The sequence below is a fragment of the Prionailurus viverrinus genome, chromosome C2 (genome assembly GCF_022837055.1).
Source record: "Prionailurus viverrinus isolate Anna chromosome C2, UM_Priviv_1.0, whole genome shotgun sequence".
Taxonomy (NCBI): Eukaryota; Metazoa; Chordata; class Mammalia; order Carnivora; family Felidae; genus Prionailurus; species Prionailurus viverrinus.
The window spans coordinates 130,853,411-131,141,768 of NC_062569.1; the positions used below are offsets into that span (position 1 = coordinate 130,853,411).

At 36.6% G+C, this 288,358-nt stretch overlaps 1 protein-coding gene and 2 non-coding genes across 4 annotated transcripts; 1 reads left to right on the forward strand and 2 right to left on the reverse strand.

Moving 5' to 3' along the window:
• Positions 1 to 48,050: 48,050 nt before the first annotated feature.
• On the reverse strand, positions 48,051 to 182,213 carry SAMSN1 (SAM domain, SH3 domain and nuclear localization signals 1). Of its 2 annotated transcripts, XM_047875377.1 has the most exons (12): positions 182,082 to 182,213; positions 163,786 to 163,823; positions 161,076 to 161,113; positions 159,279 to 159,365; positions 131,908 to 132,260; positions 76,415 to 76,486; positions 72,584 to 72,733; positions 68,346 to 68,475; positions 65,654 to 65,805; positions 62,329 to 62,535; positions 60,253 to 60,403; positions 48,051 to 48,931 (listed from the first exon to the last, which is right to left on the reverse strand). In XM_047875377.1, exons 1-12 carry the CDS (start codon positions 182,202 to 182,204, stop codon positions 48,729 to 48,731), a joined length of 1,704 nt encoding a protein of 567 aa, XP_047731333.1. In that variant the 5' UTR covers positions 182,205 to 182,213; the 3' UTR covers positions 48,051 to 48,728. The 2 variants fall into 2 exon arrangements, with proteins under 2 accessions (XP_047731333.1, XP_047731332.1); XM_047875376.1 differs by lacking the exons at positions 131,908 to 132,260; positions 159,279 to 159,365; positions 161,076 to 161,113; positions 163,786 to 163,823; positions 182,082 to 182,213 and adding an exon at positions 98,530 to 98,675.
• Positions 106,032 to 106,134, forward strand: LOC125175821 (U6 spliceosomal RNA). Its single transcript, XR_007155996.1, has one exon. It is a non-coding gene; the product is annotated as a U6 spliceosomal RNA (small nuclear RNA).
• On the reverse strand, positions 167,082 to 167,186 carry LOC125175804 (U6 spliceosomal RNA). The gene has a single exon (XR_007155979.1). It is a non-coding gene; the product is annotated as a U6 spliceosomal RNA (small nuclear RNA).
• Positions 182,214 to 288,358: the final 106,145 nt, after the last annotated feature.

Consider the following 288,358-nt stretch of genomic DNA (forward strand, 5'->3'; position numbering starts at 1 on the left):
CCAATGCTGGGCTTGAACTTATGAACTGTGAGATCATGACCTGAGCTGAAATCGAAAGTTGGAGGTTTAACCAACTGAATCACCCAGGCGCCCCTCTATGATTTTTTTAATGCCTGTCTCCTCACCATCCTGAGTTCCATAATAGCAGAGACCATGACTATGATAGTCATAGTTAATACCTCCTGCACCTAGCACAGTGCCTGGCTCATGAAAATCACTAAATAAGTAGTTCTTCAATGAATTGAATAACTTACATGAGATCACACGGTAGCAAGTAGTGGAGCCATAATTGGAATCTAGGTATGTGCCTGATTCCAAAGGCCATGTTTAAAACACACACACACACACAGTGCTCCAAAAGCCATGATTGATGCAATTGTGCAATGTGTATGCAAATCGATGTATGGTCTCATACACACCTGATTTGTCTTTGTCAATCAAGGCTTGCATAATATATTTTTGTGGTTGTTCTATCTTGTGACATGACTTTAAATGCATTGATGCTTAAGAGATGTAAGCACTAGAGGCCATTATGAGACCTTGTAGATATGGTTCTAACTTGTGTTTTTTCCTAACAGGGAACTACTGATCATTTATCATTCTACCACCTGCCTCCTCTTATCACATTTTCACAATCTAGAGTGTGAAAAGAAATCTAGGCATCATAAGACATAATAACTCCCAGTACAGTTTCTCTTTCAAAGAATTGAATGGCAATTCCCTGCCATAGCAAGAGAAGATTTAAAGATACAGATGTGTGCAAACTCTTTGGGAAGCTGTTACGTGACCTCTGAGGTTTGTGTGCTGTTGTACTCTCAGAACGATCAGTGAGAGAACCATAAGAGGACAACAACAGGTGGCCATGCCCTGGGCTCCCTACTGCAAAGTAGGGTGCCCTAGAAGGAGAGCTCTCTGTGTGGTTTCTGAATGGCCCAATCATCAGACAGAGAAAGCAGAGTCATTTTTTAAAATTAGCTTTTATTCTCAAGTTGTCAAAGATAACTCATTTATTTATTCACATGTTTATTCATGATGATTACCAGGCATCATTTACTAAATCACAAGTAATCCCCACTCTAAATTACACTTGCATGCCAATTTAATGTTTCTCTTTTTGGTTATAAATTTAATATAACTTAGAATATTTGGAAAGTACTGGACAAAAGGTAAAGATTATTTTTAAAAACCTCCAAATTCATGAATAAACACAATTTTTGTATGTATTTGGGTTTAAGGACATATGCATTTCAATGTTTGTGTACATTCCTACCATAACTTATGAAAAAAGAACTGGGGCTATCCTCTTCTATAGAACAAAGAAGGAAATTTTAGGATATAAGGCAAAAAGTTTCACATGCGTTTTATCCCATGTGAAGTGCGATGTTCAGTCTCCACGCAGAAATCACCTGGACTCTCCCAGTCTTTCACTGAATGGGTAGAATTTTCATCGGTGGAGTGGTGCTTTTCCCCAAAGCTGGCTCTGTCCGCTTGGTGGTGGAGGACAGGTCAGAGGGGTCTTGCTTACCCTTGTTACCCTTGAACATCATTGGGACTACCAGGCTAGTGTCCAGTAAGAAGTGGGGCTGTTACAATTCTGTTACTTTCCCCAGGATCAAGATTGTGAGCCCATTGACGAAATCAAGTTATAAAATTCACTTCTGCGGTTATTTTGCAGTCACAAGATTCTCTATTATTCATTCAAAGATTATTATCTTTGAATATACTTACCAAACAGAACAAACAAGAAGGATTTGCAAACAAAGGGGAATTTAAGCAAGGGGTATGAAGATGCAACTCATTTTCTTAGAGCAAGGATGTAGCTTGTATTTCCAAAAGTCTATAATTTCTTTGTCGGGGCGCCTGGGTGGCTCAGTCGGTTGAGCGTCCGACTTCGGCTCAGGTCATCATCTCACGGTCTGTGAGTTCGAGCCCCGCGTCGGGCTCTGTGCGGACAGTTCAGAGCCCGGAGCTTGTTTCGGATTCTATGTCTCCCTCTCTCTCTGACCCTCCCCCGTTGATGCTCTGTCTCTCTCTGTCTCAAAAAAATAAATAAAAGTTAAAAAAATATTAAAAAAATTTCTTTGTCAGAGTTTGCTTATGACAAAGTCCTCTTTCTTTTACCTTGATAAAATAAAGACACAAGAAATTCCCAGAATAATTTTTAAAGTGCATTTTATCAAATTTAATTCTTATGACATAGCTAAGATTACATGTATTATCTGTTTGGACTGTCATAATAAACTACCACAGACAGTGTGGCTTCAATAACTGAAATTAATTTTCTCACAGTTCTGGAGTCTAGAATTGCAAGATTCAGGTGTTGACAAGGTTTCTTTATTCGGAGGCCTTTTTCCTTGGCTTATGGGTGGCTTTGTTCATTCTGTGTCTTCACCTGGTCTTTCCTCTGTACATGTCTGTGTTATAATCTCTTCTTATATAGGAATAGTAGTTTAGGGTTCACCCTAATGCCCTCACTTTAACTTAATTACCCCTTTAAAGAACCTACCTCCAAATACAGTCACATATGACTTCAACACATGATTTTTGGGGAGGGAACACAATTCAGCCCATAACACATAGGTAGTGAATTAAGAGTATGGGGTTTAAGTCTGGGGTGGCTCAGTGGGTTAAGCATCTGACTTCAGGTCAGGTCATGATCTCATAGCTCTTGACTTCGAGCCTGCGTCAGGGTCTGTGCTGACAGCTCAGAGCCTGGAGCTGGCTTCGAATTCTGTGTGTCTCTCTCTGCCCCTCCCTCGCTCCTCTCTCTCTCTTTCTTTCTCTTTCTCTCTCTCTCTCTCAAAAACAAACAAAAAACCAAACAAACAAAGAGTCTGGGGCTTAAACAATGGGTTTTCTGACTCCCAAGTCCAGAATTTTCTGGACCATACCCTCTGTATCATTAATTCTCTTCTCTACTAACTTTATTCCATCTAATTAGTCAGCTCTACTTCCCACCATCCCAAGGTGCTGCTTCTTGCTAGTAAGATTTTGAACAAACTAAAGTCCTTCTCTTCAGAAGATGGAGTGGGTTAGCTGAGAGGAAAAGAGGCATCAGTCAGCAAATGAAATACTTGAAATACAGTTGAAGGAGGTTGTACAATTATTATCTGAAAAAAAACATTTATTGAATGAATGTGAGTTATTTGAAAATAATTACTACATTAATTGGAAGTATTCTCAATGAGTGGGAACTAGTTTAAGGAGAAAAGAATAACAAGTCCCCAGGTCTACCTAGTCATTGTTTTATTTGTTCTTCAGTATAACCCTGCTAGGTGAACAGAGTTCTTTATTTTTATCATTATAAAGAATAAGGAGTTGAAGCTCAAAGAGTTTGTGTAACTTGCCCAAGTGGTAGAACTAGGACTCCAACCCACTTCTTTTGATTCCAGGTGCAGTGATCTTTTGCTTGTACTAGCTGCCTCCCTATTCAGCGTACCCACAGGATGCTGTGTGAAGTTCTGGTAGGTAATCTGTAGATTCGCCACAGGATATGCTCTCAAAGAACCTCCTTTGTGAAAGATCAGACTATCATACTCCTCACTGTATCCCTCTGCCCCACCCCTGAAGCCCATGGGCACACAGATAGATATGCATACCCACACGCAGAAAGTCCTATTTCATGGAAATTAATTTTCTAAAAGTGGACCTTACCTAGAGGGGGGTGGGCAACTACCTGACACACAGTATGACTGAGAAGTTCACAAGCTCACACCTGCCCTCAGATGTTTCTACCAGTCTGCCAAGATGCCACACTTATTCTTCTTAACTGATTCTAACACTTCATCCAGAAGGAGAGCTAGAATTAGTTGTCGTTGTTTTTTTTTAAGTGGCTCAACTGTCACTATCTGAGTGTTTGTCACTAGTGAGTTCTGAAATCAATTTTGTGGGTCAAGGCCATCATTTCGAATATGAAGTGCAATAAATAAAATAGAAAAATATCAGAGCGTACTGCATGAAATTAGAGGAAATATTATTTCATGAAATTTTTGTTTCCATGTTTTTCTCTGTTTGTGTGCAAGGTCACATACTGGACCCTTAAGAAAAATGTGTTTTGTGATGGATGGCAGTGAAAAAAAGGTTGAGAAACAATCTTTTTTAAAATAGTTTTTTTACTTTTTTAAAAAATGTTAACGTTTATTCATTTTTGAGAGACAGAGTGTGAGCAAGGGAGGGGCAGAGAGACAGGGAGACACAGAATCTGAAGCAGGCTCCAGGCTCTGAGCTGTCAGCACAGAGCCCAGTGAGGGGCTCGAACCCACGAACCATGAGATCATGAGATCATGACCTGAGCTGAAGTCAGACGCTTAGCCAACTGAGCCACTCAGGTGCCCCAGCTTTTTATACTTTTTGAATGGAGTATTCTTTTGATAGTTATGGTCTCCTTCCCAAAATAAATGCACACAACTGGAGAGTTCTTCTGGGCTCTTTTCCTCAACACTTCCATATTTAACCTTGAGAAATTTAGAGTTAAGAGCCTATCCTGAAAAGGATGAGAAAACAGGGTGTTCAAGCCATACCACACCAGCTCCACCAAGATTAAGTTCTAAAGGGGGAGAAGGACAATAAACAGCCTAACGAATGAGGTGATTTCAGATCAGGTTAAGTGTTGTAAAGAAATTGGGGGGATGAGATAGAAGCAACTGGAGAGGAGATGGGATAGATTAAGGAAGGAAGTTTGTTTTGGCTTGGGCATCAGAGAATGTGTCTCTTTTATCACTGGTCATGCTTCCCATGCTACATTGCACCTATCAGAGTATTTTACAGTATTTCATAGCATTCCATGAATATTTATTGATTGTGATTTTATTTAACTTTTTTCAGGATAGATGGAAAAAATGTCATGTCTGAAAGTATAGATTCTGGCATCAGACTGCCCGAACTTGAATTCTTGCTCTGCCCTTTTACTAGCAATGTGACTGTGAGTGAGTTACTTAATCTCATTAAGCTTCAGTTTCTTCAGGCTTATTTCTAAAATGGGGCAAATAGTATTACCTACATGATTAGACTATTATGAGGATTAAATAGGTTAACAAATGTAAAGAGCATGCATATTACATTTTCTGATACCCACCCCAGTCCTTAGTGGCTTTGGAAAACAACCATTTTAAGATCTCTCACAATTTGTGGGTCAGGAGCCTGGGCAGCTCTCAGTAGGGCAGTTTTTCTACCTTATTCTCCCATTTTATCAACTGAAGTCACTCGGTGGTTTTTAGCTGGCAGATGAGCTATTCAGGGAAGGTAGAGAGGTTTCAAGTGGCTTCGTTCACATGTCCGGCATGTGGTAGGAATGACCGGAAGGGTGGAACAGTAGACCAGCGCTCCTTCATGTGACCTATTCAGTAGGTTTTCTCAGAATAATCATTTTTTTTTTTTTTATTTAGAAGCTCAGGGCTCCCAGAGAGAGCGTTCTAAGAAAGGGGAAACAGTAGCTGATGGCTTCTTAGGGGCTGGGTCCAGAAACTAACAGAGAGATACTCTTGCCATATTCAACTGGTCTAAATCATCACAGAACCAACCCAGATTCAAGAAGGAATTATAGACCCCACCTTTCCATGGGAGAAACATTAAAGAATTTGTAGCCATCTTTAACCGGCCAGGAAAGTACTAGATAAATATTTAATCTATAGTTTTTATATTCTGCTATATCTTTCAAAAATTCTGGTTTTGTGTTTATTTCAGATTGTCAGAGAAAAATCAGACTTTACCTTTGCTTTTTCTTTACTTTTTTTTTTTTTTAAACCTTTTCATACTTCTTAAAATAGCCCTCATCAATAGGTGGCAGTTGGAGATTTAAAAATTGGCAGATCCTACACAGGCCATTGAGCTTTAACTGGGGTAATTTCCCTCCCTTGATAGCGGTGATTTTTATGTAAGTCGCAAATCATACAAAACTTGGTTTCAGTTTATCCATTGGTAGCCTGTAATTCCACGAATATCACCACATGGTTGTGTGTGTTTTCTCTTCAGAGGGCAGGGACTTAGAGCAGTACGTCAAAATTTATTAGTAAACAATTAAATTTTTCTTGACACAGGTACTACTTGACAGAACCCCAGGCTCTTCTTTTCTTCCCCCAACACCAACTAAATCTTCTAAACTAAAAGGACAGAAATAAAAAGCCATATAAAAAATTGGACAAGATCACATTTAAAAATTTCTTGTAAAAGACCGAGGATTGTGTGGCATTAATCTAAACAGACATTTCCTGTAACCACTTACACCCCCTAACAAACCAGCAACTTAATGTGGGTTCTGCATTCTCATCTATTGGTTCGGCTGCCCTACTGAGTATTTGTTTGCTTTGGCCAACTCTGCCTATCCTGCTTTCCTTTTTATTTAATTTTTTTTTTCCAGATTTAATACTGTCCTGAGGTACACAGATGCTCTTTTTGGTTTGTGAAGCTCAAGGTCAATTTAAAGGCAGGTCCCTGGAGAAGTAAGCATTTGTGACTGGGTCATCTGTTTCCCTGAATCTGTTACAGCTTTTGAGATATATGTAAGGAGGAGCAAACAGATAAGCCAAATTGGTTTTTGAAACGAGGGACACCTACGAATGGAGCACTATTGACCATGAAAATGTAGCATAACAGTATTTATTTGGAGAAAAGATCCATTTCATCATTTTATCCTCTAACTTGAAAACAAAATGTGTATACCCTGCTCTTCTTTTAAAAAATTCATCAAAATGTAAGCCATTCATGCCCCCACCCACCAGCCTCAGTTCTGTCTTTTAAATAAATTCTGTTTTGAAGTCATTATTTTTTCCAAGTTTCCCAGCATTACCACTCCCCCCTCCCAAAACTGTTCTAATTTGTGTTACAACACTACTCCATAAGGGATATTTGCTAGCGGGAGTATTGATTCAGTAATGGAGTTGCAGTTCAATTGTGGTGACAAGGAGCCTGCTTTTTTTGTTCTTTAAGGATCATCAAGATATTTAGACTCCAGGGTATAAAATTTCTTACATGAAATCACCTGATTTTACCTGCGCCATTTCTTTTTACGCTTAGGCAATACACTTGCCTTAGCGGGTTGCTCAAAGTTCACACATTTGTGCCTTTGAATAGCTTTCAAAAAGAAGGCTGTCATTCCCTCTTTGGAAAAGAAAAATTGCCTTCTAACAAGTGGGAAGTTTGATATTCCTCCGAGACCACCAGACTTCTCATGCGTGACTTTATTCCCATTATCATACTGGGACTCTTACAGACTTTACCTAAAGCACAGCGTGGTGGAAGGAGACTAATCAGCAGCCAGGAAGACGGGCTTTGATATTCTCTTCTGCTCTTTGCCAGCTGCTGAAATTGGACTTGTGCTTAACCTTTTAGGTGTCCTCTTCCTCTGCCATTTAAGGCAAGAATGAAGAACTGTGTGATCTTACGGGTCTCTTTCAGTTCAAAAGGCAAACGCATAACAAGCTTGAAATATTTAGCTTTGGTATGAATTTAGAATGGACAGTGGCAATTGAAACACTTTAAATCTTTTTCGTTTTGATGTACTTTTTAATGTTGATTTAAATAATCAATTTCTCTCCTCTGAGATTTTTAAACTAAAGCTGGTCCTGTTCTCCTTATTTCTCCTGACAAGATACTCAGAGAAACTTGCATAGGGTGTGAAGATGGAAAATGTTGATCTGATTTCTGAGTTTCAGTCACCTTTGCACTCCAGGCTAGCACTTCCCAGAAAACAGATGTCCACAGTTCTATTTCTTGTAGCAAATGGCTTGGCCACAGGGTTTGTACAATTTCTTTCTCTCTCTCTCTCTCTCTCTCTCTCTCTCTCTTTCTCTCTTTTTCTCAGCGCGGCACCTTCTAAGTTCACATAAACTCTGTGTTAATTATTTTGGCTGTTAGCTGAGAAAGAAGAAAAGCTCACATTTGCTAAATCAAGAATGACGAAGTGGATTCAGAAATGCTCTCTCTACAAAATGCTTTACACTCTGCAGCTAATGCAGACTCTCTCTTTGTTTCAATGTGTTGCTCACAAATATCGATTAATCATTTTTCTTCATTAGCTTACGTCCTCTCAGTAGTATAATGCATTTGACTCTCTTTTTGCCTTCCAGGAGAGTGGGATGCTATAAACCCGAGCTGACACTATCAGCAAAAGGACTCCAGCAGTTTCTAGAGGTGGGGAAAGAGATAATTAATGTTAGTCTCCTCTACTGAAAGATATAAACGTTAGAGGGGAGAGTGGTTTTTTTTTTTCATATCCTATAAAAACTTTGTGTTGTATGTGGCTCATAGTGAGAGTGGTAGTGAAATCATCCAGTTCAAGACTTGAATCTTTCTGTTGGTTCCCCACTGTTCCCTAGACAAACTTCAGTGCTTTTTAAAGAAGGACCAGAGGCCAATTCTAAGACATGCACAGCTGGCAGAGAAAGTGTGGAGGCACAGGAGAGAGTCCACATGAGCTCCTTCCCTCTAACTACCTGAGGAATGTGTATTTTCAGGTGCAGAGGAAAGAATTAAGCTGCCTTTCCAGGTCTGAGTTGGTAAGCACTAGTTTTAATAGTCAGAACTCTCTGGTTCCAAGTATGAAAAGGAATTGAGTTAGTTTACATGTAGGAGTTGCTTCCAGGGGTGGGAACTGGGTTTTACAAGGACACGGGGCATTATCTCCCTGTACATCTGTTTCCTCCTCTCATGTTGCACACTGGCTTTTGCTTTTCAGTTAACACTAAGGGGAAGATAGACCCCTCATAGCTCCTAGGATCACACTGTCTTATTTCAAAACAATAACAACAACGAACAAACCGTACTAAGCTGAGGGTCTTTTAGCCTCCACTCTTACTGTCTCCGCTCATGTCAGATGAGTACTCTTCCTTGAATTAACTGCCGCTAAGGGTTTGATAATGAAACACATCCCTGGCTGCCAGGATGGCCTGCTACCAATTCACCTACCCCACCACTCTGAGTCAGGGAAGCCAGGCAAGTATAATTAGCGGTTACATATTTTACCATCGTTAAAAACCTGAGCTTTTGTAGTCACTCCTATGAAAGTAAAACCCAGTATCTGTTTTCACTTGATCAGCCTTTTATATGCTTGTCAAGAGGGGCTTTTCCAAATAGAAAGTACAGTCCAAAGCTGAGGCCAAGACGCATTTCCGTTACTATTTCTTTGAATTTTAGGTACTATTTATTGACTTCCACTGTGGAAGAAGAGAATTTTGTTCTCTTGGATACCCAGCATCTCCACCTCCCCAACATAGATGCCTAGCTCTCTCACCCCGCACAGCATTCTCACACACTATTTTTCCTATGCCTGCCATATAGTTATATCAGGACTCTGGATAAAACAATAATTACTGTTTTTATTACCGTGAACATGTAAATGTTATTTATGACAGAGCTATGTAAAATACTGCGTTAGACAGAATGGGCTAATCTACATCACAATGATGAGCAATGCCAGAACCACAGGGGCTTTTGCTCATACAAAGTCCCGCAAAGGACCAGTGGCTCCCCTGGGCAGTTTTCCCTTAATGCATTGACCTAGCAGTCCAGAATGCTCTCATCTTGTGGCTGTGCCAGCTCAACAGCAACCTCTAATGCAAAAGAGGGAGAATGGAGTGGAAAATCCCCTGGATTTTACTGCTTCAGATCAGAAATGATTTATACTACTCCTACTCACGTTTCATTGGCCCAGATCAGTCATATGGCCTTGTCTAATTGCAAGAATATTGGGATGTGGAATTCTCAAGAAAGAGAAGAGAATGGGATATTTGTGATGTCTAATGCATGTGAGATTGCTTTTAAAAATTTTTTTAAACTTCCTGAAATTCCTATTATACTGGTTTTGTTATTCTGTATGCTTATATATAGGATGTGCCACTTCTGCCTTCTTGACAATATCTCTCTTCTAGCATTTTGACCAGCTCCAAATGGTACTGGTTTTCTGCATATCAGTTCTATAATTGCTTTCCTGGAGTTGTTTTCACCTATCACTTGAGTTGATCCCTAATATTCTTTTTTTTTTTTTTTTTTTTGGTTTATGGCCTCATTCTAGTGGAACATGTCTTCCAGTGATTACTTGAGAAAGGGTAAATTAGAGATAAATTGTTAAATAACATGCGTGTCTAAAAATGACTTCATCTTGCTTCCTTTTATTGATAATTTGGCTAAATATGCAAACCTAGTTATGAATAACTTCTTACAATTTTAAGGGCATTGATCTTTTGTTTTCTTGTTTTACTATATCTAGTGCTTCTCTGGGGAAGGATATAAATGATTTTTATTCCAATTTTTTATGTCATCTTTCTTCCTTCTGGAATTCTTGTAGAATCATGTCTTCTTTACTAATATTCTGAAATTTCATGGTGATAGGTAATGTGTGCATCTATCATCCATTCTGTGGGTCACTCAGTGGATCCCTTTAAGTGGAATCTTAGATCTTTCAATTCAGAACATTTTACCTACAACATTTTTAAAAATTTAGTTCTTTTCTTTTTCTCTATTAGGATTTTGGTATCTCTTTGGTGGATATTGTACATCCTATTCTGGTCCTATAATTTTCTTTTTTTTTTTTTAATTTTATATTTAATTTTAAAAATATTTTCCTTTAACATTTTTATTAATTTTTAATTTCTATGGCAATATTTAACATTTTTTTTTGTTTTGTTTTTTTTTGTTTTGTTTTTTTTTTCTGAAATTTATTGACAAATTGGTTTCCATACAACACCCAGTGCTCATCCCAAAAGGTGCCCTCCTCAATACCCATCACCCACCCTATCCTCCCTCCCACCCCCCATCAACCCTCAGTTTGTTCTCAGTTTTTAACAGTCTCTTATGCTTTGGCTCTCTCCCATTCTAACCTCTTTTTTTTTTTTTTCCTTCCCCTCCCCCATGGGTTCCTGTTAAGTTTCTCAGGATCCACATAAGAGTGAACACATATGGTATCTGTCTTTCTCTGTATGGCTTATTTCACTTAGCATCACACTCTCCAGTTCCATCCACGTTGCTACAAAAGGCCATATTTCATTTTTTCTCATTGCCACATAATATTCCATTGTGTATATAAACCACAATTTCTTTATCCATTCATCAGTTGATGGACATTTAGGCTCTTTCCATAATTTGGCTATTGTTGAGAGTGCTGCTATGAACATTGGGGTACAAGTGGCCCTATGCATCAGTGCTCCTGTATCCCTTGGATAAATTCCTAGCAGTGCTATTACTGGGTCATAGGGTAGGTCTATTTTTAATTTTCTGAGGAACCTCCACACTGCTTTCCAGAGCGGCTGCACCACTTTGCATTCCCACCAACAGTGCAAGAGGGTTCCCGTTTCTCCACATCCTCTCCAGCATCTATAGTCTCCTGATTTGTTCATTTTGGCCACTCTGACTGGCGTGAGGTGATACGTGAGTGTGGTTTTGATTTGTATTTCCCTGATAAGGAGCGACGCTGAACATCTTTTCATGTGCCTGTTGGCCATCCGGATGTCTTCTTTAGAGAAGTGTCTATTCATGTTTTCTGCCCATTTCTTCACTGGGTTATTTGTTTTTCGGGTGTGGAGTTTGGTGAGCTCTTTATAGATTTTGGATACTAGCCCTTTGTCCGATATGTCATTTGCGAATATCTTTTCCCATTCCGTTGGTTGCCTTTTAGTTTTGTTGGTTGTTTCCTTTGCTGTGCAGAAGCTTTTTATCTTCATAAGGTCCCAGTAATTCACTTTTGCTTTTAATTCCCTTGCCTTTGGGGATGTGTCGAGTAAGAGATTGCTACGGCTGAGGTCAGAGAGGTCTTTTCCTGCTTTCTCCTCTAAGGTTTTGATGGTTTCCTGTCTCACATTTAGGTCCTTTATCCATTTTGAGTTTATTTTTGTGAATGGTGTGAGAAAGTGGTCTAGTTTCAACCTTCTGCATGTTGCTGTCCAGTTCTCCCAGCACCATTTGTTAAAGAGGCTGTCTTTTTTCCATTGGATGTTCTTTCCTGCTTGGTCAAAGATGAGTTGGCCATACGTTTGTGGGTCTAGTTCTGGGGTTTCTATTCTATTCCATTGGTCTATGTGTCTGTTTTGGTGCCAATACCATGCTGTCTTGATGATGACAGCTTTGTAGTAGAGGCTAAAGTCTGGGATTGTGATGCCTCCTGCTTTGGTCTTCTTCTTCAAAATTCCTTTGGCTATTCGGGGCCTTTTGTGGTTCCATATGAATTTTAGGATTGCTTGTTCTAGTTTCGAGAAGAATGCTGGTGCAATTTTGATTGGGATTGCATTGAATGTGTAGATAGCTTTGGGTAGTATTGACATTTTGACAATATTTATTTTTCCAATCCATGAGCAGGGAATGTCTTTCCATTTCTTTAAATCTTCTTCAATTTCCTTCATAAGCTTTCTATAGTTTTCAGCATACAGATCCTTTACATCTTTGGTTAGATTTACTCCTAGGTATTTTATGCTTCTTGGTGCAATTGTGAATGGGATCAGTTTCTTTATTTGTCTTTCTGTTGCTTCATTGTTAGTGTATAAGAATGCAACTGATTTCTGTACATTGATTTTGTATCCTGCAACTTTGCTGAATTCCTGTATCAGTTCTAGCAGACTTTTGGTGGAGTCTATCGGATTTTCCATGTATAATATCGTGTCATCTGCAAAAAGCGAAAGCTTGACTTCATCTTTGCCAATTTTGATGCCTTTGATTTCCTTTTGTTGTCTGATTGCTGATGCTAGAACTTCCAGCACTATGTTAAACAGCAGCAGTGAGAGTGGGCATCCTTGTCGTGTTCCTGATCTCAGGGAAAAAGCTTTCAGTTTTTCCCCGTTGAGGATGATGTTAGCTGTGGGCTTTTCATAAATGGCTTTTATGATCTTTAAGTATGTTCCTTCTATCCCGACTTTCTCAAGGGTTTTTATTAAGAAAGGGTGCTGGATTTTGTCGAAGGCCTTTTCTGCATCGATTGACAGGATCATATGGTTCTTCTCTCTTTTTTTGTTAATGTGATGTATCACGTTGATTGATTTGCGAATGTTGAACCAGCCCTGCATCCCAGGAATGAATCCCACTTGATCATGGTGAATAATTCTTTTTATATGCCGTTGAATTCGATTTGCTAGTATCTTATTGAGAATTTTTGCATCCATATTCATCAGGGATATTGGCCTGTAGTTCTCTTTTTTTACTGGGTCTCTGTCTGGTTTAGGAATCAAAGTAATACTGGCTTCATAGAATGAGTCTGGAAGTTTTCCTTCCCTTTCTATTTCTTGGAATAGCTTGAGAAGGATAGGTATTATCTCTGCTTTAAACGTCTGGTAGAACTCCCCTGGGAAGCCATCTGGTCCTGGACTCTTATTTGTTGGGAGATTTTTGATAACTGATTCAATTTCTTCGCTGGTTATGGGTCTGTTCAAGCTTTCTATTTCCTCCTGATTGAGTTTTGGAAGAGTGTGGGTGTTCAGGAATTTGTCCATTTCTTCCAGGTTGTCCAATTTGTTGGCATATAAGTTTTCATAGTATTTCCTGATAATTGTTTGTATCTCTGAGGGATTGGTTGTAATAATTCCATTTTCATTCATGATTTTATCTATTTGGGTCATCTCCCTTTTCTTTTTGAGAAGCCTGGCTAGAGGTTTGTCAATTTTGTTTATTTTTTCAAAAAACCAACTCTTGGTTTCGTTGATCTGCTCTACAGTTTTTTTAGTTTCTATATTGTTTATTTCTGCTCTGATCTTTATTATTTCTCTTCTTCTGCTGGGCTTAGGCTGCCTTTGCTGTTCTGCTTCTAGTTCCTTTAGGTGTGCTGTTAGATTTTGTATTTGGGATTTTTCTTGTTTCTTGAGATAGGCCTGGATTGCAATGTATTTTCCTCTCAGGACTGCCTTTGCTGCGTCCCAAAGCGTTTGGATTGTTGTATTTTCATTTTCGTTTGTTTCCATATATTTTTTAATTTCTTCTCTAATTGCCTGGTTGACCCACTCCTTCGTTAGTAGGGTGTTCTTTAACCTCCATGCTTTTGGAGGTTTTCCAGACTTTTTTCTGTGGTTGATTTCAAGCTTCATAGCATTGTGGTCTGAAAGTAAGCATGGTATAATTTCAATTCTTGTAAACTTATGAAGGGCTGTTTTGTGACCCAGTATATGATCTATCTTGGAGAATGTTCCATGTGCACTCGAGAAGAAAGTATTTCTGTTGCTTTGGGATGCAGAGTTCTAAATATATCTGTCAAGTCCATCTGATCCAATGTCTCATTCAGGGCCCTTGTTTCTTTATTGACCGTGTGTCTAGATGATCTATCCATTTCTGTAAGTGGTGTATTAAAGTCCCCTGCAATTACCACATTCTTATCAATAAGGTTGCTTATGTTTATGAGTAATTGTTTTATATATTTGGGGGCTCCGGTATTCGGTGCATAGACATTTATAATTGTTAGCTTTTCCTGATGGATAGACCCTGTAACTATTATATAATGTCCTTCTTCATCTCTTGTTACAGCCTTTAATTTAAAGTCTAGTTTGTCTGATATAAGTATGGCTACTCCAGCTTTCTTTTGGCTTCCAGTCGCATGATAAATAGTTCTCCATCCCCTCACTCTCAATCTAAAGGTGTCGTCAGGTCTAAAATGAGTCTCTTGTAGACAGCAAATAGATGGGTCTTGTTTTTTTATCCATTCTGATACCCTATGTCTTTTGGTTGGCGCATTTAATCCATTTACATTCAGTGTTATTATAGAAAGATACGGGTTTAGAGTCATTGTGATGTCTGTATGTTTTATGCTTATAGTGATGTCTCTGGGACTTTGTCTCACAGGGTCCCCCTTAGGATCTCTTGTAGGGCTGGTTTAGTGGTGACAAATTCCTTCAGTTTTTGTTTGTTTGGGAAGACCTTTATCTCTCCTTCTATTCTAAATGACAGACTTGCTGGATAAAGGATTCTCGGCTGCATATTTTTTCTGTCTAGCACCCTGAAAATCTCGTGCCAATTCTTTCTGGCCTGCCAAGTTTCAAAAGAGAGATCAGTCACGAGTCTTATAGGTCTCCCTTTATATGTGAGGGCACGTTTACCCCTTGCTGCTTTCAGAATTTTCTCTTTATCCTTGTATTTTGCCAGTTTCACTATGATATGTCGTGCAGAAGATCGATTCAAGTTACGTCTGAAGGGAGTTCTCTGTGCCTCTTGGATTTCAATGCCTTTTTCCTTCCCCAGTTCAGGGAAGTTCTCAGCTATTATTTCTTCAAGTACCCCTTCAGCACCTTTCCCTCTCTCTTCCTCCTCTGGGATACCAATTATGCGTATATTATTTCTTTTTAGTGTATCACTTAATTCTCTAATTTTCCCCTCATACTCCTGGATTTTTTTACCTCTCTTTTTCTCAGCTTCCTCTTTTTCCATAACTTTATCTTCTAGTTCACCTATTCTCTCCTCTGCCTCTTCAAGCCGAGCTGTGGTGGTTTCCATTTTGTTATGCATTTCGTTTAAAGCGTTTTTCAGCTCCTCGTGACTGTTCCTTAGTCCCTTGATCTCTGTAGCAAGAGATTCTCTGCTGTCCTGTATACTGTTTTCAAGCCCAGCGATTAATTTTATGACTATTATTCTAAATTCACTTTCTGTTATATTATTTAAATCCTTTTTGATCAGCTCATTAGCTGTTGTTATTTCCTGGAGATTCTTCTGAGGGGAATTCTTCCGCTTGGTCATTTTGGATAGTCCCTGGCGTGGTGAGGACCTGCAGGGCACTTCCCCTGTGCTGTGGTGTATAACTGGAGTTGGTGGGCGGGGGGGCCGCAGTCAGACCTGATGTCTGCCCCCAGCTCACCGCTGGGGCCACAGTCAGACTGGTGTGTGCCTTCTCTTCCCCTCTCCTAGGGGTGGGATTCACTGTGGGGTGGTGTGGCTCGTCTGGGCTACTTGCACCGTGCCAGGCTTGTGATGCTGGGGATCTGGCGTATTAGCTGGGGTGGGTAGGCAAGGTGCTCGGGGGCAGGAGGGGCAGGCTTAGATCGCTTCTCCTTAGGTGATCCACTTCAGGAGGGGCCCTGTGGCAGCGGGAGGGAGTCAGATCCGCTGCCGGAGGTTTGGCTTCGCCGAAGCGCAGAGTTGGGTGTTTGCGCGGAGCGAGCAAGCTCCCTGGCAGGAACCGGTTCCCTTTGGGATTTCGGCTGGGGGATGGGCGGGGGAGATGGCGCTGGCGAGCGCCTTTGTTCCCCACCAAACTGAGGTCTGTCGTCAGGGGGCTCAGCAGCTCTCCCTCCCTTTGTCCTCCAGCCTTCCCGCTTTCCGAGCAGAGCTGTTAATTTATGACCTCCCAGACGCTAAGACGCGCTTGTTGTGGGAACACAGTCCGTCAGGCCCCTCCGCTTTTGCCAGCCAGACTCAGGGGCTCTGCTTGGCCGGCGAGCCGCCCCTCCGCCCCGGCTCCCTCCCGCCAGTCCGTGGAGCGCGCACTGCCTCGCCGCCCTTCCTACCCTCTTCCGTGGGCCTCTCGTCTGCGTTTGGCTCCGGCGACTCCGTTCTGCTAATCCTCTGGCGGTTTTCTGGGTTATTTAGGCAGGTGTAGATGGAATCTAAGTGATCAGCAGGACGTGCGGTGAGCCCAGCGTCCTCCTAAGCCGCCATCTTGCCGCAACTCCTCTATTTAACATTTTTAAGGTTTCTTTCTTGTTCTTTGATTATCTCCTTTGTAGAATTGATGCTTATTTCATGAATGAAATAGTTCCTCTTTCTTCTCTGAAACTATTAACAATATTTTTTCCTCTCTCCCAGCATAAATTGTTTCCTATGAGTTACTTTCCAATGTTGGCTTGTTTGCACTTGTCTTTCATATTAGAGACTTTTTTCAGGTGTCTGGTGATTTTTGGATGTATGCTTATATATACAGGTTGGGCACTAAAAAATTTACTGGAGTGTTTGTAAACGTATATGCGTGTGTATGTGTGTTTGTGACTTGATGGTAGGCTTTATTTTACAGCATTCTTATTGGGCTTATTCTCATTGGAGATCTTAAGTCAAAATGTTTGGACCTTTTTTCTTGTGACTGGCTCAGATTCTCCAGATAAAAACCTTTTCTTGTTCAGATGGAGAAAGCCTGCTGCCAGCATCCTCAAAGTTAGGAGGGATAAAGAACTGGGGATTTCAGTATGAAGGTATAAACCTTTACTTCGATTCTTTGTTTTTAGTATGGATTACCTTATTTCAGATGTTTTATTTCAGATGCCAGGTGCCAGGCAACTAGAACTCCTTTACCAAATGGTAGGAATAAACAATGGTAAAACTGTGGGGCAATCTGACATTATCTACTAAAACTTATGATTTAGAAAATTCACTTCTTGAAATATCCAATAGAAATACATATACAGGCATAGCAAAAGGCATTGAAAAGAATGTTCATATCTGTATTATTTTCAGTCATCTCAAACTGAAACAACTTAAGGTCCATAATCAGAAAAATTTTATAAATATATTGTAAATACTCATTTATTAGTATATACAGCATGTAACTACTATACAGCAATGAAAGTTACAAATGGTTGCTACATACAACAGAGATCAACCTCACAAAAGTTACAATGAACAAAGAAAGTCCAATAGAAAATAATATAGATTGTATGATTCCACTTAGAGAAAGTTTACAAGGAGACAAAATTAATCTATGGCATTAGACGTCAGGACAGTGATTGCCTTGGGGGAGGAGAAGAGGAGTGGATGATTGGATTGAGTACAAAGTGAGACTTCAGGTGGTGTCAGTGTTCTATGTCTTGACTTGAGTGGGTATTTCATGGGTGTGTTCACTGTTTGTTAATTCATCAAGTTGTACATGAACCTGTACGCTTTTCTGAATATACACCATACATCAATTAAAAAGTTTCAAAAGAAACTGACCTGCTTAAAATAAATCCCATTCTGTCCAATATACCTGAACCAACCCAATCTTTAAATTTTTATATTTCTGTAAGAACAGTATTGATTCTCTTTATTTGTATGGTACCCAGCAATTTTCAGAGAACTATAAAGTAAATTATCTCATTTACCTTCAGGGCATCATAATGAAGCATTGAACAGGTAATTTTAGATTTGTTGAAAAAAATAGAATAACTCAGAGAGCTGTCCTTTGTTTGTGGTAAGCAAAGTTCCTTGTTTCCTTCCTTGTGGCAGAGTTGGGACTGGAACCCCAGGCAAGTGACTCTTCACACAGCTTTATTTCACTACACTTACTTGGATCCACAGCCTGTAACCTTGAGACTTTGGACAGATTTTATTCTTATGTTTCATTCCCTAATGAGTCTTCTTGGGTCTAGCTATCCTGAAGAACCAGTGTAGGCAACTTACTAGTGAATTATGAGCTAACTATGCTTTTATTTTTTTAAGTTTATTTATTTATTTTGAGAGACAAAGAGACAGTGCTAGCAGAGGAGGGGCAGAGAGAGGGAGAGAGAGAATACTAAGCAAGGTCCACACTGTCAGTGCAGAACCCAATGCTGGGCTTGATTGGATGCTTAACCAGCTGAGCCACTCAGGCACCCCTGAGTCATCTATGTTTTAAAAGGAGCCATCTTAGGAAATTTTCTCACCCACAGGTGAGATGAGACACCATACCATGGCAGTTTGATTACTGGGGTGTGGGGGCTAGGGCAGAAGACAGGGAAATACTTTGTTTTTTGCTATGTTACCATTAGATACAGGGCCTTAGTATCACATTATATAATACCTAATAAATATGCTTATGTGTAGACCCAGGTTTGTTTGAAGAGAACCAATCCTCTACAAATGAGTACATTTATTACTTAGAATTCTAGAAGTTCCCGGACCTCTCTTGTGCTAAAAGCACAAAGTACACATGGCGGGGGAGATATGGAGAGAGGTCAAAGATAGAGGTCTGTTGCTCTAGTCATCCTGCTGCAGGTATCCTTGGATTTTAAAACATCATCCTCCAATTTATATTTAAGTTCAAGTACCTGATAGGAGGTGGTAGTAGGGAGAGCATAGAGAATACCCGTCCTAATTTGGGATGAGGTTGGGAATGCTTAGGAGGTGGGATGAGAGAGTGCAGATAGGAATGAGAAGAGAGGGAGACCACATAATACTTTAAAAGACCTGAGGTTTATACTCCTGTAAATAACTAGGTTTATATTCACGCAAATAAACTAGAGTCTATATTCATAGGAAAAACTCATATAAATATCAGAAGGCAAGGCCCATTGCCTTTTTCTTTCTGTTCCAAGTTCTTCTTTGCTCAAGCTCCAGATTGTTCTTTTGTGTTTTATTTTCCCCTTTAAGATTTTCCTTGATTCCCACAATCTCTCTTCTTCATGTAGGTGATGCATCTCTGCTCTGTCTGGATTTGCTCCGTAATCTTGAGAGAAACCTGAATTTAACCATATTTCTTAACTAGGGATTCTTAAGAGAGGGGTTTAAAGACAACTAGGCAATGATTTAAGATGATTAAAACAAAGAGATGTGTGGTTAGGCACTCATTTGCCTTGTTTATGTTGTTCTGTCCCTCATCGAAAACTGTTTGGGAATCCTGGTTTTATAAAAGAAAAGTGAACTAACAGTTTTATAATGCTTTCTAAATTTTTTAAACATGAAAGAGTTTTCAATGGAAATTCAACATAGTTTATAACATTCAGACTAAATGCCCAAGGGGTTCAGTCAGATTAATAACAAAATCAGGAAATAGTCTACAAACTAAGAATGCATCCCACTTTAAAACAGAATCTGAACCAGGGTGCCTGGGTGGCTCAGTTGGTTAGGCATCTGACTTCAGCTCAGGTCATGATCTCACAGTTTGTGAGTTCAAGCCCTGCATTGGGCTCTGTGCTGACAGCTCAGAGCCTGGAACCTGCTTTAGGTTCTGTGTCTCCCTCTCTCTCTGCCCCTCTGCTGCTCTTGCTCTATCTTTCTCTTTCTCTCTCTCAAAAATAAATAAACATTATTTTTTTAATAGAATATGAAGCTTATGTTATTTACAGCATGATTTTAACTGCTTTAATGTGGGACATTTTCCCCAATGGAGGCATTTTTACCAATCAGTCTTTGCTGCTCTGAAAGAAGCCATTGTAAATTTTTGGGTAAAGAGTATTTCAACAGAGTGCAATGTTTAATCTCAGATATGCATTTGACTCTTAACATTGTCTTTTTAGTCCGATTAAATGTGAATTTTTCATATTTAGTCCTAGGTTATGACATAAAGATGTAACTTCACCTTTTATTCCCTCCCCCCTTCAACTCTTCTCCCTTAGTAAGTTACAAGAAAGCAGTTAATTACAATTTGTAAATGGTGATCATAGTGATTCAAAACATGAGACATTCAAAGTCCATATCAAGTATGGAGTTACTGAGATTAGTTGGAAAGTACTCACTGAACTCATTTTTGATTCCATCACAAATAAATTTTATTTTCACATCATCTTTAGAAACTACAACGTGAAGAGGGGGAAAAAGATGGAACCCGTGAGCCATACCTACCTCTACAACCTCTGCCAATGCCTGCAGCTCCAGAATCTTCACTTCCCTGGCTGGGCCCAGGGAAGTTTTGTGCTTAATTTGGGACAACAGAACGGAGGAAAAAAGGTAGGAGAATGAATTTTGTTCTGTTTGGCTTATAAACTGTGTTAGATAGAATCAGTGGGAAAAAATAGACAAGTTATCTTTTAAAAAGTATTTTTATTTCAAAAATAATACATGTTCCCACAGAAAATACTGAAAAAAATTTTAAAGAATTTAAGTATCTCTAAGAATCTTTAAAGGGTAAAATATCCAATCCCATGACTTAGAGAACTCCTATTAATGTTTTTTCAACTTTTGTGTAGGTTTTTCTTATATATACATACATACAGTGTATAATATGTATAGAAGCCGCTTTTAGACAACAGGCTTGAGCAATAGAAACTTAATCAGCGCAAAAGGGCCCAGAGTGACCCCAACCTCATGACTGAATACAAACAGGCCCATTAAGCGGCCCATCTCAAAATATCCATAAACCCTAGCTGACCAATGGACTATTACAACCAGGCAGGAAAAATTCCATATGTCCCCATACCTTCTCACCCCCCCTTTAAATACAGCCCTCACCCACTGCCTCTTTGCAGACGTCTCCTTTGCTGTCTTGCCTGCTGCTCCCTTGCAGTATATTCAGTGTATTTAATATACTTATATCTCCTTTGTCCTGCCTATGTCGCTGGCTTCCAGCTGATGGGGTTGCCCCACATTTAGGGGCCCCCATCCAGTCAGGAGAAACACCACAATATATGTGTGTGTTTCATATATATATATGCCCATATGCACACATATATACATTTATACAGCTCTGCATTTTATTTTATAATTTTAATAAGCTAGTAATAAATGATACATTCCAATGCTATTATATATAATCCTCTGTCCCCAAAAGCAAACAAATAAGCTAACCATTTCTCCATTGCATATTTTAGGTTTTACCCATTCACTATATGTTGAGTCTCTACTCAGTGTTAAGGATACAATTTTTGCTCTGGAGAGCAATCAAATTAACAGAGAGTGTAAACACACAATTTCCTGAGAGTGATAAATGCTGTAGTAGAAGAATGCCCAGAATTATATGGGAGCACACACATCAGGCTATTGAATCATAGTGAGGATATCTGGGACATTATTTCAGAAAATGTTAGTATCCGAGCTAAGTCTTGAAGGCTGATGAAGAATTTCAGTAAAAGGAGCAGTCCTAGATATGGGGAGCGAGGGGGTGTGAACCAGTTTGAAAGGTTTGAGAGCAAAGCACATTGAAAAATTAAAAGCAATCTCCTATCACAAGAGGATAGGGTAATGAGGTAGGAGTGGTGGAGTGATGAATGATGAAGCTGGAGAATTAGGTAGAAGCAGATAATTAAAAATCAGTGTAAATGTTTGAATTCCTTTTAGATAAAGTACTTGAGAACCAGGGAAGGATTTTCAGTTGGGGAGTGGTGTAATCAGGATATATTAGGATATAGGATACAGTCTGGGGAATGGATTGGAGAAGATCAAGTATGGAGTTACTGAGATTAGTTGGAATTTTGATGGTATAATTTTGAAAAAGGAGATAATTACATGTCCTGAGGCTGAGGCAGTGGGCAGGAAGGGGAAGGAATAAGTTTGGAGTATAATGTTTTGGCATTGATGGGAGAGGAAAGAATCAATGGTAATTTGGATTTGTTTCTGTTTTTTTCTTTTAATTTTTATATTTCTCATTGAAATCTGGGTGGATGATGGAGCACTGGTAGAGAATAAAGTTTTGGAAAGAAGGTAGTGAATTTAATTTTGAATAGGCTAAGTTGGAAATTCATGTGAGACATTGAAAGTAAATCATTGAATTGAAGGGCTGGGCTGAAAATCTAGAATGGATAGAATCACTGAGGTAAGTGAAAATATTGTTTTAGTTATTTTGGATACAGATCTGGGAGTGGAATTGCTGAGTCATATTGTAAGTCTACAATTTAACTCCATGGGACCTCTATTTGAAGAACTGCCAAAATGTTTTCTGAAGGGGTTGTGCCATTTCACATTCTTACCGCTATGCCTGAGGGTTCCAATTTCTCCACACTCTTAACATTCGTTATCATCTGTCCTTTTGATTCTAACCATCCCAGTCAGTGTGAAGTAATATCTCAATGTGGTTTTGATTTTCATTTCCCTCATCACTAATGATATTGAGTGTGTTCTCATGTGCTTTGGGGTCATGCATATATCTCCTTTGGAGAATGTCCAAATCCTTTACTCATTTTTTAATTGGGTTATTTAGTTTTCTATTATTGAGTTGTAAGGATTCTTCATACTTTATGGATACAAATCTATTATCGGATATATGATTTGTAAATATTCCCCCCAATCTGTGGATTGTCTTTATATTTTTTTGGTAGTATTTTTAAAAAAGTATCCTAAAAAATGATTTTTAATTTTGATGAGTCCAGTATATCTATTTTTCATTTCTTACTTGTGCTTTTTGTATCATCTAAAAAACTATTGCCTAATACAAGGTCAGGAAAAGTTTAACCTTATGTTTTCTTCTAAGAGTTTTATAGATTTAGCTTTTGCATTTTAATCTATGATTTACTTTGAATTATTTTTTCTATACTGTTTAAGTTTATTTTTTGCATGAAGATATCTAGTTGTCCCAGTAGCATTTGCTAAAAATATTTTTTCCTCACTGTAATATTTTGGCATGCTTGTTGAAAATCAAGTGGCCATAAATGTCAAGGTTAATTTTTGGATTCTCAATACTATTCTAGTGATCCATATGTATAACCTTATGCGAGTATTTGGAATCAAGAAGTGTGAATACTTCAGATTTGTTCTTTTTCAGGATTGTTTTGACTATTCGGTGTCCTTTGCCTTTCCATAGGACTTTTAGGATCAGTGGGTCCATTTCTGCAAAATGGCAGAGGAACTATTGATACAGTTGCATTGGATATGTAAATCATTGGGGTGAGTTTTGCCATCTCAACCATGTTGTCTTCTAATCCACGAACACTGGTATCTTTCCACTTATTTAGGTCTCCAGTTTATTTCAGTTATGTTTTGTTTTCAGTGTACATATCTTATACTTTTTAAAGATTAATTCTTAAGCGTTGTATTATTTTCCATACATTTTTCCAATTGAATAGTTTTCTTGATTTCCTTTTGGGATTATTCACTACAATTGTAAAGGAATGCAGTTGCTTTTTTAATATTGATCTTATATCCTCCTTCATTACCAAACTCATTTATTCTATTTTTTAAATGTGGAGAGGGAGAAAGCATTCATTCTTTTACCATTAACTAGGATGTTTTATATATATATATATATATATATATATATATATATATATATATACACTAATAAGTGTTTTTATCACGAAAGTGTTGGGTTTTGTAAAATACTTTTTTCTGCATCTGTTGAGATTATAGAGATGATAAATTTTTCTTCATTCTATTAATGTGATGTATTACATAAATGGCTTTTTTTTTATGTCAAAACACCCTTGCATCCTTGTGATAAATCCCACCTGGTCATGATTTATAATCCTTTTTATATGTTGTTGTATCTGTCTTGCTAGTATTCTGTTGAGGGTTACTGCCTCTATATTCATAAAGAATATTTATTTGTAGTTTTATTTCCCTTGTAGTATGTTTTAAGCTTTTGTATCAGAATAATACCAGCTTTATAGAATAATTTGGGAAGTTTTCCATTCTTTTATTTTGGGGGAGATTTTCAAAATATTGATGTTAAATATTCTTTAAATGTTTGATAGAACTCACTGGTAAAGCTATTTGGTTGTTGGCTTTTTTTTGTGGGAAGGTTTTGAATATTAATTCAATCTCTTATCATGCTATAGTTCTAGTTGTATTTTGTTTCCTCTTGAGTCAGTTTCAATAATTTGTTTCTTTGTAGGAATTTTTCTATTTCATCTAAGTTATCTAGTTTGTTGGCATGCAATTTTTCATAATATTTTTTATAATTCCTTTTGTTTCTGTGTAGGCAGTAATCATATCCTCTTATTCTTGATTTTACTAAATTGATTCTTTCTATTTAACTTCGTTTAGTTTAACAAAATTAGATTTATTAATTTTGTTGTTTATGTTAGTTGTTGATTTTTTTCAAAGAACCAGCTTTAAATTTGTTGATTTGGGGGCACATGGGTGGCTTGGTTCGTTAATTGTCCAACTTCAGTACAGGTCATGATGTCACAGTTCAGGGATTCGAGCCCCGTGTCAGGATTTGTGCTGACAACTAGGAGCCTGGAGCCTACTTTGAATTCTGTCTCCCTCTCTCTCTGCCCCTCCCCTGCTTGCACTCTGTCTCTCTCTGTCTCTCAAAAATAAATAAGAAAATTAAAAAATTTAAGTTTGTTGTGTTTTTTTGTTACTTTCTATTCTTTATTTTATTTATTTCTCCTCTAACCTTTATTATTTTCTTCCATCAGCCTGCTTTGGGTTTAGTCTACTCTTCTTAGTTCCTTAAAATAGAAGGCTAAATTATTAATTTGAGATCATTCTTCTTTTTCAGTATAGACATTTACCCTATCAGTTTCACTCTCAACATGGTTTTTGCTGCATACACTAAAACTTGTCATGTTGTATTTTCATTTTCATTCATCTCAAAGTATTTACTAATTTCCCTGGTGATCTTTCACCCATTGATTATGTAGAAGTATGTTGTTTAGTTTCCACATATTTTTGAATTCCCCAAATATCTATTGGTTCCTAATTCATTCCACTATGATCAGAGAGCACACTTTGTATTATTGCAAATTTCCAATTTAAAAAGAGTTATCACGTAGCTGTATACTCAAGAATGTTCCATCTGCCCTTGAGAAAAATGTGTATTCTTCTGTTTATATGGAGTGTTGTATAGATTTCTGTTAAGCCTACTTGGCCTATCGTGTTATTGAAATCTTCTATTTAGTGAATGACCTTTTGCCTAGTTGTTTAAATGTCACTGTTTTTATCTTTTTAATAATAAAATTTAACATAAAATCTATTTGGTCTGAAATTTAAAAAGCCAGTTTAGTTCTCTTTTGCTTAACTCTGCATATCTTTTCCTGTCCTTTTGCTTTCATCCTACTTGTGTCTTTGAACTGGAAGTGTGTCTCATGTAAACAGTATACAGTTGAATCATGTTTTCTAAAAATCCATTCTGCCAAAAGGTCTTTTTATTTTTGTTATTTTTATTTTTTTAACTAAGTTTCTTATTTTAATTCCAGTATAGTTAACATACAACGTTATGTTAGTATCAATTGTAAAATATAGTGATTTAACAATTCTGTACCTTACTCAGTGCTCATCGTAAGTGTACTCTTAATCCCCAGCACCTATTTAACCCATTCCCCTACCCACTCCCCTTCTGATAACTGTAAGTTTGTTCTCTGCAGTTAAGAGTCTGTGTCTTGGTTTGTCTCTCTCTCTTCTTTGCTCATTTGTTTTGTTTACTAAATTCCACGTATGAGTGCAATCATATGGTATTTGTCTTTCTGTGACTTTTTTCACTTAACATTGTACTCTCTAGTTCCATCTATGTTGTTGCAAATGGCAAGATTTCATTCTTTTTTTTATGACTGAATGTATGCCATTCCTTCTTTATGCTTTCATCTGTTGATTAGCACTTGGGCTGATGACATAATTTGGCTATTGTAAATAATGCTGCAGTAAACATAGGGATGCATGTATCCCTTTGAATTAGTGTTTTTATATTTTGGGGGCACATACCCAGTAGTGAGATTGCTGGATCATAGGGTAGTTCTATTTTTAACTTTTTGAAGAACCCTCCATACTGTTTTCCAGAGTAGGTGCAACAGTTTGCATTCCCACCAACAGTGTAAGAGGGTTCCTTTTTCTCCACATCCTTGTCAACACCTATTGTTTGTTTCTTGTGTTGTTGATTTTAGCTATTTATCTTGTGTGAAATGATATCTCATTATGGTTTTAATTTGCTTTTCCCTGGTGATGAGTGACGTTTAACATCTTTTCATGTGTCTGCATGTATTCTTCATCTGTTCATGTCTTCTACCCATTTTTAGTTGGATTATTTGTTTTTTGTGCATTGAGTTGTATCAGCTCTTTATATATTTTGATTACTAACATTTTATCAAATATATTTTTTGCAGATATCTTCTCTCATTCAGTAGGATTGCCTTTTAATAGAGTTGACTGTTTCCTTTGCTGTGCAGACCTTCTTATTTTCATGTAGTCCCAATAGTTTATATTTGCTTTTGTTTCCATTGCCGCAAGAGACTTATCTAGAAAAATTTGCTACTGCTGATGTCAGAGAAATTACCGCCTGTGCTCTCTTCTAAGAGTTTTATGGTTCAGGTTTCACATTTAGGTCTTTAATCCATTTTGAGTTTATTTTTGTGTATGGTGAAAGAAAGTGGTCCAGTTTCATTCTTTTGCATGTAGCTGTCCAGTTTTCTCAACACCATCTTTTGAAGAGACTGTCTTTTTCTCATTGGGTATTCTTTCTTTCTTTGTTGAAGATTAATTGACAATATAATTGTGTTTATTTCCAGGTTTTTTATTCTATTCCATTGATCTATGTGTCTATTTTTGTGTTAGTACCATGATTTTTGATTACTACAACTTTTTAAATATAACTTGAAGTTTTCCAACTTTGTTTCTCTTTTTCAAGATTACTTTGGCTACTTGGGGTCTTTTGTGGTTCTATACAAATTTTAGTACATGCGCTGCTGAAGTGAGCACTCTGTACAAAGTTTAGTATTGTTTATTCTAGTTCTGTGAAAAATGCTGTTGGTATTTTGATAAGGATTGCATTAAATGTCTACATTGCTTTGAGACTCTAGGCATTTTAACAATATTTGTTCTTTCAATCCATGAGCATGGAACATATTTCCATTTCTTTGTGTCATCTTCAGTTTCTTTTACTAGTGTTTTTTGTTTTGTTTTGTTTTGTTTTGTTTTTCAGTTTTCAGAGTACAGGTCTTTCACCTCCTTGGTTAAGTTTATTCCTAGGTATTTTATTAATTTCGGGTCAGTTATAGATGAGATTGTTTTCTTAATTTCTCTTTCTGCTGCTTCATTATTAGTGTATGGAAATGGAACAGATTTCTGACATTAATTTTGTATCCTGCAACTTTAGTGAATTCATTTATCAGTTCTAGTAGTTTTGATTGACTCATTCAGGTTTTCTATATAGAGTATCATGTCGTCTGCAAATAATAAAGATTTTACTTCTTTCTTACCAATTTGGATGGCTTTTATGTATTTATTTATTTATTTTTTGTTTGATTGCTGTGGTTAGGACTTCTAGTGCTATGTTGAATAAAAGTGGTGAGAGCGGACATCCTTGTCTTGTTTCTGGCCTTAGGGGAAAGCTCTCAGTTTTTCCTCCATTGAGTATAGTGCTCACTGTGGGCTTTTCATACAAGGCTTTTATTATGTTGAAGTCTTTTCCTCTAAACCTACTTTGTTGAGGGTTCTGCAAATTCTGTCTTTTAATTGGAATATTTAAACTATTTACATTTAACTTAATTACTGGTAAGGTAGGATTTCTGTATGTAGTGTCTTTGTGTTCATTTATTTCTCCATTACTTCCTTCTTTTGTGATATATAGATGTTTTGAATTAGACTGTTAAAATTTCTTTGTTTATTTTACTTTAAAGATTTTCTTAATAATTGTACTGAGGATTACAGAGTTGTAAATTTTTAAAAATTTAATTCTTATTAATAGAAGTTTAACTCAAATAGTTTGTAAACACTTATTCCATTATAGCCCTGTTCTCTCTCACTTTTTGTGCCATTATTGTCATACAGATTAAATTTGTACATGTTATAAGGCAGTCAACAGCTTTATAGTTATTGTTTTCTGTAATTTAAATCAAATAGCAGAAAAAAGTTACAAATGAAATACATTTATAATGTTTTTTATATTAATGTGTGCACTTATCTTTACCAGTGATCTTTATTTGTTCTTGCACATTTTAGTTATTGTTTAGTGCCTCCCATAGCCTGAAACACTCCCTTAGTATTACTTATAAAGTAGGTCTGCCAGCAATATATTCTTTCAGTTTACAATTACTGAGAATGTCTTCATTTCTCCTTCCTTTTTGCAGGATAGTTTTGCTGAACATAGAATTCTTGAGAACATTGGTCAACAATGTTTTTCTTTCAGTGCCCTGTACCTGTCATCCTACTTCCTCCTAGAACCTATGGTTTCTCATGAGAAACTACCTGTCGATCTTTGAGGAACTTTGTACATTATAAAATACGTTTATTTTGCTACTTTCAAGATCATCTCTTTTCCTTGGCTTTTGACAATTTACTCTAATTTGTCTAGGAATGAATCTGTCTGAGTTTATCCTACCTGGAATTTATGTTGCTTCCTAGGTATGCATGTTCATGTGTTGTTTTTTTTTTTTAATCAAATTGGGAAGTTTCTGGCCTCAGTTTCTTCAAATTGTTTGTTTGTTTGTTGTTTTGTTTTTTACCTTCTCTCTCTCCTTTTTTTTCTGGAACAACCATGATGTGCATATTAGTATGCTTATTGGTATCACACAGTCTCTGAGGCTCTGTTAATTTTTCTTCATTAACTGTCCTTCTGTTCTTCAGCCTGAATAATCTAAGGTGTTCTGTCTTAAGATTCTGCCATTTCAAATCTGCTATTAAATCCCTGTAATTAATTTTTTCATTTCAGTTTTTATACTTTTAATTTCCAGAATTTTTATTTGACCCTTTTAAAAACAATTTTTTTCCTTTTATTGATATTCTCTATTTGGTAAGATATAGTCCTTAAATTTTCCTTTAATTCTTTAGACATGGTTTTACTTAGTTCTTAGAACATATTTATAATAGCTATTTTAATGTCTTTGTCTAGTAAGTCCAGTATCTGAGCTCCTCAAAGACAGTTTATTTTCACTTATTTTTTTTTTCCTTTTTATAGTCTATAACTTCCTGTTTCCTTGCATGTGTTATAGTTCCCCCATGCCTCACCCTTGAAAAATAAATCTTTCTGACTCTGGAAATCCAACTCCCTCCTCCCCCTCCCACAATCCTTGTAGTTTTGTTGTTTGGTATTGATTTGGTTGTTATGGATGTTGGTTTGTTTATTCAGTTTCCTGAGCAAATTCTGTAGAGTCTGAATTCTTTGTCTTGTATAAAACTCAACATCTCTTCTCAGTTAGTGTAGTGGTCAGTTAATGATTGGACAGAAATCTCCTTGAATGTACTAAACCAATAAGTCTTCCCAATTTTGTTGAGGGATTTGTGTGTGTTGGGGAGGAATATTTCAATACTCCAGTAGGCAGTTTAAAACACTACAATAGCCTTCACTTCTTGCTTGTGCAGACTCACAGGCATCTACAGATGGGAGATTAGAGCCTCCTCAACGTTTTTCCTGAGCATGTGCACATTCTTGCACATGCATATGGCCTTTTAGATTTCCAGGAATATGTCGAATATTTTCAACATCCCACATAAAAATTTCATTCCTTGGTTTTCCTTTATAATATTTTAGTAAGTTTCTTACTTAACCCAACTGGTATTGCTACCTCAGGCACCTGAATTTTTAAATGATTGATATTGATTTTCTTTTGACAAATGCCATAGGGGCAGGTCTGTTCACACCGAGTGAGCTAAGTCAAGTTTGATTCAGCAGTCACCCAGGTTAACAAAAAATAAGTGCTGAGAATGGAGATACAAGACAGGTAAATAGTGACAATTCTCTAGGGATGCAATTTTTTTTGGGGGGAGGAGTAACTCCAAACCTGTTCTGTTTGTTCCAGTGGCTGATAGGTTGCTGTTTTCACAATGAATAAAATCATGTAGCTTTTGGTTTGAAGGGTACAACAGAGAATGGAAGGTAGGGGTAGGGATAGGAAGAATCAAAATGCCACAAAACTTTGTTCTTACCAAGTTTCAGCTATTTTTCTTGAATAAATGCTTCTTATATTTTTGAAAACCTTTGATTAATTTCCAGAGTTCTGAAAAAGTTTATTTTGCCTATTTTTGCTAATATTCTCATTTCTTTTATGGAGGAATGGATACATGGAGGCCTTTACTCTGCCTTTTAAAGTGTTTTCTATTAGAATTTTAAAAGCTCCTTATGGACAGCTTCTAATGTTCAGGCAAAGTTGAAACCCACTTATTTTTTAGAGAAAGGTTCAAGGGCCTGATTATAGAAAACACAAGGCATTTAAGACCAGGACAAAAACAAGGAGCTTATGAATGAGTCAGATAGGGATTGGTTCAGAGATGGATGGGGCTTATAAAAAACAAAGAGAAAAGAGTTTTAGGAAGAGAATAGTCAAAGCTATTGAATGCTGCCCACATAGTTCAGAAAATGGTTTGAAAACTACGGATTTGAATGATCTAGTAAGAGGTCACTGTGATCTTTGTTAGAGCAATTGCAGTGGGGTGGAAAGGCAGAATCTTAACTGCAGTAATTTGTAACATGAATAGGAGGTAAAAAAGAGAAAACAAGTTTAGAATGAAGAGCCTGGACTGTGAACAAAGGGAGAGATAATATAGGTCAGTGGCTGGAATAGAATGTGAAGTCAAAAAAGTTGCTTTGTCCTAGGGATCATTTTAACCACTTTACTCTTATTCACAATTTTTTTCTTTTGGTCTCGACCCTAGACCATAGGGCCATCACTAGTGGCTTGTATTTGAGGATAAGAAAAGTGACTTTTCTTCCATTGTATGGGAAAGAAATGTGACCTTAGACAGATAAATTTTGCCTCAAAACAGATTCTCCGTGAAACTGTGTGACTGGCATTGTGAGGGGTAGTGGACTGGGACATATATAAAGTCTGAGAAAACTGAGTTGAAATCCCAGCTCCATCACTTTACTGATGCTAGCTGCGTGATTTTAGTGGAGCTACTTGGCTCTTTCAGCCTCACTTGTCTCATGTGGATAGGAATACCAATCTTTTGAGATTGTTGTGTGGATTAATTTATATAATACCTAGGTTTTACAGTAAAGAAGAGGATGTTATATAAGGAAGAAAAAGTTAGCCATTTAATCTCAGTTTTCTCACCTATACCATAAAAGAGTTGTATTATGTAATCTCCATGATGTGTTTCAGCTCTAACCAAATGGGCCCCCAATATCTTTTCATTCAGTACTATTCTGAACGAAACCTCTATTCTGGACGAGGTAGATATTTGGAATTGGTTGATGACCTACACCATTCTGTGTAAGATAGTTTCCATTAGAAAAGACATTTAGAATTCCAAAGGACTGACTTACAAATAAATTTGAAGGATAGCTTTGCTGAGCTGGGGTGTACTTTTAAATAGATGAGCTCATCCCAGGACATATAAGACAGAGCACTCAGCAAAGCATATTTTAGATCCTTGAGAAATGAGCTTTGAGGAGATATACATCTGGCATGCTATCAGATCCCAAAGATACCATATCTGTATTTGGGAATACAGATTAATTGTTCTGGATTGATTGTTCTACTTAAAATATTTGTGTTTGTGAATGTTTATAACTGCTAGTTTTGGGTGGTTGAGGAAACTTTGAAACAATAAGCCACATGAAGAAGAAAGGCAGGTTTGAAACCAGCCAGAAAGTGCTCAGGGAAAGAAATAAAAGGTGAAGCAAGAATGAGTCAATGTATATAGGAGGCTTGTGAGACCAACAGAGCAAAATGAGAGTAGGATTAGATAAGGGACTCAGAGACACAGGAAAAAGTGAAACCAGAGGCCAATTGAGGCTGAACTGGACTAGAACAAGAAGAACGAAACAAAAATGATTTGCTTCATCAGAGACTGATTTATTCTTCCTACCAATGCTCTCAGCTTGTTTTGTTGAGTTCACTGATATATTTTGGTAGAATTTTATTTGGGTAGATATAGGGGGAGTGCCTCTCATTTCTGGCAAGCATTGAAAACTTGCTCATTTTCTATTAGCAGATTAGTGATTTAAAGATTAAGAAAATATGCTCTGTGATTTCAAAGATGAAATGCCTATAAAATAAGAACACTGAAACACGGTGCCATATTTATTGTAATTTTATTAAAACCACTCTCCATGAAACTGAATCCACAGTGTCTCAGATACAACTTCTTCTGAATTATGAAAGATTGTACTTTGGTTCTTTTTTTTTCTTCCTCTGCTGATTCTTCTCAATTGGCTGTACCATAACTTTACTTTTAAAATTAAATATAGTTGGCAAATTTTGCTTTAGAAGTGTCCCAGTTTCACACTACTTCTTCAAATGACTAGAATTGTCCAGGGTGGACTATTAATCTATATTGTCTACTTTACCAGAGGCTTCATATCCGTTCAAGACACTTTGCTCACATGTAACTTCTGGCAAAAGAGGATGACTGGCAGGTCATTGGATGGCCCCTTGTCAAAGTGGACTCTTTAGATAGGACTATTGATGAGCAGGGGCTTTATAGGCAGCTGGGCAACACTGCAGCCCGAGTGATCTTCCTCGGCAACCTGCAAATGAAACTAACGTTATGAAGGATTTCTCCAAAGACAGACATCTTAAATTAGGCAAAGTCCTATAACAGGACACATCTCAGGAAGATTTAAGGCAGAGCTGGTCGCTGTGCCAGCCAAGGGGCCTGCTCTGCCAGTTGAAAGGCAAGCACATCCTTCCCTGCCAGCTTGCAACGAGCTCGTTCTTGCCGTGACAGCACATCTACCATGCATGTTTGATTTAAGGCCCGCCATTACCATGCGTTTGTAATTATCATCAGGCGATGACGAGCCCTGGGAAAGGTAGAAGTCTTAAATATGGAGATCCAGGAGCCTAATCAAAATGCAATGCATAGAATATATCTTTCTTCTTGATGCTCCACCTCTTTTCACCCAAGCGTTACTGGTTTGAGGAAAACTGTAGCACAACCCTTTGCCAATGATTGTGATTCATTTTCACTTCGCTAATCAAAATGTGTTTCATAAGGTCCTGACGGCGTTCAAGACTTCTTAAAGGAGGTATGACTTTTCTCTCAGTTGACTGGCATAGGTTTCATAATTTACACGCAGATGTGGCAAAGATTTGTGAAAGCCTCCTTGAGCTTATAAATTCTCTTATTCTCTATTAGCATCCTCATAGATTCTTATAGATTCTCATCAGGATTCTATATGGGCAAACATTATATTGCTGACAATTTCTATTTTGTTATTACTTTGGGTCAATGATGTCCAAACTAGTGATTCTACTTTTTTCCTACTTAGGGACCATATGTTATTGTATAGTGTATGTATGTATAACACAGAGTTTAGAGGATTTGTATAGGTGAGAGAAGTTACTTGTTCTTGATAAGACATAACTTCAGTCAGCGAAATTATGTTAAATATTCAACTTTACCTGGTACCCTGTGTTACTCCTATGGTGAAGCAGCATGCTATGAAGGAAAGATACCTGGAGTTAATTCCAGAAGATCTCAATGCAAATCTGAACTTTTCTCATTTGTGAATAGATGTTATCATGGATGGACCTTTATTCCTCTAGGCCTCCATCTCTTCTACACCATGATGGCATTGGAACAGACCCTCTCCAAGTCCCCTTCATGTCTAACATCTATGATTCCTTGAAGTCAAGAGTCCCTTCTTTTAAGGATATAGCCATTAGTATTCAATATTAAGTATATGATTTGTAAAAGTCATTCTTTATGACACTCAAGTGACTAATATATAGGAACTCCTTTCTCCCAAGATGTCACCCCTACCTGTATTGTATTATTGCAGATATTTGAAATTTGAGGGAATTTGAAATAGAAGAAGGCTTTATTTGCACCATTTCCACATTCATGGATCCAGGGTTACAATAAGAATGGCTTCTTTTGGTTTGAGGAGTATTATAACCACTGAGACACTTGTGTCTGATAGATTCATTCAGCCTTTAATGTATGCCCCCCTTGTATTATTGTGTCATATATAAAACCTGACCTCCTAAACAGAAGATAAGTCCCTGAAGGTCTGGGAGTATGTTTAGGGGTTATAAATCTCCCTAACACCTACCATTTAACATTTAGCCCCACAACTAATCACTTATTATGTTATATGACATGATATTTTTGTTTATAAAAATGCTTATGGAAAAATTATATAGGCTAAAGATTTCCTTTTATCACTGAAATGTAAACAATTTTCCACAAAAATAAATGAAAATGGAATGTAGAAATGAATAATTTGGTCTACTGTGGGACATTGAAATTCACTCTGGGGTGATTAGTGGTTATTCAGTTTTTAACTGACAATAACTCACATAAGTCATATTGTATACAACTAAGTAGTTGGCACTTCAAAAATAGCTTACCTAGTATATGGTTATATAGTAAGTGTCTGGTTTCCGCCTCATTCCCCCACAAAAATCTATATATTGAGGACCAGAGTGTCTCAGTTTAGAAGGCAAATATCCTATCTCCCAACATTTAGCGGTGTCTCCCTTCTTTGAACTCTACAGCTATTACTTTGTCCTGTTGGCTTGGCACTATGATGCATCTCTTGTTACAGGATTTTGTTGCTATGATACTTTTTGATATTTGTCATGCCTCCTCAGCTAGACTGCAAACATGTTGAGAGAAAACACCATGTATCCTATGATCATATATTCCAAAGTGTCCAACAGAGTTTTAATTATCTAAAAAATATTCAATTTGTATTTGCTGGAATGGTATAAATAGGGCAAGAGACACATTGTCCATTGCAAGTTCTCAATAAAATCAACAAACATTTATCTACTTATTGAACTTCCTAATTCATGAAACATCCTTACTGCATAAACAGCTATTTTTCTCTTATAGAATTTAACTTTTCTAAATTTTTGTCATTCTGTTTCTCTTATATCAAAAGGTATATTTAGGTCTTTTAGATATTACCACAGTTTAGTCTGGGATCTTTTGTGGGAATTGGGTATTTCAACATTTAAAATACCTTTAATTCATCTAAAATAACAATTTATTGGATAACTGAGTTTTTTATCAACATGCAGTACACATTAAAATTTGAGACAGCTTTCTAATTATTGAAAAAAGATAGTTGATTTTTATTAATAGAGATTTGTGTGCTATATGATTCTTGTTTCAGAAATGCACTAGTAAAGAATCCTTAAATTTACATACTTTGCCTACATTTTAAAGAGTTTTGGGGCTTTATTCAGAGGAAAACTATCCTAGACCTCTTAAAGCATAGTAAATAAAACATTTATAAAGGCAGTATAAAAGGTACACTCTAGGAAAATCTACATAAATCATAGTTCCCAGAGTCCTTTTTAAGATTCAGGATAAGAAAGTAATTTCTCTCATTTAACTCCCTTGGTGTGAATATGATACTTCAATATTTCATAAATATGTAATGATTTATTATTTCCTACAACTTATGAGTATTTGGACAATTGAAAGAATTATTTGAAATACACGTATATGTCTGGCTGTGTGGAAAAATGGGTGATTATAAATGCTTGACACTGTGTGTCTTTAAAAAAATTGGGGAAAAATAATTTCTAAATTTTAAAGAGGGCAGGAAGGATGTTCGGTAAGGTTCTTTATTATATAAATTTGAAAGTGCCTGAGAATGCGTCTTCATTCTTAATTTTTTTTAATGTTCATTTATTTTTGAGAGAGAGAGAGAGAGCATATGGTAAGTGGGGGAGGAGCAGAGAGACAGAGGGAGACACAGAATCTGAAGCAGGCTCCATGCTCTGAGCTGTCAGCACAGACCCCAATTCAGGGCTCGAACTCACCAACCATGAGATCATGACCTGAGCTGAAGTTGGACACTTAGCCAACTGAGCCACCAGGCACCCCTTCATTCTTAATTCTTAAAGTATTATTACCAAAGATAATATCACTAATACAAACAATGGACCTGACAGAGGTAAAACATTGCAGATATCATGCTAGGTGCCTTACTTGTTCAAGTTTGTTTAAGATACAACTCTGCAATGTAGGCACTAATGTTTCTTTTACACTGGAATAAACTAGAAGAACTTGAAACAAATAAGTGCTGAAACCAAGTCTTATTCCAAATCTCTCACATTCCAAAAATCTATGCTTTTAAATTGCATCATGTTCATTTCCTGTGTTGAGGAAAAGTTATTTTTCTTTTATTATCTAAAATATAGGTAGTTCTTTGCATACTGTTTCTGGCACTGTCTCACACAGGAGCTTCCAATAACTGCCAGTCACATGGTGACAATTATGCTTGATTAAGCAGATCCAGTAAGTACTTGATCGACTTTTTCCCATAAATGCTGACATTCTGCAGCCAAAGGGAAAAGAACGCTTGCCATTATTCTAAGCACTCTGGCCATCTCCCCTTGTCCCTCCCAGTAACACCAAACCGAGTTTCCTAAGAGCAGTGTCCCCAGATGCTTAGACTCAGCCCAGATTCCAAGGTTTCTATCAAATACTTGGGTAATCTGAATTATTGAGGTCTGTGAGTCCTATAAGCTGACAGGTGACAATTTGTGAGATTTGAAAGGGATGTTTGACAAAGTGTCATTGTTGCTATTGATCATTCTATCCCTGATAATTCACTGCTATAAATTTTGAAGTCTTTACAATGTCCCAGAATCCTCTAAAATTACATAAGAAAGAGTGCTTTGGAAACTATAAAATCAAATAAAAAAGAGAGTAAATTATAAATTCATGTTATTATAAGAATGTAAAGAACTCCATGAGATAATACCATAGCTATTGACTAGCACATAGATTTATAGTCAACTGAGAAGATGACTTTAGTCATTGTTCTCAAAAAATGTTTCAGAATCGCTCAATGAGCTAAATACCGGTCTGGGTCCTATGCTCCTTGTCTCAGACTATCATACTATCAAACATAGAGTATTAGGGTAATAATAAGTGGCTTAAGACATTAAAGTTTAATTTTGTGTGGCACTCTAATATGGGTCAAACAGCATAAAGAGCCTGAATGGTTGTCCTCCAAAAATGACCTGGGGGTTCAGGCTTTTCCTATAATGGGCTCTTTGGTTCAGAGTTCATTGTTTCCAGCTATACAAATAAAGGAGTGGGAAAGTACAGGAAAGAATAAGGGAAACCTAGTGAGGTGAGAACATGAACCTCAAAGGAGATCTTAGGAGCTAGGTCCTAACTTTGGCCAGAACTTGTCACACAAACCCAACCGAGTGCAAGAGGGCTGATAGACACAGTTTAATGAAACGATAGCATTTTTTTCCTGCTTCATAGGTTAGATAAGTTTGTATAAAGCAGAGAAAAGAGAAATCAAGCAAGCATGAAAAATTTTGATCATGATAGAATTTTAATGGGTCCCCAACAATGCCTTTATAGTTAACATAGCCCTGTGCAAAAAAATATATGACCATAATGTGACTTTTAGGCAGGTTATTCTCATTTTCATAATCTATAATATGGCCCTTGGGACAATCCAAATGGGGACAATTGATAAGGAATATCTGAAACCAGGACTAGTTTTACGGACATGTAGCCTGTGTTGTTGCACAGGACTCTGTTCCCACAAAGGCTCCGTATTTTTTTAATGCTCTGCTACTACTGTCTTAAGAGTCTTAATAATTTTGAATATGGGGCTCTGCATTTTGATTTTATGCTAGGCCATTATTCTAAGCTCTCGACATCCCCCATTATGTAGCTAGTCCCACCTGAAACTTATGCTTAAAATCTTTAAGATAAATAGTTAATGCTAATTAATGTTTTAAAGAAGACAAGTTACAATAGCAAAGTGTATGTGCATGCATATAAATATACGCCCATGCAGGAATGTATCTTTTTAAGAAAGAGTTTATTGGGAGGAATTTGTTTTAATTGATATTCATCGAGCATCATCCCATTGCTTATTGTTAGTTACTCATGTGAAGAGTTGGTTGATGTCTATAGCACAAGCATTTGTTTCAGATAAATGGATGTTTCAGTTGGATAAGTTTTAATTAAGCAACCTTTATTGTACAAGTAGTTGTTTTTGAAACCATGAGAAAACCACCATAATTTGCTAATTCCGTTATCCAAAATCTGAAGGTGTTGCATCTTGTCTATAACCTTGAATACAGTTTGTCTATAAATGTCTCAAATAAGGAATAAGAAACTTTTCCACTGTAATGTTAAATTCTTTTTCTACCAAGACACAACTTAACTCTTCTCAAGCTCATAGAATCATCTAAAGTGAATGATTTATTTTTAGATCCTGCTTCCACACCACTTGCTATGGTCACTACTTTATCATTTCACATTTCATAGGAATTTACTTATTTACACATTTGCCAAAGGAGTAAACTGAACTCTTAACTCCTTGAGAACAGGTGTTGTTGTTGTTCATCTTGCTATTTCCAGAGCCAAGCATAGTTTCCAGCACCCAGAACATGTTCAATCAATATTTAATGAAGGAATGAAGGAATGAAGGACAAAATAAGTCATACAAAAACATTTTTGTTTCAGCAAAACATATATTTCCAAGTCTTAAAGAAGGTTCTACTCTTAAAAAAGCCAAAATTAGTTTTTGTTTTGTTTTGTTTTACAAGAATGTTTTAAACTTGCATTATCCTTTAGCTCATAACAGCTGTATTCCAGGGGAAGATGAAAGAAAGCATACTCCTATTAAGTGAAATTTTAAAACATCTGAAGGGTAAGAATAGTATGTATTTAACTGTCATATTTATAAATTAGGTATTTTAATAAAAGAGCTTTTTTTCCTATTAAAAAATGAGTTGCTTGAATACATTCACCTAACACATGTAAAAGTAAGGAAGAACAATATACACAGGTTTCAGCAGATATATATGTTAATATTCCTTTGTATTAAATTGGTTGTTAATACTGTAATTTTTTTCCCACTGTCTACTAGTAATACCCATGTGTAGGGGTTACTATCCTTCTCTTTAAGGCTGGGAATGGTTTATCCATGGTATTAGTTACTTGTGGCTGCTATAACAAGTTATCACAAACTTGGTGGCTTAAATTTATTTTCCCCTAGTTCTGGGAGTCGGAAGTCCCGAATCAGTTATCACTGCACCATAACTCAAAACATGTCTGGAGAGCTACACTTCCTCTAGAGGCTGCAGAAGAGAATCTGTTTCCTGACTGTTCCAGTTTCTGGTAGCTGCCAGAATCCCTTGGTTTATGGCCACATCACTCAATCATCAAAGCCAGCATCTTCAAATCTCTTTGCTCTGTCTTCACACTACATTTTCTTCCTTGTGTAAGAAATCTTTTTCCATTATAAGGATACTTGTAATTATATGTAGGGCCCACCAAGATAATCCAGCAGAATCTCTCTCTATAAAGATCCTTAATTAATCACATCTGCAAAGACCCTTTACCCAAATAAGGTAATATTTATGAGGCTCTGTGCACTAGGATCTTCTGTCTTTGGGAATGGTTAATCAGCCGACTATACTTTTACCCTGCCCATTTTTGCATTACTGACTAAGAGGTGGAATTCTAGATGATGTGTAATAGTATATTTTTCTCTATGCTCACTGGCACAGGAATGAGGGTGCCATACAGTAAGTGAGTGCTGGAGAACTATAAACTAAATAGTTCTATAAAGGAAATGCTTCCTAAAGAAGCAGGCTTTGGCAAGTAGGGCTCAGAGAGGGAGCTCATAACTTCATGATAATACTTCACATAAATTAAAGTAATGTTAATTGTCTCTTCCAAAACAAGGCCATTAAGCAGTTTATTGCTCCTACCTTAAGAATTTATTTTGGTATTTCTTGTGGTCCTACCTTTCCAATGGTATTTTACTTTTTACCCAGTGGGGATATAAACACCTCCATGACAGTCCTTTCTGGTATATTTCATCTCTAAGGATAACAAGAGGAGGAAATAAATGACCAAATAGGTCCCGATAAGCTCTGCAGCAATCAAAAAACAAAAGTCTCCAGGAAGATATCAGTAGGTGGAGCTTCATTTTGAAATACAGTTCCTAACAAATGGAAAGAATAAGTTTGTCTACATTGCCTAGTTGTGAACAGCTAAACTGTCAGTGACCTTGTGCCTGAACAGGGAAGAATTTTGTTTCATTTTTTCCACTGTGTGGAGGTAAGACATTTGAACCAGGAGAGAAGATGTTTTATTTTTTTGGCCCATTTTTATTCATCTCCTACTATGCACCAGCTATTAGGTGTAAAGCCCTGGTTAATACAATTGCTTTCTTTGTCCCTCTGTCAGTGGTCTTCCATTTCATTTTCAAGTTTCTCAAAACTTTGCAGTCTTATGCTTGGTCATCTACAACTGATCCAAGGTCACAAAAGGACAGCTTAGCTGGAAGGGAAAAAGAAGAAGAAGAAGAAGAAAAAAACAAGAACGCTAAGAAGTTACATAAATGTCCTCTAGCACATTCCCTGTTCTGAGGGCTAATGTACTGTAGCAATTCATCAGTCATTCTAATAGTCTTTTAACTTCTGTCAGAAAGCCTACTAAATGCTAACATCTTAAATGTTTAATATTCTAAAACATATTTTCATTAATCATGCAAATTATCTGGGCATCCATATTTTACGATAACCTCTTTTGAGATTAAGAGTCCTGAGGCTTTGTGTATGAGAGACCCATGTTAGCAAATGATATTGTAGGTGAAATATAACTTAGAATTAAAGAATTTTAGCAATGAAAAGTCACTAGTAAAATTCCAGTATCAATGTGCCATCTCATTTATAAAAAAAACCAAAATGCTATTAATGTCAGATATTTTTGATTAGGTAGCAAGCAGCTAAAATATGCATTTGCTTCATTCTATTTTATTACATAGTTGATGGATGAATATTAATGTTGGTAGATTGTATATTATCCCAATAGAAATGATCCTATGTTTCACAGCAAAGTAGACTGTTATTAGGAAAGGATAGAACATGTGTTCCATGCATTTAGGTTGGTATGAAGTGCACCATGAAAACCTTCATTTATATGCTGCCAATCCTATTCCAGGGATTCTTAGCTGCTTGGAAAAAGGAGAAATATGTGCATGGGCCTCATTAAACAGATTAATAAGAAATTGAAAGGGGTAAAGGGCATGAGTTTTTGTAGTGTTAGTGGAAATGCTTTACCTTAAAGCTATTTGTCAGTAGGGATGGAGGCTGGTAGTGAAACAGGTAGAAATGACCTGAGACCATGTAAATGTAGTTATGCTGGAGTCATGGAACAATGCTCGTTAGACTCAAGAACATGACCTAAGTAACTGAAAGTCATGAGCAATGATAGATCAGTACACTAGTCCGGCGACCAAAAGGAAGCAGATGGCACAATCAAATTAGGATAATTCAAGGAAGGCTGATTTATAAAGGGACTAATTGCAACAGTATAGGCACAGTGAAGGGTAAAGGAACCATTAAAGGCTGTGCAGGTAGTAAGCTAACAGCCACAGAACAGTTATTAAATCTAAGCCTTTAGAAGTAAGAGGAAAGGAACAATTACCAGAATCTGAAGGAAGGAGAATCATGTACAGATGACACTTTAGACCTTTCCTTAAGGGAGACAGGCAACATAAGGTGATCTCATGGGGTGAGCAAATACCCTGACCTCATTCCTCTCTCTCCCTCCAGTCTCTTGATGGGGCTTCCCATTCATTGAGCCCAACAGGAACCCGAGGGTACAGATCAAGGATGTTGTCCATACAGATGAGCCTCTCTAAAAGGATATCAGGGCCTCACATGTGGAGAGTGGATCTGAAGGGAGACATGCAGGGTCAGAAACATCTAATTTTGGTATGAATACAACCTCTTTGGTTTTGTGACCAAAATTCATAGTTACACTTTGAATGATTTTCTTATGTCTCCCCCCCTTTTTTTACCCATTTCTTAAATTTTCTTTTATGGTTATTTTCTTTCACAATATCTCCTGAGGCTGTTTTCATTAACAAAATTTCTAGTAGCAATGCTACTTACCCAGTACACACAAAGGAACAACCTTAGCCTCTGAGTAAATATATGTATGTATATGTATATGTATATATATATATATATATATATATATATATATATAATAGCTAAATGCTATCCATAGCTTATGGATATGTAGCTCTCTCTACATAGCTTTTTTTAGTATATCAGTGTGAATTTTTTTTTTACATTTATTTATTTTTGAGAGACAGAGAGAGACAGCGTGAGCAGGGGAGGGGCAGAGAGAGAGGGAGACACAGAATCTGAAGCAGGCTCCAGGCTCCGAGCTGTCCGCACAGAGCCCGACACGGGGCTCGAACCCATGAACCGTGAGATTATGACCTAAACCGAAGTTGGACGCTTAACCGACTGAGCCACCCAGGCGCCCATATCAGCGTGAATTTTAATGTCTGTAGTCTGTATTGCTAAAGCGATGGTGAAGTCTTCACTTTTCTACGTGGTTTGCCTTCTAATTATATTTCTCTGGTACAATATTTAACCATCATTTCCTCAATCATGGGTTCTAAGGTGCAATGAAAAAAAAATCTAAAGGGAAATATATTTGTTACTTTTCAAAAAGATTTTTTTCTGGAGCATTTTCAATGATTGCTGCAGGAGTGAATGAGTAAAGGTTTCAAGAATGAATAGTTGCAGAAAACCAACTTACTTTTGTACAGAAGTCCATGCAGCAGCCCCCCAGGGTAGAAGTACTTTTGTATCTCCTTTTGTTGAGTTCTCTATTTTTTTATGAATATGCATATTGGGGGAAAAACTTCCATCTGCTCTCTTTTAGCTGATTATATCACATTTTGGAGCTGCACATCGTTATGGAGCTTCAGAGAAAGATGATCATTTACATTACATATGGATATAAAGTAGAGAAGGAGTTGATGAATTGCAAACAAGTATAATTTATATGGACAAAGTGTGCCAGAAGTGCTTTTCACCCCATTTTACTCTGCAAATGGAATGATTCCTGCCCATTCACTTGGCACGGTTCCCAAAAACTCAGAGAGGAAAACGATCCCGTTAGCCTTCTGCATCAGGATTCCACTCCTTCCCTAAGAGGAGACCGTGCTCTGCCCTCAGGCCCACCAGGGACCCCAGAAGGCCAAAGGAGATCTCTGAACACACTAATGTCACTTTTAAGATTTTTCCGTCATGGCTTCTTAATTTATAATCTACATCACGCAGACAACCTAATACTCAGACTGTTGGTAATTCAAATGTGAGAAGTTTGCATGATGAAGAAAGAAAGGGAGAATAATGAAAAGCTCATATTTTCCTCTGTGCTGTGATTTTCCCATGGCAGATCATTTGCCTAAATGCCTGTAAGCTTTGTAAATATGTGAAAATCTACAGTTAAGGTGTCTTTCTAAGGGCTTCTGTGTGGGCTATTGCACAGTCAGCTGTGACTCCATACTGTAAAGACCTGGGCCCAAGATGCAGTAATAAAAGTAATAACCCCAAATCTTGTTTTATGTTATTTAATTAATTAATGTGGGCATTTAATTATATATTCAATCATTCAGTCCTCAAAAGTGATTATTCCTATTATGTGTCAAGAGTGAGGAGTCAAAGCTAAATACCATACAGCCTCTTCCTAAACTGTCATAACTCAACAAAGAAATATTCTGTCAGGACAAAACAGTCATTTATCTGTGAAGTTCTGGTGAATCAGCTGATTCTCATTGCTACTGGAAGACACAGTTGTCCTAGCCCTCATACAATCTGGGTCTGAAGAATTTCAATTAGTACGAGCCTAAGCCCGTCCTATGGTAGCGTATGCACCACTTTTATTTTATGTTCAGATATTAGTTTTTATGCATGCAGTGCATGCACTGTACTGAGTGTTTTGCACACATTATCTCATTTAATCAACACAGAAATATGAAATATTAGTATTATAGTATTTGTATTTCACAGAGGAGGGAAAAAAAAGCTTGGAGGATAAGTGATCCACCCAAAGTCACATAATCCTCAAACCAGGACCTCTGGGTCAACATTGGGTGTGATCAGATGAATTCGATGGTAAGATAGGAGGTAGCCTAAAGTAAGGGTTGCTTCCATCTTAGTTCTGTAGGCAGAAAACCTGGTCAAATTTAGAAACTGCTGTTCTTTTACCTATATTTAGTCCCTATTCATTTTTCTCTCAACCTTTACATAATTTTAGCATGACTTCCCACTTTAGGAAGGAGTTCTTGAAGTGTGCATGCTGATTAGTTACACAGTTTTCTTTGGTGGTGGGGGGGGAATGGAAGCGTGTATGTGTGTGTGTGTGTGTGTGTGTGTGGCGTGACAGAGTATCTCAAATTTCTTCATGTTATTTTTCTCAGAACTTAGGCCTGTAACGGAAGTTTCTCAACATGAAATGTCATCAATTTGGCCTCACACAGGAAGTTGCAAGGCGCTTGACTAACCTCAGTGAACTGGATGTTGTCTAAAACCTGATAATCTTTAGCTATCACTTTAGAAGTTTTAAAAGTTATTTTATTTCTTAACTCATTATCTTAGAAATGTAACTGATAAAAAAGAAAAGCTTCTGATAACAATGTCAGGGTTAAGGTATATTGGTACTTATATCAGGAAAAGAATCGGATGAGGGGGCAGAATTTAAATGATCTCATTTTTGTTCTTATTATCAAAAAATTATTATAAGGATTTTATCCATACTTAGAGTAAAATTTCTCTAGCCATGCATACTTCACATCATACTTGAATTTGTAATTTCTGATTCCTGGGATCAGAATAATCATTGCATCCCAGAACAGTTTTACAACATTTCTGTACTGAAAGACTCAGCTTGTTCCAGTGAGAGACTATGGCAAGATTTTAATGCAGATTATCTGAGCCAAAGGGCCTTTATTGGCATAGTCTTGGGGAGCATATATGTCTTGGGGAGCAAATAAATGAACAAGACTGGGACTCTCTTGAAACCAGGTTTCAACCTAGAACCAGTGTGATCATCTGGTAACCATTACAATGTCAACTTTCTAACCATCTTCACATCCACTCTCGAAAGGCTCAGATTCTTGTCTATCTTCTAGTCAAGGGCAGTGGAAGGCCTAAGTCTCTCAACTGCCTCACAACCTTGGATGAACTATGTCTTGCCTTTTCACTCCTCTTTATCCAGTTTCCATAGTTGAGAGAAAAACCTAAGGAAAATGAGCTTCAGGGATCCAGTCTGTGAAATGAAGGCAGCAGTACTCTCTTTAGTGTGGTGTATATGGCGACAGGTATCCTTTTCAGTGCTGTGCTATGTGATGGGGTCATCCTTCTGGTAACTTGAACCTCATGGAATCCAGTCTCTCTTCTTCTTCAATCTCCTCATGGCCTTTGCGGCATTTCTGTCATAAGTGTTTCCATAAACCCTTGACTGGATGCCAGATATTCATTTTTAAATGATAGAAATCATGGCTGAGGACATTTCACCAGCAATTTTCACCATTTTACATTTAAGCGGTTCCTTAGATGGTTCCTAACCTACAATTTCTTGGTATCTTCATAAAGAAGCTGTACTCTCTGGAACTCCCTGAGGCAGCAGGTTGATGAAAATTTAAAAATTATGGTCAGTGGCTACGCAGTGTCCAAGGAGGTCCTAGAATAATCTATTTGGAGTGTTGACCATGGCCAGGAGTGGGGCCATGATGCAAGAAGCATGTTAGAGGGTTGAAACTGAAACACTATTTCCTGCTGTGGAGAGGGAAGAATAGAAGTAGGCATGTGATTTACTCCTGACCTGGGCGCTGCATATAGGATTAAATCTCATGGATCTGGAAAAATACACTAGAGATTAACAGTGTAATATTGTCTCCCAGCATTTGAAATAACATTTTGTGTTTCCTGATTTTTCCTAAAGTATTGTGTTTTACATATTTAAGAAACTTTTAGATCACTTTGGCAGGCATTTACCTATAGACTAAGTACATTGATTTAAATGTTCCCATTCTGTACCCAGTATTGTACCAGGCACCAGGGATCTCTTTCACAAAAAGATCACAGTGTTGTGGAAGGGCAAGTGCCTTTCAAATAGATAAAGTATAATATGTTAAGTGCCATAACCAACAGAGATACAAGTTGCTATGGAAACACAGAGAAGTACACCGAAGGAAATCATGGAACACTTCACAGAGTAAGTGACTTTTGTGATGTGTCTTAAGAGGAAAAACAGAGGGAGTCTCCTAGACGTAGAAATTCATAGTAGCCACTCCAGGAAAATAAATAGCATAAGAAAAGTCACAAAAGAAATAGTGAATTTGTAGAATTGCAACTAGATTGTTATGGCTGCAGAGCATAGAATGAGAGAAAGGAGAGGAAAGATACAACTCATAGGTTAGGTAAAAAAATGGTTGTGAAGAACCTTATATATCTTGGAAGAAAGTTTAAATATTATACTAAAGATAGTGAGGAGCTAAAAAAAAATTTCAAGCTGGAAGTACATGATTTGATATACAGGTTAGATCTTTCTGGAAGCTGTTGGGAAGATGGATTAAAAGGTAGGGCACAGGTAGAACAGGGGTGAGTTGGAAAGCCATTGCACTATTTAATATATGAGATAATGACATTCCAAAGCAATACAGTAGCCATGGGAATGGATAGAAAGCCATGAATGGCAGAGCACATCTAGAGGTCAGACTTGATTACATATTGAATCTGTATGAGAAATGTATGAGTGAGATGAAGTGAGAAATGATTTTCTGTTTTGGGTAACTGGGTATTGGTGCCATTAAAGAGAGAGCTTTGGAATAAAAAAGGAGAGGCAAATTTGTAGAGAAAATCAAAGATTTAGGTATGTTGAGTTGAAGCTTCTAGAGTGTTATGGGCTGAACTGGACCCCTCTCCCCACAAAGTTCATATGTTGAAGCTCTCAACCCCAGTGTATGGTACCAGTGTATGGTATTTATAGATGGGGTTTTGAGGAGATAATTAGTTTAAATAAGGCTGTAAGGGTGGGGCCTTCATGATTGGACCAGTGCCCTTCTAAGAAAAAACACCAGAAAGCTTACTGTTTCTGATGTGTGAGGACACAGTGAGAAGGTAGCTATCTGTAAGCCAGGAAGAGCTCTCATTAAAGTCCACCCATGCTGCAGCCCCATCTTGGACTTTTGGCCTCCAGAACTGTAAGAAATTGAATTTCTATTATTTAAGCCACCCAATCTGTGGTATTTTGTTACACAGCCTGAGCTGACTAAGACATAGAAGTATTCAGGAAGTTGGATGACACAGATCAGGAGGAGACAGATTGAAGTGTTGATTGATTTGGAAATTTTATATATATATATATAATATATAATAAAATATTATATATATTAAAATAATATATATAACAATATATATATTGTTTCCATACGTAAACAATGTATTTGTTTATTATTAAAGAGATATTTACACTCAGATATTCAAGCCTGGCTATCCTAGAAGATAACGTTTGCCCTTTTTTTTGCTCACTTGCAGTTTTGTGGGATTCGTCTATCTATCTATCTATCTATCTATATATCTATATATTATATATATGATATATGATATATCTGTATATCTATATATCCATATATATCTATATATTATATATGATATATGATATATCTATATATCTATATATCTATATCTATATATCTATATATCTATATGTGTATATATATATACACATATATATACACATATATAGATATAGATATATATATATATCTATATGTGTATAGATATATAGATATATATGGAGAGAAAGAGAGAGAGAGAGAGAGAGAGAGAGACTGACTATAAAACCTTGTATGGCAAGAGATATTTTGTCTAGAAGTCAAAACATTAAAAAATACCTTAAGCACCACTCGTGTGGAAAAGAGTAAATGCACATAGTTCGTTTTATTATTAAAATTAGGCTATTTCAAAATTTAAAATATTTATAATTAAAAATGAAACATCTGTACAATTATTAAAATTAGTTTTACTAAATAAGAATTGACATCTTGTTAGCTCTTCTTTTATACCAGATAACAGTGAAGAAATCAACAAAAAAATAATTACTAAAACTCCACTCTGTATCAAGAGAAAATGTCTCCAGTACCAACTCACACTTTCCTATTAAGTGTAAAAATGAGTGTAACTGCTGCTTGGACAATTGGTTATACAGACACTCGCTCCATTACTATTTGTTCAATAACGTACATAAGTTCAAAACTGGCAGGGATGAAAAAATGAGTTTTTCGCTGCAGAATTTTTCATGTTGCACTTAGAAAATAAAGATGAATAAATCTTATTTCACACACACCAAAGACTTACACCATACCTCTTCTCATACAGGCAAATGAAATATTAACATGTAGCATTCAAAATAATAAATATACATACTATTTACAATAATTGGGAATGTTGGAGACATGAACTTTTGTGTAAAATCATCCTGATTAAAATATTTTAACTTCAGGTTGTATTCGCAAATACTTCTCTTTCTCTCCTAGTTGATCTTTTAGCTCAAATAGAATTAAAGTGGAATGTGTCTGTAGATATAAAGTTGAGAATGTGTATTCAGTCACTTGGCTCTGTGATAGTAATCTTCTGTACCATGTCAGAGAGATTTTCAGACTCCACATCTTCTTTGCCATTATCTGAATTTTCTGATGAGATATAACAACCAGAGTCCCTTGGGCAGTCCTCTAACTGTGACTTATTTAAGGAGATGTCTGGGCTTAAGGATAGGGGCACAGATTCATTTTCTTGCTCTTGAATAGCTGTAAATGGAAAAGAGGGCAGTAGTTAGGAGAAGCCAAGACAAGTTTTATTCATGCACTCATTCATCTTTGAGCCATTTTAACTGTACCAACCTTGACTTCATTACATTGGAAACTTGCATAAGTAAACAATGTATTTGTTTATTATTAAAGAGATATTTACACTCAGATATTCAAGCCTGGCTATCCTAGAAGATAAAGTTTGCCCTCTTTTTTGCTCACTTGCAGTTTTGTGGGATTCATGTGAACTGCTTGCGTAAGCGAAGATCAATATGGACTCTCATTTTACATTAATGATAAGTTGCCAGAGAAAGCAGATTGTATCCACAGTTTGACTGATGCCTTGTCCAAATACTCCTTAAAGTAACATTAGAAAAAGTCTTTTGTAGTTTAACTGCACAATACACCTCAATGGTGACCTTTGTGAACGATTCTAGAATCATGATAATGTAGATTAATGAAAAAAAAATCTCTGTGGGCAACAATGTACAGTTAGACTTCAATTACTTGGAATTTAACTAATAAAACTTAAAGCACTCAGATTTTCCTATGTGTGCATTCAACAGAAAAATCAGCACAAGAACCAGGTTGGTTTTAGATAGTAAAACACCGCCATTTTCATTGGATCTGAATTGTTTGGTTTGTCTTCTACATCTCTGTAGTTCTGGATAACAATTATTTATATTCAGATTGGTGACTCTGTTATCACAGCAGTATTCTAGATTCCACAGACAGTTTCTTTGAAAAAAAATTGATATTAGAGATGTAACAAAATACATATTTACTTTTTTGTAATATTTTTCATGTTTATAAATTTTGAGAGAGAGAGAGAGAGAGAGAGAGAGAGCATGAGGAGGGGAGGGCCAGAGAGAGAGAGAGAGAGAGAGAGAGAGAGAGAGAGAATCTCAAGCAGGCTCCAAACTGTCAGTGCAGAGCCTGATGTGGGGCTCGAATTCATGAACTGTGAGATCATGACCTGAGCCAAAATCAAGAGCCAGAGTCCTCAACTGGTTGAGCTACCCAGGTACCCCAGAAAGTATTTTTAAAGAACCTAAGCAGCACTATAAAGTGTTACTCTTCTCAAGAATCCTTCAGCATCAATGTTCTCTTTGTCAATGCAAAGTTTCTTTCTATGACTTCCCTGACACCAGTAAATGTGTGTTTCTCCGCATCATGAGATGGGGTCCTCAGGGAGGAGATGTATCTTAGGTCACCACCTGTCAGCAGTATCAGCATGTCTAGCTCTTTCCCCTTCTAACCCCAGAGCTTCCCCACGTTGCATGATGTGAGTAACTCCACTTTGGAAGAACCAAACACATACATTTCAGGGTGGGACAAGACCTCTGCTGTCAGAGACTATGTACTTCATCCTATTGTAGTGAGGAGAAAATAAATTCCAACTTCAAAATCCTGGAAGAAGGAAACTGTAATTTTCCTCAATAGACTTTTAAAAAGTAAAATGCTAAGTAATTTATCTTTAAGAAATCCACCTTGTCTTCTCTACAAATATCCCACTTTTTGAATGCAGTTTCTAGGCTCCAGGTATCTTGTCAACATTATGTTCTACTGTGTATCCAATTGTTATCAGCATCCTTTATGGGAAAGAATTGAGCTCTGGTGCCCTGAGGCATCCTTGTATGTAATGAATTAACTTCAGTGTATCTAGGATGGTACTCTTTTACATAGCATCCATGGAAGAATGGAGAAAAGAGTCACATTATTTTTTGTATTCTGTGGTTTGGATGAGGAACACAGGTTGAGAAAGGTTGGGGAAAAGGATAAAGATCATTTTAGTCTACTCATCTTCAAAATGAATCATAACAGTTCTTTTAACCTTTTCCTCAAAGCTTTAATTTGCAACAATAAAATGTTTATGTCATTATTCTGAACCTTTGCTATATTTGCCACAACTTTATTTTTTTTTATTTATTCTTTTTATTGAGAGAGAGAGAGAGAGAGAGAAGGAGAGAAAGAGTTAGTGGGGAGGGGCAAAGGGAGAGGGAGACAGAGAATCTTAAGCAGGCTGCAAATCCAGTGCTGAGCCCAACTCAGAGCTTCATCTCAAGATAGATTGTGAGATGATGACCTGAGCCGAAATCAGGATCCCCATGCCACAACTTTATTGAAGTGTGGATTCAAGAATCAGATATTTAAGTCTGGTGATGTTTTAACTATTTCTAGGTATAAGGAGCTTTAATTTTAATATGTATCAGTTGAGATTGTTATTTAAAAATTTTAGCTACCATGAAACATTTTCTTTTTGTTAGTCTTAGCAACTTTTTAAGTTTAGGAGGAATCTTCTTAACTTCATTAGTGTTTGTGAATAAGGGTCATTAGGTTTTGTTTCCAAGCCCTTCTGCTATGAAAAGACAGCGATGAAATGGGACCGCATTCTCTGAAGAAAACCTAGCTCCCCTGCCTCTGCTTTTGTATCTTATTGCCACTGAAATGAAAGAACAAGCTCTGAGTTTTATTATCCAAGTGTTTCTGGAAAAGGCCGGAGAAATTAGTCCTTTTGTAATGCTTCCTGCTATATCAGCAGTGATTCACCATATTTGGAGTGTGAGCTGAGCCATATTTCCCCAGATTGTATTTGGGCCTATCACCTCAACACAAAATTAAAAGAACAGAGTTAATTCCCTTCAGACTGACATTTTAAACGGAGCTTGGCATAATAAAAACTGCTCCCAATACTGTGTTCTATTTAGATTGATTACTGATTGTGGGACCTCTTTAAGATATAACATTTAGACTTAAAGAATTCTGATTTCCAAAACCAGCTCTTTTCCTTTCAAAAGATAAGTATTTAGCTTGTTATTTCATCCTCAGAAGGCTGTGTCCATTCACCTCAAAGGGTAACGAAGAAAACAAACAATAAATGAAAATCTGACTTTAACAGAGACTATGTCATCTTTTAATATTGGCAATAAAATGTATTTGTTTGTTTTTAGTTTCACACGAGAAATGCTATATCACATTCTCTCAATTCTAGGAATTGGTTTGTTTTAAATACAGATTATTTATTGTAGAAACCTTTTATCTGCAATTTCTATGGAAAAAGGAAATAGTTTCTCAGTATGAAAGTTATGCAGCACAGTAATTTACAGAACAGCAGTAATTTGCTAAATGATTTCCTAGTGAAGTGAAAACATGACTATGCGTCCTCAAACACTTCCCACCAGGCTAGCAATAATTTCAGGCAAGTGATCAGCTAGAGCCCCTCAACTGTAACTATAAAAAGAAAAGGCAGGCCATTATGTTATATTATGGGAATGAAAGCTATATAGTATTCAGTTTTTGTGTTTGGAGGTCAAGGTTTTCCTTTTCTTCTTTTTTTTGTTTTGTTTTGTTTTTGTTTTTTCCATCTTGACCCTAATGGCTTCGGGATTGGCACAAACCTGGGTCTAGTGCTATGGATAGTTTTTCCAGCACAGGGGATGAATTCATGCTAATATATCCGTATTTTCTTTCTAAATCATTTAGTCCCTTCCTGTGCCCGTGAAACAGAGTAAAGCTAACTGACCTACCTAGACCTGATGCTAACTGATAACCTTCTTCGATTTTGGCCCATGTTCCAATCATCTGAGCTAACCAGGCAAATAACACATTGGAATAAGGAACAGTTTGCCTCCAAAATTATAGACTTACCATTATGAGATATGAGTGCATCTTTGTTTAATATCAAAGTGTTTTCTGATAATATGTCAAGTTAAAAAAATCAGTATCTATGATTAAGGATTCTATTATCAACATTATGTGACAACATATAGGCATATGCATATAATTCACAAATGAAAGTGTTAAAATTTTAGATAGATTTCCTCTTTATTTCTCACATCACCATAATGTTTTGTGTTTTTTGTTTTTTGTTTTTTGTTTTTTTTTTTAATTTTTTTTTTTCAACGTTTATTTATTTTTGGGACAGAGAGAGACAGAGCATGAACGGGGGAGGGGCAGAGAGAGAGGGAGACACAGAATCGGAAACAGGCTCCAGGCTCCGAGCCATCAGCCCAGAGCCTGACGCGGGGCTCGAACTCCCGGACCGCGAGATCGTGACCTGGCTGAAGTCAGACGCTTAACCGACTGCGCCACCCAGGCGCCCCTGTTTTGTGTTTTAATAAAAAACAAAACAAAAAAAAAAATGGTACAGTTTTTCAATAAGCCCCTGAATGGTTTGCAAATACTCCAAAGACTATACATTTTCAAATCTGGGTATATTGGGGAATTGTTAAATAATTTGAAAAGGGTGTCTCTTTTCACTGCCAGTTAACAGCAGGAATACTCAGAAGGCCAGAAAGCAGCCCCAAACAGTTCTGTACTCTATATAATGAAAATAAAATAATTATGTTAAGAAAAAATTATTGAGGAAATATTTTGTCATAAAGAGCTAATCTGAATATTAAAATATTTTATTTCTTACCAAAATGTTTATGGAATTGTGTAAAGCCCATGGTTCAACATTTTAAGATAGTCATCAATAAAGATAAAAAGTGGCATGGTGATTAAAACAGAAGACAGCTAATATAATTATTCATAAAATAATTATATTGGAATTGTGACATTTAATTAATTAAATATAGGCAATTTCAATTATACTAAAAGTGAAGAAAGCTTTAAGGAAATCAAACTAAATCCTAATGCTGGAGAAAAGTTCTCATATTCTAAAGAGAGAAATCTGTCCTATATTCACATAGGTTTCTTTCTCAGGTTTCTTTACCCAAATATTTCAGATTTTAACTTTACTGTCTTGTGTGTCTTAGGTATGATGCTTCTGCCTCCTTTGGGCTTCTGTTTCATTATAACATAACGCAATCTAGAGGGCATAGGAAAATGCCTGGCCAGGGAAAGTGCTCAGTAAACATATTTTTTAAATAAAAAGAACGTGATGTTCAGATTAATTAAAGGAAATAGGCACTAAAGATCAAATAAGAAATGTTGTTGAAATTCAAATGAATATGCCTCTTGGCTTTTTGAATTACTATCCTCTTTTTTCTCTACTGGTGCCAGTCTCCAAAGAGAAAAAGCCAAAGTTATGTCATCCTCTTTGAGGATGGCTCAAAACCTCACCCTCATGTTGGAGCCCCACTTGAGTCTTTCAGAATAAAACGCAGGCATTCTCCAGGTAACTACAGCTGCATTTATTTGTACATGTGCAGTGTTGTCCAAGGAGGAGCATTCAGTAGACAATACGGCACAACTTGTAGTTGTTTCTGATTTTGTTTTAAGCACATCCTTAAATTATCTGAACATGTTGATTTTATAGTTATAATGAATTTTTGGTATTCATTTCATTTAAATACGAACCTACCTTTTAGAAAAATCCCAAATTAAAAACAAGAGTCCCTTCCTGGAATAATCAGTTGCTATTTTTTTCTGGAGGCCACGAGAACACAGGAGCTGAAACGATCTCCCTCTTTTTGCACTTCTCTCTTTGCATCTTAACATCCTAGTCCACCTTGTAATGAAATGTGGGCCAGGGGGTGAATCTCAGCACCTTCCACTTCCAGCATGCTGGCTGCTTCAGGAAGGTCAGAGGCAAACTCCCCTAAGAGCTAATCACTCAGAACCAGCACAGATGCCACTCTGGGCAATCAGACGCCCTTGTGGAAGGCTTTGGTCCCAAGAAATATTTACCCTTGGTTGAGTTGTCATACTGGGCAATTTTGATAAGAATCTTTTAAATAAGATCAAAAACTATCATTGCATACTGCTTAATTATGGGCCTTGGGAAATGAGTTTCATTTTTCTTATAGATTAAATTACTTGGTATAGTGAAAAAAAAAACACCTAATTTCATTGTTTACCCTGCATGTCACTGATTTACAATTTGCTTGCACTATTTTAATATGTTTTGGACATATTTTTATATCAGTATGCATTACATTCTCTTAATATCTTCATTCTACTTTATTGTTTGCATATACTAATTAATTTAACAATTAATTATTACTGGAAGTTCACACTTAATTAAAAGTACTAGTAATTTAACTAGTATTTTTACACATTTATATGTTGAAGTTAATCAAATTTCTGGATACAAAAGTTTGCACATTTCAAACTTGATAGCTTTTACATTATTGCCCTCTAGAAAAGTGCTCATATGTACTTGTGCATATACAGGCACACGTGGTTAGCATATACATAACACACATTTTGACCACACATACAAACACCCATCTGACTACTAAAAAACTTTTATGTGCGGGGTGGGGTTACCAGGGACTTAAAGCTTTACAATCAGAAAAAAACGTTTGCCTACGATTTATAAAACTCTTCATCCCCTCACTCAATGATGATTCATTGTACTTGTAAACCATCCACTCAATGCAAAGCACAGAACTAGGGGCTTTGGGAAGGCACTTGGTAACAGAGGATTCAGTCCTGTTTGACCAGGGTCATCCTCACAAAGTCACCCCTAGTACACAAACATAGTACAATGTAAAAACAAGCACATTACAAGTTCCTTAGGTGACTGAGGTTAAAATTCCGCGGGCTTTTTACTCTGGGAGTGGTTCTCTGATAGAAGAGTAAACATGTTTACATTTCATTTTGTTGTTTTGTGTATCATATGGAATATGGCATCGATTGTAAATTAAATCTTGGTGTTGGGGGGGGGGGCAGTAAAACCGAAGAGTAATCTGAAGAAATTGAATTGCATAAAGCCCCACAGCTCTGACTAGAAATACGTATTTTTTTAATCTAACAATTTATAAACATAAGTACATAGGAATAAAATGGCTGTGTGCCTTCTCTAGTGTGTATATGTGGATGGTTAGCATATCTTTTCTTAAAAGCTGTACCTTTCTTGAATCTAGATTCAAATCATATGGCAAGCGGGTTGGAAACACCAGGCATGCATGTCAGGGGCTAGGGCACCAAGCTACCCTGGCACGCTGTCAGGTCAACTGCTGGACTGCTGCTTGGCAGAACTACAAATCTCCCCGCTGGCAGCTCGTGTTCCAGGCTCCTGGCTGGGCTTCGCCTCTTGCCCTGCATCGTTTTGGGCAGGTAGGCAGGCAGGAAGGCACAACTGGGGATAGCTGAGCAATGTGGAGCTGCTGTGACCACAGCTGGTGCCAACATCCTGGCACGCAACCCGCCCCACCCCTTTCCTCCTCACCAAGCCCTGCAAACAAAGGTTGCAGTTAACTAAAATATATTATACACAGCTTCTTGTACAGTGTGCTTATGCGGTTACTCAGTTGTTGTTTTTTTCCCCTCCAATTTAAAAGTTAATTATTTCTGTGCTATAGGGACAACAAGATATTTCCATCACCCATTTTCCCTGAGGACAATGTACACATTCTCACAGACACACTTTTAAAACACATCAAAGTGCCTCTAAATGTGGGAAAAGAGGAACAAGTTCAGAATAAAGAGATAATATTTACTATAAATAGCAGTTAACTTTCTTATTATTTGCAAGAGGCATTTATTAGCTAGGCAAAAGGGTCTTGAAGGTTGTGTTTATGAACAACACACACACACACACACACATTCTCTGTTCTTACTGGGGATATTTATTCAAAGCAAACAAAGCATTTTAAAATTCAGATGATAAATAGAGAAACCCTAATGTGCACAAAATAAACAGATTCTGCTCTTTTGCTCCTTCAAAAGCCGAGTCTCACCCCAGTTTTTCTTCTTCTTCTATCCTCATCTAGACTCCCAGCTGAGGGAGCCAGTGACCTAATTCTGCTCAGTTCTAATGCAACACGGGAGTGAATTCAGAATATCTCGGTACTGGCCTTGCTGGGATTGCAGAACCCCAAAGTCATTCTCCTGATGCAGAGGTAATCCTGTAATCAGCGCTAACACCACTCACCAACCCTTCTAACAGCTTGTAGGAGAAACCCCTTTACCTCCTGTCAAGCAGTGACCTAAAACACTTTAATCCACTTTACATTCTCAAGGTCAGAGTGGGTACAATGCTATCTATTTGGCCTAAGAGAAAAGGAAAATTTCTTGCTCTAAGTATTAGATTTCTATTGTCCCACCCTCTTGGTCCTTCTAGATGTATGAAAGGCTCACATGGGGCTTGTAGTATTCCCTTCATCATCTCAAAATTTTAACTCACCCTCGAAACAGATGCCCCTTCTCCTTAATTTTTGTACTGAAAAAATGGCAAGCAAAACTTCCCAGTTCCCAACCTAAGAAGCTCTAAACTAGGAATTTATTGACATTCCCCAAGTTGGCTTTATTCAATGATCAAGATAAAATGCATGCATAAAATCCTGGCCAATTTGCATACCTTATTCTTACACACACACACACACACACACACACACACACAGCTAACTCTTTTTTAACCTGTGACTGTGACTGTGACATACATTTGTTTTTAATAATATCTTAGTTTTATATAACCATATATTCAAGGTCTTTATCATTCAAGGTACATGAAGGTTGTGCATTTAATCTTTAGCATGGTTGTAGAAGATATGATTCACAGAGTAGAGAATAGATAAAAATAAGCATGCAGCAGCATGGTGCCGAATCATCAGAACTCACCATCTTATCAACAAATAGAAGTCATTCTTCTTTATTTCTTGAGCAAAGCAGTTTCATATAAGATAAATAGCTTTCAGTCAGAATAGCCTAACATGCAATATGCATCTTTTTGACATGTATATTCTAGCACTACTTTAGACCGTAAGATTAAAATAAGAAAAATCTCAGCGTTGTGTGTTGACAACAAACACTGGTTGCATCGGGATTTTTTTCTAGTTTTCATCCCCCAGAATTTGACTCAGTGTGTGTAGGTTTATACATTACTGGCTATTGCTAAATGGTCAGTTTCTAGTGACCTTCAAATACCATTTTCTAAAGGCTTATAAGGGAAATAATTTGGGGGATTTGTACTTTTTTATATTAAACATTGAAAGTCACATCGTGCTTTGGAGATACTGTGTTTCATTTTCAGAGATCAGGGCATAGTAGAATATGTTTATAATAGATTTAGGAGGCTGGGTTCTAGATATGTGACCTTGAGAAGGCCATTTAGCTAATCTAGTTTTAGTTTCTCCATCTTGCAAAGGAAGCATTTGGGTCAGATGGTTTTTCAAATTACACCTAGCTCTAATACGATGCCATTTATACATTATTGTTCTTTTGTTAACATAGAAAGTAAATAGGGAATAGGGAGGTGGATGAATAAATTAAGTAGACACCTTCCATGGCCCAAGCCTTTGGCATTGGACCAATCTTCCCTCTGTGGGTCCAGACTGACCACTGTTCTATGGCTAAAAACGCTTCTCACCCAGGCTGTCTAAGCCCCTCCTATTCTCAAGTCCTGTTGCAATGCAGCCACAGTAGCCTTGCACCTTTAAGGCAGTGATGTTGCTGCAAGGTTTCTGTTCTCACTGAAATATTAACTTCTACTTTCTGAGACGGAAAACCTAACTGAAGCCCTTGAGAAAACTGGCATCATAGAAAACTTCAATTTTCAAATATTCATTGTTCTTTCTATATTTACCAGTTTGCATGTGTGGAAGAAAGAACTTGGATTTTTACAGCAGACTGCCTTTGCTTAAAACTCCAGCTCTGTTACTTATCTAGCTCTTTGGCCTCTTTGCAACTCAGCTCTGAAATATTTTCTCATCTGTAAGATGGACAAAATACCCACATGGATAGTATTATAGAAGAAAAGTAATGTATTTACAAGTGTTCAAAAAATGCTCTCCTTCCTCGTTCTACTTCAACATCAAATTATTTGGGAGGGTATTGACAACGATACCGAACATTCTCATTTACAAGAAATCTACAGAATCTCTTTTGTAGCCTGTTATTTAGTGAGAATCACGTTTTGAAATGATAAGGGTGAAATAAACTGCCTCATTTACTGAAAGATACTGCTACATCAGTTGACACTGATCAGTTTTGTTTTGTCTTGTACTATTGAGTAAATTGGCTCCTTTCTTAAGGCTGACCTTTGTCTGCCTCTGTGACACCATCTCCCTCTCCTAGTCTCCACAACTTCAAAGAATTCGTGTAAACACATAGGCCTAAGATTAAATAAATTCTGCAGGTGCCAAATTAGTCTTACATGTGAAAGCTCTTTGAAAAGAATTAAGCTCTATGCAAACTCAAGAGAACTGAAATACAGTTTCCAAAAGAGTACATTTATTCCTACTAGATAAAGGGCCAGTGTGGAAACACGTACTGTGCCCGTTTTGGAGCAGAGGAGGTCTAGGATATAGGCAAACGTACTGAGAGACACTCAGGAGGCCTGGGTCCTAAATACAACTTTCCTCCTTGCTCTCCATCTGGGCTGTTATTTGTGGAAAGTATAGTAGCATCACAAACACTGGTCCTGGCTCTCCAATTCGCTACGTGTGTGAACTTGGACAAGTTACTCATCTTCTCAGTTTCTCGTTATAAATATAGGGATAGTACTATCAAACTCAAAGAAATGTGGAGTGCATGGAAGAAGATAATAAATGTAACGATCTTGGATCAAGTTTTCCTCAGAATATACATTCAAAAAAAGTAGCTAATGATCATGATTCATATCATTTTTGAAAGAGAACAGTTGAATTAGACGGTGTAAGTTCTTTTTCATCTTTAAAAGTCGACACCTTCCTCTTTTCTTCCTAATAAAATATTCCTTGTGGAGTTTGGCATGTTCTGAGCTCAGGGTTTCAGAAGGCTGAGCAGATTTAGAAAGACGAGTGTTCAGATTGGGCAACTGTAAAAACAAAAGCTATCCTATCTTTACAAACCCAGTCGGTAAGTGAATGTGCATGAATTACTCCATCTCCAGTTTATATGTTACAAATACAGAGAACCATCTCAGATAATAAAAGTGAGTGCTGAATATTTTTGCAAGCTATTATAACATTTTGAAGGAATACTATAAACACATACAAGATGTGACTATATGGTAATGAAATGAATTTTCCTGTGTGGCGCGAAAGCTCATTAGCTTAGAGCCTTGTTCTGTGCTGTTCTGCAGAAGTTGCATATGACATTTCTCACTAATGGCTCATGCTGTCACTAAATATTTGTCTCGAACTCCCTCAGTCTTTGGGAATGCAGACATCCACTTGTGTGTAAATTAATAGCTCTGCAGAATCTAAATGAGATGCCCGGAAAAGTCCTTTTCATTTGCTGAGTCCAATAAGGAAAAAAAAGTCCTTTTCCTAATTATAGACTTGACCAGAGTTGTTGTTTCCAGATAGATAAGAAAATAATTATTCTATGGGAAAGGATGCTTTGTATGATTCTCAGTAAATAAAACTGGGGCTTTGTTTTTAATAATTCTACTCTTTACATTGAAATGTGATTTTCAGCAAAGGAGAAAAGTAGGTGTGTACACTTACTTTCTTCATCAAGGAGATTTTCAGCAGCTGATAGTAACCTCATCCTGTCTTCTGGGTTTTTAATGTTTAATTCAATGAGATGACTCTCTTTTATATCCTTTAAATCTTCTAGGGTCTCATAACCGTTGAGTAACAGTGTTGAGGTATATTCCTATGAGGGAGAAAAAATATGTATAGTATAAACTAGCCAGATTCAAATATTTTATTTTTAGTTCTCTTTAGATTTAAGGAAAGTGTAGAAATGCATATGGAAACCAAAGGCACTGATAGGGCTTTTGTGTAACTTTATTTAACTTGTACTAGTTTTCCACATCTGAACTCTAGGGCATTTAGAAGAGTATGTTGGATAATTCTCACCTTCTGGAAGGACAAATGTAAAGAAGAAATAATTACCTTAAGCTGTGCAGCGCTAAATCATGGATCAATTAAATAGCTGGATCATTCATCCCATTTGGCACTTTTTCACTTCTCAGATAGCTCAATTGACAAAGCTAGGGTGTCCTTATGTCTATCAATAAAATGCCTCTGGAAGAGTAATTATAGTAATATTTCTGAATCTCCATCTCTCCTTGTTTGCTTGCTTGCAAAAATATTTGCCCTCACTAACTTCTTGGGGTAGTTTGAAAAGTGAATATGAAACAGGCACAATTCTTTACAAAAAAAAAATACCTAGCATTTTGTGAAATCATTATATAAACCGAAGGAACTCCAGACTTTCTATTTAATTAAAAGCTTTTATTAAGCATAAAAGCATTGTGGTTGGGAAAAGTATTGTTTCCTTTTCTCAGCATGTATATTTTTGTCCATCATTTGCATCAATATATATTAGTTTAAAATTCATAGGCTTCTGATTTCTGAGTCTGTATGTTATTTATGTAACCTCTGTTCTCTCTAACGGAATAAAAATGCAAAGTGAAGTTGCTTTACAACTTCCTCAAAACTTCCTTCCATTTTACTTGATCACAATTTCAATATCCTTATTTTGGTTACTAAAACTGAATAAGAGGAGGTATAAAAGTTTTAAGCAATTGGAAAGAACTACCAGCCCCTTTTTACAAAAGAAAGAAAAAGAAAGAAAAAGTACCACTTCTTTTTAAAAAATAATGTCTCCTAGATGGAGTACTAAGTTAGAACAGAGAAACCAAAATTCCCATTCTGACTTATGTCTGATTGTGGGTTCTTGAGTAAGTTATTTCACTTCCCCAGACCTGGGTTTTCTCATAGGTCACAGGGCAAACAAAAAGAAGAAGCAGGGTTTAAACTTGTACTTCATCCAAGCAGTGCCCCATTTGAGGGGCACCCATCGTAATGTAGGAAGGCCGAGGTAGTTTGTCTACAGACAGGAGTATAACTAGATAATTCAAGAGAAATAATTAAGGAAAGTTTAATTGGCTATTGCCTTGATGAATCTTGAAAATTATCAAAGTACTGCTGCATTAATTTTAGAAATGGATTGCAAAACAGTAAATTGAGTGAGGCTAGGTAAATTGTATGTACACACCATTGAACAAGGTAGATATTTCATAGAAATTTTGCTAATATAACAAGAAAATAATTGGATTATAAATATAAACAACACAGTTTCCTTAACACAATCATCATGGGGGTTTAATGATCACTATTTCCTAACAAATTGCTTTTGGAACAATTATATTTATTTGTCTTCTCTTGACTTGCTTTTGATCTCTTCCCTATAGAAAATGCAATTTTCTTTTCATTTTTCCTTTCAATTCTCTGGATTTTTACCTTTACTCTTCATACTCCATCATTCTCATTTACATGTTTTCTCTGGGCCTTTTATTCTCCAAGGTATTTTCATTTTTCACTGCACTTTCTCAACATTAATCTCTACTGTCACTGCTAAGTACCATTAGAGTTTAGTCCAAGGGATGTTATATCAAGACCTGTCCTTGCATAATAAAAGTAATAAAGGAGAAATAAGAACTCTTCTTGGAAAACAGATTTCCCTTTGCTGTAAGTCATATATTTTTTTAACACTATACAAACACTGATCCAGTCTCCTCATTTATTCCATCCAGATGCCACCAGAATCAAACAGGCCACAAGTTTGCTAACCTGAAGGTCAATCCTCTGTAAGAACTCCTGCAGAGTCTTGGGTTTTTCCTTTCCACTCCTTCGGTGTGCCTTTATTTTCTTGGGGGCTGCTTCCTCTTCTGAGATGACATCCACATAAATAAATTTGAAGTTTCCCACTTTATTGTTCAGCATTCCTGTCCACATCCCCATTGGTGTTTTGCAGATAATGTCTATTATGTCTCCTTTCTAAAGACAAAGAAATATACCAATCAGTTTTCAGAGAACTCTGGTGCTATAACAATTGGTAGAAAGAATAGAATCATAGAAAACTAGAATAATGAGGGAATATGCTAAGGGGGGGGTTACTGATAACAGAAATAAATCTAAGAGAAAAATTCTTCTAAAAGTTCAAGGGAACTATTTGCTAGTAATAATGAAGAAAATTTCAACCAACTTGAAAAAAGCTCTTACATACATTTGATGATATCTTTATGTTTTTGGTATATCAATTTATGAACTTAAAATTGTAGAGCACAATGGAATTTAGAAATACTTTTGCATATACTGAGTCATTTTATACCCATGATACATTTCTTAGGTACATATACAAGGTTTCATTATTACTCTAAATATTAGAGAAAAGAAATGCAAACATTAAATTAAATTTTGAAAATCATGGCAGTTGTCTGAATTCAAATGACAGAACCAGAACTCAAGTCTAAGTCGTCTGAACTCAAAAATGATGCTCTTTTCATTCATCTTGTCAAAGCAATAGATATGTAACAAAGCTCAAGCCATGATTCCTGGAGGAGCTCCCAAATAAGGAAGGGGAAAAAAAAAAGAAGTGTGTATCTCAGTCCATGCTTCTAGTTCATCTGAAAATTTTACCTACAGTATAAAATAAACCATCTAAGTGTAGCATTCATCTAAAATAAGGAAACTGTTAAGAACTTTGTATATACCAACTATGTAAGAAAAGTATGTGTGCACTATGGATAAATTATGCTACTTAATTATTTTAAAGAAGACAATACTTAGATTTAGTTCCACACCAAAGTTGGATTGATGTATGACTGAGCACATAAGCATGGACAAACCAATTGGTCTTTTTCTTTATTCACATCTGAGACTCTAATTGGTTATAGGCTGCCAGTTATTGGCAAGAGTAGAAAACACACAGGGGTACTTCTTTATAAGGAAAATTGATTTCTATGCAAATACAGTGCCTACATTTAAAAGTCATAGCTACTCCTTTGAGACTTATAAGTTTCTACCCCAGAGAGGACATTATAGATTTGATATTTTTACCATTTTAGGGGTCTACCCTCAAGCAAAGCATTAAGTCTGCTACTAAAAATACTTTTTTACTGATGCTCTATGAATGTGTATTCTATCTAAAACACAAATTGTATTTTTAATAGTGGGATTCAATGTGATCAAAAGATCTGATCTTTCTGATTTGTGATCATCTGCTTGTTTGACCCTATCAGCTTTTCATCTCGTTCTTCCTGCCTCTAACTATGGGGAATCAAATCCTGGGCTTGATAGGATCAGCTAAGCAGACCTAGAAAATCCCCAGAAGCTCTAAGGGAAGTTGCTAAGCATGGGAGCTCTCTGCTGCATCCTTCCTATTATCCTTTAAACTCATAAAAAGTATACATTCCAGGAAAGCCCATAGGTCACCAAGCAAAGACCCAATTTCATTGTGGATAAGACCCCTGATATAAACAATAGCATTCAATCCCCAGTGGTAACTGTGGGATTTTTATTGTGTCCTACAAGAGCTCTACAAATATCACCTTAGGCAGGACAAGTGGTGATGCACTGGTATAGCATTGTAGGGAAGGCAAAAAGCTTTCCTGAGTCAAATGGGTTCAATTTATTCCCTTATACAGTCCTTCCCCAACTATGGTTACTAGGCTACAAGCATTCTTCCCCCCAAGTCTTGAACTTAGACTTTGAATTATTTCATTCCAAGGATTGAGGAGCTAACTATGAAGAATAATGTGTTCTTCATTCTCCAGCTGAGCTTACTCTGATTTATTATCCTAAAAGGGATAAAGAGAAAAGCTGAGTGTCTTGAATATTAAATAATAACATCAACACTTCATAACTTATCATAATTACTGGTTAATACTGGCTTGATGTTGGTAGTATAGAAAATTCATCATTTTTGTCCTTTTAGCTATATCTATTTGTGTTGCTAAAAGGAATAATTTAACATGTATAAAATGCTTTGGCACTAAACCTTCTATTTGTACTATTGCAACAGCACCTCCCTTTTAGTGTGAGTAGAACTACAAAAATAATAGATCTCATACCCACAATTATGTTGTATTATATGACACAAGGGACTATGCAGATATAATTAATGTCCCAAATTAGTTAATTTTGTAATTAAAAGAGAGCTTATCTGGATGTTTCCAACTTTATCATGTAGAAGCCCCCCAAAATAAAGAGATTTGAAACATGAGTGAGTTTTTCTTCTGAAGGCTTTGAAGGAACAAACTGCCATGTTATAAAGAGGACCATGGCTGGCAGCCTCAAGGGGCTGAGAATGGCTCCCAGACAGTATCCAACAAGAAAGCAGGTACTTCAGTCCTACAACCACAAGCAACTGAATTCTGCCAATAGCCAGTGAGCTTGGAGGAGGACACTAAGCCCCGGGTGAGGACACATAGGCCCAGCTAACACCTTGATTGCAGCCCAGTGAGACCTTAAGCAGGGAACCCAATGGAGCCATGACCAATGGATGGCCCACAGAACTGTGAGGTAATAATACATTTGTGTTGTTTAAAAAGCCTCTGAGTTTGTGGAAATTTATTACACATCAATGGAAAATACAGATAATAAGAGTAAAAGAGGGAATTCAAGAGATAATATCATTGGGAGAAGGATATATGGTCACTCATAGCAACCAACTTAAGTACTAAATTTGCCCAGCCAAGTCTGGTTCCCAAGGGAGTTGCTCTGCATGGCTCTTGCCAGATATCTCCAACTCTTTTCTCTTGCTCCTTTTACTCCAGCAAGCATCAGGCAGGGCTGGGCACCTCCAGTAACCTGTGAGGCTTTTGGCTTTCAGAAAAATGTAGACAATTTCTTCTCCCCTGACAGGCTTTGATTCTGCAGTATCTATATAACAGCGACATATGTTATGGCCTCAACAGATGGATTCCCTTACCCACCTCTCATGTTTTGTTCAAATTCTTACAACATTAAACCAGTGCTCAGTTCTACTGCTGGGAAGAACACATTTAACCACCCCACCCCCCACACACCCGATTCCCACTGTGCATTTCCTGACACAGATCATACAACCAGCACTAGACAGACCATACAGAATACAGATATGATGTGCACACACCTTGATTTTGAGGGAGTCAGTGTCATAGGGGCTTGGTGTAAAATCAGTATGTACTCTGGCACGGCCACAGAATGGTCCAGAGTATGGGCCATCATCATCAAGTCGAAAACTGTCCCGGTTACTTGTACCATCTGAACAACTTGTGACTCCACCTGATGAAACCAAAGCAGAGGTTAACGGTTCTCCCTGAAGGTTCACAAAATTCTGAACCATCGTCTGGATACAGCTAAGCAAGGACAATGCTGAAACATCAGATGCCAGCCTTTTGAGGGGGTTCTAAGTGATGGATTCTTATTTTTTTTCCTACCTCCCAGTCACTCTCCATTCATGACCTCTGTTCTCTGAGCCATAGCAGAACTTTCTCCAGACAATCTGACTCCTCTTTCCTCAAACACTAACCAAAAACACCCTCTCACTTCAGTCTTTATGATCTGATCTAGTAGCATAGTGTTTTGAGCACTGAACACTTGCTAAAGAGGCAGACAGTATAGGCTTAACTCCCTGTGCAGGCCAGACAATTTTGTACCTGTAAACAAAGACAAAAACCTATAGCAACAGTTTGATCTTTGTATGCTACTGATCACAAATGTTCAAAGAATAAGACCACAAGTTTCCCCATGCTTATCACAATACAGCCGGAATACTCTCCCAAACTTCATATTGTGTACCACAAGCCATTTTGAAGCAACATCTCTAAGCATAAAAGATAATGCTTTTGCTTGTTGTTTGAGTGTGAAGGAAGGAGGATATGTGCCTGTACCCAAGTGGTTCTAAACTTTCTAAACTGGGCTTTTAAAACTGCTCCAAATCCTTGTTCTCTGATCCTTTTCCCTTCTGAGTTGGAAGCTCAGGGAAAAAAGAGAAAACGGATTCCATTTTGGATGCTTGCGAGATGGAGGCTAGAATGGTTCCCAGTGGAAGTAACTCTGTTTGTCCACCACTCTCTGTTGTCACCTCACTTTTTCTTTCAGTATGGCCCTTCAGTGTTCTGTTCAATGATGGAACAGCCCTGGTTTCTCTATGTATTCAAATAATTGTGGCAATATGTAAAGAACCTTAGAGATGCTCCATATTGTATATGAACTGGTATAAAAGAAAGGTGAGTTGCATGTAATTACAGAAATTAAGCCGCATATTACAACAGCTAAGTGGGCCACTGTTTCCTCACACCCTTCCTTCCATGACCACTTCAGGCCTCGGCTTTAAACGGTATGCTCTAGTTAGTAAAATTCTACCAACATTCAGCATTACAGTTTAGAATTTTAAAACTTCCAGCAGAAATGAATACTAATGAAATCTGAGTTTCATGCATGCAAAAATATATCCTTCAAATGTTTTTGCGTTAGCTTTTTTTTTCACAAAATAACTGTTGTACAGCCAATAGGAAAATAGAAATATAATTCACGATGTTTGAAACATCTGGTCTTTGTGATCTGTCTTCAAATAAGAGAAAGTTGATTTCAAAGGAAATACAAGATAAATAAACCTTGTGCAACAACAACAACAACAACAACAACAATATTTAAAGCCCAGAAGAAATTAGAAGGATGTGTAACAGTATACATATAATAAGTTATAAGGCATCCTTCAGTTATCAATAGTTTCATCCAACTATTGTAGTCGATATGTGACTGAAACCTGAATGAATTCCTTCTTAGAAACACATGCTGATTCATTTCTGTCACCTAATTAGTGGTATTCCTTCTATTTAGTATTTACATAGTATTTCAGTCTTTACTCATAATGCTGGATGGAGACCTAAAAAGTAAAGGTCAGAATTGATGCGTATGTCCTGCGCTTTTCAGAATACTTCAGGTAAAATGGAAGGAAAAAAATGAGAGAGGACAGGAGAGGGAAGAAAGAAAGAAAGAAAAAAAGAAAGAAAGAAAGAAAGAAGAAAAAAGAAAAGAAAAAAGAAAAAAGAGGGAAGGAAGGAAGAGAAAGAAAGAAAGAAAGGGAAGGGGAGAGTGGGAGGAAGGAGAGAAGAAGAAAGAAAGAGGAAAGGAGAAAGGAAGGAAAACAAAAGGAGGAATAAAGAAAAGGAAAAGAAGGAGAAAGAGAGGGAGGGAAGAAGAGATAGAAAACAGGATTTTGTTTTTCTGAATTCTTCAACTCATGTTAGTAATTATGACGCAAGATAATCCTAGTTCTCCCAAGTATACATTTTTTTTATCTTAAGGATGAGGATTTAGTTACCCAACGTGATCTTTTTGAGACATGCCCCTAAGAGCCCTGCCAACTACAAAATTAAGTTTCAAAATAATTCATAATTCTATCTAATATGTTGTGTATCATTTTAAACAATAGCAATTTTATGGATTCATCACATCCTACATTTTCACTATTTCTCTTATGAAGTAGCTGGAACCTTGTTGCTAATGTGATGAGCCCCAAATCTATTGTTGTTTTTCATTTGCAATTTGTTTCCTTTGCATTGTTTTTTGTTTTAATTCTGGTAGTATTAACATCCAATGTTATATCAGTTTCAGGTATACAACATAGTGATTCAACACTTCAGTACATTACACAGAACTCATCATGATAAATGTACTCTTTAATGCCTATCACCTACGTCATCCGTTTCCCCACCCACCTTCCCTCTGGTAACCATCAGTTTGTTCTCTATAGTTAAAATCTGGTTTTAATTAACTTAACTCAGACCTCCCAGTTGTCCCTTATTCTATAGCCTTACTTGATGAACTCCGCCCACTGTAGAGACTATCCATGGAGTCACTGGCTTCGAGGGAGATCTTCTCTGTGTGAGATCCAATCATTGGGTCACTGTTCCGGTACGGGAGGGTATCCTCTCCATCCTCCTCATCCTTCAGAAAAACATCAGAGGTTAAGTGCAGAGAACTGATTTCCTTGGAGATATTCACTGTGTGCATTGATTTAACAAACGAGACATATTTTAGCAATAAAATGCTTAGGAATACATCAGCATAAAATATGAGAGTCATTAATCTTTAGTTCAATTTCTAGCAAAACATATTATACTTGGAAAAATTCTTTAGATGAAACATTCCACATTATGGAATTCAACTGAAATTATAATAGTTCATTTGTAAATTAGGATGAATATCACATCAAGACTATTTAATCAGAAATGTTAGATTTATTAACATCTATGCTTTATCCATGAAAGCATTTTTATTTCTTCATGTTCTTATCATCTATTTACCACCATTACTAATCCTTTGAGATCTGATATTACAAGTTTAAATTCTGCATAGTTGTTTCATGTCAGTTATTTGCACCCTACCAGATCACTAGATATGAATAAAACATGCACATTTTGCAATTCTAAAGCAAAGCTTATCTGAGAAGCTTTACAAATCTCATACCGTGCTTGCACACCTAGTCAAGTGAAAAGCAAATCCCGCATAAAATTAGGAAAGACAGACAATTTCAAAACAAATTACATCTGCTTGAAAACATCTCAAATGTCTTCCATATTTAGATTTTTGGACAAAACCTATACATTTCTTAATATTCATCAAAATGTAATTCAATATTCCTCATTTATGAGCATTTATAAACATTGATGAAGTTTCAGAATACATATATGCTATGTATTCAGTTTGATTCTCTGCTTTTATCCATTCTTTTATTTACTTGTTCAGTCATTCCCCATATGTTTATAGAATACCTTGTAAGTACCTCTCATGTTTTTTGGAACTAGAGATACCATAGCAAACAAGGTAACAGGGTCCCTGCTCTAATAAAGTACGTTTAGTGTGATGGGCTGTGTGTGTGTGTTGTGTTTGGGGACATGTGTATAAACAAAATGGGCAAGAAAATTGCAGAGAATAGGTGCTATGAAGGAAATAAAACAGTGATATCAGAGGATTAGATACTAAGATTAAGGTTGGGGAAGGATAGCTGATTTAGATGGAGTAGTCTCCAAAGACTTCCTCTATAAGGTAATTTATGTTCTGAAGTTTTGACCTGAATGCTAAGATATAACATATGTGAAGATTTGGAGGCAGTTTTCTAAGAAAAAGGAAAAGCAAGAACAAAATAATTAAATTCAGAATTAGTTTGGGTTATGCACAGGAAGACAAAGCCAATGTAGCTGGAGCTGAGTGAAAGCAGGGACAGTTTTAAGAGATGAGCTTTGAGATGGAGACTGGAACCAGATAAGGGAGAGCTCTATAGACCATGTGTGGTGGTCATGGAAATGTGCCACTCAGATCTTTTGCTGCAGGACCCTTCTTTGCCAACAGCCCAGCTACCGAATCCACCACTGTGTCTGCATGGAAGCCATGCTCTCTGCCAATCACTGAAACAATGTGGGTACCATTTGAGTCGATCTGGGAGGATATCAGTCTCCTCTAGTGAAAAACTTTGGTTCAAGGACTGTCTACCAATCTGGCTAAAGCTTTGTTCCTCTCCTTTCACAGGTGTCAAACTTGCACTGTAGTCTGAAAGCTTTCCCTACCCATTTATTCTTTCTCTACTTTATCCTTCACAGACATTTTCCCCAATAATCTTTGGTGTGTCTATTCCTTTCTTAGGCTCTGTTTCTCAGAGCACTGGAATGAACATACCATAGTAAAAGAATGCATTGTGAAAGCATTGTAAAAAAAAAATTAATCAAGGGGAGTGATGTATTCAGAATTCTACTTTTCAGAGGTCTTTCTAGCTTTCATTGGAGAATGGTTTTTATGGAGGAAAGAATGGAAGAAAGACAACCAATTAGGTGATTATTATGGTACTCGAGGCAAGAGGAGTTGTTATTGTTTTTGTTTATTTGTTTGTCTAAAGCAGGAATAGTTTACATGGAGGAATTAGGGGTTTTAGATAATGCTTTGAAGTTTGAACCAAGAGGATGTGCTGATGAATTAGTGTGAAAAATGAGAGAAAGAAGGAGTTTTGAATGATTCTTAGGCTTCTTTCTCCTCTCCTCTCCTCTCCTCTCCTCTCTTCTCCTTCCCTTCATCTAGAGTTATGGTAGTGTTGTCTATTACTACTAGGAAGACTGCACAAGAAACTTTTTTTTGGTAGAGCATAGAGAATTAATAATCCAGTTTTGGATATATTGAGTTCCAGTATCTATTGTACATTTAAGTGATGATATCAAATTCACAAGTGGTTGTTTAAGCACAACAGATAAGATGTCATAGCTAAAGATATAATTATGAAAAGCAGTCATGACATGGATGAGATCACTTAGGAGGAGAGAGTACATTGAGTAGAGCATCTAGGAACAAGCCTCAGGAAGACTCAATATTTAGAGAGACAGGAAAAAAAAAGCAAAGCCAAGAAAGGAAACTCTGAGAAAGAAAGAAAGCCAGAACACTCAGTTAGATGAACCAAGAAAAGATGATGTTTAATATATATTGAAATCATCACTTGTCAATAGAGTTGAAAAGTAATGTAAGAAGAAAGAAAAGTTATCAGTGAATTTGACCACACAGAGGTCAACACTGATTGTGACTACTGTTTTAATGGAGTACTGGGGACAGAAGTCCTATTAAAAGGGGTTAAAAAGAGAATGGACATAAGACATACATATCAATGTAATAGAATTGAGAGTCAGAAATTAACCTCTATATTTATTGTCCATAATTATGGCCATGTATTTATTATCAATTGATTTTCAACAAGGGTGCCAAGAAAATACAATAGGAAAATCATTGTCTTTTTACCAAATTAGTGTTGAGACAACTGGATATACACATGCAAAAGAAGGAAGTTGGACTCCTACTATATTCCATAGAAAAATTAGTAGACCATACACCAAAATTTAAGAACTACAACTATAAACTCTTAGAAGAAAACACAGGAGTAAATCTTTGTAACCTACATTTGTGCTGCAAATGTTACCATCAAAAAAATGAAAATACAATGCACAGAATGGGAGAAAATATATCATACTGCAAGTCATATATCTGATAAGGACCTGTATCCAGAATATATTTTTAAAAACTTTAGTGTCAACAGTAAAAAATAAATAAATAAATAACCCAAGGTGCCTGGGTGGCTCAGCTGGTTAAGCATCTGACACTTGATTTTGACTCAGGTCATAATCTCATGGTTCCTGAGATCAAGGCCCACGTCAAGCTCTGCACTGACAGCATGGAGCCTGCTTGGGATTCTCTCTCTCCCTCTCACTCTCTGTCCCTTCCTTTCTCTCTCTCAAAAATAGATAAATAAACTTTAAAAAACCCAAATAACCCAATTATAAAGTGGGAAAATATTTGAATAGACATTCCTTTAAAGAAGACATATACAAATGGCTCATAAGAACATGAAAGATTCCCAACATCCTTAGTCATCAGGGAAGTACAAATCAAAGCCATATTGAGATTCCACTTCACACCCATTAGGATGGCTAGCAACAAAAAGACAGTAACAAGTGCTGACAAGCATGTGCAGATATTGGAATGTTCACGCATTACTAGTGGGAGTGTAAAATGATCAGCTGCTTGGGTAAGCAGTTGCTAATTTCTCAAAATATCAGATAGTTACCATATTCCCAAGAGAAATGAAAGAATATCTCCACACGAAAACTCACACACGAATATTTATAGCAGCATTATTTACAATGGCCAGAAAGTGGAAACAACCCAAATATCTATCAACTGATGAAAGGAAAAATAAAATCTAGTTTACCTATAAAATGGAATCTTAGTTGGCAATAAAAATAAATGAAGCACTGATGTTTGTTACAACATATGACATACTGTTCTTCATGTACTATATGTGTGATCTTTCCAAGTGTCTGTTTCTTCTATTAAAATAGGAGTAATAATGTTGTTGCTGTTGTTTTCCATCCAACTTCTGGGAAAAATTATTGAGGGAGAAAACAGATGTTTGAAGTCCTCCCTAAAACATCAAGTAATTCTATGTCTATAAGAAGAATCTTTGACTATTTTAAGAAAAAGTTTAACAGAAAAATACACATGATTAACAGAGGGTGCTTACCTTTTCCTCAGAAAGGGCTTTGATGTATTTTTTACCCACTTTTTTCTTCATTGTCCAGGAAATAGCTCTCATTTTTTTCCCTAAACCTCCTCCATTATTTGAAGTTTTATTTTGTTCTCCATTTTCATTTATGGATTCCCCTTCATACACCTAGTTAGGATTGTTTACGAAAGATAGAATAAAAATCATATGACTTCACTCATATGAGGACTTTAAGAGACGAAACAGATGAACATAAGGGAAGGGAGACAAAAATAATATAAAAACAGGGAGGGGGACAAAACAGAAGAGAGTCATAAATATGGAGAACAAACTGAGGGTTATAGGAGGGGTTGTGGGAGGGGGAATGGGCTAAATGGGTAAGGGGCACTAAGGAATCTACTCCTGAAATCATTGTTGCACTATATGCTAACTAATTTGGGCATAAATTTTAAAAAAATAAAAAATAAAAGATGGAATAATAAAGCAATAAAAATCATTTATTTGAAAACATTATTAGAGGGAAGATTCCAAATTTGTGAACTTCATATACATCGTATACCGCAGCTTCCAAAGTTTCAATCTGGACATAAAACATATTTTTAGGGGCGCCTGGGTGGCGCAGTCGGTTAAGCGTCCGACTTCAGCCAGGTCACGATCTCGCGGTCCGTGAGTTCGAGCCCCGCGTCGGGCTCTGGGCTGATGGCTCACAGCCTGGAGCCTGTTTCCGATTCTGTGTCTCCCTCTCTCTCTGCCCCTCCCCCGTTCATGCTCTGTCTCTCTCTGTCCCAAAAAAAAATAAATTAAAACGTTGAAAAAAAAATTAAAAAAAAAACAAAACAAAAAAAAAAAAAAAAACAAAACATATTTTTAAAGTTGTCCAAGCCTGGTTACATGTGTCATGAATTCAGAAAATCAAACTTCTGATGTCGAAGGACCTGAGCTTCACATCTAAATTTTTTTAAAGAATTTAGCTATTCTTTAAATACCTGTACAGTAGAGCCACTTTAGTTTTACCCATTTTGAGATGCCAAAAATAGAATTAAATGCCAGGAATAATGAGTGGCTAAGTCTACAGAGATGGGAGATACTTTATTGGAGGCTTTAGAAAGGTTATAGTGGGCCTTAAAATATCCTCTTGATCCTTATAGAAATAGAAATGGTCATTTCTTAAAAAGGTTTGGAATTAAGTAAATCCACTGAGAAAGTGCATTTTTTTTTAACTTTCAGGTAAGTATCCCATACATATTTCCCACATTGTCAAGCAATAGTAAATATGAACTTCGTCCAGCCATTGGTACAAAAATCTTCAAGTAGTTAACATGTAATTTATTCTTCTAAGTATTTAACATTACCTGATAATATATTTGTTTCTTTGATTGATTATTGCCTGCATCTCCCACTACGAGATAGGCTCCATGAGACTAGAGATTTTGTATTTCTTACTTATTCTCAATGTCTAGAATACTTCCAGGAACTGACAATATTTTTTGAATAAGTTAAACTTCTCATGTAGAACTTTGGAGTGACTTTTTTTTCTTGAAGGACATACTTGGGTTATATATCCTTAATATTTCAGATTGGCAAGAAAAGACCCTTTAAGGTCATCTAAGCATTGCCCACCATTCTCAGTGGATGGACAGCCAGATATTTCTTGCATATACAGAAATCGGGGAAACTTCTCTTTAGTGAACATGAATATTTTAATATGAAGGTTTAACCACAAAATTAACATCATTATTAATAAATATTATGTTTTGCTTCGTATCTTACCCCAAATTGCCTGTGATAAATATGAATGGACAGCCAATTTAAGTACTTATTGAACTTTATTAATTTCTACATTCAAGGTTATAAAGGCAAAGAGTTTTTGCTTAATCCAAAAGCCCTGAATAAAATATAACTTGGAAACACTTTAAATTTTTAAAGTTAGCCCTTTTCTTCTCTCTTCTCCCTATGTAAACTCTACCTTCTTTGTAAAATTACAAACTTAAAAAATAATAATAATTAAATAAATAAGAAAGTATATTTTTTATTACCACCAGTGTTAAATTACCATTGCCTAAGCATCAAAAAAGTATCACAAATATTTGTAATTTTAGGTTTTACTATCATTCTTTACAGAAGTTTCGAAGAAACTACCTCAGCATATTTTAAACTTGCACATTTTTCTATACTGTTCTCTTTCATAGCCTGGATTATAACTTTATTAGGTATTTATTTACAATTGTTGTTGCTTTTCTAAGATCTGTCTCTCCCTCTAGACTTTAGGCTTCATGTATTAGGGATCTTCATCGGTTATTGCAGTAGTAATTTCTGAGTGTCTACTGGAAACCCTGTCATAGAGTAGGTGTTAATAAACACTTGTTAAATGAATGAATGCTGAATTGCTGAAAAATGTGTGAACTACTTTTTCAGGTTCACTAAATTCTTTCACAAGTTACTAAGTCACCATTCCTAATCAAAGAACCTGAATGAGCCTAAACTACTTTTACAGGTTAACTCTAGAATTATAAAGTAAATAGTAGTAGAATATATCTATGTGTGGTTATGGAAAGTTGAAAGTGTATATAAGATTATAATTGTAAATGAAATATACGCTTTCTCACATAGGTCTGTGTATATAAATATATATATATATATATATATACGGATAAAAGATGATATATGTAATATACATATGTATAAAAGGGGATATATGACCCACGTGCATATATGTATACTAATGGATATATTTAGAAAGTAATAATAGATGCCATTCTATTTTAATTTCTTTTGTTTAGAATTTCCATTACTGAAATAAAATTATTTAAAAATATTATAGATATATGCACATAAGAACCTGAAAAGTATGTTGAGAAATTAGATATGATAAATGGAAAAATTCCTTACAAAAAACAAAAAGTAAGCATACAATAATGACAATGAGTAACTAAGAAATAGGTAAGCTCCAAAACCTACTGATCTAAAATGTATCACATGTGGAGTGGTTGAATCACGTTCAATGATAAACATGTATTCTTAATTTTCTCAATATATATCCTCCTTTTTATCAATTTATTAGTTGTTTTACCTTTCATTAATCACTTATCACAGTTGACCTTTCGTTTGTGAGATAGTATAACAGAATGGCAAACTTGAAGTCAGACAAGAAGTTGACTTCTGTCTTTGTCATTTATTAACTGTGTAATTTAGAAGTAATTTTCCTCAATGAAATGTCTTTCTTCAATGGTAAAATAGTAATGTTAATAGTTCCTACATTATAAGTAGGCAAAGTGTTTAGTGTTCAATTAAATGTAGATATTATTAGAACTATTACTATTATTATTATTTACACTTAATTTTATGGGAAGCTTTTCTCGTGCTACATCTAAAGTGTTCATGATTTGCAAACGTGTATGTAATGGTCACCTATGAGACATTTAAATGCATATGGTGGAAATGTGAGTACAACTGAACAACTGTGTGCTCTCCTTGACAAACTTGCAACTAAGCCATTTAATTATGCGATTAAATTAAAGCAATTACAATTACATAAAATTTAACATATGCATTATTTTATTGTGGAAATGCTCAGAAAATTTGGGAATATCTGTATTACTTTACATTGTAACTCTCTTCATAAGTTCATGTTCTGCTTTTCCTAATATGTTAGGTTTCTTAGATAGCTGTTGACTTTTAACACCCAGCATGGTATTAAGTACTAAATTGTTTGTTCATTTATCATAAAAATATTGGCAGGACTGTGATTTTCAAATACACTTATTTTTCTTACTGTACTTTGCAAAAGTGATATTGGCTTCATAATTTTTCATAAAGTGTTTGCCTAACAATTATAACAAAAATACTAACCTCAGTTGAATCATCTGGTTTTGAAATGGAATGATTCCGAAAACGATCGAAATTCCCAAAACTGCTGCTGCGCTATAAAATAGGAAAGAGAAAGGAAAGGGCATTTAGGATTTGTGACTTTCGCTGATAAAATTGCTAAATATATTAGATTATGGTTCAATAAGTGTCAGTATAGTGCAATGATCGGATTAAAAAAACTTTCTCTCTGGAATATCTAAAGGCACTGAAGGTATAACTATTATTAATATTATAATATTTACGGTTGATTAAATGCCTTCATATGTTTTATGACATAGTGTTAAGCACCTTGGAGAAAATCTATTAAATTATTTTCAATTGATAGTGTTACTTCTGCTCTTGGGAATGGCAGCTGAAGAATCTAAGAATTCTAAGCTGAGCCTTCTTTTTTTTTTTTTAATTTTTTTTTTTCAACGTTTATTTATTTTTGGGACAGAGAGAGACAGAGCATGAACAGGGGAGGGGCAGGGAGAGGGAGACACAGAATCGGAAACAGGCTCCAGGCTCCGAGCCATCAGCCCAGAGCCCGACGCGGGGCTCGAACTCACGGACCGCGAGATCGTGACCTGAGCTGAAGTCGGACGCCTAACCGACTGAGCCACCCAGGCGCCCCTAAGCTGAGCCTTCTTGAAGTGAGTCAACCACAAACTTATTTCCATGAGGGAATGGCAAGAATTGAGAACTAACCAACTAATAAATATATAACAACTAAACAAACAAACACAGACATCTAAGTAGATCCATCAGTATGCCTCATAAAGATCATATTTGTCAAAAAGCCAAAACTGAACACAAATACATTTATCACTGATAACTTGATCATTTGAGACTCTCCACTTGGTGTCAGAAAGAGAAGGCATACACAGAGACCTGTTCATAAATTGAGAGCAGCGTTTAGGCGTACACAGTCTAAGGCTGGGAGTAAAACAGACTTTGTCCACATTTAACATGGAATAAAATGAGACCTCTGGGGAAATTTCATTCACTGGTTTTGACAAAAAGCTCAACATGTTAATAGAAGACTTGTTCCCTTGGATACTTTTTGCCTACAAAACTAAATTTTTATTCTCATGTATGTAACTCATTCTAGGCAGGTAATTATAAATAATCCCTGATATGTTACAAAGTAAATTATTATCCTAAATACATGTTCAACAATCTTTAGGGTCATTGAGTCAAAACACTGATGTGTCTTTACTGCCTGTTTACTTTTATCCATTGTTTGGAATGGTGGCTATCTGATATTATGCCCTTTATGTACCAATAAATCCTCAGAATATGTTCTATACAGAGAACTTAACTTCATTCCAATCTTATGATATTTTCAAAACAAGCTGGTGGTATTGCAAAGCAACCTGGTGATTTGAAAAGTTAACAATGGGCGTCTGTAATTGATAAAACCTTGTATTGTCTTTTCAGAAGTCACAGCCCAGATTAGTTCAAGTCAGTTTCAAAGGCTCTTCATTCTTCCACGCACTCTTAGACTTATGTTTCCCCACCAGCTATCTTTGAAACTCCCTGTTTCCCTTTTAAATGAGCTGAAAATAAAAAGATCCTGACGTGTGACAAGGGGTTAGCTTGATAGACAGTGTGATACATAATACCGCTCGGAGGATGCTGGCTGTGTTAGACACAATTAACGCCTTTTGCTGACTCGCCACCCCTGCTGAACCAGCCCTTCGGCTTGTGGAGAGAAGAGAGAAAGACAAGGGCTGAGACTGAGAACCACACTGGAAAATACGAAGTCTTCTCATGCAGGGCTGACTAACCTAGAATGACTTCCCGAGCATTAATCACTTCAACCTGCCTAGTAGGCATTTCCATGAGGCTATCACTGCCCAGAGATCACGAAAGGGAATTGAATGTATTGTCCTGCTTATAAACAATCTGAACACAGGGAAATCTGTTACTCTTATATACTTGAAACATTCTGATGGCCTATTGGAGCCTATGCCTGGGGCAATTTTGTAGCCTGCATCCAGCCTGTGTCCTGCCTATTAAATATTAATGAGGGTTACAGCATGATTTCCACCACTGGATAATGGGTCCTGTTGCCCAGGAGGGCACAGAACAGGCTCACTTCAGCATTTCTCAACACTATCTTCTGCCATTAAGTAATCAATAGTCACCACCTTTTAAAATTAATTCTCCCCTCATTATATCAATAAAGAGAAGCAGATTTAGAAGTAGTGGCTTAAGAAGTCTCTAGACTATTACTTTGGGTTTTGTCAGTCATCTCATTGTGAATCACTCGACAGCTTTAAGCCAGAGGAGTATAATATCAATCCACGATAAGACACCGTTAAGAAGCGAATCAAAGCATTTAAAATGCTGTTTTAAAATTTTCATTATTCTCTAGTCTAAAAGTTAGTGACTTTCTGAGGTGGTTTCATAATGTATAGGTTACGGCTTATGATGAAAGGGCTAATGCCTACTATGAGGTATGCACAACGAACAAATTTATAATTTGTCCTATTAAGTTTCTAACAAAAAGGTGAATCATGTGGAAGCAAGCTGGCTTCCCAGATAATAGTCCTTGATAAATGAGAATGTATTTGAATATCAATAATTTTGCATTATAATCATAATGGATTAGCTTAGCAAATATTATCTTGTGACAGAAGCTCCCATCAAGACAGAGCCGTTATATAAACGAATAGCTATCAATGGGAACAGTAACTTAAATAAAACTGCAATTCATGTTTCAGATAAGTCTTTGTTTCTGTTGACATTAGATAATATTTAGTTTTAATTCCACTCTTTATTTATGCAATTTTTCCTTCTGCAATTAGATATGCATTTGTAAAATGGCACAACATTTATGGAGGGTAATTTGGCAAAACTAACAAAATGACATATATATTTGCCCTTTGACCCAGGAATTCCATATATCAGAGTATACCAGAGATACTCTTAGCTATAAACTGATTTACACATCCGCATTCATTGTAAAATTTCTATATTATAAAAAAGCTGTAAACCCTAATGTTCATCAAGATAGGTTGAATAATTTATGGTAAATCCAAACAATAAAACAATGCAACTGTAGAAAGTTAAAATGTATCTCTTTATACTGCTATGGAATGATCTCCAGGATATAGTGTAAGTGAAAAAAGCCAAATGTATGTAGAGAAAAATGTACGTAGCAGGCTGCCACTTATCTAAGGATTTAAATATATGCTTAAGTTTTAATACAGGCAAATACATATTTTCTTTCTTAGAGAAATGGGGCAAAATGAATATACCTTGTTTTGTAGATTTGACTTTAAAACTATGTAACTTTTACATATTTTTAGCAGAAGTAAATAAAATAAAATAAAAACAATCCTGAGGTGGGGGGGGGGGCACCTGGGTGGCTCAGTCAGTTAAGTGTCAGACTCTTGATTTTAGGTCAGGTTGTGATCTCATAGTTCCTATGAGTTCAAGCCCCTCATCAGGCTCTGCACTGGCGGTACGGAGCCTGCTTGGGATTCTGTCTCCCTCTCTCTCTCTGCCCCTCCCCTACTTGTGTTCTCTCTCTCTCTCTCTTTATCTCTCTCTTTCAAAAATAAGTGAAAAAGGGGCGCCTGGGTGGCACAGTCGGTTAAGCGTCCAACTTCAGCCAGGTCACGATCTCGCGGTCCGGGAGTTCGAGCCCCGCGTCAGGCTCTGGGCGGATGGCTCAGAGCCTGGAGCTTGTTTCCGATTCTGTGTCTTCCTCTCTCTCTGCCCCTCCCCCGTTCATGCTCTGTCTCTCTCTGTCCCAAAAATAAATAAAAAACGTTGAAAAAAAATTAAAAAAAAAAAGTGAATAAACATAAAAACAAAAACAAAAACAAAATTTTGCCTGGGTGACTCAGTCCTTTGAACATCTGACTCGATTTTGGCTCAGGTCATGATGTCACGAATGGGCTCCCCTCTAACAATGTGGAAACTGCTTAGGATTCTCTCTCTCCTTCTCTCTCTGCCCTTCTGCTCACACGCATGCTCTCCCTCTCTCTCTCTCACACACAAAATAAGTAAACTTTCAAAAGATCAAATAAAAAATAAAAACAATCCCTAAAAATTTCAAATAAAAATGAAACAAATGAACCTAATTGTATGTTGAATTGGTGGCTTAGAGAGAATTCTTTTAAGTGATTTTTAAGAACAGTAATTTGTCCAAAGAAAAGAAAACAATGACAAATGAAATGTTAACCCATTTTCAGTAATCATATTGTTATTAATACTATCAGTATATATAAATAGATATGTTGAGGGACAATGAAAATAAGTAATGATGTTAATGACATTTGCAATTAAGATTCTCAGTCAAAATTCTCATAGTGATCATAGCATAAAACAATAAGCTTTCAAAGCCTACTATAGCTAAGTCAAAACAACACAGGGGCCATTCTAAAGATATTCTCACTGCGATAGATTGTATCCAAAGATGGGATAATTTTCGTATCAATGGGAATAATAAGTGAATATTGAAATATATCAAAGTTCATGAGTTCATAATGATACCAAAAGAAAAAAAAAACAGTGGCCACATTTGGAAACATTACAGTTATATTATGAAAACTGGCAAATAAAGGGAAATACTTAAATATTTAATCTGCTTTTCATGTATGAAATATATTTCAGAGTAAATAGTTTATGAAAAAAGTTTATCTTTGTGTGTGTGTATTCTAGCTAATCAATTAAGAATGGTGAAATTATGGAATTACTGAAACCCCTGAGGAAATAATGGATCCCAGCAATAATACTCAATAGCTCCTAGAATTTCAAAAAGAAAGAACCAGAGTATGTGTTTCATAATAGTAGCACCTAATCCCACTAGTGAAGAACCTAGTAAATAAATAAACAAAAGCACTCACACCAAACTTCTGTATGTAACTACCAGATTACATAAAATACAGAGACAAGGGAGCATCTTAAATGACATCAAAAAGATGCAGTGAATCAGAAAAATCTAGACAATGAGAAAATCTACAGGACAAATAGCCTGGTTTCTTCAACTAATCGATAGAAAGAAGGAACACATTGATTAATAACCTCTAAGAATTGTATGATCAAATATAGCCCATGGATCTTGTTTAGATATAGATTAAATAAACTACTATAACAAAAACAGCCAGGATAAAACTGAGGACACTTTTTAAATAACTAGCTATTTGATGATATTGAGAAAATACTGTTATTTTTTAGTTGTAATTCAAGGTAACCTAGTGAGAATATGAAATGTATGAGAATATGAGAATAAAGTGTATGAGAATAAAGAAAAAATATGACTGGTCATTATTTAATGATTAACCAGGTGATAGATACATGAGGTAGATTGTAGTAACCTCTTTTTACATATTCTTGAAGCTTTCCCTAGGAAAATGTTAGGCTAAAAGAAAAAGAGAGAGAGAGATGCACCTATAAAATATCTAAAAAATAGTTTACAAAGAGTTAATCACGTGTGGGGGCAGAGAGGTTCATGGGAAACTGTACTTCCCTCTCAATTTTGCTGAAAATCTAAAATTACTCTACAAAATAGTCTTTTAAAAAAAGTTGATGGTCACATAACTTTCTAAGGAAACAATTTGTAAAAATATCATCAATATTTCTTAGCCCATAGTTGTTTGGAAGTATAGACATATTTAAGGAGAAAATAAAGTTTTGCTTTCCAAGTTTATTTTAGAACAACCAACTTTCTGACGTTGAGGCACGTTATTAGATTGACTTTTGAATACTATCTGCAATTACATGAAGCAGATTACTTTCTTCCACTTAGTCTACTTGGTTTCCACCTAAAAGGGCTGAGCAAGTGTCATTTGGTGTGTTTGAACATGTGTGTGTGTGTCCCTACCCATGCAATGAATAATATAAAAGAACTTAAGAGGATTCATTTTTTTTTTTTTTTAGTCAAAATTTTTCTCTAGTTTTGTTTAACAATTCTAATCATTACAGAATGTCATTACATGATATACAGCTGACAGGGTTCTTGGAAATGATCTAATCCTTCTCAGTGAGGAAACTTATGGGAACAAGAACTTGCAAAAATAAGTTCCTTCTTTTTCAATTCTTCACACTGATGTGCTCTCAACTATGACATTCCATTCTAAAGTTTTGATATTGTCTTCCATTTTCAAAGAAACTTGCTATCTAAACAGGGTGGAAATTTGGAAAGTTAGCTTGATAGAGCAAATGGAACTAAATAGAATTCTTAGAACAATGGCGAGCCTAAATTTATCAACATGAAGGACAACTGGCGGTGGCGGGGGGCAGGGGGGGGTCTCTTTTTGGAAATGTGAATCAACTTTTTGGCCAAGGCCAAGAGAACTTGACCCTTATTTTCATTTCTTAACCAGCCATCAACTTTCGGGGTATTTAAGTAAAATCTTATCTCCAGCCGTTTGGGTAAGGAACTGGTGGAAAAGTTTCACAGTCTATTTCAAAGAAAAAATTTGCATATCTGACTCAGACATCCGCAGTATTTTGAAATGTACTGGCAAATTAAAAATTACACACACTCTGCCAATGCGTTCTCACATCTTCTAAATACTGCACATAAAGCAATGGTTAGTAATATGCTCTTGAAGATCAGAATTGTTTCAGCATGCACTTGTGTGAATATTTTCCAATAATACTATGCTAAATCTCAATAAGCTTTTCAGCCTTTATCCAAAGGCATTCGAGGATTTGATTGTCCTAACTTAATTAAGGTGCTGAGATCTTTTGAAGAGTGCGAAACAAATTTAACTCACTTAGAATAACCTGTTAGGATTGCTTCAGTGTTAAATAATTACACTATCATGTGGTGCCAATGGAAGATGGTTGTGTGGAGTGTCAGGGGGCTGCAAACTAAAAGACTGCCTGAGCTGTGAAACATAACCTTCAACACTAACATTTTAACCTTGAGTAAAGGCCACCCAATGTTCAAACATATATCAATGCTCTAAATATTATTAATGTAGATCTGGGCTCTTGAAACAAAAGTTAGTTTACTTGATCTTTCTGGTTCAGTGTCTTTTCTGTCAACTGCAAAATATCTAAAGGAAATGCAGATTCTGACTCCGCTTTAGTGTTTTAAAGTTGTGTCAAAATTTCCATGTGAAGCTTCACTTTCAAAAGTCGATGTGCACCAGAGATGTTTTCTGCAAATTGAAACTGCCTTAAAGAAAATTACCCAAATGAAAGAAACTAGAATTAAAAAAAAATCAATGCAGAATGATCCATTACCTGTAAAATGGTTATTCATATCAGCCTATTTAATGTAACAAAACAAGTTTTGAGAGTAAAAAAGACTCAGATATTTAAAATTCTCAATTGTACCTCTGCATGATTTATTACTGTATGTTATGATTTACATTACATCCACAGATTGTAAGTCATGCTGCAGTTGTAAGAACTGAATGGAAATTAAGATAGTCTATTTTAGTTGAAAAGAGTTTTTAAAATAAATAACATCGATAGGTCTTAAATATCTTTTTTCAGGTAAAAAGCATAATGTGGCAAAAGTTCAGTCACGTGATATCACCAATTCTTACAAAATCCTGTAGAATAAAAAGGAGATGAAAAACTTTGTAAAATGTGACCATGATCAGACTACCCTGAACTGTTCAGCTTCTTGTTTTCCCTATTGTACAGCTTCTGCTTGGCTCGCTCACTCCTAGACTATTATATATAGTACACTGTCTATTCCTTCATTCTCTCTTTCTCCAACTACTAAACCCATTAACAAATACACTAAACGGTCCCTCTTGATCCTCCTGGAATTGTTTCATTATACCACTGCTTCCTTGAAATATTCAAGAATTTCTCCAGGGAACCCACATTCATAGCTGCTCTAGGCCGTAGTGGCTTCTCTGCCTGCCTTCGTGCTGGAAGGCAGGTGTACCAACCAAGGGCTCTTTCTGCTTGTATCCAGTTGCCCCTGAGGATCTGCTTTGATTTTGCCTTCTGAGCCATCTCCCTGCGCTCTTGGAAACCTGTATTTGCTCACTTTGGGAACTTTGGCCATATAATGGCCAATATACCACACATGCAGTCTTTCAGCCTCCACATCTGGTCAATTCTTTCTTGAAATCTCTGTTTTAGGCATTTATTTTCATTACTGCTGGTCAAATATGTGCTGATAGCCTCATTCCTGAGCCAACCCACTAACATTCAGCTTCTTAGTCCCCAAACTCTTGCTTTTCCAATCCTCTAACACCACACCATTGAACTAATTTTCCAAAAATACCTGTTCTTATCATTTGGTTCTTCTCAAAGTGTAAAGCTTACTCCATATTGTTATGATGGTTACTGAGAATTTGCTCCATGCCGAGAGATTTATCTACAGTTATCTCATTAAATAAACACAATGACCCTCTGAGCTCAGTATAGATTTCTCCAGTTTACAGATGAGCAAAACTGAGTCTCATAGGGTTTAAGTAGCTCTTCCTTAGGCGATAAAATAAAGCTCAAACTCAGCATGATGCACATCCATGGTTCCCCATGGTATCAGGTAATGGTAGTCAGTCTTATTCGGCAGAACTTCTGACAGTTCTTGCTGGTCGCTGTGGACACATTCACTTTTGCTTCTAAGCTGTCGCTTATGCTGTTTTTTGTTGTTTTTGTTGTTTTTCCAAGGAACGTTCTTCCTCTTTTTTTTTTTTTCCTCCCACTCTGATCCAGTCCATTCTTCAAGGGCAGGACCCAGGCCCATTTTCCCTATGAGATCACATGCCAATGCCTCCTCAGTTTAGCACGCAGTGGTTGTTCCTGCTCTACTATGGCTCTTAAGTGCTATATAATACCTCTGCAGAAAAGTCTTACTGCCGTGAGGCGTGGGAAAACCACAGCAGATAACATCCTACATTCCTCTTCAGGGTAAATGCCTCAAAGCCATATATTTCATGGTTAACACAAAAGCAAATTATAAGCTGGTCATGTTATAGTCACAGAAGATGATTTGCTGATGTTTAATTAAAGACTATAATTCAACATAAATATATTATGCAGTTCAACACAAATAAATTAAGTGGCTTCTATGGCTAAACTTTATAGTTGGGGTCAGGCTGTCTGCAGGAATAAGACAAGAATCTATCCTGGAGGAATTTACACTCTATTGGTGCCATCAACCAAATAACTTCAATCTGTAAGAGTTAAATAGAATCATATTCAAACGAATGGTATACAAATATAGAAGCAGTTCCTTAAAGCAGATTATATTTATTCACAAAATAAATGAACTTAATAATGTATAATAGATGTCAACCTGGAAACTTATATTCATCCACTAACGAATACTAATTGGCACCACTCAGTACATGAAAGGCATTTTGTACACATATGTCTATACCTATGTTATTTATAGTCAGTCTAAAGAAAGGCAAATTAAAATGATGAGAAATTTTTAAATTAGCTGAAATCAACACAATTTGAATTTGCCTCAAAAATTATTTACCCTGAGAGATTATGTGGTTGCTGACTGAGGGACTCTTTAAAAATCTCCAAATCCAAAGATGGTGATTGCTAAAATGATGACAAAGAAACAAAAAGGTGATGGGCCACACACTATATATTGAATGGAGCACTGGATAACAAAAGTGTGTCTAACATAATTATTTCCTGAACTCTTCAAGGGTTGTTTCTAGTGAACATAGTAATTTTGGTCATTATAAGTGTGTATTCGGTACAAGGATATTTCACTGGGATTTTTCCATTGTCTGGAAGGACTTTCTCTCAAAACCAAAATTGGCAATAAGTTTTCAATTCTTGCACCAGCACAGTTTGTTTAAAGCTTCACAAAAAGCTGTGTTGAGATGAGTGAGAAGAGTTCTGAAACCACGTTCAGGCTTAGAGTTAAAGAGATAAGGATTAACTGTGTCAACAATGGTTACAGAAGATACTATGTGTTTTAGGGAAGACAGTGGGGAGAGGGATAGGAATTATAGGTAATAACAAGTTTGATGTATTTACCATCCTTACTCTCAATAACTTTCCTGAGCATTTCTTATTACTAATTTTGTTTTCTAAGTACCTTGAAAGTGAGAAGGTGGTAACAGAGATAGATGATTTACATTTCCAGTTATAAAAATATGTATTATCTTTCCATAAATTTATAATTTGTTTTCTATTGTATGAATATTAGATTTTTTCTACTTACAACCAACTATTAAGTATTTTAACTGTTTGCACATAATTATCAGCCATTTTCATCCTATAACTAAACTCCAAAAACAAATAAATACCTGTGCAAAAAAATATATAAATAACTGTATAAATAATCTTCCTGTGTAGGATCTGGTTAACAAGAGAGGATAATAGTGAATATGAATATGATGGTGAAAGAAGGCAACAGTTATTTAGGAGAAGAATAATTAAAAAAAAATTTTTTTTTCAACGTTTATTTATTTTTGGGACAGAGAGAGACAGAGCATGAATGGGTGAGGGGCAGAGGGAGAGGGAGACACAGAATCGGAAACAGGCTCCAGGCTCTGAGCCATCAGGCCAGAGCCCGACGCGGGGCTCGAACTCACGGACCACGAGATCGTGACCTGGCTGAAGTCGGACGCTTAACCGACTGCGCCACCCAGGAGCCCCAAGAATAATTTTCAAGTACTAATCATACCAGGCCTTCCTAAATTGACCATAATCTTAAGTAGCAAAATTCTGGTTTTCTGAAAAAATACCTGATTCTTCTATTCTACTTTTTTTTTTTTAAAGTTTATTTATTTATTTTGAGAGAGAGAGAGAGAGAGAGAGAGAGAGTAGGGGCTTGAAGAGAGGGAGAGAGAATCCCAAGCAGGCTCCACACTGTCAGTGCAGAGCCCCACACGGAGCTTGAATTCACGAACTGTGAGACCATGACCTGAGCTGAAACCAAGAGTGGGCCATTTAACCGACTCTGCCACCCAGGTGCCCCTTCTATTTTACCTTTTAATGAAATTATATCATATGCATTTTGCATAGTTTCGTTAATCTAAAAGACAAACTATTAAAAATATAAAAGAGAAATTATGTCTTCATTTTTATCAAAGGGATTTAAAAAAGAATAAGAGTAACTTACTTAAACTGAGCATTCTCTTTCTGGATCTTAGACTTATTTTTTTTTTCTTTTCGATAATCAGAGAGAGGAAAAAAGTCTTGAAAGTGCTTCATTAGCTGACACATGGTGAAAGAATATACTTTTAAGTCTATTATGATACTTTTTAACAGACTTAATAGTTAAATTTTGACTAATCTTTAGGTTCCTGAACAATTTCCTACCATATTTACCAATCAGATGTTTATACCACTAAATTCGGTTACTCCAGTTTAAAAAATAAAATCATCACGAAGAAGCAAATACCCATTGTTTGGGAATAAAGGTTAAATAAAGGAATGCAAATTAAGTCAGGGAAACAGAATCCATTATAAACTTCCTCGTCAAATTTTCTGGAACAAAACCTGTTACTCTCATTCGTCTTCAATGTCCTCTGCATTCACGTGGCCTCTGGGTACATAATAACCTTTCTAAAGGTCTCCTCAAGGGATATTTTAGTCATGCAGTGATCTCCTTGAACACAAGTAATGACAAACAATAAGCTAATTCTCAAAAAGTTTTTTTTTAAGTCATTTTTACTACTTTTAAATGAGTGTGTTTGATGCATGATTTTGGTCCCCCTGATTAATGGTCACCGCCGGCCCAGCTTCTGGAGTTGTAATGTTTCCGCGAGCTTCCCTCCAGCAGAGCTCGACCATTAATCCAATGGCATATGTCAGCTCAGCAGAGCAAGGTCACTCTTCTGCTTCAAGGGGAACCTTTTTAGAAATAATAAAACTGACAGAAAGTTCTTTTTTGCATGCTTTATGCCACCTGAGGTTGAGTGCTGCAGTTAATATCATAAAGCTTATAAACATTCCCATCTCGGGCAGCACCCGCTGCCACTATGGTTAGGAATTTAAACGTTTTTTCCTTAGTAAGAACAGACATGTTTATGCGGGGCAAATATACAGTATGTAATCCCAAACAGGGAAAGAATGGGTGGGAAAAAACAGTAGTAAGTTCATGCTAGGATATTTGGAAGAGATGTTAGGGTTCTATAACTTCCTTATTATCAATTACATTCTCTTTTCAGCAAATTTGGGTTTGGCTATATAAAGATTTCAGTGTATTGAGGGGTCGATAGTGATGTTGAATGTAATAGTCGTGCTAAAAATGAACTCGGTTTATGATAATACTTAAACTTACAATATCATGTCTGACAACTGTAGAACATTTACCTTGGAAGGAATTTTCTTTCCAAAATTACAACCTTGCTGTAATTATTTGTTTTATATAGGTAATGGCTGCTTTAAAATTGATAAATAATTATAGTGAGATATTTGCAATCTTAAAGTAAGTTGAAACACAGAGGGCCCGAGAAAAGATGATGCCTATATATAATAACTAGTAACATAAGGAATACATACCCATAAGCAGTATAAAATTTATATATTTAATTACTCATTTTATGACTTTTCCTTATTAAAAAAAATCAATGCTGCACAACTGTAACCATATGAAATATTCAGAAAAAAACTTCTAGAAAAAATATCTAGATTAATGCCATGTCACTATATATATTATAAAATAGAATTTACTGCCAGGTAAACCTGCTTTAAATCTTATCTCAGGAACTTAAAGTATTAAATTTAGGGAAAGTATAGAAAGGAAACATCCTTATTTATATTGAGTTGTCTTCACTGTATGTATGTAGAGAAAAAGTGGTAACTCAGGCTCATCCATGCTAGGAAACCAGTTCCTTGGCCAGGTCTCCATGTCTAATGTCAGGCCCTCACTTTATCAGGTAGAGAAACTTTATTTTTCAAGCTTTCTGAAATAAACAATCTCTGAGAGACTGACTCATAAGCTAAACTAAAAAGGTAGCAAAAATAGCAATACCAAGTATTGATGAGGTATGAGAAATTCAACTGTCAGGAAAAATGCATATTCTTGTTGACTTAGCAAAGAATGTTCTCCCCTGGAGGAAACACTGTATGAGACACAAGATCACTGCTCACAGTTTGTTTCATCTGTGTAGTAAAAGCCACAGTAACTGGGCGGCATAAAGGGCTAGAGGCACGCACGAAGCTACATGGCCTGAATTGCATCTCTTACCTAAGTGAGCAAGTCTGCTGAGCCAAATGGAACATTTGCTTCGGCTGATGGATGTTGTTCTGCAGACGCAGTGGCACATTTCTACTGTCCCACTCCTTTCTAGTCTTCCAGCAAAGCAAGCCCCTTTATTAATGCTTTTCTTTTCAGACACGTTAAATCACAATATTTGATTATCGTTTTGTTTCATTACATTCTGATTCCAACAATGGTTACTTTGCTTTATGTGGGTGTTACCCAGATCTTTCTCAATGACCCATTTGTAAACTATGTCCTGGGGTAGAATCCTTCTTTAGGTGACTAATATTATCCATTAGTCATTCCACACTCATTGTACACACATTGAGACATCACAGTTATGTTCTATAGGATGAGTGTTCTTGGCCATAGCCCAAGTGTAATAGGAAGCACATGGAGTCTGAAAGTCAGACAGACTGAGTTTAGGCCTCCTCGTTCCCCAACAAAAACTCCAGGGATGCAAATAATGCGTAATAAACATCCCCTGTTCTTGATGGTGACTATGGTTGGGAGAGCATAGTGGAATAAACTCTTAATAATAGTTAAGAGAAACAGTGGAGGTTGGAACAAGCACTGAGAAAACAGAACAGAAGGCGAGGTTATTAATGAAACATGTACTATGTGCTAGAAAATTTACATATGGTAATTAATTAAATCCTCACATCAATCAGATGTGACATGCTTTAATATACACTTCTCCAGATAAGCACACCGAGACTCAAAAGGGGTTTAATAAAATGTGCAATGTCCCCTGGTTAGGAAATATAAAAATAGAACCTCAAAACCAAGTCTGTATGACTATTTAATGTTTACTTATTTTTGAAAGAGAAAGACAGAGCATGAACGGGGGAGGGGCAGAGAGAGAGGGAGACACAGAATCCGAAGCAGATTCCAGGCTCTGAGCCGTCAGCACAGAGCCTGACGCAGGCCTAGAACTCACAAACTGGGATATCATGACCTGAGCCGAAGTTGCACGTTTAACCGAGCTACCCAGGCACCCCTTATGTGACTTTAGTTCATCTTCCCTACTGCTCTGTCAGAATGCCCTCTGACACATTGCCATGGGCTAATTAGAGGCTTTGTTGCGGGCTTAACTGTCTGGCTAGACAGATGAATTTAGTATGTAGCCAGAAAGTCACTGGCCAAAGGGGTAGAGCAGATGTTTTACTTTTATTAGTTTCCAAATGTTTCTTAATAGGGACCTAGTGGGATGTTGCAGACGTGAGTTTAGATGGAAAGAAAGAACAAGGAAAAAGACTGGAGAGTGTGGGTAAAAGGGAGCCACTGTAGTGAGGTCAGGGTGGCTGGCTGAATGAGGGTACTGGTCAACTGGAAGTGAAGAGGGGTAGAAGGCAATTGGAAAGAAGGAAGCAGCTGAAAATCAAATCTTCACTTTTAATTAGTAGAACTTTATGGGCTATGTTGTGAATGGAACGTGTATTCCAGACCTAATCCCTCGTACCTCAGAATGTGACTGCATTTGGAGATAGGATCTTTACAAAGGAAATTAAGTAGAAATAGGGCTGTTCTGGTAGGCTACCATCCAATCCTCTGGCATCCTTTTAGGCAGATGAGATAGAAACACCAGGGATATCCATGGACGGAGGAATGAGCAAGTGAAAAGGAGCAAGCGTGGCCATCCGCAAGCCAGTGAGAGAGGCCCGGGGAGCAGATCCTTCCCTCATGACTCTCAGAGTAAGACAAACCTGCAGACACCCCGATCTTGGACTTCCAACCTCCAGAGTTGTGAGACGATATATTTCTGTTTTTGAAGTCACTCAGCCTGTGGTATTTTGTTATGGTCACCCTACCAAACCACTAGAGGCGAGATCCAGACTTCTAAGCTCATCATGTGAGGCAAGAAAGGAGACATAGCCAGCTGTGTTGACAAATGACCCTCTCTATGTATAGAAGAATCACTTCGTCTACCACTAGAGACAGCTTAAAAACCTCTTCTATTCTTATTAATCAATTCTTAATGTAGGACATTTTTGTTCTCTAAGAAGCTAATTATGAATGTCTTGTTTCTAAAAGTTCACCTAAATTCTTAACACTAGAAAGAAAGAGAAATGGATCAGTTTGGTAATGCTAAATTTGGAAACTTAGATATGTAGAGTATGGACTTAATTCCATTAGAAAAAAACAAAACAAAACACAATCTTGAGGGATAATGAAGCCATTTGTCTCCAAAGCAAGGCAAGAAAAGATTAAAGAGATGTGTCTCATTCAACTGATTTGTAACAAATCCAGTGCTTTGGTAGTCAAAGTAGTGACTTGTTGCTCTTCCTATAGGATATAATATCCAAATTTCCAAAGAAAGAGAGGCTACATTTTTGTCATTCTCTCAGCCATTTGTCTCCTGAACTTTCTGTATACTGTCTGGACACTGTTTTTCTCCAAGGAGAGCCAACCTAGTTGGCCCCCAATTTTTTGCTACTTGCTTGCAACACAATTTGATTATAGGTTCAAAGCCTACAAAATGGGGAGGCTAGAATGAATTAGTGTTTTGGAGAAAAGTTTTCAAGGCAAAATTATTTAACTCTTTCGATTGAACATGACGAAATGAACAAATTAGTTCATCTCTTCTGATTGAAGTGCCCTAGAAATGAAAATTAAGGTCAACAGAAAATTGTATTTTGAAGAAAGAGGCAGAAAATTTTGGGACGTGGCACATCAATTTGGGGATGAATTTCTGGTGGCTACGACAGAGAAACATGGGCATTTCTCCTAGAATTGTGGGCACCAGTTAGAAGCAATAACAGTGTAGGGCAGTGGCAACCCTTCTGTTTATTATCTTTTGGTCACATGTGGTGTGGTTAAGTTTCCTGTGCATATTCCAATGGATGCAATATGTACAAATATATCCCAAATTCAGCATCTCCTCAACATCTACCCTGCCTGCTGCTCCCCTCGTGTGAGCCATCACCATCTCTTGCCTAGTTTCTGTAAAGCCTCCTAACCAGTCTCTTCTCCCTACTATGTCCAAATCTTTCAGTGTATTCGAAACACAAAAGACAGAATAACCCCACTAAAATGTTATCCAGAACGTTTTCTCACAATCTTTCAATACTAGCTCAAATCCTTATAATGACCTGGAAGCCCTCTGTGATCCTGCTGTTTGTGAACACTCTTCCCCTTATGCATTCTGTTCCACTGTTTCTCAAAACACTTGGGATGCTCCTGCCTCAAGGTTTTTAGACTCTATCTCTCTTCTGCCTGGAATACAACTTCCTCAGTCAAACTCGTGGTCAGCTCCTTCATTTCCTTCAGGTCCTTTTTCAAATTCCCATCCTCACCAAATCTTTCCTGGTGCCTTCCTTGTATCCTTCCTTCCCTTTTCAGCACTCATCATTACCTAGCATACTATATATTTAACATATTTATCTCGTTTATTGTATGAGGACAAGGATCTTTGTTTTATTCACCACTATATTCTGCACATATGGTGTATATTGTCTCTAGCAAGCACTCAATAGATATTCGTTGTATTGAAGAATGAATGAATGAATGAATGGGTAAATGGATTAATAAATTACCTACGTCTTTTGAACAGGTTAGTAGAAAAAATGTCTCCAGATGGGGTAACTAAAAATTCGTGATGCTCAGGCACATCCTATATTAGGTAATCAAAATATTTGAAGGTGGAATCCAATCATTAGTATTTCTTAAAGTTCTTCAGTGATTCAAATGTGCAACCTAGGTTGAGAACCATGGATGTGAACATCATTTCTAAACTCTGAAGTGTTCACAGGACTCCTAGGTATCTTGTTACAATATATATTCTGATGTAATAGGTTTGGGGTAGGCCAGAGAATCAGCACTTCTAACAAACTCCTAGAATGCCAAAGCTGCTAGTCTGTATGAACACATTGAGTAGCAAGCACTTAGATCCATGTTCAACTCAGCCTTGGTGGCCCTGTAAAACCCTCTAACAGGATTTCTACTCCATTTTCACCTGAATTATTTTGTTTTAGTTTGGGATCATAATCTATTTTAACTATTTCTTGGAAAACAAATGTGACATAAATACTAAGTAAATATATAATTGAAGAGCACCTTTTGGGAGATTTGGGGGGGGGTGGAGAGAAATAATAACCAAAAGCAAATATATATATATATATATATATATATATATATATATATATATTTACACCCATCATTTTTAAATGGGAAAAGTGAATTTAAAATATTACCTACATTGTATATCACATATCTTATTTGGGATCACATTGTTTGAAAATCCAAACAGTCAACTGAATTCATCTAAATTAAAGTCCAAAATTATACACCAGATGAAGAAGCAAAAAGAAGTAATGGGGGGAAATCCACAGGTTTCGAAGAAGAAACTGTCCCATATAATCTTGAAAATTTTTTTTTACTAGCAATGTTACCTTGAATGAAATATTTCATATCTGCAGAACTGTTTTCTTTCCTGTAACTTGGGAGAAGAATGCCATAAGCCCCTTGTGTAAGTGCCTGGCCTCAAGTAAACATCTGTACATGTCAACATTTCTTCCCTTTTCTTATACCTGGTTAGGTAAGAGTTAAAATGTATTTTAGCAGTCTTGATAGGAAAAGCAGTGAAGAAAGCTCTTTAATGCCACAACTACGTGTCATCCTTGTCTAGGAGCATAAATTCGCACAGCGGGCAGTGCAGTGAAAACAGCTCATAATCAACTCATCACCTCTCATCATTGCTAGGATCAGATGCAAATGGGAAAGAATGCCACTTCAGTCATTGCTAGTGAAAATTAGCTTCTGTGACACTAATGGTGTCTCATTTAGTATGTACTTTAGATTTAAAAATATGGTAAAAAAAAAAAAAGGCTATTTCCAGAACTGCCATTATTCCAGTGTTTCCCTTTAAAATAACTGTGGTATTTGAATCTTCTTTACTTAAAAAATCCTGAGTTAAAATTTATTAACAGATCATTAATCCCAGATGAATAAAGGCCAAGTTATCCTAATCATAGTTGAAAAGTTTCATTTGTCTATTCCTTTCCTGATTTTGAAGTTTCTACCATATTCCCTGACCTGGAACAAAGGTCTATGGTTATGTAATGGTGGGCCTCTCTAGAGAGTCTGGCATAGCATTTGCTATATTGGAGTCCTTAAAATAAAACTTAAAAGTAAGTTACAGTTTGCATTTACACACATACACATAAACTTTCTTATGTGCACGCTAGCAGACTTAGTGCCAACAATAATGAAAGTACACTGCACTAAAGAGTATTTATTCCTGAACCAGGATACATAGAGTAGACTCAAGAGACTCCATTCACTTTACAAATATTTATTAGGGCCTACTACATCAAAGGTGCTATGCTAGGTGCAGGAGGGAGATACGTGGTTATACTTATCTCAGTTTTAGGCCGTTATTTTTTTTTTTTGACAATTTGAACATGTGAATATTTAAAAAGTTATTGTGGTTTTACAATTTTAAGCATTGACAGTTGAGTGGACACCTGGAGGGATTTTATTGGTGGAAGTCTTATACCTAATCAGAGACAGGAACGGGGGATCTCCAACTTCCTTTCCAACTTGCAGAGGCTCTTAAGCATATGTTCTCCCTGGTTTTCATAAAATTTAGCTGGTAATTAAGACAGAAATAGAAGAAATATCTACAGTCCCTATTCTCATAATGGCAGCATAGTAAGAACAGGAGTACTGGAAATTGACATATCACACACTTTTCTTTTTCATCTGAGTATGTGTCCCTCTCAAGTTAATTAACCGTCTCTATGCCTTCTTATCCGTGCAGCTAAATAAGAGTGATTCTCTCACAGACTTGTTAGAAATATTAAATAAATTAATGTACAAAACTTGAGAACCACAGCAACTAGTATATAATATACTCACAATAAATATGGAAAACTAAAATAAAACATTTCAGATAGAGAAACAATCACAGAAAGTTATGTTCTAAAAATTAAGCATTTATAGAGTGTAATGAGATCATATATTATCTACTCCGAATCCTAGATATGCTCAAAATTTTAAAAAATCACTAGCAGCAGTGGGCAGTAGTGATGAGAAGGCAAAAACAGACTTCAAAAAAGAAAGTACAGTACTTTGCATGTATGTTAAACAAGGCTATTTTTGAAAGATTAATCTAAATATATAACACTTAAGCACTATTCATCAAATTTCCGTGTTAATTTGAAATTTGCCTATATACACCATATAGAGTTCTGAAACACAAATTAAACTTGTTGGAATTTATTGACATTCCAGTATACATAATGGGTTTCTTTGGTAATAACTCTCCGAAGCTTTTCCAGTTTCCTTCTTGGAGTATCTCTGGTCTCACTCTCTTAGCCTCCACTATGAATCTCTTATAACCACTATGAATACTATTGGTCCTATTTATGAGCTGTCTGAAGGAAAAATCTCATACCAAAAATGGAGATACAGGAATAAAAGCTGAAAATGATGACACATTAATGATAAAATTAAAGATAGTAAAACTGAATTTTAATGTGTGCTTTCTTTTTTTTTTTGAGTCATGGACATGTCTATTGGTAAGTCTTCTGAATTTAAGAAAATAATAAATTATTACATATATAGATTTATAAAATCTATCGCTAAATTTTTATATCCATGAATACTTGGAACTTTCTCACAATTGTAAGATCTATTTAAAAATACTAATAACAAAGTCCTTCTCCATTGATATCCTTTTCAAATAAACAGTTACCTAATTTTTTATTTGAGGGAACCTTAGTTATAATATGCATTCACCATTTGAATTGTGTACTAGGTCACCTGAACTATAACCCACAGGAGTTAACATGAACTAGATACTGCAATAATAGTTCCCTCATTTTCAATGCTATCGCTCTTTATTTCAACATTCACAATACAAAGCAAGCAAATCTCTCTCAGACATTCTGAAAGACTATCGTACAAGGAGTATACCTTTAGGGGTCAGGAGAGGCAAGCTATTGTTTGGTATGTACTTAATTAGCTTAGACTGTTATTCCCCATATTTCAGACAGATTTCTTGATGGTTCTGTTCTATTTTTCTAGACACAGATCCTCTGGTCCCTTCCAGTAGATGAAGGAATTTGCACTCTTCATTCTATTAGCCATTTGTTTGTAGAGATCATCATAACATCCATTTCTACCATCTCTTAGGGATTCTGTTGGTTTTCCATAAAATACACAAAAATTATCCAGTAAAACAAATAAATGTGAATTAAAGAGGAGTTGTTTCTAAGACATAATTACAATAACTGGAAAAATATTACCTCAATATAAAAAGAAAGGCTTTTATTGACCCAAAATGTATGAAAAACACACTTGTACATATACACTCACATATCTCTAGATTTGTATAGAATGAAACCACTCATCTAAAGATAATGGGACTTCATTCACAACATAAGTTAATATGTTTCCAATGTGACTACTCTCTGTGATATGTTTTATTCCTATATATATAGAGAGAGAGTATCAGATATATTTTTGTAAATGAGTAAAGTCAGTAGGATGAACAATACCAACTTATATTTCAATAGTTTCTTCAATTAAGGGAAATGATGATAGACTAAACTATTATTTTGAAAATAGTTCACTGACATAATTATGATAGTAACTCACTACATAATGCAGTCCTTGTGAGATACTTTAACTTCAGAATTTAAATACCTAAAGGAAAAGTACCAATTCATATTAACTTTTATGATCCCCTTAGAACCTACTATTGTCAACTCAATATTAGTTGCATTTAATTGAGTAAATTCTATATACGATCAATCTTAAATATAAAAGTAAATGATGCTTTTAGAATTTTTTTTTCACTCTTTGGGAAACATGCCTTTGAATTTTTATTATATTAGGGGAAAAGATAGACATCATGATATATTATCCAGCTGTATTTTTAACTGAAGATCCCTGACTTATTTTTTAAAGATTGGAAATCATTTATTTATTAGTTTCCTTCAGACAGGTTGTATAGTAACTTGCAAAGACTTATAAAACATTGACCACTGTTCGATGCCTCATCAATCCAGAAGTTCGCAATCAATTCCCAACTCCTTTCTCTCAGAACAAGTGCCAAGCAAATACAGACCAATAATAGATAATAAGTCAGTCCTTTAAAAAGACATCTGAACTCAGTTATAGCTCATTCACAGATAGATTAAAAATGTTATTTATCTAAGGAACTCAAGAAATGTAAACATATTGGAGAAAACCTTTGACACCAGTACTTCATGGTTTCTTTCACATGATTAATGAAACTAATTTAGAGTTCTACAATAGAATCTAAACTTTGTTATCTCATGCTGTACTTTTTGGTAAGTGGCAATTATTGTCAAGACAAAGGATAGCATAATGTTCCAAATAGAAACAATTAGGCAAATCTATCAATATATGGAGTTTTGGTGCTTCCTAAAATATAACCCAATCCACTCTCTAGTATAATGTTAGTTCAAGCAAGAGTGGGAAACATAATCTTTTCAACAAGCTATCATATTTTAATACAAAAAAAAATGAAAAAAATCAAATGCTCAGCCAAATCCTCTCTATTTACAATCTTCTCATAATATGAGAGCTGAACCCATAAGGGATAAATTGCATTCAGTTAAATAGACATTGACAAATTTATAGTCATGAAAAATGTTCAAGAATATTTCATAATATCCACCTTTCAAGCAGAGACCACCAATTGATTTCCACGAACTTGGATCTGAGCTCCAACTTCAGTTACAAATGTAAATGATCAAATATACACTATAAGGTAAAATTACAGAAACAATAATTGTCATGTATTACTTAACCTCTAAGTTTTCAACTCATTGTTTTTCACACCTGCCACGAGGCCTTTGACCCTAGGGTTGAATTAATTTATAACTGACAGCTAAGAACAATGTGTGTGTGTGTGTGTGTGTGTGTGTGTGTGTGTTTGTGTGTGTGTGTGTGTGTGTGTGTATATTCTAGTGTATTCTAGTGTATTCTATTAAATGGTTTGGTTTTATTTAACTGTGTATAGTTACCTTACCTTTGGTTTTTGATGTTTCTCCTTCTCTGAAGCATTGGATGGTTTTCTCTTCAACATTTTCAATTCAGACTACTCCAAGTGAGTGCACTTCCTGTTGTTACAGAAACAACTGAAGGCTGTCAGCAGTGTGCGTCTATGATGTACAGCAGATAAGTTTGAGCCCAGTGACCTGCCACTTCCTCCTTTTTGGTCAGGATATGACCTCACAACTACATGGGTAAAGGTTTTGGTTTTTTTTAATGGTAATTCTTTGGTAACTCTTTAATGTTCTGTATTTGCTATAGTCTGAGGTACATTCCTAAATCTCACACTTCCACATGCCTTTAGGCATAAAACTATATGATAGAGAATATTATCTCATTTATTTATCTCCCATAAAACTATATGAAAGAGAATATTCATGATAGTCAGTTTTATACTTCTAAGTAAACTTTGTTATAAGATGAAATAAACTAGACTTTATGAAATACTAATCCTGCTTAAAGTGTATATGCATATACTCAAAAGTAGAGCATGGATGAAATTAATATAAATAGGAATATGACTTCAGAATTAATTGATTATGCATATTGTTACTTTTTAAACACATTACTATGTTGTAAAGCCTTGATTAATGTGAAAATCAGTTAAACAGAACCCTGAATTAACCAGATGTCTTTCTGCTACAAACAATAATGCTATATCCTGATAACTGCTATTCCAGGGATGGTCCAATGGATCAATGGTACATTCACATGAAGCATCCAGTGTCTCAATTTAATAGACCTGGAATAGGGCTAACATGGCTTAGAAAGACTTTTCTCATCAAAATAAATGGTGTAATATTTTTACTATAGTGTCAAAACCAAGATACCCAGAAAGTAAAAGCAAGAAGTTCAAGCTTTCTTGTTGATGAGGGATTTACCAAAGGGAGCCTTGTGGAATGTCTAAAATTCCAGTTCTAGTAAAACAGGCTTGTTAAAATCAACCTAGCTTTCCATTTATAAAACTCCGGGGTTGAAAAGCAATGGTGCCATATTCTTAATTAGCAGCTTCTCTAGGTAAAAATCAGCTGACTCTATTTCTCAGTCTTCCCTCATATCTCTGAGCCCCTCCCCCCGAGGCCCAGTTCTAAGTATTCAAATTTCATTAATCATTTAACAAATATTAAATTAAACGTTGTGTGCTGTTTGACAGTATATCATACCTCTTGATTAGCTTAAAATTATTTATGTCCTATAATAGAATTAAAGAAATACACTTAAGGTTATGATTAATATGCTTCTTCCATGAGATATTAAGAGCACAATTCTATCTTTAGGAGTTATCAGACTGGCATTTTCAAAATAACAGTGAGGACTCTGAGGTTGGGTAATTCCCTAGAAGTATGGCTTAGGTGAAGGCAGTGACCTAAGTGTATTTTCATTTCATCTTTTCAGGAATTGAAAGTCATAACAATATATTCCTTAACAGAAACATTTGCCTCACTTTTTTTTACCTGTGAATAGAAGTTTAATTCAGTTGTGGAGTTCAATCAACAATATGAGAATGATAATATTTTTTCACTTACTACAGTAATAGAGTTTTAGTGAGAGTAAAAGCGAATACCAATAAAGAGCATACTTATCATATGACTTAACATTTAAATACTGTTTTATGTCAAGAAACGTTTGTGGACCTTGAAGTATGAGATTTCAAATTATACTTCTACAGTGATAACTAAAGACTAGAGAACACTCACATTCATGGTGACATACATGAGCTAGACTATATGCAGTTTTTTTTTTAAATTTTTTTTTTCAACATTTATTTATTTTTGGGACAGAGAGAGACAGAGCATGAACGAGGGAGGGGCAGAGAGAGAGGGAGACACAGAATCGGAAACAGGCTCCAGGCTCTGAGCCATCAGCCCAGAGCCTGACGCGGGGCTCGAAATCACGGACCGCGAGATCGTGACCTGGCTGAAGTCGGACGCTTAACCGACTGCGCCACCCAGGCGCCCCGACTATATGCAGTTTTAAAAAGTGTTACACTCAAGTAATTTGATAAAAACTCAATTTATGATCTCTAGGCACTTTACCATCATTAACACTATCAGAAATATTTTAAAATGTAAGTAAAACAGGAATATTTTCTTTCAGAATTACAAATGGGAGAAGCAATTTTCTCTTTCTTTTTTTAAAAATTTATTGATTTATTTTGAGAGTCAGAGAGTGAGCTGGGGAAGGGCAGAGAGAGAGAGAATCTCAAGCAGGCTCCACACTGTCAGCACAGAGCCTGATGTGGGGCTTGAACTCATGAACTGGGAGATCATGACCTAAGCTAAAATCTAGAGTCAGACGCCTAACCAACTGAGTCACCCAGGTGCCCTGAGAAGCAATTTTTTAACCTCTACTACTCAGGAAAACTGTTTTCTGCAGATTAAAAACATCTCAAGTCCTATCATAGTCTGTTAAACAACTTGTTCCTCAAAATATCTCAGGTGGTAAGGGAGCAAATTTTTTTTTTATCAATTATCTACTATGTTTTGGAATTCTGGGGCCACCAAGACATTTAATTAGTGACCAGAATGACCCAGAAAATTCAAAAGTCAAAGGTGAAATAGAATGGGGTAAAGAGTAACTCTTGAGCACATCTAACTCCCTATCATGATTAAACCACTAAGCCACATGTTGCTTAAGACTTGTTCTGAAGCAGGGAAATTGCAAAACAGCAGTCTGGGTGCTTTGTTTTTACAAATTACCTTAATGGTCTTAGAAGCCAGGCAGGGCAAAGCAAGGTTGGGACTTTGTGACATACATATTACTATTTCTGCGTCATAGGTTGTGTCAAAATTTTAGAGAAACTGCAATCAAATAACGGTTATTTGGATGTAGATGTTATGAGAAAACAGAGTGCGACTATAAAGAGTTGTTTCGGTAGTTCAACAAATATTTATTGGTGGATTGCTACAACATGAATTATCAAATTCAAATCAGAAAAGAATAGGTAAAAGAAAATGTGGTCTGATGCCTTTCATTCTGATATCTTGATTGCCTGATGGCCTCTGTCTCTTTGTTCCCTGTCATCAGGTTGAAGACTGAAATTTGTAATGTTTGGATTAATCCTAGTCTATACTTTAAAGACACATATATTTTTTTCAATGGAAGGAGGGTTTTCAAATCTTTTAAAATGGAACAATAATCCCCACACCCCCTTAATGTGTACACCTCCAACATGTGGACTCAGTCACAGTAAATCTAAAGCTTCCATGTGTTACTGGGGCAACCATGACCGAAAGCGATTTAAGTAACTATAACCTAAAATACTCCTGACTATACCTCGAATGTATTGTTGGAGGGGGACAACAGGGAAACATCTAAGAACTTGAAAAATAAGAGAAGTGAGATTGTTACCATGAAGTACAACTCTGAAGTTCATATTTAATGTAAGATAGAATCCTTATCTTATAGAAAAAATGGATTGTATTCCATGTAGATCTACAGACTTTAGTCACTTACGATAAAGAAAAGAAGGAGTCAATCATAAAAACACATTAAACTTGATAGTTCTGCTTTTCTTTCTGGCTCCTTGGAGCAGGTTTCTCTTTACAGATGGGGAAGAAAAGTTTATAGAAAGAAGCCCAGTGGGGCTGCTCTGTTCTTGCCTGTTTATGGCTTGCTAGAAGTGGAGATCCTACACTATCATACAAATTCCAACTCTACACAGGATTTCTTGAAGCAAACACACATATCGATCTGATGATGTTCTTGCAGATCTTTACTCAATAATTTGGTTGGTAGTTTCAAAGTCATATAGCCATATACAACATATTGGGGTTGACTTATTCTTACAATATGATGGATAAAACACCTCCTTGTTTACACTCGGGTGTTTATAGAGAAATCGTGATATGGATATTCCCTCATACCTACAGTGGGGATGAAGGGGAGGGGCGGCTGGCGAGAATGGTGGATTTTCTGTGAATCTTCTACATTTCTTAGCTCTCTGAGGTCATTTACCAGGGTCTCTGGAGTCCCTATTTACTAACCCTTTTCTGTAAGGGACCCACCCCCTTCCCTAAGCTCTTGAAATCCCTTCTAATGTCTTTCTAATTGAAAAGTCTTACAGTGGCTTTTCTGCTTTTCCCAGTGACTTGCTTTATGGAATGACGAAGAGTTTTTGAGGAGATATTTGAAAGAAGAGAAAATTCTGATCCTACTAACAGCACGTGTTAAGAAGCTATAGCAGTTTGTTTTTCTCAGGAAGGCCTGAAATTAAGCATATGTATCCCAAGGATTAATTTTCTTCCAAGAACCCATATGGAATCCATATGAGAAATTCACATTTCACCTATTAATTTCTCCTTGTGATATGATGCCCTGACTGAGTTTTATTACAGAGTTCTCATACCTTCATTAACAGTGATGGGGGTGATGGCCAAACCACTTAGAAGGTGGGAGGAAGTCTTAATTTATTTTGCCCCATATAGAGAAAGAAGTGTAACAGAGGCAAATATTTGGTAGTACCCACTCAAGCCCCTGGGTTCAAGAAAGAGAGCTTCAGTAAACCTCGAGCATCTTAATTCTCTAACAAGATAATCCATCATGAGGAGATGGATGCATCAAGCAATTTTAGCTGGATTTCATATTTTTTATGAAACTACTATTTTTTTTATTTTTTCTAACTACTTTCTATTTTTTATTTTTTATTTATTTTTTTTTTAATTTTTTTTTTCAACGTTTATTTATTTTTGGGACAGAGAGAGCCAGAGCATGAACGGGGGAGGGGCAAAGAGAGAGGGAGACACAGAATCGGAAACAGGCTCCAGGCTCTGAGCCATCAGCCCAGAGCCTGACGCGGGGCTCGAACTCACAGACCGCAAGATCGTGACCTGGCTGAAGTCGGACGCTTAACCGACTGCGCCACCCAGGCGCCCCTCTATTTTTTATTTTTATATTTTTTCTAACTACTTCTCTTTATTTTATTTTTGTTTTGAGCTCAAAGAGTAACCTTTAAATGATGAGTGAATTCCTTGGGTAGGTCTGCCCACAGGAGGCAAATGTATTGTTCATACGGACATCAAATACCTGAGACACTGCAGTCGTATTTCTTAGTAGAAGTTAATGAATTGCTATGCTGATTGATCAGAGTATGTCCCAAAAAAGGATCCACTCTTGGTATGCTCAAACATTATCCTTCTGAGATAGGAGAGCAGCTGGTCAGGCCCTAGAGATCCTGGGAAGTCTCTTGAGAGAGAGCCTGGGCCTGCAACATTATTTCATATTTTAAATTTCCCACAAGATAATTGAGAATCTTATCTCATTATCTCGGTTGTAGAAGAAATAGAGGAATGAGATAAACAAAAAGGATCAATGATCTAAGATGAGTGGGGAACGTAAAGAATCATACAGTAAGAAACTCTCTTGAAAGAGACAAAGAACTTAGATTATATCTGTGCATGGCAAGATGTTGGAAAACAACATAAAAGAAGACTTAGTAAGCAAAAAGTGAGGTGTACCAGTTCCAAAGTGACAAAAATACTTAGGGAAGCTTAGTTTGAGGTAAGTGCAAACTATTCAGATTATTCGATAGATTATAAATATATACTAAGTAGTCACCATTAGTAATGATAAAATAAAATTTCGTCTATTTATGATTCAAAGTTATAATAAATACTCATAGAATAATCTTAGTTTCAAAGTTAAAAATAATGAGTATCAGTTTTGAGTGATTATACGGCTGCCATTATGCTGAGTACTTCAGTCATATTTTCCATGTAATCCTCAGAAAATCTCCATAAGCTGCTCTAACGTTGTCAACCTCAACTTCCAGGTGAAGTTAGGTTTGGTGTCCAGTTTGCCTAGCTGGAAGTGGTGGGATCAGGATTTAAACCAAAGCCTCAGCTCATAACCATAATTCTCTATCATAGTTACGCATTGGCATATTTAAAGACTTGCCGTAAAATGGGAGTGATTTCTTTGGGGATTAGGTTCCAAATGGTAAAGGATGTGAAGAAGGTAAGGCTGAGTGGGAGACAGTGTTTCACTCATTATGTTTATAAAATAATTTAAAATCAGTAATTGTGCAACCCATCTAGAACCCTCTTTAATTAAGACAGCACCACAGGGATACCTGCTACCACGTCATTTTCCTTCTCCAACCCAAGCTACCTTGTTTGTGACTCTAAGAATAGTTAAGAGCCCCTCAATGCTATCTTTACTAATAATTTCACACGTGTAAAAATCAAGGTAGGAGTACAAATTAGACTCATCCATACTTTATGGAATTACCTATATTCTGAAGTACCCCAAAGATGACTTTTGATACTTTTCATCTATAAACTCATGCTATCTGTGAAGATACTACCAGGAGCACATTTTTTTTCCTCCTCGATCTGGAGCAACAGCTCCCAAATTTATGTTTCTAAAATTTATGTATTATTCTCTTAATCTTTGACTCTTAATTTCACCAGTTTCTGCTTGCTTCAAGGTCACATCTAAATTATCGTCATGATTTTCACATTTCTATAATACTTTTCCCTTCAACACACCTAAACACCATTTGAAGTTCTGTAAAAATTAAAAAACCAAAAAACAAAAAAAACCAGAAGCTTCCCTGTCTACTTCCAGAATTTCTAGTAGTTCTTTTCCTGACTCCCTCTAGTATTAAAAGCATTTTTCTTATTGTGTACATTCATGTTTTTCTGTGATAGGCCCAAACTTATTTGAGTATTAGACATTACCTGCTGATTCCTATTTTTATCCTTGAGGATTTTGTACTCTTTCACACCCAACTCCCTTATAATTATTTAGTTAAATCAGTAGTCATTATTATTTTGTAAATATTGTCTGTGGCTAACTCAAATTGTGTTTAGTGCTTTATGCTTAAATTTTTTGTCCATTTCTAGAGCTCATGATTACTTTCCTTTTTTTAATAGTTGATTCCCTATGTATAATTATTAATATATCCCAGATAAATGCCCCAACAAATCTATCAACTGATTAGTTTTGAATATTTAAATATAGACGTCATACTTGTAATTTCAAATGCTCAAACATCTCAGGTTTATTTTTTTCTCTGTTCCAAAGGGGTCTGGTTATTCTCTAAGTATACATGACTAAGGCTGAAATGGAACTTCTCAATTCTCTCTTGATTTGGATACTCTGTGGCCTGAGTCTCACATCATCGTACTTGTCTATTTTCTCATTTGCTGAAACACACCTCCCAAATGGCAGTGTTCTAGGTCCTTGTAGATCCTTCACATGTGGATGCTATTTTGACCTAAAATTGAATTCTACCCTTATTTTTCCTTAGAATTTAGAAGGACTCTCCATTGTCCTCTAACCTCCAGAGTTGTTACTGAAAAGTCTAATGCCATTGTGATTCCTGGTTTATTGCATAGGGACTCCCTGTCTCTAACTGTATTTCCCCTTTATGCTTGGTATGTCCTAAAATCTCATATTATGTGCCTTGATATGGGTTATTTTTTCATCCCCTGTACTGTTCATTGAATGGTTCTTTCAAAATGGAAACACATATACTCGCTTCAGCAGCAAGTATACTGAAATTGGAACGATACAGAGAAGATTAGCACGGCCCCTTCACAAGGGTAATATGCAAACTCATGAAGCGTTTCAAAATGGAAACACACACCTTCTGGTCTGTGTTTGTTTAATAAATTCTTCACCTCTCTTTGTTCTCTCTTTCTGGTAATCTAATTAATCCAATGTTAGACATCCTGAATTGATATGCATATATTCTTTTGTACTTCTCTGTTTCTACTTCTTTTTCTTTGTTTTGTTCTTTTTGTTGTTTTTTTTTTTTTACCTTCTAGGAAATTCCATTATTTTTTCTACTAACGATCTAATAAATATTTTTAGCTATAATATTTTATTTTGCCAAAGTTCATTCTGATTGTTCTTTTTATAACATTCTGTTCTTTTTTATTTTTAATACCGCAGTAAAAATTAATGAAATCAACTGTCATTCAACCATATGGATAATCTTAAAAATATAATATTAAATGAAAAGAAAACATTCCCAAAGGAATTACATATAGTATGATTGTCTTTAACACACACACACACACACACACACACACACACACTTTTAAAAAAAGGAAAGAGTAAGGAACACAGCCCTGAGTATAATGATTCACTCAGGGTAAGAGTGCAGCATAGACAGATACAGGTTATTTTCGAGGTCTCACCTCTTATTTCCTGGTTATATTTTAATAATAATATATTATTAAAACTAAAGAAAGTGGGTTTTGAAAAACATTCTGTTTTTAATCCTTGATTAGGTAGTAAAACGTATTGGGTAAGAGGGTGCACCTTTGAACACAGTAGGCTACCTCATTTCAAATCCTGGTTCTACCTTTAGTAGGATGTCTTTGGAAAGTTCCTTGGCCTCTCTATAAAATGGACTTGGCAGTATTGCATACCTCATAGAGAATACTGTGACCATTATGTTAGACATTATTATAAACTTAGTACAACTAAGCATCTGGCATGTACTAGACACTGAGAACTAAATACGTACATGAAATATGTTCTTTTTCTGAGGTCATTAATTGTCATTAGTTGTTTCCCTTCTGTCCCTTTCTTTATCTTGGTCTCTCTCTGACTTCTTTCTTCTGTCTGCTTTGATCTCTGTCTTTCATCTCTGAGGCGCTCTTTAAATGTCTAGCTAGCTACCTTTGGCTGTCAGTACATCACTAAGAGCATGCTATGAAAATCCTTATTGGCTCTGTAAATGGGTGGGCTTATGAGGTGACTGGGCAGTGAGGAAGTTTTTTCAGCAGAAGACCCCCAGATGGCAGTTTCTGGAATTCTATTCTCCGAGAGCATTCAGGTTTGGCAGGTAATAATCATTCTGTGTCCTGGAAGGGCTGTGGGGGAGAGGGAGGAGCTTTCCTGCAGTTCTCAAAGGCTGCAGCTTTTCGCTGCAGCTTTTGGGGCTCTTTGGTGTATGCTGCCTCACTGCGCTGAAGCATCCTTTTCTGCAGGTCCTGAGACTGACACTTGCTCCAGTCCTCCATTCACTTGTTATGGTCCCAAACTCTAGCTGGCATCTCTCCTCACATCTTTTTACCGAATGTATTTGTTGGTGTGGATTTTCATCTTTCTGATAAACGTATGGAGATAATATACTACATTTAGGCAAAGTCCAGTTGTGCCAACTCTGTTCCTTCACATCTTTATCACCTCTGACTCTCTTCTTTCATTCTGTCCTTTAAAACATTTGCATCTTGGGGCACCTGAGTGGCTCATTCGGTTACGCATCTGACTTGATTTCAAGTCAGGTCATGATCTCACAGTCCTGAGAGATCCTCTCATTAAGCCCTTCATTGAGCCCCATGTCAGGCCCTGTGCTGGGCATGGAGTCTGCTTAAGATTCTTTCTCTCCCTCTCCCTTCCTCCCCTCACCCATCTCGAAAGAAAGGAAGAAAGAAAGAAGGGGAAAGAAAGAAAGAAGAAAGAAAGAAAAAGAAAGAAAGAAGAAAGGAAGGAAGAAAGAAAGAAAAGAAAGAAAGAAAAAAAGAAAGATTTGAGTCTCTTTATCTTATTTGCCACGATCCTAATTATATGGAACATACATCTAATTACAAAAAACCAGTTCCTGTCACTACTACTCCTACCTTACGAATTCTAAGGTATACATAGGACATGGCTACTGGTATGACATGGTAGGAAGAAGCCAGGCCACAAACAGGAAGCTTTTCCATGTCAAGTCCACTCTCACATTTAAGTATTTGTGCTCTCTAGACATTTTCAGATTCTTTTCATAAGCGCAGACATACAGTATCTTATGAAGTAGTTTGCCTTTTAATTCTTTATAGACAGTATAAAACAATAATAAAAAAACTTATATTTCATTAAAAAAAAATCTTCAAAGTAATTTTTAAACTAAGACTATAATTCAGTATCACCTGAATCAATCTCATTAGGCCGAAAGGAAATTCCGACCAAAAACTGACCAAATTGAACTAACTTTGCACAAAAGTGTTTTCTAATGAACTTTTATCTGAACACTGTACACATCACATGTGCTGTTAAAATCCCCTGCTTAATTCGTACTTCTTTCCCCAGAAGTACAAGAGGAAGGTAGACTGTGCTGATCAATAGACCATGATTTCCTGTCTTCACCTACTGAAGAAAAATGCAATTAATAAAATATTGCTGAAGAGATATATATGAGTTCCTTTCCTCAGAAAACCTATTTTTAAACTGGAAGAACGAAGTCATTTCTATTTCCTTTCTCTCTTCACTCATCAGAAAAATTTACAGCCAATTCAAGAGTTACCAGACTGTTTTTCAGACCTTACCATTTGAATCTGCACTAAAACTGTAAAGCTGTAGGAGATAGTAATTGTATACCTTATCTATTTAAATAATTAAAATCCTTTATGTGATCTTCATTCCCTCAACTTCGGCTACAGTGCAACATGAAATACTTTAATTGCATGTCAGTTTAATTATGAAAGAAAAAATAGAATGTGATTGCAGTGGATGTTTTTAATATAAAAATGTTTACACGGCAAAACCAAGTTTCATAGTGTCATATATATACTTATACACACATCACATACATTTGCATATACGTGTATATATGTGTGTATATATACGTGGTATATATGTATGTGTGAATGTGTGTGTGTGTGTTCATTTGGATGAAATTCCTTCTTTTCTTCTTAATACAAAGGGTAATGGGAGAGCTTCTTAGGAGATCAAGTACATTGTAAATAGATACACATTGCTTTCCATGACCCAACCCACATAAAGTAAGGTTTCCATGTAAAGTGTGAAGCCACAGTGAGGCACGGCTCTTCAGAAACCCCCCTGTATTCTAATTTTAAAGCCTCTGAATTTGTCATTTCTAGGAAAGGAAATATCAGGTGATCATTTACAGGATTTTACAAGTATGTTACCCACAGCTCAATTCTATTTTCCTTTCAATCAAGAAAATTTTTCACAACTTTTAGGCTATACTTTTGAGAAACGAAAGAAAAGTCTGGTTTCCTTGTCGATCAGTAGTATTTGGTAAGCCAAAGAGCCAAGTTAATATCTGTGCCCAGTAGCCAGAGAAAACTGACAGATGAACTAGAAACTAATATCTGGTTGGAGAGAAAATTGGATTCCCTGTTTATTTTCAGGGAATGGCACAGAATTCCAACCACCCAAAGTGGTCCCTACAATAAACATTCTGGTGACTAGTCCTCTGTTGAGCAAGCCTGCCTTGGGGTCTGATTTTCCTCATACCACCCATCCTTGGGGGCCCTGTGGTGTGATGAGAACATAAGCCATTTAAGTTTTTTTAGTGTTTATTTTTAAGAGAGAGAGAGAAACAGAGTGTGAACAGGCGAGGGGTAGAGGGAGACACAAAATCTGTAGCAGTTTCCATACATGCTTGGAGCTGTCAGCAGAGGGCCTGATGTGGGGCTTGAACTCATAAACTGCGAGATTTTGACCTGAGCCAAAGTCGGACACTTAACCGACTGAGCCACTCAGGTGTCCTGAGAACATGTGAACTTTAGAGGACTGATGTAGGTCTGAACTCAGACAAGCTATATAAACTTGGGCCAAACCTTTGATCTCTCAAAGTTTCAATTTCTTCACTGGTAAAAGGGTAAAATAATATTTACTCTTAATATATATACATATAAATATGTATACAATTCCCGACACAAAGAAGGTCTTAACAAAGGCTACTTTCATTCTTTCTCCTTCAAGTACAAAGGTAGAAAAGCATGAGATTCTTAGGGATTCAAGCCCCACCCTCATTCTGGGATGTGGTCACAGTGTGTCCCAACTTCCTGGTAACATGTTCAACCTCTGATTTCCAAAGCCCGCGCATGATGTCCTCTCATTGTCACGTGTTATAATGATATTTGAGTATGCTGTTTATCCCCTGCCAACAACCAGGGGAAATTTCTACAGGGGAACTCACTTCTACTTTCACTTAGATTGGGGAATGAACATTTAACTGTGGATTTGCAAATGCACTTAAAACAAATTCCATACTCTTTACCATGACCAGAACATGGGAGTGTTACCCTGAACATCTATGGCCTTTGCCTATCTATGCCACTCTCCTCTCTTCTCTGACCTGGCCATATTTGTCTTCTCTCTGTGTTTGGACACCATTGAATTGGTTTGTTTGGTTGGTTGGTTACTTCAAAGGCAGAGGCTGGCACAGAGAGAAGCATAGGAAATGTTTGTTGGATGAATGAACAAACTAAACTCTACAGGTTTGCACAGGTTAGGGGCCACCTCCTTGGATTGACAAGTATCAGGATCAAAATCTCAGAATTCATACCCCTAAAAGGACTATGGCAGGCAGAATAATTGTTTAATTAGACCTTATGAGAAAAACATCTTGCAAAAAATTTTGAAATATACAGACTATAAACCACTTTATAAAATACTTTCTCCTTTGTGGAGAAACACATGAGATAGATATAGCAACATACCTCCTAATGATGACAATGATCTATTGTTGATTTATAAAACATCCTTTCCTAAAGTTTGAGCACCTTTTAACATAAATTATCTTACCTAAACAGCTTTCCTATGAGGTACTTATCCTGTTTTTATGCATATGGGAAACTGGTTATTTGAATTTCCTCTTCTATCAACTCAACCTCTGATTCCAGAACTTCTAATTCTGAGTTGATGGGCTTTCCTAAAAAACATTCATTGAAATGAAATATCTCCTTACAAGCTGTTGAAAGAAATTATATTGGTCCCATCTCCACTAAAATCTTGGCCCTCGAATTCTCTGAATATTACAGCTTGACTTATCCACTCATCCTGTGGAGATGCTTCTTTCAAAAACTAACACTTCTCCTTTGAAAGAGAAAAGAAACTTTCTTTACATGATAAATATTTAGAGGAAAAATGTGGATGTTGTCTCTAGTCCCTAGTGCAATCAGTAAGTATGTCATATGGTTCATGCAAAGCCAACTTCTTTCTATCAACCAGCAAAGGTCCTATCCACTTCTGAATATCAGTAGGTGAACAGAAACTACACAGTACCACCTCAAGAAGGTACTAGTTGGGAAACTGTAGACATCTGTCGCTGGTCTTTAAGTCATTGCAGCTTTGGCCACCATCTTGGAAAACCTTAATATACTTTAAGGCCTTTCCTGTGACTGACTCTTGCACTGGTGAGGAGAACTTGGTATAATCCCTCTACCTATTAGGTAGACAGAAAGAAGACTGAGTGGGATTTGAATCCCTCACAGACATAAGATGTTGTTTTTGTTATTCTCTTACCATTCTTATATTCTAAGATGTTGAGGACAGCCCCTCCTATTTATTTGTTTAAAAAGTATTTATTGAATGACTACCGTGGGCTTGGCATTCTGCCAGATGGGAAGGCCTGGGCACTGCCTTATAAGAATTTACAGTTTAGTGGGACGACAGGCAGACCAAGAGACAATGAGAATCCATTGTAGCACATTCTGTATGTGTGCAAGTTGCAATGTGTGGAGAAAAAAATTGAGAAAAATATTGCTAATTTGTGTGGAGAAGTAGGGAAAAAATTCACCAAGAAAGCAATGCTTGAGGTAATAGTGAGCCAAATAGGAATTTTCTGGGCAGACAAGGAAAAAAGAAACATGCTAGCAACGATAAGAGTATATGATAAGATCAGAGGCATGAGAGTGTTTATCCTAGAGTGGACATAAGGAGTAATTTCTTACAGCCAGTGTGTATGGTAAACAAAGAGAAAGACAGATGATGGGGCTGGCAGATGGTTTAAAGCCAGACCATGAATGGTTTGGAGGACATGTGTTATGAGTTGAATTGTATCTTCCCCCAACAAGCTACATTATAATCTACACCCCCAGTACCTCAACATGTGACCTTATTTGGAAATGGGGTTGCTGCAGATATAGCTGGTTAATCTGAAAACTGGAATAGGGTAAGCTCTTAGTCCAATATGGCCAGTGTCCTTAAAAGAAGAGGGAGATGTGGACACACACATGCACAGAGCAAAGACTAAGTAGAAACACACACACACACACACACACACACAGAGGATGGCCATGTGAAAATGAAGGCAGAAATTGGAGTTATTCTGCCACAAGCCAGGGAACACCTGGGGTACGAGAGGCTAGAAGAGTCAAGGAAGAATTCTCCTTTTCTTCTTCTTTTTGCTTAAGTTTACTTATTTTGAAAGAGAGAGAAAGTGGGAGGGGGCAGAGAGAGAGGAAGAGAGAGAGAGACAGACAGAGACAGAGAGAGAGAGAATCCCAAGCAGGCTCTGGTTCTGTCAGTGAAAAGACCCACGTGGGACTCAATTTCATAAACTGTGAGATCATGACCTGAGTTGAAATCAGGAGTTGGATGCTTAACCCGCTGAGTCCCCCAGATGCCCCAGAAGAATCCTTTTCTAAAAGCTTCAGAGACAGCATGGCTGTGTCAACACCTTGATTTGTGGCTTCTAACCTCCAGAACGGTGAGACAGTAAAATATCTATGTTTTAAGCCACCCAGTTGGTGCTGCTTTATTATGGCAGCCTTGGAAACTAATACGCCATACTAAAGAGTATAGATTTTAATATAATGAGAGGATGCATTTGTATGGGGTGGGAATTACTGAAGAACTATTGCCGAAACAAGAGAGTGACCCAACCAGATGTGTGTTAGATAGAAAGCTCTGGCTGAAATGTGGAGCGTAGACTGGAGAAGAGGAATGGAGGAAATCTGCAAAATTTCCAAAGCTTCTTGATCACTATACTTAGGATTGCTTCATCTATGAAACAAACAAAAAGGATGGAGAAAAGGTCACTCATCTTCTCTTAGTTTGGTTCAAAATGTTACAGCGAAGCTCTCCTCTCTGTATAATGTTACCTGGATAAGGAAGTGGCACACTTTGAAATTCATCCTGCCAGACTACCTTGTTTAGTGATGGGAAGGTCACAATGAAAAATGATAGTAGTACTAATATGATGATACAGACACTTTAAATGATTTTGATATTGATATTTTGATATTGATAAAAAATATAATTCAGTTGAAAATCTCATAACCATGAGATGAATAAAATTAATTTTCCAGTAGCAAGCCATTTGAGTTCCCAGAATGGTTTTCTTTGATCTTTATCTTAATTGGACAAACTGATTTATATCCATATTTTGAAATGTCCATTCCTATGCAAGTAAAAACTTGTGAAGAAACATACACTAAGATCAATAATACTAGAGATGCTGGAGTACACCTGTTGTTTCTGTTAAGTGTATTTCCTAGAAATATTATGAATTGCAGTGATAATTGGCAAATTTGATACAAACACATGACTTTTTATTTTTATTTTTTAATTTTTTTTAATGTTTATTTATTTTTGAGACAGAGAGAGACAGAGCATGAACAGGGGAGGGTCAGAGAGAGAGGGAGACACAGAATCTGAAGCAGACTCCAGGCTCTGAGCTGTCAGCACAGAGCCTGACGCGGGGCTTGAACTCACGGACCGTGAGATCATGACCTGAGCCGAAGTCGGACACTTAACCGACTGAGCCACCCAGGCGCCCCAACAAATGACTTTTTAATTGGAGTAGGTGGCATTCAAACCTCTGACACTTCTAAGGCTATATACCCTTTAGCTATTTCTAATCTTAAATGGTTTAAATAGATCCTATTATAAATACAGAAGGTTTGAGTATGTTTTCAGTATTTCAAGCAATGTAAATGCACACACACACACACACACACACACACGCACACACACACACACTTTACAAGTGATACATCTTTACCACAGGGATAGAATTCACTAGAGAGCAAGAAGACACTGTTAAGGCATTCTGATTCACGTTCTGCCATTTCATCATAATCTCCCGAGACACATCATGTTGTACTTGCATATATGAGTAAATAATTTGATGAATATAAAACATGTCTCAATAACTTTCATGTACTGAATATGATCATTGGTGTCACAGAAATATTAATTTTGGGGTGCATGCCTGGCTTAGTTGGTATAGCATGTGACTCTTGATCTTGGGGTTGTTGAGTTCAAGCCCCACATTGGGTGTGGAGCTTACTTAAAAATATATATATTAATTTCATAGCATAACCAAACATGTAAAGTACATATGTTTCTGATTGTATTATATTGAAGGAGCAATTTAACATGACTTCCCTTTGTTTTAAACACGAAGTACATAGTATGATAAATTTAAAAATCACGAGATTGTTAAATTAAGACTCTTCCTAAATAAACATAGAACACTTGTGTATGCAACTTAGTATTCGGATGTCTTGAACACTGACATATAAAATTATAATATTCCCTTGGGAAAGTTAAGGCTCAGAAAGATGAAGAGCCTTAAGTTAAGGAAACAGAGATAGCTAATGGCAGCAGTGATCTAGAGCCTGAGTCTTTTCACTTGTGGGACAAATATAGTGCTGTGCCATTGCCACACGACTTCTTCTTCAGTGATAAGCTGTGGGTACACAAACAACAGGGGGTTCTGTACCTAGTGATTCCTACAAAATTACTTTTTAGAGAAGTTGGAAGCCTTAATCAGTGTTGCGCGATAGTTTCTTATTCTGTAAAACACATTTCTTCCAAGGAAAAACAGATCTAGAATATCTGCAAGGGGCTGTGGATAAAAGTGGTAACCTCTCTGTAATTAATATTTGTGGCAGTACCAGTAGTGGTTGAAATTCCTAAATAGGGAAAGGCTGAGCAAGTGATACAGGCACAATTAAGAATGGAAGTGAAAGTAAACAAAAAATACCCTGTATCTATATGGGGTGGTCACGTTAGATACATTTACCCACTGGTATTCATTCATTTTTTTCGTTCCTTTCTACAAATACATTTTTTAGTGCTTACTATGTACCTAGCACTAGAGAATATCTCCATTAAAGAAAAAAAATGTTTCATTTGCATATGTTACCTGGACTTCAGGAGGAAGAAAATTACTATTTCTGAACCCATGCATTTGCTTTTAAATCAGATAATCTAAAAAGAATTTAGATGCCTCTAAAACACTGACTTGAAAGAAGAGTTATATGGATATATAGACAGAGAAATATTGTTTATAAGTTAAAAAGCCACAATGCCCCATACTCACATATTCAGTCTAATTTGTTATTAAAGTACAGAAGAGACAAGAAGAGTGATGTCTTGGAAGAATAAAATGAGCAAATATTTACCGATACCCAGCTATAGGTCACTGTATCTCATTTAATCTTAACAACTGTTAAGATTATATTATATTATATTAATTATATTATATTATATTATATTATATTATTATAAACTGTTATTATCTCTTCACTTATAAAGAGGAACCTGAGGCACAAAACAGCTAACTCACCTAAAGTCAAAAGGCTAACAAGGAGTAGAGATTTGAACGCAGGCATGACTGACTCCACTGACCTACAGAGCCAAACCCTTTATGCAAAATAAAACTCGAAGCAAATTAAGGGAGAACATTGCCCGCCAAAAGCAACACCTCTCATTTCTTTGGTAGTTAGCTGTGCATATAGAACTTGGTTTTATAACTACAGAATGGGCCACCTCCTCACCTTTGTCCTCTGTCCCTTCTGGTCTGTTTCCTTTCCCTACTTTCTATTTTGCACTTCTTTTCCTGGGCCTTGCTACACTACCCCTTCCTCCTAAGACCCCAGTGGAGTATTTTTCAGGATCAGTTACAGAAGGAAATTGAAGGCAGAGCACGGTAAGCTCAAAATCGAGCCAGGTGAAGTGGAAGAAGCACAAACTCACCATTTGGCGCGCAGGCTTCCAAGGGATTTAAATGCAACTGGAGACATTACTGAAATTGAGCAGAAGTGAGGGGAGAAAAACAGAAGGGATGCACCACGAGGCATGGAAAGCTAACAAGAAAACACATTTTACTCTATGTGTATCCTACAGAAGTCTTCAAAGTATCCCCAACTATTGACCCTCTATTGACCATATTGACATTTACACCAGCAGCCATACTGAGAAATTTAGAGACAGTATTAAAGTTCAAAAGCAAGTAAAGAGCTCAACAAAATGTCCCATTTACCCCTAAATTTATAATTTCCACAATGGTGTTGAGAGGCAGCTTTCTAAAATATGCGTTTGTTCCATTTTAACATTGGTTCTTGGGGTTTGGGGTAACCATCTATATGCCAGGCAGAGAGCTAAATAAGCACCTTCACATAAAATATCTCTTACAATTTTAGCAATAAGTCTGGGATAAGGGCTATATTTTGCCCACCATGCAGAAGAAGCAACCAGGGAATAGACAGTAATGTGACTGTGTATGCCATGGATTCCAAATTTAACCTCAGGATTCCTTCCATTAATGTCTAATGCCTTCCCCTTATCCCATGCTATAAAACTTCTAAGTACAAGGGTAGCCACGCTAAAAATGCAAAAATTTTCTATGGATACTAGGGGTTTAATAAATATTGATGATTGGCTTATGTGTTTAATTTCAAAAGGCAAGCCATTGTAGCATGTCTCCCTGTCAGTGGGGTGGGAAGTGAGGCATATGTCTAGACAACGGAAAGAACGGAGACATACCATAATTTATTCACTTCCAATTACATATGCGCAGACTGACTTTTTAATTAGTCTTATTTTTGTTACTGATAAAGATATAACCTAGCTGTTCTAATAATTTTCCCAGTTACAAAGGTCAGACTATTGCTTTGGTTGACAACTCATTGGCAGCAACCACATTTGCACTGCGGTTCCTTTGGTTGACTTTAAATTCAATTGTATTTTAGTCAAAGGAGACTTTTCTCCACTTTCATCAGAACTGAATTAATGCACAATAAATACAGCCATCAAATTTACTAATTGTGGTGAATATGGATATTCAAGGGGTGCAGACTGTCAGGAAAAGCACATTACAGAAGCTAAGTACTCAGTTTCAAAAAGCCTTTTAACATAAATATTTCAAAATCATCAGTTTTGTTACCATTTAACACCAATGATTCTCATTTCCCACAACCTATTCTGACATTTAAAGGAACATTATAAAAAAAGAAAAACCCTATTGAATCATATACGACTACCATCATATAATGCCACTTATAATTTACGGGCTTGGAATAAAGATAAAGACAGAAGAAGGTTGGCCATGGTGAATCAAAGACAACTTTTTTCACGTTTCTTTTTGAGTTATGTTAATGTTATCTGATGTAAAGAAACACATAATCACATATACATACACACACTGCCTCGATATCCCTTCCAAACCCATCGGCTTGGTTCAAACATTTTAGGATTTAGGGATTATGACCAAATGAGATTGGAAATACTTACTAAAGTAAGTGGGTTGCATAATAATACTGGACATTTTCTTTAATCCTCTGACAGGAGATGACTTTTGCTCCTCAGTGATTGGGTAGAATTTTGTGTTAGGGGCCTTAGGTCATACAGAAGTGTTGGGAGAGAGTTCCATGACTACTAGAACCATAGGAAGGCAACTCACTAAAACATCCATATGAAGGAGGAGTTGGCAGAAAAGAGGATTGAGAAAGGCTACATAGAAAAGAGGCACCCCATAAATTGAAGAAAGTCACAAAAATGACTTGGGCAAATGGTTTTTAATCCAACTTGGATGTTAAGCTCAAAAGAACAGAGCAATGATCCAATTAAGAAAATCAGATTCTACTTACAAAGTTACTAAGGAAAATTATGATTATGTCATAATCAAAGAGTTATTTATATTCAAAAGCATTTTGTAAAATCTGGAAGATGTATGGTAAGTGGTCTGGCAGTTTGTTATATCCTTTATCTGGGGACTTTTCTGCTCTGTGATTTATCAAAAGCCCCAAACACTCTCTGACGGGTTTTAACCAAGTCAGTTTGGAAAGCACAAAACTACTTCTGGGGATTTATCAGGTGTACCCATTAGAGGCTCTGTATACTTTCATGCAGGGTGATCATAAGGGCTTTGAGTACTGAGAGTTCCCAAGGGCTGCCTGGTGCATTATGTTCCTGTGTTCTGAGCATGAGGTCCACAAGATGATATGACTATCTTATAGGAATGGGATTCGGAAGACTTTGACTGAATGTTCAGCTTGGCCCTGGAACAGAACTTGGGTAGAAGTTCCTTAATCCACAGAGCCCTATTGACTCTTTCAGAAAATTGAATTATCTACTTTATATAAATACATATATATTTTTTTTCAAAAATACTTTCTGGAGAAGTGAAGATTAAATTGGAAAATCAGGGAATCATGAATGGTTTTCTTCTACTCAGAGGTGATTCTCAAACTTTGGTGAGCATAACAGTATCGCCTGTGGAGCTTATTAAAGAATGTCCATCCTAGATATTCTAATTCAGTAAGTCTGGCATAGGTAGACCTTAGTAACGAATGCCTTAGGTGATTCTGATGCCTTTGGTTCATGGAACCACACATTCAGAAACAGTTTTAGAACACAGTATTCTAGCAAAACTGTGAAATAGATATTGTATTTGGAATTATCAGATGTGCTGCAATTCTTTCTTCCAATGTCATTTCTCTCCTTCAAACCTTCAGGTTTCCAAGAGTTTCTGATTCTCATCTAGGATGAGCTCTGTAAGTCCCTCTCAAAAATGAAACTATACCATCCTTTCATATCCAAGCAGCATTGAGTTCTAGTAAGTGTGCAATGACAAGATACTCAAGTTAGAACACTACACTTTGCCTAATTATTTAAAATTGGGTAATAGGTTTTACCATTTTAACTTTTAAAATGTAAGGCTCTAAGTTTAGGAATATTTTCATGGGAATTAAGTCCTATCCCCAAGATAATGGCTTAATGTAATCTTCAACTGCTATTTATTCCTTCACAAAGTTGATTCATAAATATTTATCCCTGAAAGATCCTTTACTGGTTACCTAGTCTTATCCATTTATTTTACAGCTAAGGAAATTATAACCTATATTATCTGGCTTGTCCTCCAACTCAGAATCTTTGTTCTTCGCAAATGAAGAAGTTTCCCACCTAAGAGAAACCTAATTGAGAACTAAGTCTACACTTAGAAAAATTTCCCCACTGAGTCACGCTTTGCAAGCCAGCGTCGAAAAAGGAACCCAGGGCCTTAAATTATAGTAACAATTTCTTCATATAAATAGGATGCAGGATATTTAGGTTAACTTCCTTCAGAGTATTTAATTCATGGAATGAAAAGGCAAGATCATTGATTCATCTCACAAAGAAATACACTACTCCAACAAAACGAAATTACTCAGAACTCTTTTGACTTCAAGTACTGAAAACGTAGCATTAAAAAGCATTAAAAAGTTACTTTTTGTGAAAAGAGACTATCTGCCACATCCCATAGTAAAATCTCAATACCTTTTGGGTAATTGCTGCTTTGAGTATGCCCCCATTTTCCTTCCACATGTACAGAAAATTTAGAGCTGATGATATTTTTAATCTTAATCCTCATCTGCTGTTATTATAGATTATTTCTGCACTTTTCAAAATGTGTCCTGTTAACCCAGGGCCACACAGCTAGCAAAACTCCCTGGAACTCATGCCTCTAATTCTCTTCTTCAATCCTGTAAAGCTTTGAAAGATATTGATTCTGCAGATGTACAAAAATTAACTTATCAAAAAATAGCACGCATAAAATGGGAACAGGCCAAAGAAACCCTAAGAATATTGTTTTAACTGGAAGTTGTACCATTAACTGTTACAACTTACTGTATTCCTGTTATGGCTTTTTGCGATATATTTATCATTGTGTGGGAGCAGTTTAATCTACTCCATACAGAGAGCAGTAGGAGCTCTCAGGAGCTTCAAAATATGATGGCTCTCACCACAAACAACTAATCTAAATTTCTTGCAGGTGGCAGGTCTAACTTTTTTTTTCTAAAAGGAAATAACCCTTCTCTAAAAGTCAAATTTGTTTTTAAAGCTGCGGTGTCTTTAACCACTTCTTTTTCCAGTTTTTCAGGTGACACCTTGTCATGACTTACGGTGGGTTGCATCAATCATTCTGGGTTCTTACAGAAAATATTTTGTGGTGGTGACTATCACATGCGAGAAACTAAGTGCCCTTTGTGGGTGACTGCGCAGGTACCTCTGATTTCTTGCCAAATCATTCAGAATGCCGCAAATCCATTAAATCTCTCCACAGGGAGGAAAAAATTCCCGCATCCTAGAGAGAGAATTTATGAGTTCCTTTCAATCACCACAAATGAAAGCCACCCTTAATATTCATTAGAGATTTTATGGTGGCAATATGCATTATCTATTCGTATGCCCCTCTGAAAGGCCAATTTCCCTTGAAACCTTGCATGGCTCCAAGCCACTCTTTGTGGAAACAATGGCCTATGTCCAAGTGGAATCAGGGGAAGCAAATGGATGACATTTCCTTATCCGTTGGTAATGATTCCATTAAGTCACTGTGGTGGCTCTGAGCTTCTACGTTTTAAAAATTAAAGCACAGATTTGGAATGTGCAGTCATGTCACCGTGTCACTTCTCTGCTGTCATCTGTGACCATATGTCCTAAAATGAATGGAGCTTTTCGGTTTGCATCACAAAAAACGATTTTCAAAACCGATGTTTCTTTCCTCTGGAGAAAGGTGTGCACTAGGAACGTAAGTCTACACGCCTGAGAGCTTTTCATTAATCTCTTCTTCTTTCTACCACCAGAGTTCAAGCCACCGTCATCTTGCATCAATTTTCCCCTTCAATCGAGGTCTCGTCACTATGGAGAGTGATCTTTTAAAAATATAAACTTAAGCCCATATCTCACACCTTCAACAGCTAAGGAACAAACAAACAACAAAAACAGACCCTAAGCCATTGGCTTAAAACACTTCTTGTGTAGCTTCCCAATGTTTTTAAGGGACAGACAACAAAACTTAGGATAACCTATCAAACCATAAGTGACTCGTTCCTCAAACTTACCTTGTACCACATCTCCTTGCTCTCTCCCAGATGTTCTGACCATTATCTCATTCTCCCTAGCTTTGGCTAATTAACCTCCACTGTTTTCATCAGGTTTGAGTTCAGTCATCATTATCCCTGTAAGTTTTTCCTGACTCCTTGACTAGATCCAATCTGCTTCTTGTAGGCCTCCACAGAACCACAGAGCTCTCCTAGCTGTCATCAAAGGTCTAATTTCATCCTTATTTGTGTGATTATATCTTTGTTTGTCTCTTCTTGGACTGTGAGGTTCATAGTGCCTGTTTCTGCTCAACAGTTTATCTTCCCTAATGTAAATAGTCCGAAACAATGTAAATATTCCAAAAACAAATTTGTTCAGTGAACGAGTAAATGACTTCTTGAACTTCATTCATTTTCTGCCCTGGCTGAAAATCCCTTTTTACGAATGAGATGTGGGCTTCAGTTTGGGTTGGGCTTAAGATGAGCTTCAATAAGGCCATATTTCTAATCCAATTATTTATCAGCATAGTTATATTTAGTAGCTAGGAACCATGAGACCTTACACTGATCACAAAGATCTTACACTGAATGTTCATATGGGTTCTTAGAGTGAATTCAACCAGTTGCTTTACAACTTCCTAGGAAGGACAGAGAGCATCAATTTCTTGCCTTCATTTTTCATTCTCTTCTTTAAAAAAGGTGAGTTATGCCTGAGAGTTATAGTCTGACTGTGAAATAAATATCATAAAATGCATATGTGATATGGCTATGATAAATACAGGAAAGGAGCCTTGAAAGGCTAAAATAATTTTACATAAGGAACATGCTGCTAATACAGTGATAATTTGAGGAGTCCAGAAAGGGCAGTGGTCAGCCCAGCACATACACCTCCAGCCCCACCTTCTTTTTGTCTGCATGCTTCAGAGAATCACAAGCATGAAGATACTAGAGGAACCCCAGGAAGCTAAAAGCAGAGCCTCACCCTACACATACTGTGTATATTTGAGCTAGGCAGTTCTGGCTTTCTTATCCCCAGGGAGAAAATCAGGCAAACTGTGTAAAAAAAAAATCTTAAAAATAAGTGAAAACTAGTAATGTACATTTAATACAACATTGTCTCATATGATATGATGTTGCAGGGAATTATTGATGGTGAGATGCTAATGCAAAGTACGTGTCTTAGTCATCTTTGTGGCCCCACAACCCAGCACAATACCAGATGTCTTAGACGTTATGTTGTGTTCATTGAGTGAAGGATAATTATAAATGCAGAATTGTAAATTATAATTAAATAGTAATAATTTCCACTAAAAATAGTAGCCTTTCTTCATTAAGTTCCAACTGGGTATCAGGTACAGTTAAACACTTTATGGGCAATTCACAAAGAAATCTTCGTTATCTATTTAATAGATAAGAAACTGAAACTCAGAGAAATCAACTGGCTTAGTCACACAGTAGGCAGTGAGGCTACAATTTGAAGACCAAGCTTATTTGGCTCCAACATTCATGGAATTTCTACTCTGTATCCTTCCCCTTTACAGGCATATTTATTTCCCTTTCTGCTGAAAAATAAAAACTACTTAAAGACAACTTAGTTGTAGGAAAAGTCTGGACTGAGACTTAGGAGGCTGATGTTTAGTATCTGCCATCATCTGCTGTGGAACCTCAGGTAATTCACTTAATCTTTCTTGTGCCTCAATGTCTCCATGTGTAAAATGGCAATAAAGTTTTGCCTAATTGATAGAGCGAGTATAAGATAAAATATGGGAAAAGTTATATTGTACCTTGAAGGCTGAGACTCTATTTATTAAGCTATTAAGCCCCTACCTTGAATTGACACTTTCACATGGATCATTTCATTTTTATACTGCAAGGTAGGAACTAATGTCTTCGTTTTTACAAATGACACAGGTAAGTTGCTAGCCTGGTCTCAAATGTTACAAAGCCATGATCTTTGCAGTAAACTTTTGATTCTTATAGATTTGAGCTTAAAATACAGCTTTGCCACCTACTATTACATTGCACAAATTATTTAACCTCTTTGTGCTTCAGATTTTTATCATAAACATGGGGGTAATAACACCACCTTACTGAATCATGACACCAAGATAGCCTGTATAAAAGCTCCTGAAACACGTTCAAGTGCTAAGTCAACGGAAGCCATGATCATCATTATACTGACATGTCTGCATGGTCAGAACAAGATCTCAAGGCACACAGTACTCAAGGTGGCACTTAGTGCGTGTGTGTGCGTGTATGTGGTGGGTGATGGTGACTAAAGAGGATGTCTCACTCCAACCCGGCACTCTTTAACCCGCATAGCCCCTGCTTTTCTCCTCCCCTCTACAATCTTACTTAATCACCCACCCATTTTTCGAAGCAGAATTCAGTCCCCTGAAATTATATTCAAAAGGATATTTAGAAGCTGTTCTTTGTGAGTGGCAGAAGCCTTCTTGGCTTCTGAGAATGGAAATGTAGACATTTTGGTCCATGAAGAAGATTTCATGGCTATATCCCAAGGGAAGTCAATATTCATATACACAGTTGCTGGTTCAGAACATGAGGGAGAAAGGAAGTAGCAGGGACAGAGGAAGTGCAGTTGGTCAGGAAAAATAAAAAACCAAAAACCAAAAACCAAACCTAAAATAGCTTATGTAAAAGAAAAAAAATGGTAGAAATAAGGTCAGTAATGGTCATCTGAAGAGTGAGAAAAGAGCTGCTTTTAAAAAGCTGAGAGACGGGCACCTGGGTGGCTCAGTCTGTTAAGTGTCCTACTCTTGGTTTTGGCTCAGGTCATGATCTCACAGTTCATGAGTTCAAGCCCCACATTGGACTCTGCTGACATTCAGAACCTGCTTGGGATCCTCTCTCTCCCCCTCTCTTTGCCCCTCCCCTGCTCTCTCTCTCTCTCTCTCTCTCTCTTTAAAAATAAATAAATACTTAAAAACTGAGAACAAACTGAGGGTTGATGGGGGGTGGGAGGGTGGGTAGGGTGGGTGATGGGTATTGAGGAGGGCACCTTTTGGGATGAGCACTGGGTGTTGTATGGAAACCAATTTGACAATAAATTTCATATATTGAAAAAAAAATAAAAATAAATAAATAAAGTAAAAAAAAATTAAACACCTGAGAGAAAATCTACTCACTAATCTTTCTGTATATAGAATTCATCATCCTTGGTGTGTCCTCATAGTCCCAAACATTGAACATAAAATTAAATAAGACCTTAAAAATAATTGTTAGTCCTCCCTCATTCTAAAGATGAGGGATTAAGCAAAGATGGAGATTAAGCAATCTGACTCACAGTGATTCTATTAAGTGACAGAGTTGAACTCACGTGTGACTCTCCTGGCTTCAACCTGTGCTCCTTTGATGTGTAACATGGCCTCCAACACACCATGCTACACACTCAGAGTATGACTTCGGTCTTTAGCTTGCTTAGCAAAAGTTTGAGTTAAGTACTTCTTTCTCTTCCACAAAAGAAAATCTACCAACATTTAGAGTGCTTTCCAAAGCTCATTGTATTATATACAATGTTCTAATAGTCAGGCTTTACTCTCAAAGGTTGATGTCCAGATTTAGTGATTTCTTTGTTCTTTTGAACCATGCAAAATAATCAGGCTCTAATTAAGAATGTTATTTAGGGGCGCCTGGGTGGCTCAGTTGGTTAAGCATCTGACTCTCGATTGTGGCTCAGGTCATGATCTCACAGTTGATGAGATCAAGCCCCCCCAGTGGGTTCTGCACTGACAGCATGAAGTCTGCTTGGGATACTCTCTCTCTCTCTCTCTCTCTCAGCCCCTCCCTCTCCTCTCTGTTTCAAAATAAATGAGTAAACTTAAAAAAAAAAAAAAGAAAAGAAGGACATTTAGGTCTCCCAAGGCCAGTGAGTATCGTTGGATCCTCTCTTCAGATTGATGCTCTTTGTCCTCCTTCCATTTGAAGATCCAGTGAAACAAATTTCAACTTTCTTGTGGAAACCAAAATGTAGTTATAATTGACCATCGTGGATCCCCTTCCATTATCACAAGAGCCATTTCAAACGACAAATATTTTATGATGACTTTAAAAAGATTTTCTTGTGAGGAGTACAAATCAACTTTCTCCCTAATTTGATGCATTTGATAAACAAGCACACAGTGAAAACAAAAACAAAAACAAAAACCAAGAGAAAAGTGGGGGGAAATCATAGGGTGATACATGAAGGAGAAGGATTCTTTGCTTCTGTAACAGTTTTAGAACTAGATCACATGTCTCTTATTCTCACTGATATGCATGAGGTTTGTGTAACCAGGAAAAGCCATACACCAACCCAAACAATTAGGCTGGTTTTCATTCTACCTTGTTCTGCCTCAAAAGTCTAACTTAGTGATATCGCTGGTTACCCTGGACTTGTAGAATACTACTTCACACAGAGCAATTACATTTTCTCATTTAATATTTTTTGTTATACACAATTTTATTAGAAAAGACATTCAAAAATTTTATACACACTTACAACTTACTTCCCTCAAACTCAACCTAAAACATTTCCATTAACCTGATACCTTGTACTGTTATAATGTCTCATGATTTGTTTCTTCTATAATCTCTTTTTTTATTAATGGAAAATTTGTTTACATGTCTCACAAGTTCTTTTCCTGGATTGTTTTATATACAATTACTGCAGTGTGTTTTCCATCCTAGTGTATTTTCACACCACGGATTGTGTGATTCTGTTCCTTTTTAACTTTTCCTTTTAACCCATAAACTCTCATTATAAATATGAAATAGTAGATTGGCTACCCCACATACACACTTCTAAGCTCATACATTCATAGCCTCATGAGGCACTTAACGAGAATTTGCTAACGAGTGAATGAATCGATGAATGAAGGAAAAAACAAATCAATAAGCTGTTACAGCATCTCCTAGTTTTCACATTCTTCTCTTGGGTAAATGTTAATTCTCCTGCCACCAAACATCATATTGGCTACAGTTAAAAATTTGTCATGTAAAATATTTGTCATTAACTAATTTATTCTTGTTTATTTAGGCTTTTAAAATTATTTTTAGAATCTCAATGCTCAGGTTCATCAATTTCAGTGCAGAGTATAGTAAATATAGATATCTTTTGGTATTTTGGTATCACATTTTTCTATTTTTCCTTTTGATTTTCTCAGTACAGATTATTTACTTTGCTTTCTCTTTCAAAATTGTCCAAATCTACTCATTGAATCATATTCTCTTTCCATACTACTGTAATTCCAATGTCAGCAGATAAAAGTTAAACGGTTTTTGTTGTCACAGTTGAACACAGGGGCATGAAACTATGAGAAATTATGCATAGATGGTTCATAGCCCGCCTCCCTCTGGGTGGATTTGTGAGCAGTCTTCTTTGCCTGCGTTATTCAGTGGGACCACAGAGACTTTTTGGTAGGAGTCTCACATCACTAACGGACAAAGAAAATAATAGAATCTCTGAAATTAATGCTGCCTTTTTTCCCCCTAAACCGTGTGTTTCCTTACTCTCTTTTTACTGGTCGTCTCAATCTTCATTCCTTTCCATATCCATATTTTTTTCTTCAAAGTGTACACCATGGATTCTTACTTATCCATCAACACTTCTAAACTTCCATACTATTCATCAAATAGGTAGAGAAGAAAGGAAGGACTAAATGGGGAAACAGTATAAATAAAGCTAGGAAGATGGAGAAAAATCAGTCTTTGGCAAAAGGGTGGTATCACCTTGTTGATAGCAGAGTATGTGTGTGAAAGAGATTTGTGGGGTTCTAGTTAAGGCAGATTAGGTGAATGAGTTTGCATTTAATCCTGTAGGTGTTGAGAAGATATTTAAAGGTTTGTGAGGGGTGCAGTAACGTTAGATTTGAGCTTTAGAATCGTTAATCAGGTAGTCAAGTAAATTGATCTGGTAGATTACACTGGTAGTGACGTGTCATTTTGATTGAAGGAAGTAGACTCTGGTCAGAGAGACTGGGAGAGATTGCCAAGGCTGAGAAAAGAGAAATTAGACACGCAAAAATAGCATATACTGGTCACTTTTCTCTCACAGATCAGTTTTCTTGGTCAGTATAAATACTCTTATACCAACTTAGCAGTGGGTCTGTGGGTCCCAAGATCATTTCCCCTTGTCAATAATTAGAGCATACATTACTTCCCATTTGAACGATTAATTGTAAGACATGTTGCTCCTTTACTTCTCGGCGAGCATCAGCAGACATCCTGTTCCTCTCGCTGAAACAGTTCCATAAAGAAATTTTCCATTATCCACACTTTCCCTTCTGGCACAGTTTTGACAGGTTCTCATAGTACTCCAAGAAGACCTCAGATCTCTACTCTTCTCATCTTCTTCTTATGTACCTTAAGATGCTTTAAGTAGAACTCTGTTTATTTTCTCACCCTGAGATTCTGTATATAAACTTTACTCATTTTTCTTCGATCTTTATGCAATTCTCACTATTATTTTTCTATCCACACTGCACTTGAATGATCCTGTGCTCTGAGTCTCTGTTCTGTTCCTTCAGGCCTTTACTTTCCTCCTTCCTGAAAGAGCTTTTGCTATTATCACTTTTTAAATATATCATTCTATTTTATAAAATATTTTGGAATATCAAGGGAGAAATGCATATCTGCTCCCCCTTTTCATGTCAAGATTACTTCCATTTCTTAATATTATAAAAATAATTTATCTCTCTTATAAATCTGAAAAATTATCCCAGATTTTGAAAAATACGTTTGCTATTATCATGACATCGTATGCAAGGAAGGCCTCACCTCCTCTGCAACACACAAATTTTCTTTCTTTCTTGCTCTTCTTCCCGACCAATTCTCTGACTCACTTCCCTCTTTTGTTAAGATTTTTCAAGCTCTTAGCATGCAGAGCTACGCTGTAAGTACCCTTCAATCACTCTTCTTGTAAATTGATTGTAAACACTTGGCTTCAAATATTATTTTTGGCTACCTTCACTATTACCTTTCTTAAAGCCATCTGAAACCCCCTCTCTACACCACTCATCTCGGATATGAAAAAAAGAGCTCTGCATCCTTAAGTAGTTTTTCTCTTCACACTTTTCTTGTGGAGTATACACTTTCATAAATCTGGCGTTACCCTTCTCAGTTTATATCAATTCCATAATCACATATCTTTCCCCACGCCCCAGATCCCACAGACCTTGCAAACAACTAAACTGCGCGTTAAATATCTGTGTATGTCTCGTTCCTCTCCTGTTGACTACTGTGAAAAGCCCTTCACAAATAATACATTTCCCTGTCTGGCTTCAGTTTGTTTATGGCATCTCAACTGAATAAAATGTTGCTTCTTTCCAAGTCTAGCACAAGCCTCTAGATTCTTTGGTTTGGGTATAAATATTATCGGCTATCAACTGAGTCCTGGCACCATTTTCTTTAATCTCCCCCAACAGCCTTGCATGATAGACATCAATAATCTTGGTTTACAAATGGGTGTTTTCAGCACACACAAATTCACTCAGAAGAAAGGGGATGAGCAGAGTTGGAAAGCAATGCACAGAACTGGAATTAGTGGGTTAAAGAGGGTAGAGAATTTGCCTAAGCTCACTCTGCAGGCAATGTCAGAACCGGTGTTAAACCCAGTTCTATCAGAACCAGCTTTGAGAGTATGAGCCCGCAGGGCTTAGTCGAGAATCAGACGAGGATGAATAAAAACTTTCTGCAAGACAAGTCAGTTTCAGGCCACCTGAAAACTCTGCTTTGATAATGGCATCAAATGAATCTACTATTGCTGAAATATTTGAAGTTAAGGGGAAACTAGCGTCTTTGTGGATTGGTTTATTTCCCTTGAAATGTGGGGGTTTGGCTCAGCTCCAGCATGTCTGTATATGTTGGTACATATTTTTTTTAAATATGGTCATACTTTTACCCTTTAAAATTGCAAAAATGTCACCTCTAACTACTTGTCATTGATGATAACACTCATTTCAGAAGCAAAACTTTCCCTCAACACTATTTGCCTTCTGTAATTTCTATAGAATGAAAGTTAAAGTATAACCCAAGTAATAACCCTGCAATTACTACAGAAAAAAATACCAGCTATGCTAAAATGAAACTGGGTATTTTTCAGTTGGTATTATTATAGAATATATTGTAGAATATAAAAATAATAATTTGCACTCATCCAACTCCTTTCATTCTATGTCTCAAATCCCTGAGTGTAAGTGGTCTCATTAAGTTTACCAAACCAATTTAACTCTAACATGTTCTTGAACCCTTTCTCCAAATCCAGAGAGGTTTTCCTGTCACAAATGCTGAATGTTATCATCTGAAATTGTGTGTATTCTGTAGATATGTTTGACCTTCTGCAGATAAGACTCGTTTACTTAATCATTTAGGTATGAACTATAATAGACAAAACTACCAAAAAGAAAAGAAAAATGCTACTATGTATATATACTTAGAACTATACGCACATTCACAAACACATACGCATGATAACTGAGTTTATATATTTTGGATTAATATGAGAATAGTTAAAAGAATAAGGATAAATGTTCCATGTAGATCTATGGAAATAAAGTCTGTTGGTTTCTAAAACTCCATTTATTTAGTGAGGAAATGCTACTCAAGTATTTATTGAGTTCCCATAATACTCTAGGGATTAGAGAGCATACAAAGACAAGTATTTATAGGAAATAAACAGATGCCCAACTAATTCTACCATAGAGTAGTACTCAGTAAGGTCCATGAAGACAGGGGCAGTGTATGTATTGTTTGGCTCTGTATTCCCTAGTGTCTAATATTGTGAACTGATACAAGTGATGCTAATATGTGTTTTAAAAATATATAATGAAAGAAAAATGCCTTTAAGTTCCCTAAAAAGTTCAAAGGAAGAAGCAATTATTTTTATATGGCACGACCCAGGTAGCATTTCTAAAGGACAAAGTAATCTGAGGGATAGGGTAATGGTTAACGGCAAGAATAGCACGCTAGGCAGAGGCTGATACGTAAACACAAAGATAAAGAGGCAGGAAAGAGCGAGACAGTCATTAGGAAGAAGCAGATCATTCAGTTTGGCAGTCCAGCACAAGTTTTCCATAAGGAAGCTTTAGATCAAGCTGAGAAGTTAGACTGAGGTCAGACTGCTAAAATCCAGAAATGCCAAGTTAAGGAATCCAGATGTTATTCTTGAAAGAAGCTCTGAATATTTGAATTTAGATTTTTATACACCAGCTTTGCTACTTGCCGAGTAGTCCTTATTCTTGATCCCGATTCTAAAGCTGTCAGGGGGAGTCTTCAGAAGTAGATCCTAATTATATTATCAGCTGCTCTCCGAGAAAGTGCTCTGGGAGGAAGCTTGCAAAGCCCAGAAGCCCCACAGGAGAAGATGAAGACTAAGGAATTGGGAGAGACATTCCTAAAAATAATTGATGTTGGACAGTTTTATCAGTTCTGAGTCTGCTATTAGACACCTGTAATATTTAATGTGGTACTTTGAACACAGATTACTTTACCACTAGTCTGCAAAGACCTAACTTAATACACAACTCTTAAAAGAGGAAAAAGACTCCAAGCCTCTTCAGAGAGTGCTAATGCACCATGAAATACAGCCTCTAATGAGAGACTGATTCTTAAAGCCAAGTGGTGTAGAGTAGGGTTCCTGCATTCACAAAGTTGTTCCATTCACTCCCTACAAGCTCAAATGAACATGAACTGTAGAGAAATAAAGGTATATAACACGTGCCTTTAGTAACTTATAACCAAGGTGAAAAAAAATTGCTCGTAAGTGCTAGAATATTTGTACTATTTAATTTCAGTTTCCTAATTACCTCATGAATTTAATATTACTACTTCCATTTTACAGTTGATATAATTAAGATGAACATGTTTTAATATTTTGCCTAAGCTAAACAAATAGAAGAGCTTGGATCCAAACCCAAATTTCTGTAACTCCAGAGTCCACACTCTTTCTCTTGTACCATATAGCCTTAGGGCCTAGTTCAGTAGATGGGAAACACTATTATTAGCTAAAAGCAGGATCCTCAGTGTATGATTGATCTTGGTTCCACTTTTGTTGGCTCTGTGACACTGTACCTATTGCTATCTTTTTGTGTCTCATTTGTCTCAATTATAAAATGGGGGAATTAGCATTAAAATAACATTCCCTACCTTATAGGATTGTTGTGAGATTTAAATAAAAGAATGAAGGGCTTAGGGGAATGGCAGGCACATAGAAAATGCTCATTTAAATTAGCTATTATTTGTCACAGAAACTTCATGACCACAGCAGTGATTTAGACAATTCAATCCACACCTTCTTGAGCTGAATCAACATCCAAAGTTTTCTTTCAACTAAAAAAAATTATCTCAAAAATATTGTGCAGTAGTTTATTTGAACACAAGGGATATATATACACACTATAGTAACGTGATAGCAAAAGTCACAAGAGCTGCAATGCTTTCTGGAAAGACAACTCTAGTTTTGGTAACTTTTCCTGACACTGATACAGTTGACTGATTAGCACTTTTATTATCTGTTTCTTTCTTGCTGGTACAAACATCGAGATGAGACAGTGCATTTCCTCAGTTTACAAACTTACCCAAGAATGTGGGAGATCCATATCTGTACAAGAAGACTTAAGTTGTGGGTGGTGAGTGCAGCGCAAACAGTCGTTCCAGGGTCCAACTTGGGCAATTTGAAAATCAACACACGTCCAGAGAGGGGTTTCTGGAAAAAGCTTCCAGCTGTTCCACATCTGAACTTCACCTTCATTGTGTGATAACATTTCTGCCATATTGCCTCCAGTGGAAATGCTGGATCTAACCAGTGATGCAGAAATAGAATCCAATCTCCTCTCCATTTCTTCCTTTCCCCTTGTGCTAACATTACTAATTTTCTTTTCTTGGGATTTGGTTAATTTCATACAGGAAATTAAAGTTTCATCTTCATCTTCTGAATTACAAAGAAAAATCAGTTAAGCATATAATATGGATTTTAAACTTCCTTTGATATAGTAGAAATGAATGAACATCACAGGGCAAACCAGGAATTCATTTACCTTCACAAAATAATTTAAATTGCAATTCTTTAAAGAGTAATCCCTTGTATAGTAAATGATTTGTTTTGTAAGAACAGATTGACCTAAAAGATTTTGAAGCTGTATATAACGATTATATATAGTCTGGCTACACTGACTGAAAGCCACATGCAAATAGTATACTAAAAGATATTTTAGAAAAATTACAAACTAAAAAATTCCCCATATCATAGAAACATGGTATGGTCTGCTTGCATTCTTTTTTTAATGTTTATTTATTTATTTTGAGAGAGAGCAAGGGGAGGGTCAGAGACAGAGAAGGATAGAGAGAATCCCAAGCAGACTCTGTGCTGTCAGTGTGGAGTCCAACATGGGGCTTGATCACACAAACCATGAGATCATGACCCGAGCCAAAATCAGGGATCGGATGCTTAACCAACTGAGCCACCCAGGTGTCCCAGTGTGCTTGTATTCTTAAGTTTTTTTTTTTTTTTTTTGGAAATAATGTGTATAGAGAGCATCATAAGAAAGTAAATGAATTATTCCCTGTACGTAAATAAAAAAATGAAATCTCAGTGGACATGGGCTGAAATACCAATGGTATTCTAATTTTTTTCTGATATCAGTCTATAAATAGATTTATGCATAAAGTGTTTCTCATAGTGAAATACTTTGGAAAAGGAAGAACAAGACTGAGAGAACAACAAAAAGAAAGTATATCTTTAATACTATGGAGTTGATTAGTGAGACCTGTATTTTTACATGTGGTGAAGGGTCTGATGAAATTTCTAGGAATATATAAAACAATCACAGAAAATAGAAATACATGTGACCCATGTATGGAAATTATACCATATCACAGAATCTCTTTCAGTCAAATGCTCTACCCCTGAGCTATACCCCCTCACAGAATCTCTTTCAGTTCAAATGTTTCATTGATGTAAACCAAAGATTATGATTAATAGCATGTAATTGTGAATAAATGAACTTCAAAGTTGCATGTCATGACATGCCATTTTGCTGCACTCACATAAAAATTGAAAAATACTGTTTCCCGTGGCCAAAGAATGGGAATAATGAACAATTAGGACCCTTATTATCTCGTTCTCCCATGCTATCCCCGAGTCTTGTCTTGAAGGGAAGGAGATATGGTATATAAAACAAAATTCAGGAATAGGGTAAGGATATCTGTTTCACAAATAAATTTCTAATTTAAAAACCCTGAAGATTTAATGGTTATTTTAAGACCTTATCAAAATGGCCTTCATTTTATATATGCTACTCAAATTCTTTCTCAAAGAATTTTTGGCAGCTTTTTGACTTCTTACTTACCAAGGTTTATTAATGTGGGTTTTATCTCATTCAGACTCGGCACCCTGGCTTTCTTGGTCCAAACCAGTTTCTGTAGTCTCTTTAACGTCCCCATTGATTCCGCTGGGTCACCGCCTGATCTTACAGCCTAGCACAAACACAGCTCAAGGTAGGGACAAATTATTCTTCACAAAAGATTAAATTTAAAATGTGTCGAGATCATAAATATGAGAAAATTAATAATGTGACCTCAAAACCTGTAGCCTGAGACAATTTTAAGCAATAACTTGAAAGCAGACAATTTTTTGGTTTCAAACTTGTAAAATATATTACAACCAGCCGGTCATACTAAAGTAGGGCATTTTTTTAACCTTCTTTTTTAACTTCAAAATGCAACAAAATGGATGGAATCTGGTGCCATCTATGTGCTTGTTCTCAGTGTGAAATAGTGGAAAGACGCAAGGTCTTTGCAGGATAAGAAGGAATAAGAGGTTTAAAGTTGCTACTTGCAAATTGTTGGAACAGACTGATGGTATGCACAAAAAAACAAAAACAGAATTTAAATTTTCTTCATTTTTCTTCATTTTTTCTTTTGGAAATTTCTGGTAAACCAGCATTTTATTTCAAGCATGAAATGTTTTCAAATAATATACTTTTCTTTGAATATTGCTTCTTGCTTCTTAGATACACACTGAGGAAAAAAAAGACAGCCATATTGTTCTATACTATAGTATATAAGTGTCACTGGTTTATTATAGCAAAAAATATGGATAAAAGAATTAGTAACGCTTGTGACTCAAAATTTCTTCGGAAGGTACAGAAACGCTTCCCACGAGTTTAATGTTGGCAAATTTGTATTTATACTGCTTTTACTTATTATATTTAGGATAACCTACTTTTAACAATTTCACAATATTTTGGAAGCTGATATTTTATATGTTAAATTTAATACTAATTGGTAAAATAGTTGTATTCTGTGATGTTAATTAGATATGAAGTATTACATAGAGGAATACTTCTTTCTCATCCAGAAATCGCTGGACTCAGAAATATTTCTTTCTGCTTTTGCCTATCCTTTCCATTGAACGGCTGATAAATGACATCTAAACAGATACTGCAGTTCGCAAAAGGTGAATGACTTTGCTTCCTCATTAATGTTTGAATGAGAAATATTTATAATAGTGCTTTCCCATCCTTTGAGAGAGATTATAAGCCCAGAGAAATGTTTGCAAGAAAAGGCTCTCTGGCATCCAAGCATTTCCAGTCATTAGATTCAGCACTTGTTCTTGGTCTTTAAGAATGACTTTGAGCAGCCAATATAAACTTGATGCTCTGTCTCTGCATAATGGCACCTAAGTAGGAAATGTGACGTTTTGTCAGCGCAAGCCATACCTGTTTGCGTTAAATAAATGGGGAAATATTGAAATCATTTTAATCTTTCAGAGAGGCCTGGGATGAGATTTTCTTGATATGCAGAATCTTCCCTCTCTTCCAAAGGTCATGCTCAGCTCAACACAATTTCTATTGCTGTTTACTTTTGTATCATTTTCTCCTGTGTTCCTCTTCAGTATTTTCTGAGTTACTCAGTTTTACAGGCCCTGTAACTCAAGAAGAGTCATTTTCTAATCTTTAGGCTCTTCCAGAAATAATAAGCTGACATTGCACAACCACTGAACACAATTTTCTTTGTTGTACTTTTTTTCTTATAGCAACCTCTTCCTATTCCAGCCAATGCTTAATTGCTCCACTGAAACACTGGCATCAAAAATGGCCTTTTCTCTCCCCCTTCTTTGTGAAAATGACTTTCACTTGATATGGGGAAAGGTGTTACATACCAGGGTAACTGAATTCCATATTAATGATTTGCCCCTAGGAGGAAGAGAAGCATTTGTATAGTGTCTAAATTCATATAAGTGAGATCTCATGGCCCAGAGTGTTAAAACAAACTGACCTCTCATTATTTTGTTCAAACTGTGTTATAGCCTTTTTAAAGCAGAGTCTTGTTAACTTTCGTATCTTTAATCACTCATGGAGCTTTGAGTTAATAGAGATCAGTCTATTGCATTTTACTCATTTTTCAATTACATGTCTAGTATAGTACATGGCCTGATAAATGTTTGCTAAATGTAAATACACTTTTGAGTTCATACATATGTTTTATCTACCAAATGGATTATCCACAGTACATTTTTTACACTAGACTGGCTACTTTCTAACAGCAAACTACTTCCAAAAAGCTTTCTCTTGCTATTAGGTAGTACATACCTGAGTGATGAAACTTAGAATAAAAATTATGATAAGAGATATAGAATCATTAAGATTATCTATTAAAAAGAAATCCTTTAGAATATTTTCAAAATTGTTATTCACTGTAGTCTCCTAATCTATTACTTATAAATTTGTGCTAAATTTGATTAAAATTACAATAATGTGCCTTTTATTCTATTTTTTAAAGGTTTATTTATTTTTGAGACAGAGAGAGACAGAGTGTGAGCAGGGGAGGGGCAGAAAGAGAGGGAGACACAGAATCTGAAGCAGGCTCCAGGCTCTGAGCTGTCAGCACAGAGCCCAATGCGGGGCTTGAACTCACAAACCATGAGATCGTGACCTGAGCCAAAGTTGAATGCTTAACCGACTGAGCCACCCAGGAGCCCCATAATGTGCCTTTTAATTCCTAGATGTTTTCTAAGAAGACTGACTTTTAAATTGAACTTACCATTCAACCAATCAGCAAAAGTTTATTGAGCATCTACGATATGCCAACATTATCATGCATTCTGGGGATGTGGCATTGAGTACATGAAATGAGACCCCTGCTTTCATACAGTCTACATTCTAGAGAGAAATGACATACCATAAACAAATAAACAAGTACATAAACAAGAAAATGTGCCATAGGCTATGCTAAGAACAGCATGACTGAGTGTAGATGGGAGGACAGTTACTAATTTACATTGGTTGATGGAGGATGTTCACTAAAACTGAGGCCTGAACCTCAGTTCAGATGTGAAGATTTGGAGACAGTTTTGAGCTCCACGGACAGTCAGGGAGGACATTTCCAGGACTATGATTTAAATAACAGAGAAGGGTCAGCTAGGCAAAGAGCAGAGGGAAGAGAATTCCTGTGAGGATAAGACATGTGCAGGGGTTCTACAGCTGAAATTCCGGGAAGAATTCTTAGCATTTGCCCCAAGGAAGAGAAAGGAGGGAAGAGGGTCATAAGATGAGCCAGAGACTTAATGAGGGGCTCTCAGGGAGGCCTCTGTAGAACAGTTGAAGAGCATGTATTTTGTTCTAATCAGGCAAGTGACACATTTGGTTTACATTTTTATTCGTCTTCCCTCTTTACTGATCCCTCTTTGTGATCATCTTACTTTTTAAAGGACTTTTCCCAAAAGCATTCCAATATGCTCTGATCTGATCCATCGTTAATTTACCATATTTTATTTACCACCCTTTCTGCCCCCTTTCCCATGCATACTTCTCAGAAAAGTCAACTATGTTTACTTCCCCTAATTCCTTTCATTTCTCATCCCTTCAAATCACATCATGTACTCAGCAATCAGCTTGTGTTTCTGATATTCCATTTAGATTGCCTTTGTTTTCCAATGAACCATTCCCAAACTCCATTACTGCTTGGTATCCAGCAATACTGACCGTGACGACCTTCAAGAAACACTTTCTTTTCTTGGTTTCTGGGACACCATGTTCTCTGGTTTTCCTTTCACCAATTTTTTTGGCCATTCTTTCTCTAACCCCTACATGCTGACAATTCCCTTCTCTCAAAATTAAATGCTTAAATCCTTTACAACTAGCTCTGGGCCCTTGTCTTATATCACCATCATTCATCATTCGTTACACACACACACACACACACACACACACAATGCCACTTAAATGCTGATGATTCCCGATTTATTTCTTCAGAGCTTCCTTCAGAGCTTCAGACTCACATACTCAACCGTCTCTCTAAAATGATTTATAAGCCCTATCAAGACTGACCTCTAGCCCCCAAACATGATTCTCATCTGGTATTCTTCCACTCAGTGAATGCCATCTTCCTCCACCGTATTGCACATTCCGTAAATAAGATTATCACCTTTGCCACTTACTCTCCTTTGTTGACTTATATTTATTTCATTACTAACTTTGGTCTGTTCCATTACTGAGTTTGGTCTGTTCTTTAAATGTATCTTGAATCTGCTTCTTTTTCACCATTTCCATTGTTACCACCCAACTGCAAATCTCTAATCGGTTTTCTTTTTCTTTTGCCTTCCTCCAGTTGATGCCCAATAAAATATTAGAGTTCTCCTTGAAAGATATAAATCTGATGATATTACCATCTTGCTTAAATTACTCCAAATTTCCTGGTGTTCTTTAAATACAATCCAAAATACTTGACTCGGTCTGTATGACCTGTGTTTCCAGGCTCCCTTCACACTCACAAGGTAAACATATTTAGGTTCCCAACCTCCAGAGCTCTTTTTTCTCAGTGTTTTTATGTATGCTGCTCCCTCTGCCTGGAATGCTTATTCTATTTCTCCTGGATTAGTTAATTCCTACTCACCGCAGAAACTTCATACTAAATGCCATTTTTTCAGAGAGATCTTTCCTGACTCCCAAGCCCAAATTAGGTCCCCATTTTTTTACCTTCTTGGCTTTCACCACAGTTTCAGATTTATATTTTTGTCATCATGGTTAAATGTCTTTCCTCCTGATAGACTCTAAACTGAAGGAAGAAGACAGGAGCCATAACCTTCCATATAGGTACCATGCAGTATCCTTAATACCTATAACATTGTTGATAGTTGGTACTCTCTATGAATTAGTTGAAGTAATGATATGAAATGAATGAATGAATGAATAAACGGATGAAGACTTGATTTGGTAAAATATATTTCTTTAAAATGTAATGATGCAGGGGCGCCTGGGTGGAGCAGTCGGTTAAGCGTCCGACTTCAGCCAGGTCACGATCTCGCGGTCCGTGAGTTCGAGCCCCGCGTCGGGCTCTGGGCTGATGGCTCAGAGCCTGGAGCCTGTTTCCGATTCTGTGTCTCCCTCTCTCTCTGCCCCTCCCCCGTTCATGCTCTGTCTCTCTCTGTCCCAAAAATAAATAAACGTTGAAAAAAAAAATTAAAAAAAAAATAAATAAAATGTAATGATGCAAAGAACAGCATTGGAAGTTGAAAATGAGAAGAGATAAGAAAATTAGTGTATTTAGTTGACTTTTAAATTTTCTCCAATAAAATGATAATTATATGTGAATATAAATTAAATATTTCCCATATGTATGTTTTGCTATGTATATTCTGTATCTTTCATATATAAGTATGTATATACTTCAATTAATTTTGTTCATATTCCTTAAATAATGTAAAAATTTGGTTAGAAGTGTTAGATTAAATACACCTCATTCTGACACTTTGCTTGACTATTAGGATGATAGAATAATTTTTAGAAAATAGCATCAATGAATTATTGAACTGGATTAGTCTTACAACCATATTTTAGGAACTAGGATGGAACTTATTGGACATCTAGTCTACCAGCATTTTAAAAAATGAGAAAAACCAGAGAAGCTAAGTGGCTTATCCAGAGAAAGATAATTCATTAATAATAGAGCTAGGATGAGAATCAAATATTATGACTTTTAATCCAATGTCCTTTCTCACAAGATTTTTAGAAGCTAACATAATTACTAGTTATCTAGGATTGAAAGCTAAATTAAGACCAACCAAACCCAAGGTTTTGATTTATAAATTAAATATGACTCTTCAATGGAGGATAAGTATCAGGTGGACACTCTTAGATTTATAGGCCTATTCTTTTTTATATATATACCTCCTGTTTCATGTGTATATAAATACATCATTATTATTTTTATCTTATTTATATATTATATATTTATATACAGATATAAATATGTAAATGTATTAAACACCTCAAACACACACACACACACACACACACACACACACACACACATCTTATTTAACATACATATTTCACTACAGGGGAATTTAATTTGTTTTTTCCAATAGGATCCCTTCTTTTACACAGAAGAAATTTAGGCTTATGGAAACTAAATAAATCCAGACCACCTGTCTGAATTGAAAAGGAAGCTGGAAAGTAACGATAGACTTTGCATGAAGTAAAATAATTTCCCTTTGTTCTTTTTTTTTGTTCTTCTGATTTAAAAAATGAATTGTTCCTCTCTCATGACCTTTTTAACAAGTATTCAAATAGAAAAAGTCTGATCACTTGACGTCTATTTCATATAATTTCTTCAACATGGGAAACAGAGATCTTTTAAAATTAATTATCTTGGCTTATTTTAAAGGAAGGCTGTAGTGAACACTCTGAAATGAAACCTCAGATAGTTTCATATATTTTGCTTTGACAATTGTTCTCAGCGCCCTAGTCTTCTGACTCTTCACTTAGTTACCAAAGATTTGCCAATTTTAGGGTTTTAGAAATGATTTTTCAATGGTCACAATACACTATTAAGTAAAAAGTCAGTACGTACATTTGCACAGAAAGTATGAACACCACTCTAAGTGGCTTTCTTTTCCTTCTTTAAATAGTTTGCATTTCCCAATTTTTCTACAATAAAGACATATTACTCCTATAATTGAGAGAAATTCTATATTTTAAAAAAACATATTTAGAATGCAGGGTTTTTTTGTTTTTGTTTTTGTTTTTAATGTTCTGAGACAGAGACAGAGCGCAAGAGGGGGAGGGGCAGAGAGAGAGGGAGACACAGAATCCGTAGCAGGCTCCAGGATCTGAGCTGTCAGCACAGAGCCCGACGTGGGGCTCAAACTCACAAACTGTGAGATCATGACCTGAGCCGAAGCTGGACGTTCAACCGGCTGAACCACCCAGGTACCCCTAGAATACAGGTTTTATAATCAAATCTATTTCTGCCAAGCAGAACATAAGTACCCAGTGTTTTTACTGTGAATTTATTTCTAGCCACTTGAAAAAAAAGATACCTAGGGACTGGGTAAAAATGAGGAAAGTTATCTTCATGGTAAAAACAAAAGGAATTGGTTTTAAGTGGTGAGATTATTAAAACCTCGAAGCTGTATGTGCATTCACTTCTATATAAAAGTGACTACTGTCTATTTACGATTTAAAACATACTCTAAAAAGATAATTTGTAAGGTCACAGTGATCAATTAACACTTTGTAACTCAATGCACAGTAATAAAACCAAGAATTATAAACTAGAATCAATCAATGCAAACATATAAAAATAAACAAGTCTCTTTTCAGAGGATTATTTTACTGCTTTCTTGGAACTACAACTAACTAAAATGACAATTTGAGAATATTTCATCTGGGGGCACCTGGGTGGCTCAGTCGGTTAAGCGTCCTACTTCAGCTCAGGTCATGATCTCACTGTTCGTGAGTTCGAGCCCCGCGTCAAGCTCTGTGCTGACAGCTCAGAGCCTGGAGCCTGTTTCAGATTCTGTGTCTCCCTCTCTCTCTGACCCTTCCCCGTTCATGCTCTGTCTCTGTCTCAAAAATAAATAAACGTTAAAAAAAATTAAAAAAAAAAAAGAAAATATTTCATCTGTATAAATGAAATATTGATTGAAAAAATAATTGGTGGAAAAATTGCCATGTTGATGCTAGGTATTCTTATGTAATTATAATTACAAAATTTATTATTTTTTTAATAATAGAAATTAAGATAAAATGCTGGACCAATACTTAAAATAAGGTCAAGCACAATTTTTAAAAAGGCAGTTGAATGCATATTCAATTGAATGAATTAGGGAAATAGAATACACTCTCCTAGAAGAATTATAAAATATTTATTCATTCAACACACATTTACTAAGCATATAATCTTTGGGAGATTCAGGTATTTGTCTGTCATTGCTTAGTATGAGTGATTTTAAAAATCAGTAGTCTGTTTCTGTGCCTGTCCCCTCCAAGAAAAGGGTGAGCTCTTTGGGGTTCCAGAGTTATTTTGCACATCTCAAACCTAGTCTCTAATATGCTCAATAAATAGATGTGAGCTGAACAGCTGGCTAAAAATACATCTGGAAGAAAAGGTTAATGTGTGTCATGTGAGAAGTACAAATAAAATGTGATGGTTACTCACAAGAGAGAAAGATTGCATAAGGTAAAGTGGGGAAGGGAACTGCACCTGCCTGGAGAATTAACAGGCATTTGAACAGCTAAGCGGTGTAATTCTGCAAGTCTAACAAAGCCCTTTATGTAACAGTCTTATCCCACTATATAAATACAAATCACATCCTCAAGTTCCAATACATGTTTCTGGCTCCTTCTGCTTCGTCTCAGGCAGGTTTTGGTGTTCACAATTCTGGTCTTGGAATAATGTGCCACATGGGCTCTATTCTCCACAGCACAAGGAAGTTACAGCTCCATGGTCATCTCTCCTACTTCTGTCTGGGAGCCAAGACTGCTCTTTGCTCCTTTACCCACAGGTTGGGGTCAGTCTTTTAATGTGAAGACATTGAGGCTACCTGGGGGCTGCCTGGATTACATCAAGTCAGAGATTACTTTCCACGTAATAGCGTCTGCTCTGAAATTTCAAAGAAGTTTCTAGAACTATTCATAGGAATATTTCTCTTTAGGTACATTCTTTGACTGACCCCCAAAAATGTACACAGTAGGAAATATAAGTGCCAGTATGCAAATTAGTTAATTTTTATTAAACATCTACTAGATTCCTAGCATACAAGGAGCTATGAATATAGGAAATTACATAGAAAAAAATACAACCCTTGTATCGAGGAGTTATAATCTCTACAAGAAATAAACAAAAATGTCAGGGAAACCCTGACTTGATAGAATCAGCCTTGGTCTGCAGATAAGCTGATGTGGGAAACAAAGGCAAAAGAAAATTAAATTTCCTTACAACTTACAGCCCATTGACAAATCCTTGAGACAGTCAGAGTGATGTTCCTCTAGGAACTCAGCTGCCTTGATGAGGACATTTTGCTAAGGGCAAGAGGCAATCTTAGCTTAACATTAGCCTGACCGCCCCAGAGTCCTGTAAGTCTACTTTAACATATAAAAATTATTGGGGAAACTTCCTTTATCTCTACCCCCCAAATCTATGCTAGCAATCATCCACCAAGCATAAGGCACACTGACATGCATCTGAAGGGTCTCATGACAGAGTTTTTACTAAACAGTAATAAATGACCTTTTCCTAACAATAGCTCTCCTCCTAAAGGTCCTGGAAAGCTTGCTTCCAAAATTCCTTAGAGAATTGGGCTATCCCTAACCCCCTCCCAACTTAAAAATATATAATCAGTCACCCGTCATAACCCCAGGGCTGCTCTTACTGCCCACGGGTCCTGTCCCCATGCTTTGATAAAACCACTTTTTTGCACTGAAGATGTCTCAAGAATTCTTTCTTGGCTGTTGGCTCTGAACCCCAACATTTCCACATCAAAGTGACTGTTTTGCTGTGATGTCCTGCTTCGTGACTAGCCATGTGAACTTGAACAAGCCACTTCACTTCTCTGTGCTTCTATAAAATGAGGATTTGGATCACAGGAATTCATTGTTCTTGTAATAAGTTTAGGGACATTAAACTAGATAAGTATCTTCTTTTGTTACTTTACATAAACTCTTAGACCTGAGAAGAATATCAAGGAAAAAGCAGGAATGAGCTACTATTGATCACAGATTATTAGAACTTAAAAAGATCTTTGTGTTCATCTAGTCCAATACTTTACTTTCAAAAGGAGGAAACTGAGGCACAGAAATGTGAAATTAATAGCCTAAGAGCATCGGGGTAGCTCCAGATCTCTTGATCGGGTTCTCTTGATTCTGTTTCTAATTAAGTTATTTCATAGTCCTCCCAAATGCATAGCTTCGTTTTCATCTAGGAAGTCCTTTTTGTATTCATGATTATTCGGGTTTCTTTTTTTCCTACAGCTGTTTGATATTTAACTAGTTATTAAAAACTTAGAAGGCATGAGAACCAGCAAGGGCAGAGTACATTAGTGTTTTCAGGAAATAGAAGTAATATTTAAACAGTACTTTTTCATCACTTCTTCCTACCTAGAATAGCTATCATCCCTTAGGCAAAAAAAAAAAAAAAAAAAAAAAAAAAAAGTACTGTTGAGAAGAAAACTATTCTAGAACCTTAGATGTTAACATCTTAATTATCTTTGGGAAGAGCGTGCTGTGAAAGGAGATGCCTTGAAATTATCATGTTCATCCCTACATCAAGAAACATGATTTATTGAAAGTAGCTATTTGCCACAGAATCTGCAAGTTATATTACATTTTAGGAAATAATAATCAAATAAATCTGTATCATTTAGCTTGCAGTGTTCCCAAAAGCAAGTCTGGAAAAAAAATTGTAAAGAGGGCTTACAGTGTATTCAGTTCCATAACACTACAGGACTTGCTGACGTACATGAGTGTCCTGGAAATTTTCCATACCCTTTAAAACATGTCCATTTCCTGAACTTGTGTTTAGCAATGGCCAACAAGGAGAGGACGGTGGTTAATATGATCTGAGGATTTTAATACAAGAGAGAGTTGGCACACAAAGATACACTTTTTAACACTACAAAATTTTCTTTATCTCAGGAAAAATTCCTAAATTTGGGGGAATTTTTTTTTACAATAAAGACTCATCTTTCTTTAAAGGTACCGCTTTATGCTTAAGTCAGAAAGCTTTTCAATAAGAACAAGTCTTTTTTATATTCTCTAAAAACACTTCCATGTGGCAAATGTAATAAAGAACTGTAGAAAACAATTCTTATTGCATTAAAATTACAGGGAAACAGAAAAAATAGTATGATTTGGGGAGAAGTTTTCTACTATTTCTTTGGCAGTAGGTTTTACATGTCTTTTAAAAAAATATTTTTTAATCTTTATTTATTTTTGAGAGAGAGTGTGCATGTATGAGTGGGAGACGAGCAGAGAGAGAGGGAGATACAGAATCTGAAGCAGGCTGAACTGCCAGCACAGAGCCTGACATGGGGCTCAAACTCATGAACCAACTGAGCCACCCAGATGCCCGGGTTTTACATGTCTTTGCTAACGAAAGAGACTCCACCATTAAAAGTTACCCTCTTTAGCATTAGAAAAACAAGATTGATGTTAACATTCTTTAACAAAAGTAAATAAATAAAACTGCACAGAGGTGTAAAATAGTGAGGAAAGGATCCATATTCTCAATTATAATAATCAAGTCATCAAAATACATTGATTAATGTTTCATCAAATACATACATATAAAGGTGAATATATGTGTGCCGGTGTTTTATATATATTACATATATACATTACATATAGAGTGGATTCACTTACTATCCTTCACTTTCTCTAGTCCCAACACATGATCCATACCCAGAAGTTGGTAGAAAGAGTTAGAACCAAGAAAATGGCTTATGAAGCAATCTAAACCTTAATCCCTTAACGCCCTTCACTATCAGGTATACAATAGGCATCCTTGTTGAATATCTGATAGAGTGTGAAATCAAACCACATATATATTTGGAGCTGAGTAATATCTGGAATCATAGCACAGGATATTTTAGGTTTAGTACTTGTCCATGTAATCTCCTTACTGTAGACATCTACTTGAAAAACCCATGTACCTGGTATTAAGCTAGGGGCATTGGATGGAGTTTGTAATAGAATAGAAGGGAATTTCAAATTTTATTTGAGGGTAGGGCCTACAGTAGGATTAAGAGGAGTTTAGGGAGAGGATGCAAATGTTCACTGAACATCTGGGGATAATATATGCATGCTGTTTCATTTAATATTTTTAACAACCATAAGAAGTTTTTCTCATCACCATTGGACACATAAGGAAACTGAGACACGGAGAATTTAAACAAGTCCAAAGTCAAAAGTTATAACTCATGTAAAGGTAAAGCAAGTTTGGTTACTATAAGGTCCAAAGCTAAGCAGAAGTCCCACAAATCCTACCTAGCCAAGGACTGAGAAGCAAGTAGAAATACAAAATAGCTCAAGGGACTGAAGCTCATACTGAATGCCTGCATTTTATTTTGTCATTGGGTGTAGCATGTGGATTTTTAGAGGATTAGGCCAACATTTCTAGGTTTGTGTTACATTTTAATGATGTCAACTAGTGCTTGGTGTTTGGCCCAGTATAAGTTACTAGAATGTGCTCATGAGACATTTTTGTATTGTATAACTCTTTTAAAAATGAGAATTGTGCTAAGGAATACCCAAATAACTCCTATCGACCTTTTAAAGTGGTCAAGATGGGAAAATACCTGTATATATTTAAGTTTGTTCATTCATAAAATGTATTTGTTAGAACCAGGCATTTATTTTCCTTGTATAAACTAAAAGTTGAAGTGGCAACTGCCTAACCTCTTTTCCTTGTTTTATGAGGGAATAAATAGATGGATAGATGATATTAGATAGGTAGATAGATAGATGACAGATAGATGATAGACAGACAGATGGATAGAGAATGACTTCGGATACTAAAATAAGAAAATCTACTCTGATTTTAATTTCATTTCACCAGAGACAAAGATATGGATTTCATACTAACATTCAATATTCCTTTAACACCAACTAAAGCCACTCTTTCAAATCTTCTATTAAAAAAAGAAGTTTCATTTTTCTTCTATAACAAATAGAGCTCTACATTCTTTCTATCTGCAAAATGAGTTATAATATTGCTCTTGGGATATTGGGAAACTCCTCCATCTATAACGTTGTAATATTATTAGGTAGCTCTGTTGGTTTTAAAATATGTTCCTAAATTGTTCTATATTGCTCTCTTCAAAAGGTGGGTCGTAATGCCCCTATCCTTAGTATAAGCTGGATTTAATAACTTGTCTATAGTAAATAGAATAAGGTGGAAGTGATGGTGTATGACTTCTGAGACTAAGTCTTAAAAGACATTATGGTACCCTTCTTACCCTGTGCCTTGGATCACTCATTCTGTGAGAAGCCAAGTGCCATGCTATGATACACTCAAGCAGCCATATGGAAGGGTCAGCAAGATGAGGGGCTAATTCCTCCAAACAGCTATTAGCAAGGAATACAAACCCTTGGCTACAGTAGGGAGAAGGAGTTTGAAAACAGACCCTTCAGCCACAGGTAGCTTTTAGATGACATTTTGATTTCAACCTCATATGAGACCCTGAGCTAGAATTACCAGCTATCCCCAAACTCCCAACTCTGAAACTATGAGACAATACATGTTCGTTGTTTTAAACGCCTAACTTTGGGAGTAATTTGCTATTTAGCTATAGATAACTAAGACAGTAGCAAAGTTATATAATGGATAAGAAAGTGCTTGAAAATAAGATCAATGCATAACATAATTTGCTCATTTTTATATTACATCATACATAAAAACTACTTTTTGGTTGACACTGCAAGTGCTATTTAAACAATCTGTTGGGGCGCCTGGGTGGCTCAGTCGGTTAAGCGTCCGACTTCGGCTCAGGTCATGATCTCACAGTTCGTGAGTTCGAGCCCCGTGTGGGGCTCTGTGCTGACAGCTCGGAGCATGGAGCCTGTTTCAGATTCTGCGTCTCCCTCTCTCTCTGCCCCTCCCCCACTTGAGCTCTGTGTCTCTCTCTCTTTCAAAAATAAATTAATGTTAAAAAACAAATTATTAAACAATCTGTCATTCTGGCCTCTTTTTTTCCTGCCTTACCATTTGTTCACAATCTTTGTTTAGAACCACTCCAAATCTTGTCTGATGGAAGCGAAGGAGGGACCTACCTCTCCTGCTTATTCACAGATCATGGCATAACCTTAAGGTTCTTCCCCAGCCACCTGGTGTCCAGTGCCCTCGGTTAAGTGCACCAAAAAGCAGTCCCGCTTTGATCCAACCTCTGTATTTTTCCAACAGCGGTGTGCTGCACCGGAAACAGTTTTAAGTCTGTACGTTGCCAATGGGTTGCGTGCAGCCAAGAGGTTTTTGTTGTTGTCCCTGCTGTTACTAATCCAGTTTTCCTCTTAAAGACTAAATGACTAACTCTCAACTCTAGATACTGATTACACTGCACGAGAATTGGAGGAGGCTAGTTTAGATGGCACAACCAGAGCCAAGTCTAGCCACCATCTAACCCTGTGGGCAAGGTTTGGAGCAATCAAGTTTCCGCAGTAGCAAAAGTGGCAATTTCACAAACAAAATGGACAGAAAACCCAATCGCAGCAGCTTAAACAAGTGTAAGGCTTATGTTTCCCCACAACAAGAAGTCCAAATATAGGCAACCCAATGCTGATGCAGTAACTCAGGAATGTCGCTGATGAATCAGGCTCCATGCCTGTGCCCCACCATCCTTAACATGTGCCTTTGGCCTTATGGCTGAAAGACAGCTGTTAACTCAGCAGATACCATGTCCAGCTTCCAGCAGGGAGATGGGCAAAGGGCAAAGCTTTCTTCTCATGAGGCTTTGCTTTTTTTTCCCCCCCCGAAAAGAACCCCCTCACCCACTCCACCACCAGGCATTTCTAGCTATAATTCACTGATCAGAATTGGATCCCATGACCACCCTAGCTACAGGGGGAGCTGAGAATTCAAATACCTAGCCTTGCAGTCTCCATCAAAAAAGAAATTGGTTGAAATGGGTGTGAAGTGATGTAAGCCTTAGAAGAGAACCTAACACACCCATACATATGCAGGCATACTTTTAAAAATGAATTCACTCAGCAACACCTTTTCCACTGAAGGAGCTTAGGGAGAAAATGTTTTGGTGCAGTCCTGGGTGGGGGTGCTTGACAGTGCTTAATATCACCAGCACTGAAAGTAATAAATGTTATCCCTCTTTTCTATCATGAATATGAATGACGCTCTGAAGGCTGAAAGCAACCTCAGAATTTACGTGAGAAATGAGGCATGAAACATTTTTGAAAATATATTAGCCCAAAGTCTGTATTACTGCATAGTTTATACCTTTTTCAATATGCTACAAAAGGTCTGAGCCATCAACTGAATGCTGCCAGAAAAGAACAAATAAGAGCAAGGATACAAAAATAAATGCTGGGAGTCAAGTTACCCCAAGATGTTCTTTATGGTTGGGGTAATGATCACGGTTACCAGGCAGTCTGCTGTGCTTCAAACTCTCCGCATTAGCGCTTGTCCTGCCAGCTGGGTTCTCCAGCAGGTTTATCCCAGACCCAAGTAGTCAGAAATAGTTATGGAGCTAAGTCACTATTGAAGAGAGCATTCCGTGAACACTTCCTGCTCCTACCTCCTGCCACTTGGTTCCTAGTACTTTCTTCTATGCCTTAGATCTTTCCTCTTCTTTTAAGCACATTAAAGGAACATGTCTAGTTGAGTATTTCTTTTCTTAAAAAAATTTTTAAGGTTTATTTATTTTTGACAGAGAGAGAGAGAGAGAGAGAGAGAGAGAGAGAGAGAGAGAGACAGAGCATGAGTGAGGGAGGGACAGAGAAAGAGGGAGACACAGAATCCAAAGCAGGCTTCAGGCTCTGAGCTGTCAGTGCAGAGCCCGATATGGGGCTCGATCTCAGGAACCTCTAGATCATGAACCTGAACCAAAGTCAGATGCTTAACGGACTGAGCCACCCAGGTGCTCCAAGTTAAGTATTTCTGATTGGAAATTCAGTTAATGTTAAAAGTTTTTACAATGAATGTTTTTTATTGTCCAAAATATATTTCGTAGGCCTAGTCACATGATAACTATGAATATGTTTTACGTCCTATGAACTTTATCTCATGTTAATGATATTCAGTAAAATTGCCAGCCATATGAAAATATTGACCCTGTTAAGATATTATTCATTATTTGTTTAAGTTTATTTATTTATTTTGAGAGAGAGGAGAGAGAGAATGTGAGCGGAGGAAGGGTACAGAGAGATGGGGAGAGAGAGAGAATCCCAAGCCAGGTCCATGCCATCAGTGTGGAGCCTGATGAGAGACTCAAACCCATGAACTGTGAGCTCATGATCTGAGCAAAAATCAAGAGTTGGATGCACCATGAACTGAGCCACCCAGGTGTACCTCTTCATTATTTTAATCATTTCTACTTTTACATGATCTTTAAATGTTCTATAATGAATATATATCATTCTCACAATATAAGACAAAAATCAACTTCAGTTTTTCCATGAGGCTACTGTCTTGCCAGACCAGACATGAGCCAGGTTTGGGCTTGGAAAGTGAAATTGCATGGGGCATCATATCAGTAGACAAGTGCCCATCAAATGTCTGGACGCCATGGAGTCTCATGGTTCATGTACTTAGCACCATCAGGACACTCATAAAAATACCTACTCCTGGCCCCCAGACATGATAATTCATTTGGACAGGGGTGAGGCTCAGAAGTCTGCATTTTTAACAAATATCCTGATTCTGACACAGACAGTCCCCAGGCCACATTTGGAGAAATATTGCTCTGATAAGTCATTTGCTCACTTGATAAGAGGCTACAGTCTGTGCCAAAGTCCATTCTCATGGACGTCACCGACAGGTCAGTTTGCCCCTTCACACGAGAGAATGTGTCCCTCTCTCTGCCCCCGTCTTCCAAAGGGTAAACAGCTTTGGCTTTTCCTCAGTCACAAGGAGTTAAAAAATTAACAAATTGCATAACATTTCTTAATACTTAATAGTATCTCATTATAGTATTTTGTCATACAGAAAAGGTGTTTCTTAATTAGCTAAGTTCAATTGAATGCCCACCATGAATATGAAGAGATATACTAAAGATAGTAAAGACCACCCTTACCCTCCAAAATGAGAATTTCTAGATTAGATATCTCCTGCTCGTCAGTCCCTGCTTATGGATTTCCTCAAATGATCTTTAATGATAAACTACATAGTACAAGTGAATAGTTACTGTTCTAGAAGGATCATTTCTTAGCCAATGGAAATGCCAAAGAAATTGGTAAAGATTTACCTTGAACCCTTTTCTTCCAAGAACTTTATATGTTATTTTCTTCATTCTAAGACATGGTTCTGGTTTTCTGCTAAAAACCTAAAGAAGGACTTCTCTCGGCACAACACATGTCTGGGAATTCTTACTGTAAATCAGCCTTCATTTCCTCCTGGCTATCAGACAATGTTTCACTTAGATACTGTATCTGAGGCCTCATCTAAATTTAGGAGAATGAGACTGCATATTTCAGAAATAATCTCTCAGCCGCACTTGTGAAAGTGTCCATCCCTCGCAAAGAGTAAAAAGAGGAGGAAGGGGGAGAGAGGAGCCTTGGGGGACAACAATTGAATTTGTTTTAAGCATCTTCTAAATGCCAGCCATGATGCTGAGTGCTTTACTGAAGTATTTCACTTCATCCTCAGGACAGCCATGAGACAAAGTTTCTTTATAGACCAGTTTTACAGATCATGAAAACTGAGGCAGAGAGAGATTAAGTAAGTACTAAGGGGCAAACTAAGATTCAGAGCTCTGTTTTCAGAGCTCTCCACCGTGCCCTGTGGGAGAGCTCACTGGTTAAAGGCCCTCAGGCAATGTGGTGTGGACCCTCAGGAGCGTAGGATTGTGACTCTGGCACTGTCAGAACAGCCAGTAGAAACTGTGGTTGATAAAAAGTTATGGTCCACTGTCTACTCCATCGGACGGCCTCCAACAGTCTCAGGTAGCAGGCCGGATTGAGGAACGCGAGCTCCTTTTGCTCACCAAATCAGTCCCTTACGATTCAGGCACTGTATCCCGTCTTCCTATTGATAAATCTACTGCACCAAGGAAGGCCAGTATTAACTTTCTAATAAATAAAACTATCAGAATGATTAAAGAGAATCTCATGGCTGTCAGAAAAATATCAAAAATCAGTATGATGCTGGAGTTGGCCCGACTGACGCACATACTATTTTTCATTACAGGGTGAATAGCAACTATTTGGCTGTTAATTAATGTTATATTATTATTACTATCAGGGAGGCCCGAGGTTCAGACATTCTTAATTGCCTGAACTCCTGGGCTAACTAATGCAATTTATAAGGGATATGTCAGAAATAATAGTATATGCTTTTATATCAAACGTAAAAACATGAGGGACATGCCCCTCACTAAAGGTTGCCAGACAGTTCTCAGCACTTAACATAGGTCTTGTCAGAGAAAATCCCAGTACATTAACTTAACAGGTTTAGAGTTACTTATCAAAAGGCTGTAGAGCATGATGTTTTGCATAATCAAAATGGCTTATCAACTCAAGGCATCAGTGAACGCTTTCATTTATATTCCAATTCACAGAGACATAAGCGTATCGACTACAAAACAACCTACAATAACTAAAGATAAAATAGTTACAAGGCTAAGTATTGTGCACTACATCTAGAGTATTACAGAGCTCAATAACAAGATGATGTTCACAAAACACCACACCAAGTGTTGATTGTTCACATTACCTGACAGGAAATGCCTTGTGGTTTTTTTCCTTGAAAAGTATGCATGTAATTACTCAAAAGAAAATCCTCTTCATTTAGATCTATGAAAAGAGATAAATGTTATATATAGATCATCAGAAATTACAGGATTTTAGAAGTTTAAGTGCAATTTAATACTCATTATAGTTTCGTTTAGTCTGTTAAGGTACTACATTGTCTAGATCATAAATGTTTTATTTTCCTAAGGATATGTTATTCTCACAAGAAACTGATCAAAATAAAATACAAATTTAACAACACCACCACCAACAAAAATGAAGAATGTTGCTGGCCATCTGTGTATCTGAGCAAGCCATGGAACCTCTGTGGGACTCAGTTTCCCTCTCAGTAATAAAAGAGTAGCATACTAGCTACTAAAGCCACGTCTAACTGCAATATGCTAGATTCCACGATGTTATCTCCTCACCTGTTTCTGTTAAACTAAGTTTTCCACCTCTGGCATTTTGAGTTTCATTAGCTTATGTCTTGTCAACATAGATTATTTGTGTTGAAGTTGTTCTATGTATGCTTTTGCAAAAGCTTTCGAATGTGGTGTCGGTTCACCTGCAGCTACAGGAAATCTTCCAACATTTCCCTTCCAGGCTCTGGAAAAGGGGCTCCTTTTATGTAAATCTGAAATGCACATGCGCTAAAAGAGGGTAGCCCTCTACACCTCACTTAATCCAACCCGCTTGGATGAGGAAACTGAAACTACAGAAACCACCTGGCCACAAGGCCAGTGACTTTCCCTCTCACCTTCACTATTCATGTGCAATCACTGCTTCAGTTTCCCACTGTTCCTTGTTCTCATATTCACTGGGGGGAGAAAGCGGCCAACACGACCTACCCTCCACACACAGTGAAAAACACGGGCAAGTTGTCCTCCAAATCCCCATCTTGGCTCTCTTGAAAAGATAGTTCAAATTCCCAGCTCAGTCTCAGAGTTGTTTACATCACTAACAATATTTAAAATCAGAGTAACCACAAAGGATTCCAGAAAATACTTAAATGTTAAAACGAGCTGGTTTTGTGAGCTGGCTCTTTGAAGCAAGATTTTCCGTTACAGTGTCAGGATGCCAGAAGCAGTTTTGGCAACTTATTTTTTTTTTTTAAGGATTTGTATTCAGGAAAAAAAAATCTGTGCTCTGTTCCTTCATTCCTTTTCATCTCTCCCCTTTTTGGATTCCTTTAACATGAATTTTGGAGAACTCCCTCTATAATTATCCTTCTGGGTATGGGAAAAGAACAGTAAAGTGGTCACCTCTACTCTAGAATCCGGAAGCATCACAGGAGTGTGCACGATGCATTTACATCGCTTATGTAACAATGCAAAGTAGGAAAATGAGTGATTCAGATGCTACTGTGGGGACGGATCACTATGACTCAGGGTACTCCTGGGAGAGGTAGGGCCCCAGTGGAAGCTTGAAGCGTGGATGTAGTTTGGAAAGGTAGAAGAAAAAGCAAAATGACAAACGTAGAAGCAGTGCTATGAACGCTAACCTACAGTGTGGAATAAGTGGAACATATTTAATTAAGTGTAGAGATTGAAACTGGTCAAATGATAGGCAATTCTGAATATAGCATAGAAGGAAGTAGGGCTGGAAGAGTAAATAAAGTAAAATTTCAATAGTCCTTGAGTGCCAGGTCGAGGAATTTGGACATAACCTACTAGACCAATGTTGCACATATAAATATATCTGCAGAACTCAAATAAGTAATTTAACTAAATGATGTGAATTTCGTCAAGGAGATAATGGGAGACATGTGGTGAGCTGAAGAGTCACCATTGCTCTCAGCTTTCCCAACTGAAATCACCTCAGACTTTGAGCTCAGGATTGTCGGTATAAATACATGGATATTCATGTAAAATTTCCTGATTTTTAAAATACTGTATGGTCCAAACAGCCTTTTTCTCAGAATAACTTCAGTTACACGGCTACCAGTATGTGGCCTCTGCTGCAGACAATGGAAGACCTTTGAGGGTCTTGGACTAAGGAAGAGACACGGGAAAAATTGTATTTTATGAAGATTAGCCATTTGTTTTGTGGTCTTATACACTTTTATCTATTTGTAATCTCCCAAATATTACCCGACGAGAGAATATTTATTAAAACGGAAGCAATTTGGTCCTACGTAGCAAAAGAGTTGCAGTGGATGAATTAGGCAATATGCAGTTGTGCTTTCCAAAAATGGCCACCAAAATATCTCTCATACCACATATTCTGCAATATGAACTTGGCATGCCTCTTCTTACTGAATTGAGCTAGTCTCAGTAACTCACTTGTCACAGGACAATGCAATGTAAATGATCATTTGTAAGCCCCCAAACTAAGTCAGAAGAAGCCATACAGCTTCTGCTTTGATCATTTGGGATGCTCACTTTCCAGACACTTCCTCCATGATGTGTGAGGCTCCCTTTTGTGTCCCTCCCTCTTGCAACCCAGCTCTTGGCCTGAAGAAAGCTTGTGTCTCTTGGAGAGGCCACACATTGTTCTCCAGTCAAAAGTCTCCACTGAGCCCAGCCTTCAAGTTATCCCAGAACAGGTGCCAAATATACAGGTGAAAAAGATTCTAGATGATTCCAGCCACCAGACATTGCAGTCCTCCCCAGTCAGGCAAGTCTTTTCAGAAGAAGCTTCAGATATCATGAAGCACTTGTCTTGAATAGATTCCTGACCCACAAAATTCACGAGCCTAATAAAATGTTGTTTGATGCCCTTAAGTTTTGGGATAGTTTGGGGCACCTGGGTGACTCAGTCTGTTAAGCATGGTCTCAGGTCATGATCTCACGGTTTGTGAATTTGAGCCCCACGTCAGACTCTAGGCTGACAGTGCGGAACCTACTTGGGATTCTGTTTCCCTCTCTCTCCGCCCCTCCCTGCCTCTCAAAAATAAATAAATAAATAAATATTTTTATTTCAAAAAAGTTTTGCGGTAGTTTGCAGCAAAAAGATCATCAGAACATGCATAAACTACATAAGTGAGTCACAAGCAATAGTATACATAGGAATGTACCATTCAACATAAACATTCAGACTCCAACTGCCCCTCAAATTCAGATGCAGGGAAGAAGTGAGATTAGGTAAAAAAGCAATATTTCTAATCAGCTTTTAGGTGATTCTAATGAAGATATTTCTGACCATACTCAAGCAACTATCATCCTAGTAAGAACTCCCCTAAAGAATTAAAGGGAGATTCATTTGTACAAAACACCGGGATGCTGAACATTCTCATCACTCAATTCAGAAAGACCTCCTTGGAAGAGGCCCACTTATAGTGGCCTTTGCTCAAGGAGTTTATCCCCACAGGATGAGTGTGTAGATGTTCGGCTGTGAAATAGGGCTTCTCTCTGTCACTCCTCATGTAATCCAGTCTAACCAGAGTTAAATTACAGGCTCCAGGGAAACAATCTTTATTTATTTATTTTTAAATATTTATTTATTTATTTATTTTGAGGGGGGCGAGGAGCAGAGAGAGAGGGAGAGAGAGAATCCCGAGCAGGCTCCGCACTGTCCTCACAGAGCCTGATGTGTGCCTCAATCTCCCTAACTGTGAGTTCATGACCTGAGCCAAAATCAAGAATTGGATGCTTAATTAACTGAGTCACCCAAGCTTCCCGAGGAATCATTTTTAAATTAGATTGTGGTCCCAGAAAATTAAACAGAATGGTAAATATGTTTGCGACTTTATACATCTGCCATCTTGAATGAGAAGGTATCAGGCCAACAAAGAAAGAGAATTAATAAGGTTTGGAAAAATTAAGTCAAAATACTTACATGCTTACTCTGAAGAGGCTGGCCAAACAATAATATTGACTAGAATTCAGGAAAGGTTTCAAAGGAATGGCAATTCAAGTGCTAAACTGGAAGGCCCTAACTACATCGCTCCTCTGCTAGGTTTTTTGGATAATGAATCTCATCAGAATCACACGAAAAGGGTATTTTTAAGATAATTTCACACAGTATGGGCGAAATTCATATTCCTTTCAATACTAACCATCTTTCTTGACCTTATCCACCCCTCACTTCCTTTACTAACAGGTCAATTATTTGGGGCATATTTTACGTTTTATGGAATAGTCTGTCGTGGTCACACCGTTTGAAAAATCTCCAAATATGTTCTGCGTCCTTTTTATTATTTAAAAAAAAATTGCTTTGTTTTTATCGTTTGTACTTTCTGACATTAAATGTGAAAACCTTGTTCTGGATACTGTCTTTATTTAAATCAAAACTTGATCTTAGGTAAACTCCAATTCACAGATTTCAAAGTTTGTTCTTTTCAGACTTTTATTTCCTTTGTAAACCTAAGGCCAAAATAAATTTGAAAACTTTAAATTTGATTTTAATTTACTAAAATATGTACATGATGAATATTCTGCCTGTTTGTGATGCTGAAAATACAATTAATATGAATTACAGATTAATTTTCCTTCATACCTACACTTTGCCAATGCTTCAGTCATAAAGTCCTGAGCACTCAATTTATCCTGCATTTATTTTACAGATGTAGTCTCTTTTAACAGCACAGATGGAGGTTTAGATAAAACGCTTCTTATAAGAAGGAAATGGACTAGATAAACTAAAAATATTATGCTTCTGGCACTCAACTTATTCTGATAAATTTTGTCTTAACTGACACAACATAGTCTTTTATCAAGCTATGTGAATATCTTTGTGGATTAAAACACCAGGCACAAATCCTTGGCTAAACATAGCCTGTGGACGTTTCTTTCATCAGGCCCAATAGTCTTTAGGTCTAAAATTAATATATTAGTTTGTTAATTATGCTTATAATTTGCTTATATGTTATGTTTATATACATATTATGTTTATAACATGTTTATAATTAATTTGTTAATGTTAATATATGTCATGTATAAATACCATTTTGAAATTGAAATTGAGAGAAATACCCTTTTTCTTTTTTTGGTCTTAGTGTTTGTAACAGATTCTTTAGGAGTTTTGCCACTCCTACTATTTAATTCCCTATATATTGTCTTCTATTTTATTGCGGCTGTCTTTAAAATGTCATCATTTGTGTTCAATAAAATAAAGGGCTCTGGATGATAACAACGATGCACCTTCCGGCCTCCATCTCACTAAACCTCACAGACTGCCTATCCTCAGACACAGTAAACCTCTCTGAAGTAATTATCCAATTAACAGTTGAAAAGTAGTATTTAAAATGAGAAAGAAATATTATGGGTTGATGTGTAGGGCACTAATTGCCTAGAAATACTCTGAGCTTTCCAAATGAAGCTACCCCTCCCATAAAATCCAAGTCCACAACGTGTGGCCCTCCCTCCCCACTGAATTTCTCCCCTCAATTTACAGTGGCACCGACAGCCTTGGTCTCAGGCCATCAACTCTCCCTAGCACAGCATTAATCCCTAAGAAATGTCCTGTGACTCAGCTGCTGCTGCTGAAATGCCAGTTGAACTTTTAGACACACACACACACACACACACACACACACACACACACTCAACCAGGCACAGACACACACACAGGATATAGGGTAGCTCAAGAATCCGCGAAACCAAAGCTAAGAAGCTTTCTGTAAAGGATTTCTTGTTTGTTATTCTTCTCTGGCAAAGAACACATCACTAATCAGGAACTCCGCATTTTAAACCAAGATTTTTTTCTTCAGAGTAGCTGTAATAGAATCACCCGCCTATGACTCCTCAATTAAAACAAACAAAAAAAAATCTCAGAAAGGTAGTTTTAGCGAATAGAATTCTTGAAGACATTTGTGGCAAAATCTATAACTAAAAATAATTTATAGTGCAATTATAACTTCTTGATCCATAGGTCAATACCCAATAATCTAAAAATCGCATGTGTTTATTAAAGGGATGCACGGATGGATGATGTGGATGAGTGTTTGACTAATCTACAGAGTGTGAATGAAGATAGCTGGCATCCTTGGGGTGAAGATAGAATCCAATCAAAACATGATATTAACACATTTCCTCTGTTGTGATTAAAAGATAATATCTAGGGGGTGCCTGGGTAACTCAATTGGTTAAGCATCTGACTCTTGATTTCGGTTAAGGTCAAAAAAAAAGAAAAGAAAATATCTAAATCCCAAATGTTTCACCAATTTATTTACAATAAATTGTAAATATTTAAAAATTCAGTTAAATTTATTCAGCAAAATGTTACATAATCTTGAATAAAACTGAAATGTTTCAAAATAAATTATTTTCATAAATAATTACTTTGTAAATCTAAGAGCAGTGTTAAACAAAAGGTGATATCTGGACAGAATATAAAATCAAATTATTAAGCTCCTAGTGATAAAAATGCATTATAATTTCCTTCCTCCCAAGATATTAAAAATATTTGTAATTAAAAACTAGAAATTCTTAATCAGTAACTAATATAATCAAGAATTTCTTGTTCCAGTAACTACAGAAGGAGAATACCAAGCAGATAACTTTTTATGCTGTTGTTCATCTTCGTGAACTCTTTTTGTTTTTTTAATTTTTTTTAACGTTTATTTATTTTTGAGACAGAGAGAGACAGAGCATGAACAGGGGAGGGGCAGAGAGAGAGGGAGACACAGAATCCGAAACAGGCTCCAGGCTCTGAGCTGTCAGCACAGAGCCCGACGCGGGGCTCGAACTCACGGACCGTGAGATCATGACCTGAGCCGAAGTCGGACGCTTAACCGACCAAGCCACCCAGGCGCCCCCATCTTCGTGAACTCTTAAGACTTCCTGTTTTCTTCATTGCCTTCCCAAAGTTAAATAATTATAATTATGAAGTCATTTATCATTAATAAATTTTTTACCAGGCTGCTGATTTTTGCTTCTTGGGAATTTTTAAGTCATGAAATGATATAATTTTGTATTAGTAGTTGAGATTATTCTTTTGTATTTTTTAAGGAAAACCTAAATGTAATAACTATTGATATACTGATGTTATTTTTAGAGGGTTTTTCTATGTGGTGATGTTTAATACATCATAAAATTCTTATAGACATTAAAGACTTTCAAATATTATTTGCAATTGATTCTTCAACAGGCAACCTAATTAGATTCCACTTCCTTTTTATATGTCTGTATGTATCGATGCACATGTAGACACACACACGTATCACATGTATATATGCTATTAACAATACGTCCTCTCTATTCTAGTTGTTTTTCCCTTTTAAGTAGACCACAATGCCCAGCTTATTTTAATAAAGATGTAAATTTTTCCTACCTGCCCTTTAAACTACTTTGGGAAAATGCAAAGTCAGCTGAACTAAATTTAACAATTACCTTTTAGCTGACTGAGTCTTCTGATGTGGGAATCATTCTCTGGCTTGCTGGGTTCTTGCCAGGTTGTGTCATTCGCTATTTTCCTTTCTAAAAAAGCAGAGGATTGGTTAGCAGAATTCACGGTAACATCTGTCCAGTAAGTATAAGAAATTTAAAATCAGAACAAGATCAGCACACGGTTGTAACTTGGAAAGTGATAAGAGAGCTCTCCAAAATGGAGAGTTCTACTCCCTGGTGGACAACCCCAAGTGGCCTGTGGGCTCTCATTTATTTCCATGAACTACAAGGACCCACGCATATGTGGTAGAATGGTGCTATTGAAATACTTGTTGATAGTTTCTGATTACATTATTCTTTGAAGTATTTCTTCTTTTTTATTTTTTTTTTCAAATAAATAAGTTCAAATGTCTCCACCCTCCACGTTCCTCATCATTTTCAACAAAATGACTAAGTGTGTACAGAGTCCATTGAGCTGTGATAGTTTCAAGAAACTCTAATGTGAGATCTTGAGTGGAAGAACAATAACTTGCTCAGCCTTGTCCTCCCAACACCTGCAGCAGGGCCTGGGCACGCTGTGAAGGACCAGACTGCACCAGAATGAAGAGTTAAGAATCCCTTCTAATCTCCTTACCAAAGATGAATCATTCCACATGCTGTGTTATCATATTGGAAAAGTAAATTTGACATAATGCAACCAAAGCATCTCATGGAAACAAAGTCAGCATACCTGTGCTGTTTATAAAGTCACTTTTTGCTCTCATATTTGACTATGGGGAAGGCAGTCCAGCATCAAGAAATATGCTGGGATGCAAACACCTATAGCTTTGTGTGTAGAAACCACATAGCATGCTATGAGAATAAATCTAGATGGAAAGCAAAACTGTGCCTTACTTCCTTTAAGATTATGCATTATTTAAATCAGGGATGATATTCAAAATGACCAATTGCCTACAGAGTCTTAACTAGTGACATAGGACATAGCCCCTGTGGACGCTGCCACTGGAAGAATATGAGACCTGATTAAAATACAGACACCCTTGGAAGCTTTGGTCTGAATGAGCTTTTCAGAGCCTACCTAGAAGACAGGTTTTGTAAAGACAGGGAAAGGAGTTTGAGCATCCAGCTCTTAAACTCTGCTGGGGAGAAAGGGCACCCACAAGTTTGACAAAATGCATAAAAATAAATTATTGACTGAATAATCCAGATGTTTGGTCACTGTGACTATTTTATAACTTGTGACACTATACTCTGCAAGAGAAGGAGAGCCATTATCCATTAGCTTTCTATAAGTGATTAATAGAATTAGATATTTGCTTCAGAATTAAGATAGAAATTAAGCCAATTGCCTTTATTAGTACTACAGATACTGTAATCACAAAAACAGAAAAGATCCGGTGTTTGAAGAGTCTTTTGTAATACAAGCATTTTTTTATTTATTTTTTGTTCACTCTTAGATTCATATATCTAAAAAGATATTGAAGAGGTCACCTTGACCATGGTCAGCCAAGCTAAAGTTGGGAAACTGGAAGATAATCATCCAATAAACCATCAAAGAGAATTATATTTTTAATGTAAAAGGAAATTGTTCTGAATAAATCAATGATTTCTTTGTCTTAGCCATTTACAGTTAGAGTGGAACCACATTCCTTTTTTAAAAATTTCTTCTATAGACTTCAAAGACAACTCAATTCGACTTCCATTAATCACTTATTGTTGCTTTATGGAAGGAGCAGAAGAAAAGAACTTTTAAGGAAACAAAACATATTATCTGCATGAGTAATCTTATAAATTACTAACCAAATCCTTTGTTTTCAGACCTAGATCTCCGGATTGACCTAGAAGAATAAAAGAAACATATTTAAGTCTACATCTAGTAAATAACATTTTTAATCAGACAGAAATTAGATCACCTAGACATATTTGCAATACCTTTGAGAGCAGAAATAATTCTACCTCTAACTAAGGTCTATATATGGCCCTGAATTTTTCTGACCCTTGCTGGCAAAGTGCAGTTAATGTAAGTACAATCTTGGCCTGGAAATTTCCATGCAACATTCATAAAACCCACACACAAAAAAAGTGGGCCATTTTTACATGAAAGTGTCTCAAACTGGTCAACAGTTAATGTGGAAAAGCTCTTTTTGAAATACTTCTGTTCAATAAATACAGAAAGAATGATAGAAATTGAGTATAATCATATACAATCCCTAATGAAACAATAGATCTAAGCAATAATCAACAATCGCTGTTAAAACTTTTAATTGAAAGGCTGATGGGCAACTGTACTGGATGGATCAACCAGATACCATCTGAACCCACTAGGCAAATTCACAGTCATAAAAATAGAGACAACCAGATATATGGGCTTCCAGTGTAATGCAACAGGAAGTATATAGTCACCGATGACCTACTTTTAAAATATATATACATATATCAAACTTGAACATTATCAAGCCTTGAGATCTAACTAAAAAATTACAGGAAACATAGAGGATAAAAGAAAAAGTTTTTTTTTTAAAAAATACCACAATGATGCAATCAGCAAAATTCAAAAATATGGAAAATTCCTCAGAACAAACAATCCAGTTTCCTCAACAAATCAATAGAGAAGGACCTATGAATTAAGAGACATGAACCGAATGCATTGCATGGATCCTATTTGGATCATGATTCAAGTAAACTATTAAAAAAAGCACTTGAGACTATCAGAAAAAATTTAACAATGACTATATATTTGGTCATATTATGCAATCTTTCTTTTTTTGTTCTAGTGCAGTGGTAGTTACGTAGTTATGTTTTTAAAAACACAGTGCTTGCTTTTTAACTTGCTTTTGCATCAAGACATGAAATTACATGTCTGGGATCAGCTTTAACAAAAAATAGTGGAGATTGAAGGGCTGGGGAGTCAAATGGGTAGAAATTAAACAAGTTTGACTATAGATTGATACCTGTTCAGGCTTGGTGATGGGAGTTCATTATTATTTCATTTTTCGTGTATGATTAAAAATCTCCATAATAAGATGTCTAAAACAGAGAGGATAGGACTATGCTGACTCAATCATGTTAATTATTTTGTGCACTCGGTGAACACACACATGTCCTGTACCTACAGTTAACTTTGTTACAGCTTAAGTGTTTTCCACTATTTATATTCTTGGTAGTCATTAAATTAAAGCCAAGTTCATCTTAAGCTCAGAAAAAACCTGCATATATAATTTTTTTCTTTACCATTTTATTTTGGTTTGTTCTTTATTTTTTTAATGCAAACACTGAGGACACCTCTTAGCAAATAGTAAGTATTCAAAACAGCTATTTATACTATCCTAAGGTGAAGTGGGTGCATAACAACATGAGATGTTGTTCCTTTTAGAGGAGTGGTGGACAAAAGAATTAAGAAACTCAAGAGCCTTCAGTTTGATTTTATGTGGTTGGATTCCAAGGAGCACATTAACGGATTTTGGAAAATCCTAATTCGGTCAGCATCAGGAGCTTCCCCCTCACCCATTCCCCATCCGCCCCTCCAGGTTTTGGTATCCTCTAATCTATAGAAGCATCAATCATAGGCCAATGGCTGTAATCTCATTTAAGTATTTTATTTGGAACTGGTGAGTTCCTTATCCGTGAATAGAATAAAAAACTACATCGGCACGGCAGTTTTTAAGCCTGAGAGAACACTGCCAAAAAAGCTCCTTCTTCACTCCAGCTCAGGTTTAAAATGCCACTTGCGAAGTTTAAGTACTTAACTGTGGCTAAAATACAACTACCCTTGCCTAGCAGGTGCTCTAAGCTGTTAATCATCCAATTACCTACTTACTATGGATGTATTTTATATCCTTCCTGGGAGAAAGCAGGAAGGGGAGGAAAGCCTAGGAAAGCAGAGAATGCCTTGGGAGCAGGAAAGCAAGGCTGTCCAGAAAGACTATATCCGGAGAGAATTTCACCTGTTAACAATTTGGTCTCAGACCATTCCAGAGTGCAAGGAAGCTATTCTGTATCATCAGCAACCAATCTGGAAATTTCCCCATACACCAACTTCCGGCCCCTATGTATTTCCTATGTGTTAGTTAAAATCCCATTACCTTATGCAACATGTGTGTATCACATCCTCCGGCAGCTTGCTGTGCTGACTGTAAAACCAAGCCTGACCGAAATAACCCAAATCTCTTTGCAAACACATTTTTATTTGGATTAGAAGAACTCTTCAGAAGATTAACAGGTCACCAATAGAAGCGTGTTTTGGAGGAGGCTCCCACTTTAATCTGAGCCTAGTTTAAACACATGTTTCTTCTTCTAGAAATTGAATTTTCACATCCTTGTGTACAGGAATGTCACAGCACAGGTTTCCTATGCATCAGCATAAACAGAGAAATGGTAGCAAAGTAAAACCAATCTAGATTTGTGCACGACAATTTTTTAAAGCATACTTTGACAGGAAAACCACTAAAATACTCCGTTCAGCATTATAGAACTAAGAGAACAGAAAGTTTTCAAAGTAAACTTGACTTACTTTCTTTTTGGTTTGGCATTCTCAAAATTAGAAACTTCCTGAAAAATAAAAGATAAAATAAAATAAAATAAAATAAAATAATACTACTCTAAGAAATCAGAAGGAGAATTCAAGTATGGTCCATCTTTGAGTATATTCCAAACACAGATCATTTTGCCTTTTCCTACTAAAATGACTGGTGTTTGCCCCTTGCATTTTAGTACTATGTCATAGAATCTGGATTCAAGTTTTTCTTCCTCCTGTAATGTTTCTAACTTTGAGAAATGTAGAGTGTTTCCTTTATTAACTAGGGCTTATACCTTATTCTAAGCCCTGGCCTTTAACAAAGCATGTCTTTTAAGTAAAAAACAAAAAACAAAAGACAAAAACCATGCAACTAAATCCTCATAACCTCAACTTTCCATACCCCATCAACCTACTGACACCAAGGGGAGAGATACAAGCCAGAGTATCCAATTACATCACACAGTACCTTCCTTTAAGAAAGTTTAATCTATCACAATACACTGAGTGTGTTGAAATACACCTGTGATTCATCTGGCCTTTCTCTTCAGAGCAACTGAATGTTGTGTAAAATCCCTTACACTTTTCGGGGAAGAAATGTCACCACATCTTTCACCATCCTTGAAAGAGCTTAAACTGCTCCAAGACACCTTTAAGAACCTTCCAGATTTTCTTGTTATCGTTCATTTTTTCCTTCATTCAAAAACCATTAATGTGTTTGATATTCAAAGTGCTTTTTGAACATCTACTATGTCATAGGCAACAGAGCATATTGTAGAGAGGTTTGATCGGTATGGAAGGGATTTGTGTAGTAAAGAATCTTGGAACCAATGTTCCACATAGAGGGAAAAGCACAAATGCAGAGATTGGGAAGAGTGGTGAATGAAAATCAGAAAAAGGAAAAATGGTTTTATTATTCCAATGGTTGATGGTGTTAATCCGAGCACTGCCAAATCCAGCATTATTTCTCCCCTACAGAGTAACTGAGGGGGCCATTTCTTTAACTCTTATTGTGTTTTATCAAGATTTATCTCTCAAGGATGATCTGAATTACCTGAATCCACTGTTGAGTAGAGTGTCACTGAAAATTCCCTGTGCTGAAACTCAGCCCCTGAACTTGAGGAACAGGTTTTGCTAAGTTAAAATACCTGTGAATCACCCCAGGAAGACGTCTGGTAGGAAACAGGTGGAAGTGGAGGTGAATATGTGGGAGTCATGAACCAAGCCCTGAGGTGAGTGGGGATATCGAAAGACCTTTGAGGAGTTTGATCAGACTGACCACTCTTTTAATTCTTTATGCTTTGTCATCATGTAGCCTAAAAATAATCCATCTCTATCCATGGTCTTTTTAAGAAATTCTTTCAGTCTTGGTCTGGATGTCTCCACACATAAGCCTAGAAGCCAACCGTGTTCCTTTCACCGTAACTAGCAACCACACCAACTTTGTGAGGGTCATTAGGAAAGAGGACGGCCATCTGTCTTTGTAGTTATATTTTCCTGTCACATATATTTGGAATATAGCTAGCTTCCATGTTCGCATAACCTACAAAATCTGGGTCAAATATGTTTCAATAATCAGAATCTACTGTTCTGAGTCTCATGAATTTGTTGTATGGGTTTAGGTAACGTTCTTCTGATTGCAAGTCCTGGACTCTTGAAAACATATCCCACCTTTTCCGGGTATAAGAGAGGTGTAGTATAGAGTTAACCAATACAAAATGTCGATCTGCAATAAGAAAGATGGGAAACATTAGATATCTTTTGTGTTGTTTTGTTTTGTTTTTTGTTTTATTTTATTTTTTTAAATTGTTTTGAGTTTATTTTTTAAAGCAAGAGACAGAGAGAGTGAGCAGGGGAGGGGCAGAGAGAGAGAGAGAGAGAGAGAGAGAGAGAGAATCCCAAGCAGGCTCCACACTGTCAGCATGGAGCCTGATGTGGGGCTCAGACTCACAAAATGTGAGATCATGACCTGAGCCAAAACCATGAGTCGGACACTTAACCGAATGAGCCACCCAGGCGCCCTGTTTTTTTTTTTTTTAATTTTAAATTTACTTATTTACTGTGAGAGAAAGAAAGAGTGAGGGAGGGACAGGGAGAAAGGGAGGCTTCATGCTGTCAGGGCAGAGCCCAACACAGGGCTCGATCTCACAAATGTGAGATCACGACCTGAGCAAAAATCAAGAGTTGGATGTCTAACCAACTGAGACTCCCAGGTGTCCCTTTTTCTTTTTAATCATGCAAACCACAACTTTTGAATTAACTTACTATATCAGTAACTCATTATTTTATTTTTTTTACATGCTAAAGTTTATTTTGTGCTACATGAAAAATGCTACTAAAAAGATTAACTGTAGAGGGCCAACAAAACTTGTGTGCAACTGAGCCCTAAGTGTTTGAATTTGGGACAGGGGGCATATTATTCAAGCACAGTGTCGTTCTTCACTTGGGTAAAGTCTTGGCTAAGTTAATACAACTAGGTGTTGGGCCTACACAAAACTGGTCAAATATATGTCTATGGATTGTGGCAAAAGGGACACAGCTCTGAGCTGAGATTTGGAGACATCTGGATCAAGACTGAAGGATTTCGTGAGACCAGGAATAGCAACTGGTTATTTTTAGGACATATTTTGCCATAACCTTCTCTAGGGACTATCTACTTTATTCTGTTTATTGGAAAATGGGTTATCCAATTTTTACTTATAATGAGTCACTTTGATTTGGAGATTTTTTTATTTTTATTTTTTGGTTTCAGGAGTAGAATTTAGTGATTCATCACTTACATACATATAACACCCAGAGCTCATCACAACAGGTGTCCTCCTTAATGCCCATCACCCACTTAACCCATCCCCCCACCCACCTTCCTTCCAGCTTCCACCTTCCCTCAGTTTGTTCTGTATAGTTAAGAGTCTCTTATGGTTTGCCTCCCTCTCTGTTTTTATCTTATTTTTCCTACTCTTCCCCTGTGTTCATCTGTTTTGTTTCTTAAATTCCACATATAAGTGAAATCATATGGTATTTTTCTTTCTCTGACTTATTTTGCTTAGCATAATATGTTTGAATTGCATCCATGTTGTTGCAAATGGCAAGATTTTATTCTTTTGATGGCTAAGTAATATTCCATTGTGTGTGTGTGTGTGTGTGTGTGTGTGTGTGTGTGTGTATGTGTATCTCACATCTTCTTTATCCATTCATCAGTCGATGGACATTTGGGCTCTTTCCATAATTCGGCTATTGTTGATAATGCTGCTATAAACATTGGGGTACATGTGCCCCTTCGAATCAGTATTTTTAAAACAATGAAATGCTTCACAAATTTGTGTGTCTTCCTTGCACAGGGGCCATGCTAATCTTTTCTGTATCATTCCAATTTTAGTATATGTGTTGCCAAAGCAAGCCCTGAATATTTTTTGTTGAAGAGTTCTCTTGTAATGGATACTTTGAAAAAGATTTTGACAGGTACCTAGCTGGCTCAGTCTGAAGAGCTACAATTCTTGATTGTGACTTCAAACCCCATGTTGGGAGTGGAATTACTTAAATAAATAAAACCTTAAAAAAAAGATTTTAGGGACACCTGGGTGGCTCGGTCAGTTAAGCGTCTGATTTCGGCTCTGACCATGATCTCACAGTTTGTGAGTTCGAGCCCCGCGTCAGGCTCTGTGCTGACAGCTCGGAGCCTGGAGCCTGCTTCAGATTCTGTGTCTCCCTCTCTCTCTGCCCCTCCCCTGCTTGCACTCTGTCTCTCTGACTCTCTCTCTCTCTCTCAAAAATAAATAAACATTTTTTAAAAAAGGTTAAAAAAGATTTTAGTTAGAAGTTCTCTTAATCCCTATTAAAATGTAAAAGTTAATGTTGTTTTGCTTCTGCAATCTCCTTCCTACAACAGGGAGGGAGAGTCAAGCACATTAAATGTGTGTCTGAAGTGCGATTATATGGAGGAAAGGGATTACTCAAACAGGGCAACATCTACTTAATAGTATGTCTGTTCCCTGGATGTTGCCTAGTTATAGATTACTACTGAATTGGTTAAGCAGTTTTTAGTACTGCTTGCACCAGCCTCAAAGCAGCTGCCTTCCATTCTGACTGCTGCTTACATAAGCAGACGGTTATGTATTCAGAGATTAGACCCTGTTTTCCTAAAGGGGCAAGTCAAAGACTAGATACAGATTTATTTTTAGAACTACATCTATGTGTGTGTGTGTGTGTGTGTGTGTGTGTGTGTGTGTGTGTGTTACTCTAAACTCCAAAAAGAAGATACCATTTCAGAGAGTCAGTGAAATGATTCTGTCTAGTACATTAATTTGACACTTGCCATAAATACCAAGCAAAACTTGTTCCTTTTAGCCTTCATTTCATTATCCCCTAAATCAAGCACTAATCATTAGTTTTACCTTTCATTCACTAGGGAGTTTGTGGTTTAATTTAATTTTTACCCCTGGCAATTGTTAGGAAAATAAAGGATGAAATGCAGGCAACGTATTACAAACGGGCCAACAGAAAGTAGAGAATATGTCCAAAATGTATTATTATTCAAGTAGATGACAGTAGACTGTAGGGGTAAAGCATTTTCACCTAACTGTGAAACAAGGTAAAATTAGGTCAAATTAAAAAAAAAAATCAAAATGAAGAAAGAAAAGGGGCCACTTAAAAGAAATTTTGGATACTAAATGCTGTATTTCTATTTTCATTTGGTGGTTATGGTTGACTGTCCTTTGGGGTTGTATCTAATATGTGTCTGTTTCTTGCATTATTGGTTTTTAAATCTTACTTTCAAATCACAAAGCCAAAAGGAAAAATGAAGTGAACATATCAGGAATTGTTGTTGCCTAACTAATGGAAATGTGAAAGGTGTTTCTGCACCAGAGAAAACTGATTGGCAGTAAAGGATGGTGTAAATCCCATGGTGAACCTTTAAGACTACAGAGCTGATGAGATCTGACCTTTGATTTGCAGACGAATAAACTGAGATCCCAAATGGTAAATTGACTTGTCTAGGGTCATGCATACAGTGCTCAACTTTGATTAAATGTTAGTCATTTTTTTTAATTCTAATATATTCTTTTGGAATTATATAATTCATTCACTGATACATTCACAGTTCTTTCAACAAGTATTTATTGAGCATGTGCTATGGACCAGACACCGTTTTGGATGCAAAGAAGAATTACAAGTGTTACTTCTCACAAATATTTACCATCAGTGACTGCTCATCTCAGGATCCTATTGGAGTTCACAGTTTCCTTAACTTTGAAGTTTAAATGAGCTAGTCTTTATAAAATCCTTACATGATGCCCAACACACTGAAGATACTCTAGATGTTATTTCCCATTAAGTTAATTATTCATTTTTAGTTACATAGAATTCTAATACTGAGGCAAGAGTTGAACATAAAGACAAATACACACACATATGTATGTATGCATACATATAACTTCTCATTAAAATGAGTTAACCCAATTTCTATTTTGTTCAACTCATTCTTGTAAGTTCCTTACAGAAAAATTCTAATAGACATCTGGCAAAGAGGATTATGATGCTTCAGAATTAATATAGTAGTTTTGCAGTACACCTAAAGCCACCAGAAAGAGAGTGTGTTCACACCACATGGACACACACACACACACACACACACACACTCATGAACCATCCGCTCTGTTCTCAAAACAAAGAGGACATTTGTGTGACTGGATAAGAGACCATCACCCACGTAAAGGAGTCCTGCCGCCCATGAGCTCTTCTACTTTGCCTCGACATCTTATTGCAAACATGTGGAGAAAAATCCCATGATGGAGTCTCCTAAGTTATCAAATAGATCACACAGCAAAGAGAAATATTAGTAGATGCAGCTAGTCTGAGCCCAACTGGTTAAAGCAAGTTGCTGAGAGGGATAAGGTTTTAAATCCTACCGCTTTTCTAATTTCTTGATTTAACACATTTACAGAACAATAATGGCACAGCAGTCATGTAATATCAAGCACAATTCTCATGCTTTATATATAGTAATTCACTTAATCTTCACAGCAATCCTGTGAGGTTGATATTATTATCATTATCCTCAATTCACAGATAAGTAAACGGAGGCACAGAGTAGTGGGAAGCCTTGCCTCAGGTCACATAACTAATTTGTGGTAAAACTGGTATTTTGTGCCTGGTGTCTTAATTTGAACACAATTCTACTTCTATACCTGACTGCACAGGTACAGAAGCCACCTGCCATCTAGATCAGAGATCTCACAAATGAGAGCTAGTGGCCCGAGGGAGAGTGACTGAAAAAGCAGAGAAAATATAATACTATTCACCACTACTAAACAAACAATTCAGAAAATACACCCTTACCAAAGCATCAATACTAATAATTTAGTATTATTTGAAGACAAGTGCATAGACAGCACATTGATGTGTTTAAAGGCGTTCATCATTTTGTGGATGCTGCCATCATCATGAGAGAAGGTCCAGTAATTTATAACAGCACATTTAATTAGAAGTGGGCACTTCAGGAGCCACTGAATTTAGATGACAGTCTGTACATTGGAGGTCCCCCACTATATTACTACAATAATGTCACGGTTCTCAGAGAGAGAACAGATTTCATCCCCCCATGAGAATGCACTGAAGAAGAAGAAGCAATGTCAGCTCCTCCTGATGGGAACAGTAGACTTTCTTGCCAGCCTGTCCAGCTCCTGTCAAAAAGTAACAACCCTATATAGCTAATGAATTCTGATATCCTCAAGAGAAGCAGGTGGTGGATGGCATCCCCACATGGCCCGTCATCTCAGGGCAAATCACAAAGCTGGTAGTGCCTGGAGAATGCACAGGTACCTTATCTAATCCATCACAGACAGAGCTGGTAAATCACATAAAATTTTGCCATTTGTCTACGGGTATGCCAAGTGAGCTTTCTATCAATCCTGAACTAACAAACTCCTCTCACAGCGCTATAAATATCCAGGATGACAAAACAAGTTACCTAGGGGATGGTTATTTGCATTATAAAAGATTCTTCCTTTACAAAAAGATTCCATTCCAGATTTCTTTAAAAAGAGAGCTTTTCTTAAGTATCTTCAAATGTGTCATGATGTATGAAATTATATTTACACAAGATTTTAGAAAGGGGAAGGGCGACTAATGTTTATTAAGTTTCCTATTTGCTGTCACTTATTATCTTCTTTAATCCTCATAGCCCCAAATGGAACAAGAGCAAGCCAAACAAACTTGTTGGAAGTGTGATAGGAAATGCGATGGGTAAAAATACCAAACTCCATCCTCACAATGAGAAAACACTGAACTGGCACTCCAGAAGCTGGCTTGGTTCCCCAGGTCTGCTGCTAAATTAGCAAGATCCAAAAACTCCTCACAGAACCTCAGTTTCTGCATCTATAGAATAAGGTTGGTGAACAGAACTTTAAAATCTCTTCCAGTAGAAACAAGTCATGGTTCCTAAATCTACACTATTTCAATCCAAAATCAGTGGGGATGACAAAAGCATTTAAGAGAAAATTAAAGTGAGAATGGGCTTATTCTTTAAAACATGATTAAAGAGAGAACCATGGCTTTCAGTAGATTCAATTAGTCATTGTATCATAAGCCGAGGAAATAAAAAAGAGAATAAGGCATAATTAACCTTAATCTATTGATTTCATTTTACTTTAACATAAGTCTCTATTTACGAGAGGAAACGAATTAAGACCACCAGGTAGTGTTCACCCATGAATTGGTGGCAGAAAAACCGTATGTCATCATAGATATAATGGGTAAAAAAATAAGAAATGAAAGAAAAGTGCAGTCTTTTTAATGAAGGTAATCTATGTTTTATATGTCAGCTTGTTAGGAGTCATTTTACAATCTAGAAATCAAGAAAAGGATTACATGCACTGTTTTGACACTGACTCCTCTTGTTCATAGTTTGATGAAGACCCAGTTGATGGGATGCCATTGTTAATCTCATTTTCTTCCTTTAGTGTCTATGTTATTAATAGCTCTGTCAATGCTGATGCTAATATGGAGACAGAACAAAAAAATCCCAGTTTTAATAGTTTGGAGGCAAGTCAGAAATGCAGTTGAGTGGTAGAATACCAACCTGAGAGTCACCTGCCTTGACTTCTCCATTATTCATCTATTCTAAAATGACATGTCACATTTCAGTGTGTCCTTTTATCCATTTGTAAGACACTTGGCTTTAAGTGCTTTTTGAGCTCTTCTGTGAAAGATGCTAGAACAGCGTGCGATGATAATGTCTTAACCGCCTCCTTTCACCACTTTTAACCCTAGTTCTTCCTTCAAATCTTCCTTTAAATCTTCCTTTAAAGCTTAAATCTCACCTCCGTGGAACTGGCACCGTTAAACCACAAACCACAGTTAGGTTCTTAGAGATAACACCCTATTATTGATCATTTATGTTGTGCCAACCACTGTACTAATAATGTTAATTATATTGTTACTTTTTATTCTCAAATGATGAATAAGAGAGCAGCAAACAGTTCCCTCACTGGATAGAAGAAACCGGGCTTGTAGTGTTAAAGGAAACTGTTCAAGATCACAAGGCTGGTCAATTTCAAAACTAGAATTTTTATAAGATTTATCTGACCCCCAAGTTTTGTGCTCCTGACAACTACATTATATATTTTTTGGAAATTCCTTCTGAAAATTCTTATAGAAGTCAAGCTTGTTGCTTACAGCAAGGCATTTAATTCCATAGCTACTTATGTTTCTCTCTACATATTTTGGGTACATATATATTTCTTACTGTAGTTGACATCTGTCATTCACTAAACATAAAATCAATGTATAGAAGAAGGTAAGAAGAAGAGGAGGAAGGGAGAAAGAGAAGGAAAAAGTAAGGAGGGAAGGAAGGAAGAAAGAGAGAAAGACGGAAAGAAACTACTCTTGTAACGAGAATAAGATGTGTGGGGTCCTGTCCACCTCATGCACCACCCTAAGACACTGATACAAAACTGACTAACATGGGGCAAAAGCTGAAGTATAGGCATCCATTTTTAATGTAACAAATCTCAGCAGAGACAGTGTGGTTCTGGAGCAGCCACGGCGATAGTGTCTTCTTGACTTTCTGCTTGTGACAGAAGCAACAATCTCTTTAGTGGCAAGTTTTGCAGTGTGTTTCTCAGAGTAATTCTGCAAGCTCAGCCAGGTATCTGTCTTCAACCTCCCAAAGATTCTGAGCTCTCGTTAACCTGTAATATATCCCTTTCTGCTTAAATCAGCTAGCATAGATTTGGTTATCTGCAAATGAATCTGATCAATAACTTGTCAAATTAATTTTAGTTCCTGTATTAGTGAAGTATTGCTGTGCAATAAATTACTCCAAAATTCAATGGCTTAAAACAATACACATTTATTATCTCACAGCTGGTGTGGATCAAAAATATGGGCATGACTTAGACGGGTCCCTTGTTTCATGATCTGTCACAGGGTTGAAGTCAAGTTGTCGATCCAAGGGTCTGAGGTCTCATCCAAAGCTTAGCTGGGGAAAGGATCCTCTTCTAAGTTCACTTAGTGATTGTTGGCAGCATCCAGTTTTTGAGAGTGTTGAAATAAAAGCCACATTTCCTTTCTGGCTGTGGGCTGACTAGCTGCTCTGGGTTCCTTACCACATGGGCCTCTCTAGATGGGCTCTTGCTTCATCGTAATGTTCAAGCCAAGCAGGCGATAGAGCCAGTCTGCTAGCAAAACAGAAGTCAGGATCTTTTGTAACCTAATTATGGAAGTGACTTCCTGTTACTTTTGCCAAATCCTATAGGAATCAAATCATACACAAGAGTGGGGATTACACAAGGGCTTAAATATCGGAAGGCAGATATGATGCTTCATTTTGTTTCAACTTGGCTAGGCCAGATATTTGGTCAAATGCTAGCCTAGAGGTCACTATGAAAGTAGTTTTCAGATGACATTAACATTTAAATCAGTAGACTTTAAGTAAAGCAACTACACTCATTAATATGAGTGGGTCTCATCTAATCAGTTGAAGAACTAAGACAAAAAGACTAGTCTCCCACAAGGAAGATGGAATTCTGCCACTAAACTACCTCTGAACTCTAGGTATTTTTTAAAGTTTATTTATTTATTTTGAGAGAGAGAGAGAGAGAGAGAGAGAGAGAGAGAAGCACAATGAGAGAAGGGGAAGAGAGAGAGGGAGAGAGAGAGACCATCCCAAGCAGGCTCCACGCTGTCAGCACGGAGCTGGACATGGGGCTAGATCTCATGACTGTGAGATGATGACCTGAGCCAAAAATCAAGAGTCTGATACCTAACCAACTGAGCCACCCAAGCACCCCTGGACTCTAGGTATAACATCAACTCTTCCCTGAGGCTCCAGCCTGCCAGCCTGCCCTGAAAATTTCTGACTTGCCAGCCTCCATAATCACATGAGCCAATTCCTGCAAATAATTTCTTATATACCCACAACCTATTAGTTCTGTTTCTCTAGAGAACACTGACTAATACAGCTGGGTTCATTAGAGGTCATGCCAGAAGTCTGTCTTTTACAGTCCCAAAAGGAAAATAATAGTATTTTATGTTAGACAACACTCCCTTTCCAAAATAATTTAAAACATATTCAAGAAAACATTTTAGAGCAGCAAAGGGCCTTAAAGACCATCTAGTCTTATCCTATTATCTTGTAGAGGTGGAAACTGAGATCCAGACAGTGTAAGGACTTATTCAGCACTATTTAAGAACAAAGCCAGGGCAAGAACTCAGTTTTCTCTCATAACGCTCTTACCATTGACCCACGAATTATCCTAAGTTGAAAGCTGAGAATTATACTGGTGGCCTGAAGACTGATTATAGCGAAGGAAAATCTTCATGGGCAAATGAACTACTGGTCAGCAAGGTTGTTCTTGCCTTGATTGTTCTTCCCATTGTGGGTAATGGTTTTGTGCTGTGCCTTCTCATCTTCCAACCCAGATTCCTTAATGATCAATGGCACGCATAGGCAAGACAGCAGACTGGGGTCATGGGTACTGCCAGTGGCTATGGAACACAGCGAAAATAACTGGCCATATGGGGATTAAACCCCTGACCTTGGCCTCATTAGTGCTGAGCTCTAACCAACTGCTAGACATGTATCGTATTGTTTGTCCTTAAAACTATCTTTGAATCTGCTCTATTACTTTCTGATTAACATCTGGTAGCTGGGAACAGTTTAATTGATTTCTCCAGTGCTTTTTTTCAGTACAGAATGTTGATGAGTGAGTATATAAAAAATTAAACTTGCATTTTAATAATATTTAAGTTAACATGGACCTCCCCCACCCAAGAAACGAAATAACAACAACACAACAACAAAAAACCATCCTGAAATAGGAATTAGGCAAACAAGAGACACTGTGATAGATTTCCTTGTTCGCTGCTGTCTACACATCATGGGAAATCTCAGGCTGAATTATCAAACATTGCACTCAACCTGAGTGTTCATGATTTGAGGCAATTTGTGGAGATTAAAATCTTGGGTGTTCTAATGCACATCAACAATAAATCCTGTTGCTTCTTCTTGTCCAGCCCAGTAAAAATCAATGCTTTTAGGTAAGGAGTGTTGATTACAGATTATTTTTGAGCCGTTATTTTAAAACGACATCCGAGCTCAAGTGAGAGTTTGACTTAAAGTCATTTAATCAAGGATATTAAATTAAAGGATCACTCTGCCCTGGTGTGATGGGTTGCAGAAGGCAGGAAAATGAACATTAACATGCATTATGCCAGGTGCTTAACGTGTGTTATAACATTTGATCCTCACTACAAACCGAGACGCAGACATTTTTATCCACATTCTATTGCTCAGGAAACTTAGGGTCAGAGAAGTTCAATAACATTTTCAAGGACACACATTTCTCAGCCGCCTGGGGAGCAGGAATAAAACTCGAGTCTATTAACTACATTGCCCATCTCAAGTTCTTCCTGCTATGTTCTCTATCATCAGATTATATTTAGCATATATATTATAAGGTTGGATTCTTTATCCTCCTATCTTCTCTTCCTCTTCACTGCTTATCTCCCAAGAGTACTCTGCCACTCACCTGTCTCCTGCTTTCCTGATTTCTCTAACTCGCATACACACACATTCATACCACACACAGACACACACACACAGACACACACAGACACACTCATGCACACTTCTGGCAGAGGGGGCCAAAGGACAAGATTAGTATTTGGGACGCCATAACTCCAGTCTTGACTCCATCTGTCTCTTCAGACAAGTTACTAATCTCAACTTCCTCATTGGGTAACACACACATGTTCCCTATTGTCTCCTCTACGTCTAAAAGTATGTAATTAAATGTTTATCATCAAGAGTTTTATACTTTAATATCTATGCATCCCTAAGCGAAGTAACGTATGACACTACCTGGTTACTTTGATGTCTCAATACTGTTGACAACTGCCAGAAGTTGTAGCAAAGTCTTAGCAAAGTTATAGCAACTCTTTTCTTTGTGATTTATTTTTTAATGTAATAGTTTTAGATAGTTTTTTTTCCCCATTCCTCTCCTTCTTAACTGGATAAAATCAAACGTCTTAATTTATCACCACTTTAGAAGACCCAAATATTACAGAAGGGTTGTAACTCACTTTAAATGTTAGGATAATACTGTTAGCCTGGGGTAGTGATGATACAAATTATTTTCTGCAAAGACAAAAAACAGCCACCTTCAAAAAGCTAGCCACTTTTCCCCTCCACTGTAGAGGAATTCTGGAGGTGAAAGGGCACTGTTTTTGTTTTATTTGTTTTGTTTTGTTTTGTTTTGTTTTGTTTTGTTTTGTTTTGTTGAGGATAGTAATGCTAATGATAAGAAAGGTGAAAGACTCTGAAGGAAGGATGATGGACATAGCAGATTGACATTTAACATACCCTCACCTTCTTTCGGTTGTGCCTCCATCTATCAGAGGCCAAAAGGCTAAAAACTACATTCTACAAGTTTCCTAAAGCCTGAATAGCATATATAATTTAGGTTTGGTAGAATACATAAATATCCATGTAACATTTGAAAGGCGGGATGTGATGTGGAAGCCACAATCTGGTAGCCATGTTAAGAAATTAGTGAAATTCCATTTAACCTAACATACCCAAAATATTCTCATTTCAACAAGTAATTCATGTAAAAATTGTTAATAAGATGCTTTATACATTTTTCATGCTAAGGCTTTAATTGGAGCGCCTAGGTGGCTTAGTCTATTGGGCATTTGACTCTTGGTTTTGGCTCAGGTGATGATCTCATATTTCCTGAGTTCAGTCCTCACATCGGGCTCTGTGTTGGCATTGCAAAGCCTGCTTGGGATCCTCTCTCTCGCTTTCTCTTTCTGCCCCTCCCCTACTCACACGGTCTCTGTTTCTCTCAAAATAAAACAAATACACTTAAAAAAATTAAATACGGCGTGTTTTACCCCTATTGCCATCCACATTTGGACTAGCCCCTTTTCAAGTACTCAGTTGCCACCTGTGTTAACTGCACAGCCCGAGGGGGTCTGTACACTTTTTCTGTGAAAAGCCAGATAGAAATATATTAGGCTCTGTGGGTCACATACAATTTCTGACTTTTGTTTTTGTTTTTGTTTTTAAGCAAACCTTTAAAAATGCAAAAATTACTCTTAGCTCATGGGCCATAAAATATCGGCCCCTGGGTCTGCAGTCTGCAACCTCAGCTCCAGTGTGACGTATCAGCCCTTCCCATGGTTCTTTGACTTCTGTGCTGGATCCTTCCCACATGTGGAGAGGAGGAGTAATAAACTCAGCCAACCCTATGTAAAGGATGGTTCTCAATCTATAGAGAAGGACACTCAGGTCTAGGGAATTTGAGCAACTTTCCCAGGTCAAATAGCTGGTAAGTGGCAGAGCCAGAATGAGAACTTCTATTTGCTCAACTCCAAAGCTCATGCTTTTTAACCCTGCAGCATACATACTCCATTATTAAGACTTCCTTTGGCGTAATTAATGGAACTTCACTTATCCATTCATTTAGCTTACAAATATTTATTGAAGGAATATTTGTGCAACATATAAAAAATATGTTCAGCATGTAAATAATAGGGACATTGCCCCTACCCCACATTAATGCTCTTTTTGAAAAGGCTCAAATTTCTTATCAGTTTAACTTCTGAGTTACAAAATGAAGTGAAAATTGACAATTATTTGCTTACTTCAGTCAATATAGATGGCAAATCAGATAATTCAAGACTGATCCAGTTAACCTCCAACTGGCAGAGGTACAAATATTTTATGTTCTCACTCTATTTCTAAATCAAGATATTTTATTAGCTTCAGACATGATAAAGAGGTACTAAAATAGGTACAGAATCAAGCCATAACGGCATGCATTGTAGCTAATATGGTAACAAAGTAGTCGACCGTTAGGCTAGTATATTCGCATGTTTTCTTTCAGCATAAATTATTTACTTAGTTGCAGGAGTATTCACTCCATAAAACTTCTTACCCATTTTTTTTTAGCAGTAGCTTTCCCAAACTCTCTGGCTTTGCTAATATACAAGTGGATGGCTTATTATTCCTCTTCACGAAATTTAATAAAATCTTGTATTTTCAATTGATTTCTCTTTAGACCAGCTCTCCATTACCAACCACCCTGGAACGGCAATTAAAATGAAAGCTGGGCATTTCAAATGTTCTTCACTTGAAATCCCAAAATACTGAATAGACATTTCTCCAAAGAAGACATGCAGATGGCCAACAGACAAATGAAAAGATGTTCCACATCCCTCATCATCAAGGAAATGCAAGTCAAAACCACAATAAGATATCATCTCACACCAGTCAGCACAGCTAGTTTCAAAAGGACAAGAAATAACAATTGTTGGTGAAGATGTGGAGAAAAGGGATCCTTCATGTACTGTTGGTGGGAATGTAAATTTGTATGGCCACTATGGAAAACAGTTTGTAGGTTCCCCCAAAACTAACCCTAGAAATACCATGAGATCTGGTAATTCCGCCTCTGGGTTTTTACCCAAAGAACATGAAAACACTAATTTGAAAAAAAAATACATGCATACCTGTGTTTATTTTAGGATTGTTTATAATAGCCAAGATATGAAACAACCTAAATGACCATAGACAGGTAAATGGATAAAGAAGTGGTTTATATGTACAATGGAATATTATATATTATATACAAAAAGCCATAAAAAGAATGAGATCTTGCCATTTGTGACATTGATGGACCTAGAAGGTATTATGTTGAGTGAAATAAGTCAGATGGAAAGACAAATATCGTATGATTTTACTTAGATGTGGAATCTAAAAAACAAAACAAACAAATAACAATAACAAGAAGAGAGACTCATAAATATAAAGAACAAACTAGTGATTACCAGAGAGGAAGAGGATGGGAGATAGGCAAAATAGGTGAAGAGGCTTAAGAGGTATACACTTCCCGTTATAAAATAAGTTGCAGATATGAGAAGTAGAGCATAGGTAATATAGTCGATAATATTGTAATAACTTTGTGTGGTGGCAAATGGTAACTAGACTTATCATGATGAGCATATCATAATGTATATAACTGTCAAATCACTACATTGTACACCTGAAACTTGAAGTATATGTAAACTATACTTCAATTAATTTTAATTTAAAAATTCCAAATAAACGTCTTTCCCTTTAATACTTATTCAACCCTTAAATTGAAGCTGATCTACACTGGATTATCTCCTCTGGAACTCTGTATTATTTTATTCTCATCTATGTTACATCACACCTTGTTTAAAACAGTGTTTTCTACATCATAAAACTCCCAATAAATAGGAATAAATAAAGTATGTTTAAGGGAAGTCAGGAAGCCTAGGATTCCTCTCTCATTGTGAGTTTTCTTTCCAATTCATGTGACAAATGATATTACTTTTAGTGTAGGCTATTAATTTCCACTATATCAACTAGATATGCTGTCTGTTTGGAGAGCACCCTCTCCTCTCTGGGAAGGTCACAGATACACTTGGGTTGAGGACTGGGAGCTTGAGACATAACTCCATGAACTTTAGGGTCGGTTTTATAGTATTTCTAGAACATCAATCCAAAAAGAATAATATTCTTCTGGTATTTTTAAAACTAGTCCAAAACTTTTTTTTTTCCCTTGAATTAGCGGGGAAAAAAGGAAGTGAGAATACTAGGAGGAGAAAAGGATCCATTCTTCAGAGGATCAGAGGGGAAGTTGTAAATCACTAAATGTCATTATTAAAAGACTTATTTTATTATATCCAAGCTGTGGAATAATTTTTATAAAGAATATAATATCAGTTGTAATTTGAAAGGACTGGTATAATTTAACAGTTAATACTAGGATCAGTGGTTGAACTGGTTGCCTTTCAGTGTATACACACACACACACACACACACACACACACACAAATTTATGCTTATATGTATGCACATATTTTTGAATTAAATATGGAGTCATATACATCTATATGATATACATGTGTATATCTGTGTGTGTGTGTGTATATATATATATATATATATATATATATATATATACAGAGAGAGAGAGAGAGAGATAGGGTTGTAGCAATTTAAATCCTGTTTTTATTATTCTCATTTACTTTTGTAATGTAAGTGAAGTTTGATAAAAATTCTAGTAGACTGCTTGGCCATGGACTTGTTTGTTTTTCATGCATATTTATTAAACTAACACATTTAAAGAAATGTCTTCAGGCTCTTCAGCTTATTCAATTTTTCTTTTTAATGATAGAGTAAAAATGCTTACAAACATTTTGTGGACTCACTCAATTGAGAGTCTCTATGTAAGTCTCTCTCTCTCTCACATTAATATGTAAAATGTATTGTTGCCTCTCTTTATGCATATCTGTCAACATCAACATCTTAATGGATATTGAATAGGGTATAAATTGAGGGAAGAGTTTCCACCACACTAAATTTTTGGGGGGTTATTTTTACTTACTGAGACTTATTACTGAACTTGTTTGCTTACATCTGTAAGCTATATAAAAAAGAAGTTCATAGGAATGTTCCCACAGAATAAAATAGGTAGGCATAAAGGTAGGTATAAAACTTGAAAGTACTTTACTGTAATCCTTTCTCTAGAGCAAAGAAAGATCTGGGTTTCAATCATAGGTCATCCTCTTTTTAAGCGGGAAAGTTACTTAACCCTTCTCAACATTTCTAAACCTCTCTGAAGTTATTGTGATGATCAACACAAATAATGTCATACGTAACATCACCTGTTCCAGTGCTTTACTTATAGGAAGCGGATATTAATGTTTGTGTTGTTACTGGGGCATCTATATCTAGAAGGATAAAAAAAAGTTCTGTTCTTTCTTTATTTTTTTATGATTTATTTATTTTTGAGAGCAAGAGAGACAGAGCATGAGTGGAGGAGGGGTACAGACCACGAAATCATCACCTGAGCCAAAGTCAAACGCTTAACAGACTGAGCCACCCAGGTGTCCCTAAAACAGTTCTTTATTTGTAGCAGACATAGGATGCTTTGTACTGTACTAAGCCACAATAGAAGCAAAGTAAGTTTGTTAGTATGGGATTAATTTAAATACAGCACAATCAACTAAGAAAACAGCCGGCACTGTTAAACAGGGACAGAGCCAATTTTGCAGAGCACAGGGAACTCTGTGCCTCTGGTAATTATAAAGATAATTCAAAAAAATGATCTGCTTTTGCATTCCAGTCATACTCAGGCTTTGTGAGTTCACGATGTGTGCTCATAAACTTAAGGAGCAGCTTAGTAAAGTGGTTAGCACAGATTTTAAAGCCACCAGTGGTACGCTGGAGTAGGCACCAGAGATAATGAACAAATAAATATTCAGCTATTGGAAGCCAGTTGTTAAACCTCTGGTGGCTTGAAAATGACCACGGTAGGAGCACTTAGACCATGACAAGCGGCAAACGCTACAAATCTGGGGCCCCCCTCCACCCATCCCGAACACCTGGTGTACCAATAAACTACTGACGCAGACCCACATATATTTAGTTGCCAGCTTTAACACCTCACAGTTAGCAAGTTAATTTTCCCTTCTCTCCTGCAGTTTCCTCATCTCCAATAAGATATAATTATTTCTTTGTCATGAGGCTGCTTTGAGGATTAAGTGACTTAACTTATGTAATCACATACTCTATAAAAGGTAGTTCATATCAATAAGCTAAAATCACAAAAGAGACAACAGTGAAGAGAAAATCAGAAACTAAAAGTAAATGAAGAACTTTCTGAGACGAGTGGTTTTCGTTGCATTAACAGGTATCGTTAAGCAAAATATTCTCAATTTGTAATAGAGAAGTCACCCACCCAACTCAAGGCTTCACTCACCATGAAGAGATTGGCGTGTGCTTTTCCACTCTCCCCATGAAGTGAGATAAGAGAACCAGTCCCGACAGAGGTGCTTCCTTGGTTAGCTTGTTGCTCTGGGACTGGCTCATATAAGCTATCCATAGAGCCCTCCTGTAATAAAAGAGATTTATGAGGCGAAAAATAACAAAATGATATTTTCCTTGAAAAGTCATCTATCCTATCTACCCACTTTTATAAAGCACCCTATCCAAATTCTCCTGGGCATAGAGGTTGAGTTAATGGTATGCCAATTTTCAGCAGTGAACAAGGCAGTAGAAAAAGGCATCCTCATCACTCGCTACAGAGCCAGGAATTCAAACAAGACAAGTGTCAGGGAGCAATGCACAAAGTGAGGCAGTTTCTCAAGAAGCATGATGAAGACATCCAGTTCCAGGCACTCAATAAAGGCCTATCTGGACAGCAACAAACTGTGTTGGGTGTCAGGTCACAGGTTTCAGATATACATATCCCTCTAATTAGTACTACGCCCTTGTGTAAGAAACACAATCTGTTGTACTTGGGCTTCCTCAACTGTAAAGCAGCACTTTCATTCATGTTACAGACGAGCTGTCAGGATAACATGAATAGACAGAGTATACTTGGAAACAGCAAAAGTATTTCACAAGTACAATGAAGGCACTAACATTAATGTCTATAGTATTTATATTAATAAATCATAGTATTTATTTGTTTTTATTCTTTGATGGAATAATGAACTTTAAAATGTATGAGTCTGCATTTAAAACCATTGTGAACTATACTGTGAATTTTCTTTGTACTTGGGAAGCAAACTTATCAACTGAGTTGAGCTGTTGTATTTTCTTCTTTTGAGCCAACTTGGTCTAGTTATGACATCATCTCGAGACAACCTTAATGGAGAGAGGTATACATACAGTATGTTGAAAATTTCTATAGTAACTGGTGATGCCGATAATGGTGTCATAGGTCTGTTGGATTCTGAAAAAGTTTTCTCGGTTGAAACAATGAGTAAAAACTGTAGTGTGGCAGTGAATGCGTTTTCATCTTTAAAAATGTTTTTTTTTTTTTAAGATGTAAGCTAAGATTGAATTGCTTTTGCATTGTCTACTTACAGAGCTTTAAACTAACCTGCTCTACAGTTTTGTATTGTCAATAACCATCGCTCAAAACACATGGCAAATTATTGGGAAAATTAAAAAGACTTAAGTAAGAACTAAGTCACATATGCTCTAAAATCCCTAAACATGTAGGAAGACTGAAAATCTAACTGAAACACAAAGCGGTGAATGAATGTAAAACTTTCGACCTGTTAAGCACCCATCCACAAACAGGTAGCACTGGCCAGATCTTGGGCTTTGTGGAGTAATGTGCTGTAGACATCCTGCACATAAAGCAACTCCAGAGACTACAGAAGCAATCGTGATTAGAAAGAAGACTGAAAAAAAAAAAACAATCTCCTTCCAATAGCTGCTGGGTCCCTTGCTTCTAGAAATTTGTAAGCCAGAAAAGCAAAATTTATTTTATTTTTTAATTTTTTTTTAACATTTATTCATTTTTTGAGAGACAGAGAGAGAGCACAAGCAGGGGAGAGGCAGAGAGAGGGGGAGACACAGAATCCGAAGCAGGCTCCAGGCTCTGTGCTGTCAGTACAGAGCCCCGTGTGGGGCTTGAACCCATGAAACACGAGATCATGATCTGAGCCGAAGTCGGACGCTTAACTGACTGAGCCACCCAGGCGCCCCCAGAAAAGCAAAATTTAATAACACAGCCAGCAAAATGGGATCTGAAATAAGCAGCCAGCTGGCTTAGTGACTGGATGGGTGATACACCAACTATCACCTTGGGATAACATCCCTAGACCAGCATGTAAGTCTTGGTTCTAAGTTGGAGCCTCAGGAGACTTGAGATGTCTGTTTCACAACTAGAGGGAGAAAGGTGAAGAGAGAGAGAGGTGAAGAGAGGAAAGAAAAAGAGAGGGAGCAGGGTGAGGGAGAGGGAGCCACAGGGACTCAGGGAGGGCAAAGAGTTTTGTCATTTGACATTGACCAAGGGATGAAGGGATTAAATGCTGAAAAAGAGAGCCAACTGAATAGACAATCTGAAAATAAAACCATTTCATTCCAGGTAAAATTGAAATCATAAAATGGATGGAGAAATAATTTACCAAAGAACGGGATCTTCATAGAACAAAGGAAAAAGTAACATCCAATTATAAGTAATCTATGATAAAACCAAACAGGCAGAAATGAAACAAGAATCATTAAAGAGCAACAAAAAACTCTTGAAAATGAGTAATATAATCATAGAAATTTATATTAAAAATAAAAAAAAATTAAGATCAACTCTAGACCTTTGAAAAAATTATGAAATGCTGAAGAGTCTACCCATGGTGCAGCATATAAGAATAAATAGAAAACACATGGAACATTTGGGTAAAAGTGTAGATGGCAATATATTAAGACCTTACAACATAAAATTAATCAGAACTCTGGAAAAATAAAATGACAGGATTTTCTTGTCAATTCAAGAAAACTACAGACCTATTTTACTTATAAAACAGTTTTAAGATATTCTAAAGGTGATGTTAACAAAATTAAATTTAATAGTGTACATAAAAATTAGTATTTAATGTAGGAATATGAGGATATTTCAACATTTAAATGCCTTTTTACAACATTAAAAAGAAAACTTATTGAAATAATATATTGGAAAACTTTTTATTTGAAAAATTTATTCTATTTGAGAAATAAAATTTGAAAAATTTATTCATCTGCGATATAATCTAAGCAAATTGGGAAAAGAGAGGACTTCCTTAACCTCATTAGGGTTATTTATTAAAAACCTCAGGAAGACTCAGTTAGGAGTAACCACATGAATGTTAGAAACAAGAGTAAGATGCCTGCTATTAGAGCGTTCTTGTCAACATTACAGAAGAGAGAGAAAAGTTAAGAATGATGTAATTACTAAAGAAGAAACCTTATAGATTATCTGCATGGAAAATCTAAGAAAAAAAAATGTAGACTACCAGAATTTTAACTCAGCAAAATTATTTACTTGCAATTTCAATATCAAGACGTCTATAATGTATCTATAAATCACAAAACAAATTAGGAAAAATAATCGCAACAGCAAACAAAATGCTTAGACCCCTAGCAATAAATTTAGTAAAAAGATGTGCATGAACTTTATAGAGGAAAGTACAAATTATCTTAATAGTCCATAAAAGAAAATTAGAATAAACGAAAGGCTACACATGTTTGTGGATGGGAGGACTCAACTCCATAATTAAGTCAATTTCCCTTAAAGATGACATAAAATTAAATCCATTTTAATCAAAATTCCATCAAAGATTTTCATATAACTTGAAATTTACATAGAAGCACCAAGACTTAAAGAGTCCAAATTTTGAAGAAGGACAAGGAAAGGGTATTCTCTTGAGTAAGCTGTCTACTTAGCATTAGAATTATCTTAATAGGTATGTAAAAGAACAGGTATAAGGAAAGGGGTAGAGATATACCAATGGGATAAAATAGACTCCAGATAAAATAGAGGCAGCATTGCAAATCACTGAAGAAATGGTGCAGGGATAATTGATTTGTAACCTTACTGGGTTACAAAGTCATGTTAAACTCAATAACTATATGATGAGCTCAACAAGAAAATCATCCTGCTTCTAATGAGCAAGCCTTCTAAAAGCCTAATCACAATGTAAAACTGTAAGAAAAATTCTGGAGTCAGAGTGGCATGCATAAAAGGATATCCCTGCCTCCCTTTTGAAAGATAGACCCCATTTCGAGTTTATAGATCCAAAATAATAGCAATCACCCTTAATGGATTATTTATAGTATCCTTGGTTCAGAATGGGTAGTTCATTAAGTTTGCTTTATATTTCTCTTAAAAACCCCATTTACTAAAAGATTTACAATTTCCCCCTACACTTAAATGAGGGAATGTTTAACTCTTTCTCTGGCTTTCTTCGGTGGCAATCTTTATGGGATGCTTAGTATTTAGAGCCACCTCCTTCCTACAGAATTAAAGGTCAGTATATTTATATACACCGCTACTTTTTAATTCTGCTATCTTTATTTCCACTAAATCAGGGATTTTTAGTCTCTTTTTTTAATGAACGTCCCATATGTTCACATTCCTACATGCACAGATAAAATATGTTTTGAACTATGCACAGATTCCTGGGGAAGACTGTAACCCCACCCCTTTTTCACAGCTCACAACAGCACAGTGGGGTGTCTCAACACCCTGGTTGAGAGCCCATATGCTAAATAATTTTATTTATTTACTCCACAGGAAGGAATAAAAAAACACCTAAAATAGTTTGATTTTTTTCCCAAGTACCTTGTGGACATTTTATTATTAAAGCAATTAATTTCGATAAACTTTGGAATGCTTGAACAAAATATTTAAGTGTTGATGATGGTGCAGTCTAATCAAATCTGTTTCTGCACAAGTAAATTTTTAAGGACTTTAAAACATGGAAAAGACTTGCAGTCAAATTGAGTTCATGAGGCATGACTTTGAAGCCATCCTTTTTGAGTATGCCCTCCTTTTCCTATATTACCCAGAGAGACAATCATGCTCAGTATATGGTTATATGTCTTCACTAGCAGGATTACGAACGTATGCCACACTATGCTGAGCCACGCTATGTTCTAGAAACATTAGCATATTGATTATAGAACCATTCAGAGTGATTTCACAACGCAGTTTTCTCGGCTGCTACACTGCCTATTTCCATGGGACGTATATTCATATAAACCACATATAGCTCTTTTAGATCGACTAGAAAAGAATGCACAATACCATTTAAATCACCTGAAATGGGATTTCTCCAGTCAGATTTATATGGCATAAAGCAAAGTTGAGCACCGGCAATTATTTTGTAAATTGGGACTACATAGGCAATTGGAACTCGATGATTCAGCCTGCCACAACTCACAATTGCATTTTATTTTTCAAGATGCTCTAAGATTAAATCCGTTATCTTGGCTTAAAATGCCTCCTGTTTAGGTATTACAACCTATGTCAGCACCAGCTCTAGCACTTATGTTAATCTTATTTGCAATTTGGAAAGAAAACAAACATCAAAGTAAACCATTTTATTTCCCCAAATGACAGGGATCTCCTATCCACATCTTGAAAAACCAATGGATAGGCATAATGTCCTGCTGTAAACACACATAGAAATGAATAAAATTATTTTTGAAATCCATTTTTAGCATTGGCAGATGGTCACAATTGCAGGTTAGAGTTATAAAGTATTTCCAGATCTATGACTACCTGCTAACTTTCACTGATCTACTTCAGGCTAAACTAAAAAATAAGGTAATAATGTAAAAAAGAATTTGAGAAGTGCTTATACCCTTGAATGAGCACATCTGCAGGACTGAAATAATCTATCGTACCTTGCATCCACAGTACTGTGTAACTCAGAAAGCTGCCTCCATGGTAGTTTAACAAAGCCAACATTAAACGGAATTCATTACTCAAACAATAGAGAAGACATTTTGATTCCTAGGATGTCCCAAAGCGAAGCAAGCAACCCAAGTGCAGCACATTTTGCAAAATTTTCCTCGTATTTATAATAAGTAGAAGAAAATAGTTCCTCAAAAATTGTTGACATACTATACTTAGAGATTCAGCATCAAAATGTTAACGAAGTAGTAATTGTTTTAGATAAATGTATATATATTTTTGTAAATCACTTGCCTCTGAACAGAGTTGGCTCAAGTGCTTTAATAAAAACATCCTTTTTCCTCTTTCTGATGTGGACTTTTCTCATGAGACCCTAAATATATTAATTAATATCACCGCATAGGAAGTTTAGGGCATTCCCTAACTCCATGCCTTTTAGTTGATACAATAAAATAAAAATGAGGTTACCAAAGAAACTCACCAGTGAAAAGCAGAAAAGATTCATTTTGGTCAGCTTCAGTCCCTTGTTGCTGTGCCTGAGAGAATGTGACCACCCCTGTAGCTCTCCCTTTTGCCTTCACAGCTGTTTGGGCAGCTCTCCTGGGAGATTATTACAAAGTAAAACCCCTGCCATAATCCAGGGGATTCAGAGACCGTGATCAAGTAAGATAGGTCTTTATTAAACAAACAATTTTCTAAATTAATGAGGAAGCCTGACTAATAAAATGAGAGAATGAGACTTAGCATGATTTGTGTAAACAGATTTCAGAGGTGGCAATAATATTACTAAAATCTGAGGCAAAATTGCAGTGAAAACAACCTTATAGGCCTAGCTAACTGAATAGAAAGTATGGAGCAAACCTTCCAAAAAAAAGGTGATTCTTCAATATAAAAGTAACACCTTCCTTTCAAAGGCGGTAGGTCAAAGCTGTGTCTCATGTGCCTCCCCAGGCCCATTCCTCTATTCCCTTCCATTCATTTAAAAAAGAAAAAAGGTTGGGTCTTTTATAGGACACAAAGCTCAAATAAGTACCTTTTAGGGTGGTAAAATATACATAACAAAATGTAGCATTTTAACCATTTTAAAATGAACCGTCTTGTGGCATTAAGTATATTCATGTCATCAACCATTACTACCATCCCTCTCCAGAAGTCTTCATCTTGCAAAACTGAAAACACATACACATTAAACACCAACTCCCCATTCCTCCCTTCCCACCAGCCCCTGCAACCACCATCCTACTTCCTGTGTCGATGAATTTCACTATTCTAGGTACCTCATCCAAATGAAATCATACAATATTTGCCCTTTGGTGACTGGCCTATTTCTCTTAGCACACATGCCTTCAAGGTCCACCCATGTTGTAGTATGTGTCAAAATTTCCATCTTTTTTAAGGCTGAATGATATTCATTGTATGTATATATGTAGGTATATACCACATTTTGTATATCCATTCATATGTTGATGGACACTTGGGTGGCTTCTACCTTTTGGCTATTGGAAATAACACTACTATAAACAAGGGTCTCCAAATCTCTGTGTGTGTCCCTGCTTTCAATTCTCTTGAGTACATACATAACCAGAGATGAAACTGCTGGAAATTTGAATTTTGTACTTGCAAATATGCTTCTTCTTCAGCTGGTCCTGGACTTCTTTTTCTGTAAATAACATTTCTTTTTAATACCCTCTAAAGGGCATCCATAGTTGTCCCTTGTTCTTAAACTCGGGATATCTGGAGAGATCCCTTGACATGTTCTGCTCATAGAATGCTGTAAGTTAAGAATGCTTTAAATTCCAAGGTGCCTGGGTAGCTCAGCCAGCTAAGTGTCTGACTTGATTTTGGCTCAGTTCATGATCTCAGGGTTCCTGAGATCAAGGCCCACGTTGGGCTCTGCTCTGACAGGGTGGAGCTTGCTTGGGATTCTCTCTCTCCTTTTCTCTCTCTGCCCCTCCCCGACGTGTGACCTCGCTCTCTCTCTCTCTCTCTGTCTCAAAAATAAACTTAAAAAAATGCTTTGAATTCCAAGTAACAGACTACATATCTGAGGATGCTTACTCAAGAAGAGTTACTCTCCTCATGTAAGAATTCGTTTGTGGATTGACAACAGCTGGTATTGATGCAGAGGGTCAGTGAGATCAGAGTCATGGTGATTTTCTGCAGTCCCCTGCCTTCCCTTCCTGTTCTGAAGATGGATGCAGAACCTCAAAGCATCAAGTCCTCACAGTTTCTTTCAAGTGAAAAAAAAACACATCTTGGGGACCATTGTCAAGCAGCCCTCTGTGTTCGGCTGCAGGCTATTAATTTTCCCCAAAGTCGCCACAACACCCCTGTAAGATTCTCCATTTCTGCGTGCTTTCCCAAGTTAGTACTTTTGGGGAATATTATTTCAGGTGTATTTTGAGAAGATTTAATATTAAAATTTAATCAAAATCAAAACCAGATGAAACTAGAACTTCGAGTCTCTTTTAGGAACTCTAATATTATTTTGAGTCTGAATATTTTAAAAAATTAATCATGAGATTTTCATATGTACTCAAAAGTAGAGTTCATTAATCCCTCCTCATTCCCATCACCTATATTCAATAATTATCAAGATATTACAACAGTTGCTAAATTTATCCCATTTTATCCTTATCATTTTTCTTTCCTGTGCAAGTATTTTAAACCCCAGACATCATGTCATTTCACTCCTACACACTTCACTTTGTATCTCTAAAATTTTTTTGACATTTTCCTAGATAATCAGAGTGCCATTGCTATGCTTTAAAATTATTCCTTGAAAACTTCAAATACCTCCCTGTGTCATTCCCCCCACAGAGAGATGGAATCTATTTCTCCAATTCCTTGAATGTGGGCTGAAGCTGTGACTACATTGATAAATAGAATATGGAAGAAATATCACTGTGCTAGATCTAAGCTTAGCCTTTAAGAGGGCTGCCAATCCCCCTTTCCTCCTTTTTGGACCCCAACTGTCCTATTGTGAGGAAGCCCAAGCAGCACATGAAGAGACCTACATGAGAAAACATCAAGGGTTCCAGCAACAGCTCCAGCTGCTGTCCACACTGACAACCAGCACCAATGTGCTAGCCCTGTGAGTGAGACCATCTTGGAAGTAAATCCTCAAGTCCCAGATGAACCACCCTAGCTATGACAACGGGGCAGAGAGCTATCCCCAAAAGACCTGACCTGAGTGCAAAATTGTGAGAAAATAAATTGTTTTAAGCCACTAAGTGGTCCACCATGTGACAAGATTGCCAAAATATTTCCATAATTAAATCTGCCAATGATCTTAAGAAAAAAAAAAGTATCTTTTCATTTGCACCATTTGAGTTAAGATTCAAACAAAAAAGACCACATGTCACATTTGGTTATCATGTCACTCAAGTGTCTTTAGTCTAGGACTTGTCTTTCTCTCACTTTCTTCCCGTCTGCCCTTCTCTCTTCCTTGCCACTAACTTGTTGCAGAAATCAGTTCCTATGAAATGTACCACATTCCAAATTTTCTGTTTGCTTCCTTGTGTACCATTTAACTTCTTCTTCCATCTCTGGTGTTTCCTATAAATGAATACAGCTTTTTCCTACCAATGGAAATTAGTTATATTCTGAATTCACCTTTTTCCAAGAACTTTTCATAGATGGTGCTAGGTGCTACATGTTATAATGTATCAGGGGACACTTAATATTTCTCACTTTTGTTGATACTAAGATCTAGTTTCATCTATTGATTATCCAAACTTAAATAAATAACCTCAGTAGGAGCTACAAGATAATTTTCGTTTATGTAAGTCAACTCACATTAATCAGCTGGAAAATTTTGTAAAGTAGCAATGTCTCTCACCAACTAGGACTATGTTTAACCAAAAGTACAGTATGTAGCAGAAAAGATAGGATGACATTTTCAGAGTAAGGAATTAGTGCTCTAGTTATTTTTCAGTGATTTTTCTTCCCTTTCTCCTCCTCCTCCTTCCTCTCTCTCTTTCTCCTCACGTTATGAACTTCTAGACTTTTATATATGTAATGTGTTTCAATTAATGCTTCCATATTTTTCTTGATGCCCAATTTTGTCCTATCTTTAGCCATTAAGAGGCTTTCAATACATGTGTTTTGGCAAAGAAGAGCTTATTGTTTTCTGAGTTGTTTGGATTCTAGCACAACACGGTGTCCTAGGCTCATTTTATATATTTTCTTCCTCAAATCTAGAGTCATCCATTCAAGGAAAGTCTGAAATCTTTTAAGAGTTTCTGAAAGGCCAAATCCATGTGCCATGATATCTTGTTCTTCTTTTTTCTCTCTGATTCTCATTTGCTTGTTTTTTTGTTTTGTTTTGTTTTGTTTTAAGTTTATTTTGAGAGAAAGAGAAAAAGAGTGTGCGTGCACATGTGCAAGAAGGGGGAGGGACAGAGAAAGAGGTGAGAGAGAATCCCAAGCAGGCCCGAGGCTCCATCTCCTGAGCTAAAATCAAGAGTCAGATAGTTAATTGACTGAGCTACCCAGGCGCCCCCTCATTCCCTTGTTTTAAGATACCATTATTTCCCACGTATCTAGCCCTGTGTATGGGTCATGATTAGAGAACTTATCTCTTCAAACTACTTGTTGGTGGTACAGCTGAGGATCAGAGATAGTTCCTTGTAATCCTTTCGTTCCATGGACTCTTGCCATTAGGAAGCAGGTGGTCATTGGCAGAATCTAAAAATAGTACTGTAGTATCAAACTTCTCAAATCTTTGTAAAAATTTGTCTCTCTGCACTTATTCTTCAACTTCAAATTTTCCTGGGAAACCTGGGTGGGTCATCCGGTTTAACATCCAACTTCGGCTCAGGTCATGATCTCACAGCTGGTGCGTTCAAGCCCCACATCGGGCTCTGTGCTGACAGCTCAGAGCCTGGAGCCTGCTCTGAATTCTGTGTCTCCATCTCTCTCTGCCCCTCTCCACTCACACTCTCTTTCTCTCTCTCTCAAAAATAAATAAACATTAAAAAAATTAAAAAAAAAAAAGAAAATTTCATGATTCATGTCCCTGGAAGAAGCAATAAAAACAATAAAACATCCTAAGATTCTTTTGCAAAAGGTCTCCAAGGAATTGTACCAGGACACCACTCCCCCAAAGCCATTTCCACTGTAAAGAAGAGAACAGGACCTGGTAGACACAGCAAATGCCCCTATTTCCTCTTCTCATATTCTTCTCTTCTCATATACTGAAAATTAACTCTTTTATTTATTTCCTGTGCAAACAGCATTTCTATATGTTGTAAGATGACAATTGCCTTTCATTCCAATAGGTAGGTATCATGACAGTGCACAAAGAGCATAAGCTTTGGAGCCAGACAGCTCTGCATTTGAATTCAGTAACTTACCGAGAAATCTTTAACAAGTCACCTAACTTCTCTGAATGCCAATTTCCACCTCTATAAAAAAGTGGGGATAGAATCTGCCATACATACTTCTTATACGAATTGATACCAATGTATATAAAATGAATTCCAGGACGAATTCAGCAAACTGTTATCATGAATCAGTTTGGTCACTTCCAATGAAAGTGCATACCAAGAGCACTCACTAAAGTTTACTGTCTCACTCAAAAAGAAGGAAGGGAGGTTATCCTGGCGAAAGTGCATCAGAGCAAAAGCCACAAGATTTGGATTCTGCACCTAGCCCTAAAACTAAGGAACTCAGTAACAATAGCTTCAAAACTCCAAGGGCTTTCGGGGCGCCTGGGTGGCGCAGTCGGTTAAGCGTCTGACTTCAGCCAGGTCACTATCTCGCGGTCCGGGAGTTCAAGCCCCACATCAGGCTCTGGGCTGATGGCTCAGAGCCTGGAGCCTGTTTCTGATTCTGTGTCTCCCTCTCCCTCTGCCCCTCCCCCGTTCATGCTCTGTCTCTCTCTGTCCCAAAAATAAATAAACGTTGAAAAAAAAAAAATTTTTTAACTCCAAGGGCTTTCAATTCTTCATCTACCAAACAAAAGAGATAGAATCAGTTTTTTTTCAACACTTTTCACATAACAGCACACACACAACACACACACCACATTTCTTCAAGGCTTTATCAGTTCTTTCAAATTTCAAGGAGATGGTATCTCAACACATCCGTAACCATTCCTATCATATCAGCATGTCACCTCACACTGCTGGCAAGCTCTGAACTGGAGGAATCTAAAGTCACGTTAGCTCATGATACTCACGATGGATATTTAGGAGCAGGGAAAATGGTAAAAAATGAGTGATGGGAGAGGAAAAACACTTCAAGCAACATAGAAGTAAATCTAACGCTTAAATTCACATCTTGTGGACTGCCGCATGAAACTATCATATGGACAATTCTGAGACCCCACCATATATCTCCAGAGGGCACTTTCTAAAATGAAATTGAAACAATTATAAATCACTCAGTCCATTTCATTGCAAAGAAATAGCTTAGCTTGATAAATAATCATTTATTATCTCAAGTCCATTTCTGAATTTTCAGAAACGCACATATGTGAAGTAATAAAGTTTGAAGAAACATAATTAGAATAGTGGGACATGAAAATACCTATCATTTTAGAAATAATTCATATAAATTATCTATTTATCAATCATATCTATTAGCTGGTCAACCCAGATAACATTGTTTCCCCATTTTTAAGCATCCGGTGTCAATGAAAGAAAGGAGAAGGAGAGGGAGAGGGGAGTGGGAAGAAGAGAAAGAGAGAGAGACAGAGAGAAGGGAAGACAAGGAGAAAGAGAACTCTAACAGTATATACATTTTTGGTATAGACAATAAGTATCCTGACTGCTTTTCAAGGAGAGCTAGGAAGAGTCATATTTATTTGATCAAGGTTTATGGAAATGTTTTGATTTTTCAATGCTGAAATTTCAACTCTTATTTGGTAAATGTTTTTAATGTTTCTTGCAACCAAAGTAGAATTTGTCAAGGAATAAGCTTTTAGGAAGTTCAAAAGGCTTGTTTTAGAAAAGAGTGATTTGCAGATGTGGCAGAGAAGAAAAATTTTTATGTACTTATTTATTTTTATGATTTATTATTTTGAGAGAGACAGAGAGAAAGAGAGAGAGAGTGATGAGCCGGTGGGAGAGAGGGGCAGAGAGACAGAATCCCAAGCAGGCTCCATGCTGCCAGTGTAGAAACCTAATGAACCATGAGATCATGACCTGAGCCCATGACCGGAGCTGAAATCGAGAATCACTCAACTGACTAAGCCACCTGGAAAATGTTTACAGAAGGGTATTCCAGTGGAGGAAGGCTACATATATGATATACATGTATCTCAACTTCATCTATAAAGCCTATGGCCTACAACTGGGTAATTGTAAGATTCTTCAGGATTTTTTTTCAAACTTCTATAGAAAACTGTAATGAATGAAAGATGACTTTAAAACTTTGTAAGCAAACTGGAATAAATTAGAGTTTAAGAAATATAAGACAAAACTAAACTAAATGAAAAAAATGTACTTAATTTAAAAGACTGCTTTATGACAGCAAATGCACTTGTCATTCATTTATTTTTATTTTTTAAATAATTTCCTAATGTTTTTAATTTATTTTTGAGAGAGAGAGAGAGAGAGAGAGAGAGACAAGGCATGAGTGGGGGAGGGGCAGAGAGAGAGGGAGACACAGAATCCAAAAGGTCAGCCCCGACACGGAGCTCCGAACTGTGAACCGTGAGATCATGACCTGAGCCTAAGTCAGACGCTCAACCGACTGAGCCCCCTAAGAGCCCCAACAATTGTCATTTTTTAAATTAGTAGTTTTTAAAGTTTTAATTTAATAGAAAAGATATAGATAGAGAAAACCAAACTATTATCTTCTGCCCACAGATTTCAAGAGAAGACTGATCACTAGCCTCACAGAGCACTCCATATTAGCTACATGGGACTGAGAGTCAGGAATACTGCATTTGTCTGACCTAAATTGAAATACTTTTCCTTTATAATATATGATGACAGTAGGAAGTACACGTGGCTGTTTACTGTAACATCTATTTGCTTTAGGTACAGTGCAAATTTAGTATCAAGGAAAATATATGCCACTAAAAGGCCACGAGTGTCAGCTTGTTGAACATCTCATTTTGCTTATGTAGTGTTTATGCAGTGTTATTGAGAATAACCTGACTATATCTGCTTTTATGCCAATGCTTTGTTTGATACTGCTAAAACAGTCTAGATTTTCACAGAATTGGCCAAACCAGAATACCGATATGTCTCCAGGCTACAAGATGAGCCCTAGAGGGGCTCGTGATTCTGGACCAGTCTCTGCTGACTGTATACAGTGTCAGTCTACTGGAAAAATATCAGCCTTACTGATGTGTGCCGTGATGAGACAAGGAATGTCATCATGTTATGGTGTTGGGACAAGAGCAAATGTTTGAAGCGCTTAGTAGCCTGAAAGAAATGAGGCAAGATTTTCTCCAGGATTTCTTAATGGTGGATTATTTGTTCCAGGGAGGAACATCATCGCCATTTTTGAAAAATTGAGATACAGCATACATAGAGTAAGCCATAAGTATATAATATAGCTCAATACATTTTTACATATATGTACAGTCATGCAACAACCACCCACATCAGACAAAGCCCCCAGTGTTCAGAAGGCTAAACTGTATCCCCACCCCCACCATCCCCCTGGGGAGGATCCTCTTCACTGTCCAAGGTAACTACTATTCTCACTTCTATCAACATATACTAGTTCCACTTGCTTTTTATTTTAATGTAGATCTGACTTTTAATTCAAAAAGTTTTGTCTGTGACATTCATCCATGCTGTACTATTTCTTCTTCATTATGGTGTGGTATTCCATGATGTAAATATTCCATAATTTACCTATGTACTATTGACGGGAAATGGGTTTTTGTTCTGTTTTTGTTTTATTTTCCATTTCAATTGTTATGAATGAAGCTCCTCTGGACATCCTTAGAAAGGTCCTTTGGTGTATATCTGCATTCATTCCTCTTTGATATATAACGAAGAGTAGAAAACTGGGTCATAGGTGAGGTAGATGTTTAACTTTGGTAGATACTAGCAAATAATCTTCAAAAGTGGTTGCACCCATGTACACTCCTATCAGCAATGAAGGAGAATTCCAGTTGCTTCACATCACCATCAAAACTCGGTATTGTTAGTTTTCTTAAGGTGAGCTGTTCTGGCGTATGTATTTCAACTGCAGTTTTTTTTTTTTTTTCAACATTTATTTATTTTTGGGACAGAGAGAGACAGAGCATGAACGGGAAGGAGCAGAGAGAGAGGGAGACACAGAATCGGAAACAGGCTCCAGGCTCCGAGCCATCAGCCCAGAGCCCGACGCGGGGCTCGAACTCATGGACCGCGAGATTGTGACCTGGCTGAAGTCGGACGCTCAACCGACTGCGCCACCCAGGCGCCCCATCAACTGCAGTTTTAACAATGATGAGCCACTCTTCATATTTGTCAGCCATTTGACACTGAAATATCTGTTCAAATCTTTAACCCATTCGTAATTTAATTATTTGTTTTTTTATTTATTCATAAACATTCTTTATGCTCTGTTAACGAGAACTTTGACAAATATATAGAGATGCAATATTACAAAAATCTTTTGCCAGCCTGTAGCTTGACATTTATCTTCTTAATGCTATCACTTAATAAACAGAAGTTTTTATGTATTAACTAAATAATTAAATGTATTTTTATTTGTTACCATTTTTTGGTGAGTAACTGTTGTATCTTAGTTACAAAATCTTTACCTATTTCAAAGTCATAAGGATGGTCTCCATGTTTTATTCCAGAAGTTTATCAGCTTTCGTATGTAAGGTTTGTGATCTGTCTCAAATTAGTTTCTTTGTTTGGTGTGAGGTAGGGTCACAATTTTTAGTTTTTGTTTTTCATTGATACATCCAATTGACCCAGCAGTATGTATTAGGAAGACCACTGGTTCTCTATTGAAGTGTAGTGGCATCCACACCACATCTTATTTGGGGCACCATTTCAGTGGAGATATACTTCTGGAATCTCTATTGTATTCCATTGGTTTTATCTATGTGCCAATATTTACACTTTTTTTTAAGTTTATTTATTTTGAGAGAGAGAGAGATAGAGTGCAGGAGCAGGGGATCTCACAGAACCTGCAAAATCATGACCTGAGCAGAAATCAAGAGTCAGATGCTTAACCTATTGAGCTACCTACACTTTCTTAATTATATTAGCTCTAGGGCAAGTTTTGCTATCTGGTAGTGGATATACTCCAGCACTGCTCTTTGTCTTTAATATTGCCTTGGCTCTCTTAGGCCCTTCAGTATATTTTTTTAAAGCATTAGATTGAAAATCTAGACAGAAGTTTAAATTTCATCTTGGCTAGTGTCTAGCTATGACCTTGTGAAAGACATTTAACCTCCCTCTCTCTGCTCCTCATTTGTAAAATATGCAGGGTTTGGATTAGACAAACCCGAAGACTTTTGCATTCGTGATTTTCTAGCCTAATTTACAAAGAAAGGGAAGGCCGTTAACGTTCATAAATAAAACACAGGAAACCTCCCTTGGAGGTATGGTCACTTAAACACAGCCAAATTTTCCCTCCACAAATATCATTTTACATTTATAATAATGTATTTGAAAGTGGGCTGAGAGACCATGTGTTGAATATAATATCAAAGAATTTACAAATTCATTAACTTCCTAACTTGACACTTTAAGAATGACGCCACAAAATGCACAGCGTCTATTGCAAATCAAATTTGGATATTCCTAGAAACATCAGCTCACATATATCTCTCCATTACTCGGAAAAGAATTTAAGTCTGCTGTGACTGGCACCCCCCTACCACTCTGAACACGATCTTTAACCTCAAACCCATCCCTCATTTTATCAGGCTAGCACCACGGTGTCACACTCTTTTATTCTCGAGCATTTATCTATGGCAGTCTCCACACCTGCGATGTCCTGCTGTCTTTTCACCAGTTCACATCTATTAGTTTCTTTATAAGTCACTGCCTGCTTGTCTTCCTTGAGTAACCCTATTTCACACTCCTTACCTTTCCACTTTGTACTCATCCACCCGCACTGCATTTCATATTTTATCTATATACACAACTTGCATTAAACATTTTGTTCTCGTCTCCCTAATTCGATTCAAAGCTGCTTTTATTTTGATTTGTTGGATGAGGAGCACTGTGTCTAGTGTTACGCACTCATATCCAGGTCCTTGGGAAGAACTGTTGTTGGAAAGGTTGTGAGTGCTTCCTCTCTGCCAGTCATATGTGTGACCTCATTTCACAGTGGCCTAGTGGGGTAGGCAGTATCCCCCTCATTTTATAATTGAGGAAATGTTTATAACAATCAGGTAACACCCTCAGTGTCACTTACAGTGTCTGAGTCTCTTCTTCCATCAAAGAGATGGAGTGGGAACTAATTGGATTAGTGGTACAGCTGGCAATTGAGGGGTAGGGGACAGGTCCTAAAGGGCACAGACTAGAAGCAAGGTGTTCTTATCAGAGACAAGAGATACTGGGGCTGGAGAAAAGACTTAAGAAGGAAGGGATCAAATCTGGTCAAGGTCTGGGCTAAGAGATCCAAGATGGATGCCAAATCCAGAAGAGCAGAGTTTGAAATAGAGAGGTAAGATGGAGCAAAGTCTGGTTTGAAACACGGGGAAGGGACTGAAAGAAGGAGGTGGTGCCGCAGCAGAAAAGAGAGCAGGTAATTAATAAGCATTTCCTGGATGGATGGATAGATAGATAGATAAATAAATTCCTTATAAGGAAAAAAGAGTCATCAAAAACTTATTTGGAGATTTGAAACCTGGAAAATGACAAAATTTGAGTACCAATTTACAGAATTACGGAAGTCAGGAGAAAATAAAAGCTAGAGTTGTGCATGTCAAGATAGATTTTAGATGTGGGACATCCCAGCAGGGAATGTCTAATACGCAAATGAAAATGTGTAGAGTTCAGGGGAGTAGAGATGAGAGTTTGCGGTTTGCAGACTACAAAATGCTTTACATGCTTCACCTCTTTCTCAAACGAACAAAAAACCTAAGCACATTGGGAAACTAAAACTAAAGAAATTGGATTTAAGAGACATTAAGTGACTTTCCCAAAGTGACACAGCTAATAGGTAGATAATCCAGAATATACACACAGGATTCTAATCATAAAGTTCAATGCTGACTTTATTATACCACACCACCCTCCCCCCCCCCAGATAAGAATGAGGAAACCATCCAAAATAGAGGATTTCAGATAATATGATTCTGTTCATGCCACACATATGATAATGTCTTAAGCTAATGTGCATAGCTTCAAGTAACAAAGAAGTGAAATTTATCAGACACAGCTAGTTGACCTCCCCCTTGGTTAAAGATATTTCTTTCACTCATTTCAAGAGTTGCTTGCTTGCTGCAATTTGCCAGCTGGTATGGACATAGCTGACAGCATCACCTGCCTGCCAAAAAAATACATGTGCTGAAGGCTGTTAAGTGGATTAAAATTTTGTGCGACAAAGTAATGCCCAAAGCATAGTCAAAAATTTCACCTCAGCCGAAGAGGTTCCTAAAAACTCAAAAACAGAAAGAACACTCTTACACATCTTCACGAGCTAGACGATGTAAAAGACGTTACACAATATACAAGCAAAGAAAGCAAATAACCTGAAAATTTGCCAAGTAGCTGGAAGCAAGAGTTGAGAAAAAAAATTTTTTTTTGAGTACACCGATTTTCTAGAATAGTTGGAGAGTTAAAAAGAAAAAAGTAAAATAAAATAAATTATGTATTAGTTATCTACTGTAGCAGAACTGGCACTTTATTTCTTCTGCATTCTGTCTGCCGAAGGAAGTCAAAATGCAAGCCCAAATTCAAGGTGTGTGGAGGCACATGCCTCCTTGTAATAGAGGAAGCTGCAAAGTCACATCTCAATGGATGTGGACTCAAGTGACAAGGACAATTACAACCATTTTGTAACTGGTCTACCACGACCAGAAACTAGATGCTTGATTTTAGGCAGTTCACTTCGCCTCGTTTGGCCTGTTTCCTTATCTCTAAAATAAGGATGAGGACCAGATGGTCCCTAGGACTCCTCACGGTTCTCTAATTCTAATGCAATGGTTTCCAAAACTGCCTTTAAGGCAAACTGGAAGGTTTTTAGGTAACTCAAAGAAAAAGAAAATCTACATGTAAAGTGGCATGTAGTTGCTTAGCTAAACTCACTTATAAGTATAAATTCACTTAGTAAAATGCAAAAGTGCCATATAGAATATAGAAGTGACAGAGAATGTCATAAAATCAAACAACATTATAGTATTGCAAGTTGGAAGTATTTTAAAATTGCTAGTTTAGCCATTTGACAGGCTAATATAAGTCATCCAGTATGATTACAAATAATCTATGTTAGAAATTGAGTTGTCCACTTCATGTCCTAAATGACCCAATTTGACACTGGCTCATCACCAATATTCTACCATGTAGATTTCATCAATAATTCAGGGTGTGAAAGTGCCTAATGTTAAAATCACTTGGATTAACTGTTCACATAGTTTGAATTAAGTGGTTAATCTCTTAACCTTCAATTTTACTTGGATCATAAAGATTCAACCAATTTTATGAAGCCCAAACTTTAGCCAGTAAAAGAAGGAAGTCAGTCAACTAGTCAACTAGTCAAACGTGCTTCCTGTTTTAATATGCAGAAAAGTAACATACTCTTATTAGAAACCCCAACTACAAGAGAAAACAAAATGCTTTACTTTTCTTAGACTGGTAGGGAAGCAATGGCTAAAATAGAAAGTGTCATTGCCCAGAAATAAAAACAGCCTTCTTTGACAGCTAAAAAAAAAAAAAAAAAAAAGTTTGAATATTTTCCATTGGTGTAACTTACAAATATCTGCATGCTGTGTTTTTCTACAGGATACATGGTTGAAACGTCAAACTACTGGAATCTGGAGATTACTTTAATTAAATCTTGTCTCACTTAACTTAAAGCAGGCTAAAGAAGTTAACCCTAATCACCCTCATCAGTAAGAAAGAACATGTCTGCATTCAGCACATATTAGACCTTAGGAAGCTCTAATGCTAGACAAGAATGAGGAAGTGCTCAGATATAAATGGAGCTGTTGGTGTAAGAAAACCATTTCCTTGATATCTGCATGTTCATCATCTTATTTCGCAGGCCCCAGACAGCTGTCTCTTGAACTTTAGGAAATTAGACACCAAAAAAAAGATCTGAAAAACTAAAATCAACCAAGCCTGTACATAGCAGACAGAGGTCAGGCAGAGCTGTACTTAGGATAAATATTGAGAGCTCTGGGTTTGTCTGTTTGTCTTTGCAGGAGTGGATGTTAGGGTGATGAGTGTACACATCTTAAGTAGAATGTAGAGAAGTCAGTAAGTTAGTGTAAAATAGCAACCTGCTTTATTAAAACCTAGAAAATTCATTGACTTTTTGCTGCTGGAGTGATGTAATCTACATATATGATGTTGTCTTCATATTTTCAAAATAGAGAAAATTTAGATGACAAAATTTAGATGACATTAGCAAACGGAAATTGCAAAACAACAAAAAAAAGCATTTTAGAAAGTAAACTCATTTTATTTGCATTCTTCTTTCCATCGCTTCCAAAAATGTTTAAAAATCATTAGCATCAAACGTTACAGTCCCAGTTCCCAAATCGGCGCCCTTCTTTCCCCACTCTTAGTCCTTGTTATATTCCCCCTTCTGTTTCTACAGCGCACACCTGAAGACCTGGGGTTGCACTGGCAAACACACTCTTTCTTCATGAATGTGAGTTCTCAGGAATGGCTATCTAAATGACTGGAAGAAGGAATTTTGAACATTTCTCTTAGACCAGCTTCCTGACTTCCTTCATTCTTTCATGTATCTGGCATATGAACAATTGCTCTTTAACTTGCAGTGTGAGGTTAAACTCCTTGCTGTGTTCATGCTTTCATCCCTGCCCCACCATCTCTTCCAGAACAAGGATATTATATTACTAACTGATGTATTTCCGGCCTTTTCGGCCATACTGGTCTATCACTGTAGTCTATACAGCAGCTCAAGCCACTCTGTCTTTAAAAACACCCTCTATGACCCTAGGCCTCCTTCCATTAACCATCACTCTCTTTCTCCTTCCTCTCACAACAAAATTATTCCAAAAACTAGTTTACAATCATTTAGTCACATCATTTATTTTTTAATCTGCTCCAATTGGAGTTCTGACCCCATCATTTTCGATGGAAAGTGATTTGCAGGTTATTATGATTCAAAATTTCCCAATAGGCTCATTGATTGTGATATCAACTCAGAACCTCTTAGCACAGTTGATCGCGCCTTCCCTCCTGGAAAGACTAACCCCTTTTCCTGGTCTTCTATTATTCCTTTGACCAAGCCCTCTCAATTCTGCCTGTCCACCTACTGCCGTAACATCTCTGCAGTATTCCACATCTATCTCCACCTTCCAATCCCCTAGCGCCTTAGTTCAGTCTTTACCATCTTTCCTCAGGCTCTAGCAGATTCTCTTTTCACAGGTCTTGCTGCCTCTTCTCTCTCTCACCTCCACTTCATTTATCTCATTCCTGTCAGTGTGGTCTCTCACATTGACTTTTATCTAAAACAACTGAACGCCTTCCTAGCTCTCCTTATCATGTTGTGTTAGCTGCAATTTCTCCAGAAGCAGAACTTGACATAAAGGTTGATGCGCTGGTGGTTTGTTTGGGAGTACAAGGAATAAGTAAGAGAACGAGGAACTGCTAGAGAGGTAGGAAGGCAGGGTGATGGAGGCTTAATCCTGCTGGAATAGTTGAGGAAATGCTGCAAAATCCATGTCTCAGAGTCATTCCACTGTAGGGGGAAGTTTTCTGGGGTGCATACGTATCAACTTCAGTCAATCGGCTTCTGAGATGGGGATTTCACTTCCTTTGGCACTTATGGCCTGCCAGGAGTGGCCAAAGTGACCTTCTACAGATCAAGTAAAGCCCCCAGGCACAGCTTGAAGTCAGCACTCGAACACAGTAAGCTGGTTAAGGTACAAGGGATATGAGTGAGGCTCTGACAGCATCTGCTGCAAAGGTCTTACAAATGTCATTTACTTTCTTTACGGCACATCTTCTTAATTTACCTCTTGTGTCACCCTGCCTCTCCTTCTTCTTGCAGACAACGCTCACAACCATCAGGAAAAACTCTGATCTCATGTTGATGCGTTGCTCTGGTCTATGCTTCTCTAGAATGCCCTTCTCTCTTTGCTTATTGACACCTGACAGTTTAACAATCATCTCAATTGTTATCTCTGTCATTAATCTGGTCCTGGCACTCCCACAAGGACTAACCAATGCTTCCCTTGAATCCCCATTGTGAGCTGTACACGTATCAATCCTGCAACCTTGAACACTTCTCTGTAGGTTATGTGTTTGTCTACAATACTAAATAAGTTGTTTGAACTAGAGAAGTGAACTCAGGTCACAAAACTACAAATATAAAATAAGATAATTTATTTTAGGGAAGTTTGTAATGAAGTTGTATTTTAGGTAATGTTTGTAATGAAGTTGCCTACTATGAAGATTTACCATGTTTAACAAAGATAATTCCTGAAGAAATAAGTAAAATTCAAAAGTATTAAAGTTAAGCAATAGCTTGGACATTATAAGAAGACTTCCATTCTGCGAGTCAAAACATTTCATAAAATTCCTTATTCTATCTTGCCTTTTGGAAATACTCACTTTTATGAAATAATAAGAAAATTGCAGCAATAGAAAATGTCGAAATAACTGGCCAGCTGCCATCCCCACCCCGACACACCTACACTACGCAGACCAAAATGGTAATGCAGCCCAAAATGAACTCATGACCCTGGGGCAGCCTCACCTAACAGGGGTTGGCGATATTTCTTAGTTAGATGACGGCAGCAGTCTGTATCTGTCAGATCAGAGATGAATTTAGGCATCCTGGTAAAATGTATAAGGACACAGGTTATGCAAAAACTGAATATTGCAATAGGAAGGAGCATTTGGATCATATTAAGGAGTCATCTCTGGAAGGTTTGTCAGCTTATTACTGTCAGAGCAAATAGATCAACATGACCTCTTGAAGCCAAGATCCAAATCATCAATTTGCAGAAACCTGGGCAATAAAGTAGAAATAATTTTTTCAATGAATTACCTTATTTGTGTGTTAGGAGGGCATATCTTGATCTAATCTGTAGATTCTCAGCCCTTTGGGGTGTAATAGAAAGAACATAAAACTTGTGTAGAAGACCTTGGCACCTACTTACCTGGCATCTCCTTTCAGTAGACAGCATAATACTTGCCAGTTTAAGAACTGGCCAAGGATCTTAATTTTTTTAGTTGTCTTTTATCAGCCTGCTGTCTCTGATCCAACCAAATATTGAAGAAAGAGAATACTGATACTGAATAGAGAGAGTTTAAAGCAGTACTATGCAACCTCACTGGACATTAGAAGAACCTGGGGAACTTTTAAAGCCTGAAGATACTTGACCTCATCTGAGACTAAAACAGATAGGAAGGAAGGAAGGAAGGAAGGAGAAATGGGATCTGATGGGATCCATTCCTTAAATTTAGCAAGGACAGAAATCTAAATAAAATACAAAAGGGCAAAATTCAGACTAGTGAAATTCTGAGCTTCTGACCTACCTAAAGCTTCAGCCTGGGCTACACTGAAAAGACTTCTTGTAGAGGTTTGAAGTCCGTTAATTCTACACCTCTTCTTTTCTGGGCCACTTCAGTCTCCACTACACCCCATTAATTAATACTTTCTAACAATACTACATTCATAATAGGCCTCAAATCCGAGGCCACGATCACTTCTGCTCAATGTCAAAGACCAGTGTTTTAGTGTATGCCTCCATAATTATTCACCAGGATCTCTGCACCCATCTCTTAATTGAGTGTCTGTACCCCAAGTATCCTGTATACACCACTCTCTACAGCAAACTCCTTCCTCTGCTGAGAGATATGGACATACCTCTCTCCAACTTAAGTCCATGCTTCTTCTTCATCTAAAGCACCGGATTTTAATCTGGAGACTTGAAAACATTCTGAAATCTGCATGAATTTGAATTTTTCTATGTGGATGTTCATTTTTCTTACGAGAGGTGCTCTGTCTCCTTCAATTCTGAAATAGGTCTGAAATATAATCAAGGTTAGTGTCTTCAGGACAAAGTCACAGACCTTAGCGTATAGTCCAAGACACCTCACGACCTAGCCCCGATAGCCTCTGCCATCCTCGTGTTGCCATCTCTCCTGCACACTTTATTCCCAGTCACAGAAAATACGTTTTAATTTCATGAATGCACCAACTCTCTGACTTTTTCATGTTTTTGCTCATCCTGCTTCTCCTTCTGGAATTCTCTGGCCTCTCCAACATCACTCATTACCTAATTTCAACCCCCTTTCAAAATTTGATGTAGAGGTCAAGTTCTTTGTGAAGCCCTCCCTGTCCACCTTACTAGCATGCAATTGATATCTTTCTTTTAGGTCGCCATGGTACCTGGATAGCTCTATCAAGGCACTTATCAAATAATATCATAGGTATCCATCTATACAGCTGTCCCACTGTGAAGGGTGAGCTTCCAGAACACAAAGGTTGTTATTTTATTTGTGTTGGTAATCTCAGTGCCCAGAGGTGTCTAGCGTAAGTGGTACTCAGTCAAAGTTTGAAGAATGAAAAACATAAAGGCTGCTGAGCAAGAAGATGGAGGACTCCAATGGAAACAGAAAGCTTCAGGGCCATGTTTCAATCAAGGGAAATCGTACCCCGGGCAATAAGTAATTAATAGTAGGCATTTGGCAGAGCATGTTGCTGGGAGTGAACCCCATTAGAAATATGAATGATATAAAGTTTGTACTAAAAGTTCCCTCTGAAGAATTACATAAGCAGAGGCCAAGTGTTGCCCTGCTTGTCGCAAAAGGAACCTGAAATAAGGAAGCAACATCTCAGGGCAGAATCTCATGTTACCCAAGAAGTTTGGCAGAATTTGAGCAGTAAAAAAAAATAAATAAATAACACTTGAAACCAATGCTGAGCAGAATTTTTCTCTCAGTTCTAATTGGCTAAATAGGGCCATTTGCTCCCAAGACAAGACTGGAAATTCATATTAGAAATAATGATCATTCGGTTTATTGTGAATAATTGTGCTGGGTTTTATTATATCTTAAATGGTAGATACAGTAGTTCATATCCATAGTTATTCTTAGCAAATAATTTTCTTGTTTTCTAAAATCTCCAGTTTAAATTTGTATTTATTTTTGAGAGCAAGTCGGGGAGGGGCAGAGACAGAGGAAGAGGGAAAAAGTCCCAAGCAGGCTCCAGGCTGTCAACACAGAGCCTGCCATGGGGCTCAAACTCACGAACCGTGAGATCATGACCTGAGCCAAAATCAGGATGTGGACGCTTAACAGACAGAGCCACCCAGAAGCCCCAGTAAAATCTCCAGCTAAAAGAAAACCTGACCATCACAAGATTCCATGCACAAGACTAAGGGAAACCAGGTAAGCAACAGGCCTTAGTGATTACTTCCATAACAAGATCTATCCTTGCAGCATGCTACATTTGTACTCTCTTAGAGTATTCCTTAAGTCTCTTAAAAGGGATTTAAGAAAATAAGATAATGCATAATGATATAAATAATGAAGAGAGAGAAGGCAAGGCACCTGAGGCTGCAGGTAGGCTGTTGTTTCTGTTGAGCTGGGGAAGATTTTTAGGAGTTAGAAGACCAGCAGGGGAGACCTTTGTGAGCACCACTCCTAGAAGAAGTGAGATGGGAAGCCATGCAGGAAAGAGAGTGTTTAAGAAATGTTGCAACTCCTATTTCAAGATTCTGAATGTCCTCCCCCTTTGGTTTTACTGCGAGGGGTTGCTATACATATTTAAGATGCTTTGTAAATATTCTTGATAAGGGACTAATGTCTCTTCAAAAGCAACACCTGGTGGTTGGACTGTTTGTAGGTTAACATTTACAATTTTAGATGTTTTCTAAATTACTATGATATCTTTCTGATACACCAAATTTATGCAGCCTTTGACAAATAACATAGTTGACTTGCCCGCATTCCATTCCATTTCTTGTTTTCTGGCCTTCTGTCTAAGCTGGGAGAACAATGATTGAAAGCACAGGCTGTGGACCCAGACTTGCTTGCTATGAGGGTGACTGTGGGCAGATTATGAGTCTTAGATTCCTTAACTGTCTAATGGGATCATAATAGCTCCTTGCAGTCTTGTTATGAGGATTAATAGAGTTACTGTTAAAATCAAACTCTTAGATTAGTTCCTAGAATATTATGAGTTCTCTGTGTGCTTGTTAAATAAACCAACTTTGGGAAGGTAAGGCGAGGCATTGAATAAACTGCACCTTCACAGTGAATAGAGACATATTTATGGAATGCCCACCATGTTCCTTAAAAAACATCTTCTCATCCCCTCGGTAATGTCAATGACACCGTGAGAAAGGTTGTGATTGCTGTCTCCACCCCAAAGTGAGAAAAATAAATCCCAGGGAAGCCAGGGGATATGTTCATATTTCACACACCAAGTCAGAGGTAGAGCTAAGCTTACTCAGACCCAGTGCTCTGACTCCTCACTAGCTCTAAAGAACCCTGCTCAGATCCCTGCTCAAAATTCATAAGCAATACATCCGTGACTCCTCTTCATGCAATCTCTCCTCCTGCCAAATGAAGACCTCCATCCTCATCTTAAAGTGCAATGCACAGACAACTCAATGAATCATAGAAAGAGGACTGGACAACATATCACGGCTCCTAAAATTCTACCCTTTATTTTTTTTCAGGTAAGGAAACTCAAAGAGAGTTCAAGGAACTTGCTCAAAGCCATATAATTTATTTAGTATCAGAGGCATAGTGCAAACCCATTTCTCTTGACTATCATCTTAGCACTCTCATTATATCCATATCATTTGAGCAATTTTGACAGGAAAGCAAAGGAAGGGCCAGGAGGTCACGGGAGCCTTGAAGAAACATTGGGGAGATGCTAGAGACAAAGAAAGGAAAATACGGGGCCCCAAAGACACAACTTTGCCTACCAAAACATCTGGCTTAGGCAGACAACTTTTCAAAACTTTCTTACTGTAATTGTTAGTAAACCTTTTAAATAAATTTATTTAAATAAATTATTCAGATTTTAGAACCTTTTAAATGAATTATTCAGATTAATTTAATTGATAAGAAAATCCATTTCCACTTAAAGTAGCTAAAACTAACCTACTTAAAACCTCAGTTCTCAAGTGGTACAGTTTGAATAAATTCTATAGGGATACAAAACTGTGTTCACTTTCTTTGGTGTTATAACTTGCCTTTGGGAATTCTCAAAGTGGGTCTGATTAATTTATTCTTGTATTTCAGCATCCAGTACAGCACGTAGCACTCAATGAATATTTCTATTTACTATTTTAGTGTATATAGTGGTCCTCAAACTTCCCTGAACCAGAGCCACACTTACAATAGCCTGTTAAGAAGGTGGATTCTCTAAATACAACCCCAGAGGAGTTAACCCAGCAGTCCTGTGGGGAATTGTTAACAAGCTTCTCCAAAATCTGAGGGGAGCAGTTTTACATAATGTGCAAATTAAAAATACAAATAATAGCTTGGATCAATGTGTTATCTTTCTTTATTATTTAATCCAAACGTTCCTCCCCAGGTACACCTTACAAAGCTCTCTTATAAGTGCTAATTCACATGCCACAGAGATCCTAACAGCACCACATATCCATATATATATATATTTTTTCCTAGCTAGAATTGTAATAAAACTTCAGAGAAGTATTCTCATTAGACCATCTCAATTCTTTCTCTCAATTATTGTTTGTTTTGTTTTTGCTATTGAGATTTGATAGGAAAAAAAGTTGTTGAGAGAAATATTGAGGGGTTAAATTGGACATTACGGGTACAATGGAAAATTTATGGCCTCCTAGAATAGGAGCTTATCCTAAGTCTGTCTACTTGCTGGTTAACAAATATTTTAAGTTACTACAATGGTCTCAAAGGCAGACTTACACCCTGAGAGACAGGGTAATAGTAGCGCAATTATATAACTAATACTAGTCCTTGAGGGTAGGATTCCATAAAAAGGTTGTTTGGGGTCAGTCTGAGACATTCTAAAAGGAGTGGATATTGCACATGCCCACAAACACATGTTTAGGACTAAATTCTTCACATTTAAAGGTCTGCAGTGTCTCAATGCGTTGCCCTCAGAGTTTGTTTGCCAGCAGATCTGTTGTAACAAGTAACACGATCATGGCTGGGACTCAAGAGAGGCTTAGGCAGAAAATGGCATAATTTACAATGTTTTTTATGTTTTTGTTTTTTCCTCTGGAAATCTTTGCGAGAGAAACTGTTTTTGGTCGGTTAATTGTCACAATAAGTAATTAAGAGGGACAGGGAGCATAGCAACATGCTACAGAATTAGACAATATAAATTAATCAACAGAAAAGTGATACTTCTGGTATCACTCTAAGTATAAACAGAATAACAGGCATGCTGGCTACTGATGAGAATGTAAGAACCTAACATTATGCACATAAACACAGAGTCAGGTAACCACTGGGTAGAACAGAGAGTTATGGGTTTCTTACTGGTCTCACACTCAGCCTTCCAAAGCATGACCTGGCACATTGGATTCATCTACAGTGCGCTCATACAAGTGCTCTTGTTATTATTTCAAGGGAAACATTTTAAGACTTGACATAGAAACCTGAAAAAAAGGAAAAGCAAAACGATTAATCTGAGAACAGAGCAATACAGTCTGCCCTGCTTGCGTGGAGAGCAAAGGAGCATTGTATTACTGGTATATAAATAGGACCAATAATCAATTGACATTGAGAAGCCTTACACTAAGAACATGACAAAAAAGAAGGGTATGGGGCTCCTGTCCTTAAGGAAATTGCAAACTATTGGTGGAGAAAAGAACAATATAAATGCATGTGAGGTTTTAAGAGTATAGAAATAGGTATATACATACAACAGGAGACAGTTGCAATAACATTGTAAAGATTAGAGTTTGGACAGAAATACGTGACCTGGTTTAATGGAAAGGGGTGCACATGCCACTTTAAGTGAGAATAATAGCAAATCTTAAGGGAAGAAAATAATAAGGGAAGCTAGATGGCAAAGAGTTTATGTCTGGCTGCAGAAGGGAGGAGAGAACAGTGTGTGAAACAAAAGAACAGTAAGGTACAGGATGGACAAAGGAAGAGAGTCAGAACATTTTATTTTGATGCAAATCAAAACTAGGAGTTCTTTTAAAGTTATTTAAAGAGAGTGACATAATCAATAGATGACTGCAGAAGATCATTCCTTCTTCTTATAATTGGAGGAAGAAAAGGAAAAAAATATGAGGTGAGGTCTGATGACTTTTTTAATCCATTAATTTTAAAGCAGACATGGAGGACAAACTTAGATCAAAAACTTGAAAGAAATTCACAACATTTCATCAGATGCCCAGGAGTTCTTGGCAGGAAAAGTGAGGACACCTCTGCACTAGACCATGTAGCCTGACTTAGAAAAAAATTAAAAAAAAAAAAAAAGAAAAAGAAAAAAAAAAACAACCTTCCATGGAAACAAATAATGTGTTCCACTTCTGCCAAGGTCATTCTGCATATACAGATGGCTTAGGTGGCTCAGTGTAGTTAACTCCTTTGGCAGAGGAACACAGATTTCCATCAAATCCTTCTTCTGCTCACTGATATCTGGCCCCTGGCCTTGCTTGATCCTGACATTTTAGAAAAACTGTGTTGCCTTGTTTGTTGTTGTTCTCATTTTAGTTTCTCTAACCCTGATACCTTCTGTAGCAATTGTAAGTGGCAACATATAGGTGAAGCCAATTCAGTATTACCTCAAGGAGGTAAGGTATCTTTATCTTTGTCTCAATTGCCAAAGTTAGGTGGTTAGGGAAAGTCTGCTAACACAGCTCTCCTTGGCTAGGATTCACTCCAGAGTTTGTCATTTCTCTGAAGACCCATTGAGCAACCTGGCCTGAGTTTGAATTTGTGCAAAAAAGCCTCTAACCACGTTTGTCACACATTTTTTCCAGCTCATTAGCGATGTTGTGGACAACTTCTTTAATGAGGTTTGACATTTGACTACCACCACATCTGCGACCTTCTCCATCATGTCACCCTCTCCCCCCATCCTCTGCTTCCTTTGCTCTTACTCATTTTTGTGAGTGAATCATCTGATCCTGTCCCTTATATGACCATGCTCTGGTTTGATTAATCTCTCTCATCAACCCTCCTTCCTGAATCTTCTGATTAAATCTAGTCTTCTCCCTCCTCTCTCCATAATGCATGGGACCTTTTAGCAGCTATTAATTATTTAAAAGAACCTTACTTTCTATCATGCTCAAGTTAGTCACGACAGTTTTCTGTCGACCATGTGGCTTCTGTTAAAAATTATTGAACCCAATTAAGAAAAGCTTTCAAACACCAAGTTCTAAGAAGCTATAAAAAATCATCTTTTTCTATTACATTGACAAACTTGCTAGGTTGGAGAAGGAAATAGACACAATATGTCTCACCAAAATACATCTCTTCATCCTATCCCAAATGGCATATGGTACTCACCAACAGATTGAGGCAATGTGATTTAAATCAAATTATCAGCAGGTGACTGTAAAACCGCTAGGGGTCATTCCCAAGGAGGAGTTTTACCAGTGGATATTTTTGATCAAGCAGTCAAAATTCTGGTGGCATTCCACCTATGTTAGACCCTTATACAATATTGATGCTTTTCACTAACAATCCAGCACAATTACTAAAAGGTAACACAATAAATTAATCTGTTGTTTAATTTTTAAAAAGGAAAACAACTATCTGGACTGATTTTTACCAATTTGACTGAATCAGCTGAAAGTGTGGCCATGGTATAGATAGTCTTCAGTGAATCTGCTCTCTAAATCATTTTCTGATGGCTATGAATTAGCTGAAAGTAGCTAAAATAGACATGACCTTTATAAGCTGAAATAGCCTGTGGGTCTAAATAGGATGAAGTAATAATATAGTGCCAGGTGCCGCTCACGTCCATTAGGTAAGAAAAAAGAAAATATCCAGAGAGAGCTAGACTGACTTGTCTAAGCCAGAGAGGCATTTGAGGTCAGACCTCACCCCACGTGAAACCTGGCATAATAATGCAGCACTGTAACTAAGAGAAGCGCAATTCTTAGCTGTATTAATACAAGCACAGTGTGTCAGGAAACACGAAGAAATCTTCATTAATAGTTTCCAAGCAGAGCTGACATTCAGCCAGTAAATACCAGAGGGGCACACAGACAAGGGTGATCATGCCAGTTGGTCAAAGCGTGCAGTGTTAAATATTTAAGATTTTGTAATGCTGTGTTTACAACAAAGTGTTATAAGAGGACATTATTTTGACAGTGATTAAAGGGAAAGAAAGATCATTTTATAGTCTACTGAAGATATGGACTCTAGTCTTGTCTCTACCCTTAATTAGAACCAACTGCCAATTATCTCTGTAGTCCTTTTTTTGATACAGAGAACTGGACTAAGTAATCTTGATAATCTCTTCTAGCTCTAAAATTCTGACTCAAGGGAACCTCATCTCTGGATTTCTCAAGCTAAATAATTTCATATCTAAATTAAAATATGAAGTAAGGTACATGCCATTCATTTAAGACTTGTGTCTAAAGTTACTGCTATATCTATATGTTTGTGGATTGCATGCCTCTCCATAATAGTCAAAATAGAAATAAGTAAAATAAAAATACAAACTTATTGTCACTCAGTAAACCAAGACACCGGTTGGGGGCACTAATGCTAACAAGTAATTTTACCTTTGTTCCTTTGTTCTTTTTCTATCAATATTTATTCCAGTTTCTTTGAGGTTGAGGGAACATGAGGCTCGGGAGGGATGGATATCCTGCTTTGGGTAAAGAGAGAGAAAGAAGTCATCTAAAGTTAAATTTACAGAAAAAGGAATTTTCTCTTTACTTTCTATTGCTCAAGTGTTCATTCAATATAATCCATCAACCGTTATCTCATGCAATTATAAGGGAGAAGACACAACATTGATGCCAAAATTGAATAGATTTTGGTCAGAAACTTTCCGGCAAATGCCAAGCCACACATTATTATTAGCGTAGAACTAGTCTACTAGTGTGTAGAGCAGAATTTTTTAAAAGAAACTAAAGCTCTTGTAGGATGTTCCTCAAATGCATCTCATCTGCAAAGCAGAAGTGAGAGCCTCCTGAGCCATTCAAAAATCCTTGTTAAATACTTTCTTCAGCATTGCCCAAGATTTACCCCAGAGGTGTGTTCATTAAATTAGGTTTATTAGGCTAATTGCTTTTTTTCGCAATCATATACTTTAGTATAAGAAATACAGAGAAAAGTCAAAATGAAGGAAAATAGTTTCTATGGTAAACATTTAGTGAGCAAATGGAATCTCCTGAGTTTATTCATCCATTACATAACACACACACACACAGACGCGCACGCGTGCGTGCACACGACGCCCATACGCACCGTATGATAAAGAATACCAAGTAGAAAGAAACAAATCAATTCTGGTTAGTAAAAATTCAAATTTCTTTGATGTTCTTTTCTTTTAAGATTAGAAGAGGTGAATGGAAGGAAGGATAAGACATTTTTTCCCTTAAGAAAGAAGAACTACTGAACATGGTGGATTTATTTAATGCGGAAAGTCACATTATTGAGATTAGGCATCTCTTTTTCAAGGTGCTCCTGAGAGATAATGGCTCTCACACCTATAATTCAGTGGACGCATCGGTGACATAAAAATGGACCTGAGGACCGAAGTTAACACCTTCATCTCTACATAGCACATGATGATTTTAAGAATAAGTCTAGAGCATATTTTTTCTTTTACATTAGTCTCATTTCTAAAGGTTTCTTTTAGGTAGACCCTATACAAATATGTTTTCTTAAAAATCTGGTCAATTTTAAGACAAATGAAAAATGTAAATTACGAAATATTTTTTTCTATTTGCTATTCCATGAAGTTATAATTTATAATACTATTCTTGCCCATAAATACAATCAAGGCAGGAAAAACTTGAAAGTCCTGCATGACATGGGCAAAAGAGTTAGAAAGTGAATCTTCATTTGTGAAATAGATAAGATTTCATAACTTATTTTAAAATAAAATTAAAAATAAGAAAGCAAATTACTTTTAGCATTCATTTGACCACTATGGATATGTTTATCCTAGGGAGAATGAAAAGAAAAAGAGATATGTTGATTCTCAAAAAGTAGATACTGAGTGTATTCATCTAATCTTTGAATAAGCCAGGACCTCGTCGGCAAAGTTCTCAGCCTCTGCCCCTACACTGTCTGCTTCCTCGCAAAATTTAGCCTATTACAGTCTTGTTTTTCTGCAGTAATTACATGTGGTTATAGCCAAATTTTGACTTGCTTAATCTGATCTCTTCATGATCAAAGAGAGAACTCATAGGCTCATTCTACCCCTGTCCACAGCCTCTGAGCTCGGAAGCCTAATACAGTGTGGTTAAGGCAGCTCGCCCAGGGACTTTCACACACCTTATACTGTCTCCTCTTAAGACAGGGAGCATGTTTTTTCAAAGTCTACCCCTTCTCCAATACTCAATTCTAATTTCACTTACTCCTAAAGGCTTCCCTAGATTTCTCCAGCCCGGAATGGCTGTTTCCCCCCAATTCACAGTACTATAGATTCTGTACAGGTGAAAAATGTACCTGCTTTTTGATATCTATCATGTGATATTTTAGACTGTTACATGTGTTTTACATCTCAACTTTGCAATTAGACTGATGACATTAGACATTAGACATTAGACTGATACAGTTAGTTGCATTTTTGAGTGCCTACTATGTGTTAATGAGTATTTATGTGTTCAAAATTTTACAACAAACCTGCACAGTAGCTATTAGCCTCATTTGACATATAAGTAAAGGAGACACAAGGGTTAAATTAATTGCCTGGGGCTATATAAATACTGTGTACCACACCTGGATTAGAATCAGATATTTAGAAGGCAAATATCATTGTTGAAATTCTTGTATATCCCCTTTGTCCCTTTTACAGTGCTTTACCTAATTAGATACTACAACATTATTTTCTGATGATTGGTTTTAAGCACTGACTTAAAACTGCCCAGAATATCATAAGTAATATTCTATGGTATCAACCAAAACTAATATTTATGCTGTCTAACATGGCACAGAGGAGACTGGCACTAGGCCAATGCAATCAATGAAAAGAAATATAACTCCGAAGGAGGAAAACAAATACGTGCATGGATGCATGATCAGGTGCATTGCTTTAGAAATAGGCAATGACTTTGGCCAAGACGTCCTCTTTCTCTCTCTGAAGTGCTAAGGAAATAGTGAGAAGAGATATAAAACAATGAATATGCAAGAATATGAGAGCTTTCTCTCCAGATTTCAAGAGCAAGATTTAAGCACATCTGAAATAAAGTAGTTGATAAAAATGGTTATGAACATGGATAATAAGAAACTATTTAATAAGTGGGAGAGCCTGGGCCCATACCAATCACAACAGGCAAAGCAGGTGTTAGGATGGACAACCATGGACAATTGGTCCAACCATCTAAGTACGTGTTGCCTAAGAATCAGTCCTGGTTTTGAGGTATGGACTGGCTAAAACAAATAAATGCCTCTTTCATCCCTCAGCATGGTTCAGTTCTAGTCTGCTGTAATTGCCATGCCCCTGGCATTATCAGGTCCAGTGGACAAGATACTTAGACCATGGAGATTCATTCAGCAGATGTTTATTCATTATCCACTCTGTGATATCCACTGTACTAGACAACAGATAAAGACAAATCAGACATCATTCTTGTCAGGGAGTGTGCAATCTAACTGACTTTTGACCAGAAATTATCTCTGGTACAATTCTAGGAACTATTTTGCCACGAAATGATAAAGATAACATGCTTTCCTAAGAATTCCATGTATTAGTTGAGTTCTCTCCAGAAGCAGACCCTGAAGCAATCTTAGGTGTGCTTGATCTCCTGGCCATCCAGGGAGTAAGCACCAGTAACCATAAATAAATCCCTCTTATTCACATACTTTAGACAAAATCAATTTCCATTACTTGCAAACAAAAAGTTGTTGAGTCATGGCAGTTATTGTGCATGTTTGAAGAATGTCATGTTTGTGTATAACTCACCCCGTACAACTGGAGAGTGGAGAGGTGGTAGAGGGAAAACAATCCATAAAGGGTGTGTTATTTAAGCCAGTCACCACACTGGATGACCAAAATTTATCCCCCTGAGAAACTCAGAACGACCTTGGCGAATTACCCCTCATGCTCATCAGTTATTAGTTAAGGGCTGCCTCTGCAACAACTTCCCTAGGGCAGCCCTGAGATAACCGTGCTACTGCTGTGTTGTAGGAATCAGGGGCTGCCTTCCACTGAAATGCAAAAGAGAATCCACGAGGAAATGGGTGAAGTTCCAACAATGTCTACTGTAGTATCTTATCTAAAAGTTATGGACTGTAGGTAATTAGCACAATAGATACCGCCATTGTCAAACAATAGATATTGGGGATCCACTTTCATTGAGGCAATATGCTGGTAACTGAGAGACGGGTCATGGCACAAAGTAGTAAGCTTTTCTTTTTATGTATATTTTAAAATATTTTTTTAAATGTTTATTCATTTTTGAGAGACAGAGAGACAAAGCATGAATGGGGGAGGGGAAGAGAGAGAGGCAGACACAGAATCTGAAGCAGGATCCAAGCTATGAGCTGTCAGCACAGAGCCTGACACGGGGCTCAAACTCACAAACTGTGAGATCATGATGGGAGCCAAAGTTGGACACTTACGTGATGGAGCCACCCAGGCACCCCTATTTCTTTATGTTTTAGATGGTTTAACATTATCCCTCAATAGGACAATTTTCTTTTGCCTTTCAGAAATTGACAGTCTAACTTTATGGGACAACTGTACACAAAATGACATTCTATGAGCAGGTATGATAATGCATGATATAATTAGCAATATTTACCAGCAGGTAACATAATTTAATTTTATCTGACTTATCAAGAACAAAAAAGAATTTATTGGTTGTTTACTAATACTGACTTTTGGCTCGCCAAAAGACCACAAGAGAAACCTGCTGACCCAGGTGTATTAGACCTACCACACTAAACAAAGCCAACATTTATAGGGCTCTAGGGTCTGGATATAATGATTGTAAAGTAAGTCAGCAAGTCAGGGAACTATCTGGGCAGAATTTATGATATAATAGTTTTAGGTTAAATGAGCACAGTGAAGCAAGGGCCTTGAAATGAGTTTTGATGAGTAAGCTACTGGTCCTGGTTTTAATTGGTTTACAATCTTATCTTCCAGGAACACGTATATCCTGGAACATGAAGCTAAGTAATATTTGCTGGATCTCAGCATTGCCTCACACAGCAACAAGGAATTGTGTTGGTTTCGGCTCTCATTGAATAGCTCATAGCCTCAAAAGAAGAACTAAACCATCAGCTCTCCAGAAGGATAAGAACTAGGATACCTTAGGGAATTCAATTCAACACAAAGAAAGTTTCTTTACTGATCCTACTATCTTTCATTCCTGAGTGTTCCACCTTAGGGATAGAATTCCCAATCGAGTGCCAACAATTGGTCCAGTGTGGGATATGCAACAACCCTGTGGTGAAGAGAGACAGAGTCTGTACTTCTGTATTCCAGAAAAGTCACATGAAGAGAGGAACCTGGGTGATCAGTCAGTTGAGCATCTGGCTCTTGGTTTTGGCTCAGGTCCTGAGTCACAGTTCCTGAGCTCCAGCCCTGCAGAGGGCTCTGTGCTGATAGTGCAGAGCCTATTTGAGAGTCTCTCTCTCTCTATCTCTCTGCTCCTCTCCAACTTGTGCATGCACGTAGTCTCTGTCTCTTTCTCTTAAATAAATAAACTTTTAAAAAGTCACATGGAGAAGAGTACAAGCAATTTCTCAAAGGAAGAGCAATTAAGCAAATAGATAAGAAAATATCCACTGCAATGTTCAAATCGCTCTCAAACTTCTCTCTTACCTCCTTCTCCTTATAAATACTGAATTTTGATTGAAACTGTTTCCTTTCATTGTTGTTCAAAATTAACAACTACATTTTTGTTGGTGCTCAAAACACGAAATTTGTATTTTTAAAAGTCATTTCTTTCCTTTGATCGCTTCTCTATAATTAACCACTGCAGTCAACACTTGTCAGTTCAATCTCTCCAACATGTTCTTCTCACCCACCCTTTACTTTCCATGTACCTATAACTGATCTGATCTATTCTTATATTTATGTTATTTCAAGATTCTTTCAATAGCCTCATACCTGTTCTCTGCATTTATAAAATCTCTTGTCTATTTCCAGTTTAATAATCTTCTTGAAACACAGTTGTGATTCCATCATTCCCAGCTTTTCCTGATTCAATTACTCCTCATTTGCTATCATGTAAGTGTCACACATTCTTATTTTCACCTTAAAGATCACTTAACAATGGCCATCAGTTCTCTATCTGGACTTACTGTATACTACTCACATTCATGGGCACTTTGCCTCTAACTGGACACATGACAATGTCGTTAGGGTATGCTATGATTTCTTAATTCCAAACTCCTTGAAAACACAATGCCTGCCTGATTCACTTTCATATTCCCCAAATGCTTAACACAGTCCATTAGGTTGCAATCTGAGTGACTACTCTGATGAATTGAAAATGATTGCCTTAAATGCTACTTTGAAAAAGATCATGAGGTCAAGTTCAAGATGAATGGAATGTTGTGATTGATTATTAATGTTTATGATGGGCAGTTGGTGTGTGTGTGGAGGGAGGACAATAGCAGTATCTGCACCTCACCCTTTCCATCTTTTCCTGAATATTCAATTAACATTTGTTGAATGAAGTTCTCTAAGAATTTAGAGTAAAGATGTTTCAGAAGAGACCTCTTTGATCCTCACTGGCTTGAGAAACAAGACCGTCTCTATCTACAAATAGCAATTATTAGAGAGAACTAAAGTTATCTGCATTAACACAACTCAACTACCTGTAGCAGGAAATTCTTGCCCTAGAAGATAGGGTTATAAACTGAAAGATAACTTAGCTGTTTGCTTTAGGAAAATTCCTACAAGCCAACTTGTCTGGGTAATTATTTTGCTCACTTATCAGGACAATGGATTGCTCCCCTGGGCAAAAAATTCACTTATCAAACTTCAGCTTACTTTATCAAGATTAATTTTAAGGCCATGTCCTCTTAAGTCCACCACTACTAAACTGTTACGTCACATACGTTGCCCAGGTCCAATCACCTCCCCACCTTGAACTACCCACCCTAAGGCCTACTTAATCCAGACCCCAGACCCTATAAACGTCCTATAAATGACATTTGCCATCTTGAGACACTATTAAGATTCAATTAGTCAGTATTCTCCTTTACTCTAGTAAGTTAATAAACTTAGCTTTGTTTTTCAACGTATTTTGTGTTGATTTTTTAGAGACTTGATACCTGATAGTCTATTTAAGAAATACCATACAAAATCGGGGACAAATTCAGGAAACGGATAACTTTTTGGTGAGAACAGAGTTGCACCTTCCTAGTTCATGAAGAGTTTTCATGCTTGGGTGGCTCAGTTGGTTAAGCATTCAACTCTTGATTTCAGCTCAGATCATGATCTCATCATTGTGGGGTCGAGCCCCACATTGGGCTCCACACTGACAACACGGAGCCTGCTTGGGATTCTCTCTATCTCTCTCTGCTCCTCCCCTAATCACACACTCTCTCTCAAAATAAAGAAAGTTGAAGAGGCAAAAAAGAAAAAAAAATGTGGCCATTAAAAAAAAAAAAAGACCCAACTTCCAAAGACGCTGATTCAGAGGTCTGTGTCAGGGATGGCATCTGCCTATCAAGTAAGTTGGCAAGTGATACTAAGGCAAAAGAAGCCCTGACCATTAGAATCCAGGATGATATCTAAAGTCTAATCACCTAAAACTATTTCTACTATTGATCCATTTCCTCAATGACCATTTCATCTCAAATTCAACTTCTTTTGACTATTTTCATATTCATTTGGCTGTCCTTTTTTTCTTTTTGCACATTTTTGATACTTTAAGGATTTCCAAAACAATGGAGAAAGAAAGGGGAGGAAGGGTAGAGAGAACTCATCGTACCTAAATCTTTTTTTCTGTTATCACATTTTTTTCTATTTTATGAATGAGAAATTATTCTCATCTTGTATATTGACTTTTTGTGTTTGTATTGAAAACTTGTTTTAACTGGGCTTTGGGGAGACACTTCTTTAAAACAAATTTTCTAGGAATATTAATTTACTAATAATACATAAAACATGAATTACACTCAATTGTTATGCAATACGCATAATGATCCCTGAAGAAAATGTGATAGATTTGTCAAGTATTAATTTGGTTTTAGGAGATTCTTCTGTTAACTAGCTTATTATGCAGATGCTGTCAGAAATAACTTTTCCTTTCCTGTAACAAACCTTTGACTTTGTGTAAGAAATAAAGAAAAACAGATTGCCTACACCAGACATACGCCAAAGTCCAGCAAGACAGAAGAGAAGGGAAAAGGTGGAGAGGAGTTACAGGTTCCTGAACAAACCTTCTTTTTCGACTAGGACCAGCCCTTTGGGCCCTGTCTGAACTCAGCTCTTAAGAGCAGTTCTTCAGAGACTCCTGGGTGGCTCAGTCAGTTAAGCATCCGACTTGGGCTCAGGTCACGATCTCACAGTTTGTGGGTTTGAGCCTCACGATGGGCTCTGTGCTGACAGCTCTGAGCCTGGACCTTGTTTCAGATTTTTGTGTCTCCCTCTTTCTCTGCCCCTTCCTGGCTTGTGCTTTGTCTCTGTCTCTCCCTCTCTCTCTCCTCTCTCTCAAAAATAAATAAACATTAAAAAAAAAGAGCAGTTCTTCTGGACCAATGATATGGATGGTGAAAGAATCCCAAGAACACTGTAATCGAAGTTATGTATACATGATTAAAGCAGCTGTTAACTTTTTTCTTGCAAAAGTCAATGCCTTATGTTGTTCATCCTGACAAATTAAAAAAAATATATATTTGCACAGCAAAGATAGTACCTTTCTTGTAAAGCAGTATGTTTTTCAAAATACCTTTTTTTAACTGCTTTGGATGAGATTTTTATTGTCAAACTTATTGGATGCCAGCTTTTCCAAGAACTTGCCCTATTTTTTTCATTCAGCATGAATTGTACCAATCAAACTTGCAATGCAACTTTTTGCATTATAGTTGGATTCGGTGATTGGTTTCAAAATACATGCTTTTTAGTTTTTGTAACATATAAGCCAGATAAATTGTTAATGCTTTATTTCCCTACCCTGTCTAGTACAAAGCTGTAATCACCAAGACATTATGGTATTGGCACAAAAACAGACACATAGACCAATGGAATAGAATAGAGACTCCAGAATTGGACCCACAAACGTATGGTCAACTCATCTTTGACACAGCAGGAAAGAATATCCAATGGAAAAAAGACAGTCTCTTTAACAAATGGTGCTGGGAGAACTGGACAGCAACATGTAGAAGAATGAAACTAGACCACTTTCTTACACCATTCACAAAAATAAACTCAAAAAGGATGAAGGGCCTGAATGTGAGACAGGAAACCATCAAAACCCTAGAGAAGAAAGCAGGAAAAAACCTCTCTGACCTCACCCACAGCAATTTCTTGCTCAACAAATCCCCAAAACCAAGGGAATTAAAAGCAAAGATGAACTATTGGAACCTCATCAAGATAAAAAGCTTCTGCACTGCAAAGGAAACAATCAACAAAACTAAAAGGCAACTGATGGAATGGGAAAAGATTTTTGCAAATGACATATCGGATAAAGGGCTATAAAGAAATCTATAAATCTATAAAGAAATCTATAAAGAACTCACCAAACACCACACCCGAAAAAACAAATAATCCAGTGAAGAAATGGGCAGAAAACATGAATAGACACTTTTCTAAAGAAGACATCCAGATGGCCAACAGGCACACGAAAAGATGCTCAACGTCACTCCTCATCAGGGAAATACAAATCAAAACCACACTCAGATACCACCTCACACCTGTCAGAGTGGCTAAAATGAACAACTCAGGAGACTACAGCTGCTGGAGAGGATGTGGAGAAACAGGCACCCTCTTGCACTGTTGGTGGGAATGCAAACTGGTGTAGCCTCTCTGGAAAACAGTGTGGAATTTCCTCAAAAAATTAAAAATAGACCTACCCTATGACCCAGCAATAGCACTGCTAGGAATTTACCCAAGGGATACAGGAGTGCTGATGCATAGGGGCAATTGTATCCCAATGTTTACAGCAGCACTTTCAACAATAGCCAAATTATGGAAAGAGCCTAAATGTCCATCAACTGATGAATGGATAAAGAAATTGTGGTTTATATACACAATGGAATACTATGTGGCAATGAGAAAGAATGAAATATGGCCTTTTGTAGCAACGTGGATGGAACTGGAGAGTATAATGCAAGTGAAATAAGCCATACAGAGAAAGACAGATACCATATGTTTTCACTCTTATGTGAATCCTGAGAAACTTGGTAGAAGACCATGGGGGAGGGGAAGGAAAGAAAAAGTTAGAGAAGGAGGGAGGCAAACCATAAGAGACTTTTAAATACTGAGAACACACTGAGGGTTGGTGGCGGGTGGGGGAGAGGGGAAAGTGGGTGATGGGCATTGAGGAGTGTACCTTTTGGGATGAGCACTGTGTGTTGTATGGAAACCAATTTGACAACAAACTATATGTAAAAAATTTTTTTCATAGAATTCCCTAGGCTGTATGAATGATGGAGATTTCTTTGTTACCCCTGATAAAACCGTTTTAATCATCTTCTTATACTATGCCTGCCTGTTTTGTGGTACAAGTTCAGAAAATTGCTACACAGAAGGTATAGAGCCACAGGCTTAATTTTCAAAGCCAGGCAATATTATGTGGTCACATATTTTTAATATAATTAAAATATAAAATCACTAAATCAACTGACCCAGATAAAGTAACTGCTACTCTTAAGCAACAAATCAGAGGTTTTTATAGGCTGAATTCAGGCCAGATGAAATTTCCATTTGTTAGCGTTGTTGCTATCCAAAGTGCCAATGTTTAGTAAAATTTTAATTGTTCATTAAAAATGAAAGACTATTTTTACGCAAGAAAGGACAATGATAAACACAGCCAGACCCAATCTTTTAATTGTGCCTTAAAGTCTTCTGTCACCTATATCTAGTATCTGTACTTCAGCTCTATGCTTTGGATTATAGTCAACCAGATGCACTTTTTTTCTCTATTTATAATCAGGATGTGTCTACGTGAGGTGGAAAATGTGAAACATTGTTTAGATTGTTCAAAAAATGAGAGCAAGTTCAACTGAACACATGCAAATGAGTGGTGCAGAATGAGGTGGTTTTTGAGATGGGCATTCCGGGGAATCATCTCCAGTTTTCTATCTTACTTTTGTAAGTAGTTTCTCCTCCTTTTTATTTTCTACAGTTTGTGGCTTTGTAAATCTGGCTGCAGATCCTTTTGAAATAATCTTGAGGCATTTTGTTTACAAACTGGTCATGCATGGCAGGGTTATTTGTGCCTTTAGACTCTACTTTCAGAAAAGTGAGGATTTCTAAGAGTATATGATGACAGGTTAGGCCCTACATAACCTGTTGGCAATGTTTGTAGAAATAAGTTAGATGAATGGCATTCAGAGGCATCCTTTATGTGAAGGTAATATGAAGGCAAATAAATCTTTCTACCCACTCCCTCACCCCCACCCACACACCTCAAATTACCTACCCTGTGTCTCATTCTTTTAGGGCCCTGGGGGTGGGCATAGTGTTAATTCATTTGTGAACTTCTGGTCTCCTTATTCCTCACTTCTGGGAGTTTGGTTTTCAACTAGTGTTTGAAGCATAACATTACCTGGAACTTGTTAAAATACAACTCTTGCTGAGATGGGTCCCATCTCACACCTATCCCATCTCAAACCTGCTGAATCACAACCTGAATTTTAATAGTATCCTCAGAGTTTTGTAAGGACATGAACATTTGAGAAGCTCTGAGTTACACCTCATAAAGCCCTGGTCTGACTAGCTATCCTCTAACTAAACCGTGCTCTAATTGGAAATTCAGAAAATAGGCTTCTGATACTCATAAACATTTCTGTAATTCTACATGAGGTCTGACCTTACCTTTCCTGGCTCTCTATTGTCCCTCAACAGCTCAAGAATATCTTCAGTGTCTTCCCCTGAAATGAGAAACTTCCTACCTTAAATGCATGGATGGTTCTTCTACAATGATGAGAATTTTGGACACCAGTAAGGTCAGGGCAGAGGAGCTTTCTGAAATTGTTCTTTAAATCATATCATGTAGGGGAAAGTCTTGTTCATATTTATTCACCTTGTAAAGGAAATAAATCAGTTATAACTCACAGTCTATTAGCTTATATTATAGGCTAGTCTTGGTGCATTTTAGGATACTTTTTCTGCCTTGGGTCTCTCCATTTTGTGTTGATTCTGAAATTTTGGTAGAATCTTCTTCTAGGTTCCTAAACCAAACATAACTTTGATCCTCAGAAGGCCACCTTTTCCTTTTACTTGATTAAAATGACAAGTAACTATTCATTATGGCAGTGGAAATAAGTCTGCCAAGAGCAATTTACTCTCACTTTGCCCAAGCTGAAAGAATTTGGGAACTCTACAGTCCTCCTCACTTTTCTACCTCCTGCGCACAGTTCTCTTTCCCTTCTCTCTATTCCTATTGTTACTGTCATAGTCTCAGTTCTTATCATTTCTAATGTAGACTGTTGCTATAGTCTCCTAACTAGTCTCTCTGACTCTGGTTGCAATTCTTCCTCTTCAGTCTCCATACTTTCGAAAGTATACTTCTGACCACATCACATTCTGTTAAAAATTCTTCAATGACTCCCACACTGTCTGCTCTGTGATATACAGACTCACTAGTTAGTCATGCATGGGTTTCATTGGTCAGACCCCTGACTTTCTGTGCAGTATCATGTCCCCTTCCTTCTCCTTTTTGCATAGACATCAGAAATATGTTATAAGCTCTCTTACACCTCGATTCTTTCACCTAGAATGTTCTCAAACTTTTCTGACTTTAAGTACTATGCATCCATTAAGTCCAAATTCACCCATCACTTTTTGTGAAGCCATTCTTGGTGTACTCCAAAAAAATTACATTATCTTCCTATGTTTGTATTGTGCTTTATATATCCATCCAAATGTATGCATAGTGTATATTTTTATATCTGTCAATGAACTAGACTATAAATACCTGAGGGCAGGGAAAACCTTTTAATTCTTTAATTACAACTTCCTGACAAAGAGCATAGTTGTAAAGCTCAAGAAATATTACAGATTGACTGAATGGAATTCATCATCATATCGAAGGTAATGGTTTTTTAGACATTGGGAAATGGAGGTTCTATCTGCAAATCAGTAGTCAACAATCATATACTATGCATAGAGAGAACTCTATACTTGATGCTGGGCAGAATATACAAACTCATTCAACATATATCTATTTAGTGCATGTCAATACTGTTCTGGGCATTTGGGAAACATTGCTGAGAGATATAATCGTTATCCTAAATTGCCTGCATGGTATTGAATACAAGACTTCATTAAAGCATACTCTGACCAACTGTGCCTTAATTAATCTGAAGTCAAATTAAAACTATAAATGAGGGCTCCTCCAATTCATTTATCTTTTGGTAGTTTATTATGGTACCTCTCAAACCTGAAAGTGCCTATGAATACACATTCTGATTCATTACATCTGTTATGAACCTGATATCCTGCTTTTGTAAGAAACTCTTAAGTGATGTTCATATTACTGGACCATTGGCCACGTTTTTTTTTTTTCTTTCTTAGAAAAAGCTTAAGGTTCAAGAACAATCCTGAACCTTAACCTCTCTCAAAATACCAAAGCTCCAGAGCACCCTCATTGTGTTCTTCAGAACCACATATCAGAAAGGGGTAAAGACAGAACAAGGCTAACTAGACAGAACTAGACTGCTGCGCTAGGGAGGTCTAGAGAGATGTTGTTTTCAAAAAAGTTCTTAGGGTTCATCTACCCCTAAACAGAGGCAAGGAAGCAAAAAGGAAAAAAATAGTTGGATGATATTGGAAATTGTTTCAGAACATTGAAGTAGCAGCTCTCTAGAAGTTAAAGCTTGTCCCAACTTAGCCTGAATGATGGAGAAAAGAGTGCCTCTGGATAGTAACAAACTTATTTTCAATAGATATGTCCTCACCTAGCTTCCATAGGAAAATGCTTTATATAGATTCCTTTGTCATTCTTCACAAGATCAAAGATAGTGCTCTGTGTAGAAGAGGCTAAACATATGTGGAATGAATGAATGAATAAATGAATGTTCTTTATGTTATAAGCGCTCAGAATTTAAGTGACTTGTCTGACCTATTTGTTATGGAAGTTATTGTCTGACCAGTTAGTCAATTAAGCTTTATTGAAATGCTGTTGTTAAGCAGTGAGTTATGCTGGCTTATGTGGGATTAAAAAAAAAACTTTTAAGAAAAGTACACATTACATAAACTGCCTTTTAACTGAGTAGGATGGCTGGCATTTAAGCACTGGTTTTTATGTTCTGTGCTGGTTGTCTGCCACAGTCTAGCTGAAGTTTAACATTAAATAATGTTAAGTATGTGAATTTGGGGGAGAATTTGCATTTATATCTCATATGGTTTGTTACCCAAATAGAATTGAGTGGTTACATTTTTCTATTTTTTCATGTCTTATTTTGTTAATCATTCCAAACACATTTGTTCCATTCCATAAAAATGAGCAGCTTACCTTCCACCTTGGTGAAATTACTGTTAATCATTCTCTAATGTCTGCATTATCCCATTTAAACCGTTCCCCTGTGGTTTTACAATTCCTTCTGCTCACTAATCCAACAGGAGGAATGATGTACAACAAGCAAATATAGAGAAACAAATAAGTTTCTCTTGTGAATCATCACTGTTAAGCCTCGTCAGCAACATTAGAGTTTCTCAAACTGTTATTTAAGAGTCATATAAATCTACAGATAGAGCATCCCAACCAATGGGGTTGAAACTTTTCCAAGCAATGATATAAGCCTAATAGAAGATAGAAGATAACCTTTTCCCCCAAATTTGTATTTAAATTCTAGTTAGTTAACATATAGTGTAATATTGGTTTCAGGAGTAGAAGATACATTTATATTCATGATCCAGTTCCACTTCTAGTATCTAGCCTTAATCTTGACTGAAAGAACATTAACCTTAAAACGTAACCATGGTGAAAGAATAACTGGAACCACATGATGTATATAGTGGAAAGAGAAAATATACATAATATCCTAAGACTTATGTCCGTTTTGCTGCCCATACTTATCTCCAATGATAAAAGATTGCATATCTCCATGTAATTGCTACATGAGCAAATACATCAACAAATATTGCCAAATACCTGCATGGAATATAGAGACATCTAATCATTTAGATTTTTTTAAATACCTTAAATTTCTTAAATATTTCTTAAATACCTGAATGTTTCTTAAATATCTGAATGTTGCATGTTATATAAGTAAAATATCCAGATATTTAACTGAAATTTGTCATTCTCATGTGACTGCTTCATACTTTGTGTACAAATACCTAAATATGTATTTTGGGCCAATATCTGATATTGGTATATTGTATATAATAATCTTAATTCATAAGCAATGACATTATATATCCATCATAATGTCACATTTATTTTTATGAATAAATGCTATAATTTGAAACTTGTAAATTAACGGTGAGCATTTTCAGGTCTACAATGACCCCACGTAGGTGCTAAACTAGTATTATCTAATGACAGTTCACTGGGGCTAGGGAAGGAGGCAGGACGAGAACACTGACAGGGTGTACACCTCATTTATTCGTTTCCTTTCTAACCACTCTCTGAGATATTAAATACAAAAAAAAAAAAAAAGATATGCAAGGATAATAATAAAGTAAAAAGCTGACAAAACAGCAAAAGTGCCAATACCACATTTAAATCCTGAAATAAAACCTTTATATTCTCCATCTGTCAGAACACAAGCACGTTTTTTTTACCTCAATAAAGATTACTCTTCATGCTACAATTCTCAATTCTCCTTTTTAATTTTACAGGTCTAGGGTCTTTAGTGACATCACACCATAATTATGCTCAAGTGTGGGTGATTAGGAAGGGAGAACATTCCTCTACTACTTTCTCCTTGCCTTGTGAGAAGTTAGAGCAGGATGTCAGAGATTATCATGCATTGTGCCATGCCTCAGTTCATTAGACAGCCCACTTGCCTACCATCATAGGAAAACTTGACCCAAACATGAAATATACCATTGGTAATTTTTACCTTCACCGTATATTCAATTCAGATAGAGAATACACATGTAAGCTGAAGTCCCCTTAATCTCTGATGGTGCCCTTAATTCTGACGTTCTCCTTTAACCCTCAGCACCACTGACATAAACTCTTACACTCCTGCTTTTATCTCTGCTGAAGTCTTTTATAGACAACCCTTTTCTACGATTTACACCTCATTATAAAAATCAAATTTCTTGGCTGTCAGAAAGAAATTGAGTGCAGCAAGCCGGGAACTCGCTCTCTGACACCCTGAGATGGCACATCAGCCTGGAGGTGGAATTCCCAAAAGAGAAAGTCGGAATTATAGATACCACCTACATCCATTCATAAATAGAAGAAATAATGATGGCACAGGACAGTGGTTTTGAAGTTATAGTGCAGAAGATTCCAAATAATATTTAAATTAAAAAAATAGATTTATGACTAAAATATGACTAAAAATTCACCAGGACTCACTTCCCCCTTGCACCATAGATTAATATCGCATTTATCTTATTGGAAAAACAAAAGTGTTAATGATTTGTAAAATGAAATACAGTGGTATTTCAACTCTCTTTCAGGAGGATCTACCAGTTTCCCTGAAGCTCTACAACTAATCCTGTTAACATTAGTTATTTTTTCTATTTGAACTTAATCTGTCTCTTTGACCACTTTAAGGAGATATATAGGCAAAGCATATAACTTTGATTTTTAACTAATTATATACCTCAAGTTTCTTAAAGCACTTACATTAATTTGGGTCATGTGAAAAAAGCTACAATTAGACTTATGACTTCATAAACCATTTCCTATGTGTTCACTATTTATTAATGTGTCCATTTTTAAAAAGAACTAATGGCTTCTTCTTGCACTCAGCTCCCTCCACTACCCATTCTCTCACTATCAGCATCTAATACATGCTTTCATATGTTCAGTAAATGTATGTAATGAATTTATGTGTCTGTTAGTATATGTATGTGTCTCTCATTAATGAGACAGCATGTGGAGTGTCCATCCCTGGAGAGCTTCAAGAAGTGAATAAAACCTATGTTTTATGTGATGCATTATTCTCCTCAGGAGCCTTGGTCAGATGATCTCTTAAATTTGTTTTTTGATCTATAACTAAAAGATCAATGAGCTATCATCAGGTTATTCTGTACTATTTAGTACATAGCTCTATTGCTCAAGAGTGCTAAATGGTGCCCTGGGGCTCTGAAAAAATTAACGTATAACCCTTAGGGTCCAAATTACTGCCAAGGAGTGATTTAGGTAATGAGAAATAAACTCCATTAATATCTAGCAAAGCAGTTAATCAGAAAGTAAAATAACAATAATAAATAGGTAAATCTATTTTCTCATTGTGTCCTCCTTTGGACAGAAAGAATAACTATTATGTGTGTTCCTCACAAAAAATCTTTAATAAATTTTACAGTAACGATCAAGTCTTCCCTTGGGTTTCTTACCTCTAAACTAAATATTCCCTATTTCTTTAATCTTTGCACATAAGATCTGTTTTCGTCCCTTTAATCACCTTCATTTCTCTTTTCAATGTCCTCCTTAGTTTATCCACATCTTTATCAACATGATAACCCCTAATATTAATCTAATGAAGGACTAAAATATATTCAAGGAGCACAAGACATGCTCCTTCTTGCCTATACTTTTAAATGTTAGCTTAATCTCATGACAAACAGTAGGACAATTTTATAAATGCCATATCTGTAGTTTCTAAAATGACAAGTTGCACATCGGTAGCCATTCTAGTCAGTGATAATAGTTCCTAAAATCTCTCTGGTTTATGTACCAAGTTTATGAACCAGGCTGTGTTTAGTTTTGGCAACAGCATTTCACTAATCACAAGAAGTGGTGCAGTAATATTTGAGGTCCTACTGTAGTAGGACTATAAAAACATACATACAAGTCTTCCAGGTCTGAGAACAACTATTGGTGCGCAGCCATATCAGGCTTTCCCCTCAGTAATCACATCTATGTATACAAGAATACTGCATCTAATAAAAGAACACAAGATCACTATGATTTATGCTTTTGTGTCAGTATGGTAACCTCTGCTTGGTACTTCTTACTATCCAATTTTTATTAAGTTTATCAATAACTTGGCCAATTAATATACCTGGAAATAGTCCCTATTGCAGTTAAAACAAAACAAAACACAAAAGAGTCAGTTGTTAGATATATTCTGACACACGTCTTCATTCACTTGCCTGGTTGTTGTTTGTTTTCCCTTGTAGAGGAAATTTCTTTATATATGGGGAATGCTAGCCATCTGAAATTCTCCAGTTTCCATAAGGAAAGTGAAAAGGAATTATATGCTCTGTCAACTAATGCCTAGGATCAGGGCTTAGTGTGAAATTCTTCAAAATCTGTGTATTTTTCCATTTGTGAGACTCAGTTTTGTCCAAAGTCCCATGTCACTATATTGCTACAATCAATCTCTTCCCAAATGGAAGAGTAAATTTTAAAGTTGGATGTATCACTTAACACAGTTATTTTGAAAGATAGTTCACTAGAATATGGCCTCATTGAACTTTGACATTGGTAAGAAGAGAAAGAGATGGCCCTGTTCTTTTTCCTAATTCATGTCTCTTTACCACTGTGATGCATTTTCAACTCTTCCACAAAGTAGTGCATCCTAGTAAGCACTCTCAAATCACTTCAACAGCTCCTTTAGTTCTTGAAGTTGCCATTTTCTTTCGCTTAAGGAAGAACTTGAAGATAGGTGGTCAGTGAGAGGAAAGAAAGTCAAGTCATCCATAACGCTGTTATGACACCAACGGTTTTATTCATATGAGGACAACTGATTCTTAGAAGAATGGTAAAGAAAAGTTTGGAGAACATCTTATTGAAACTAATAAAGAAAAAAAAATAAAAGTAGTTCTAATCCCATGAGAAGAGTAACCCCTATGGTAGGTAATAAGTACCTACCATAGGGATTACGAAGGATTACGAAGGATTACGAAGGGATTGGCCTTCGTCTGAGGCAACAGGTGTGGTCAGATCAGACAGATACTATTTTACTATCGTGAAGGAAGATACAGATGTATATGTGTACTTAGGCCTAAGGGAATGTAAAGTTACCCTTTAGGAAACTTAATGATAAGAACTGGGACTTTGTTGGTAACAGACTTTGTTTCCATAGTAAAATCAGTGAAGTTTGCACAAGTATCATTGGCAATGTTAGACATCCATACTTACATATCATAATCAAACTGTTGAAAGACATTCTTGAAAGTGACGAGAGAAATAACTCATGTAAAGATGTTTTAATTAACAGCTGACTTCTCATCAAAAACCACTGAGGTCAGAAGGCAGTAGGAGATGACACATTCAAAAGTACAAAAGAAATGGAATGTTAACCAAGAATTCTATATTCAACAAAACTGTACTTCAAAAATAAGACATTCCCAGATAAATGAAAACTAAGACAATTCACCATACTGCCACAAGAAATACTAAAGAAAGTGCTTCAGGCTGAAACGAAAAAATCTAAGCAGTAACTTGAATTCACATGAAAAAATAAAGGAGAAAAAATTCATAAAAACTCATAAAGAAAAAAAGGCTCTTTCATAAAAAAGGAAGGTTGCAGATTAAAGCCCTCTGTGTATATTACCTTTTTCATTAAGGATTATAAAGAAAGAAAATTGGATTAAAATAGAACAATTCCCACAAGTGTTAATAATTACAGATTTTGGTTTCTTTAGTTCCTTTGGTTCTAATATTTAGTAGCATATTATGATGTACAGCATTATATCAAATACTTTCCTTGTGACACACATTTAACATTCTCACATTACAGACCACGGGTCCAGATTCCAGTTCAAATGCAATTAGGTTTAAGTGATACAATGGGAGCCATAGGAAATGTGAGAACTGTCAAATACCACACTGTCCTCACTACTGAGCTAGACTGAACCAGAAAGAGGCCAGGCTTTAAGATTCCCATTCTCCCATCTCTGGCAATTCTGAACTTGACCTCTGAGTCAATCTTTACTGAATATGCATTTTAGTGACAGGTTAAGGGTTTTTGTTGTTGTTGGTGGTGGTGGTGGTTAAAAAAAAAAAAAGCAGAAAGAGCACTGGTTAAGGTAACTATATAGGTAAATGTAAAAGTATGTACTTTTAGTTTTGACTCTTATCTGATTTAAAGGCAACCACATAAAGCAATAATATAAAACTGTGTTGATGGACTTATAACGGATGAAAAATGTAAGTTGTAAGACACTAATAGCACAAAGGAAGGTGAGGAAATACAGCTATATAGGAGCAAAGTTTTTTAAACAATTGAAATTAATATGGCATTAATCTGAACTAGATTGATATGTATTAAATGTTCACTGTAATTCCTAGGGCAACAACTAAAAAATAATTCAAAAAGTAGCATAAAAAGAAATAAGAAGAGAATTAAAATAGTACACTAGAAAATATCTATTTAACACAAAAAAGGTGGTAATGGAGGAATAGAGGAACAAAAAGAGTATAAGACATAGAAAACCAACATTAAAATGTAGATGTAAATGCTGCCTTATGGGAAATTACATTAAGTGTAGATGGATTAAGCACTCAAATCACAAGACATATTCGTAGATGGACTAAAAAACAAGAAAAGATCCAACTATTTGCTATCTACAAGAGACATGCTTTAGGTTCAAAGACACAAATAGGTTGAAAATAAGAATGGAAAAGAAATATATTATGCAAACAGCAATGAAAAAAATGCTAGAATTGGTATACTGACATCAAGCACAATAGTCTTTGTTTTGTGGCCAAAGTCAAGGGGAAGCATGAGATATGTTTCCTAAGCCATCACTTGCCTCATTCCAGGGTAGTGGATTAAAGAATGAGGAACATCTATCACCAATTCCTGTCTCTAATTATTGTCCTCTCCCTTTCTATGGCCTGGGGAAACAGAAATTGCTTAGATTCTAAATTTGAGGGGTGCCTGGGTGGCTCAGTTGGTTAAGTATCTGACTCTTGATTTCAGCTCAGGTCATGATTTCATGGTTCCTGAGTTCGAGCCCCACATTGTTTGAGCCCCACATTGGGCTCTGCACTGATAGTGCAGAGCCTGCTTGGGATTCTGTCTCTCCCTCTTCGCTCTGCCCCTCCTTCACTTGTGTTTGCTTTCTCTCCCTCTCTCAAAATAAATAAGTAAATATTTAAAAAATAATCTAAATTTGATTAAAAACCTCAATTTGATTAAAAAGCCTAAAATATAGTTTTTATTTGATTTTATTTTTAATAAAATCCTATTATATGTGAAAATACAGTCATATTTTTATTAAACAATAATTTATGAACATAAAAGGATATAAAACATAAATGCAAGCTCAATTCATTTTCACAAGTGAGAGCATACTTACGTAATTAGATCAAGAAATGGAACATTGAGGGGCGCCTGGGTGGCGCAGTCGGTTAAGCGTCCGACTTCAGCCAGGTCACGATCTCGCGGTCCGTGAGTTCGAGCCCCGCGTCGGGCTCTGGGCTGATGGCTTGGAGCCTGGAGCCTGTTTCCGATTCTGTGTCTCCCTCTCTCTCTGCCCCTCCCCCGTTCATGCTCTGTCTCTCTCTGTCCCAAAAATAAATAAACGTTGAAAAAAAAAAATTAAAAAAAAAAAATAAAAAAAAAAGAAATGGAACATTGACAAGGTACCTGGGTGGCTCAGTTGGTTAAGAGTCCAACTTCAGCTCAGGTCATGATTTTGCTACTTGTGAGTTTAAGCCCCAGCTCAGAGCCTAGACCTTGCTTTGAATTCTGTGTCTCCATCTCTTTCTGCCCCGCCCCCTCTCTGTCACTTTCTCTTTCTCAAAAATAAATAAACATTAAAAAAATGTTTAAAAAAGAAAAGAAATGGAACGTTGCTAACATCCTTGAACCAACCACTTTGGTCTCATCTTCTAGGCACTTCCTCCCTCAAAGGATAACTACTATCTGGACTTCTAACACTATAGATAAGTTTTATCTGCTTCTAAACATTATATAATGAAATAATAGTGCATACTTTTTTGTGTCTTGCTTCTTACACTTAATGCCATGTTTATGCAATACATCCATATTGTGGCTGCAGTTGTACTTTGCTCATTCATATTGTGTTACCGAATTCCCTTGTGTGATTATACTGTAATGTATTTATCAGTTCTGCAATTGATAGATTTTGGGGTAGTTTCCAGATTGGGGCCATTCTGTGCAGTGCTGTTATGAATATTTTTGTATATATTTTTCAGTAAAAATATGTAAACTTTTCTCTTCATGAATAAGACTAAAGCTATTGGAATAGGATATACCTATATTCAACTTTAGTATGAGTTGCCAAATATTTTCCAATGTAGTCCTACTAATGTACACTCCCTCCAGCAATTTATGAGAGTTTAGTTGCTCTATATTCTCACCAATATTTGATGTTGACTGTTTTCATTTTAATCATTCTGATGGGCATGTAGTTATAGTAAACTGTGATTTTAATTTTCATTTTTCTAATGAACACTTTATCATATATTTGTTGGCCATCTTAATATCTTTTATATATTGAACACTATTATATATTTGTTGGTCACCTTAATATGTTTTTTTTTCTGAATTCTTGCTTATTTTCCTGTTTGGATTCTGTCTTTATTTTTTTTATTGATTTACTAATGTTTTCTCCCAATCTGTGGGTTAATTTTCACTCTATAAATGGTGTGGTTTGATTAACAGACATTCTTAAAAGTATCCAAGTTACTAATTTTTCTCATATGGTTATTGATTATGAGGTCATATTTAAGAAATACTTCCTTACTTTAAGATCTTGAAGATATTCTTCAGTGCCTCCTCTAGAAGACATTGTTTTACCTCTAAATGCATCTCTATACTTCATCTACAGTTGACTTTTGTGTGTGGTTGAGAGATATGAGTTAATAGATAGATATAGATAGATATAGATATAGATGTAGATATAGATGATATAGTTATAGATATAGATATAGATTGATACAGATTTACCCCCTATGGATGGGTATCCAATTCACCCAGCACCATTTATTTAAATGACCATCCTTTCCCCATTAATCCCTAAGGCTGCCTTTGCTGTGATTTTTAAGATCTTTTCCTTTTTTCCTCTTTTTAGCCAGCTAATGAGAGTCTTGAAGATGTTATCCAGTAAGTATTGATGCACAGAAAATCATTAACCCAGTTCCTGAAAATAAAAAGCATTGATGCTATCATTTCCACTATTCTTCAGTTGTTTTATAGTCTAGCCATACATAATACATATAGCCTTCTCATGATTCTTTTTTGTTCTTTGAAAAATAACATTTTTTCTAATAAGTAATACTGTTCATTGATTTAAAAAAAACTTATACAGAAAATAAAGCAGAAAATATGAATCACCATAATCCCATCAACTAAAAGAAAATCACTAAAAAATTTGATGAGTTTTCTTCTCATTCATTTTTCTAAAAAGTTCATTCATAATATTTAATTCAAAGTTACTAACTACATAAAAACACCAACATTTATAATTAAAACATAGATGATGACATTTTGCTTACCAAAATATGTATTCATGAACACTTAAGGGGTGCCTGGGTCACTCAGTCCAGTAAGCGTCAGACTCTTGATTTCAGTTAGGGTCAGGATTCCAGGATTGTGAGATAGAGCCCCACATTGGCTCCATGCTGAGTGTGGAGCCTGCTTGGGATTCTCTCCCTCCCTCTCTTTCTGCCCCTCTCCCACTCATGCATGTGTTCTCTCTCTCTCAAAAGAAATAAACATTTAAAAAAAAAAACTGGAAGAACATTTAAAAATGCAGAAGGGAAGAGCACTTGGGTGACTCTCTCTGTTGTGTGTCCAACTCGGTTTTAGCTCAGGTCAAGATCACGGTTTGTGGGTTTGACACCTGCATTGTGCTCTACTCTGACAGCCCAGAGCCTGCTTGGGTTTCTCTCCCCCTCTCTCTCTGTCCCTCCTTCACTGAAGGTCTCTTTACATAAATAAACAAATAAACAAACAAACAAACACAAACCTTGGAACAATGCAGAAGGGAAACAAGATGGCACAGATCATCTTTTCCTACGAAGTGCAGCTCAAAACTCTGAAAATAACCCAAGAGGCAACTCTGAAAGTTGAAAAGAGGAAGGTGAACTGGCTAGAAATCTCAGAACCCAAAGCAACATAGTAGCCTGACGTCTTCTGACCTTCTCCTGTCCCCATTTACACCAGCAGAAAGAGAACCAGGCCCAACATCTTCTGGTCCCCAACTAAATGGGAGAATATGGTCCAAATAACTGAATTCCTTTCCCAGATTGAAACAATTAGCATAGATTTTTGTTCTCTGCCCCATGGCCAATCTTATCCCCCACCTCCAAACTCAGAGATATAGGCAGCCTTGATTAAGTGGGAACCCTGCCAACAATAGGAAGCCCATGGAACTGTCTCTACCCCATGAGCAAGAGTTTCCCTTCCCTTAAACACTTAAAGACTCTAAGTACCTGGCCTTGTGGCTGGCACCAGGCAGGAAAACCAGAGAGACAAAAATAGACTATAAAGGCTCATAAAGATAAATTGTCAGTGCAACCGTAGCCCATGAAATGTAGGCCAGGGCCTCCATGCTAAACCAGAACATAAGGGACAGAAAACCAGAGAAGATAGAAAAAATGAAGAAGGTGACTGCCTGATAAAACAGAAAACTTAAGTAGGATCCAGAGTATCCTAAAATAATAATCAAAATTTCCGGGACAAAACGAAAATCATTTGCCATAACAAGAAATAGGAAAATCACAACTTGAATGAGAAAAGACAACAGATGCCAAAACTAAGAAAAACAGGCTATATTGAAATTATTCACCAAGGAATTTACCTTAGCCATAATCAAATTGCTTCAACAAGCAACTATAAGTATCTTTGAAAAAAAATGAAAATCTCACTTGAAAATAAAAAAAGACCAAATGAACATCATAGAACTAAAATACACAATTACTGAAGTAAATTTTTTTTCATTGGATGGGCTCAATAGAAAGAATATGACAGCGAAAAGAATCAGTAAACTTGAAACTAGAATAACAAATTACTCAATGAAAACAATAGGGAAAGCATACACACAGAAACAAAATAATGAAAGATCCAATGTTCATGTCATCAGAGTGCCAGAAGAAGAGAAAGAGAATGGGGCTGAAAACGTATTTAAAAAATAATAGCTAAAAATTCCTAAATTTGGTAAAATATATGCATCGACAGATTTGAAAGAGTTGAGCAAACATCAAACTGAATAAAAACTTAAAAAAAATCCACATCAAGACACATTAAAATTAAGTTTTAAAAACAAAGAAAAAAATTTGAAAGCAGCCAGAGAGAAAGCAGCCAAACAAAATACTACCCATAGTGGGATGACATACGATATTTTTCTCATCCGCAGCCATGAAAACCAGAAAGAAGTGGTATGACAGTTTTCAAATAATTAAAGAAAAGAACTCTCAACCCCAAATATATCCTTCAGGGAAAGAGTTAAAAAAAAAAAAAGAAATTTTTAGATGAAGAAAATTTAAGATAATTTGTCATCAGCAGACTTATTCTCAAAGAATAAAGAAAACACTCAAACAGAAAGAAAATGGCTGCAAGATAAGATCTGAAATTCCAGAAAGGAAGGACAAACAATGCAATAGGCGAAAATAAAATTAAGCAGAACTTCTTCTCTTCATGATTTTTTCAAAATCATTTTTGATCACTGAAGCAAAAGTTATAAGACCATCTATTCAATGTATTCATATGTAGAGAAAATATTTAAGGTAATTATATTTTCAAAGATGAAAGATAAAGAGACCTAAGTGGAAATAAGCTTTCTACATTTCACTGGAAGTAGTAAAACACCAAGACTAGTACATTGTGATAAGTTATATAGTTATATTATGATATCTAGAGCAAGTACTAATGAAACTGTAGAAAAAAAATATACTCAAAATCATTAAAAATTAATGGTATCCTAAATAATGGTCAAGTAACTCACAGGAGAGCAAGAAAAGAGAGAGGTATGAGAATAAACAGAAAACAAACAAAATGGCAGCTGTAAGTCCTGTTCTTTCAATAATTACCTTCAGTATACATGATCTAAATACACCAATTAGAAGACATTTGGCAGGGTGGATTTAAAAACAAACTAACAAACAAACATCAAAAACCCACATGACCCAATTCACTGTATGCTGCCTCCAAGAAATTAACTTCAAAACCAATGCAGGTGAGTTGGAAGGAAAGGATGGAAAAAAGACACACTACACAAGCATCAATTTAAAAGAAAAATTCAGAGAGAATTCTTTCTTTATTAACATACTCATAATGTTCAAATACTCTAATGTATGGTGGGGCCCAGTGTTGATGAAATCATTTGATTACTACAGATTTGCAGACTTTCTTAGCTCTTCCTGAACCAAATTACTCAAGTACTGAGTCAAGATCTTACTAATGTATATATTTTTAAATAGTAATAACTAGAAAACCATCTAGATGAGCACACTGATATGAAATTGTTGGCAGGAGGTTGCTGGTCAGAAAAGCAGCCAAAGCTAAAGGGAGCACATATGCAAGATCACTTAGATAAATGAGAGCCCAGCTTCATGTTTTGCATTTGAAAGAGTTCTAATGCAGTACGAAAATAGCAATAGAAGAGGGACAAGTGAAGAGATGATTTTTATCCTCAGTTCTATGGTGTGGCTTGTGGCTCTGTTCTTTTCAACATCTGTCAGTCTCTATCAATATATGCCTGCATAAAAATTCAGGCAATTATCATTTGAAAGGTTATAAAATTGTCCACACAGTCACATTCACCTTCTCAGTTGTAGTTTGACAGCAAGGTTGATAAGTTAGATCCAAATCAAATTAGCCTTCAATAAGATGCTTTCAAATTACTATAACAAACTTTCTGGTACCTATAGTGCCTTTTAGAGGACCAGAGGCCTCACTCAAATGGACCAGAAGGCCTGTTGACTAGACCATACTGCATGCAGTCCGCTAAAGTGCTGGAAGCCATGGACAAAAACCAAAAACCAAAAAAACAAAACAAAAACAAACAAAAAATCATCCCTTGCTTTTTCCCCTAGACCATTGTAGAAAAGTGAAGGATTTTTTTTAATTTCTAAAAGCGGATGAAAATATGCTAGAAAATGTACTTTCTATTTTTTTTTTTTCAATCAAATTCTAGGATGTCCTGTGGGTTCTGGAACCAATGAGAGCGACCCTGTACCTATAGAGAAATCCAGTAATTGCCCCCAACTCGCATGTGAACTCCCGTATAAAAACTGTCATAGTTCTATAGATGGCTGGCCCTGAACTAGGCATTCCCATAACTTGATAAGAGAGCCACAGGAGGGCTCAGCATGACATTAGAGTGGAAATAAGATATGGTCCTCTTCCTACAGTCCTCCTGCAATCTTTCATGACCAGTCATCTATTTAGTTAGAAATACTTATTTAGATGTTTAGTCTGAGTGCCATCTTTCTTTATCTCAGCTACATTCTGTCCCTAGCCAGATGTAGAAAAGGGTCATACTCTATGAAGAGTGATAAATAAATTGATTCCATATTCCTAACATCAGTTTATACTGTGAGGTTGTAGGGGGGATGGTGGGTAGAGTATAGTGGGCTTAGATCAGCTTTTCAACATTTGAAACTTTTTTCTTTCGATTCAGTACCATTCGATTCAATTCAATTTCACAGTTATTAGACATTTGATGTGAAAGGTACTCTATAATGCCAATAAAACCAGAAGAAGACAGAAGTAGTTGTCAGTCTGATAAAGAAGTATGTGAAATACAACAACAATATCACAAGGTAAATCTCTCCCTCTTTCCTTCCTTTTTCCACTTTTCCCCTTCCTTCCTTCTTTCTTTTTCTTTTCTTTTTTTCCCCAGCTTCATTGACATTTAATTGACATACAACACTGTGTAAATATAAGGTGTACAACATGATGTTTTGATACATGTATATCGTGTATGTTCTATACATTCACATATATTCGTGAAATGATTACCACAACAGGGTTAATTTAACCTATCCATCATTCCACAGAATTATCAGTTTTTGTGTATGGTGAGAACATTTCTTCCTGACGTACTGTCATCCCAAAGACACATTAACAAATATAAATACTGATTTCCACCTATCATTTCTCTAGCATCTTTCACTCACCAATCAAAGACAACAATGCCCTCATAATAGTAGATGTCATAAAAGCAATCATTCCTTTTGCAGAGACCTAAAGAGCAAGGAAGACTTTCTCAAGGTCACCTTTTACTTTTCCGATGCACACAATGAAAACACCAGCACCTCTGCTCCTGGTAAGGGCATCTCTCATAACTGCAGTTTTCCTCCACCAACTATAATGCACTACTGGTGATTTTCATCTACTTCTGTATGAAAACATGATAGAATGCACCTCTTCCCTGGGTTATTTCCAGAGCTACTGTATTTATTATATTAATGTTTATCACTTGGATGTCATTTAATGAATGTCGGCGGGGGTGGGGGGGAGGGAGGAGATAGAATGTTCACCGAAAGAAACTGTGCCATTAATTCAAATGGATGGTAAAGACAAGCATGCACATTCACATGGCCATATGGGGGCTGTTTTAGGGCACTGAAGCAGTTAATTTTGTTTTAAAGACACAAGCTTAGATAAAATAGATCTTTCTGACTTTGTTGAGAATTGAAATTATAAAGCATGTAAGGCTTCAGATCAAAATGCCTTATTATTCTCCCCTCCCCACCTTATCTGAGGAGTGTAATGCCCTTACAATGGCCCACTTCTTGAACTCTTTCCAATTTCAGATATTTCCTATCTCTTTTAATACCTCATTGCTTTTGCATCAATTACAGCCTGACCTAAAGCTGCACTGGAAGTGGAAGTGATATATAGTGGAATCCATTTAAATGAATTTCTGATGAAAGAATAAAACTGTTAAAAGAATAAATTTACTGCACACAAATTTATACAAATCCCGTATATGCTGTGAAATCCTCTTAAATGAAAACCTGATGAAAGATTAAAATGTTAAATGAATTAAAATCCACCAGACTGGTGAAATATAATGATGATTTGACCTACTAAATGAATGGCTGAAATGAAGACATAAATTTGAAGTGCTCCAATGTATGTCAATTTTAACTGTGTGGTGAGCCAGCATAACACAAAAATATGGCTCTTGCTATTAAACACATTCTTTGTTGAACCAGCCATTATTTAGAAACACCTGTGTTCATTCTTTGCATGATGAAAAAAGCAAAATATCCTGGTTCACACACAGGTAACATTATGCATTAACTCTTCCCTCTTTTCTAATCCTTTATCTATATCCTCTCTATATAGATATAATCCTGTATCTATATCCTCTTTAGGTTATACTTCAATTTGGACACAGTGCTGTAAGTGTGGATAAGAAAACTGGGACCTTCCCATGGCCATGTCTTTCCTTCAACAGGGGTCCTTACTAAAACAGCAGTTATATCTTGTTCACTGAATATACATTGGCCAAAAGCTAATATTAGGATGTAAATTTTCAGTGAGACACAGGGAGTTGGCCAAGCAGTTCCTATCAAGAATTACTACTCTACCTAACTCTCAATATAACATTCAAAAAAATAAAAACTATGTTATAAAGTTTCTAGCACTTAAAATAAGTTTGCAAACCGGCTTCTGGCCCAGAAGAATTATATGTTCCAACTCAGTTTAGGGAACAGGTGATACATGTTTTGTTGGTAATAAACTTGAAGCCTTGGTCACTCAAATATCATATCTCTCTAATTAGGCACAACCGGAAGCCTTTGATTATTGCCAGGAAAAACAAAAATGCAATTGCACTATGGAAAACTTTACCCAGCAGTCCTTTGACCTCAGTTCAGATTATGGTATTACAGCCATTTGCAATTAGAAGCCATGGCCAGGAAGAGGTCATTATCCCCACAGGCACCTCTGGTGGTGCCCAAATTTCTGGGCATATGGCCAAATGCATGTGACCATTAATTTAAATGCATCTACTCACCATCAAATGATCTATAATTTGTCTTAAAGGACCGAAAGGGGTGAGGTTTCTATGCTAATTAGGTCTGGCCAATCCTGAACCTGCTTCTAGGGAGAAATAGAACATTGCTTTTAGAAAGCTTTTGAATTTTTCATCAATCCTAGATATTCTTGGGTGAGGAATTGTCCTAACCTTCAGTGGAATTCCTAACAAGGAAGGAATCCAAGGCACGGTTGCAAGTGATCCAGGGTGGTCTGTGGTGGTTACTTGGCATAGCCTAGAATAAATGTCTTGGGTGCTGCAACATCCCTTAAGTTACTGTTGTCTAAAAGGCCAGATGCTTTGCCTTTCGTGGATAATCTTGGTGTCATTTGTCAACTACAGTAGTTGCCACACCAGCTTCCAAATGCCTCAAGAACAAGAAATGAGTCTTGGTTATCTTTGCAATTCTAGGGAAACCCACAGCACCTGATAAATGTTGTGTCGGGGTGCCTGGGTGACTAAGTGGGTGAAGTGCCTGACTGTTGATTGCAGCTCAGGTCATGATCTCACAGTTCATGAGATCCAGCGCCACAATGGGCTCCTCACTGACAGCACGGAGCCAGCTTGGGATTTTCTCTCCCTTTCTCTCTCTCTCTCCCCCTCACCCCCACTCTCTCTTATTATTTAAAAAGAATAAATAAATGTTGGATTAAACTAAAACGGTTGAGAGCAACTTTACTGAGGCAGAAGTGAGTAAGACTTGGGGCTCTAGCACCCTCTGGGGGATGCCATAGTTGACTTCCCTTATATTTTTTCATTAGCTTCAGAATATTTATCAAGTGCCTCTTATGGAGAGCTAAATAGTGGGAATGGAATATGTATACTCAGGAGGCTTACTTTCTGTCAGAAATGCTGAAGATTTCTAATTGTTGTGATGACTGTTTATAGAGTAACAATTATTACCAGGACCTGTAGGAGGCACAAAGATACAGTAGTAAATAAGGTATAGCTCCATTTAAAGGAGCACTGATGGGGAAATACGCAGTTACAACTGAATATGAGAAGTGCTCCAAAAGGATTAAGTACAGAATGGAAAAGAGTAAATATTATCTAAACTGAAACCTGAAGGATGCATCAAAGTAGGCAAAAAAGGCGTAAAAATAGAAGGGGAGCTATACCTTCCAGCTGACCTTATTTTGTGGATCCATGTTCTACTCGTTTTTCGTTAACACACAGATATTTTCATCTTTCAAATAAATAATAAGAATATTTAGCTCTACCAACTGTTTGGCTCTTTTTGAATAGCAGATGAGTGTCCACAGCTTATTTTCTTATGAATATTTTTTGCATATGTCTACCAAGTAGGTCAGGTATTAGCGTGTAAAATTAAATACTTATCAGGATTACTATCATCAGTAATGTCATGGTAGGACTTAAAGACTTCCAGTATTTATTGGTGTCAGAGTGAAAAAGAATTCTTATATCATGAAGTTAAATAAAGTATAGTGAAAGTGTATTAAACTGCTATGGATAAAAACATCTATTTATATTCTTTAAGTTGTACCTAAAATATGCATAAAAATTCATTATTTTTTAGAGATATTTATCAAAAATGGGGATTAATCTTCACTCAGTTTTAATTTAAAATCTGAAGATGAATTGGGATTATAGAACATGATTTAAATAAAAATAATATATATCCACATGAAAAAATATATATAACTATATAAATATTTAATATATGTATACATTAAAATGAATTTTATTTTAGTATAAAAGATAAAAATATATAAAAATAATAAAAAATTAAAAATTATATATGTGTGTGTGTGTATATATATATATGCGTGTGTGTGTGTGTGTATATACACACACACACATGAAGTGGCACTAAAAGCATTATGAAGGACAACAAGTAAAATCTAAACAGTTATTTTTGAACATTTCAAAGACTTCTTTTTCTCAAGTCTTCTTTTGATTTCTAATTTAAATATATTAATTATTAAAAAGTATGCACATCTCAAATTTCACATTACCAATCAAACTATCAAAAATTCCATTTTGCACTCACATAATTCTTTCTAACTGAGATTTGGTATAAAGTGAAGTACAAAGGTTTATGAATATCTGGTCACCTGATGGTGACTTACATTTGTCAGTTTATATGAGCTCTCTGATGATCCACCTTGGAACCATTCACTGAAAACTTGCTGCAAAGCAGAGTTTCTGGGGGAATAAATCTCTGATCATCAGAATCTTTGACAGTTTGGATTTATGAAATGCATAATCCTGGACCCATGCCAGGTCTACTGGATCAGAACTGTGGGAAGGCTTGGGAGAGTGAGATTTAGCAACAACACAATTAACAAAAGTAACTTTAATGCACAGTTCGGTTTTTAAAATGGTGAAACATGATAGAAGGTAAGTCTCCAAATTATGAAACCTTGAAGTGGAGCCCAAAAATCAATTTCCCTCTTGACTAAGATTATGACTGAGAATAACAGAAAGATTGGAAAGAAAAATAAATCCTTGGTAGTATCTAAAGAGATTGTAGGTGATCACAATCATGATAAGAAGGAAAGATTTTTTTTCAAACTAAAATCTCCCTAAAAGATGGAGCTCCCTAAAAGCAGCTCCTTAAAAGATAGAGTCAACAGCCATGAGAAGTCATCAGGGAAACTTAGTGAGAAAAGGGGGCTCTGGCAGGGATTAATCAATCATTCAAGCTCTAGGCCAGGAACAGCATAGGCCCTCAACAAATTTTTGTTGGATGAATGGATAGATGGAAATTCTGGGTCTCATTTTTAGTGTGTCAGTGTATTAAGAACTACAAATGTGGAGATTCTAAGAGAATGGAACTTCATGTATTTTGATCACAAAGATATTCTACAAATCTAGTTGTGATTTACTGTTCGAATGCTTGCAAGTGTGATATGCTAGACTATCTCCTAGGGCGTTTTTCTGAATACCTACAGGAGACACAGTAATATGGATGCTTTGTGCCAAGGCCAATCTAAAGCAAGATTTCCAAGTATAAATAAACACTAGTGGTTAATTTGTGCTTTACTTGATAGTAAATATCGACAGAATTATCAGATAGGCATCATTGCATCCGAAGCTTCACCTAGAACTTGGTATGCAAGTCAAGAGTATTATTTCAGTTTGGAGATTGAAAACAGGTAATATAATTTTCCTTGGCAACGTATTAAAATTGAAAAGTTCTTGGAGAACTTTTGGAGAACAAGATGCTAATTTTGCCACTAATTCATTGTACAAATTTGGACAAGTTATTATATACCTATTAGTAAAACAAGAAAATTATACTATTATTCTAAACGGTTAGGGCAGTTGTAATCGGTAACATGCTGGTAAATAGTTAACAACTAGATCTCTAAAGGAGGGGGAAAAAGCCTAATTCATATTAGCATTCTCTAATTTACATGAAGTAAAGACTCTCTTTGCAGTCAATTTAAAGCTGTCAATATGATATCACTAAATGCAGAGTTGGGTAGAGAAGCATACAAGTGGGTAGGAGGTAATATTCTATGGTAACATAATAATACTTTATGTAACTACTCCCTAATCTGGAAATTTTCTTTGTTTCTCTTTTTTGCTCTTCATTTATCTTTAGATTCCCTGAAGTGAAATTTCCGAGTCAAAGAATGTACGTATGTGAACATTTCTAAGGCTCTTGATGAAGATGCCAAATGATGTAAAAACAAAACAAAACAAAACAAACTTTAATTTATAATAATAATTTATTTAATAATAATATAAATTCTACCATACTATTGCCAAGATAGAATATTATTATTTTTAAAACAGCTTTCTTAATGTGGTAGCCTTTTTTCTATAGTTTTTAATTGGATAAACTTTTAAGTATACTAGCTAACAATTTGTATTTCTTTCTCTGAAAAATGTTCATAAACTTTGCCATTTGTCTACTATAATTCTTAATGTATTTTTCTTCTTTAATGTTCATTTATTTATTTGAGAGAGAGAGAGAGTGCATGCACGTGAGTGGGGAAGGGGCAGAGAGAGAGAAGGAGAGAGAAAATTTCAAGCAGACTTCATGCTGTCAGGGCAGAGCCCAATGCAGGACTCAATCCCATGAACTACAAGATCACCACCTGAGCCAAGATCAAGAGTCAGACGCTCAACTAACTGAGCCACCCAGGCACCCCTTACTGGATTTTTCTAATTAATTTTATAAGTTGAGCTTATAACCCTTTGTTAGCATGTTGCAAAAACGTGATTATAAAATTGTTTAATGTCCAAAAGTACATCTTTTATGATTAAATCTGGATTTTTTCCCATTCCTTCACAAACTTTTCTGGTTTTCATTTTACATTTCAATATTTAAACATCTGAATTTACTTTGCCCTATAGTATGAGGAAAGATCTACAATGTTTTTATTTTCCCCCTCAAAAATTTAGTCAATTTCTCCCTATCTCTTTTTCAAAATATCTCTCTCCTCTCATCTTAATGTGTGATGCCATCTTCATCAATGTTAAATTTAGTATATGTAGTGATGTTTGCCCATTTAGCTTTTTCTATTGATCTATCTGCCCACCCTCATGGTAGTACCTTTCTATTATAATATATGCCCCATTATAATTAATCTCAATATCTAGTAGGTAATTCTCTGTTGTTTTCTTAAATCATTATAAGTTATTTCTTCCAGATAACTTTATAATGGTTTAGTCTGTGAAAAAACAAAAAAGCCCAGTGAGCTATTTATACCTATTATATTAAACACATATAGCATTTGTATCTTTGCAGTGTAACTATTTAAGTCTTATTTTTTATATTTCCTGGTAAATCTGGTGGTTTTCTTTATGTATCTTATTGAAGTTATTAGTAGATATGTAACACTTTTCATGCTACTATACGCAAAATCTATTTTCAATCTATTTTCATGTAGCTGTGTTACATATTTCACAACTGATAAGTAGAAAAGCCATTGATTTTATATAAATGTCACTTAAACTTATTCACAACATATAAATATATATATATATGTGTGTGTATATATGGTATGTATGTATATATGTATGTATGTATGTATGTATTTAGAGAGAGTGAGCAGGGGAGGGGCAGAGGGAAGGAGAGAGAGAATCCTAACCAGGCTCCACATCATCAGCTCAGAGCCCCACATGGGGCTCAATCCCACAAACCATGAGATCATAACCTGAGCTGAAATCAAGAGTCAAATGCTTAACTGACCAAGCCACCTACATGCCCCATATTCACAATACATTTTTTAAAAATTAATCTTGAAGAGTTATATTTATACCATTACATGAATGATGATGTGTTTTCAGTTTTACATCATACTGTGTTGATCAGGAATTTAAAAACAATAATAATGGTGAACATTCTTGCCTGCTTACTTGATTTATTTTTTCTTGTCTTTCCTTTTTTTTTTTTTTTTTTTTTTTAACCTGGAGAAAGTTGCCTATTACATGCAGTAAGAAAATTCATCTATACTTGCATATTTGCACCAAGTGTTTTGTTAGCTCTCTGTTTGAGATACATATTCTTTAAAGCATATTTCTATTTCTAATATTTTAAAAGTATTTTTGTTCTTGTATTTTTAATTATTTACTTCTAATTCATTAATTAAATCAAGTATTGAATTTTACCAGATAGATTTTTGGCATCTATTGATATGTTTTGGAAAATAGTAAATAAAGAGGAAGGATTATTTATCGCCTCTCCTACAGGAACTACACCACTGGATAATCAAATAAAAGACCAGGAGACATTTCTCTGTATAGAAATATTCTAGCTAATAAATAAGAAATGAACAATAAAGTAGAATTTCATAATTTTTCAAATTCTAACAAACTAATGGAACAAGACACTGACCTCCAATTACAGGATGTGCAGAAGACCAAGGAATGTATTAAATTGTAGCACAGGGTAACAATCAGGCAGATACATACTCTGGAAAACTCTATAGGCAAATTTATTTTAAAGAAATAAACCATAAGAAGAAAAAGATAGGGAAGGAGATCATACATTTAAAAGATATTGAGGGGCACCTGATTGGCTCAGTCGGTTGAGCCTCTGGCTTTGGCTTAGGTCATGATCTCACGGTCTGTGAGTTCGAGCACCGAGTGGGGCTCTGTGCTGACAGGTTGGAGCCTGGAGCCTGCTTCAGATTCTTTGTCTCCCTCTCTCTCTCTCTGACCCTCCTCCATTCATACTCTGTCTGTCTCTGTCTCAAAAATAAATAAATGTTAAAAAATAAATAAATAAAAATAAATAAAAGATATTGAGACAACTCATCAAATTGTACACTTAAAGTAGGTGCGATTTATTGCACAGAGAATACACATCAATAAAATAGTTTCAAAAAAGAGAGACTTAACATATATATATCAAAACATCTCAAAGTATGAATCTTATTTGTGTCCTGGGTTTATTTATTTATTTATTTTTATTTTATTTTTTTGTATTTATTTTATTTTTTTAATTTACTTTTGAGAGAGAGAGAGAGAGCAAGCACAAGTGGGGGAGAGAGAGAGGGAGACACAGAATCTGAAGCAGGCCCCAGCCTCCAAGCTGTCAGCACAGAGCCTGACATGGGGCTTGAACTCACAGACCGTGAGGTCATGATTTGAGCTGAAGTCAGATGCTTAACCGACTGAGCCTCCCAGGCGCCCCTGTCCTGGATTTTTAAATTACAGCAGCAGCAACAACAACAACAACAACAACAGATAAATGTCATTTGTAAATAAATCTCATCAGAAATTTGAACACTGGACATTTTGATTATATTAAGAAATTATTAATTTTAGGTGAGATTTTAGTATTGTGGTTATGTTAACTGATTCCTTATAATTAAAGGGACATAATAAATACTTATGGATAAGATAATATGGTCTCTGGGGCGCCTGGGTGGCGCAGTCGGTTAAGCGTCCGACTTCGGCCAGGTCACGATCTCCCGGTCCGTGAGTTCGAGCCCCGCGTCGGGCTCTGGGCTGATGGCTCAGAGCCTGGAGCCTGTTTCCGAATCTGTGTCTCCCTCTCTCTCTGCCCCTCCCCCGTTCATGCTCTGTCTCTCTCTGTCCCAAAAATAAATAAACGTTGAAAAAAAAATTTAAAAAAAAAAAAAAAAAAAGATAATATGGTCTCTGGAATTCACTTCAGAATAACAGGACAGAGGAAAATGGAAGAAAGTGTAGAAAGAACAGGACTGACTTTAGCTTGATATTATTGGGGTTAAGTGATGAAACTTTTTTTCCTATCCTATCTATTTTTGTATATGATTGTGAATCTCCATGTTAAATGCTACATGTTAAGAGAGGGTATAATCACAACTTTCATAGACTATAAAATGAATATATGTCAAAGACTGTAATTTATTATTTAATGAGGAAACCAAAAAGATGTTATAATTAGGTCAAAGGGGATTTCAAAGAACTAAACCTTTATAAGTGGTAATGGTGAAATGAATTTACAAAATTGGCTTATTCCATGAAGATTGTTGTGGTACTGCCAGGAAATCCATTGTATTTCCATGGGATAAAATGCACTTAGATGTCTATATTCAAGAATCCTCTGCTTTGTATCAGTTACCTGCAATTTACAGAGTTGTTCCAAAGCTTAAAGGCAACGAATGCTGCAGAAATGCCATAAAAATCAAATAACCAGGCAACACTTCGTTTTCAATGAAGATACTCGGTAATCTTTCCAGCCCATTTCGGACTTGTCACATTATGGTAGACAGAATAATGGCCCCTAAATGTCCATGTCCTAATCCCCAGAGCCAATGAATATGCTACATGTACATGGTCAAAGAGATCATACAGATGTGTTTACATTGAGGATCCTGAGGCTGGAAGATTATCCTGGATTATCCAGACAGGTCCAATGTAATCACAAGGATTTTTATAAGAAAAGACAGAGTTAGGAGAATTGGAATCAGAGAAGAGGTGATGATAGAAGCAGAGGTTGAGCTGGTATAACTGCTGGCTTTGAAAATGGAGGAAGGAGGCCATGAGCCAAGGAGCCCAGGCAGCCTCCGGGAAAAAAAAAAGACAAGGAAACAGATTATTCCCTAGGGCCTCAGTGGAAATGCAGGCTTGTTTACATTTTCATCTTAGCCTACTGGGACCCATTTCTGACTTCTGACCTCAAAACTATATAATGTGATAATAAATATGTTAAGTCACTAAATTCATGATACATTTTTTACAGCAGCAGCAAGACATTAATATAGTCTCTAGTCACCCTCCGTTTTAAGATCATAATTATCTCAAAGAAGGATTATCCTTCATCACACAAAAAATGGTGATCCCATTATGTTTGGCCTGATTATTTACACAGGTGCAACAAGAGTGTTAATAAATATCTTTGAGCTTATTTTGCCAACCTAGAACTGTACAATATCAAGCAACCACCAAGGCTTTAAACTTAACTTCTGCCTGAAAGTTTTCATACGGAATCTCTGGTCTGACCTTTATGAACAACTCATTTATTCTTCTAAGACTGGAAAATCAAACCCAAGAAAATATCTACTCCAGATTTCATGTCCAGTACCTTATAAATTTAAATGGATTCCTCTGTTCTAAGGGTCCCCAAATTTTTCAGGGCCCATGCTGTAAGGAAGTGACCATCTTACTACCTGTAGGACTGGAATTCTGAGAGTCAATATTCCTGAGGATGCATTCTAGCCATTGGCTCCATATGTAAAATCAACTTTAGTTCTTTAAGGGTGACTTGTCATATTTGATTAAAAGTGTATTATTTTCAAAAGTGACATTTCAAGCAAGGCATTGGTTGTATAATTGTTTTGTCCAATTATAATCATGGAAAATGGAGGACAGATTTTTACTGAACCTATACACATAACTATATTATCACCAAAAGTAAAGACTAAGAGCTTTGGAATTCCAGAAAGCCTGAGAGAATCGGCTATTACTTACAATTTTTCATTTTAGTTTACAAAAGCAGCATTTACTAAATTACTGTGGGGCATAAATAGCTTTTAAAAAGATAGGACTCCCTCATCTATCCAGAAAACAGAAAAATACAACATTACAAAAATTTACTGTCATAAAAATTTCATCATCAATTCATTCAGACCTATTTAATTAATTCTTGATCTCCTTGATCTCACATTACCAGTATCATTAAGCCATCTATTTTCAACGAAAAGCAGTCATGAAAATCTAGACCCATCTACAGGTATAGTCTGAGAGCAAACTTTTTCTGTAAAATCTCAGATAGTAAATATTTTAAGGTCTGCAAGCCAAATGTTCTCTATTACAACTATTCAATTCCATCATCGTAGCAAAAAAAATTAGCCAGAGACAAATACACATAAATAAGTATATGTGACCGTGTTTCAATAAAATTTTATTTACAGAAACAGACAATGGATATATTTGTCCAGCAGGCCATAATTTGCTGACCCTTACTCTGAGCAATGTAAGATCAGCCCAGATACATCAACAGTTTGAAGTACAGTCCTTTTTCTTGAGGCTCTGAAACTCTCCTTTGTTGAAGACACAAACTTTTTCCTGTAGCTTACAGCTGAGCCTCCATACAAGCAAGCGTCAGAGTAAAACGAATACTATCTGTAGATGACAGAGAACTAATTACTGGGGTTAATTTATTACAATTTTAAAATGTGAAAATTGGATGAGGTTTCTGATAGGAATAATGCAATTAACAGCAGTATGACTATTTCTATGACATCAAAACCAAAGATGACTAAGTCTTCCAAAAAATAAGTCTCTAACAGTAATGATTAAGTCTGTTTTCAAAGATGTCATTAGATGCTATATCTGATATAAACAAATAGAATAGTTTTAAGGGAAAAAAAGATATAGCAACAATATTTCTGAGAAATAATATTTCATATATGAAGAATATAGCAAGAATATCAAGAAGAGAGATTCAGCAAGCCGGTAGTAGGGTCTAAACATGTGTAAAATTTCTTGGCTAAGTGTGATGTTCATCTCCACTTGAGAACCACTGGCCTAGAAGATGCTAGCTTTTGTTCAGTGTGGGATTTGATTTCACCCTACCTGAAAGCTACTGAGATATCCTGTTACCTTCTTATGGATTCTGACAGAAGATATGAGACTCTTTGGTCAGAGACAAAGGACTTTATTCCTCATATCACAACAAGCATATGAACATAAAATTGCATTAGTTTCCCTTGTCCCCAGATCCCACTGGGGTGACAGAGAAAGCCCAGATGGATGCTGTGCAGGCAGAGGGTTTATGTTACGATCTGAAGAACACTGAGTTTGGGGAAATCCATTGCTTCTATAGAAAGCAGTAAGCAAGCCTTAATTTTTGTCTCAGAAAGAAATATTACTTCTTTCCTAAAGTGAATCATGAGAACACAGCCCTGAGAAGCGGCAGGGTGAAAGAGCAGTCAGGGCCTTGAAATTTTTGCATTCCCAGCAAGACACACAAGGGCATAAGAAACCCTGGGACAACTGTCTTTTTCAACAGACTCAAATGAAAAAAGTAAAGCTGTGGCAAAGTAAAAACTGAAAAGTGACAGATAATGCTATAGTTGGTGCTTCACATCATCACATAAAACAGTCTAGGACTCTGACAATTATACAAAATCTGACAGACTATTTCATAAGAAATTTGATCAGAGTTTCATGAGAGGTTAAAATATATTATGGAAAGCAAAACACTGACAGACAAGGGACTTCAAATGAAGCATATGATTTCTGAAATATTTGCAAACTTAACCTAGGGAAGACTGAATGTCTCTTCTAATTTGACAGCTTTTGCTCCACAACTCTTGTAACAGGGTAGCAAAAAGATCTAAATAGCTCTAGCATCTTTTTTTTTATAAGCAAAAGAACAAATCTTTGTGATTTTTCAGGAACCCTCTGGGAAATCCCAAAGATAGTTTGGGAGTACAAGATATGCTGAAAATTTTATTTTATTTTTTCTACATTTAGGACCTGAATTTGGAAGGTGAAATGTTTAGGAGGAAATCTGGGGCACTCTCTTGGTTACCTGTTTAAGTACAGGAACAATAAAACATTTAAAAATAAACATGGAAAGTAGGATGCTTCTAGAAACCTTAGCTCTTTCGTAAGTGAGGAACCTTTGTTCATTCTTTTTTCATTTTGCATAATAAAGAAATATGTCCTTGAAAGTAAGTCAAATAAGTCAATGAAAAGCACAGAAAATTATTTTGGTAAAATACAGATTCTCTGCTAATCTATATAGACTACAAAGAAGGTAAAGAATAACATTTCAGGGTGCCTGGGTGCCCCAGCTCATGAAGTGTCCAGCTCTTGGTTTTGGCTCAGGTCATGATCTCACTGTGCATGAGACCCAACCCCGCCTCAGGATCTTCCCTGACAGAACCTGCTTGGGATTCTCTCTCTCCCTCTGTCTTTTCCCCTCCCTCGCTCACACTCACTTTCTCTCTCAAAATAAATAAACTTAAAAAAGTTTAAGAATAACCTTTCATATTGTAGGTGAAGACAATCAGTAAACCAAGGAAGCAAACTCGCTGAGTAGGCTCTGCTAACACTACAACATATTTCGTAGCTTAAAAAAAATTTTTTTAATGGTTATATTTATTTTTGAGACAGAGAGAGACAGAGCATCAGTGGGGAAGGGGCAGAGAGAGAGGGAGACACAGAATCTGAAGCAGGTTCCAGTCTCCGAGCTGTCAGCACAGAGCCAGACGCAGGGCTCGATCTCCTCGACCGGGAGATCGTGACCTGAGCCGAAGTCAGAAGCTCAACCAACTGTGCCACCCAGGCGCCCCTATTTCACAGCTTTTTTTTTTAAAAAAATAATATTTATTTATTTTTGAGAGAGAGAGAGACAGAGACAGAGACAGAGACAGAGACAGAGTGCAATCTGGGGAGGGCCAGAGACAGAGGGAGACACAGAATCCAAATCAGGCTCCAGGTTCTGAGCTGTCAGCACGGAGCCTGATGCGGGGCTGGAGCCCACGGACTGTGAGATCACGACCTGAGCCAAAATTGGATGCTTAACCAACTGAGCAACCCAGGTGCCCCTCATAGCTTTTTTAAGATGCAATATTACAAACCAAAGCCAAAAAAAATTCACTTTTCAAATTTCAACCTTTATGTTTGTTCATATTATGGAGCAAACTCATGTTTTAACTTGGACATATCTCAGAAAGTTTGTGAGGTAATAACTTGTTTCATAGTAGATACTATTTACGTTCATATACAATGCATTCATCTTTGTGATCTTAACATGGATCAATAAGCATTTTTTTTTAAATTTTTTTTTTTAACGTTTTTATTTATTTTTGGGACAGAGAGAGACAGAGCATGAACGGGGGAGGGGCAGAGAGAGAGGGAGACACAGAATCGGAAACAGGCTCCAGGCTCTGAGCCATCAGCCCAGAGCCTGACGTGGGGCTCGAACTCACGGACCGCGAGATCGTGACCTGGCTGAAGTCGAACGCTTAACCGACTGCGCCACCCAGGCGCCCCATTAAGCATTTTTTTTTTTAATTTCTGTTTCAATTCCTCACATGGTTAAGATTGTTATTTAGAATTCACATAAGCTGAAACTCCTTGGGATCTTCAATGAATCTCAACAGTATAAGGGTGAAATGGGTTCAGGAACTGAAAAATAAACAAACAAACCCTGAAAACTGCTACTTTAAAACAAAAACACTCTTTTCCTCTAAAGTACAAACAGTTGCATTTCTCTGTTATCATTCCCAGTGTAGTTTCAATCAATCATATTAATTAACCTCTTCAATAAATAATCACAGAGAAAACTGGGGTGGGAGGTGGCTCATTAATAACTGTCTGTCATATGCAAGCATTTTAGTGGATGAGAAAAGCACATGGACACACATCACACAACTTTCTAATGTCACACAAGTATTTTAGATACTTTCTCAAAGTGGCAAAAGTAAACACATGCATTAACGCACCAGTGACTTCTCAATAGCACATACAAATGAGAATAAAGTACATAAACTTAAATATGGTTAGTAACCAGCACCTGTATTACTTAGAAATTTTTGAGGTCTCCAATGATTAACCATCAATTTAATATCAATTCAAGATAAGTTAACTACAGATATTGGAAATTTTCTTCAAGCAGACATACTATAAAACATAATTACTGTCAAAATAAACTTTTGTCACAAACATTACTCCTGGTGAATACAAATTTACTTGTTTCATAATCTTAAACTTTATATGATAGTAATGCTGTTTTATTTGATCAGTAAACCTGTATAAGCATAGAAAACACAAACCTAAAAGACAAACATGCTTATATTTTACTTAACATTGATAACTCAGAGAAGACATAGCTCTTTTTATTAAGCCAAAATTATTGATCTAGTCTCACTTACAAAAGATTAACCTTTATTACATAAACCTGAACTCAAAATATTTCTAAGTTAGTTTCTGTAAGAATTTCTTTTCAGTTTCTATAAGAATTTTTAAAGTCAAGTACATTTGAAGTATTAGAAGTTTAAAATTTATTATTTTTCTAAAATTTTAGTAGTGCTCAATTTTTGTGCTGATAATTTAATCAGAGCAAAATTCCTTTGAGAGACTTCACAATCTAATTTATTAAATATCCTCTAGGAAGATATTTTACACCAAAACAAGAAGTGAAAACCTTTCTGAATCAAAGAAATATAGACATATAGGCTCATAAAGTGCTTAGTTTCAGATTTAAAACTTCAGCTACAAGTCAGCTGTAAAGAGAGAAACACAACCTTAATAGTCCAGATACTAAAATTATACTTCTCCTCAGTGCACAAAATTCTGCAGTAATTTAAGCTGAAAAATAAACAAATCAACAAATACAAAGAACAACAAACCAGATTCTCTCTCTCTCTCACTCAACTACAGAGATCAAAAACAGACCATTAAACCAAATTTCCAGTAACTGCTGCCACCAGTGGTTCATAACTCACGTCAGCCATGTACAATCCAGAAACAAAAACAAAACACAAAATCACTGGAAAGGAAAAAAAAATTTTTTTCCAGAAAAAGAGAATGAATTATAGTTCTATTGCCACTTGGGATTCAACCACTGGGAGTTGAGCAAGAGGTTTTGGGCTTAGGCAATGATATTACCAGACTATGGCATGTGAATTCCCTGGGCATCTTGGCGGGACCTCCAAAACTGTTAAAGGGTGATTTTAAAAAGAGGACATATTCATGACTCCCATACAAATATAAAATGAACACATCAAAGATTTTATTTACTCCATCAATTAATGAGGCAATCCATAGGATACTATAAATGGATCAAAAGATTAATCAAAGAACCACACATATAAAGACAATAATACTGAAATACAGTTATAAATAGATACAAAACTGACTTATTCTGTGGGAGGGATCGATGTCATGCACCAGGGAGAGCAATCTTCTTTTCACTATGCAAAATTCTTTTGTATGTCTATGGACAAGAATCATTTGCATTGCTATTAGTTATCTGCAACCGAAAGAGTTGTAAAGTAGCTCAAAGACAACAAAAGGCATAGAGAATCCATGGAACCATAGAATGGAATAACCCAGAAGGATGTGCTTAAACAATCTTTTTGGCCCATTTTAAATCTTATGATTTCTTCCTATAACTGTCAGAAAGTTTTAAAACTATCATTCATTTCTAATGATTTATTGTATTTTAGAGGCCAAAGTGATCTAGAAACTACAAAAAATTATTTACAAAGGATTGATCTGAATGATAAGAAACTACAGGATTTCTGAGAAAGAGAAATCAAAACTCAAGTGAGTCATAAAGTCTCCTTTTTGTAAGTGAAATCCATTGTCTGTTCCTCTTAAACTGCATTGTTTCGATTCAGTTGTAGGAATATCCAATTAAAGTTCTATTAACTAAAGAAATCTAAAACCTAGTAGATCATATAACTTATCTAAAACAAAAAATGTAATTTTAATGAAACTTATTTGCTTACAATACTGTGATAGAAATGCTAGTTGCTTGAACAAACACCCACATTTTATTGTTGACAATATAAAGTTTTATTTCTTGAGCATAGAAAGTTCTTATGCATTCGGCAGCTTTCATGGCTGTCTCTTCTTCAGGAGAGGACTCATGGATCTGAGTTCCTTCCATTATGTGGTTTTGCCATTTTGGAGTCTTTCACTTCCAGACAGAGCAAACAAATGAAGGATCTCACAGCAGATTTTAGGTGCTAAGTCTGGAGTTGACTTTTAATACTTACATGCACATCGTCTTTGTCTAAACTAGGCGCATGGCCCTAACTCAACTGCAAAGAATGCTGAGCGATGTGTTCATGGTGTGTGTATAGAAAACGGAACAGATTTCTGAGTAGCTAGCCATTTCCATAATCATGATGACTGATTTAATTAATTTTCAGTCAAAAATAATTTCTTGTGAACCATGAAAACCGCTTTCCCTTTTTTGAGTTCTTTTAATTTGTTATCTCTCTTAATTTAGAGTCAATGGAAAATTGCCCAACTCCTTGACTCCTTGTCACTCTGAAGACCCAACCTGGAAGACTGTTAACAGAGCAAAAGCTATATCACATTCCGAACAGGACAATCACATGGAAATAAATGAGCAATGGAGCCAACAGAGGTATCAACATGTTTTTCAATGCTTCATGCATCATCAGCTGTTTATTTCAATATTTTGTATGTCATCAGCACTTTGTCTGACAGCTCCATTTGTTCACTTTTCATACTCCTTTTGAGTAAACAGCACATGTAATAGTTCCGCTTTAGAACAGCACATTAATCTTCCCTTGTTAAGGAATGACTTGTCCTCACACTTATCATCACACCTCTCTTGTGATATGACATCATCTCCTCATTCGCTGAGATAAATGCCAAACAACAAAAAGTCACACAGACATTTGAATTTCTACATTTGTCTATTTGATTTGCAGCACAACTCAGAAATATGGGGAAGGGGGGAAACTAGTCATCGGTGAAGCTATTTTTTTTATTGGCACATTTGTATTCTCCGCACAGTCTGTACTCAGTATTGAGAGACTCTAACAGATCTAAGCCAATTGGGTGGATTTCCCAGTAGGTTAAATCAAGCCATGCCAGAAAAGCAAAGCATACACCCATGTAGAGCACAGCAGAGTGGCAGCAAGTGTTCTTTGCCCTTCAGCATCCACAGGGGGCCTGTCTTCTGGAGCACTGAGTAATAACAGCCACAAGCCAATTGCTGTCTTTAAAGCAATTCTGGAAGTGTTCCTTATAGAAAATGAGCCATGCAAGTTGTGATTTATTTATAAATAACTCAAATATAAATACAAGTTAAGTCCTGTCTAGAAAGTAATGCAGACAGACTGCAAAATAGCAGTGTTTGTGTGCTGAGAAATGGCATTCAGTAGCCATGTTTCACCGCAAGTTAAGTACTATCATTAAATTCTTAATCAAATTCTCTTTGGACCTTTAATTTACTATAAAGCTCTGAAAAAATTCACCTCAACGCTAGCTCTCACTCTTTCTGTTTGTGATTTCAGCTTGAAATTTGACCACTGGAAAATACAGGGGAAGGTCGCTGAGTTTGGGGTTATAACACCTCACTATGAAAGACATTGAAACTGAAAAACACAGTTAGGTAAATGAGACAAACAGTTTTCCATACGAGATGGTAATATAATAACTTATAATTTGAAATAAAAATTATATAGTGCATTTACTGATTACCTTTCATCTATAATAAATTATGGGGTATAAGGACTTAAAAGAGTAGAAAGTTAGAAAAAAACTAAATATCCACAAATAAAGGAATGAATAAATTGTGGTGTGTTCAAACAATAAAATACTATATAACAGAAAAGGAATAAAATACAGCTATACCTATCAGTGTGAAGGATTTTCATGAACATAAATATTAAGAGAAAAAGGTAAGTTAACAAAGAACACATTGGTATGAGATTAGTTATATAAGCTCTTAAAACACACAAGAAAATATTATTACATATTGCCTAGGGGCATATGTAGTTGATGTGTTGGAAGTGCACTGTAAGGTAAGCAGCTTACCTTACAGTGGCTTTTTGAAGAGGCAAAAAAGAAGTAGGACATGATCAGAGAGAAAAACACAGAGGACTTCGAAAATACAGATAATATTTCACTTGCTAAGCTGTGTGGTGGCTACATGCATTTGCTTTATCTTCCTTTATACTTTTTTCTGTGTATGTAAATATTTGCAAAATCAAATTTAATAAAAAAGTGCAGTGATCCTTGACTTTACAAACTTAGGACTCTAGTGTGATAAGAAATACATATTTGGTCTTTGTCCCCAGTTGCTGATACATAGTTTCTAAAACCTTTGGAATGTCCTGAGTGATAGGGATAACAGGAATATTTTTTGTAATTCATAAAAAAAAAATCTCCTTTCAAGCACATCTGAGTTTATCCTAAGAAGGTGACTCTGTGTATGTCCCTACACAGCTTCAGGATGGGGGTTGGTTGCCAGAAATATCAAGCATGTGATTAGAGACCTGAAACTTTCAGTCCCACCCATGGACCTAGAGATTGAGTTCATCACCTATGGCCAATGATTCAGCCAATCACACCTACATAATGGAACCTTTAAAAAACCTGTAAACCTTTAAATACGTGTAAACAATGGGGTTCAAAAAGCTTCCAGGTTGGTGAACACATTAAAGTGCTAGGAGGGTGGTATACAAGGAGAGGACATGGAAGTTGTATATCTTTTCTCCTATACCTTGCCCTATATATCCCATTTGGTTGTTGCTGAGTTCTAGCTTATGTAATAAACTAATGAGGGTATTTTTTTTCCTGTGTTCTGTGAGCCCTTCTAGCAAATTATCAAACCTGAAGAGGGAGTTGTGAGAATCCCCTGAATTTATAACTGGTTGGTCAGAAGTACAGAAGGAAACCTGAGACTTACCATGGGCATCTGAAATGGGATAATCTTGTGGGCCTGAGCCCTTGACTTATAAGATATGTGCCAACTCCAAGTACTTAGTGACAGAACTGGATTGAACTGTAGAATATTCAAGTCATATAGAGAAAATTAGAGAATTGGTTATTGGATGGAAGGAATACACCACATATTTGGTTTCAAAGGTTTAGTGAGTAGAAACATGATCAGATCTAGCCATGGAGAAAAGGCATTTGCACATAAAAAACTAGATGGCAATACAAAATTACAAATGTATATACTCCAAATGAATCCTACCAATAATATTTCTGGAGTCTTTGGGAAATATTTCATGGAGAATATAAATGATCATATTATCAAAGAGAAAGATGAAGTAGGTAGAGGACTAAGAAGAATGAGATCCATGTCTATAAAATCATAATCTTTATCCTCCCACTTAAATGTCACCTCCAAGAGGGTAGGATCATCTGTTGTATTCAGTACTGAATCCCCAGGCCCTGGCATATCACAGGTAATCTCTATCTATAATGACTTTGATAGATGGAACACTGGCATTCTCTAACACCCAGGATACTAGACATAGCACACAGACATACTGACAGGTTGGTAATATACTTTACACAGTGGTTATCAACTTCATAAAACTCTTTTCTCCAGAGGAAACAAACTATATATACTTGGGGGTTAACATTTGTAGCTGATAGATCAACAAATTAGGAAGAGAACTTAATTCTATTTTATTAAGAACAGAATAGAGACCCCCTAAATAAATCCACATTTATATGATTAATTAACCTATGACAAAGGAGGCAAAAATATACAATAAGGAAAACACAGTCTTTTCAACCAATGGTGCTGATAAAACTGGATAGTTATATGTAAAATAATGAAACTGGACTATTTTCTTACACCATATATAAAAATTAACTCAAAGTAGATTCAAGACTTAAACATGAGACCTGAAACCATAAAAAATTCTAAAAGAGAACACCAGGCAGTAATTTCTGACATCAGCCATAGCAACTGTTTCTAGATACGTCTTCTAAAACAAAGGAAACAAAGGTAAAAATAAACTATTGGGACTACACAAAAAATAAAAAGATTTTGCACGGCAAAAGAAACCATCAAGAAAACAAAAAGACAACCTACTGAGGATGCCTGGTTGGCCCAGCTGGTAGAGCATGGGACTCTTGATCTCAGGGTCATGAGTTTGAACTACATCAGGCATGGAGTCTACTTAAAAAAAAAAGACAACCTACTGTATGGAAGAAGATATTTTCAAATGATACATCTGATAAGGGATTAATATTCAAAATATATAAAGAACTTATACAACTTAATAGCAAAAAAACACCCAAATAATCCAAGTAAAAAACAGGCAGAGGACCTGAACAGACATTTTTCCAAAGAAGGCATACATATGGCCAACAGACATGAAAAGATGCTCAACATCACTCATCACCAGGGAAATGCAAATCAAAACCATGATGAGATGTCACCTCACACCTATTAGAATGGCTAAAATCAAGAAGACAAGAAACAGCAACTGTTGGTGAGGATGTGGAGAAAAGAGAACCCTTATGTATTGATGGTAGTAATGTAAATCGGTTTAGCCACTGTGGAGAACAGTCTGGAGGTTCCTCAAAAATTAAAAATAGAAATATCATACAATCCAATAATTCCACTATTGGGTATTTACCCAGGGAAAACGAAAACACTAACTTAAAAAGATATATGCAACCTTATCTTTATTGTAGCATTGTTTACAATAGCCAAAACATGGAAGTAACCTAAATGTCCATCAATAGACAAACCTATAGGTAAATGTGGTGTGCATGCATGCGTGTACACACACACACACACACACACACACACACACACACGTACGTGTGTGCGCGCGCGCAAATATTACACAGCCATAAGAAAGGATGAGATCATGCCATTTGAGACACCATGGCTGGACCTAAACGGTGTCATGCTAAGTGAAATAAGCCAGACTGGGAAAGACATATAACAAATGATTCTACTCATAAATGGAATCTTTACAAAGTGAATAAAGAAATAAAAAGCAGAATCAGTTATAAATACAGAGAACAAATTGCTTGTTATCAAAGGGTAGGAAGGTTGGGCAAAATGGGTGTAGGGGAGAGGAAGATACAGGCCTCCAGTTATGGGATGAGTAAGTCAAGGAAACAAAAAACAAAGCATAAGAAATACAGTCAATCATATCATAGTAGTGACAAAATGGGGCAGATGGTAGCTATCCATACTTGTTGTGAACATAGCATAATGTAAAAACTTGTCAAATCACTAATCTGCACACCTGAACCTAATGTAATATTGTGTGTCAACTATAGTCAAATAAAAAAAAAGGAAGGGGCGGACTTAAGGGTATATTTGAAAAAGCAATTATTTTGATACCTTAAAGTGAAACATGATGCTCTTATAAAAAAAATAAAATCGGGGCGCCTGGGTGGCTCAGTCGGTTAAGCGTCCGACTTCAGCCAGGTCACGATCTTGCGGTCCGTGAGTTCGAGCCCCGCGTCAGGCTCTGGGCTGATGGCTCAGAGCCTGGAGCCTGCTTCCGATTCTGTGTCTCCCTCTCTCTCTGCCCCTCCCCCGTTCATGCTCTGTCTCTCTCAGTCCCAAAAATAAATAAACGTTGAAAAAAAAAATTAAAAATAAATAAATAAATAAATAAATAAAATGGAATGACAATATGTACAACACACCTTCTTTATCCATTCATCTTTCAATGGAAACTTGGACTGCTTACATAACTTGGCTATTGTAAGTAATGCTGCAATAAACGTAGAGGTGCATGTGTCCATTTAAATTACTGTTTTTATATTTTTTGGGTAAACACCCAGTAGTGTGATTACTGGATCATAAGGCAGTTCTATTTTTAACTTTCTGAGGAATCTCCATACTAAGTAATGCATAGAATTGTCGAATCATTACATCTGAAACTAATGTAACACTGTATGTTAACTATACTAAAATTAAAATAAAGAACTTAATTTTAGAAAATGGAATGACAATTACAATAATATCTAGACCATATCAACCATTAATGTCAAAAGTACTGGATTAAGAATTAGGAAGCCTAAAATAAGATTTCTTGGTTTATACTCATTATTCTTAAGGTGGGATGGAAAAAGAACAGAAACAGAAAATAATGACATGTTTTAAGTGGTTCTGTGTGTCTTAAAGAGAAAAAGTGAGCCTCAGAATCATTTGCAGGCTCTACATTACAAGATCAAATATAAAGTGAGAGGTCTGAAGTGACCTGGCCAAGATGTGTGCCCATAGGATGCCCAAGAAAGCAGATGGTTTGCTGCGTTAAGTCAAACAACTGCAAATTCAACAAAAAAGTCAATCTTCCAGAAGCTTACTTGTGGGCTGCCGTTTTCATCTCTTTTTGCTATCACTCTAGCAACACAGGCTTGAAACTGAATGCACTTGAGAAATAAAAGATATAAGATGTATAAAACACAATAGTCTACTATGTACTAAGTTATCAATAAATACTAACTAGTCTGGTAAAATAGTATTGTTAATAAAATTTTTTGTTACTGGATTTGAAAATAATCTTTTGATTGCATTCATGGAGCCTCCTTCAATGTCATCTCTTATTTTAACTATGGCTTCACATTATCTTATCATAAAATTCAACCCTTTACCCAGCATCCCAGAGAGGGGTGCTTGCACCAGAATGCACTAACCCCAGGGAATCCAAAACTTGCATAATGGTGGCGATTTCTATTGTGAAGAAGAAATAGGACCTCCGTAATCTGGTCGATGCTCAGTTCCCCAGTGCGTATTCTCTGGCTTCTGTTGGTTTCACTATCTGCTGCTCTGCTTCTATTTATATCATCTTCATGAAATGATGGAACTAGCAGGAGAGCTGAAGCTGAGAAGGGGTGATGGAAGAAACAAAAGCTATGAAATCTTCCACATGGCTTCACATTACCAGCACTAGTAACAGGTTTGTTACAGGACTAAAAAGAAGTACAAAAATATCCATACAACAACCAGGAGATCCAAAGCCTAGTCCAAACTTTTACACTAATTCTCTGGTGACCTTGGAACTAGTTAGTTAACTTCTGTGACTGCAACAGTATGTTCAAATTAGAAAAATCTTCCAGATCCCTTCTAGTTCTAAATTCTATGATTCATTGACCCTGAATTCTCCAAGATACTCAAGAATCATCTACAAAGAGCAAGAAAGTTTTTCTCCTTTTCATCACACGGCATGTGCTATTACTCTCCAATTTTTTTTATTAGAATCCTTTCGCAAAACCAATGATTCCGCCTTTACTCACCATGAACAAAAAGGCCATGTTTGTTTTCTGACCTCCAGAAACATTTGCATGAACATGTGATATATTGAGAAGAATCCTGAACCTGGAAGGTCTGGGTCAAACCTCTGATTCTACCACTTACTAACAGTTTTATAATAAAAACAATTATCAAATTTATAGGTCTGTCAGTTATTTTGGAGATTTTTGTCTTTGATTTCATTTACTTTATAGAAGACCAAACACATCCTGTGAGACTGAGGATACATACTGCTGGAGTGATGATGTAAACTTAGTTTTTTCCTCCAGTACTTTGAACCAGTGGGTAAGAAAAAAAAAATCAGTGACAAAATTTTCTTCAAATAAAATCGAATGTGCAACTTCAATATGTGATCAAATCAAAGTGATGCCAAAGTCTTAAGGACTTCCATTGGACCTCTTCCTTCTCAGGCCCAAAGCAGTAACAACTCCTAGAAAGTCCTAGAACTTTCAAAGCCCTTCCTCAAAGTGGTCATCAGCATCACGTGAAAGCATGGCAGCAGGGCAGAATCTCAGGCCCATGCCAAGCTAACTGAATAGAATCTACCATGTGAGGAGATCCCCAGGTGGTTCTCCTAGGTGTGCATAATAAACTTGAGAAGCACTGATCTAGAATACAATTTAAAAACCACTGAGTTACCCCATGCTGCTCCCCCTAATTAAAATCTCTAGTTTAGCTTTCTTATTGCCAGTCTCATAGTGTTGTTGAGAACATGAGTGTAAACTCATTTTGTAAAGTACACATTTTATAAACAAAAGGTACTTTTATGAGTTCCAAGTTCCTAGAAGTTTCTGCTACCTTCCTGCTTGTGTTCCAGTTAAAATCTCCTTAAAATGCCCATTGCAAAGAATAATTCCATATGGTAAAAATATTCCTACGTCTTAACATATTCCACAGGGAAAAACGCTTGATTTGATTATAGAATTTTTATGCAATAATTCCATACCTACTCTTTCTCCAAACTCTGTCAGTCTAAGTCACTTTCATTGATTGAAATTGTTGTATACTGTTTTCACCGTATACTGGGTGAGATGTATTTGATAAGTTAACAAATGCTGTATCCAGTAACTGTACTTCAATCCTCTTTCCAAGTAGTATATCCTACCTCAAATATTTGAAATAATGAAGTAAAACCCATTTTAAAATGTAACATAGCCAAACAAAATATAGAATAAAAGGTGATTAATAACTATTAAACACTCAAGTAAATATACTGAATGACCAAATGAAAGAAATTTGAAGAAATAAAGTACAAACAGGGTCAGCATATCCTCTCCTATCCCTTTCTACTTTAATCACATGCTTTTATCTGAAAATTCACTTCAAAGAAGCAACTCCTTAATGGTCAGTTTTTCCAATTTTGATAATGTGATATGTAGCAATACATTAATTGTGACAAGTTTCCAAAACACTCAAAACCGTGCAGTTAACCCGAGTTTGTCATGAAGACATTTGACACATTATGCTTTTCTTGAATGTGTCCTATCTAGTTAATTAATTTAGGAAGAAAATCCATTTATATAACTGAGCCGTAAAATGGTTAGATGGTCTCTTGGACTTTTTTTTTTACTTAATTATAAGAGTCATCATTAGAAGATTTAGGAACAAAGAGTATTAGAATCTGAATAAGCTTTTCTCTCTCTCTTATTTTCTTTGTCTTCCAACATAAACTCAACAGATATTACATCTACTGGGAGGAAAAGGAAGAGAGAAAAATTGATTCCATATTCATATTTAATTTTCCTGGTTAATGCAAAGTATGTGATATTTCCAATCACATGTGCATATTACACTGAATCATGTAATTTTAGAGTTAGATTCTTAGAGATTTACACATACCACACCCACATCCTATATTCTCTCCAACCTATTTTCATTTCCTTCCCCATTTCTTTATATCATTCTATTTTTATTTTTTCTTCATACTCTCTTTTTATAGTGCTCTAGAATTTTTAAAACTATATTAAAATAGCATTAAGCTTGTGAATTTAGAATGCTGGAGATGGGCAGAAGCAAAGGGGAAGTTTCTTTAAGTAATACTGTATAGAACTACAAAATTAAAAAAAAAAAACTATATACTTGCCTATATACACACCATACAGAAGAACCAAGGAGTGAGCCATTCATTTTTATACTGTACCTAAAGAGAACACATTTAGAAAGCTGTATAGGACTGGTTTTCTAGGGTTTAGAACCATGAAAATAGTATTCTTAAATTCTTAAATGCAACACATTTGTTCTTCTTCACAGATACTTGATCCACATAATTAATCCAAGTATCCAAATTTAATCCAAATGTTCAAATAATTAGATATTTAGCCTATTAAGTTGCTGATACCATCAGGCTCAGAAAAATGGAAAAACTAGGCCTTCATAAGGCATCCATCATTTAAGTCACTCTTAGCCATCCTTAGTATCATGACAGCTAGGATTTCTAGGTAACAGAGAACCTTAGAAGTGATTCTACCACCTGTTCTGCACAGGTTGAGGAAGAAAACAAAAAGAAGAAAACACAGAAGTGCCTCCTTGGGTTTAGTTTTCAAAACAGCATTCACTGGGAGTAATAAGAAACTATCAGTGTTTCAGACCTTAAGAACTTAGAACAGCCTGATGCTGTTTCACAGTAAACAGTCTAATTGGAGGAATGCAAAACGTACTCAGAAAATCCAAAGAACTTGCTAACAATTTTTTCAAATAATATGACTTAGGATTTTTTTCTAGTTAGAGATAAATAATATAAGCATGCTACTTTATATTCAATGAGAAATACAAAAAGTATATAAAGAAGAAAAATGAAATTCACCCATAAATCACCACCAGAGATAACAACTGTTAACATATTTCCTATCATTCTTTTTACCATGTATCTATGTATGGATATATGGGCACGTGCATACACATATATACATAGTAGATGTATGTTAGTTTTAATATGCATAGGTACATATATCTTTGTATATGTAGGTGGCTATTTTAATAAAATTAGGATGGTTCTATAAATACAGCATTGCAAGCTTTTTAATACAAAATTCTAAGCATCTCTCACATCATAAAAAAGTCTCTGAAAATGGTTTTTAATAGTTACAATATATTCACTGACTAACAATTCATTTAACTATGTAGATAATTATTATTTTTCAAACTTTTTGATTGAAATATAGTTGGTAATGTTACAATAGTTTCAGGTGTACAATATAGTGATTCAGCAAGTCTATGTGTAACGCTATGCTCGCTATAAGGGTAACTACCCAATGTCATGGTACAATACTATTAGAAAACCACTGACTAGATTCCCTAAGCTGTACAGTCCATCTCCATCACTTATTCATTCCATAACTCTAAGTATGTATCTCCTACTTCCCTTCTCTCACTTTGCCCATCTCCCCATTCTCCACCCTCTTAAGCAATCATCAATTTGGTCTCTGTATTTAAGTGTCTGTTGCTTTGCTCATTCATTATTAAGTGCCTGTCTTTTTCTTATTCATTTGTTTGTTTATTTTAAATTCCACATATAAATTAAATCATATGGTATTTGTCTTTCTCAGCCTGACTTACTTCACTTTGCATATTATCCTCTAGGTTCATCCATATTGTCACAAATGGCAAGATCTCACCCTTTTTTATGGCTGAGTAATATTCTATTATACATATAATTATATATTATTACAGTATATGTTATATTGTTATTATATACAATATAATAACATTACACTATATATCTACTTTTGTGGCATATATATATATATATATATATATATACATCCTCTTTATCCATTCGTCTGTCAATGGACACATAGGTTACTTCCTTATCTTGGCTATTATAAATAATGTTTTGATAAACAGAGGGTATATATATCTTTTCAAATTAATGTTTGCATTTTCTTTGGATAAATATCCGGTAGTAAAATTATCAAATTATGTTATATTTCTATTTTTAATTTTTTGAGCAATCTCCATGTTTTCACAGTGGCTATCACAATTTACACTCCCACCAATAGTGCATGAGTATTTCCTTCTCTCCACATCCTCATCAACACTTGTTAGTTCTTGTCTTTTTTATTCTAGCCATTCAGACAGGTAAAGTTTACTTCCCATGTTTTGATTTTTATTTCCTGATGATTAGTGATGTTGAGCATCTCTTTATATGTCTGTTAGCCATGGGTATATTTTCTTTAAAAAAATGTCTATGCAGATCCTCTGCCCGTTTTTTAATCAGGTTATTTGTTTTTTTGGTGTTGAGTTTGGTATAAGTTCCTTATACATTTTGGATGTTAACCTCTTATCATATATATCATTTCCAAATAACTTCTTCCATTCACTAGGATTACCTTTTCATCTTGGTGATGGTTTCCTTCACTGTGCAAAAGCTTTTTACTTTGGTGTAGTCCCAATAGCTTATTTTTTATTTTGTTTCCCTGCCTGAGGAGACATACCTAGAAAAATGTTGCTATGGCCAATGTCAAAGAAATTTCTTCCAATGTTCTCTTCTAGAGTTTTATGGTGTCATCTCTCACATTTAGGCTTTTAATCCATTTGGAGTTTATTTTTGTGTTAGGTGTAAGAAAAAACTCCACTTTCATTCTTTTGCATGTAGCTGTCCAGTTTTCCCAGCATCATTTATTGAAGAGACTATCCTTTCTCCATTGTATAATCTTACCCCTGTGTCATAGATTAATCGACTGGATATGCATGGGTTTATTTCTAGCTCCCTGTTCTTTCGATCTACATGTCTATTTTTGTACAAGTACCATTATGGTTTGGTTAACATAGCTTTGTAGTATATGTTAAAATTGGAATTGTAATGCCTCCAGTTTTGTTCTTTCTCAAGATTGCCTTGGTTATTCAAGAACTTTGTGGTTCCATACAAATTTTAGTATTATTTTTTCTAGTTCTGTGAAAAATGCTATTGGTATTTTGATAAGGATTGCACTGAATCTATAAATTGCTTTGGGTAGTATCAACATTTTAACAGTATTAATATTTTCAAACCATGAGCATGGAATATCTTTCCATTTGTATTGTCTTCAATTTATTTCATTAATGTCTTACAGTTTTCAGAGTACAGGTCTTTTACCTCTTTGGTTAATTTTATTCCTAGTTATTTTATTCTTTTTGGTAAAAATGTAAATAGAATAGTTAAGAATTCTTAATTTCTCTCTCTGCTACTTTGTTATTAGTATATAGAAATACAACTGATTTCTGTGTATCACTGAAGTCAATTATTACTTCTAGCAGTTCTTGGGTAGAGTCTTTAGGGGTTTCTATATATAGTATGCCATCTGTGAACAGTGACAATTTAACTTCTTCCTTACCAATTTGGAAGTCTTTTATTTATTTTTCCTGTCTGATTGCTGTGACTAGGACTTCTAGTACTATGTTAAATAAAAGTGGTACAAGTGGACATCCTTGTCTACCTGATCTTAGAGGAAAAGCTCTTAACTTCTCACCATTGAATATGATGTCAGCTGTGAGTTTTTAATAAATGGCCTATATTATGTTCAGGTATGTTCCCTCTAAACACAGTTTGCTTAAAGTTTTTATCATGAGTGGATGTTCAATTTTCTCAAATGATTTTTCTGCATCTCTTGAGATGCTCATGTGATTTTTATCCTTCATTTTATGTGGTGTGTCATATTGATTGATTTGTGAATAATGAACCATTTTTTCATCCCCAGAATAAATCTCAATCGGTCATATATTTTTAATGTATTGTTGAATGCAGTTTGATAATATTTAACTGAGGATTTTTACGTCTATGTTCATCAGGGATACTGGCCTTTACTTTGTTTTTTTTGTTGGTTTTTTTTTTTTTTTTTTTTTTTTTTTTTTTTGTAGTGCCTGTCCGATTTTGGTGTCAGGGTAATGCTGACTTTATAGAATGTATCTGGAAGTTTTTCTTCTTCTATTTTGTACAGTAATTTGAGAAGAATACATATTAACTCTTCCTTAAATGTTTGATAGAATCCACCTGTGAATCCATCTGGTCCTGGACTTTTGTTTCTTGGAAGATTTTGATTATCTATTTGATTTCACTACTAGTAATTGGTCTGTTTGATTTTTTATTTCTTCCTGATCCAGTTTTTAAAGATTGTATGTTTCTAGGAGTATATCCACTTCCTCTATATTGTCCAATTTGTTAAGAATATAATTTTTATATTATTCTTTCATAATCATTTGTATTTTTGTATTTATGGGGCATCTGCTGTTACTTTTTTCAAACCTTTTTAATGACTTTTGAGAGATTTAATTTTAGAAGTAAGATCAAAGGGTATAAACATTCCTATGGGGGCATAGATTAGTTTGTTAAAGAATTTAGTAAATAGTCCAAAATTGCTTTCCAGGAAAGAGTAAATAATTATTGAAAGGTAAATATGCATTTGAAATAGAAATTAAACAGCTAATTTTTTTACATATAATCATTATAATCTTTCAACTGAACTTGAAGTGTCAAGCCAATTGTTTAAGGCAGAATAATAGCTAAGAATATGCTTTGAATCCATCCTATAGGTTTAATTCCACTCTGCTATTTGCTAGCTAGATATCATATTAGCCTACTAGTGCTGCCATAGGAGGATACCACAGGATATTGTGGGTGGTATAAACAACGGAAATATCTTTTCTCATAGTTCTGGAGGCTAGAAGTCTATAATAATGTTGCCAGCAGAGTTGGTTTCTGGTAAGATCCCTCTCTCTCTCTCTTCTCTGTTTTATAGATGGCTGCCTTCTTGATGTGACCTCGCTGGCCTTCTTTCTGTGTGCACACATCTCCAAGTGTCTCTTCTTCTTACAAGGACAAAAGTCTTATCAGATGAGAGTCCTGCCCTTATGACTTCATTTAGCCTTATTTATTTCCTTAAAGACCCTATCTCCAAATACAGTTATACTGAGGTTAAAGCATCAACAATTAATTTGGATGGAGGGATCCAATTAGTTCATAAGAGGTGTGTTTGGCCAAGTAACTTGATGACTGCATATATGAGTTAGTTTATTTGTGAAATGAAGATAGTTATACTTTATCAGCTATGATGAGACTAAGTGTGTTATAATACATAAAGCATTCAAAAGCGGTGGCTAGCAAATGGTTAAGTATTTAATAAATAGTATCACATTAAAGAGTGAAGGGATCACATGGACATTCTATATATTAATCATGATACACTATTTAAAAATAGCTTCGGGGAGCCTGGGTGGCGCACTCGGTTAAGCGTCCGACTTCAGCCAGGTCACCATCTCGCGGTCCGTGGGTTCGAGCCCCGAGCCCCACGTCGGGCTCTGGTCTGATGGCTCAGAGCCTGGAGCCTGTTTCCGATTCTGTGTCTCCCTCTCTCTGCCCCTCCCCCGTTCATGCTCTGTCTCTCTCTGTCCCAAAAATAAATAAACGTTGAAAAAAAAAAATTTAAAAAATAAATAAATAAATAAAAATAGCTTCAATAGCAGAATTTCTAAGTTAGGCATTCTGTTCATTTTAATGTTTATTAGAAGATATTAGTATTTAACAGAATAGAAATAGAAACTTTAAGCAAGTCACCCAAGATCAAACAATTAAAATAAAAACAACTGTCTCAAGAAACGGCATATCCTTTCAATTCTTTTGAAATTAACATGATTGTCAGAAAGAAGACTAGTCATTTTCTATGATAAATATTTATTAGTTTTAGGGTGAAAATAGGCTTTAAAAGAAATAAGATTTATATTATTTGGAATAGTTCAGTTTACTTATTTAAGGTTTTTTAAACTGTCTCTTCCACATAGAAAATAAACCTCCCAATATAACTATTCCAAAAATATGTAGTAAGATGCTTAAGAATGATGAAAAAAAAAGGGCCAAGAGACGAACAGCATTCATCTTGCTTCTTTACTGAAATAAACTTACTTGAAAGTCAAACAACCCACAAATATTTAATGAATTGTATTTTGCGATTAGTGGTAATCCAAGCACCATTGAAAATGCAAAAGAAGTTATGACACATAAACAGATAATCAAGACAATATATATTAGAAAGCACATAGTACCTTGGAGTGTTGCTGAAGGACATCTTGCTCACCATGACACAGGAATGTTGGACAGGAATCAGGAGTGCCAGCACTGGACTAGTCATGCCAGAAGAAATGGAGAAAATGAAAATAAGCTGAAGACGAACAGTAAATGACTAACAGTGGGGGCGAGTGAAAAGGGGAGAACAGTCAGGCAGAAGAAGGGAAGTCTCCAGGTAAATGGGACCATGGATCAAAGAGGCAAATATGCAAAACTTGCAAAGAACTACAAATAGTTCTGTGTTCTAGGCAGAACCCGAAGTTCTAGGCAGTGGGTGATGAGACGAATCTGTATAGGCAAGATCACAGATGACTTGTATATATCGTAAAAAGAAGTTTGCAATTTAGTCTGTAGGTAATGGGAAGTTGCAAAAAGGTTCTGTAGCAGCCTGACTTAGCGTTATTGACAACTTAAATAGATCTCTCTGGCAGTCCTATAAGGGTTGGGCTTGAAGATGACAAAACCAGAGGCAGATAGATCAATATGGACACTTTTGTGATTATCTAGCTAGAATTGAAGTAGTGGAGATAAAAGGGAAAGGAAGAGAAAACGTCAAGAAGTCCTTAGGCATTAAAACTATTAGAACTTAGGACTTTATAGATATGGAATTATGGGAAAGAAAGATGATTAAACAGAAAGTTTAGGAAAAGGAACGATTTTGAGAGAAAATGACACAGTTTGCAAAATATTAAGATCAAGGTAATGATAAATGGTTGACAGAAAGTTGGATATATGAATCCAGAGCATGAGGATTAAGGCAGGGCAAATGCCCATTGAAATAAGAGTGGATGAGATTCTCTGACCCTCCCCCGTTCATGCTGTCTCTCCCTGTCTCAAAAATAAATAAACGTTAAAAAAAAAATTTAAAAAAAAGAGTGGATGAGATTGTCCGCTGAGTAATTAAAATGACAAATGATTGGGACACCTGGATGGCTCAGTCAGTTGAGCGTCTGACTTCAGCTCAGGTCATGATAGCATAGTCCATGAGTTCGAGCCCCATATCAGGCTCTGTGCTGACAGCTCAGAGCCTGGAGCCTGCTTCAGAATCTGTGTCTCCCTCTCTCTCTGCACCTCCCCTGCTCACATTCTGTCTCTCTCTCTCTTAAAAAAAAAAATAAATGGGGCACCTGGGTGGCGCAGTCGGTTAAGCGTCCGACTTCAGCCAGGTCACGATCTCGCGGTCCGTGAGTTCGAGCCCCGCATCGGGCTCTGGGCTGATGGCTCGGAGCCTGGAGCCTGTTTCTGATGCTGTGTCTCCCTCTCTCTCTGCCCCTCCCCCGTTCATGCTCTGTCTCTCTTTGTCCCAAAAATAAATAAGCGTTGAAAAAAAAATAAATAAATAATTTTTTTTTAAATAAAAAAATAAATAAATAAAATGACAAATGATTCAAGGACAGAATCCTGATTAAAAAAAACAACATTAAAAGGATGGATCATGTGGCAGAAGTCCATGAAGGAAGCAGAGAAGAAATGTGAAAAATAGCAAAATAAAAGAGAAAGAAAGCAAGAAAGCAAGCAAGCAAGCAAGCAAGAAAGAAACAAGAAAGAAAACTGAGTTAGGAAAGACAAGTGTACCAAAGATCAAAACAGATGGCAACCCTTAATGAATGCCCACTGAATACACCAAACAGAAAGGTATTTGTGACCTTAGAGATGTCAGTATATACATTGTGGGGGATTGGGAAAATAGATTGTATTGAGTTCCTCTGAGTAGGAGATGATGTCTGAAAAGACCTTAGAATCTCTCTTGGTTAATACATAAAGGGGGTAATCCAATCACTTAAGGTCAGATATTATAAGGTGAAGTAAACAGACACAGAAGGTCTAAAGTAAGTAATGTGCAGAGACTAGACAGAGAAGTCTAGCCTAGATATAGAATTATTGTTCAAGGCTAGGCTTTCCAGCCAAATGACATGTTCTTACTTGGGAGAAAAGCAGGATTTCAGGTAGAGAACTGATCGCTGGAAAAAGAACTATAATCATTAGAAATCAGGAGCAAAGAAACCATAAATACAACTAGCAGTAAGGTTGACTTTTGATGTTGTGTCCTACAGATTACTCAGGAAAGATTGCTTAAATACCAACAAACAGGACAGGTCAAGTTCCAGAGAACAGTCTATGTTAGAATGTGCAAGCAAGATCAGGTGGCTGCAACTAAGGAAGAAGAGTGTGGAGATAAGGAGCCAAGGAAACATAGAAAGGGATTAACAGAGAAAAAACATGACTGAAATGCTCAACCTAGCAGAAATGTGCAAGGACACCATAACTAAATTGCTAGAATACATAAAGAAGTTAGGGAAATATATTAGCCCATGAAATAAGAAATGGACAAACCGGGATGCCTGGGTGGCTCAGTCGGTTGAGCATCTGACTTCAGCTCAGATCATGATCTCACAGTCCATGAGTTCGAGCCCCATGTCGGGCTCTGTGCTGACAGCTCAGAGCCTGGAGCCTGCTTCAGATTCTGTGTCTCCTCTCTCTCTCTCTCTCTGCCCCTCCCCCATTCATGCTCTGTCTCTCTCTGTCTCAAAAATAAATAAACATTAAAAAAAAAGAAAAAACAAAAGAAATGGACAAAGGAAGATTAGTACTTCAGAAGTCAAAGATATGTGAGAGCATCTATCCCTGCACACACAAATTACACCATAAAGATTTGCTGAATGAAGAAATTAATGAATAAATAAGTTAATGGAAAAACTAAAAAGATTGGCAACAGTTTTATTCTGTTCAACTTTAAATTAATATGGCTACATAGTATCCACTCTTCATCTAAAACTTCTACTTTTTTAAACGGTGCATGAATTATCTCATATATTCACCCAAATGTCTCCAGACAAGAGTTATTTTACAAAAGTAAACAATTTTCCCTTGGAAAATTAAATAGAACCAATAGAAACCAATTATGAAAAGCACTTGTAAGCATTAAGAATTAGTTTTCTTTCACTACTGTCTTATTTCTCAGTGTCTTCTCTCAACAGAGAAGGTATTAATCTGCTCAATTGTATCCTGGAACGATATTTTTACATTTAATCAAACATACAGCACATGCACCAAGCATATCCTCACTAAAGGCTATACCTTAATAAAGACAGTACAACATACTTCTATAACCTGGCAAGGTAAAGCCACAAGACGAATAGATTAAAAGATAACTGAGTAATTGTTAAAATACTCTGAGACGATAGGAAGGAAGATTATATCTGGAGGACAAAATTATGGTATATCTCATAGGTGTATCTTCAATTTAATACAATAATAAAGAATATTTTACTTTGAGTCAGGAGACAAGGGTTCTAGTTCTGTGGCTCTTTTTGTATTCTAGGACAAGCATTTTAATATATTTGTGCTGGAGTGTTGCAGTTCTTGTCTGCATTCTTTACCTTCCTCACTTCCTAGGTGGCAGCCATAGTCATCTTTTAAAAACATAAACTAGGGACACCTGGGTGGCTAAGTTGGTGAAGCGTCCAACTCTTGATCTCAGCTCAGGTTTTAATCTCAGGGATGTGAGTACAAGCCCCACAGTGGGCTCTGTGCTGGATGTGACGCCTACTTCAAAAAAAAATTTAAAAACATAAACCAAACCATATCACTTCCTTCCTTAAAACTCTTCAACAGTTTCTTGTTACAATTGGAATAAAATCTAACCCATTCCCCATGACCTTCATCAGCCTATGAACCCTGCCTACCTCTCTGAACTAATGTCTTTCCACTTTTCCCCTCATTAACCATTCTCGGCTTGCTTTATATTCCTTAAAATCTGAAAATTTCATAATTGCTGTCTGTCTGTCTAGAACACTGAGCCCAGGTGTTCCTGTGGTTGGCTATTTCTTGTCATTTAGGTGTCAGCTCAAATGCCACTTCCTTGAAGATGACTTGCTTGAATTTGTATCATACAATTATGACTTTTCTTTATAAAACTTCCCTCTATTGGAAATTTTTTTAATTGATAGACATAGGTAGAAACCATATGAGCAGGGCAGGAGTAAAGGGAGATGGAAAAAGATAGAATCCCAAGCAGGCTCCACACTCAGCAAGGAGCCTGACACAGGTCTGGATCCCAGGACCCTGGGATCATGACCTGAGCCAAAATCATGAGTCAGACACTCAACCGACTGAGCCACCCAGGTGCCCCGAAACTTACCACTATTGAAAATCATATATTTTTCACGATTTATGTGTTTGTATACACCATGTGTCTCTCCTATAAAACATCTCCATGACTACCTTATTCATCACTGGAGTCTCTGGCTCATAGTTAATGCTCCTTAAGTATTTGCAGAAGAAAGAAAAGACAGAAGGAGGATGAAAAGAATTTTAAAAATAGAAAATACACTGGAAATAACCATTACTTAGATACCACACCATACTTAAATGCTAACAAATACCACAGACTTACCAGGACCTAAAGGAACTCCATACACTATTATTTTCATTTGCTTCATATTTCAGTAAAAACCGAACAATTCAAAGATTTTGGTGCATATATAGATGAGTGAGTGTGGATATGTGTTTTAATTGTCACGGTTTATTTGGGTGCAACTAGGATAGAAAGAAACATGAGACACCCCCAGAGCACATTCAAGATGTCAGCCTTTACAAACCCATGTGCTACTCCTCTAAATTACACTCCTCCAGCTGGCTTGATTAATTTTGAAGTGGCTAAGCTAACAGTGCCAGATCACACCCAAGCAGTATAAAACGGTATAAGAACACAATAAAACAGTAATAAACAATAGATTATTTCAGTGGCATATGGCAGACACATAGTTGAGCCAGCCTCAAATGCAACCTTTGGATTCTGCTTAAAAATCAGTGTCTGAATTATAGATTTAGCATTCAAGGCATTCTTTGTAAGCATTAAGCAATTATTCCAAAGAGAAGAAAGGGAGGGCCAGATAAAGGAGAAAAAGAACACACACTGGTCATTGGAGAAGTAAGATAAACTAGAATTAGGGAGTAGAATTAGTGAGCATGCATGGCAATCTACAAGGGACAATATAAAATGCATAAAAACATTCAAAAGGAGGGGCGCCTGGGTGGCGCAGTCGGTTAAGCGTCCGACTTCAGCCAGGTCACGATCTCGCGGTCAGTGAGTTCGAGCCCCGCGTTGGGCTCTGGGCTGATGGCTCGGAGCCTGGAGCCTGTTTCCGATTCTGTGTCTCCCTCTCTCTCTGCCCCTCCCCCGTTCATGCTCTGTCTCTCTCTGTCCCAAAAATAAATAAACGTTGAAAAAAAAATTAAAAAAAAAAAACATTCAAAAGGAAGGGATGGCAGCAAGTAGACTAATACATATGAAGGAAAATACAAATAAAGAAAACGAGGGGAAGCAGAGCAAAAGAGAAAGAATAAAAAACAAACTTTAAATCCTCTCCTGACTATCTGGGTATAAAAATCACATTTTTTCCACTTAAATTATGACAAAAATCCCATGTTGCACATTAAAGAGAGTTTGGAAATATGTTGCTGAAATCTCACCTACACCATTCTCAGGTAAAATTGCTCTCTCCAGGGGTGCCTGGGTGGCTCAGTCGGTTGGGCGACCGACTTTGGCTCAGGTCATGATCTCACAGTTTGTGGGTTTGAGCCCCGCGTCGGGCGCTGTGCTGACAGCTCAGGGCCTGGAGCCTGCTTCGGATTCTGTGTCTCCCCCTCTCTCTACCCCTCCCTTGCTCATGCTCTGTGTCTCTCTGTCTCTCAATAATAAATAAACGTTAAAAAATTTTTAAAAAATCCTCTCTCCAGAATATGTTTTCCCCATTTTCTCAATCTCCAACCATCTTCTTCTAGGGAAGGGATGCTTCAGAAGAATGAGTAGTAGTCAAAATTGCTGAGATTAAAGCTTCTAAGTGAAGACCCCAGAGTACTACCTATTTTTTTACCTCCTAATACCCTATTTATGAACTTTATTTCAAGGGAAACAAGGCTTCCCCAGTATCAAGGGAGAGACTGCACAGCTAGAAACTGATAATCAATAATATTTTTTTTTTTTCCCAGAAGGTTCTTGACCTTTTTATCCCAATGGCTACTCACATGTTTTTAAGTTAGAGTCTCATTGATGGATAGTTTTTGATAATGCAAGCAATCTGAATAAAGTTAATTGTTAACATACTGAAACATTTCAAAACAATCTGTAATAGGGTTGATGTTAGCAAGATGACCCAGCCTTTGTTTAATGCACAAAAGCACAGATTTAACAATGATATATGGGCCAAAATATCTTTATGTGAATTCCAGAATCCAATCAAGAAGTTGCAAGGCCCTAGGCAAAAATAAAGCCGAGAACAGCTACACTGAAACAGGTCAGAAGCGTAATTTCACTTTACCTGCATCAGACTTTCCCCCAAGCCAGCACAACACAAGACTCAATACCAGGAGACAGCACCTCATCCTGAGACCACTCTCTTAAGGGGAAAGTGAAGAGTGGAGCATCCCTCTAATGTTCTGGCTTATTGGAGAGCTGCCTGAGGAACTGGTTTCTGTCTCACTCATTTGGAGGACTGACAACACCAGTATACTCTCCATGCCTGCGGACTTCTGAAAACAAAGGACAGCAGTGGGTGGCTTGTTGCAGCCAGCATAGCTCAGCACAACTGGCAGAAGTAGCACAACTTGAAGATGCTCCCTTAGAAGGGAGTGAGAGGAGTAGAACTGGAACATGTGTCTGACATTCCAGCTCTGTTAAAGACTACCCAAGGGAGTGACTTCTGTCTCATCTCATTGGGAGCACTGATAGAACCAACATAGTTTGGATGTCTGGGGACTTGCTAGAAGATAGGAAAGAGATAGGTGGTTTGCTATGATCAGTACAGTATAGCATTGATCAAGAGAAGGTGCACAACGTGATGCTACTCCCTCAAGAGGGCGGGAAAAGAGGGGCGCCTGGGTGGCTCAGTCGGTTGGGCATCTGACGTCAGCTCAGGTTATGATCTCACGGTCCATGAGTTCTAGTCCCACCTCGGGCTCTGTGCTGACAGTTCAGAGCCTGGAGCCTGCTTCAGATTCTGTATCTCCCTCTCTCTCTGCCCCTCCCCTGCTCGTGCTCTGACTCTCCCTCTCTTCCAAAAAACTAAATAAACATTTTAAAAAATTGTAAAAAAGAGAGCAGGAAAAGAGTAGAATATGTGTCCTGAGTTCTAACTTTTCAGTGGGCTGCCTGAGGAAGCTGGTATGTAACATAGGGTGCTGATAGGTATATTGTGGATGTCTAGTGGCCACTGAGAACAAGGGAAAGCTGGGCAGCTTTCTTTTGTAGAACTAGAGAACTGCAGTTCCACAGACAGATATCAGAGAGAGCAGAAGATTGCAAGCTCCTGAAATAGAAACCAGCAATTGAGAAACTGCACACATAGGCCCAGAGAAGTTGTACTATCTGCCAAAAAGATTTCAGATGCTGTCAGAATTTCTAGCTGGGCTGATTGGTGAAGGTCTTATACAGTACAAAGCCAGTCTGTAAAGACTGGGAGAGGTGGCCACTTTTTAAATGCAAAAATCCCAATAAAAAAGTTATAAAATACTTGAAGAAAGAAGGGAACATGGCCCATCAAAAGAACAAACATAACCCCCAGAAAACAAACCCATAGAAACAAAAGTATATGAATGAACTGAATAAGAATTCAAAATAACCATCATAAAATGCTTGATGAGCTCAAGAAAACAATGAGTGAATGAGTAAAAGTATCAACAAAGATAGAAAATATTTAGAAAGAACCAAACAGAAATCTTACAGATGAAGTATGAATAACTGCACTGAAAAATTACTAGAGGTGTTCAACAACAGATATCTTCAATCAGATGAAAGTATAAGCAAACTTGAAGATAAGTCATTTGAAATTATCCAATAAAAGAAACAAAGAAAAAAAGAAATAAAAATAAGAAAATCCATGAGATTTATATAACATGATCAAAAAAGACCAATACACCCAGTTTAGGAGTCCCAGAACAAGAAGGCAGAGAGAAATGGCAAAAAGCTCTTTAAACAAATAATGGTCAACAACACCCCAAATCTAGGAAGAAAAATAACATCTAAATACAACAAATCCAATAGATTCCAACTAGAATGAATCCAAAGAAATCCAAACAAAGGCATATTTTTTTTAATCAAACTGTCAGAAGTCAAAGACTAAGAAAGAATTTTGAAAGCAGCAAAAAAAAAAAAAAAGACTCATCATATACAAGAGAATCCCACAAGACTTGTGATATTATAATTAATAAGAAATATATATTTGGTGTTTGTCCCCATTTCTGGCACAGAGCTCATAAAATTCTTGAAAATTCCTAAGTGATGAAAAGGCTAGAGGCATCTTTTGTTATGTTAATGATGTGAATTTGGATCCCTAAAGAAGGGCTGGTTGCCAGTGGAGCCAATCATGTAATTAGAGGGTTGGAACTTTCAGTTTTACTCCCCAAACAACAGAGGTCAAACAACAGTGGCCAATGAGTTAATCAATCGTGCTATATAAGGAAGCCTCCACAAACCCCTCCAAAAATGGGGTTCAGAGAGCTCCCAGATTGTTGAACATATAGAGATTTTAGGAGAATGGCACACCTGAAAAAGGCATTGAAAAATCCATGATCTTTCCCCATACTTTGCCTTATGCACCTCTTCCTTCTGGCTGATCCTGAGTTATAACCTTTTATAATAAACCAGTGATCAAACTAGTGAAATATTTCTGAGTTCTGTGAGCCAGTCTAGAAAATTAAATGAACCTGAGGAGGAGGTTATGAGAACCTCTGATTTAACAATGTCAGAAACCCAAGAAGGGGGTCACTAGAGCCCCCAAATCTATAGCTGGTTGGTCAGAACTACAAATAATAACTTGAGTTTGTGACTGGCATCTGAAGTTGGGATAAGTGGGTGCAGTAGGACTAAACTTTAACCTGTGGTGTCTGATGCTCTTTCCAGGTAGATAGTGTCAATACTGGGTTGAATTCTTGGAAACCCTGCTGGTGTCTGGAGAATTACTTGGTGTTGTGCAGGAACCCCACACCCCCAAACACATACACACAATGGAATTGCAGCCATAACCAAAAGAAGATTATAAGTGAATTTCCCAGCAGAAACATTGCATGCTAGGGGGAGTGGTATGAAACATACAAAGAGCTCAAAAAAAAACAAAAACAAAAACAAAAACAAAACTGCCCACCAAAAATATTATACCTGGCAAAGCTATTCTTTAGAAGTGAAAGAGAGAGAAAGACATTCTCAGACAAACAAATATGAAGAAGTTTATCACTAGACCTGCCTTACAAGAAATACTTTCAAATGGAAACAAAAGAGCATTAGATAGCAATACAAAAGTATAAAAGTTGCTGGCAAGTGTAAATATACAAATAGAGAATACTATAATGCTGCAATGTTGGCATATAAGTCATTTTTAATTCTGGCATACAGACTAATGACAAACTATTTAAAGAAACTATACCCGAAAAATTGAATAATAAAGCCCATATAAAACAAACCCAAAGCAAATATCATATACAATGGTGCAATATGGAAAGGCTTTCCTCTAAGATCAGGAACAACACAAGGGTACCCATTCTCACCACTCATATTCAACCATAGTACTGGAAGTACGGGTATAGCAGTTACAAAAGACAAAGAAATAAAGGGCATCCAAATAGGAAATCAAGGAGTAAACCTGTTGTCATTCGCAGATGTCATCTTATATACAGAAAATCCTAAAGACTCAAGAAAAAAGACTGTTAGGAGTAATCAACTAATCAACAAATTCATTTAAGTTTCAGGGTATAAATCGACATACAGAAATCAGTGGCATTTCTACACACTAATAATAAAACATCTGAAAATAAATTTAAAAAAAAAACTATCCCACTCATAATAGCATAAAAAACAAGAAACAGGAATAAATTTAACCAAGGAAATGAAAGAGCTCTGCAATGAAAACTAAAAGACTTTGTTGGAAGACACAGACAAGTGGAAAGATAACCCAGGTTCATGGATTGAATGAATTAATGTTAAAATGCCCAAGCTATCCAAAATAACCCATAGATTCAATGCAATCCTCAATAAAATACCAATGACATCTCTCACAGAAATAGAAAAATATTTCCTAAAGTTTTTATGGAACCACATAAAAACCTGAATAGATAAAGAAATATTGAGAAACAAGAAGAAAGCTGGAAGTGTCAGTGTTCTGATTTCAAACTACACTACAAAGCTATAGTAATTGAAATAGACACACAGTAAAAATAGATATGCAGACCAATGGAAATTTACCTTACTTTACGCTATCAACTTCACACAATCAACTCAACATGGATTAAAGACTTAAGCATAAAACTATATTGAAACAATAAAATTCCCCCAAAAAACCATAGGGAAAGATTTTCATGACATTGATGTTTGTAATGATTTTATGAATATGACACCCAACACATAGACAACAAAAACAAAAATAAATGGGTCTATGTCAAGGTAAAAAGCTACTGCACAGCAAAGGAAACAATCAAGACAGTGAAAAAGACAGCCTTCAGAATGGGAGAATATATTTGCAGACCATATATCTGATAAAGAGTAAATATCCAAAACACATAAAGAATTCCTACTATTCAACAGCCATCAATCAATCAGTCAAATAATCTGAGGAGAGAACTTGAGTGGACATTTCTCCAAAGAAGATATATAAATGACCATTAGGTATATGAAAAGATGCAAATCAAAACCATAGTGAGGTATCACCTCACACTTGTTTGGATGGCCACTGTGAATACACACATATGTGCATACACACACACACACACACACACACACACACACACACACACACCAACCAGTGTTGGTGAGGATATGGAGAAAATTGGATCCTTACATATTATTGGTGGGAATGGAAAATGGTAAACTACTATGTAAAACAATGTGGAGTTCCCTCAAAAACTTTAGAACTACCATATGATTCAAAAATCCCACCTTTGGGTATTTATCCAAAATAACTGAAATCAGGAACCTGAAGAGATATTTGCACTCCTGTGTTTATTGCAACAATAATAAAGAGGTAAAAACAACCTAAATAAATATTGACAGATTAATTTTTAAAATGTGGTATAATAGAAAATGGAATATTATTCAGTCATAAAAATAGAAAGAAACCCTGTCACATGCAACAACATGGATGAATATTAAGGAAATTACGCTAAGTGAAATAAGTCAGTCACAGACAGGCAAATAATACGTGGTTCCAGGTATATGTAGTGCAGTCACTTATATATGACTATCTAAAATAGTCAAATTCACAGAAACAGGAAGTAGAATGGTGGCTACCAGGTGCTAATGGCAGGGGAAAATGCAAAATTGCTGTTCGATTGGTTTAGAGTTTCAGTCATGCAGATTGGAAAAGTTCTAGAGATCTGTACAACACTGTGCCTGTCATTAACAATACAGAACAGACAGCCCTGTGTTGTACTTAAAATTCTGTGAAGAGGGTAGGTCTCATCTTATGTGGTATTTTCTAACATTACTGTTTAAAAATTGCAATTTGTAGCAGTCACCAAAAAAGGATTTCCTTACTTTATTTGTAGATATGAAAGAATCTTTTCATCTATACTGTGTTTTTTATTTATATGCACAGTTCAATGACAAAAAGTAATCATTGTAAAATTACACAATTGGCAAACGTGGCAGTTTATAGTAGGAAATACTGATCATCATATACTAACTGCAAAATAAAGATTTCCTAATCTCAACTCCCTACTTTATACTAAAAATGTAAAATTACAAAGTCAAGCTTTCCATTCCCAGCTGAAGCATAAATTCCAGAGCCATTCCATTCTTTGCGGGGGGGTGGGGGAGGAGGGATATGTGCTCAAATATAAGATAATACATATTTTATCTCCCTGGAGGATGTTCTGTCCTCAAAGAGAGAACCCATCACAATATAAATCATAATACAATGATAGTCAAAGGGACTTCCACAGATAATTGTCTTACATCTGAATTCCCCCAGTCTGATGGACAGCAGCTCAAAAGTGTATATGCACTGCAGATTGTTGTACTTAAAGAGTCCTTTATGTTTTCTTCATATTTTAAAATACTACTACTGAGGGGCGCCTGAGTGGCTCCATCAGTTGAGCGACCGACTTCAGCTCGGGTCATGATCTCGCAGTTTGTGAGTTGGAGCCCCGTGTCGGGCTCTGTGCTGACAGCTCAGAGCCTGGAGCCTGCTTCTGATTCTGTGTCTCTCTCTCTGCCCCTCACGTTCTGTCTCTCTCTGTCGCTCAATAACAAATAAACTTAAAAAAGATAAGCATTTAAAATATTACTACTCACCCATCAAGCATAGATTCCATTGTCCACTTCTCTCACAGTCTTTCATACAACACAAAACCTTTAATCTTGACATTAGAATATTCCCACCAAATAAAATTGGGACTTGCTCACATCCATACTTTTCTCATATGATCATGGCAAAATGAGATATGAGCAAATAACTGGTGAGTCCAATTCAACATGGACTCAATAAAATTGCGAAGAGGTAGGAATCTATAGTTCATGGGGAAATTTTGGGAAGAGCTCATGGTGAAGCTAATGAAAATATTCATATATTCATCCCCATGAGTTAGGAAAACCATGCCGTTCTGGTCTTCGCTATGTCCCCAGGGTTCCGCAAGTGTTCACCAAAAATTCCCTCAGGGCGCCTGGGTGGCTCATTCGGTTGAGCCTCTGACTGCGGCTCAGGGCATGATCTCACAGTTCGTGAGTTCGAGCCCCACTTCGGGCTCTGTGCTGACAGCTCAGAGCCTGGATCCTGCTTCAGATTCTGTGTCTCCCTCTCTCTGCCCCTTCCCTGCCCACGCTCTGTCTTTCTCTGTTTCTCAAAGATGAATAAATGTTAAAAAATTTTAAACAAAAATTCCCTGAATGAATGAGTAATGTCCAAGGTTATATGAATCCGGTTGATAAAAGGGTACATGCCTTGACAGTGTACTAAAATACTAAGCAAACAGCTCTTTATATACATAGAAATATTCATGATGTTCAATATTATGAAATGTACATATTCAGAGCCAGTGTCAGTCTATAAAATTTAAGTATTCACATAGAATTTATTCACTTCTGTTTTCTTCATAAAAGGCATTAAGACTTAATCAGAGAATATCAAAGAATCAAAGAATAAAAGATAATTTATTTCTTCCATAATTTTACCAAATGGTGAAGTCTTCATTGCACAATGCTACCGCTACTAATGTGATGTTAAGACAGAACCTTAAAGTTCATAGATAAAGACCACCATAGTGTCTGAGATTGTATAATCTGTGAAAAAAAATTATATTCAGGTTTTAAGCTTAAAATCAAATCTTGTCAGATTAAAAATCCAGTTATCCAGTGTTTTATCTTCTGTAAACATTTCTTTAAATGATCTCAAATGAATGAATTAATTCTCACAATTTATGCATTGTTAGGATGGTCCAGTATTTTCATCTCAAGTAAATACCCATATTTAATCATGCCAATAGCTGTTACAAACCTTTACCATTCTTCTTTAAATCACTTAACTGGACTCACCCACTCATGTTTTAACAGATGGCATAGCCTCCTACCTCACAGAGAAAATAGCAACCATCAGTCATAAACTCCACCTCCTATATTATCTGCATGTTCTTCAGATTTCCCTCCTTCCCTTCTGTCCCAGAGGATGCCTTCCCTTTCTTCCAAAGATAACACCTTTATTTGTATTCTTGATTTCATCCCCCCCACCCCGCCTTTCCTGTCTTCTTCTCTTCATGCATTCCTTCAATAAATGTTTTTTTGACTGCCTTCTAGCACCAGGATATTCTAAACCTGGGCATACAATGTTAAACAAGACAAGTGAAGCTCCTCTCCTCATGGATTTACCATCCTATTGTGTCTTGAAAGACCTTTTTAATGTCCATCTCCTTTTATATCTTCAATATATCCCCTCTTGCTGACCCTTCCTTTTCAGCTTCTAAACCTGTTTAAACTTATCCTCGTATTTAAAATTCATCTGCTCAGGGTATCTGGGTGGCTTCGGTCAGGAATTAAGCTTCTGACTTCGGCTCAGGTCATGATCTCATGGTTCATGTGTTTGAGCCCCGCATTGGGCTCTGTGCTGACAGCTCAGAGCCTGGAGCCTGCTTCGGATTCTGTGTCTCCCTCTACTTTCTCTCTGCCCCTTCCCTGCTTGCATTCTGTCTCTCTATCAAAAATAAATAAGATAATTTAAATTAAAAAAAATTTTAAATTAAATGCATCTGCTCAAGCAAGAGAAAAGGAGAAATTGAGAAAACAATTCCATTTATGATGACACCAAAAATAATAAAATACCAAAGAATAAACTTAAGCAAACAGATGAGAGATCTATACCCTGAAAACTATAAAATGTTGATAAAAGAAATTAAAGACAACACAAATAAATGAAAAGATATTTCATGCTCATAGATTGGAAGAATAAATATTGTTAAAATTCCAATATTACCCAAAGACTCTAATCTATTGATTTAATGCAATTCCTATCAAAATACCAAAAGCATTTTTTTTTGGAATTGAAACAAACAATCCTAAAATTTGGTTGGACTCACAAAAGACCCAAATGGTCAAAGCAATCTTGAAAAAGAAGAAAAAAGGTGGAGGTATCACAATTCCAGATTTCAAGTTATATTACAAAGCTATAGTAATCAAAACAGTATGGTACTAGCATAAAAATGGACACATATCAATAGAACAGAACATAAAACTCAGAAAAAAACCAAGATTATATGATCAATTAGTCTTCAACAAAAGAAGCAAGAATATGCAATGGGAAAAAAAGACAGTCTCTTCAACAAATGGTGTTGAGAAATTTGGACAGCTACATGCAAAAAAAAAAAAAATGAAGTGGACCACCTTATTACACCATACACAAAAATAAACTCAAAATGGATTAAAGACCTAAATGTGAGACCTGAAATCATAAAAATCCTAGAAAAGAGCACAGGCAGTAATTTCTCTGACATCATCCATAGCAACATCTAGATGTGTCTCCTGAGGCAAGGGAAACAAAAGAAAAAGTAAACTATTGGGACTACATCAAAATAAAAAGGTTTTTGGACACCTGCATGGCTCAGTCATTATCTGACTTTGGCTCAGGTCATGGTCTCATGGTTTCTGAGTTCCAATCCCACATCAGGTGAGTTTGAGCCCTGCTTCCAGTGAGCAGGAGCCCCACTTCAGGTAAGCCCTGCTTCTCTCTTTCTCTCCCTCTCTCTCTCTCTCTTTCTCTCTCTGTCCCTTGCTCACTTGTGCCCCCCTCTCTCTAAAAAACA

Coding starts and splice junctions, on each gene's coding strand:
- SAMSN1 (XM_047875377.1), bottom strand. CDS start 182,204: ATGGATAGCTTATATGAGCCAGTCCCAGAGCAACAAGCTAACCAAGGA. Junction 159,366..161,075: donor GTCTGAAAACAAAGGATTTG/GTTAGTAATTTA, acceptor CTGCTTTTTTAG/AAAGGAAAATAGCGAATGAC. Junction 60,404..62,328: donor TACAGAGGATTGACCTTCAG/GTTAGCAAACTT, acceptor TCTCCCTCATAG/GAATATACCTCAACACTGTT.